Below are 288,358 nucleotides of genomic sequence, written 5' to 3' on the forward strand. Positions count from 1 at the left end.
ACAAATGTGTTATGCATGTTTGGAATATATTTTAATATATTACACAATTCCATTTGTAGTGCTTCGACAAATCCAGTACAAGAAGAGGAGCAATACAAAATAGAATAATATATCACTTTATTTTTCAGATTTTAGCCCAGGAAAGTGTTCTGTCCCAAAGATATTTTTTTAAGAATTTTTTTCTTGAATGTGAACCATTTTATAATATAGTTATTTACTAGCTTCGTTGATGCTTGTGTACAATCTGTATAGTAACCATAATTTGGATTTGGGATTTGTAATCAAAATAAAGTTGTAAAGTATGAGTACATTTTATTTATTTTTGGCATAACACCTTATTTTGCATTTGAAACTATAGCAAATACTATTTTAACAGATTTACTTTTTGTCCTCTCGCTTTGTGCTATAAATAAAAGATTAAGATGATGAGGTAATGAAAGAAATATAGGTAGCATTAGAGAACCTGCAGGGACAACATGGATTTCTGGACTTGGAAACTGTAATAAGTAGAACAATTTAATTAAAGAACACTGCTCCACCTATGCTGAGAATTTATTTATAGTGGTTTACAAAGTAAAAGTGTAGCTATAACACTATAAAAGATCTGCTTATAAACTCACCACATTGCTATTAGTAATTTGTTCACACAAGAATCATCACCGTTATATAAAACACTTGTAATGGAAGGTCTAGGCTAAAACCAGATTTCATAGTTAAGGACTGCTGCACATTTCTGAGAAATATAGAGAGAAAATAACAACAAAAATATTCTAATATTAAACATTTGACTCTCAGTCCAGAATTCTGAGTGGGTGTTCTGTTTAAACTACTAGTGGACAAAATAAGACATTGAGAATGATGCAAATTCAACAGAAAATCTACACCACCTACAAATTATCTGATTATCTACATTAAAGACTACAGATTACTGTGACCAATATGAGGCCTCTGTCTTAACAGCATGCAAGTAACTATTATTCTCTGTCAATTATAAGTTTCATCAAATAATTTAAAGACTAAGCAGCTGTAGTAGAGAAACAGCAACTACTTAGTATAATTTGATTGAGCAGCTGCTTATTTCAAAGTAGTGTGTTTTCTGCTAATTTCCTTATGATAATTTATGGCATGTGAAAGCACAAATAGAAGGTGGTACTTTAATAATTGTTGTTGTTGTTAACCTGAGGCTGAAGAATGGTTTGATGCTACTCTTCAAGTTAATCTGACTGGTACATATCTCTTTCTTGCTACACCAAATGGTCCATTCTCTGCATCAAGTAATTTCATAAAGTTCTTTTCCCTGCAGTTCAATTCAGTACCTATTCTTCTGTAGCAGTACATTTCAAATGCATCTATTCTCTGCTTGTCTGTACAGTTTACAATTTGTAGTCCACACTTTTTTTCAGAAATATATGCCCCAGATAAATACTTCCAGAAAGGACTTCCTAACATTTAAAATTATACACCAAATATTTTCTTTTTCAGAAGAGTTTTTTTTTCTGCTGTAAGACTTAATTTAATATCTGCTACACTCAGTTATTTTGTAGCCCAAATAGATAATGTCATTGGTAATAGTTAAAGTGTTTATTTCTTCTCTATAATTTCCATACCGAATTTTTTTATGGTTGCTTTCACTGCTTGCTCAGAGTACAGATTGAATAACATGGGGGATTGATTACAATACTATTACGGTCCCTTTCACATCTCCCTCAATTCCTATGACTGCAGTATGGTTTCTGCAGAAGTTGTGGATAAGCTTTCATTTCCTACATTTTATCCCTTCTACTTCCAGAGTATCCCATCCTACATAGTCGAGAGCTTTTGCTAAATTTACAAATATTAAAAATGTGGATGTGCCTTTCTTTGGCCTACCTTCAAAGACTGTCTTGCATGCTAGTAAATTTCTCTGGAGCACAATCTGATCTAAATCGACATTGACAGACACACTCTACACAGCTGTGATGCACATGGCAAGTGGCATTTCTCCCACTTGAATCACATATGGAGTGTGTAGTGGTTCGCCTGCTTTATTTTCTTCATTTATTGTCCTCAGTGTTGACGTACTGCATTGCTACACTGGCTGAAAAATGGAGTTTGTAATTTGTGCACTGACTATGGTAAATAGTGAAGCCTACACTTGCACAGTTGCGTTTCACAGGTGTTTACTTTCACTTTTCACAACCCCCCCCCCCCCAAATACACATTTAATATGGCCAGCACACTATTGTTTAACTTTCCACAGGCCTCATCAATAGTCTCCAGGCAAACAGACACATACTGCTTCAATAGTTCACTGTTGAACATCTACAAGCAGTAAAAACATAACCACATAATTCACAGTTCTGTCAGAATAATCAGGTACTTATGGAACAGACACTGTCATTGCTTTAATACACAGCCTATTGGAGTAACACTTATTTCACTGTTAAGTTGATGCATTGTCGTCTTTCTAACCAACATAGGTTTCTCGTCTGAAACTTGGCCGTGGAATGACTGTCTCATGACCAAAAATTGGGCCCTTATATATCCTCAAAATAATAGGGGCCTAAACTACACACTCTTCAAAGTTAAATTTACAGAAATTACAATTAAAACTTAACTCATAAAATTAACTGAATACATCGAACAATTCCATCTTTTTAACAGTTTCTTCTACTGCAAGGGTTAAGCCGAATTATTTGTTTAAATCATGAAATAAACATATATAGTTATACAAATAATACATCTAAAAACAAAGATGATTGACTTACCAAAAGAAAGCGCTGGCAGGTCGATAGACACACAAACAAACACAAACCTACACACAAAATTCTAGCTTTTGCAACCAACAGCTGCTTCATCAGGAAAGAGGGAAGGAGAGGGATAGATGAAAGGATGTGGGTTTTAAGGGAGAGGGTAAGGAGTCATTCCAGTCCCGGGAGTGGAAAGACTTACCTTAGGGGGAAAAAAGGACGGGCATACACTCACACACACACACACACACACACACACACACACACACACACACACACACACACACATATATATATATCCATCCACACATATACAGACACAAGCAGACATGTGTGATATGTCTGCTTGTGTCTGTATATGTGTGGATGGATATGTGTGTATACCCGTCCTTTTTTCCCCCTAAGGTAAGTCTTTCCGCTCCCGGGATTGGAATGACTCCTTACCCTCTCCCTTAAAACCCACATCCTTTCGTCTTTCCCTCTCCTTCCCTCTTTCCTGACGAAGCAGCCGTTGGTTGTGAAAGCTAGAATTTTGTGTGTATGTTTGTGTGTCTATCGACCTGCCAGCGCTTTATTCCCACGTGGAATGTTTTCCTCTATTATATTTATACAAATAATACTTTTGACAAAACTGAAAAGAACTTGCTAACATGTTTTTGAATAGAGCTAAATAGATACTTTAAGATTACTATTATTTCATGTTCCAAATGTTTATAATTAGTATAGAATTTATATTTGTTTATACATCAACAATAGAATTTAAGTTACAAAACAATTACTGATTTCACCCTATAATGAAAGATACTAACAAGTAAAGTCAAAATAAATTATAAAATCAATTACATACATAAAACTAAGCACAAAATCAGATCTGCTGTTACATTCTTTAAAACTGAGGGTCAACCTTTCTCTTTTATGGAAATGCAGATTATACACATGGATCTTAAAAGAGAAAAAATGAATTTTAAAGAAGCAGATGGCAAAACAAGAGGGGAAGTAAAAATATCCCAGCTTGCATCGTCACATCCTCCCCTCATTGGATTGACCAGATAGATAATGCAAATGGCTAACTGGGCAATTCAATGACCACAAGTGACACCAGAAATTGGGTTTAAAATCTACACACAAAAAATATTACATAAGAAAGCCTATCAAAAAGCATAGTACATATACTTTTCATATCTATACTTACATGAACTGGCCATACAAAAATCTCCATACAGAATGTTTACAAACAGCATATTGTACATTTGCACAAAAGTCTGTAATTTATACTTTTAATTATGATCATCATCATCATGCATTGTCGTAATTAGTGATGTCATTTTTTGGTTAAGGGAAGATTACTTTAAAGACACATATCATTTTAGACAAGTCCTGTCTTGCTTAACAAAAAATTAATCCTCATAAGTAGCAAACTGTACATTGCAGTTCATGTTTGGACAAAAAATTTCACTTGCTCAATGTTTAGTAATTTTCACAAGCACTTTCACTTTCTCAATGAGCTTTTACACATTTTATCACCAAGTTGTCCCTGCCTTCAACAGTTGTTGTTGTTGTTGTTGTTGTTGTTGTGGTCTTCAGTCCTGAGACTGGTTTGATGCAGCTCTACTACTCTAATTGAAACAGGAAATTAAATCCTCACAAATCTTACCAAACAGATGAGACAAAATACCCTACTTTAGTACACTTACTTTTACTTGTAACTAAGAAAAGATAAGTTTAACACTGATGGAAAATTACATCATAAATAAATACATAGTTTTCATAACATTACAATAACTAGCACTAAATTTGACTATAGTGCAAAAGTGTGGACTAGAAATTTTTTTTAAATCAAATGCACATTACACTACAAAACATTACTCTAAGTCATAACTGTCTGAAACTAGTTAAAACTTAAAAGATTTTGGTTTCTTTTCCATTTGCAAAATAGCAAAAACTCAAGACGTGCATTACCTCCAGTAAAAACTCAAGATGAGCAGCAGCACAGACTTGCTAATCATTACATTATGAAAAAAGAATAGAGTCACCATCACATAACTTAATTACTATTCAGATCAAGATTGAGGGGATGGAAATTGTACCAAATCATTGCCCTATTTCTCCACTTTGAGTACTACTCTAATTGAAACAGGAAATTAAATCCTCACAAAATCTTACCAAACTGTTGACCTGTCACAAATATCCACATCAGTCTAGCACCACAGTTATCAGTTAATCAGCAAACTTATTGTTCTTCATTCCAGTATTGCCACTTTAAGCTCATAATTCCTCAGAACACAAATTGAAGTTTTCAGATAACATATAGATCCAATGATGCAGCATTATATTACTTGTACCTCACTCAAATATTGCTGCTTCTGTTAAGTTCTTATTCCCAGCTGCAGTGTCATGAATTGCACAATATAACCAATATCCAATGTAGCCTAGTTCGTAATTAGGTCACCATTACAGTTATACCACATTTGTTTGTATACAGTCATCATCTGCATTGCTCAATCTTGGCTGTCAGCTCCATTATTTTATTTACATTTATTCCCTTGTTAGCAAGGGGAGTGCATTCTCAAAAAATGTCCCTACTACAGAGACAGGCTCCCTAACCATTAAGATCCTAACATTATTCATTATTTTCTTATTTCATTATTGTATCATTATCTAAATAAATAAACATCTGCTCTGCTTATCTAATGCAAAATTGACTCTACTGAAAAAAACTCTCCAGTTACAGATCCTTATGCTAAGGCAAACTTAACTCTCATTACCGATTAGACAAAAATCGTCACTTATTTCACTGTATTGTAGCCGGAAGGGCAATATACATACATATCTTGCTAATACATTCCACACATGTTACTCCAGGCAACTATGTTAAAAAGTTGTAATTCCTTAATGTTAGAAAATACTGTATCATGACACAGTTAGACAGTTATCTCTCATATACTGATTGCACTGAACACAAACCCTTCTACACTCCTGGCAATTGAACTAAGAACACCGTGAATTCATCGTCCCAGGAAGGGGAAACTTTATTGACACATTCCTGGGGTCAGATACATCACATGATCACACTGACAGATCCACAGGCACATAGACACAGGCAACAGAGCATGCACAATGTCGGCACTAGTACTGTGTATATCCACCTTTCGCAGCAATGCAGGCTGCTATTCTCCCATGGAGACGATCGTAGAGATGCTGGATGTAGTCCTGTGGAACGGCTTGCCATGCCATTTCCACCTGGTGCCTCAGTTGGACCAGCGTTCGTGCTGGATGTGCAGACCGCGTGAGACGACGCTTCATCCAGTCCCAAACATGCTCAATGGGGGACAGATCCGGAGATCTTGCTGGCCAGGGTAGTTGACTTACACCTTCTAGAGCACGTTGGGTGGCACGGGATACATGCGGACGTGCATTGTCCTGTTGGAACAGCAAGTTCCCTTGCCAGTCTAGGAATGATAGAACGATGGGTTCGATGACGGTTTGGATGTACCGTGCACTATTCAGTGTCCCCTCGACGATCACCAGTGGTGTACGGCCAGTGTAGGAGATCGCTCCCCACACCATGATGCCGAGTGTTGGCCCTGTGTGCCTCGGTCGTATGCAGTCCTGATTGTGGCGCTCACCTGCACGGCGCCAAACACGCATACGACCATCATTGGCACCAAGGCAGAAGCGACTCTCATCGCTGAAGACGACACGTCTCCATTCGTCCCTCCATTCACGCCTGTCGCGACACCACTGGAGGCGGGCTGCACGATGTTGGGGCGTGAGCGGAAGACGGCCTAACGGTGTGCGGGACCGTAGCCCAGTTTCATGGAGACTGGTTGCGAATGGTCCTCGCCGATACCCCAGGAGCAACAGTGTCCCTAATTTGCTGGGAAGTGGCGGTGCGGTCCCCTACGGCACTGAGTAGGATCCTACGGTCTTGGCGTGCATCCGTGCGTCGCTGCGGTCCGGTCCCAGGTCGACGGGCACGTGCACCTTCCGCCGACCACTGGCGACAACATCGATGTACTGTGGAGACCTCACGCCCCACGTGTTGCGCAATTCGGCGGTACATCCACCCGGCCTCCCGCATGCCCACTATACGCCCTCGCTCAAAGTCCGTCAACTGCACATACGGTTCACGTCCACGCTGTCGCGGCATGCTGCCAGTGTTAAAGACTGCGATGGAGCTCCGTATGCCACGGCAAACCGGCTGACACTGACGGCGGCGGTGCACAAATGCTGCGCAGCTAGCGCCATTTGACGGGGAACACCGCGTTTCCTGGTGTGTCCGCTGTGCCGTGCGTGTGATCATTGCTTGTACAGCCCTCTCGCAGTGTCCGGAGCAAGTATGGTGGGTCTGACACACCGGTGTCAATGTGTTCTTTTTTCCATTTCCAGGAGTGTATTATGCCACAACTAACATTAAGATCTAGTATTCAAGATGATTTTTTTTTGCTGCATATTGTCTCTGCTGCTGCACCAATGAGCTGATTACTTCACATGTTAATTTTCCTCCATACATGCTGACACCTTTCATTTTCAGTTTACCTTACCTCTTTGTTTGACAAAAATTCTTTAATCATGGTATCAGTTTACTTTCTTCCATTCTCTTACTCCTTTACTTATCACTAACATAACATAAAAATTATAAATAATACTGGAGAAACCTTTTCTAAAATATTCTTCTACTAAAGTATCCTACTGCACAAAATTACATGAAAGTCAAAGATAGAATGGTTCTGACTCACCGATAAACTACAGACAGGGTAGGAGAAGAGTTTGACTGCCTCAGGAAAAATGAAAAATGAGACAGACAGCTGAGGTAACCATTATCGCCACATAATGAATCCAACACAGAATGTTGAACCCCCTATTTGGTAATTGCACAAGGAATTAGTCCCAAATTTTAGATCGATGCTGAGATTTTGGATCACCAACAAACTCCATTCCAACACATGTTCTGCCAATTCCACAGTTAATAGTACCTCTCGTTTCACACTCTCTAATAGTGTGTGCCTCCAATTAATAAATGAGGTGTTGTGGCCCTCAACTACGTACCCAGACTCAGAGTTGAAATATTAAAAGTTTTGGCTGGTTTTGTTGTCTAGGGGCTGGATACGTAGCTGCCACATTACAAACCAAATACTGCTGAGTCTACAGTATACAATATGAATATACATGTGAATCGGATGGTCGAAGGTTACTATCACTCAGCAATTGCGAATGTAACGTAGAAATTTATAAAAGAAAGATTGCAATTACATAAAATCTGCAGGTACTATGTTGTTGTTGTGGTCTTCAGTCCTGAGACTGGTATGATGCAGCTCTCCATGCTACTCTATCCTGTGCAAGTTTCACCTCCCAGTACCTACTGGAGCCTACAGCCTTCTGAATCTGCTTAGTGTATTCATTTCTTGGTCTCCCTCTACGATTTTTACCCTCCACGCTGCCCTCCAGTACTAAATTAGTGATCCCTTAATGCCTCAGAATATGTCCTACCAACTGATCCCTTCTTCTAGTCAAGTTGTGCCACCAACTCCTCTTCTCCCCAATTCTATTCAATACCTCCTCGTTAGTTATGTGATCTACCCATCTAATCTTCAGCATTCTTCTGTGGCACCTCAGTTGGAAAGCTTCTATTCTCTTCTTGTCTAAACTATTTATCGTCCATCTTTCACTTCCATACATGGCTACACTCCACACAAATACTTTCAGAAACGACTTCCTGACAAATCTATACTCGATGTTAACAACTTTCTCTTCTTCAGAAACACTTTCATTGCCATTGCCAGTCTACATTTTATATCCTTCCCACTTCGACCATCATCAGTTATTTTGCTCCCCAAATAGCAAAACTTGGTTAACTATGTTAATGACTTTACATGATGAGCACGATAGTAGAAGTACTTTTGAGAATGTGGCATATTTCTGCAAAATACTTGTTGGTGTCGATGGTCCAGCAATTAAATAAAATATAAGTTGAATAACAGGGAAACAATAGATTCCTACTGCACGTAATTAGTTATGAACAACAACACAGCTCGCGAGATATTCACTTCCAAACGCACACTACGTCTTCACTGTAGAAACCACGGAAATCTCACAAGTGCACAAGTCGGCACTCTAAGTATTTCTATCTGCCGTGCAAACCGCTTCACTCTCTCCAAGTCTCTGCCGCGTCCGTTGCGCCATCATGTGCAGCACACGTGTCCTGTGTGACTGTCCCTTGCGCCGCACTGTCCCGACCATCCCCTCCATTCACTTTGGTAGTCGCCTCCCTTAGTAACGAGCGCTGTGACTGGCGATAGCGCTTCCGTCATGTCTCCAAGCCAAGGCACACTCACAAACATTATCAAACACATTCGAAATACTGGATTTACAATTAAATAACTTGAAATTAAATAAATATTCCTACGGCTGGCCCATAAACACGCTCTAATACACATTATTAAATACATAAACAGATTTAATAAATATATATCAAAAGAATAGAACAGAAGTAAGTCAGTAGCCTAATGTCTCTGTGCTTTCTGAAACACAGTAAATAATTGACCAATTTCTTCATGAATAGCATATATCGGATATAAACAAAGACATAGATGAATAAATACAGGGTGATTCAAAAAGAATACCACAACTTTAGGAATTTAAAACTCTGCAATGACAAAAGGCAGAGCTAAGCACTATCTGTCGGCGAATTAAGGGAGCTATAAAGTTTCATTTAGTTGTACATTTGTTCGCTTGAGGCGCTGTTGAATAGGCGTCAGCGTCAGTTGATGCTAAGATGGCGACCGCTCAACAGAAAATTTCGAACGAAGTATGGTGTTAAACCTCCTGATAGGTGGTGTATTAAACGTTGGTATAAACAGTTTACAGAGAATGGGTGTTTGTGCAAAGGGAAAAGTTCTGGACGGCCGAGAACGAGTGATGAAAATGTAGCACGCATCCAGCAAGCATTTGTTCGCAACCCAGGAAAATCGACTCACAGAGCTAGCAGAGAGCTGCAAATTCCACAATCAACTGTATGGAGAGTCCTACGAAAAAGGTTAGTTATGAAACCTTATCGTCTGAAATTGGTTCAAGCACTGTCTGCAGCTGATAAGATTAAAAGAATCGATTTCTGTGATTTTATCCTTGCTCAAATGGAAACAGATGAATCTTTCGTTTCAAAGATTGTGTTTAGTGATGAAGCAACTTTCCACACTAACGGGAAAGTCAACCGTCACAATGTCTGTATATGGGGCACTGAGGTGAACGTTTTCTGTGCCATTTCAGCCAATAAAGTTTTTGGTCCCTTTTTCTTCGAAGGTGCTACTGTAACTGGACTACAGTATCTGGAGATGTTAGAGAATTGGCTGTTCCCTCAGCTCGAACAAGAAGCACAACAATTCATATTTCAGCAGGATGGAGCGCCACCACATTGGCACTTATCTGTCCGTAACTACCTGAACGTCAACTACCCGAGGCGATGGATCGGCTGCCAGGCAGCCCGTGACAGAGTACTTCATCACTGGCCTCCAAGAAGCCCTGATCTTACCCCCTGCGATTTTTTCTTATGGGGGTATGTTAAGGATATGGTGTTTCGGCCATCTCTCCCAGCCAGCATTGATGATTTGAAACGAGAAATAACAGCAGCTATCCAAACTGTTACGCCTGATATGCTACAGAGAGTGTGGAACGAGTTGGAGTATCGGGTTGATATTGCTCGAGTGTCTGGAGGGGGCCATATTGAACATCTCTGAACTTGTTTTTGAGTGAAAAAAACCCTTTTTAAATACTCTTTGTAATGATGTATAACAGAAGGTTATATTATGTTTCTTTCATTAAATACACGTTTTTAAAGTTGTGGTATTCTTTTTGAATCACCCTGTATATTTATAAGCATGCTACTACCTTTGTTTCGTGTAACTGTGGAGTACTTACGGCCAGACGCGATTGATAGTAATCGGCCACTTTGACCTCCAATAACTCATGTACTATTCAAGTCACATGCCTGTAATGTATACCAGTTTAGGTTTACTCTAGTAGCTTTCTGAAGACACATCGATCGACAAAATCAGATGAACCGTTTAGATTTTGTAAATTCGTTGCTGGGTGTTACTTGTATAAATTTATCGCCATATACTAAACTTTAAACCAGTAAAGATATAGAAAGTCTGTGTACACCATCAGAATTGTCGTGCAAATAATGGTAACGTACATGTTTCTTTTTGAGGTATCGTGATTCCTCTGGCTATTATTAATTTCTATATGAACTGTGAAATGCCTGCCATTAAGGTTTCACAAATTCCGACATCTTTGGCACTCCCTGCATGTCTCCTTCACTGACACAGCATCACCACGGAATTCCCAGCCACGCAGCCGATGGACCCCGGCTAACATTCGGCACCACGTGGCCGCCTTCGAGCCACGGCCGGACCACAGAGAGGCCCCAGCGTGGCCACGCCAACTCAGATCTCAGAATATTTTCAGGCCCCCACAACTCGCCCGTTACCTCACAATAGCTTACCAGTAGCACCAATAATTTTATTTAAGATATGAAGATGGCATCTGTTCTTTTGGACATGTCCGAAAGAACAGATGCCGTTGGTGACCGTGCAGCTCTCAAGAATGAAATTACAATTAAATCAATACCATTAGCTGCTGATGGGCGTTGATATATAGGGTGCGTCAAAAAAAATGTATACACACTTTGAACTGTCATAGACAATTGATTTCCAGTTCTATAAGGTTAAATATCTGTGAGAAAGTAATGTTATGTTTCTTCAACAGGTGGCAGCAGTGGAAAGGAAGTAACTGCAACATGGCGGACGTGCGTTTGAGCTTTGAAGCGCGGAAGCAGATAATTAAGTGGTACTGGACGTTTGAGAATGTAGCTGCGGTTCAAAGACAGTGGAGAAGTGAATATGGTACAGAACCACCTTCAAGGTTAACAATTACCCGTCTACGAGACAAATTCGAAATTCATGGAACAGTGTGTGATGTGCATAAAGGTCGATTAGGGCGACCTCGTACAGCTACAACTGATGATTCCACAACTGCAGTCTTGGAACTGTTTCAGCGTTCGCCTCAAAAATCTTGAAGGCAAGCAGCAAGTGAGAGTAATGTAAGTGCTTGTAGTGTGTTACGCATTCTGAAGAAAGGCAAGTTTCGTGTGTACATTCCAAGGCTGGTGCAACAGCTAGGTGACGGCGATCCAGATCGAAGGTTAGAATTTTGTGAATGGGTTCAGGAGATGGTGAGACGTGAACCGGGATTTATGGGTAGCATAATTTGGTCGGATGAAGCCCAATTCAAACTCAATGGAACTGTCAATAGGCACAATTGTGTGTACTGGGCTGAACTCACATTACAGTTGAAAAGGCTGTGAATTTGACTGGTGTAAATGTGTGGTACTGAAATGCAGGAGGATCTGCAGCGAATTGACGCATGGTGCAGGGATTGGCAATTCAATCTCAATGTAGACAAGTGTAATGTGCTGCGAATACATGGAAAGATAGATCCTTTATCATTTAGCTACAAAATAGCAGGTCAGCAACTGGGAGCAGTTAATTCCATAAATTATCTGGGAGTACGCATTAGGAGTGATTTAAAATGGAATGATCATATAAAGTTGATTGTCGGTAAAGCAGATGCCAGACTGAGATTCATTGGAAGAATCCTAAGGAAATGCAATCCGAAAACAAAGGAAGTAGGTTACAGTATGCTTGTTCGCCCACTGCTTGAATACTGCTCAGCAGTGTGGGATCCGTACCAGATAGGGTTGATAGAAGAGATAGAGAAGATCCAACAGAGAGCAGCGCACTTCGTTACAGGATCATTTAGCAATCACGAAAGCGTTACGGAGATGATAAATAAACTCCAGTGGAAGACAACGAGGGAGAGATGCTCAGGAGCTCGGTACGGGCTTTTGTTAAAGTTTTGAGAACATACCTTCACTGAAGAGTCAAGCAGTATATTGCTCCCTCCTACGTATATCTCGCGAAGAGACCATGAGGATAAAATCAGAGAGATTAGAGCCCACACAGAAGCATACCGACTATCCTTCTTTCCACGAACAATACGAGACTGGAATAGAAGGGAGAACTGATAGAGGTACTCAGGGTACCCACCGCCACACACCGTCAGGTGGCTTGCAGAGTATGGATGTAGATGTAGACGTAGATGGTGTGGTTTGTCTGCAAGGGGACTCATTGGGCCTTTCCGCTTTGAAGGTATTGTTACTGGAGAAACGTACCTAACAATGCTTGCTGACTCCATGTTTCCTTCTATTCGTGCATTATACGGTAATGATGAGTTTTATTTCCAACAAGATGGCGCCCCGCCGCACTATATCATAGGGACGTACGAGCATACCTGGATCACAATGGGCCAGGCCAGTGGATATGACGCAGGGGACGAATCGAATTTCCTGCACACTCTCCAGACCTCATGCCACTGGATTTCTTCTTATGGTGCACAGTAAACCACGTAACCTGGACACACTTTGGAATGAGATTCAAGCGGTGTGCGCAGAAATCTCATTGGACACTTTGGTACTGTGTACAGAATCAGTGGTGACTCATATTCAGAAGTGTATTGATGCTGAAGGCCACCAGTTTGAACATTAATCACATTTGCAAAGTACATTTATTTTTCCAATTGGTCTTTAAGCTTTCCATTTCCAGAAATTTAACATTGTAGAACGGGAAATAAATTTTCTATGATGCTTCAAAGTGTGTATACATTTTTTTGATGCACCATGTACATCAACGGGGACAGTTGAAAATGTGTGCCCTGACCGGGACTCGAACCCAGGATCTCCTGCTTACATCCATCTGAGCCACCGAGGGTACAGAGGATAGTGCACGACTGCAGGGATTTATTGCCGGCACACTCCCCGTGAGACCCACATTCTCAACTTATAGTCCACACACTACATTCATAGTGCCTCTGCCATTATACCCATTACTCGCGGCAGACAATCCACCGAGTCCCGTAAGAGTTTAGACAAATCATGTGCATCCTCGCTGAAGAAGGTCATCAGCTGGTTAGCCTTAAACGATATGAAGATGGCATCTGTTCTTTCGGACATGTCCGAAAGTGGCCCTCAGTGGCTCAGATGGATCGAAGTCCGCCTTTAGCCGCGGAGCAGCTCGGACTTGTTTACGTCCCGGCTGCGAACGTTCGCGGAAGAAGCGGTGTTTACACCGTCGTCACTCGCGTGTGTTATTGTTTGAATCGAACGCAATGGCACACAATTTCCGAAAAACCACGATACAGTTCACGTTCTGTAACGAGTATGCACGACCGAAGGCTTTCGAAATCGAACATTTCTTGAGGGACGAAGTGCAACTTAATTACACGGAGATTATTGGAATTCATTTATCAATCGTGAGCAGCACTCTTTACGTAAAGATGATTGACGACGCAGCATGCGATAGGATCATTGAAGCCACCAAACGAGGATTTCAGTTCTGACACTCCGATGGTCATATTGGCGAAGTTTTAGTCGCTCATTCTGGCCTGGGCGTGCGTACGATTCGAGTCTTCGAGCTGCCTTTCGAGGTACCAGAATCCTTGGTCACTGAAACGCTCCAGCCATATGGCAGAGTTATCAGTCATACGGCCGAACGTTGGGCAAGTTTTAGCACGTATCCAGTGCTCAACGGTGTCCGACAGGTGCGAATTGCGCTCACGAAACATGTGCCATCGTACATCAACATTGGCGGCTGTCGAGCTATTGTCATCTATGATGGACAGCCCCGGACATGCTCCGGGTGTGGTGGTGAAGGACATCTTCGATCTGCGTGTATGCAGAGGAGACTCGTGCAACTCCCCAGCGGAGACCTCCAGAATCCGACTACACCAACGTCACTGCCGATGACTTACGTGGCAGCGCTTCGCGGGGAGGTGACGCCGAGATCGGAGCGCACTATCGAACCGACGCCGCAGTTGATTGAGGCGCCTTCGGACCCCACTGAAGAAGGAATGGCTCAGACCAACCTCCAATCCCAGACATTACAGGTGGTGCAGAAAGAGGATGACAGCATCACAATAGTCATGGAAGCTGACGTGGAACGGCCCCAGGGCGTTGTGGCGGCGGCGAGAGCGCCGGTGATGCAAGATTCGCCAACAGCAGAAGCCGAGGTTAGGGCCCGCAAACAACGCTCGCCAAAGCGCCGCAAGAAGCGCCGACTAAACTCTGCAGAGATGCTCCCTTCTCTTCTTGGGAGCCCAGATGAGTCTAACACTATGGACCTGTCTGACTTGGAACCACAAGCTTCGGATGTCGCAGACCATATGAATTCGGACAGTGAAAAGATGTCATGTCGCTCAGAAGACGCATCCGCTCAGGGGCCTGCTACCCCTTCTGCGGTGGAGTCTCAAGCTGCGAAAGAACAGCAGATGTCACACATCACTGTCGCACAGGAAAATTTGGAGCAGCCCAATAATATCAGCTGGTATGAGCAGGACGACGAAATCACCGATGCGGACCATTCTACTGGTGGGGACTCGCATCCGTCCGCATCTCAAGAAACCTAATGTCACAGGGACACGTCCGTCGGGCGACCCTCTGCGGATGTGCAAAGGGACTATCGATACGGTGAAACTTTGTCATTTTAACATCATGTGGAGATGACGGCTCCTCGACCCCAGGCATACAGAATAGGGACAGTGAATGTAAATACCATTCGATCGCCCGTGAAACAGCAGTTGTTTAGGGACATGATATACGTGTCGGATGTGGATATACTGATGGTGCAGGAAATTTACATTCCTGAGTTCCAGGAAGTCCATGGATACATCTCCTACACCTCGCCGCACTCGAACAACGACAGTGGAACGGCAATATTGGTCCGGGACGGGATTCCGGTTCGAGACCTGGCTTATCTACCTTCGGCACGAGGACTGGTGATAACTGTTAATGGAATTCGCATTCTCAATGTTTATGTCCCTTCCGGCACAGCAACAGACGGGCGCGTGCGAGATATTATTCGGAAGAGATTGTGCCCTTATTTACCGGCAGATTCGATCATTTCATTATAGGTGGTGACTTCAATTGTGTTTTAGCCCAAAAAGACCAGACTCCACATTACAATACCTGTCGTGAAATGCATGTGCTCTACCGGGATCTGGAGTTACGCGACACCTGGGACATGATTCATAGGAACCGTGAGGGATATACTTTTTATACCAGTCACTCGGCGAGCAGACTCGATCGCATATATGTTTCGGTTGGCATACAGGATAAGGTGGTCGACGCGGAACGATGGCCTGCGGCATTTACTGATCATCTGGCTTACATTTGTACCATATCACTCCCTAGGCAAAGTGTGTGGAGAAGCCGCGGGACATGGAAACTCAATTCGTCACTTTTGGCGGACCCCGAATGTCGTCAGAGAGTCGAGGAGGTATGGGCCACATGTCAACGCCGTCTACCAACATATACCTCCGTGCTTCAATGGCGGCTCGAGTGTACTAAGCCGGCTATAAGAAGAGCTCTCATACAGTATGGTCGCGATAAGACGAGATGGCAAAGAGACACTCTTGATTATTATTACACAATGCTTCGTGAGCTGCCCTTCCAGTTGCCGTCGGCAGAACATCATGCGGCAGTTCATCGTGTCAAGGCACAAATCCTATCGATCACGCGACGACGACTGGATGGCATCCCAATACGGACGGGCAAGATGTCTCGACACCATCACTGGGGAACGTACCTCGATGCACCATGTGTCGCGGGAACATAAACGTTACCGCCGGACATTGGTAACAGTGCTCCACGGTTTAGATGGCCGTCAACTGACAACACAACAGGACATTGCAAATGAATTTTTAGAGCACTTCCGCCGCCTCTATGCCGGTACACCGACGGACCGTCTGGTGGGGGAAGAGATACTGCAACATCTGCAAACGACACTGACAGAGACGGATAAGGCAGCGCTTATGGAGCCACTCACAGAAGATATAAAAGTGGCACTCACAAAAGGAGCGGCCCATAAATCACCAGGGCCAGATGGGATTACGCTAGAGTTTTATCGAGAATTCGTGGACATGATGATGCCACAGTTGGTGTCGATGTACAATGAGGCGATGCGTCCGGACATGCGCCTACCGTCGGATTTTGTGACGGGCTTTCTTCTTCCCATCCCGAAGATGGCGGGGAGTCTCAGTGTTAATCAATATCGGCCTCTCACTATGCTAAACACCGACTATAAAATCTTTGCACGACTACTAGCGTCTCGTCTCAAGCTGGCGATATCCAGGACAATATCCCCTGATCAGGCTTGCCTAGGGGTGCGAAGCAACATCTCCTCTGCATTAAGTGAATACCGTGACGTTATCGCCCTAGCGGAAACGTGTAAAATGCGAGCAACGATGATATCTGTGGACTTCGATCGTGCGTTCGACAGGATAAACCATGACTTCTTGGCGTCAGTCATGAGCCGAATGGCGATTCCACCTGTTTTCATCTCCATCGTTATGAGGCTAATACGAGGGGCTACATCGAAGGTGATTGTAAACGGTCGGGAAGCGGGCTCGATTCCTATTAACAGCTCAGTCCGACAAGGGTGCCCACTCTCCATGATGCTGTTTGCGATAGCGCTTGAGCCGCTGATGTGTGTTATGAGGCGCTCACTTACTGGGATAGCGCTTAATGAGAACTCTTTCGTTTGTCGCTCATATGCGGACGACCTGATCCTTCTTGTCAGATCAGGACATGAAGTGCGTCAGGCTGTTGAACATCTAGACTCTTACGGGACGGCGGCAGGCAGTGTCGTTAACATGACGAAATCCAAAATTATGCACATTGGACGGGGTCTGGAAGACGTACCGGGACCTTTTCAGACGGTGGAATCGCTGAGATGTCTGGGGATTACATTTACCCGTTCACTACGGCGGTCAGCGGCGGCGAGTTCTCGGCGGCTTCTGCAGAATGTTCGTCTGACGATACGGAACAACTCACTGAGAGACTTTGACATGATCCAACGTGTGGCATACACCAACGTTCACATAGCGTCACGACTGCCCCATTTAGCGCAGATCCTACCAATACCGAAGGGTATCGCAGACCGCCTCATGGCTGCCTTTGGTTACTATGTTAGTACTGGGATGTTATTTAAGATCAAATATGATACGTTAACGCTACAGTTCCGGAACGGTGGCCTCAACCTCACAAACGTGCGAAACAAAGCTCTGGCGCTTTACATGCGAGCGATGATACGAAATTGGCAACAAAGAAAGCATACCATAACGTCAGCTCTGATAGAAGTACTTGTTCCGCCTTCGTACGAACCCCCTATTACAGTGGGCAATATTTCGCCTTCTCTTGCACACATTGCCTCATTTCTTGTTGATTACAGTTATGTTCGTCTGAAAGTACCTTCGACGAGACTACCCACGATTCGGGAGATCTATAGATGCTTGATGGATCACCATGGCCGCAACATAATGGAATTCAAATACCCGTCGAGAACGTGGAACCACATTTGGTGTGCAGTGCATACTCCATTACTGTCAACAGCAGCGAGATCGATGTGGTATATTCTTATAAACCGTAAACTTGTGACCAGGAGTCGATTACATACAATTCATATGGTCGATTCTCCTCTTTGCACAAACTGTGGACTGTTAGCAACGGAAGAACATGGTTTAGTGTGTGGCGCAGCGAGGGACGTCTGGATGCTGACGCGTCGAATACTGGCCTTCCTTCGGCGCACTAACTACACAGAAATCACATCGGATGTACTTTTTCTACCGGACAAGACCTTTTTTCCCAAACAAAAGACGTATGCGGTCAATTGGATCGCTGGACATGCGACGAAATATTTGTATTCGTACGATATTAAGTCCGTGATGGATTATAGGATGTATTTACAAGAACAACACGAGCTCATACGGCGTCATACGAAATACAAGACTTACTTTTCCAATTTTTTAGGAAGTGTTTTTCACAATCCACCCAACAGCTGGGGTGTCCCAGCACTGGGAAGACTCCTGCAGCAGAACGACTAGAGACAGTACTGCGCGGTTCAATTATATTGGCATATAGCACACTGAGAAGAAAACTGGCCCCTACCTGTTAGCGCCAGTTATGACTGCATTATGTTAACGCGGAAAAAAAAAACCACACACAACGATGGTAAACACCGAAACCGCCTCAGATACTGGTCCTTCGAATGGTCGACACAGGAGAAATAAATACCGCCCACACTGGCAGAAATGGTCAAGATTATATGGCTTTCTGCCAGGTTTATGATGCGACACCGCGTGCTGCAGGGATTGTGATGCAGATGATAACTTCATTTTCACTCCCGCCCGTGACTAGGATTGTCATTTACTTTATTCCTGTTACAAAAAAAAAAAAAAAAAAAAAAAGAGGCGGTTTTTGCGTTCATTTTATGGTTTCCAAATTGTTTTTGCTGTCTCGATACTTTTCTTATCCCTAGGACAGCACAATTGCACGAATAAAGATTGTTTGTTTACCCTGCCTTCCTGTTCCCCCCCCAAAAAAAAAAAAAAAAAAAAAAAAAAAAAAAAAAAAAAAAAAAAAAAAGAGAGAGAGAGAGAGAGAGAGAGAGAGAGAGAAAAAAAACTGCGTTTTTATTTTTATTTTTTTTAGAAAGAAAAAAAAACAAAAAAAAGGAAAAAAAGCGGTTCTAGGCGCGCAGTCCGGAACCGCGCGACTGCAAAAAAAAAAGGGGGGTAGCGTATATTTAAAAAAAAAAAGATGGATAGAGTGGTTGCCATGTAAACAGGAGATCCCGGGTTCGAGTCCCGGTCGAGGCACACATTTTCAATTGGCCCCATTGATGTATATCAACGCACATCGGCAGGTAATTGTATTGATTTAATTTTAATTCCAATAATTTTATTCTAGACTCAAAAAATGCCTGTGAAATGCCATTCAAATCACTACCACCGTCTAGCAAACACTTAACACATACACCTTGTACACTTGGTGCTATTACAGGCTGACACACTTCCTTTTTACTTACCATGTGATCTTCTTCCTACAACAAATCCTCAAACTATTTCCTGGAAAAAATATCATCCTGCTTATCAAAATGATTATCATTCATATTGTCACTGGGTCAACGGAGGCGTCCAATCCCACCCACCTTTGTCCCGTGACGTAAGGTGGTGGTTGTGTGTGACGCCACGACAGCGCGGAGTTTAGTTTATGAGTGTGTTGTGTTTGTAGACGTCGTTTTGTTGCTGTCGGTGGTGTCCTCTGGTGGTGTGTTTATGGTTTGCGTGTTGTGTGGTGTATTGGGTTCATTTTTGTATCGCTGCCCCAACTGTTCAGTTGTCGGTTGCGACTGTTCTTCAATAGAAATTTTGCTACAGAAATTAGTTTCAGTGAGTTAAGAATTATGTTCAAGTTATTGTAGTGTTGTTTGCTGTATGTCGTGTGGTAAGTCATTTAATTGAATTTGTGGCTGCTTTTGTTAGGTATGGATATGACTGATAAATACAATAGTGCTCGTTTGCAGGCTGAAAAGGAGGATGATAATCTCTCCCTCATTAAATTCTTGCAATTATTTGGGCTGCTGGCTGAGGTGAAATGCGGTGTGTATCGGCAGAACACGAGGTTGGCTAAAGTTCCGGCGTCTCGGATCAGGGACTGCTACATGTGGTGGAGCCAAAGGGACTACCTATGGCGCTACATAAGGCGTGGTACCTGGTTCGAGAGGTCTAGGTTGGGCATGAGAGAGATAGTTTTGATGTGTTATTTTTGTTATAGATCTTCTCATAGTTTTTGTGCACATGAGACTGGTGTAAGTGAGAGGACTGCTTTTCGTATTGGAGGGAAGTTTGTTCTGAATATATTAACTACAGGGGTAAGTTGGGTGGGCCTGGGGTAGTGATGGAGGTTGACCCGTCGCAGTTTGGGAAGAAGTAGTATGGGAGGAGTAAGTCTCTGGTTGGTTTACGGGTGTGGGCGGGGGGCTGTTGTTTCTGGGGGTGGTTATTTAGTGTGTGTGTTTAGGGTTTTGGAGGGATTAATTGAGGAGTATATAGAGAAGGATAGTACAATAGCTTTCGATTCTTTTTCATCTTTTGGGGGGTTGGGCCAGAGGGGGTATGACCATTTAGTTGTTAACCATAGTTCAGAATTCAAGAATTATGAGACTGGGGCATGCACAAATACGATAGAGGGGTTTTGGGGGGCAGTTAAATCAGTTATTGGGAGGGGGAAGAGGCGCTTTTCTAACCTTCAGTCTTATTTGGATGATTATTGTTGGGGAAGTGTGTTCCTGTGTAATATTGCGTTTTTCGAGTTTTTTAAGGGCTATTAGTAAAATGTATAGACCAAAGGTGGTTGGTTAAAGAGTGGGGGGCTGTGGCTCAGGTTGGGAGGGGGAGTGGATGGGTGGGGGGTGGTGGTGGTTTTATAATTATGTTGTGGAGGATCTGCTTTGTTGCAGTTGTTTTTGAGCTGCAGTGTGTGATTGAGATTTGTTAATTTTTTGGTATTTATTTGTTGATGGATGTTTGATTTTGGGGGACAGTGAAGGTTGGCGGGGGGGGGGGGGGGGGGGGCTGGTAGGTTATGGGTGGGTTGGGAGTTTGTTTTCGTTTTTTCTTTTTTTTTTTTTTTTTTGGTATCGTTAGTTGTTTTTGCCTCCCCCCATGAACCATAGACCTTGCCGTTGGTGGGGAGGCTTGCGTGCTTCGGCGATACAGATAGCCGTACCGTAGGTACAACCACAATGGAGGGGTATCTGTTGAGAGGCCAGACAAACGTGTGGTTCCTGAACTGGGGCAGCAGCCTTTTCAGTAGTTGCAAGGGCAACAGTCTGGATGATTGACTGATCTGGCCTTGTAACAATAACCAAAACGGCCTTGCTGTGCTGGTACTGCGAACGGCTGAGGGAAACTACGGCCGTAATTTTTCCCGAGGGCATGCAGCTCTACTGTACGATTAAATGATGATGGCGTCCTCTTGGGTAAAATATTCCGGAGGTAAAATAGCCCCCCTTCGGAACTCCGGGCAGGGAATACTCAGGAGGACGTCGTTATCAGGAGAAAGAAAACTGGCGTTCTACGGATCAGAGTGTGGAATATCAGATTCCTTAATTGGGCAGGTAGATTAGAAAATTTAAAAAGGGAAATCGATAGGTTAAAGTTAGATATAGTGGGAATTAGTGACGTTCGGTGGCAGGAGGAACACGACTTTTGGTCAGGTGAATACAAGGTTATAAATACAAAATCAAATAGGGGTAATGCAGGAGTAGGTTTAATAATGAATTAAAAAAATAGGAGTTCGGGTAAGCTACTACAAACAGCATAGTGAACGCATTATTGTGGCCAAGATAGACACGAAGCCCATGCCTACTACAGTAGTACAAGTTTATATGCCAACTAGCCCTGCAGATGACGAAGAAATTGAAGAAATGTATGAGGAGATAAAAGAAATTATTCAGATAGTGAAGGGAGACAAAAATTTAATAGTCATGGGTGACTGGAATTCGATAGTAGGAAAAGGAAGAGAAGGAAACGTAGTAGGTGAATATGGAATGGGGGTAAGAAATGAACGAGGAAGCCGCCTCGTAGAATTTTGCACAGAGCACAACTTAATCATAGCTAACACTTGGTTCAAGAATCATGATAGAAGGTTGTATACATGGAAGAACCCTGGAGATACTAAAAGGTATCAGATAGATTATATAATGGTAAGACAGAGATTTAGAAACCAGGTTTTATATTCTAAGACATTTCCAGGGGCAGATGTGGACTCTGACCACAATCTATTGGTTATGAACTGTAGATTAAAACTGAAGAAACTACAAAAAGGTGCTAATTTAAGGAGATGGGACCTGGATAAACTGGCTAAACCAGAGGTTGTACAGAGTTTCATGGAGAGCATAAGAGAACAATTGACAAGAATGGGGGAAAGAAATACAGTAGAAGAAGAATGGGTAGCTTTGAGGGATGAAGTAGTGAAGGCAGCAGAGGATCAAGTAGATAAAAACAAGAAATCCTTGGGTGACAGAAGGAATACTGAATTTAACTGATGAAAGGAAAAAATATAAAAATGCAGTACATGAAGCAGACAAAAAGGAATACAAACGTCTCAAAAATGAGATCGACAGGAAGTGCAAAATGGCTAAGCAGGGATGGCTAGAGGACAAATGTAAGGACGTAGAGGCATACCTCACTAGGGGTAAGATAGATACTGCCTACAGGTAAATTAAAGAGACGTTAGGAGAAAAGATAACCACTTGCATGAATATCAAGAGCTCAGATGGAAACCCAGTTCTAAGCAAAGATGGGAAAGCAGAAAGGTGGAAGGAGTATATAGAGGGTCTATACAAGTGCGATGTACTTGAGGACAATATTATGGAAATGGAAGAGGATGTAGATGAAGATGAAATGGGAGATACGATACTGTGTGAAGAGTATGACAGAGCACTGAAAGACCCGAGTCGAAAAAAGGCCCCGGGAGCAGACAACATTCCATTAGAACTACTGACAGCCTTGGGAGAGCCAGTCCTGACAAAACTCGACCATCTGGTGAGCAAAATGTATGAGACAGGCGAAATACCGTCAGACTTCAAGAAGAATATAATAATTCCAATCTCAAAGAAAGCAGGTGTTGACAGATGTGAAAATTACCGAACTATCAGTTTAATAAGTCACAGCTGCAAAATACTAATGCGAATTCTTTACAGACGAATGGAAAAACTGGTAGAAGCCGACCTCAGGGAAGATCAGTTTGGATTCTGTAGAAATGTTGGAACACGTGAGGCAATACGACTTATCTTAGAAAATAGATTAAGAAAAGGCAAACCTACATTTGTAGCATTGTAGACTTGGAGAAAGCTTTTGACAATGTTGGCTGGAATACTCTCTTTCAAATTCTGAAGGTGTCAGGGGTAAAATACAGGGAGCGAAAGGCTATTTACAATTGGTACAGAAACCAGATGGCAGTTATAAGACTCGAGGGACGTGAAAGGTAAGCAGTGGTTGGGAAGGGAGTGAGACAGGGTTGTAGCCTCTCCCCGATGTTATTCAATCTGTATATTGAGCAATCAGTAAAGGAAACAAAAGAAAAATTCGCAGTAGGTATTAAAATCCATGGAGAAGAAATAAAAACTTTGAGGTTCGCCGATGACATTGTAATTCTGTCAGAGACAGCAAAGGACTTGGAAGAGCAGTTGAACGGAATGGACAGTGTCTTGAAGGGAGGATATAAGATGAACATCAACAAAAGCAAAACGAGGTTAATGGAAAGTAGTCAAATTAAGACGGGTGATGCTGAGGGAATTAGATTAGGAATTGAGACACTTAAAGTAGTAAAGGAGTTTTTCTATTTGGAGAGCAAAATAACTGATGATGGTCGAAGTAGAGAGGATATAAAATGTAGACTGGCAATGGCAATGAAAGCGTTTCTGAAGAAGAGAAATTTGTTAACATCGAGTATAGATTTAAGTGTCAGGAAGTCATTTCTGAAAGTATTTGTATGGAGTGTAGCCATGTATGGAAGTGAAACATGGACGATAAATAGTTTGGACAAGAAGAGAATAGAAGCTTTCGAAATGTGGTGCTACAGAAAAATGCTGAAGATTAGATGGGTAGATCACACAACTAATGAGGAGATATTGAATAGGATTGGGGAAAGAGGAGTTTGTGGCACAACCTGACCAGAAGAAGGGATCGGTTGGTAGGACACGTTCTGAGGCATCAAGGGATCACTAATTTAGTATTGGAGGGCAGTGTGGAGGGTAAAAATCGTAGAGGGAGACCAAGAGATGAATACACTAAGCAGATTCAGAACGATGTAGGCTGCAGTACGTACTGGGAGATGAAGAAGCTTCCACAGGACAGAGTAGCATGGAGAGCTGCATCAAACCAGTCTCAGGACTGAAGACCACAACAACAGTTGTTTTTGAGCTATATAGGCCAAGGGAAGTGTCCGGTTCCAATGGGCTGTCGTAGCTACTATGCGTGTTTTGATATCTTGAGCTGCTGTTGACCTATATAGGTTAAAGGAAGTGACCTATTCCTGAGGATATTGCGAGTGTAGTGGAATTTTGTGTTGTCGTGTTGCGTCGTCGTTTTGTGTGGTTTGCGATGGTGGTGTGTGTTTATGTTAAGTTTGTCCCCACCTAAAAACCCCCAATGTCCCACACTGGTCCTTTTAGATTAATTATATTTTTGGAGGTAGATGTTGTGTGTTGGTTTTTTAATTTATTTTCGCTGTGCTGTTGTCATGTTTTCGTGATGACGTCATATGCGCCTTACTGGAGTCGTCGTGAATGGTCGTTTCCACCATATTGGTGATGTCATTGCTCAAAGCAGACGGGTGGAATCAGACACTACTGTAATTGCTTGTTATTTTCTCTATTCTTTGGATTTTGAACCTCTTCCATGTTTATCTGCCTTTCCTTCCATTTTGATGCATTTAATTTTGCCAGTTATTTTCTCTACCACTACTGCATTCTTGGTTTCTACCTCTTTTTCTAGATCATTTCTAATGTGATCGATTTGGTTCTCAAGTTTAACTCTATTTTCAGCACATTGTTTCTCAAAAACCTCCACCTTCCTACTATTGTCATTCCAAAGTTTCTCTCTCTCTCTCTTCTACACATTTACTACTCTACATTAATTTCTCATTAGTATTATCACAGTCTTTAATTACTGCCTCAGATATCTTATTTAATTCTGAAAGATTAGTGCTAACTAGCTTAATTTCCTTTTTAATTTCTTCCTTCAGTTTATCCTTTAAGCTAACCATGTCAGTTTTAATGCTATCAGTTTTCTTTTTCACCATGCTCAAGTCTTTTTTCATTCTACTGATTTTATTTTCCATCCTACTAATGTCTTCTTTCGTACTCATATTACTCAAAACACTCAAACTACTTGTAATTTGTCTTAACATCGCTTCCACTTTTCCGTTTGCCATAAACTTTTGCCCATGCAGATTTTCGCTACTAGATTCCACCTCACTAACCTTAAGGATCTTACCCACTTCGGTACTGGTTTTGTCCATTTCGCTCTTTACAACAGGACTTTCATCCCCATCCTTCGAAGTTACATTCATGTCTACAGAACCAGTCGCACTTACGTCCTGTTCATTTAACAACTTAACCTCTACACCTTTGTCCTGTCACAGGGTCGTTTTCGTTAAGGCCACTCATTATGCATCACTTAATGCAAAACAGCTTTTGCTATGAAATTACCCTATTCTCTGCTGCTGCTGCTGTTGTTGCAGTTGCCATTTTGGTTCATTGTCACTCGTCTGCACGGTTGCTGCGGTTGTTATCTCGATTTGTTGTCTGCTGCAAGTTGTAATTCTCTCGGCAATGAGTCTTGTTTATCTCCAGTCAGCTATGTTCACCTGCGTTCTGATTGGCTGCTCCTGTACTGAATGGCTGCTTGCATAGAACCCGCTCGCTGATTGGCTGCTGTCATATTGTGGCCATGAAACCTATACGTTGATTAGCTCTTGCACCACTACACTGTATACCACTGTTGAGTTCACTGCTCAAAATTCGCGAGTCATTGTTTATTGTGGCTATGTACAATATTCATCAGATTGGGGAACCACATGTAGCAGTTCGCCTGCTTCATTTTCTACATTTGTTGTCCTTGGTGTTGGCAAAACTACATTGCTACACTGGCTGAAAAATGGGTTTTGTAATTTGGACACTGACTACGGTAAATAATGTAGCCAACAGGTGCACAGTTGCGTTTCACAGATGTTTACTTTCACTTTTCACAACCCCCTACCCAAATACACATTTAATATGGCCAGTGCACTATTCTTTAACTTTCCATAAGCCTCATTAATAGTTTCCAGGCGAACATCCACATACTGCTTCAATAGTTTACTGTTGAATATCTGTGAGCACTAAAAACATAACCACATAATTCACAGTTCTTTCGGAATAATCAGGTACTTATGAAACAGACACTGTCATTGCTTTAACACACGGCCAATTAATGTAACACTTATTTCAATGTTAAGTTGCATTGTCGTCATTCTTACCAACACAGGTTTCTCATCTGAAATTCGGCTGTGGACCGACTGTCTCGTGACAAAAAATTTGGGCCCTTATATATATCCTCAAAACAATAGGGGCCTAAACTACACATTGTTCGAAGTTAAATTTACAGAAATTACAATTAAAACTTAACTCATAAAATTAACTGAATACATCGAACAATTCCGTCTTTTTAAGTTTCTTTTACTATGAAGGTTAAGCCGAATTATTTGTTTAAATCATGAAATAAACAAATATAGTTACGCAAACAATAGAATAGAGCTAAATAGGTACTTTAGGATTACCATTATTTTGTCTTCCAAATGTTTATAATTAGAATAGAATTTATATTTGTTTATACATTAACAATAGCATTTAAGTTACAAAACAATTGCTGATTTCGCCCTATAATGAAAGATACTAACAAGTAATAGTCAAAATAAATTATAAAATCAATTAGATACATAAAACTAAGCACAAAATGAGATCTGCTGTTATATTCTTTAAAACTGAGGGCCAACCTTTCTCTTTTATGGAAATGCAGATTATACACGTGGATCTTAAAAATGAAAAAATTAATTTTAAGGAGGCAGATGGCAAGACAGTAGGGGAAGTAAAACTATCCCAGCTTGCTTCATCGCAAGTGATCTACTTATATGCTTAAAGTGCACACTACAATTAGCCTAATGTGCATGCAATCCATACAGGAACGATGCAAAGCGGGTTGTAGTCTATGCCTAGATTCTTCAGTTAAACTTAGTTTCTGAAACTTTGTTTTCGTGGGATGATTAACATCTGCCAGTTGGATGATTAGCGTCTGCCAGTTCAGGTTTCTCCGTATTTCCATGACGCTCTCACTTGACTATGAACATTCATGCTGCCTTTCTTGGTATATGTTCAATTACCCTTGTTAGTCATACCTGGTATGGGACCCACACACTTGAACGATATTTTAACATGGGATGGCCAAGAAATTTATAAAACTTACTGGCAGATTAAAACTGTGTGCCGGACCAAGACTCGAACTCGGGATCTTTTCCTTTTGCGGGCAAGTGCTCTACCACTGCCAGGGGCCGCTCGTCAATGCAGATGCAACGACCACGGGCGGTTAGGCTGTATAGAATGGAATTCTTGGTATGGAATGGGTGGCAGCTGTCGAAGTGGAGGTATTGCCGGTGGTTAGTAGTTTTGATATGGACATCTATAACCCGTTCATCAAAAGAATAAACCTGATGTAAACAAACACAAACGTGATGACTGGTCAGAAGCTGCAGCACACGTACACTGGTGTTGTTACACTCGTGGAAGTAGGTCCTGCTTGTGTATTAGACATCTGATTACTAAGTTATGTTAAATGAAACTTAAAGATATTCAAATGTATTAACAGCTATAACAATGTTTTCCTTAATCACGCTTCAGCTACGTAATTTTTTATTTCAAAAATCGTAAACAGTCACAGCCTCTGCAGCGTTGTGCTCTTGACTGTGGCACTGTTAATGCGCAGTATGAAAAGGGCTGAGGCTGCTTTCTGTTCCGTAGTGAAATACACACGTGGAACACGGTAAAAAAGTGCCGAGAAATAGGCAGTTTTAATGTTTTTGATAAATTTACAGAGGTAATTAGCTTTAAAGTTTTCTCTATTGTATACAATGCAGTTGAGTAACTACATGACGTTGAATATGTAGAGCAGTCGGTAGCATAATGGAATGTGAATACAATGCGGTAATTCGTGCGTTGGTTCAAATCTCCGCAGAATCAGTTCTTTCTTGTTCTATATTAAATACCTACATCTCGTAATTATAAAACTCATCATCATTTTTCATGAATAATGCACGTCTTCTTGTTTCTAATTACATACTGGACGCGAAATTCCTGTTTCCATTTCAAATACAAATTCTTAATTATCGATTTTTATGAAAGGCGGTTCATAAAGGTTGTTTAAATTAAGAAAACATAACAATTTTATTTTTTAAGGCAAAAATTGAAAACCAAATCCTCTATGTCCATCATTTTATACCACAGAGGTAGATAAGTATCGTAGAAAACATGAGAAACTATCTTTTCACAGGATCGAGCACATCAAACAAATGTTGTATTTTTACGTTTGCTACTGTACCATTACAATATGAACACAACAGAACTGATTTAGAGACAAGCTGCGGGATATGACCCGAGAAGTAACAAGACGAATTGGAACTAACGCACGCTGCTTTTTCATAAGCCACTGCCGAATGCTGGTGGGATATGGAACAGCTCGTCAAAAAAGGAGAAGAGAAAATGCTGCGCCTGGTTGGCCTCGTGGATTCTGTTGTTGATATGCTCATTATCAATGTAGCAGGTGACAATTCCAGAACTGAAATGTATTTATCGGATTCGGTTAAGGAAGGTGCTAAGAATTACCAGATGAGTGACTGTCAGTGGCTTCAATATTTAACTATACGTTGAAATCCGTCAATACTCTCTACGTTGCACACAACTTATGCAGAAAAATACCCTGTGGTAAGTCAGGAATTTTCATCAGTCTTGTTGTTAATAACAATAGTACGTTAGCAAAAAACAATTAACATGTTGCGGTTTTCGTCTAAGGAGTGTATTATGGGAGATTTGCAGTATATTATTTCATTTTGTTTAAAAATTAAATGACATTTGAAGCTGTATTGCTACTCTGCTCATCTCTTTTTACGTGTGAACTGCGGCTGGCCATGTCCAGCAGGCTAGCTGTACCAGCTGCCCAGCCAGTGGTGACCAAGTTAAATGCGCCAGTAAAGCTGTTGTTCCGTATTATTGCTAAGTCGATGTGCGCTTAACGCACAGCAAAAAAATACCCTTATTACTTATTAGCGTACTTGGCACTACTTGAGATAGCTTGGCTGCAGTTCCACATGGTACTGAAATCCACATGAGGTTCCAGCAAATGCGGATGAATACACAGTGCAATGTTTAAATCAGGTTTATTCTTATGATGAACAGATTATAGGGAGGTGGTTTGTTGGGTTGAGGGCAGAAGCTGTTGAGGTTCTGGAAGAATGTGGATAGGGTGTCTTCATCCTCGATCCAGATCGCAAGATGTCTTCAGTGAATCTGAACCGGGTGAGGGGTTTAGGATTCAAGGTGTATAGAAAGGATTCCTCTTGATGGCCCATGAATAGATTGGCATAGCTGTACCTCAGATTTGTTTGTAGGTAATGCCTTCAAAGGAGAAGTATTTGTGGGTGAGGATATAGTTGGTCTTGGCAAGTAGGAAGGAGATTGTTGGTTTGGAATCCATCAGGCATTGGAAAAGGTACTGTTCAATAGCAGTAAGGCCACGGGCATGAGGGACGTTAGTGTAAAGGGAGCTGGTATCAACAGTGACAAGCAGGGTACTGTGTGGTAAAGGGACAGGAACTGTGGAGAGTCAGTGGAAGAAATGGTTGGTATCTTTTATATAAGAGAGTAGGTTCTGGGTAATAGGTTGAAGGTGTTGGTCTACGAGAGCAGAGATTCTCTCAGTGGGGGCACAGTAACTGGCCACAATGGAGTGTCCTGGGTGGTTCGGTTTATAGACTTTAGGAAGCATTTAGAAGGTAGGAGTGCAGGGAGTGGTAAGAATGAGTAGAGAGATGGACTCCATGGAGAGGTTCCGGGATGGGCCTAAGGATTTGAGGAGTGACTGGAGATCTTGCTGTATTTCTGGAATGGGGTCACTGTGGCTAGGTTTGTAGGCCTGCAAGACAGGGTTTTCAGCTATGAGGGAATGTGGAGGTGGTTTGGAGGCTGTTGTAGAGGTGGTTGACAGTGGTACTCCAAGGCAGACATACAAAGTGAGCAGGGTGGAGAGCTTTTTGAGGTGGTGTTGTACATGTTGCTCTAGTTCCTGGAGGGCAAGAGTTTCAAAGTGTGTTATGGGTCCCAGGAATTTGGGATTGCATAGCAGGAGAATTCTGCAAATGGAGAGAAGGTACTGTAAGGAAGTTTGGCTTGGCTGTTATGATGTTGCAGGACTATGTTGGTGAGCACTGGACTGGCAGAATCTGAACAGGTGGAGATCATTGTGGAAGGAGGGCTGGCAGCCGGAGGTGGGTAATGTGATGGTAATTCCATCTGGGGCAAGTCCATGAGCCAAACAACAATGCGGGAACAGTATATGGGACTGGGTTCTTGCTATGGATAAAGAAACTTTTCTGTATTGATGCAGATGCTCCTTCCAGCTGTGTCTGTGAAGGCTTCAGTGAGACTCTCAGTATATTTCGAAAGGGACTGCTCGTCTCTACAGGTGCGACAACCACGGGTGGTTAGGCTGTATGGAAGGGACTTCTTGGTATGGAACAGGTGGTAGCTGTTGAAGTGGAGGTATTGCTGGTGGTTAGTATGTTTGATATGGACGGAGGTACCGATGTAGCCATATTTGAGGTGGAGATCAACATGTATCTAGGAACGTGGCTTGTTGAGTTGAGTAGGATCAAATGAGGGAGAAGTTGTTGAGGTTCTGGAGGAAGGTGGATGAGTGTCCTCACCCTTGATAGAGATTGCATATATGTCATCAGTGAATCTGAACTAGGTGAACTGTCCCAATCTTGTAGAAAAACAAATTTCCCGTGCCTTATTTTTCCAGTCTCCCACCACCTCCCAAAGTCCCACCATCCGACCACAGAGGAACATTCCTCTCTTAACTCTGTACCGCCCAAGACTGGAGCAACTGAATTACATTCTCCGTCAGGGTTTTGACTACCTCTCATTGTGTCCTGAAACAAGAAATGTCCGGCCCACTATCCTTCCCACCCCTCCTACAGTCCTATTCTGCCGTCCACCAAACCTACACAATATACTCATCCACCATTACACAATCCCTGCTCCCAACCCCGTAACTCATGGCTCATACCCCTGTAATAAATGTTGATGCAACACCTGTCCCACACATTTTCCCATCACCACCTACTGCAGTCCGGTCACAAGCATCACCTATACCGTCAGAGGCAGGGCTACCTGTGAAACCAATCACGTGATCAACAGTATTAGGGAAAGGAAAGTTGCCACTCACCATATAGCAGAGATGCTGAGTCGCAGATAGGCACAACGAAATGACTGTCACAAATACAGCTTTCAACCCGTAAGGCCTTCCATTTAAAATAGACCCCCCTCCCCACACACACACACACACACACACACACACGACTGCAGTCTCAGGCAACTGTACCTGCACTGCGAGCAGCAGCACCCGTGCATGATGGGAGTGGCGACTGGGTGGGGGTAAGGAGGACAGTGCAGTGTTGCTAGGGAGTGTGCAGGTACAATATGGAGAGAGGGTAAGGCAGCTATGTGCAGCTGGGAGGTTGGGCGGAGGGCAGGGGTGAGATGGGGAGGGGGTGGGGGTAGCGGAAAATGAAAGAAGCAAACAGACTGTGTGCCATGGTGGAATGAGGGCTGTATAGGGCTTGAGTGGGCTAACCCATTGTTCCTGTAGAGAGAAAGTAACATTTTCAGTAGTTGGAGGGGCACAGTGTGGATGATTGACTGTTTTGACCTTTTAATATTACCCAATATGGCTTTGCAGTGCTGGCACTGCAAACACCTGAAAGCAAAAGGAAACTAAAGCCGTATGTTTTTCCCCCAACAGCATGCAGTTGTACTGTATGCCTAAATGATGATGGAATCCTCTTGGGTAAATTATTCTGGAGATAAATAGCCCACTTTTTGATCTCCAGAAGGGGACTCCTCGTGAGGATGTCATCATCAGAAGAAGCAAACTGGTGATCTACAGGTCAGTGCATAGAACATTAGATCCTTTAATTGGGTAGAAACATTGAAATTAGATATAGTGAGACTTAGTGAAGTGGGGTGGAAGGAAGAACAGGTCTCCCCATCACATCAGTACATGGTTATCAACATAAAATAAAATATGGCCCAATAATTAATAAGAAAATAAAATGTGGGTAAGCTAATATACTGCGGTGTACCATGTCAATTCTGGGGAATACCATGATCCACTTCTGACCACTCAAGCTGACAAAAGGTGTTCATGGAAACCAGAAACATTGTTTAGGTAGTGATTAAATGTGGAACATCCCACTGAGTGCACTCTGGTTTGGTGCATGTGCAGATGGGCTGCACATGACGTCAGCTCAGAACTTCAACATGGGGCAATGGCAAGTGAGCTCCTCCACCTGCTGTAGAGGGCCACTTATGCTTTGATATCACAGCTTGGTGGTGCCTTGGAAGTTACGAAGCAAAAAGCATGGGCGATAATGTCTACACCAGGACAAATGAAGATTATATATGAGGGTATTTCACTTGTCTCATATATCTTGCACACGAGGTGTTATAGTTTTGTCATGCCTGACTCTTGAAACGATCTCAATGATTCTTAAGAGAATGTTGTGTAGTATATGTATACATGTTGTGATCTATTTGGAGTTACAGGTTGAGATATCTCTTCATCTGCAATTGTAAATTAAATTGTATGGTGGAAGAATTAGGTTTATAATGCAGAAGACTGACTACAGTATTTTAGTAGCCTGAGCAGGTTGGAGATTTCTTTCAGCATCAGACATGTCATAGTCTAGCGGCACTGTACAGCAGGTCCACTACAGTGAATAACATCACGAGTGGCGACCCCAAGATATTTATATGGTAAAAGTTGGCAAACTTATCAGGAGATTAAATACCATAAAGGCCATGTGTGGAGTGGAACACATCTTGGCTAAACACCACTTGTTTCACCCTTATATGCAACATAGTGAATCATTACCATAACCAAGAGAGACATGAAAGCCCTACACCCATCACAGTAGCACAAATTTATATCCCAACCAGCTCCACAGATGATGATGATGAGATTGAAAGAATGTATGATGAGATAGAGGAAATTAGTTAATGGAGATGGAAATTTGTAACGGATGATTGGAACTCTGTAGTATGAAAAGGAAGAGGAGGAAAAACATTAGGGTAATATGTACTGGGGGACAGGAATGAAAGAGATAGTCACATGGTAGAAAAAAATGGCGCGAGCACCATGAGGCTTTACTTCTGAGGTCATCACTCCCCTAGAACTTAGAACTACTTAAACCTAACTAACCTAAGGACATCACACACATCCACGCCCGAGGCAGGATTCGAACCTGCGACCGTAGCGGTAACACGGTTCCAGACTGTAGCGCCTACAACTGCTCAGCCACCCCGGCCTGCACATGGTAGAATTTTGCACAGAGCATAATTTAATAATCGCTAACATTTGGTTTAAGATTTCTGTAATAACGTTTTATTAGTGGAAGGGACCTAGGGACACTGGGAGGTTTGTGATTGCTTATTAAAGGTACGTTAGAGATGTTGAAACCAGATTTTAAACTGTAATACACATCCAGGAACTGATGTGGAGTCTATAATTAATTGGCTATGAGATTAAAAAAAGTACAAAAAGGTAAGAAGTTAAGATGATGAGACCCGAATATATTGAAGGAGTGAAACGCCGTTGAGAGTTTCAGAGGAAGATTTAGCAACAGTGGACTGAAACAGGAGAAAGGAATACAATAAAAGATGAATGGGTGGGTTTGATAGATGAAATATGGAGGACAACAGAGGATCATATCCTTGCATAACACAGGAAATGTGGAATTTAACTGATGAAAGGAGAAAATATAAAATGCAGGAAACAAAGAAGGTGAAAGGAAATACAGACATCTAAAAAATGAGACTGAAGGAAAATCGAAAATGGTTACACAAGGATGGCTACAGGCCTAATACTAGGCTGTAAAAGCATGCATACCTAGGGGAAAGACAAATGTCAAGCATAGGAAAATTAGAGACACCTTTGGAGAATACAGAAGCAGCTGTATAAATATCAATAACTCAGATGGCAAGCAAGTACTAAGCAAGAAAGGAAAGGTGGAAGTAATATATAGAGGGTCTATATTTGGGAAACAAACTTGAAAACGATACTATAGAAAGAAAAGAGAAGTAGGTGAAGATGAGACTGGAAATGTCACCCTGCAAGAAGAATTTGACATAGCACTGTAAGACATTATGCTGAAAACAGGGCCCCTGGAGTAGACAACATTCTCTTAAGAATCATTGAGATGATTTCAAGAGTCAGGCATGACAAAACTATACTACCTCATGTGCAAGATATATGAGACAAGTGAAATACCCTCAGACTTCAGGACGAATATAAACATTCCAGTTCCAAAGAAGGTAAGTGCTGAGAGGTGTGAATACTATTGAACCATCACATCAATAAGTCAAGTTGCAAAATATTGACATGAATCATACACAGAAGAAAGAGAAAACAGGTAGAAGCTGACCTTGGGGAAGATCAGTTAGGGTTCTGGATAAATGTGGGAACATGCAAAGCAATAGTGACCCTACAATTTATCCTAGGAGATACATTAAGGAAAGGAAATCCTATGTTAATAGCATTTGCAGATTTAGAGAAAGATTTTGACAATGTTGACTGAACTACACTACTTGAAATTTTGTAGGTATCAGGGATAAAATATAGGGAACAAAAGGTTATTTACAACTTTTACAGAAACCAGACTGTAGCCATAAGAGCTGAAGGACATGAAAGGGAAGCTGCCATTGGAGCAGCGAGTGAAACAGGGTGATGAGGCGTGTGAGTGTTAGGTCCAGTAAATCTGTTTGCAGAACAGGTTTGTGAGGTAGTGTCTGTCTGTACAAGCCCTCATGAGACCTTCAGCACATTGGGCAAGGGAATTCTCATCACTGCAGATATGAGATCAATAGGTGGCCAGGCTATATGGTATTTTCTTGGTGTGGAATGGATGATAGCTGTTAAAATGTAAGTACTGTTGATGGTTAGTGCACTGGATATGGACAGCAATCAGAGAGGTAGGAGTCAACATCCAACAAAGTGGTGTGTCGGTTTGAGGATGATGAGGTGAGATGTGAGAGAAGGTCTTGATGTTTTGGAGGAATGATGATAGAGTGTCTTGGCTGTGCATCCATATCATTAAGATGTCATCAACAAACCTGAATTATATTAGGGATTCAGGGTTTTAGGTGGCTAGGTAAGCATCCTCTGGATGTTTCATAAACAACTTGGTATAGGAGGATGTCTATGCCAAGCTGTTTATGCGTCATGTAGAGGAAACCTCCCTTGTCTCCCAGAATCCTAAACGTTTTGTCTGGCTCAGGTTCACTGATGATATCTTGATCATCTGGATGAGGCACCAAACACCCTACCCCTAATTCTCCACATTCTTAACATCTTCTCTCGCATCCACTTCACCTGGTCCTCCTCAGTCCAGTTTGCCACCATTCTGGATGTAGATCATCCTTCTGATGGTTCAATTCATGTATTTATCCATATCAGCCCACTATCCATCTATGGAATCTACATTTTGATCGCTTTTGACCCTTCTACACCGAAAAATCATTCCCATACAGCCCAGCCACTCATGGACAGCATATCTGCAGTGTAAGAACTCCTTGCCCAGTATACTGGAGGCCTTACAAGAGCCTTCACGACAGCACTAATCCCTATAACTAGTCCACAAACAGATTTCCCATGGCATATTCTCATTCAAATGTTGATGGTGTAATGACAGCAACCAGCCACAAATTTACTTTGAGTTCCTTTATTCAAAGGAAACCGTTACCGGTTTCGAATCGTTGCGATTCATCATCAGACGGTTTACACGCTTTCTTTCTGACATTTGGTGTATTTTTATAGATTAATTGTCCCTAAATATAAATAAAACATAATTACAAACACGCCACACACAGATGGTTGCGTTGCAGATTTTCGTTGTATGTGACTTACGTGAAACGTCGGTTTCGAGTGATTGTTTCCATAACGTTCATCCAATCAATGTAAATGCATTTCCACTGCATCCTCGTTGTTGCACACGTAATAGTTCTCACTGTACACTTTAGATTTGTCGCTGAGATCATTCCAACCACGCACCACATGTTTTGGTACATACAAAAAGTTTACAAACATGTGGGTGCCACAGATACTATGATATATCGTAACATTTGACAATGATGTCCTATGTTTGGAAAGGATCATATATTCTTTTACAAAACTGGATCATAAATTCTTTTACAAAACTGTAATGTCAATTACATTAGTACAGAGAGATTGAAATTATTATTATTATTTTTTTTAAAAATATATATCTGTTATTGCTAATTTACTTATAAAGTTTTTTATATATATGTAGAACTGTATAGGTAAAATAGTATATTATTTTATTACATTTGGCAGCATGAGAATTATAGTAACATATAAATTTTCTACTTGATCTGCAGATAGGTGTATTAATATTATTTGCTTTGGAGGCTGGAAAGTAATTTTTGGAAATTTTTCAGGAAAGGGGTGTTAGCCAACTCTGTTTGTTCATTAAGGATATAGTCTGGGGTGCTGTTTTTGTGTGTGTGTATTTCTAATTCTTCTAATATATTCATAGTGGCTCCTTTTTCTGTTAGATGCAAAATCTTTAAGTTGTCCTCAATGCTTCCCACTGAATGGTTTTCTTCAGCAATATGTGAGTAAAATGCAGTTTCATACAAGACAAATAAACTGATAATGAAACAACTTCAAACAAATAATACCTGCAAAAACACTGAACTTAAAGATTTGAAAAATATTAACAGCAAACTGTCTGAAAGTAAAGCACTCATAGTAAAAGCTGACAAAGGAAATTCTTTAATCATAATGCATGAAAGAGAATATGTAGAGAAAACCTTGCAATTTTTCCATAGCAACAATATTACTGAAATAAAGACAGATCCTACAGTAAAATTCCAAACTAAACTCCGAAAGCTACTACAAAACTCTAACTTTTTACTGAACAAATATGAAATACGTAACTGCATAACAATGAATCCCTCGGCACCAAAACTGCGTGCACAGCCAAAGGTTCATAAAGAAAATTGTCCCATTCGCCCGATTGTTAACTCAAGAAACAGCCCTTCATACTTCATAAGCCGTAAATTAAAAGACCTCATTACCAAATACTATACATTTGAAAATAACTACACCATACATAACACACATGAACTCATAAGCTTAATTAAAGACATCCACATCCCACCAACAGCTAAATTAGCATCACTAGACATAGTCAACCTGTACACGAACATCCCTGTAAAAGAGACTATTAACATTATAAGAAACAATCTGCTTAGATATAAGAAAATTAGTGTTGCAGAGATATGTGAACTCATAGAAATACTTTCACTTATTCTAGAGCATAATTACTTTAGCTTCAACAACAAACTGTACCAACAACATGATGGTTTGGCAATGGGAAGTAGCTTAGCTGGGATATTGGCTGACATCTACATCAACCATATAGAACAAAAATTCTTTTCTGCCAACCAGCACATCTCAAACAAAATAATATACTACAGAAGATATGTTGATGATACAATACTGCTTTTTGATGGTACAAGCAATGAAATAGATACATTAGCAGCAGATTTTAGCAAAATGCACAAAAATATTAAATTCACAGTTGAACATGAAACTAATAAAAGCATTAACTTTCTTGACCTGAAAATTTGCAATAGTAACAATAAACATCAATTCAGTATTTACAGAAAACCTACCACCACAGATGTCAGTATTAGCAACTCATCTTGCCACCCTCGCCAACAAAAATGGCATATTTCAGAACGATGCTACACCAAATTAAAAAAGTACCAATGAGTGACACAGACCAACAAAATGAAATCAATATAATTAAAACAGTTGCTCATAATAATGAATATAAACCCACAATAATAGAAAAACTCCACAACAAAATGCAGACAAAACCCACAGATCCATTTCACAGCAGTCACTTCAAGCCAAATCAGTGTGCCACTGAAGCCAAACCTAAATATGCTACTCTCCCATACATAGGCCCACTTTCATACCAAATAGCAAACTTATTTAAAAAGAAGAAAAATATCAGAATCAGCTTTTCCACAAATAATAAATTACAACAAAAAGTAATCCATGATGTATACACCTCCAAGAGTCCCTAACGTAAATCAGGAATATACAAACTCAAATGTGATACGTGCCCAAAATTCTACATTGGACAGACAGGCAGAAGTTTTGAAATTAGATACAAAGAACATATTGATGCTCTAAGACTTGGTAACTTGAACAAATCAGCATTTGCAGCCCATATTGCTGAAGAAAACCATTCAGTGGGAAGCATTGAGGACAACTTAAAGATTTTGCATCTAACAGAAAAAGGAGCCACTATGAATATATTAGAAGAATTAGAAATACACACACACAAAAACAGCACCCCAGACTATATCCTTAATGAACAAACAGAGTTGGCTAACACCCCTTTCCTGAAAAATTTCCAAAAATTACTTTCCAGCCTCCAAAGCAAATAATATTAATACACCTATCTGCAGATCAAGTAGAAAATTTATATGTTACTATAATTCTCATGCTGCCAAATGTAATAAAATAATATACTATTTTACCTATACAGTTCTACATATATATAAAAAACTTTATAAGTAAATTAGCAATAACAGATATATATTTAAAAAAAAAAATAATAATAATAATTTCAATCTCTCTGTACTAATGTAATTGACATTACAGTTTTGTAAAAGAATTTATGATCCAGTTTTGTAAAAGAATATATGATCCTTTCCAAACATAGGACATCATTGTCAAATGTTACGATATATCATAGTATCTGTGACACCCACATGTTTGTAAACTCTTTGTATGTACCAAAACATGTGGTGCGTGGTTGGAATGATCTCAGCGACAAATCTAAAGTGTACAGTGAGAACTATTACGTGTGCAACAACGAGGATGCAGTGGAAATGCATTTACATTGATTGGATGAACGTTATGGAAACAATCACTCGAAACCGACGTTTCACGTAAGTCACATACAACGAAAATCTGCAACGCAACCATCTGTGTGTGGCGTGTTTGTAATTATGTTTTATTTATATTTAGGGACAATTAATCTATAAAAATACACCAAATGTCAGAAAGAAAGCGTGTAAACCGTCTGATGATGAATCGCAACGATTCGAAACTGGTAACGGTTTCCTTTGAATAAAGGAACTCAAAGTAAATTTGTGGCTGGTTGCTGTCATTACACCATCAACATTTGTCTTCAAAAACAGCCACGGTCTCCAACATGTCATCATATGACAAAATTGCATATTCTCATTCATCCCTAAACCTCTCATAACCCCTAGGAATCAGCTAAGGACCAACCCCTCTCATCACCCAGTATCACCCTGGACTGCAACAACTGAGCCGAATCCTAGGCTTTTATTATCTATCATCAGGTCCTGAAATGAGGGACATCCTATCTAAGATCCTTCCCACCCCTCCTCAAGTGGTATTCCATCATCCAACCAACCTCCACAACATTCTAGTCCATCGCTATGTCACTTCCACCCCCAAGCCCTTCCCACAGGGAAGACCCAGGTGCAGAACCTGCCAAATCCACCCACCCCACACTTCCTACCCCAGTTCGGTCACAGCCTGATCCTATCCCATCAGAGACAGGGCCACATGTGAAAGCAGTCATGTCATATACCAACTTTGCTGCAACCACTGCACAGCATTTTACGTTGATATGACAACCAACCAGTTGTTCACCAGAATAAATAGCCATCGCCAAACTATGACCAAAACTGAAGTTGACCACCCAGTGGTACAACATGATACCAAGCACAACATGTTCGATTTCGATGTCTGTTTCACAACCTGGACCATATGGATCATTCCCTCCACCACCAGATTTTCTGGGCTAGCCAGATGGGAATTGTCCTTGCAAGTCATCATTAGCCCCTTCTAACTTCAATCTCCATTAACCCATTATCTCCACACCCTCCACCCAAGTTTCCTCCTCCTCTGCCCTATCACCACCTCCCATGTCACGTCGCAAGTCACCATCAAGTTTTACTGCCAGGGTGGCCCCAAAGAAATGATTCAGAAATTCCCTAATATTTCCAGGTTTTCCAGTACAGTTTGTTATATTTTTCCCTGATTCTCAGATTTTATTCACATTATCAAAAAAATTGAAGTTTTAACTTTTTTCTGCCAATAATTAAATCTGGCACAAAAATTTAAGAAAAACTTTTAACTATGTTTATTTAAATAGTTTATTTTTTATTTTATTAATTTTTAGTACATTGCCACAGTTGATAATATATAAGTAATTTAAAAATCTTGTAAGATATACATAATTTAAAATGAATACCAAAAAAATAAGCTTAGTATGAGCTAGCCCCCCCCCCCCCCCCCCCTTTCCATGTTTTCTTTTCAAATCTTCTGATTCAGTTATTGCACCTTCTTTATTTTGACATTAAACTACTTCTGATAATTCTGAATGCGAGTTCCGGTAAGACTGAATTAATGATTTTGGAACATTGGAACATCAGGATTTGCAACATCTTCATTTGTTTCATTTATGACAGATTCACACATTAAACTTTGAGCAATAAGTCTCATTTTTCATATTCTCAACTAAGCATTCAGAATTGAATGAAAGACCATGCACTGCTACGAGATGAAATTGTAACTATCTGTAACAGTTGTGGATTGGTGTATGTAAGAAATAATTCATTCTAAAAATTATCTAAACGTTAGTTAGCCTGTGAATAATTTTTGATTAGTAGTTGTGCTGAAGGTTGAGAACATAAATTGTTGAAATCTACAGCAATTTCATCAGCTGCAATACCAATGATTCAATTATTTTCATTCAGAATAGTGAGGAGACTTTTCAATCTCCAACATCTGACTTTAGGATAAAAACACGAAAGCAGTTGCAGCAACTTTTCTAAACTGTAAAAAAAAAAAAAAAAAAACCAAATCCTAAGTCTATTTGACTGTTTTTATCACTTAAGTCTATACTTAATAAGGAGTCAACACACTTCAGTACATCTGTTTTGACACATCTTCACATTATATTTTGAATAACTGTTACTGAAGAGCTATGCAGATATGGTGCCACAGGAACATTCATTTGATATTCTTTTAGGAATAGTTGTGACTCAGCTGCTAATGACAGACAGAATTCTACTTAAAAGGATCTGAAAGAGCCCCAGTTACAATCTTGAAGCTGGTGCTACTCAGTTTATTAGCATGCTGTAAACCTGCCACCGTTTTTTAATATTCCAAATAACTTCAATAGCCCGAGCAGCAACACTTTCATTTTCTACCCAACTGACTGCACAAAACTTTTGAAGATAAATATTTGACCCTGAATACTCTGTTAACTGAGTGCAACAAGCTAGTACATCCTTAAACAGATAATAAGTTGACCTTAACAATTGACAATATTCAATTAGTGGCTTCAGATCCACATTTAAATGTACCATGCATTATAAGGAAAGCACAACTGCACAAATCAAGTAACATTAGAGCATTGATTTCTTTAGTAGACTGCAGCTCAGATGTCAGATCTCTGAAAAATTTATGATAATATTTGATCTATCCATTGAGATTTGTAAAATTTTATTAAGGCACATAAGAGGTAGAAGCATTGCCTTGAACAACAGAAGCATATCAACAATGAACAATGAAGAAAAGTAAATGTTAATCATCATTTACAAACTTCATTTCACCCTCCCCCCCCCCAAAATTGTTCCAGAATTTTTAACTTATATCCATCTGAGTTTCTTGACAAACTTCAACGAATGACATATCAAATCCTATAACAAAACAATTATGAGAAGTAATAGATTCCACCAGTCTATCTTTATATGGGAGCAATCCCATAGAGAATTGAGTACACAATTTTAGTTCACTGCTGTTCCATTCTACTGGCTATTTCACTATCAATGAACATTTTCTAAAATGATTATGTCACTTCCAGCTGAGCACATTGACTTATAAGTAGTGTTGCAAGACAACTGTACACAACTGTTCAAAGTGGAACCTAAAAGTAACTGGAATTTCTTTGTAGAAATCATTTACTTTTGTTGTTTTTCAAATACAGCCTTAATATACTTCAAAGTACTCTCCATTAGCATTACTTCACTTGTCAAAATGTTCATTCCAGTGTCAGAAGCATCTTTTAAATTTGTCCACTTTGATACCCGCTAGCATCTTCGTGACACTGGATTTACGTCTTCGACATCGGCAAACCATTCCCTTTCAAGTCTCTTTTTATTCTTGGGAACAGGAATAAGTCAAAGGGTGCTAAATCTGCCTAATAGGGTGTGTGGGTCAAGTTAGTCATCTTTGCTGATGCCTGAAACTGACAAATACTGAGAGCTGTGTGCACGGGTGTGTTGTCATGATGCAGGAACTGCTCACCTGAATTCCACTAAGTCGAACGTTTTCATGCCAAACTTCTGCACAGTCTTTTCATAACCTCCAAATAGAATTGGTGGCTTACTGTCTGGTTTTTAAGGGACAAATTCTGAGCACATGATACCTTTGATGTCAAAAAACCTGATCAATGTTTTCACATTCAATTTCACATACCGATTTTTTTCTGGACTAGACGATCCAGTTGACTTCCATGGGATTGACTGTTGTTTACTTTCTGGATCATACCCACAGCATCATGAATCATTGTCTGTGATAATTTTGTCATCTTTGAATGGTCCTTCATTTCATGACAGTCTCGAGCACGATGATCCGTCTGATCTCCAGTGAGAAGTCTCAGCACAGACTTTGCTGCCCCTCTTCGCATCCCAAAACCAATGGTCAAAATGCACTGAATTGAGCTCAGGACACCCTGGATAAGTCCTCAATTTGGTTGACTGTCCTGCATTGACTAGATCACAGATTTTTGCCGATGCTCTCGCTTCGAGCAATTAAGGGGTGACTGGCATGAGGCTGATCTTTGGTGGCCATTTCTCCCTTTTTAAACCAAGAAAACCATTTGTACACTTGAGTTTTTATTAAGAGCATGATCTTTGTAAGAAGTTTGTATCGTCACAATTTCCACTGCGTTCTTGCCGAGTAAAACAACAAAATTTCATAGTGTACGTTGTTTGTAAGAAGTAGCTATTTCCTTGTGTCACATCTGCTCTGTATGCGCACTCACAGAGCTGCTAGAGAAACCACATTAGTCGCTGTCGGGTAATGTCGCCTGGCAGAATGACTCCAGAGAAATCCTACAACAGCCCTCCAGTGGCACAACCAAACACTACAAGTACACAATGTGCACCATTAATATTTCTCTTTTTTTTTTTTTTTACGCCCCTCCCTCACTGGCTACCATAAGTACATGTAACAATGGTAGTTTTTCTAATAGCTTTGGTCAGTTAAGATCATAGCCACACTTCCCATACATACGTAGTGTTGCATACCTATTTGGTGTTACTTCATAGATAGATTTCTTTATGTATGTGAGATGTGTCTCACTAGATTCCCCTAAGAACCAGAAGTGGTGAACCGTCCAGAAATGTTTGTTACCAAAGAATAAAGAGTATTTATAGAAAAACTGAATTTGTCAATGCATAATTCATGTTTTATTCAAATATTGTTGATCTGTGAAGTGAAACAAAGGAGTGTTGTCGTACAAATAAAGAAAACAATACAGATTTATCATATAGAGCTAGAAAAGGTTGAAGTAGCTTTCAACGAAAAGGTAAAATAATAAGAAATAACAAAACAAGAATACATCAAACATTGCTTCAATATTTCATCAAACTTATATAACACGTGTTTTTGTAAGTCGTAAACAACTTTTGCACTTATCAATAACAACAGGAAACTCATGTCTTTAAGCACAATGTTCCACTGAGTACAAAATAACAACAATAATTCTAAATAGATATTTTTGTTTTGTGCTTCTACACATAAACTGGACTAGCATCAAAAGTAATTGCTTTGGCTGCATAAAAGCACCACAGAAGGTATGCGATCAACTTGTACACAGTGTCAATTCTTTTGGGCATGTCCCTAAGGACAAACACATGCCCAAAAGAGCAGACACCATTTTTTGATCCAGCAGCCATTAAGACACAAAGGATTCAGACACTGGCTATGTGCAGGCATTGACTGAAAGCAATGGGGAAAGGTGAAAAATTGTGCTGGACCAGGCTTTGAACCCAGGTCTCCTGCTTACTAGGCAGTTGCTCTGATCACTACGCCATTAGGACACAGCGAACATTTAAACAGCACGAAATACCCTAGGATGCCACACACACACACACACACACACACACACACACACATATGGTGTCTCTTCTTTTGGGTAGGTGAAACGTCAGTGTCCATGGAGTGTAAACCTGTGGTGTGGGATAGTGAACCATCAGCTCATAGGCCCTTGTTTCATAGACGGGACACTGAATGCACACAGGTATCACAGCCTCCTAACAACCATCTTCCACAGATGCTTGAAGAAATTCCTCTGCAGACTAGCCGGAACCTGTGGTACCAACATGATGGTTGCATCGTTGAATTGGACGCAGAGGACCTGTACCTTGGCCTTCTTGTTCTCCGGATTTGACGCCTGTAGACATTTTTCTGTGGGGAAAGATGAAAGACGCAGTCTGCAAGGACATACCAACTATACCTGATGCTATGCAACAACATGTTACTGCAGCCTGTTGAGGTCTCTGCTGAAATACTAGCACGGGGTGCAGCAGTCGTTCTATCCCAGGCTGGAAGTGTGTATTGCCACTGCTGGTGGTAATTTTGAACACAACTTGTGATTGTCAATTGTCTTGTTACTGGTCAGAATCCATATAACTATTGTATGCACTTGTGTTGCTCTTTAGTACACCCAAAGTATTGTACAAGAGTCTGTGTGGGAAATTTTCATAATATATCTCATAAACAGCTCAGTCTAGAATGCTGCAGCTAACATCACTGACGTTATAATTTATCCTACTTTCAGTTTTTTAATGTCAACAGGCATTGTTCCATTCAAAAAGTGTATGTTAGCACAAAAAATAAACTTCCTAAGTATTACTACAATCTGTTGATTGGCTAACAACATGAGCCCTTCACTACCAATCCATTCTGAGAAAACCGCACATCATCAACAGCAAGTTTTAGGCAATTCATCCCAGGAACATGTAGTATGTTTCACGATTCAAAGTTTCCAGAGTATCTGTAACAGAACATAGAAGCATGACTACAGTTCTTAACAAATACGATATTATCCCAAACAATGATGTGCAGTAAGCTTCCAGCTGCAGTCCATAGATGGCATGCTATGTTGTGAAGACCATGCTGTGGTAATTTTTTTAACATATATATGGCACTCACAAAAACATTCCCAGATATTTCCTGGTTGCATAAAATTCCCTGGTAATTCCAGATACACTCCCAGTCTGTAGCCACCCTGCCCTGCCCACCAGCTCTGGCATCTGTGCATCACATTCCTAGCATGTACACCTGCCACCCACACTCCTAGCCACCAAACCAAGTGTCTCCCTCCAACCCACTAACTTCCCACTCCCCATACATCTTCCTGCCTTCTGCCTCTCCACCGTGCTCCCTCTGCGCACCCCATCCAGTCAATCTATCAAACTGCAATCACGGCATTGTGTGTCCCCCCGTGTGTGCATTTTATCTGTGTATTTGTACAATGTTTCATCTGTGTATTTGTACTATAGCTCATGAATGGATTGATTCTGAAAGCTAGCAAGTTTACTTTCTCTTTTGTGTGTGCATACTGATGACTAAAAGCTTCTTCATTCCTAAATTATTTACATTCTACCAGAACTTTCCTACCGTGTTACAGCGTCAAATGGCTACAAACAACGTTTTAGTGTAGTTCAAGAAGCTCACTCAAGAATGAAATGCAAGTTGAACTTTACTGATAACACACTTCAACAAACATTTCATAGTCGGAAGTGGGCAATGACTTCTTTTGAACAATTTATTGTGACTGCTGAACTACATGTGAAGGAAACACTTTACAGAGTCACTGTATGCAACAGCAACATACCACTGTGTTATATTTTTTCTGATAGAGCTCCAACAATTCCCCTATGCCACTATGCCATTTTGTACACACACAAATTTACTTTGTTGCTTAATAACAGTGAACAAGTTCCTCTCAGTTTTTATTGATATTAGAACCTTACATAATCAGGCAGATGACTGTCAAAAACGTCCTTTAAATAAAAAGAGATCAGCAGCAGATGGGAATATAAGAATGCAGACGATTCCTGGGTTTCTGACTTCTAAATTTGCACTTAGCACGAAGAACAGAAAGATGATGAGACTTACCAAACAAAAGCGCTGGCAGGTCGATAGACACACAAACATACACACAAAATTCTAGCTTTCGCAACCAACGGTTGCCTCGTCAGGAAAGAGGGAAGGAGAGGGAAAGACAAAAGGATTTGGGTTTTAAGGGAGAGGGTAAGGAGTCATTCCAATCCCGGGAGCGGAAAGACTTACCTTAGGGGGAAAAAAGGACAGGTATACACTCGCACACACACACATATCCATCCGCATATACACAGACTATATATATATATATATATATATATATATATATGAATATAATAGAGGGAAACATTCCACGTGGGAAAAATATATTTAAAAAGAAAGATGATGAGACTTACCCAACAAAAGCGCTGGCAGGTCGATAGACACACAAACAAACACAAACATACACACAAAAATCTAGCTTTCACAACCAACGGTTGCCTCATCAGGAAAGAGGGAAGGAGAAGGAAAGACAAAAGGATATGGGTTTTAAGGGAGAGGGTAAGGAGTCATTCCAATCCCGGGAGCGGAAAGACTTACCTTAGGGGGAAAAAAGGACAGGTATACACTCGCACACACGCACATATCCATCCACACATACACAGACACAAGCAGACATTTGTAAAGGCAAAGAGTTTGGGCAGAGATGTCAGTCGGGACGGAAGTACAGAGGCAAAGATGATGTTGAAAGACAGGTGAGGTATGAGCGGCGGCAGATTGAAATTAGAAATTAGCGGAGATTGAGGCCTGGCGGATAGCGAGAAGAGAGGATATGCTGAAGGGCAAGTTCCCATCTCCGGAGTTCTGACAGGTTGGTGTTAGTGGGAAGTATCCAGATAACCCGGACGGTGTAACACTGTGCCAAGATGTGCTGGCCGTGCACCAAGGCATGTTTAGCCACAGGGTGATCCTCATTACCAACAAACACTGTCTGCCTGTGTCCATTCATGCGAATGGACAGTTTGTTGCTGGTCATTCCCACATAGAACGCTTCACAGTGTAGGCAGGTCAGTTGGTAAATCACGTGGGTGCTTTCACACGTGGCTCTGCCTTTGATCGTGTACACCTTCCGGGTTACAGGACTGGAATAGGTGGTGGTGGGAGGGTGCATGGGACAGGTTTTACACCGGGGGCGGTTACAGGGGTAGGAGCCAGAGGGTAGGGAAGGTGGTTTGGGGATTTCATGGGGATGAACTAAGAGGTTACGAAGGTTAGGTGGACGGCGGAAAGACACTCTTGGTGGAGTGGGGAGGATTTCATGAAGGATGGATCTCATTTCAGGGCAGGATTTGAGGAAGTCGTATCCCTGCTGGAGAGTCACATTCAGAATCTGATCCAGTCCCGGAAAGTATCCTGTCACAAGTGGGGCACTTTTGGGGTTCTTCTGTGGAAGGTTCCGGGTTTGAGGAGATGAGGAAGTGGCTCTGGTTATTTGCTTCTGTACCAGGTCGGGAGGGTAGTTACGGGATGCAAAAGCTGTTTTCAGGTTGTTGGTGTAATGATTCAAGGATTCCGGACTGGAGCAGATTCGTTTGCCACGAAGACCTAGGCTGTAGGGAAGGGACCGTTTGATGTGGAATGGGTGGCAGCTGTCATAATGGAGGTACTGTTGCTTGTTGGTGGGTTTGATGTGGACGGATGTGTGAAGATGGCCATTGGACAGGTGGAGGTCAACGTCAAGGAAAGTGGCATGGGATTTAGAGTAGGACCAGGTGAATCTGATGGAACCAAAGGAGTTGAGGTTGGAGAGGAAATTCTGGAGTTCTTCTTCACTGTGAGTCCAGATCATGAAAATGTCATCCATAAATCTGTACCAAACTTTGGGTTGGCAGGCCTGGGTAACCAAGAAGGCTTCCTCTAAGCGACCCATGAATAGGTTGGCGTACGAGGGGGCCATCCTGGTACCCATGGCTGTTCCCTTTAATTGTTGGTATGTCTGGCCTTCAAAAGTGAAGAAGTTGTGGGTCAGGATGAAGCTGGCTAAGGTAATGAGGAAAGAGGTTTTAGGTAGGGTGGCAGGTGATCGGCGTGAAAGGAAGTGCTCCATCGCAGCGAGGCCCTGGACATGCGGAATATTTGTGTATAAGGAAGTGGCATCAATGGTTACAAGGATGGTTTCCGGGGGTAAGAGACTGGGTAGGGATTCCAGGCGTTCGAGAAAGTGGTTGGTGTCTTTGATGAAGGATGGGAGACTGCATGTAATGGGTTGAAGGTGTTGATCTACGTAGGCAGATATATATATATATATATATATATATATATATATAAGAAAGAAGAAAGAAAGAGAGAGAGAGAGAGAGAGAGAGAGAGACTCCGTGAATGCATGTGCCCCCCCCCCCCCCCCCCCACACACACACACACACAAAACATCTTGAAATTTATTTGTTTGTCCATAGGTTAACCAATTTTTCCTCTTTTCACTGTGCTCTCGCTTCTCACGCCTGGGTTCCCGGGTTCGATTCCCGGCAGGGTCAGGGATTTTCTCTGCCTCGTGATGACTGGGTGATGTGTGATGTCCTTAGGTTAGTTAGGTTTAAGTAGTTCTAAGTTCTAGGGGACTGATGACCACAGATGTTAAGTCCCATAGTGCTCAGAGCCATTTGAACCATTTTTCACTGTGCTGGTCTGCTGCTTAGCTGGGTTTGGCAAGTATGCATCAATATATAATTTAAAACAATCAAAATGTTTGAAATATGAAATCTATTTTTAATTCTCCTTACTTACAGATTTAATACATCTTAGAACAGTTGGGTAAGAGTATAAAATGTTGCTTTCCAGTTTAAAACATGTTTTTAATGGATGAAAGACGTCTATTAATGTAATAAAAATGAAATAGTTTTGTGATATACATATCTGCTCATAAAATTTGAAATATTAATAAAATACAGGCATCATATGAACAGTATTAATGAAACCAATGGAAGCACTAGGATAGTCAATAATGATAACAATAACAATAATAATAATAATAATAATAATAATAATAAGTGATTGTAAAATATACAACAGCATCAGAGATAGTAACTGGTCATTAAAAGAAACTCATTTCTTTCCTAGATTTACATCACTGGCAACTCAAACTGAAACAAATTTTTGCAAGGAACAATCTTATAATGATGGAATTAGTTTGAGAACTCCCATAGATGTCAAATATTACATAGATGTCAAATATTACACCCTAGTTTCTAAAATAAGCTCAGTAGCAATTTAATAAACATACTTATGAATACATCCTGTAATCATACAAAAAATGAGTTGTGTGACAAGAAATATAATGCTACATGTAATTTACTTTGTATCAGCAGAGAAACTAATGTAACAATGAAAAATGTGACCAAAAACAGCAAAATGGTATCTGTTGCCAGGTGTACAGATTTTTACTTTTTGTAACTCATACCAGTAAATGAGTTATTGTTAATTACTTAAGCTCAACAATCATTTCAGTAAGGTACTGGCATGCTGCTTAATATTACAGCAGCCTCATGTTTTGGCCTAATTTAACATATACAGACAGAGAGAAAATTTATGACTGTTCTTATAAATAGTTTATTACAATAAATACAAAACATCATATGAACATTATCAAGTGGGATAAAGATCAAACCACTGGCCTAAAAAGAAAATGCAAACTACCATACTGCACCATGATGATATTAAATAAATAGCCACAGCTGTGTAATTTAGTTCATGTGAATTAAACTCAATATTGGACTCAAACTCCTGGTGGATAATTTGTATTCGAAACAATATGTTTCCAAATGGTTAATAATGTTTTGGTTACTAGCTAGTCGGTGAAAGCTGTTTAACACTTTAAGTTTTTACTTTACTGTTCTTGAGAACAACAGATTTTGGAACTTTGTGCCAATCTTACAAGAGGCTTAACTATTACAATATTTAGGATCACTAGGTACTACAGCCACACTCTCAGCAGTGCATCCTATTGTGGGTGGAGAATGTAACCAAAATGTAAAACATATCTAAAAACAAAGATGGTGTGACTTACCAAATGAAAGTGCTGGCAGGTCGATAGACACACAAACAAACACAAACATACACACAAAATTCAAGCTTTCGCAACCAATGGTTGCTTCATCAGGAAGCAACCGTTGGTTGCGAAAGCTTGAATTTTGTGTGTATGTTTGTGTGTGTGTGTGTGTGTGTGTGTGTGTGTGTCTATCGACTTTCGTTTGGTAAGTCACACCATCTTTGTTTTTAGATATGTTTTTCCCACGTGGAATGTTTCCCTCTATTATTATCATATCAAAATGTAAAACAGTTTGAAATAAATTACAAAATAACTGCTTCATTAAAGTGCCATATGCAAAATACTGAAGCACAGGAAATACATGCCAACATCAGTCACAGCTACTAATTTCACACCCTCAGCCTTTTCACAGAAAATTAGCAAAGATTGCTGCTACTGGAATCAGCTTGAATTATTATACTGAAGGTGGTTGTATATCATTAAAAAAATGCTCCTGTAGCATTACATACTGATTTTCAAGAGCAACAACTTAGATGACAATGATTTTGTTGTTTAAAATAAATAAGGGTAAACGTAAGCCATACTTTGATTACATGGCAAAAAGATGATAAGGTTATTAGCACACTGTCAATACCCGAAAGAAAATGCAGCCAATTCATACCATTGCTAGTACGTACCTCAGCAGAATGTATATAAAATTCTGTGCTAGTGCAAGAGAAACTGCTTTCTGATATTTACAAATTAAGAGAAATATGTTCTGTAAGTACTTTGTAAATTTAATTCAACATTCTGTAAATGTTACGGACATTGTGTCTTATCATTTCAGTTTACATAAAGCAGCTACAGTTGCCTTTGGCAAGCAGGACCATACTGGCAGACTACATACAACAAAACAGTATCTGTAGCAAATAATTATAGTTACAACAGGCAAATTATTGGATCTCTTCACTCACAATAAACCTCAGTCGATTTCTCACAGTAAACCTCAGTCAATTCCCTTTCCTGGACATAAACTGACTTAGTAGACTGCTAATACTACGATCAGTAGACTGCTAATACTACGATCACAGTATCAGAAAAGCACTGCAACTCACTGACTTTGTCACAAACTAGAACAAAACACTGATAAGTGATGTCATGAACCAAATTTCATCAGTAGAGTGCAATTTGGCAAAAATCAAAGGGAAATATTAATGGAAAAGTAAGGAAATGAATATTCTTGAAAACAATGCATGATTGCTAAATTTTAACAGTGATCGCACATGTAAAAATGAAATTTATTAGCAATTTGCTATCAGTAAAGGTGAGGAAAAAAAGGCATCAAATGATTGAAAGTTACCAGGGTTTGTTTGGTTTGTAATGAATCGGTATATTCCAAATGATCGTATGAACACATTGTACGAGCTGTAGATTGTGGCAAAACTGCTTTCCCTCATTTCTCTGTGCTAACTAAAAAGTTATTTTAATTTTTTGTGAAAGTTAATAAAAAGGCTACAGTAATATATGGGATATCAATAACTTATTTTGTTTTAAATCACTGATGATCTGCCTCCGAATTAAATCTCCACTGAAGAATTATACACTAACAGAAGATAATGGTCACAAATGCACCATCTGACAATGACTGAACAAAACTGCATAATAAAATATATACTAATCACACATACACAGTTTACAACAGAAATGGTAACTATGGGAGCACCTCAAACAATATTCAGAAACCATGTACAAACATTATGTCATGAAGAGTTTTTCATCAAATAAAATACAAACTGAACATGTAGCACATGGGCTGCAGAAGGAAACTGAGTGCTAACACGGAGCACCAATTTGAAGTCTACCTGAAAGCCACTGAACGAATAAAGAAATAAAAAAGGTCCCCCAGAAAGTTAAAGATGGTAGAAAACTGCAAATAGGATAATTATGTAGACAAATATATTATAAAATATTTATGATGCAACATACATAGAATTTGTTTCTGAACGCTGTACAAGCACATATGGGAAATGCTATTAACCACTCTCATAACTAGAAGACTATATACAGTTTAAGCAGGTTTCTTTACATGAAAATAAATGTTTGATTAATTATCTTCTAGCTGTTGTTGGCACTTCATTCAGGGAACATCTGCAGATCCAGACATCTATCCACATGCCGTTCCAGAGCTTGAAGTACAAAGAAACTCATGTTGCACTTTGGGCAATGGTACAGGTCGTTCACCTGTCTTTCCTACAAAGGAAACAAATGCTTATTAATCAGAATTCTTCATTTATTGCCTCACCAATAAATTTAAAAATTTCTTAGAAGTCGTTATAATGTGTAAGGATGTTTCAACAGGAAGAGAAGGTTTTAAATTATTTCAAACTGCTGCAGATATAAAAAACTACCCAACACCATTAAGTATGCTGATGATGATGATGAGCGTTTGGCGTCATTGGCCGGGAGGCCCCTCGCGGGGCAGGTCCGGCCGCCGTGGCGCAGGGCTTATTACATTCGGCGCCACATTGGGCGACCTGCACGCCGGATGGGGATGAAATGATGATGAACACAACACAACACCCAGTCCCTGAGCGGAGAAAATCTCCGACCCAGCCGGGAATCGAACCCGGGCCCGGAGGACGGCAATCCGTCACGCTGACCACTCAGCTACTGGGGCGGACAGTATGCTGATGAACATGTTCAACAGCCCAAACAACCATCTATATGTTGCAACAAATGCCACAGACAGTGTTGTTGTTTGTTCAAATATAAATAACAACAACAACTCAAGAGAAGTAATTTTGTATGCACTCTAGAAACAGTGACGTCATTGTTCACGCATAAAAACCATTCAAATATTGTTTCTGGAAATATCTGACTACTTATAAAAAGTTTGCGAGAGACATAAAGAATTTATTAATGACGTAGTCATTCTCACATGAAAGGTGAATATGTCAAAGTTAACGAAGTTATGTTTGTATGAAAAATTTATAAGTGTGGAATTTCTTAATAAATGGTACAACATGTTGTCAAATAAATAAAAAAACTTCCAGCCTATGAAGCTGAAGCAATTGACATACTTATTATATGAGAGTAGTCAAACTAGAACTGAAGTTGTGCTGAACATGGAACTGAAATTTTTAAGGAACTACTAGTTCTTCATACAAATTAACAGGTTACTGTTAAGGTGCTACAACAACAGAATCCATTGGAGACAAAATTTCTGCAGGTAACAAGGACACAAAGATAACTTATGAGAGGTGAATTAGTGTAAAAAATGATCATTTTTCCATCTTCATTTCAGTTGTGTATAATAATTATTTTCTTTTATACTTTCCAGGGCAGACAAGTACAAGAACAAGGCCTGGAACTTTTCATTTAGCTTTTGTTCTTGACCGTGTGTGTGTGTGTGTGTGTGTGTGTGTGTGTGTGTGTGTGTGTGTGTGTCTGCTCTGAAAGAAGACAATATCCAAAAGCTAAACTGCAAGTTTCAAAACTTGTTTACATACATGCCTACCATACAATTCCTTGACAATATAGTGAGTATTTATCTTAAAATCTTTCCGTGCATTTCAGCTGAAACCCTATTAAGTTCCTAACAATACTGCTCTTCAAGTCTCTTTATCCATTCACAATACATCACCTACAACATCCACTGGTTTCTCTTTGCTGATCTTGTCTTAATTTCTGTAATTCTTCTTTCCTTTACTTTAATAATACAAATTCTCACACAGCTAAACTGTCAAATAATTTACAAGTCCAGCCTAGTTCTGTGAAATCATTCATTATTTGATTGGTCTGTCTCTCTCACTGACACACACACACACACACACACACACACACACACACACACAAAATAATAAATACTTAAGTCTTGAGGTTTTGAATCTTTAGTGTGGTTTCTCTCAGGAGAAGCAGCCTGATATACCAGAAGAAAATAAAATTTATGCACTTATCGGGAAAATGGTCTCTCTCTCTCTCTCTCTCTCTCTCTCTCTCTCTCTCAGTGGGTCAAGGAAGAGGAAAGGAACTGAAAGTGACAGCTAACAACAATAGCTAAGATTAAAGAATATCAACAATAATGTACATACAACATTCAGAAAAAAGTGAAAGCTGAAACTCCACGCAAATGACTGGAACCAGCTGTAAGGAAAAGATAAGAAGCAGAAAAAAAGTACTTCATCTTCACTGTGTACGACAGAGAAGGAAAAAAAAAAATTACACATCCATAGTAAGGATAAATAAAATTCACTCAAGAAAAATAAATGGAAAGTATTAGAAAAACGCAAAAGAAAAGAGAAACTACTGCAGCATAAGACATCACATGCCCCAAATTCAGAGTTCAGAAGCACTGGATTTATAGTGGGAGTTTCAGATGATGTGTGTGCTGTAATGAATGCACAGGTTCATGTGCTGCATTGCTGGGCAAGTCCATTAGTAGATATTACGTTTACCACTGCCCACAGTTTAGGGCCAAACATTCCAAGACGGGTTTGATGGTGGTAAAGCAATATAGAATATGGACAAAATTCGTAAGTTAGTTGGAAGCCCATAAGTGTGGCACTCCAGACAAGTGTATATACTTTATCAGTTAATATGAATATAATAGAGGGAAACATTCCACGTGGGAAAAATATATTTAAAAAGAAAGATGATGAGACTTACCCAACAAAAGCGCTGGCAGGTCGATAGACACACAAATAAACACAAACATACACACAAAACTCTAGCTTTCGCAACCAACGGTTGCCTCGCCAGGAAAGAGGGAAGGAGAAGGAAAGACAAAAGGATATGGGTTTTAAGGGAGAGGGTAAGGAGTCATTCCAATCCCGGGAGCGGAAAGACTTACCTTAGGGGGAAAAAAGGACAGGTATACACTCGCACACACACACATATCCATCCGCATATACACAGACACATGTCTGTGTATATGCGGATGGATATGTGTGTGTGTGCGAGTGTATACCTGTCCTTTTTTCCCCCTAAGGTAAGTCTTTCCGCTCCCGGGATTGGAATGACTCCTTACCCTCTCCCTTAAAACCCATATCCTTTTGTCTTTCCTTCTCCTTCCCTCTTTCCTGACGAGGCAACCGTTGGTTGCGAAAGCTAGAGTTTTGTGTGTATGTTTGTGTTTATTTGTGTGTCTATCGACCTGCCAGCGCTTTTGTTGGGTAAGTCTCATCATCTTTCTTTTTAAATATATTTTATCAGTTAATATTGTACACAACTCATCAATTTATTCTGAAGAAAAATGTCTTGAAGATGTTATTTATTTGTAGTGCACTTGTATAATAGTACAGTTTCTTTGCCAAGCGGCAGTGTTTATTTACAGCTTACTTGGTCTGTAAAAGGGGTCAGTCACATATTTAGCTTTAACTCCCCCCCCCCCCCCCCCAGTCACATATTTAGCTTTAACTCCCCCCCCCCCCTCTCTCTCTCTCTCTCTCTCTCTCTCTCTCTCTCTCTCTCTCTCTCTCTGTGTGTGTGTGTGTGTGTGTGTGTGTGTGTGTGTGTGTGTGTGTGTGTGTGTGTGTTTTTTACCAGCAGATTTTATTGTTTACTTACTTGTGCTATGTGAGAAACAGAATTTAAGAACTCTTTACAAATGAGCGGGAGTTTGAGTTGTCAATCTCCTGCCTACTTTACAATGAACAAAATGTCTCTTAACAAACCATTCTCACTTCACTGGCCATACTAATAAGTGACAGCGTCAATCTTGTCTAATGCACTACTATAGGTAGATACTTCCTTTTTTTTATATTTATTTATTGTTCCGTGGGACCAAATTAAGGAGAAGTCTCCATGGTCATGGAACGAGTCAATACATGAAATAATAACATGATAGTAGAAACAGATAAAATGAAATATAAGAAACATATTCAGGCAACAAGTCTTAAGTTTAAATAAAGAAAATCAACAATGTAACACTGGAATTTGCTTAATTTTTCAGCTCTTCCAGGAGCTCCTCAACAGAATAGAAGGAGTGAGCCATGAGGAAACTCTTCAGTGTGGACTTAAAAGTGTTTGGGCTACTGCTAAGATTTTTGAGTTCTTGTGGTAGCTTACTGAAAATGGATGCAGCAGAATACTACACTCCTTTCTGGACAAGAGTCAAGGAAGTGCATTCCACATGCAGATTTGATTTCTGCCTAGTATTAACTGAGTGAAAGCTGCTAACTCTTGGGAATAAGCTAATATTGCTAACAACAAAAGACATTAAAGAAAATATATACTGTGAGGGCAATGTCAGAATTCCCAGACTACTGAATAGGGGTCGACAAGAGGTTCTCGAACTTACACCACATATAGCTCGAACAGCCCATTTTTGAGCCAAAAATACCCTTTATGAAACAGAAAAATTACCCCAAAAAATAATACCATGCAACATAAGCGTATGAAAATATGTGAAGTAGACTACTTTTTGTGATGAACTGTCACTTATTTCAGTTACTGTTCTAATGGTAAATAAAAATTTCTAATGGTAAATAAAAATTTCACAGTTATAACTACTTTTAGTACATGAAACAGTATAGCACGAGTTACAAAAACTAAGAAAAAGTACTTTGGACCATGCCTACAACCTGTAAACATAGATCACAATTTATCCTCCACAACAAGATAAACAATCTCTCAATTCTACATGCCATGTGCCACCAGCTAGACCACACCTTTCATCAAATATCTTTTCTTTGTATAACAATATTTTCACTACAATGCATAATTAACCATTTCTCATATGAGATCCAAACAAATTATTTTAAATGCATCAAGATGATAACTTGATATTTTGTAGCTAGTACACCAGAACATTATGATCTGTACTGCTAAAATAAAATTTGAATAACAAGTTCAGGTTTCTCTCATTTGAATGTTTTTCTGTCTGTTGCACACAAATTTATCATAATGTTTCTTACCTCAGTTTGTCAGGTTAAGACAAGTTTCCACATGAAGTTCTAAATGATCCAACCTTGGAAATTGCCTATTGCAGTTTGGACAGTCATACTTTTTTCGAGGGGGGATTTCTTCATTGTATATCTGTAAGACACATGAGATTTCTCTTAAGTCTTACTCACACTGCAGAAAAATCGAGAAAGTGAAAAATGCACCCGGGAATTAAACAGTGATATCAACCGTGACTGACATTTACACAGCACACACAAGAATATGGTGACAGAGTAGCACTTCAAACTACACGAAGTGCCCATTATTTCATTACAAACAGATATTGGCAAGTTTGTAATGGACCATGGAAGGAACCAGTGAGGGCATGATTAAGGAATCAGATGTGGAAGGCAACTCAAGGAAATTGCACCGATACGACAGGCTGGTTATGCTGCTGGAAGATAAAAAAAAGTCTCTTGGGGCAATAGATACTGTAGAGCAGACCCTGGACAAATAACACTGCGTGGGTGCGAGTGCTCAGGCTGCACTCCAGCATAGCACTCTGAGTGCAGCGGTGAATGGAGCTGAGGAGTGGGAGGAAAAATAAGATTACAGCTGGATGCTGCTACAGTAAGACAGTCCCTGATCACATGCCAAGCAGTTTCCTAGTTAACATCAAGAAACACAGCACACTTGAAATCTTCCCCCTGCTGTTGTTCCTCATTTTTCATTTTGGTCTGTTGATCCATATCATGTGTATGTAGTGAATGCCCAAATTAATCAATATTTTATTCAGGCCCTATTACATGCAAATGCATTATTCAGATGATACTTTTCAGTATGTTGATTACAGTGTTGATTTAGTTTCACTGTGAACCACTGTGATTAAAATTAATGAACAACTGAAATTATCATAACGGCATGCAACTGTAGATTTTGAGTGAGAAAAAGTTGTTTTGGGGATATAGACACATATCATTAGAAAGCTATAACTTCTGACTTCACAGTAACATATTTCAATTTTAAGGAAACTAATCGACTTAAAAGATAATAAGTATCAAAATTCAGACATGCCCAATATTACTTTTGCTTTTTGAGCCATTACACCTGTTTAATTCCCACTTTTGACATTACACACTAATTGCCCAGGACTGTATGACAGACATCATTAATCAATTTTGCATAAATTATCACTATTTAAAATACAGCAACTGTACTTGTAAATTTGAGGTTGGTTTATCCTGGTGAAAAGGCAAGAAAAGATGTGTGTTTCGCAAATAACTCTCATTACTTCTTCACAGAGTCTCCTTTGAGGGATATACACTAAGTCCAGGGATTCTCCGACTTTCTCATTCCATTGGAAAAATAGGTTCTGTCAAACTCTGCAAAATACTCACTGACTGCCTATCACTTCCTCATTTGATGAAAATTTCTTTCTAGCAAGCCAAAGTTTCAAGTCAGGGAACAGGAAGATGTCACCTAGAACTAAGTCTTGTAAATAGGGTGGATGAGGAACCAACTGAAAGCCCAATTCACACACTTTCGCTAATGTTATTGCTGATTTTTGGGATGGTGCACTATCCTGATGACAGAGCACTTTTTGCGTGCCAACCTTGGTCTTTTTTCAGCCAACGCAAGTTTCAAAAAATCGAACAATGAAGTATATTAGGGTTCAGTTATGGTTCTGCTTTTTTCCAAGTAATCAGCGAGGATTATTCCTTGGGAATCCCGAAGAACAGTGGCCATCACCTTACCAGAAGATGACAAAATGGTCCTTGCCTTCTTCGTTACACTTTCACCAGCCTTTGTCCATTGTTTGACTGCCATTTTGATTCTGGTGTGTCATGATGGATCCAGGTTTCATCAAAAGTCACAAATCGGCACAAAAAGTCTTGTAGACTACAATTATGCTGAAATGTTGTGCCGGATGCACTTTTGGTCAACTGTAAGCAATTGCGGCACCCACTTTGCACACAGTTTCTTCACAGCCAATTCTCCATGCAGGATACTATGCACTCATTCAGTCATCTCCCGAACTTTTATTCAATGGTCTTCCATTATCATGCCATGGATTTTGTCAATGGTTTCCTTTGTGGTGACCACAATTAGACAGCTGGAGCATGCTTCATCTCTGGTGCTTGTCCTATCATGTTTACATTCATTAATCTAGAAGTAAATTGCTGCAGAGTATGCACGAACTTCATCCAATAATGAAATGTTAGGAGCTTCACCCATTGGATACTAAAATCTTAAATAAGACGATAGTTCTGAAGTGAAGGAGGAAATTAATATTAAACAGGTGTTATATGAAGTAGTCAAGAGGTACAAGAAATGTGTGGGGTTGATAACATTACATCACTATTAGAACAGCTTATGGGTAGTTAAAGGTAGGGATGGACACAAATAATAGTGATCTCAAAAAGGACATTAAAAGTGACATTGGTAATCTAGATTTAAAACTGCACAAAACTAACAAAGAAGTTAGTGCAGTTAGTATCAACATTAATAATTTGGGCTAAAAGAACAATTCAGTAAACTTTAGTTTAGAAAGAAGTTACAAAAATATGGCAAAACTTTGGCTTCGAAATGAGATGCTTCTGAAAATGACATGATATACAAAGGAATTTAAATGAAAAACAACTGTCATAAAAAGATGGAAGTTGATGTTAATTCTGGCCATGTTGAAGTTGCAGAGGTAATCAAACCCGTTTTAATATCAATAATTATGATATGACTCCCCTAACAGAGTGAAAAGATACCTCTGATGTTCAGAATCTGAGGATAGTTCAGAAAACTGTTGATGCAGATGCTCCTACCTCTGTAAAAGTTGAAACAACATGTATACCTGTATTTAAATAAAACTGTTGGCAAAGCCGATGGCATTATTATTGAGGAAAGTAAAAATTGTGTAAAATAAATAAGGCTTTGCTAACTTACCAGTAGAGCTATGTCCAAAATTTTTGAAGTTGGCAATGAAGTGAACTGTTTGAAGAAAGCTGTTTATAACGTAAATGTGCAGGAGATAATTTTCAATGTGAATACGATGCTCAATGACATGTTATTTGAAAACTTGTAATGTTCAAAGATATTGCACTTACTTGCAATGGGCTGCCAAATGTTTCAAAAATTAAATATTCGATTTCACTTAAAACAGCAAAACTAGATGGAGGAGCAGGGGGTCTGAATCACTGAGAATCCATGAATAGGTAGAGGGCTCACTGAACTTCCATGAACACAATACTAGGCGAGTTCTGTGGGTAGATTTCATTTTTCCTTTCTTTAATCACTCCTTTCTTTATCTGTCCCGTTCTTAGATTGCAAGGAAAAAATAATCATCATCCACTATTTTCAATTCTAAGGTGTATAAAATATCCAGGTCTGTAACTGTATTTTTCTATACGCCAATAAGAGGATGGAAGTATATGCTCTGTCTACCAAACTCATGACAAATGTCTTACACAGTTTTGGATTTTATAATGATGAAATATTTGTAAATAATTATAAAATCTTTTCCAGTTCAATGATTTGTAAAATTCAGAATGCATTAAACAATATGAAAGGTATACAGCAGCAGTAGGTGAAAAAAATGCAGAGCAACAATACACACAGTTTCATTCATATAAATGTCTGAGGCTAAATTTAAAGTTATGTGTTTAAATTAAAACAAAAGTAAAATCAATTTGTTGTAGTAATGTGCCATTGCTATAAAAAATATTGCCATATTGACCTTCAAGTCAAAGTAAAAAAAGCCAAATAACTTGAGTTATGCGATCCTTAATAATTTTCATGCAGGGACATATTTATAAATAGATACTTTCATGCTAGATTGGAGAAAAGTAAGTGGTTTTAAAGTAAAATAGTATCCTCACCTGGAACACTAAAATATAGTAAATAAGCTTTTGTCTGTTTGTAAGGAGACATAAAGGTTTGTTAATTATGTAGTGACTTTATTGCTGTAGAGAGGCATTTATTAGAATCATTTTTTGCAAGAGAAGGTAAAGCAGGAATTTTTGGAAATACCATTTCGTTATCGGGATGATCGGCACAGGTCAGAGTCCAAAATTAATCAAGAAAAAAGAAAGAAAGAACAACATTGCAACTCTGACTGGTTTTCCATCATACTGAAATGGGTTTTTGTTGTGATAATATGCCTATATGATCTGTGACAACACTGAAGTAGTATACGTAACCCATAGTACTATATGCAATACATTATCTGTAACAGATAATCACATACTATTTTTCGTGAAATATATTGATTAACCGATTCATGAAGTAAAAACTTATGTGTATATGTTTCTCTTTGAATGATACCAAGTAATAATGCTTTAAAACAAGTATATTGGTAACTAACCAGTTTCGATAAATGAAACAAATATGTGAAATTTTGTTAGGAATAATCAACGGGGAGTTCTTAATTTTTTGGAATAATCAAGTAAAAATTGAGAAGTTAAGAAATTATGGCTTTGGTCCAAGAGACTTCAGTGATTGAGATACATACTGAGTGACTGACACACACACACACACAATTTTGAGTCTATTTATCCATATCATGTATATGTAGTGTACACCAAAATCTATTAAAAAGTTATTCATACCATGATGACAGATGGAGTTTTATGCCTTTCACTGCGTGACTTGATCCAAATGAGTAAAAACTCGCATCGAATGGAGACACCAACTTTACTACATGACTGTTGATACTGATGCAGAGATGTTAGTGTGATGAGTGTGGTACGCAGGCTCATTACATAAAAGTTAGAGCGGTAATGGCTAGCCATATACTAAAAATTTTTGGGTGGGGTGGGTTATCTAAAGACTTGTGTATGAATATTTTTGGATTTTGGAAAATATACATTTTTGAAACAGTTATGGTTGAAGTTCACTACAGCTGAGGAGCTGTAAGTTCAGGCAATAATTGAGTTTACATTATGAGTAGCTAGTTAGTAAGTTATGAATGGTTACAGTAATATTGTGTGTGTCAACGCTGGGAATTACCTAGGGAAGTACAGTTGCCATATTTGAAATTATGATAATATAAGCAAACTTATTAGAAGTGTAACTGATTAGTGATGGGTTTCATTCAGTCCAGGGCAACCAAAGTATAATGTCACACTTGGAACTTACAAAGGTATAATGGCTCAAAAAGCAAAAGTAACACTGGGTACATCTGAATTTCACTACTCGTTATCTTTTATGTTAATTAGCTTCCTGAAAATTAAAATATGTTAATGTGAAGTCTAAAGTCAAGCTTTGTAATAGCATGTCTCAATACTTCAAAAACCACCAACTAGCTCGATCAAAGATACCATTTTATGTATCTTTATGTATGCTGTTATGATAAGTTCAAATGGCTGCTACTTTTAATCCATACATTTCCCAGAAAAACTAAACAAATCACTGTAATCAGCAATCTGAAAATTATCATCTGAATAAAGAATTTGCTTTTCTGTTAAAATAATTGATATAATGGAGGTGGTTGTCCGTGAACTACATTTGGTGACACATACTGAGATATCAGTATTATGGAAAGGCTAGTTGCTACTCAACTTATAGCTGAGATGCTGAGTCACAGATGACTGTCACAAAATGAGATTTTGGCCAACAAGGCATGTGTCAAAAATGGACACCGCGCGCGCGCACATACACACACATGCACACGCACGCACTCACTCACTCACTCACAGTCTCTGGCAGCTGAAACTGTGAAGAGACTGTTCTCGCGAGCGTGCGTGCTTGCACTTTTGTGTGTGTGTGTGTGTGTGTGTGTGTGTGTGTGTGTGTGGGCGCGCGCATTTTTGACAAAAGGCCTTGTTAGCCGAAAGTTCATTTTGTGATAGTCTTTTAGTTGTGCTTATCTGCAACTCAGCATCTCCGCCATATGGTGAGTAGCAACTATCCTTTTCATAATATTGTTACATTCCATCCTGGATTTTCCATTGTTGGAATGAGACACATATTTAAGGAATTCTTGGCTGATGTCAAAAGCAAATATGTTGATGTTCTATATCACTCCAAAGTTAGGTGGTTAACTTGCAGACAAGTCCTGAAGAGGTTCCTTAATTTGCAGAAAGATGTCACAATATACCTGATGAGGAGTGAAAAAGAGGGCAAGTGGATCTGTATCTTTGTTGGACTGCTGACTTCACTTTTATGATCTACACCACTATTTCTCTCTCAATGTAAGGGCAGAACCACTATATAACATATGGCAGACGAAGCTGATGTTTCTAAAGAAAAAATTAAACCTATGGAAAAACCATGCAATTATTCCTGCACTCAAGGCAGTAAACTGTAGACCAGACATGATTAATTCTGTTTCAGTAACTGAAACACTTATCAAAGCTACTCCAAGACCTTGTACGAATGAAGACTTATTTCGATTTATTTGTCAAACTGTTCTCAGCTTGCACACAGTGTAGCATCCAGTTCAATGAGCTGTTTGTCCAATTCAGGAAAAAAGACTTATATAAAATGTTACCTCATGAGCAATACCCTACACTGCACAAGCAAGCTGCTGAAGTTTTTCAATGTTATGTTCAACATGTGTGTGCAGTTTTTCTTTTTTTTCCTTTTTTTCTGAAACTGACATAGTCTAGCCAATATTAATGTTTATATCTAAAAACAAAGATGATGTGACTTACCAAACTAAAGTGCTGGCAGGTCAATAGACACACAAACATACACACAAAATTCAAGCTTTCGGAACCAACGGTTGCTTTGTCAGGAAAGAGGGAAAGACGAAAGGACGTGGGTTTTAAGGGAGAGGGTAAGGAGTCATTCCAATCCCGGGAGCGAAAAGACTTACCTTAGGGGGAAAAAGGACAGGTATACACTCGCGCGCACACACACATAGCCATCCGCACATACACAGACACAGGCAGACTAAATGTTGTATGTTTGTGTGTCTATCGACCTGCCAGCACTTTCGTTTGGTAAGTCACATCATCTTTGTTTTTAGATATATTTTTCCCACGTGGAATGTTTCCCTCTATTATATTCATATCAATATTAATGTTTAACAGATTTTAATCTTCATACCTCTGTGCACTTAGCTCTATCACAAATCATAGTTCCAGATATATCACTTACTGTAAAATCGAAATGTGTACAAATTTGTTAACATTAAAACTTACAATTAAGTGTCTGTACATGAAGAATTTCCTAAAGAGGCAATGAAGTTCTGCTTATCATATTAACACTACCTTATATAGTTATTTAATTAAGTAATAAACTTATTGACATGCTGAATAATCGAGTCTTCTGCCGACTGTTCACATTGTTCTCGCACGATATTTCAATGGTGTGACTCGCTTTCTTCTACATGCGCTCCCTAAGACTGTTTCTTGAGTAGATCGGGACCCATATTTATACCTGGATGCTGCTAGGCACCCTGCTTTTGGTCCTCACTACGTCAGGCACTCTGTTTACCGTCCACACCCGCCAGGGGCAGCTCTGGCTGTCCTCTCTTGCTGATAGTGCTCCAATCGCCATCCACGCCTACTCTGTCCATCCTCTGGTATCACACCTGTTGTCTGATACTCTGTTTCATGTCTGCACTGCACCCAGCATTCTGTCCGCCAACTGCAGCTGCCTTGGCCATCCTCCGGTCGTCTTGGGCGTTGTGTGTGAAGCCTATCCCTGTTGGGGCAGGCATTCTGTGTTGCACTTTTCATCAGGCGTTCCACATGTTTTCATCTCCTCTGTGAGAACAGTCAGGTTCCGAGTCCTACATCTGCTACTGTTAGGCATGTTTTGTGACATATCACCTATGATCTGGACTGCTTTGTCTGGTGCTCTGTCCAAGGGTTGTTTTCTTAGTCTGCACTCACATTTCTATTTTTCATGGAATCTTGATGTTGACACCACTGGGTTTTAAACAGCTCAAGTGCTGGATTCCAGGCAGCAATTAGCTGGCATCCAGTGTCACAGCTGATGAGATTCTCCATGACTGGTCTCAATAGATTCTTTTATGACACTGTTACAATATCTCGTGGTCTGTGTCACAATCTTTGTGTCATTGTAGTTCATTGAGTGACTGAGTTCTAGGCAATGCTCATGCCCCTAACGTGTTGGAGATACCTCCTTGCCTGATTTGGGTGTTCCTGTGAATGTGAACACTTCCAACGAAATGATGAAAACATAATAGTTTGTCATATAAGCCGCAACAAATGAATGCAACAGTTTTACAATAACACAGTTTCTCTGTGCTCTGTCAAAACATACGTTTTTAACATTTTTGAAGTTGCATTCCGTTTTGAAAGTTTTGACTCTTGAATTCATTTGTTGTAATATAGTTCACACCTTTATTTGTTGTTTTCATTTCTGTGAGACATCTATCTGGTATCTCGACTGCTCACACTGTTCATCACATTTACTTGTGATGGAAATGTATTCTTACTACACGACTCATATTCTATAATCAATGTATAGTATGAAACATACCAAAACTACAGATGAGACGCACAGTTCATAATTGTATGTGGGGGGGTTTCAAACACAGCTCTTGGACCATTCACTGTTTCTATTTTTCTTTTTTTTCATTGTCCAGTACACCTTCATCCCATTTTCATGCTTGATCTGTGTTCAGTTTTTGACAGGCTATCCACAGGGCCATCTTACCACTGAATCTGAAGGGGTGCGATGTGGAACCTCTCTTGTCAGGTGGGATTATTTTCTCGAAAACTTTGGAAAATGACGTCTGTATTGAAACAGGTCAGTGGTTATTGACATCTCTCCTTTCAACTTTGTTAAAGAGGGGTTTAACAATGGCATACTTCAATCTCTCTGGAAAAATGCCTTGAATTAGTGACGCATTACAAATTTCAGATAAGATGGGACTTGTTTATTATATGGGAATAAATCTTTAGGACTATGTTGGGAACTCCATTAAATCCAGATGACCTTTTATTTTTGAGAGAATATATTATTTTTTTCAATATCAGAAGGAAAAGTTGGTGATACATTCATATGATTAAATTTTATTGCTTTTTTCAATGTGACATCTCTCTTAACCTGCTTGTGCCTACATTTTCTAGTACATTTAAGAAGTTTTTATTAAACATGTCTGCCAGCTGGCCATTTATAGCCCTTCTAGTTAATTCAATAGTGATGTTATCCTGTTCTGTGGCCTGTTGCCCTACTCCTCATTTCATTGCATTCCATACAACTTTAAGCATGTTGTCAGAATTACTCTCATGAAATCTGTGTATTCCTTGATTTCTTAATTTTTCTTAGACATTTGGAGTAGCTTTTGCACTGTGCAACTACTGCAGAATCTTCACTTGTTCTTGCCAACAGATACATTTTCCTTTTTCTTTCAGAAAATATTTTGAACCTCCGGTGATCCACGGTTTTTTACATGGCTGTCTACTGTCCTCTATGATTGGCACATGTGGAAAGCTATTTTCAAGTAATTTATGAATTTATCATGGAACAGATTAAATTTTATGTCAATATTTGATTCGTTATAAATTTCATACCAGATCATTTCTAGTAAACTATAATTCAAAACATTTGTTCTGGAGCCATGAATTATTCTATTTCCACTGAGGAGTACACTGTAAGGCCTTATCTTATTTACCATAACTAACTGTGCATCATGACCAGAGATAGCATCTGTTACTGGGTACATACACTTATTTTCTTGCTTCGAGCTTCATCAAATCAACTTCTTCATTTGTTTTCATTTTTTCTTCCTACCTTTCCTTTTCCCCTTGAAATCTTTGTTCATGTGATTTTAATTAATTTTGTGTATTAATTTTGATTTAATTTCTTTTGTTTTAACATTATATTTTTTCATCCACATTGCACTCATTATTTTTATTCCTGATTTTGCTTGAATTTCGTTTTACTTATAATCCCTTCTTTGAAACTTCCTGGCAGATTAAAACTGTGTGCCCGACTGAGACTTGAACTCGGGACCTTTGCCTTTCGCGGGCAAGTGCTCTACCATCTGAGCTACCGAAGCATGACTCATGTCCGGTACTCACAGCTTTACTTCTGCCAGTACCTCGTCTCCTACCTTCCAAACTTTACAGAAGCTCTCCTGCGAACCTTGCAGAACTAGCACTCCTGAAAGAAAGGATATTGCGCAGACATGGCTTAGCCACAGCCTGGGGGATGTTTCCAGAATGAGATTTTCACTCTGCAGCGGAGTGTGCGCTGATATGAAACTTCCTGGCAGATTAAAACAGAGACGAGGTACTGGCAGAAGTAAAGCTGTGAGTACCGGGCGTGAGTTGTGCTTCGGTAGCTCAGATGGTAGAGCACTTGCCCGCGAAAGGCAAAGGTCCCGAGTTCGAGTCTCGGTCGGGCACACAGTTTTAATCTGCCAGGAAGTTTCATATCAGCGCACACTCCGCTGCAGAGTGAAAATCTCATTCTGGAAAAATCCCTTCTTTGTTTACATCTTTATCTGCATTATTCTGTCCACAGTGAAATAGAAATTTAGGCTATGTTTTAAATGTTTGTATTATGATCACCGTCCAAAAGATACACATTGTGCAAGGAAAAATACATTTTTGACACCACTGCACAGTCAATATATATAGATCCTTTGGCTTTTGTTTTTTTGCCAACAGATCGGCATTTTCAAAATATTTAAATATTATAATAAATATATATAATTAAATTCACATTCACATATATTTTGAATGGGAAAATAATGATAAAAAGAAAAAGTGAGATTCATATGATGATTAAAGTGATGTGACAAGGGAATACAAATAAAAAATTACATTTAAACCCGTTAACTGAGTAAACATCACAAAAGCAGCCTATCAATTAATACTTTTTAATGCAACTGAGCATCAAGTAAAATCTCAATTTTTTTTCATCTACACTCCTGGAAATGGAAAAAAGAACACATTGACACCGGTGTGTCAGACCCACCATACTTGCTCCGGACACTGCGAGAGGGCTGTACAAGCAATGATCACACGCACGGCACAGCAGACACACCAGGAACCGCGGTGGTGGCCGTCGAATGGCGCTAGATGCGCAGCATTTGTGCACCGCCGCCGTCAGTGTCAGCCAGTTTGCCGTGGCATGCGGAGCTCCATCGCAGTCTTTAACACTGGTAGCATGCCGCGACAGCGTGGACGTGAACCGTATGTGCAGTTGACGGACTTTGAGCGAGGGCGTATAGTGGGCATGCGGGAGGCCGGGTGGACGTACCGCCGAATTGCTCAACACGTGGGGCGTGAGGTCTCCACAGTACATCGATGTTGTCGCCAGTGGTCGGCGGAAGGTGCACGTGCCCGTCGACCTGGGACCGGACCGCAGCGACGCAAGGATGCACGCCAAGACCGTAGGATCCTACGCAGTGCCGTAGGGGACCGCACCGCCACTTCCCAGCAAATTAGGGACACTGTTGCTCCTGGGGTATCGGCAAGGACCATTCGCAACCGCCTCCATGAAGCTGGGCTACGGTCCCGCACACCGTTAGGCCGTCTTCCGCTCACGCCCCAACATCGTGCAGCCCGCCTCCAGTGGTGTCGCGACAGGCGTGAATGGAGGGACGAATGGAGGCGTGTCGTCTTCAGCGATGAGAGTCGCTTCTGCCTTGGTGCCAATGATGGTCGTATGCATGTTTGGCGCCGTGCAGGTGAGCGCCACAATCAGGACTGCATACGACCGAGGCACACAGGGCCAACACCCGGCATCATGGTGTGGGGAGCGATCTCCTACACTGGCCGTACACCACTGGTGATCGTCGAGGGGACACTGAATAGTGCACGGTACATCCAAACCGTCATCGAACCCATCGTTCTACCATTCCTAGACCGGCAAGGGAACTTGCTGTTCCAACAGGACAATGCACGTCCGCATGTATCCCGTGCCACCCAACGTGCTCTAGAAGGTGTAAGTCAACTACCCTGGCCAGCAAGATCTCCGGATCTGTCCCCCATTGAGCATGTTTGGGACTGGATGAAGCGTCGTCTCACGTGGTCTGCACGTCCAGCACGAACGCTGGTCCAACTGAGGCGCCAGGTGGAAATGGCATGGCAAGCCGTTCCACAGGACTACATCCAGCATCTCTACGATCTTCTCCATGGGAGAATAGCAGCCTGCATTGCTGCGAAAGGTGGATATACACTGTACTAGTGCCGACATTGTGCATGCTCTGTTGCCTGTGTCTATGTGCCTGTGGTTCTGTCAGTGTGATCATGTGATGTATCTGACCCCAGGAATGTGTCAATAAAGTTTCCCCTTCCTGGGACAATGAATTCACGGTGTTCTTATTTCAATTTCCAGGAGTGTATTATTCAAAGACAAGGGCCCACCAGGATGAAAGGCTGCAGTGTGTGATTCTTGGGATCTTCGCCTACATCAACATACAGGTGTTTTGAAAAAGTCTGTCCCACAGCTGGATTCCTCTCCTTGTGAGATCAAATTGTAGGTTCAAGTAAGATTTCTTCCTACCACAATTCTTTATAAAATCTACATTGAAATCACTGAAGACTATTAACTGCTTTCTGCTGTCTGGCAAATGGCACAGTACAAAAATGGGAAGTCCACAACGAAATAACAAAAAATGAAAAGGATATACTACTACTCACCACATAAAGATGCTGTTAAATCAAGGACAGCTACAATGAAAAAGACTGCTAAACATTTAAGCTTTCGACAAAAAAGGTCCCTCTCCTGAAATAGAAAACACACACATTCACACAAGCATAACTCACACACACATGGCCACTGTCTCCAAACACTGTGGCCTGACTGATGACTGTGCATGTGTGTCACATGCACAGTAGTCTATTGGAGTAAGGAGGGATAGCGTCAGGAGAGGGAGGGTAGCAGGGTAGGGATGGGGGAAAAAGTTGTGCTGTCTGTGGGAGCATGCACAGACATAGCGCGAACAGAACAGGTTTCTGGATGCAGAATCGGTAAGGTGCATCAGGGTAATGAAGGGGTGGGGGTAAGGGTGGGGTGTGAGGCAGAAAAGGGAGATGAGGTAAGTAGAAAAGCGGAAAAGAAAAGACTAGTGGGTGCGTTGATGGAATGAAGATGTGTATAATGCTGGAATGGGAGCAGAGAATGTAATAGGACAGGGACTATAGTTCAATTCTTTTATCTTGGCGGTAGGACTGTGGCCAGTTACTGTGTCCTCACAGAGAGAATCTTTGCTCAACCATTTCCCCCACTGACTCTTCATAAATCGTGTTCCTTTACCACCTGGTGTCCAGCACGTCAGTGTCGATACCACCTCCCTCTACACTGACATCCCCAGTGGTCTCATGGCCTTGCCCCTATTGAATACCACTTTTCTGAATGCACAAATGACTCCAAATCTACAACGTCCTTTCTGGTTGCCACGACGTAATATGTCGTCACTCACAATTAATTATCCTTTGAAGGCATCACCAAAACCATGGTACAGCAATAGGCACCTGAATGGCACCATCATATGCCAACCTATTCATGGGCCACCTAGAGGAATCTTTCTTAAGCAATCAGAATCCCAAACAGCTCAACTGGTTCAGACTCATTGATGACACCTTTATGATTAGGACAGTTGGTGAGGACATCCTATCCACATTCCTCCAGAACCTCTAAACCTTCACCCCAATACCTTCACCTGGTCTTCCTTACCCCAACAAAGCCACCTTCCTCTAACTTGACCTCCAACTCCAGAATAGCTATGTCAGTACCTCTGTCTATATCAAACATACCTACAACCACCAATACCTCCACTCTGACAGCTGCCAACCATTTCATACCAAGAAATCTGTTCTGTACCGCCTAGACATCAAACGTCATTGAATCTGTAGTGATGAGCGGTCCCTTCCCTAATATGCCAAGTGTCTTGGACCAAACAGTTGCTGAATGTGCTGCCCAACACTATGCACTTCGCTTCAATGACTGCCTCACAGCCAGTGCCATCTGGATTCTTCCTACAAACATCAGATTTTATTAACTGCACAGGTGGAAACTCTTTCTACAACATATCCTTTGTTCCGATATTCCGATTGGTCTCAACCTTCGCTAGTCCCTTCCTCTACATACCTACTGCCTTCCCTGCTCCCATGCACTACACACCCCTTCTATCCCACAATCCCACAAATACACCTACTTATCTTTTCCCCTTCTCTACTTCTCTGCTCTCCCTTACATTCCATGCCCCCCTCCCTATTCCAGCCTTCTGACTGCATGTAGCAGCCCATCCTGTCCCCTGCAAGCTCCCACAGGCAGCACAGCATCTGCCACCACTGCTATCCTTCCCCTCCCGTCCCATGCTGTGTCCTTACCCCAGCACCCATCCCAGCAGATTCTGCGTGCATCACATGCACTCGCAGTCTGTTGTCATGCTCCAGAGCCCAGAGGCTGTAGCCAATTGTTTGCAAGTTGTGCTTGTGGCAATGTGTTTATGTTTTCTGCCCCAACGCCCAGAGACTGTAGCCAAGTGTTTGCAAGTTGTGCTTGTGTTTTGTATTTCGGAAGAGGGACTTTTATGTTGGAAAGTTTAAATGTTTAACAATCATTTTTATTATGTGGTGAGTAACAATCTAACCTTTTAATTTTGTTGTAGGTAGCCTAGTAAGGTGTATCTATTTCTCAAACAGTTAAACAAGTAGTATTCCTTATTGACCATACAACTATAAGCCAGGAACTCATGATGCACTATCCCATTGTAATCAAAGACAACAGTGAGAAGAACCATCACATGTGATTGAGCTTGATGAACTTTTTATCGGCTTGGCTCTTCAGGCAGTTTCCAGTGGGACGACTGGGAATTTGTTTCGACCTCATACTCATATACCGATGTTTCATAACCTGCTATTACTTTCTTTAGAAGTTCTGGTTCAATGTTGACTTCATTCAGCATTTCCTGAGCAGTGTCTAAGTGATATTGTTTTGGTCGACATTCAACAATTTTGGAAGAAGGTTTGCTGCTACACATTTCATGCCCAGAACATGCAAAAAATTACTTTGCTCTCGAGCCAAAGGATATGCCAGCATCATCACCTCTCTGATAGTGCTCTGGCAATTTTCCAGAACCATTTTCTTTACTTCTTCCACACTGTTGTCAGTAATAGATGTGCTAAGGCAACCAGGGTGTTTGTCGTTGAAAGTCTTCTCAATCCTCTCTGAAATGTTTAAACTCTTGTCTTACCCAGAGTTGACTTGCCAAAAGCCACAGCCAACATTCTGAATGGTGTTGCACTTTATCCCATTTTTCAAGCAATATTTAAAGCAAATTCTTTGACCCACCTTTATCAAAAGTAAAAATTCACTGAGAACTTGAAAACAAATCAAACTTTTTTGACTGTCACCAATAAAACAAATACTGAAAACAGCTGAAAATGCAAACATACATCAGGAACACGTTTATCAGCAAGATAAAAAAAAAATTAAATAATGAAAATCAGATACATAAAGGTGGCAAAATTAAAAAAAAAAAAAAATCCCATTACATTCTGATCACACCTCATAAGCTGTGGACTGTCCTTCCAGGCTTGGCAAAAGCTGTCCAGCTTATTAGAATTTAGTACCCAGTTGCTGAGTTTGTTATATCTGAGCACCTGCTATGTAATGAGGGCCTGTTTCTACTATCTCCAGAGATTGTAATTTACACTTCCACATATCTTTTTATTGTGCTAACTATGACTCCACCCATGTTAGCTCCCCCTCAGCCTTTTTCTGCCCTTCTACCTTCTTTGAACTGTAGTACACAACATTTAGTGATGCACTATCTCTGACCTCCCAATCCCTCCAATGCCTCTTTCTGCAGGAATTTCCACCATCCTTCTGTATACCTTTGTCCACCTTTTGAATCTATTAACTCTTTTGCCCCTGGAAGATGAAAATTATGATTCCACGAGCAAGAAATATTGTTTTTTATTCATTTATGAATGTTTGTCCAAGCTGCACTGTTGAAAGCTTCACAGAATAGACCATAAATAGTTGTGTACATTTAAGGCAAAAGATCAGTATGAAAACTGAAATTACACAACTTTTTCATGACAAGAGGTATGAAAATCAAGGTGTTATCACATATGGAAAAAAAGCTACACAAAAATTTAATGTTGGTTTAATTTGTTGTTTTGTTTAATGCAAATGTGTTGCTACATGATACAGGCAGTTAAAAGTTTTTGACAGTGTCATATTGCCCAACATAATTGTCTCAGAGTCTGAGACCTGATCAGTACAGAGTTTGCACTGAAGATTGCTGTTGAGATTGTGTAAATACAGATAATTATTATTCTGCTGCACTAAGAGAGTGGACTAATGGGCTCTTTTGGTGTTTTAATTACTACCTGTTATGTCTGGAGATCAAGGCTAAGTTGCATTGAGGAACTACACACATTTGATGCACACAAACACTATTAGGCTACAATTTCAGAGATATATGTAAAGAGAATATGTGAAATAAAGGAACTGGTTAAAGTGTACATAATTCGATAGACTGTATTTTTTGTATGACACACCATTACATTACACAGTTTCAATACTATTTTGTTATCAAAAGTTTGATACCATATATCAGGATGGCCATGAATTGGGCCCATGACCCACGCCTTGGTATGAGTGCTGTAACACTCAGCCTCGCTGCACATTTCCCCCATTGGTATGGTACACTGAACACGAAAAGGTGGGAAGTGTGAATGTGCCACATTTAAATGGCAGTGCAGGTGCACTGCCTGTGACTTGGTTTTACATTTCATATTTTTCATAAACAAAGACCACAATTAAAACCAATTTTCAGTACTATTTAATTATTTTTGGTGCGCTGAAGACATAATATAATTTTATCTGGAGCCAACTGTTGGCATACACACAGAGACAGACAGTTTCACAGATTTTCACATTCACATTGCCATGTAACTGTAACTGCAAAACTGTGGTAATCTTCGCTTCTGCAACTGCAAAACAGATACTGAGAGTTCTCATCCCTTTCTTCTGACAATGTTACGAGGGCTATCCACAAAGTACATTACGTTTTGGAATTAAAAATAAATAAAGTATTGGAATTTTTTTTTATTATATACAGATGAAAGGCACAGTTTAATACTACTTTTCTACATAGTTGCCATTTAAATTAAGGCACTTATCGTAGTGATGGACGAGCTTGGAAATTCCTTCGTCGTAAAATTCGGCCGCCTGCGCCTTCAACCACGTGGTTACCTCTTTCGGGACAGAAAAGGTGTGATTTTTGTGGATTTCCTGGAAAGAGGCACTACAATAAACACTCAAAGGTATTGCCAAACTCTGTGCAACCTCAGAAGAGCAATACAGAACAAGTGCAGGGGAAAGTTGGGCTCAAAGATCTTGCTGATTCACGACAACGCCCGGGCCCACACGGCAAATGTCACTCGTGAAGTTCTCGAATCTATTAAGTGGGAGTTGTTTTCTCATCCATAGTACAGTCCCGACCTGGCACCGAGCCACTTCCACTTATTCCCAGCAATGAAGAAGTGGTTGGCTATGCAGCGTTTTGATGACAATGCACAGCTTCAAGGAGAGGTAATCATGTGGTTGAAGGCACAGGCGGCCGAATTTTACGACGAAGGAATTTCCAAGCTCGTCCATCGCTATGATAAGTGCCTTAATTTAAATGGCAATTATGTAGAAAAGTAGTATTTAAGTGTGGCTTTCATCTGTATATAATAAAAAATTTTTCCAATACTTTATTTATTTTTAATTCCAAATCGTAATGTACTTTGTGGATAGCCCTCGTATAAAAGGATAGTCTGTTACCATATAGCAGAGATGATGAACCACAGACAGGCACAACAAAAATAAACGCATAAGCTTTTGGTCAGAAAGCCTTCTTCTGAAACAGATAATGTAACCTAAACATTCACACAAACAAAGATCACAATGTCTCTGGCTGCTGAGGCCAGTTGCTCAGTCTGGCCTCGGCAGCCAGAGACAGCTGTCATGTGTGCCTCAGCTGCATTTGGCGGGCCACATGAAAACCATTAGCGGGCCACATGTTGCCCGCTGGCCAATATTTGCCCATGCCTGTGTTAGGGCATCCAAATCAAAATGACACGGCTCACTGATAAAGTGGAGTATCATGTGGTAATTTGCCAAAGTGGAACAATGCTGCAACAGTCCACACTGAGTTGGTGGAAATATATGGCAACAATATACCATCACATGACACAGTGGTTAAAAGCCACATACATGTTGAGTGTGGTCAAATGAGTGAATGGTGAAGAATGAATTGGCTGACCGCCTCTCTGCGAAGTACTAGGAATCACAAGAGAAGTGGAGGTCCTGGTTCTCCAAGATCACAACTGAGGGGATAGTGCAGAAAAGAAAATTAGCCATGGATCAGTTCTCAACATTATATTTGACATTTTGAACATGAGAAAGGTTACTGGCCACTTGGTTCAGTACCTGTTCACGTCCGTTCATCCTGAATAGATGCAGCAGCAGGCCATTCCTGATGACTTTTTTAGCCGTCTAATAACTATGGATAATGCTCGACATATGACAATATACAAAGTAGCAAAGCAAGCATGAGAAACATGAATTCACCACTGCCAAATAAGGTGAAGATGCAACCATCACCAAATAATGTGACACTCAGCATTTTTGGGAAAGGCTAGGTGTGGTACTAACAGATCATGTTCAAATGGGGTAAAGGGCCACAGGATCATATCACCAAAATCTCCTGACAAGATTACCAGATTAATTATTTCACATAACTAGAAGATGATGGCAGCATTAATATTGTTACACATTGACTGTAAGCTCCGTATTTATCAGATTTATGCCTACTCAGGAGCAAACTCCTACAGAGATATACTGCCAATGCATCCTGTATTTGTCAACATTCTAAGTGACAGTATGGTAAGACAATATTGCAGGCAGTTTACCGACGGCTGAAATACTGTGTGTGATAATGACTATAGTGTCTAATTGCTCCTTGTGATAACACAACTGATGGAAAGCAGGTAGCAAGGAAAATAAAATTTAAGATAGCTTAAGGACAATGTAAAACACAAACCATGTGAATGGTCAATAGGGTCCTCCACTTTTTGCTGTGACAATCTATTAGTTTCCAGTTATAACTAACTCATTACATCATAACAATAGGTTGTAATTATGTTCCCTGTAACATGCAAATATGTAAATTTTCACAGAGCCATTGTTTCACAATATCAGACTTATCTGATCCAGTCCTTTAGATATCTCACACTCTGTTATACAAAACAGTTACCCAATGGCTTGGTTTTCAGAAAGTGTAAGCAAGATGGGTGTCAAGGCAGCTCACATGTGTATTCAAAACAATTATCTGACTGCAACAATGACATTCTTTCATCGGTATGAAGAGGAAGGTGGTAAGCTTCACACTCATGTAACAAACAGAGATGAAACAAGGGAGATACACGCCACAGCAAAATCCAAACAAAAATCCATGCACTGGCCGCACTGTGTTTTTCCTGTGAAGACCAATTTAAAGCAGACAATCTCTCTCTCATATTATGAACAGAGATATAATGAGGGTGATGTATGGACACCAACTAAATAAAATCCCTGCACTGGTAGTGAAGTAATTCTAATGTGAGGACCAAATTCAAGCAGACATCTTTGTCAAAATAATCAGGTTCACTGTTTTCTGCAATTAATAGGGCATCTTCCCGATAAGTGTTTACTGTGAAAGGAGGCTGTAAATGCTGAGTGTTACTGTCAGACATGGGGAAGCTTCTGAAGGACAATCCAGAAAAAGAAGTGTGGAATGTGAAGTAGAGGCATTATGCTTTTGCACAATACCACACAGACCACATCACACACAGTCATTTGCTGCGGTTTGGATGGGAGACCTTTGAGCATTCACCCTACAGTCCCGACTATTCGACTCAGTGCAAGAGAAGCTGATGATGTGATCTAGTTTTTAGATTATATCTACTTCTTTTTTGTCATCTTAGCTCCTACAGTGATTATGTTAATTTGTATTTGACCACATTTTGAAATGAGATTTTTATCTATGTAACACTTGTTGAACCTGTTGCTATGAATGGATTTTATCAGCTTTGTTTCAGTATTTCAAATAAACATATAAATATAATTTTGCTATCATTTGGTTAGCTGTGGTAACCAATGACAAACAAACAGAAAACTGAATAACCACTGCACTTCAAACACTGCTACTTAAAAAAATAAAAATAGAAAACACACACACACACACACACACACACACAGAGGTCACTCAATGAAACCTGGTTAGTCAACACACTTGGTGACGAAAGTTGTCACTACATAAACATCTGCAAACCAATTTTGTAATAGTTGACAGAAAACCCTGTGTGGAATAAGAACACCTGCTTGGGAAAAAAAGCTATTTCAGGGGGAGGAAGGGGGGAGGGGGGGGACAAACTCACGGTATAGAAGGGGGTTTAACACTGTAGTTCAGCTTTATTTGAACTTCTCTTCTTTATTACAGCACACATACAAACAATGACAATCTCTCTGGAAGCTGTGCACTGACGAATTTGAATAATTGACTTTGTGAGAACAGGTGGGCAAACACAAAAGAACTAAAATAAAAAGGAGAAAGGTGAAAAACAGGTAAGTAGAACATGATCAATAAAATGTTGCTCATGTCTCATCTCAGTGATTATGTGGCTAAATGAGAAGTCTTAGTCAAGGTTGCAGCAACTGGTGGATTCTGAACGCTTTTACAATATTGAAACAAGTCCAAATAAAGGTCGCCGACCTTGCTAGCACCTTTGAAATAGGACTGAACTTGTTACATCTCCAAAACCAATACTGAATGCCCTGTAGTTCTCTAACTGCATCCAACAAGCCAAAATCCAGCTGTTATGCTGGTCCCAGCAATTTACGCCAAAAATCTGCATGTAAAGACAAAACGGGCTGAGAGTTTAAAGTCAACAGGGGGGGGGGAGATAATCACAAAAAAATACAAATTTCCAGTTCCTCAGAAACAATGTAATTTACTGTTTTGAATTACACCTCGCCAAGTCTATCATTTTTATTAAAGACTGTACACTTTCTGTATCAAAAAAATAGCTTTTGTTATCACAAAGGATCACTAAATTCTGCTTCAGGAATGTTAAAAACTTTATACGTAAAACACTACCACCACCACCCAGAGGCCAGGATTTGGTAACAGGTGAGTTGTCAGCTAGCTGACTTGCTGGTTTCGTTAACTCCAAGTCCTTCAATGAAACAGTTTCAACATTCAGGTTTTTCAGCCAATAAGCCTCAGGAACATAATGCAGGCACTTTAATGGCTATTACTATTTCTGCAAATAGCACTCCTCCGAAAAGTGTGTTCCTGCCACAACTTTTCTGCAGATTATTTTAAACAAGTGTTGGAACACACTTATGTTCTTAGAAAACTCGCTCTCTCTTATGCCAGCAGAGTAAACTTTGACCGCAAGATGCTTGGATGGACTGCAGAAGGACCAAACCAGCTCCTCCACCCTGGACAACGTCTCCTTCCACTGGATGCTGGAAACTGGTACTGATGTCATCAGCAGCCAAAAAGATGACCCAGAAATGATTTCTTACAAGACTTCATCAGCGTGAACTCTAAGAAGTACAATTAAGATTAGTGATTTGTTGCACAGATGAGGGAGATTGTTTTTTTTTTTTTTTTTTTTGGGGGGGGGGGGGGGGGGAGAATTGTTGCTGATATGCATGTGGAGGATGGCAGTATAAGTATTGAAACAACAGCTCTGAAAAGGACAGCAAGGCATGAACAGGGATGCAAAAATTATAGTCAACTGCGAAGTTATTGAGATGGGGTACTGTACACGGTACCAAAACAATGAGAGGGGCAGAGAATTTCTGAGGAAACGCAAACATATAGGGTACAGGAACTAGTGGAGGTTGAGACCAGCAAGGATACAAGACTAAGGAAGGAAACACGTTAGGGTTGTATGTCCTTTTAATATTTAGATTATTAAAAATGGGGCATAATTTAGCTGGACAAGGGCAGGAATGCACAGACTACTGAAAGAAACCCTATTGGTATACACCTTAAGTTATTTAGCAGGGAGCTTGAGTAACACTTCTTCCAAACATTAAACTTAAGCCACAATAGCTATCCCTTAATCAGCACCACAAAAGTGTTTGAGGAACAGTTCCAGCTATTCAGAGGAGCCAGTAGTGGTGGGGGATAAAAACAGCATAGAAAGTGAAATAGCTGCCGATGAAGGCCAAATTATGTGGCGAGGGACACAGGATTCAAATCTGCGACCGTAGCAGTCGCGCGGATTCAGACTGTAGCGCCTAGAACTGCTCAGCCACTCCGGCCCGCGCCAACAAGAAAAATCCTTTTAACGGAAACACAGTCAGAATTAGGTATTCTGTATTCTGACTGGTTTCTGATGATGAAGCCTGTGAAGGGCGGGATTTAACTGAATGATTCTGGTGTGACTGACTATTCAAGTAGGTGCTGGGAAGTCATACTCCACTTGTGGAACAGGGTTGGTGTAAAAAAACTTAGAGAAAGAGCTGCCATACAGTTCTCAATCAATGACGTGTGATACAGGAGGTAAAATGATTAATAGTTATTACATTTTTTATCATTATTTGTAACCAATTTCATGGCATACTGAAGAAGGCCAACTTTCTGCAGTGAGTATGTGTCTGCACATCAGTCAAGTGGCGTAGTGAAGGGTTATGTGCTAACTGATGTTCCCATTCAAACCAATTAAGACAGATTTTATCCTCAAACAAGATGAATTTGTTAATGAAATAAAATATACAGTACAAGTTATTAGGAATTTTTAGTTCAAAAGACTAAATACTCGCAATATATGCTCATAAATTCATATAACTATAACCCATATAACTATAACCCATAAAAAGGTAATTAAAAAACACTACAAAGTGACACTTGTAACTGTGACTGTAACGCATGAAGGGTGAAACCAAGTCTTTTGCTTTTAGCAGGAGGATAGTATTTCCTAGTAATCTAAAATATTAAAATACAGAAAGGTCAAAATGAAAGCAGTATTGAGGATGGTGTGCCATTCCAGAGCTTCCACACAATTGTGTTTCACTTAAAATGAAGTTCAAAGAGACTTATTTTACAGTCTTCAACACAAGATTTTTATATATAATTGGAAGGAGTAAAATCAAGAACTCACGGTCTAGATTATGTATTGGACAGACAAAAGGCATTAAAAACAAGACAGAAGTTTCTGGACAATGTCTTTCTTCAGAGAGCATGCACACGTGCGTATGTGCGTGCGCATGGATGTATGCACTCAGTCAGTCAGCCTAGGAGTTGTAATGGAAAAGTGAATTGTAAGAGACTGTCAAGATGAAGGTGTGAATGTTGAATGAGTGGAAGGAGGGTGAGTGCTGATGATGGGAGCACTAGCAGAGATTCAGGCCAAGAGAACTGGGAGACTCAAATATGTGTTGTAAGAACAATTCCCATCAACATAATTTGCAAAATCTGGTATTGTGGTGAGTTGTGTTGAGAAGGAAATGGGGAAGTATACAGATGGCATGGGTTGTGAAGCAGTAGTCTAACATGTGCTCAGCAGCATGATCTGTCTCTATTGGATCAATTCTGCCTATCAGAGGCAGGGCCACCCACATCAACTTGCCAACCCAAATGAATGGCACTACCAAAGTATGGCCAACAGTAGGCTTGACCACTTACTAGCAGAATACACTGCTGAGTATGACATGGTCAGCTTGAAATGCCATCTGACAATTCATGCCATTTGGATCCTCACCTCCAATACTAGCTTCTCTGAATTAGGAGATAGGTACTGTCCTTACAACATGTCCTTCAATCATGAAATCCTCCTCACTTTAATCTTCATTATCCCCTGCACCACAGTCACTTTCCCCTTTCTACTTTTCACTCATTCTATATTCACACTCTTGTATCTGTAGTCTGCATCTTCTTCTGTTCTGTCTTCCTTTCCAGTCCACTCCTATACTTAACTGTGTGCCACTCAAAATAACTCCTGCTTTCACCAGTGGCACATTCCGATCTCATTTGCTAACTGCCTTCCCTCCCATTCTTCAGCAACCCTTCCCTTCATTTACCCACCTCCTTTCTCCCCTTGCTCACTGAACCTGACCTAATCCCCCATTCCAGTTGAGCTGCAGTCAGTAAAAGAGAGAGTGTGTGTGTGTGTGTGTGTGTGTGTGTGTGTGTGTGTGTGAGAGAGAGAGAGAGAGAGAGAGAGAGTGTGTGTGTGTGTGTGTGGGGGGGGGGGGGGGAGGGGGTTTACCTTTACTCATCCCATTATTTATATTCCACCCAGGACTTCCCATTATCATATATGTTTTGCAAGACTTCTCTTATCTATTCCTTTTTTCGCTTTATTTCTTTAATAGCACTCTGGAACTCTTGCATTTAATGAACGTGCCTTTTAAATTAATTCAGAAGTGGTCAGAATTTTTTATTTCTGGTTTTTAAATTTAGATTTAATATCTAATAATATCAGTATGCATACTTACACTCTGTCTGTCTTCTACATCTGAAGTTTGTTGCTGGTTCTGGCCATTTACCCTAGGCCTTCCTGGAGCTGAAAAGGTGTTCCAACCACTATTCAAACGACCTCTGAAAACATAAATGTAATAGGGAGCAAGTAAGATACATGCATTGCCATCAACAACATTTTTCAAGCCAAGAGAAAGAAGAGTAAAGCAGTAAAAAACTTTTAAAAAATAAGAAGAAACCATCATGTAACAGCTTTTGCCAACACATGAGTTGAAGAACTGCATGTGCAGTCTAAAAGTGCAGAACATGGAAAGAATTATGTCAACTGATTACACAGATCTTCAGGGTTAACCAGCTATTATGCTGAAATCTGAAATGAGAATTAATCAAACTATTTCAGTTCACCAAAGTAATTACAGTCCTATAGTTAGCTTCCTCAAATAAATAGGAGTCCGTATCTCAATATGCGTGTAAAAATTTTAAAGTGTGGACTGCATTGAAGTTGCTCTAAACCCAACAACTGCTGCTGCAAGATGTACCTTCCAAGCACAAAACCTTAATTCCCCATCACTTATTCAGGCACAACCAGATACAGTGTGAGTATAAAGTGTTCCCTTGATTTAAAAAAAAAAAAATAAATAAATAAATATTTCTATGGGGCTATGTTAGATAGAGCTATGTGGTTTGCTGTAAATGATAGCTTAACTGGCAGAGTTCTTTATGGATATAATTCCACATGTGCTTCATTTGTTGCCCACAGAAGATCTGAATAATACTCTTATTTCACTCCATGCCTTTGCCAACGTCTCTCCTGTCACTGCCTTTACAACATCTCGTATTCGTGCTGTAAGAGCCTGCACATCATGAATTGGTGAACTGAACACTTTATATTAAACATAACCCCACAAAAAGATCAAGAAGGGTTTTTCTGGTGTAATGGTGGCCATGACCCCGGTATCTCCAGCATGTTGGGGCTGAATGGATCTACAACTTTTTTGTGGTTCCAATAAGTGTTATAAAAACCGTCTTATGTTGCAAGGAACAATGTATTTACTCACTGATGACAGTTTCAGACAGTTTGTCCACTAACAACACAAGCATAAGTTTGGTCTTGCATTACATCAGTCATACAAGTGGAAAATTGGCCACGTAATGAACAACTGTGATATTAAATAACATGGCCTCGACATGTGCTCCTCGGTGTATGATTGATGTGATGCAAGACTAACACTTGTGGCTGATTTGACAGTGGAAAACAAGACTGAAATCTAGAATGAAATTTTCACTCTACAGCGGAGTGTGCGCTGATATGAAACTTCCTGGCAGATTAAAACTGTGTGCCGGGCCGAGACTCGAACTCGGGACCTTTGCCTTTCGCGGGCAAGTGCTCTACCAACTGAGCTACCCAAGCACGACTCACGTCCTGCCCTCACAGTTTTACTTCTGCAGTTTCATATCAACACACACTCCGCTGTAGAGTGAAAATTTCATTCTGGAAACATGCCCCAGGCTGTGGCTAAGCCATGTCTCTGCAATATCCTTTCTTTCAGGAATGCTAGTTCTGCACGGTTCGCAGGAGAGCTTCTGTAAAATTTGGAAGGTAGGAGACGAGGTACTGGCAGAAGTAAAGCTGTGAGGACAGGGCGTGAGTCGTGCTTGGGTAGCTCAGTTGGTAGAGTACTTGCCCACGAAAGGCAAAGGTCCTGAGTTTGAGTCTCGGTCCGGCACACAGTTTTTATCTGCCAGGACGTTTTAAGTCTGAAATCGGTCATCAAAAAATAAAGATTCTTCCTGTGAAATTTAAGACAGTTTTCGTAACAGCTATTGGTGGCCTCGATGTTGGACTGTCTCTACCAACCTACCGGTCTGGAAAGGTTTCACACAAGAAATGGCAGACAAACAACTCCCAGGTTATTGTGTCGTGCAATGTGCACATGTTAAAATGTATCCATAAAAACTTCTAGAGTTGAACTATCATTTACAAAAAGTGCTGCAAGGTAGCAAATTATCATGAGTTGTCACCCTGAATTGAAAGTGTAGCTTGCCGTGGAGCCGGGAGGAGAGCAAATGTTAGCTCTCATGCTGGCACAGCGGGCGATGGCTACTGAGCGCAGGGAGTGTTGTATTTGTGTAATGCTGCATGCAATACGTTATACATATTCTCTATGAATCTGAAGTAGTACTATTAAAAATAAATCAATCTTTTTCATACTTAGTGTACCAAATTCTACAGATAATAGAACCATACTGCTACAATTTCAAATCAGTAACTTCAAATTCTGAAGGTGGCAGGCGTAAAATACAGGGAGCAAAAGGCTATTTACAATTTGTAGAGAAACCAGGTGGCAGTTATAAAGAGTCGAGGGGCACGAAAGGGAAGCAGTGGTTGGGAAGGGAGTGAGACAGGGTTGTAGCCTCTCCCTGATGTTATTCAATCTGTATATTGAGCAAGCAGTAAAGGAAACAAAAGAAAAATTCGGAGTAGGTATTAAAATCCATGGAGAAGAAATAAAAACTTTAAGGTTCGCCGATGACATTGTAATTCTGTCAGAGACAGCATAGGACTTGGAAGAGCAGTTGAACGGAATGGACAGTGTCTTGAAGGAAGGATACAAGATGAACATCAACAAAAGCAAAACGAGGATAATGGAATGTAGTCGAATTAAATCGGGTGATGCTGAGGGAATTAGATGAGGAAATGAGACACTTAAAGTACAGAATGTGTTTTGCTATTTGGGGAGCTAAATAACTGACGATGGTCGAAGTAGAGAGGATATAAAATGTAGACTGGCAATGGCAAGGAAAGCGTTTCTCAAGAAGAGAAATTTGTTAACATCGAGTATAGATGAAGTGTCAGGAAGTCGTTTCTGAAAGTATTTGTATGGAGTGTAGCCATGTATGGAAGTGAAACATGGTCGATTAACAGTTTGGACAAGGAGAGAATAGAAGCTTTCGAAATGTGGCGCTACAGAAGAATGCTGAAGATTAGATGGGTAGATCACATAACTAATGAGGAGGTACTGAATAGGATTGGGGAGAAGAGGAGTTTGTGGCACAACTTGACTAGAGGAAGGGATCGGTTGGTAGGACACGTTCTGAGGCATCAAGGGATCATCAACTTATTATTGGAGGGCAGCGTGGAGGGTAAAAATCGTATAGGGAGACCAAGAGATGAATACACTAAACAGATTCAGAAGGATGTAGGCTGCAGTACGTACTGGGAGATGAAGCAGCTTGCACAGGATAGAGTAGCATGGAGAGCTGCATCAAACCATTCTCAGGACTGAGGACCATGGAGAGCTGATTCAAACCAGTCTCAGGACTGAGGACCACAACAACAACAACTTCAATACTTCCAGAGATATAAATTTTTACCTAAAACACTCAATAATCTTGCTGGCACTGCGAGACTGAGTTAGGGTCTGTAACATATTCTTCTATAGTATCAATTAAAACTATAACCAAGAGGATAGGTTCACATAATCTACATTTCTGGAACTTTCTTTAGTTTCACTGCCACATATTTCTGATGTAATTAATAGTACATTGGAAAATTGTTATTTAATTGTGTTTTGATTGTGTTTTTTGGAGAGACAGAGAGTGAATGGAGGTCATACGTAAAGTGAGAATGTGATATTTCATTAAAACTGTGTAAAAGGAAGTGTGAGAAAGTAGTTGTGTAATAAGGGAATTTGTGACATGTCAGAGTGAGCTTGATTTTGTAAAAGGCAGCCAGAATGGGCACTGAGTATTAAATTTGTTAGTAATTCATTTAGTGGAAAGGAGTCTTATTTTGTTTTCATTAAATTTAGTTTCGAAATTACGAAAGTTCTAGTCTGAATTACTTGTGGTAATCTGATTGGCTGGCATTAGAAATACAGCACATATAGAAGTGCTCAAGATGATCTGATTGGCTGCTTAACATACTAGCCAATAGGAATTCAGAATTTCATGCGCATTTGAGTAGTGCTTGATGCCTCAGATCTATGAGTCAATATAGTCACTCAGCGGCTGTCTTCTGGAAAACACCTATGTTCAATCACTCTCACTAAATTTGCACCAAAATGAAGAAATCTACATGTTTGATAGGTTCTCACACAGTTGATTAAAACTGAGTATTTTGAGGAAGTTTGAGATTTGTGAGTGATTTATTTTGGGAGATTTTGCATTTGAACATTTCAAGTCGTACATAAAATCTATGTAGCGTGTTTCGTGCAAATTATGAGACATATTATTCCAAATGTTTCTTCGCAAGAAGGCAACTCAATGACTGAACGTGTTAATTCGCAAGTGGTCATGGGTCAGTGACTGTTTCGGACATTTAAAATATCTGGTCAGACTAAATATCTTCTGGCTGCTTTTGGGTGTGAACTTATTACACAGGCAGTCAGTAACATTGCATAACTGAAGTCAGTCTGTTAAATACGGACTTGATAGCTATTTTCCTTGTTTTAAAGACAATAAACCAACTAAAAGGAAATCTGTGACATTTTTTCAAATGACTCGTGCAAGAATCCCGAACAAACAAGTGTAACTAACTTTCAGCTACTACCCATGGACTGGAGTTATGTGGCCTTTGCATGGTAGGTATTTAGTCTAATTTTCTTCAATGTTGCTTTTGTAGGCTAAACCAATATCTGCCATTGCAGAGTGAAGGGGCAGACAACCTGAAACCTGTCCAGGTAGGTGGACAGATTGTTTGAAGGATAGTGAGAGAACGACCCGTCCTGCGACAGCACATAGTCATAAGGAAATGCAGCCATAAAGAAACCCTTCAAAAACTGCATAACTGTGTCTAGCATAGTTCCTTACAAATAAATTTTTGTACTCAGGGAAAGACTTTGTGCTCACCCTGTACTCTGAGACCACCTCCACCAGTTTTCTAAGTGATAATAACCAACAAACTAAATCACTAACAGTGTGCTTCTGGGTGTTCTGCCGATCTTAAATGTTACAACAAATACTCACAATGAAAAGGATAGACTTCTAGTCACCATATTGAGGAGACGTTGAGTCGCAGTCAGACACAATGAAAAGACTGCTACACATTTTAGCTTCGGCCAAAAGACCTGAAGCACAAGTCACATGCACATTTACATAAGCACAACTTACACACATGACCACAGTCTATGGCTGCTGTGGGCAGACAAAATGCATCAATGGGTGAACACTTCCATGGGAATGCAGTGGTGTCTTGAATTTTATTGTACCTCTCACAATTTTGTCATAACAGACAGATAACTGATGGTGCTACTCTTCACAATTAATATAATGCAATAAAAACATTCAGAAATAATATACAATTACAGCTGTATCTATACTCTACAAACTAAAGTAAATTGTATGGTAGGAAGTATTTTCCTTTGTGTCAGCTGCGCAAGAGGGTTTCTAACAGTGATGAATTCAGGGGGTGGCCCGGGGGGAAAGTCTTCCAGGAAATTGGAAATTCCCCCCGAGAAATTCATATCTATAGTTGTGGTGAAACACAAAAATTATCACCTGGTCTGTTAACTTGTACCGTTGTGACAAAATTTAAACTACGCCAGCTGCTGTTGCTAACAAAGTTTGGAGCCAACTATGGAGAAGTCGTGATGACATGCAGTTTTTACACGCAAAATGAATGTGTAACACAATAGGTGGCGGCTGGGTCCCTATAGTTTGGTTTCGTTACTTATCGGTTTGGTTTGGAACACTTAGCATCGATTGTTCTGTTTTTATTATTATTATTATTATTATTATTATTGCCAACACCAACAAATTAGCAGTTGCTGTATAATAAGTGTGCGGTAAAACTAAGTGTTGCAAAGTGTGTGGAATAAGTTCGCCTTTCCTCTCTCCAATTGGCTTAAACTGTAAGCTAATTTCTTAGCTACACAGCCCACCCTTGCTGCGAACTTTATTCTTATCCGCCACTCGTATCTATACTTTATTTGCCCTTAGACTAAACCTGATGCTGCAAAACACGCCCCCGGGTATTGCTACGGAATTGGAAGTAGCATCTGACATTATAAAAGATTGTTTTCATTTTTTTTTATTGCATTACTGGGAATATTTCCAAGATTTAAGAGTCGTACAGATTTTTCCTAATCGATGAGTCCAAAGCTCAAACCAAATATTGTGTACACTTGACAATGATTTTGCAATGTCAATGGGGATACACAATTTTTGCCTAGAGAAGCGGTACATTCCACCATGAGTGGGACGTTTGGCAACGCTGCTCTACGAGTATAATCTAAGCTTTCATTGTTGATAAAAACTCAATGCACTGTTGAAACTGTTGTAAGGTTATAATAGTCAGTCGACAGGTTACTACGGAAGTGTGATGCGATTATGTAGTATACTACGTGCGGTCTTTGTCAGTTTATAACATAAAAAGAAGTGTTATGTGCCAAAATACAATGTTGAAATAACAAACTTTAATTTCTTTCTTTTCTAATAAAATACAGTGTATTGCAAAAGACAAAGATGAGTGTGAGTCTACTGAAAGAAGTGCTAGTGATTGTGACGATGAATTGCATAGGTCTATCAAGTCTTCAGTTTCCCTTCCACAGTTTTCAAACGATAAATGTGCTATTTCTGGCCCATCCGTAAATTGCAATTCTAAACAAAGTATTGAACGCAAGATTAAGTATAAGCAAAAATGGGAGTGTAAGTACAACTGGTTGTACTTTGATCGAAGCTCTACAGAAAACAGGAGGAGTGTTCATTTCTGTACCTTTCACTAAATTTAGAAAAGCTACTGGAAGCCTGGGAAAACTAGAAAAGCACGCCAACTCAGAAAAAAAATGCAAGAGCAATGAAAAAGACCGCTAAACATTTAAGCTTGCAGACAAAAAAAGTCCACCTTCTGAAATAGAAACGACACACACATTCACACAAGTGTGTGCGTACGTGCATGTGTACACACACACACACACACACACACACACACACACACGCAGCAGGTGCTATAATGGATGAGATATGCAAGTGTGTGCGTGTGTGTGTGTGTGGGGGGGGGGGGGGGGGGGGGGTGAGAGCCACTGCGTGTACACGCACATGCACACACACAAAATCTGTTATCCAATGAGTACATATTTGCACATCACATGCATTACAGCACCTGCTATGCATCCTCAATTTCTCCAAACAATATGGGTCACAAATAACAACAAAAGAAAACCAGCCACACTGTGTCTTACAGACCAATTGAACCAAGGTTATGCATCGGAAAAATAGTGAAAAGTTTGTCAAAACATGACTGCAATGGCAGCTCAAAAAGTTACTTCTGCATAGTACTAAAAACGGCTTCAGAAAATGAAGGGGAACTGATGAAAATTGTGCAATATTATCTTGACAACACTCATCCACGCAGAATATCACAATGTGTCCCTCAAGCAGCTGTTCTCTGCCAAATCCTGTATACCACACATATTGCTGATACTGAAGCTTGTTTACCACCAACTGTTAAACTATTACAATATGCAGACAGACAACATACCTACTCAACAGCCATGTCTCTCCACGATTCTTGCTACAGTTCATCATATTACGACTGGAAGGGGGAGGGGGGGAGAGAACAATATATCTTTGAGAACTACAGGTAGTGGCATTTAGACACAAATCCGTACAGCACATTGTAACATGAAGTTGTAGGCCACATCACATGCCTCAGAAGTACAATGGAGCATTCAGTTATTAGCTGCTTATTCTCCCCCTGATGCGTCACTAATGTCACTGCCAGTGGTATATATATCTCACAATACTTAACAGTTATTAATTAGAGAATACATTTTCTAACTTTTAAAACACAACTGTGCTCAACTGAACACGGTACATAATTTTACTAACAAGGGAAGGGTCTAACATGAGGGTCACCAATTTTGATCAAATCTTGCAAGGACATTCTACAGGGTGTTACAAAAAGGTACGGCCAAACTTTCAGGAAACATTCCTCACACACAAAGAAAGAAAATATGTTATGTGGACATGTGTCCAGAAACGCTCACTTTCCATGTTAGAGCCCATTTTATTACTTCTCTTCAAATCACATCAATCATGGAATGGGAACACAAAGCAACAGAACGTACCTGCGTGACTTCAAACACTTTGTTACAGGAAATGTTCAAAATGTCCTCCGTTAGCAAGGATACATGCATCCACCCTCCGTCGCATGGAATCCCTGATGCGCTGATGCAGCCCTGGAGAATGGCTTATTGTATCACAGCCGTCCACAATACGAGCACTGAGAGTCTCTACATTTGGTACCGGGGTTGCGTAGACAAGAGCTTTCAAATGCCCCCATAAATGAAAGTCAAGATGGTTGAGGTCAGGAGAGCGTGGAGGCCATGGAATTGGTCCGTCTCTACCAATCCATCAGTCACCGAATCTGTTGTTGAGAAGCGTACGAACACTTCTACTGAAATGTGCAGGAGCTCCATCGTGCATGAACCACATGTTGTGTCGTACTTGTAAAGGCACATGTTCTAGCAGCACAGGTAGAGTATCCCGTATGAAATCATGATAACGTGCTCCATTGAGCGTAGATGGAAGAACATGGGGCCCAATCAAGACATCACCAACAATGCCTGCACAAACGTTCACAGAAAATCTGTGTTGATGATGTAATTGCACAATTGCGTGCCGATTCTCGTCAGCCCACACATGTTGATTGTGAAAATTTACAATTTGATCGCGTTGGAATGAAGCCTCATCCATAAAGAGAGCATTTGCACTGAAAAGAGGATTGACACATTGTTGGATGAACCATTCGCAGAAGTGTACCCGTGGAGGCCAATCAACTGCTGATAGTGCCTGCACACACTGTACGTGGTACGGAAACAACTGGTTCTCCCGTAGCACTCTCCATACAGTGACGTGGTCAACGTTACCTTGTGCAGCAGCATCTTCAGTGACACTGACATTAGGGTTATCGTCAACTGCACGAAGAATTTCCTCGTCCATTGCAGGTGTCTTCGTCGTTCTAGATCTTCCCCAGTCGCGAGTCATAGGCTGAAATGTTCCGTGCTCCCTAAGACGCCGATCAATTGCTTCGAAAGTCTTCCTGTTGGGACACCTTCGTTCTGGAAATCTGTCTCGATACAAACTTACCACGCCACGGCTATTGCCCCGTGCTAATCCGTACATCAAATGGGCACCTGCCAACTCCGCATTTGCAAACATTGCACTGACTGCAAAACCACGTTCGTGATGAACACTAATCTGTTGATGCTACATACTGATGTGCTTGATGCTAGTGCTGTAGAGCAATGAGTCACATGTCAACACAAGCACCGAAGTCAACATTACCTTCCTTCAATTGGGCCAACTGGCGGTGAATCGAGGAAGTACAGTACATACTGACAAAACTAAAATGAGCTCCAACATGGAAATTAAGAGTTTCCGGACACATGTCCACATAACATCTTTTTTTTTATTTGTGTAAGAGGAATGTTTCCTGAAAGTTTGGCCGTATCTTTTTGTAAAACCCTGTATATTGAAAATAAAGAAAAACATGAAACTTCCTGGCAGATTAAAACTGTGTGCCCGACCGAGACTCGAACTCGGGACCTTTGCCTTTCGCGGGCAAGTTTCAGCTTTTTGCTAGACATTCCCTAGTTTTTGAAAAATCAAGGTCAGAGCTGATGAAGGAAAACTGTATTTTCAACACTATACAGTGAAACATTGTCTAAAAACAAACATTTTTTTATTAATATCGTATGAGGTCCACAGTTATTAACATTTTTGTGCTTGGGTATCCATGGTTCAGTGTGTCCAGCAGGAGGTTGGGGCCAAGCAGTATTCTCACTTCACGCATCAGGCAAGTAGGTTCTGCCTCTATTGCATTGCCAAAGGAGTTTCCTGTTTCCCCTTTAGTGCTGTGCAAGACCTTTTGAACACCACATCATTGTTTGTCTGTTAGCGTCTCATACCTATAAATCAATTTTGATCTGGAATTGTCTTTCACCGTGATGTTGCCCATAATTCACAGGAACATTCCATGTACGTGTACCATCAGTTTTACTTTTGAGAAGTCCACATGGCATGTGCAGTCAGGTTCGCTAGAAATTCATGACTGGCTTCTAGACATGATCAAAGTAACTTTGGAACACATCCATACAGCTTACTTCGTTTCTGAATCATGTGTGTTTTATGTCAAGTTTCTGAACCTGCTTCAGGTCAAGAGGCTCCTTCTGAGGCACGTACAAGTCCCTTTGACTCATTGTGATGGTTCTAATAGTAAGGTTATTCTGGCAAATGCAGAGGTGGCATTTATGAATGTCAGGATATTTAATCTTCCACCCAAAGTTGACTATTCTGCTTCCGTTTGTCCACTGAACATCACTTACAAGTTTATAGTGGTATTCAATCCATTTACAAGTGTGTGGGTACTGCATAATATAATTTACACAGGGGGTGGAGCCCCTCTACACCCATACTAGCATGATGGTCAACTCAAAAGGTCTACTGCCATCTCAGCATAAGGGTTAGTTTTCAATAATGTGAAGTGTCACGTGATGTGGGTACTGCGGTGTTTGTGTACGTCTGGTTAAGGTTAATCAGGGACCTGTTTTATGCATAGAGTGAACACCTCCACAAAAATTTCCCATGTCATGTCACCATCTTAAAATCCACTAATGATCATCATAAACGGTTTCCCAAGTAACAGTCATCGGGCCTAATCAAGTTCCTGAGAGGCAACAGGAGCCATTGCTTGATGGCCCTAGTGAAGTTCCACCATTAACCTCATGTAGGGACTTTGCCACTGCAGCTTCTGCATCACCATTACTTCCACTGCAAAACAAGTGTAGGAAAATGCAAGAAGGTGAGGAGTCAAACGACGCCTCTTCTCTTCCACACCCTACTGAAAAGATTCAGTTGGAGGATGCCTCTCCCCTCACCGATTTCAGACCTGACAACAACATGTCAGCTGCTGTTCAATATCCAAAAGTATCCAGTACCCTCTCCGATATATCTTCCAAGACCAGATCACATCCTTCAGGATCACATAAGGATGGACTAGTGGCAGAGCTCCCTTCTACACTGACAGACTTGCCAGACATCCCTGAGCCTGTAATGTATTCCCACCCTTTTTTTGTACTCCTGGGTGAGGAAAGCATGCCACAGGCCACTGCTTATCAGAGCCAGATCAGCACAAGTGTGCCACAGGAAGACGTGGTGACAGTGAAAAACATACCATTAACCATTCTGTCAATTTTCAGAAGCCACACCACCCACCTGTGGAGAAAGTGGTGTGCCGAATCCTTCCTCTACGCGTGATACTGAATTTCTCTCGGACCCCCTCCCCTGCCCAACCCCAACCCCCAATGTTACCACCTGTGGAAGTTGTATTACCGCAAAGCCGCTATAAACAGTGTTTTCAAATTTAGCATGCAGCATTATGGGGAAAAAGAAAAAAAAGAAATCATAAAGAAGGTGGAGGAGAGGGATTCAAGCACTTTACATTCAGATTCAACCACTGACTCTGTTATGGACTGTGAAACACAACCTCAAAGGTCACTTGCAAATAATCACCTGAATTGTTTTGGTATAACTCGATGCAGGCCTCTACTTTCCTTACCTCGAATGTGTACAGAATTTGTTCCAATCTTAAGACTTCCTGCTATGCAGCAATTTACTTACAACTCAAGTGCAGATGTGATATTTTTGCAAGACGTGTTATTTGCTCATCTTTCTGTTCCCAGCTTTTCTACCTCCTGTAATGTTGCTCCTGAGCTATCTACTGGTACTGCATTATTTTACAGAGAGGAAATATCTCTGACCAATTTCGAAGTTCTTGATAATGGCCAAGGGATAGGCTGCACATTTTGTGACCTTATTTTAATACTTCTTCATGCCCCTTCAGGATATGGCCATCCCACAGTTTGAGTGTAATTTTACTAAGAGGATATAGTTTATTTGTTTCATAAAACTCTACATAAAGATCAGTTAGGCAGAGATTTCAATTGTGTTTCACATCCTGTGGATCAGAATTCTAATTTTAATTTCAGTAAGGAACTAGACGATTTGGTGTACACCTTGCAAATATGTGATCCATAGATCTGTCACTATCCCACTCTCAGCAGGTATACGCATTTTACAGCCACTTCCAGCAACAGATTCAATCTTTTCTACTTTTATGATTTTTTGTGTGGGTAAATGTTAGTGATAGACATGATACACACTTGTGCCACAGCTGTAACCTTGCAACCAGCAAAACTATATTGCTCCGCTGGAAGTTGAACACATCTCTCAAAGGGCCCTTCCCTCGTGATTACTGTTCAAGAGGTCTGGATTCTTAGCTTGTGTTCCCAGGACCATTATCATTCACTTATGGAATGGTGGACAGAGCATGCAAAACTGCTGGTCCAGAAAGCATTTATGTATTACAGCAATTAGGGAAATCTCTGGCAGATCCAGGAATTTTATTACTCCATCTTACGACAGAAGTTTCTTTAGTTAAAGTGACAATAAATGGAAGGACTCAGGGTGCAATGAAAAACCTGCTCATTCTTACAGGATGACTTGCCTTCCTTATATCATTTTATCCTATTGAAGTGCTTCATAAACGACCCTCACTCACATCAACAGTCACATACTGACTTCCCAATTGACATTGACCTTTATGACATCTGGGCTATTGACACAATTTTCCCCGATGCATTTACTTCTCTCCTGTACTGTGTGATTACTCCTACATTTCATGATGATTCTATATGACTTTACTTGAGATGATAAATATTGCCTTATAGTTGGTTCATGCAAAAATTGCTGGGACTCAGTGGTATTCCTAAGGAATTTTGGCCTCTTAGAGGTGGTACCATCATGACACTGGTAAATGAGGTGATACAGAGGGTGCAGGGATTGGGGAGGGGCAGTTTCTGTCCCTTTTATGGTCGGTAAAAGTGTTCTAATTCCAAAGACAACCAGATGTCGAGACACTGATAAATTCAGCCCAATCACACTCCTTCGATTGCAAAACTGTCTCATGCGCAGTTTACAGCCTTTGTCAATATTGCTTGATAAAATTACTGCAGTTCACCAAAGCTGTGTCTAGACGCACAATCCAGACTTCTGTAGTCGAATGCCAGGATGTCATCTCGGTAGTTGCAGCTACTTCTGTTCCTGGAGCCTGTAATGGATCTGGGAGATGTAATTTTTTTACCGTATTTGTCGATACCGAATTTAAATGTTTTCTTATATTTTTGTCAGGATTTATTATAATTTGTCTTATTATATGTTAATTTACTTCTGTTTTTGAGAGTAAAAGCATATTGATTACTATTAGAAAATGTATCGAAGAATAGCAAAGAGACTGATTACAACTGGAAGATTGTGTGTGGTGTAAAATATCTTTGACGCTAGAGTCGTCTTTGACTGTACTTAGTCGGCAGCTAACTCTTGGTGTGTGTTGACCATGGTGTTGACGGAAGAACAATGTGAAGGTCGCCGTCATAAATAATTTTGAAGTATGTTACTATTATTTTTGTATTAACTAAAAAAAAGAAGAAACTACATTTGAAGAAACTGTATTTGAAACACCAAAATGAGAGAAACACGTTGAACCACGTCAATTCTGCAACCAACAAAGATGCATTGTGGAATCATACTTAGACAACTGCAGCCAAGACTATATCGCCGTGTAAACGTCTAATGAAAAAGGTACTGTCACGAAATATGGCAAATTTAAGTAAATAAAAAATAGTGAGCATATTTTCAACTTGTGTCTTAGCCGTATTTTCAACTTGTGTCTCGTCCGGGATAACATTTGCCGTATTTCAACTGGGGGCTCAGCCGGGATACAATATTTCAACTGGGGGCTCAGCCGGGATATTGTGTTCACGAGATTTTCAACAGTGCTACGAGGAAGAAAATTTTTGTGTGTTAATACCAGTTTCTTCAGAATGTGTGTTACAGTGTTTGTGTTCATCGGGAAGTGAAAGTTTTGATGAAGAAATGTTTCGGCAAAAAATATAATTTTCAACAGAAGAAAATACTTCAAGAATATTGGTCAACAATCACATGGATGGAAAACGTGGTTTTGCAACAGTAGAAGAGTGTTCCAGATAAGTCACGAAACCATCGTATTTTGTTAAAACAATCTTTTTATCTTGTTCTGTATTGTTGTGTATAAATTTTTGTTCTTCACAATGACATGAGATTTTCGAGAGTATTGTGCCTAAAGTAGAAAGTAGTAATTTAATAGACTTCGAACATCAGGACAGGTCAAATGAAAGAGAAAGAACCGATAAGTTTGATTTAAAAAGTTTTCTTGTAAATTTCATGAAAGAAATTAAACAAACACTTGATGACAATAAGACTTACTGGGATGAAAAAATTGATAACATTTTGTTGCAAGTCCAAGCAGTCAATACCCAAGTGGGTGATCTTTCGAACAGAGTTGGCAATGCTGAGGAAAAAATTGAATCTGTGGAAGCAAAAGTAGATGAAATTGATGCTAAATTGAGTGGTGAAATTAATACTGTAAAAAATGAGTTACTGGCAGATAGGGAAATAAATTTAATTGATTTTAATGACATTAAAGGGGAAATTAAAAATTTGGATGAGAATACAAAAGTTTTAGTAAAAAATGTAGAACAAAAAACTGACAATCGTTTGGTTACTTTAGAAGAAAAAGTAGAATGCAATGATTTAGAAAACAAAAAATCTGTCAAAGAACTTAGCGAAAATATTGAAAGTTTTAACATTGAATTTCAAAGCAAAAATTACAATTTCAACACATGTAATCTTGTATCTAATATTCCAGTGAAGCACTTTTCGGTAGATGGACCCTTACATCCCGTTGATTTTATGCTGTGTTGTAAGGATTGCTTTTTACCTCACTCACCAGATGAAATAAAAATTAAATTTGTGAAAAAATTCTTGGAAGGGGAAGCTTTGACTTGGGCAAACCAGATTGTAACTATGGGGATGACATTTTCAGAATTTGAATCAAAATTTCTGGAAAATTTTTGGGATGATCTTAAACAAACTAGAATCAAAAGTGAATTTTTGAATGGGCGAAACTATAGAGAATCAGATGGGAGCATGAAACAATTTTGCAAAAGTGAACTTCAAAAACTTATTCATTTAACAAAACCTTTGGATGACTTGATCAAAATTGATACCTTAAAGAGAAGATTGCCATCAGCAATGCAGTTGAGTTTAGTTCATTGTCCTGATAGTAATGTAGAGCAGTTTCTCAATTATATTGAAAAGTTGGATAGGGTAACAACAAGAACACACAGTGGGTTTACTCAGAAAGGTAACGGTCAAAATTGGGGAAATGATAACTTTCAAAAAAGGGAACAAAACAATTATCATGGTGTCAGTCAAAATTCAGGGGGATATAACAATTTTCAGAAAAAGGACCATAATTTTTATCCAAAACAAGAACAACATTTTCGCGTTAATAATCAACAAAATAGAGAACACTTTAGGGATCAAAATCACAGAAATTTTGATAGAGATCAGTACAATAGAAACTACCGACAATCAGGTAATGTTTGGCATAGAAATGGGAACAGAAATGTTGATCAGAGACATTGGCAGAACCACAATCAGCAGTTAAAACAGGAACAAGTTGTAATTCAGGAAACAAAAAACGAGTAGACGCCCCCTTGAAGGTCCGCAAGGTTGAGGCAGAAGGTGAGCATGATGAAAGGACCAATGGATGTGAGTATCATAAACCCAAACATGACAGTTCCAAACCTAAGCAATCACATGAGGTCATTAGTTGTTACTTATTGAAGAAATTTCAAGAGGAAAATAATATTGATAAAAATAAAATTTTCAGTACACAAGAACATACAGTATATAGAAGTAATTGTGATCCATTTAATTTAACAGAGTTTTACACTTGGGCAGAAAAGAACAACACTTTGTCAGATGATGTAATTTGTAGTAGTTCAGAGATGTGTGTGAATGAAAGAGAGAATGCATGCTGTGAGAATGAAAATATTGGTGAAAGGGATCTGGTAACTTTAGAAAGGGGAAATTATATTTTGGGGGATAATTTGAATGTGTATGACCTGAATATGTATAATGATAATGATGTTGATGATAAAGTTGATAATGATAGTAATGGGATTGATGATGATGTTGAGGAAAGGTATTTCATTAGTTTAAATAGGGAGTTGGGTATACACATGGTTGAAAATGGATTAAATAGTGAGAATATTATAGAAATTCCCAGGGATGTTACCAGGATGAATAAAGCTCACAAGTTGGATGTATGTGAAAGTGTGAATTTTGATGTTGTTGGTAAAGAATCTGACTACACAAATAACGATGACACATGTATAACTTCTAACCTAAGTGAAACTTTTACAGATACTAATGATACACACACATTTCTTATGAATATGTGGCTGAACAGTGAAACTGTTTCTTTTGACAAGAACTTTAGAAAGATGCTTATTAATGTATGTGAAACTGTATGTCCTGAGTGGTGGAAAAAGATGAGATATTTTATTTTTGAAAAGCTGAAGGATAAGTACTTCGATAGTATACAATGTGATTTGGATGAAAATTCTTGGCTATTTGAGATAATAGAGAGTACTAATGACAATTTTGTATCTTGTGCAAATTTTATAACTTTGACAAATAATACATGTAATGATATACCATATGATTCTGATAAGTATAGGTTTGGGGAAATTGAAAGTGATTTATTACATGAGGATACAGGTTCTGAGAAAAGTGATCAATTTTGCAGTCCTTATATAAAAGTTCAAATTGGGTCATGGATTGGTAAATGTTTAATTGATACAGGAAGTGAGATCTCGGGAATATCTGAAAGGTTAAGCAAGAAATTGAAAGTGGGGAAAGATTTTGTTGAAATGCCAGTTGTTGGGGTAAAGATAAAAGGTGCTACTGGGAAGAGCAGTAAATTGGTAAAAAGCCAGGCTTTAGTGACATTTTTAATTGAAGGCAAGTTGTTCACACATGGATGTTTTGTAATTCAGGAATTTAATGAGGATTTTCTTTTGGGTATGAATTGGATAGTAAAAGTAAATACAGCATTTGATTGGGTTGGAAGAAAACTTTTGATAGAAACTAGTGAAAGGGAATACATTCAGACAAATTTTGTGAACACACTTGGTGATCAGAGTAATGGAAATTTTGACAGTATCAATTTACTAAAAGAAAATAGATTGGAGAGTATTGAAACTCATAGATTTGATACTGATGAAGTTGAATTTGGGAATTTAGTAAATTTGAAAATTTCGGAAACACAAAATTTAACTGGGGAGCAAAAACAACAGTTAGAAAATCTGCTGTGGGAATACAGTGATGTTTTCAGTGACATACCTGGTAGGGTAAACGGTTATCAGTGTGAGCTTCAGGTAAAACCTCATGAACCATTTTTCATAAAACCATACAGTATTGCAATATCAAAAAGACCTGCTGTTGAGAAAGAGCTGAAAAAGATGGAAGGATGTAATATAATAGAAAGGAGTATCAGGGCATATCCTATAGTAGTGGTTTCGGGAGGGGGGGGGGGGGGGAAATATATTCAAAATTTAAATAACCTATTATCATCTAAAACAAAAGTCCTCCACTGGAATACGCTTGTTAGAACAAAACTGCCTGTACAACCAAGTATGTATATTTGCATGTATAAAGTAATAATTTGAAGTCACATGTTAATTGAAACTGATGAAAAAACACTGTTGTAACAAAAAATGAGAGAAAGATTTATTTTTACTTTTTTACAAAAAAAAAAAAGTCTCCATAGTGAGCATTTCTGAATTTTTCTAATTTTTGGAAGCTAAGTCTTCCCTGTGGGTGAAGGCATGCATGTGAGGACATGCATGCAAAGGTATAAGTTTCAAAACCAATTTTAGATAAAGCCTCATGATATATGAGCAGTTTATTGTTGTTTGTACTGATGTTGTGGGGAGCAAAAGTACTCTTCACAAGAATGTAATTTGTAGTAATATTGTAGTAGAGGAAAGTGTACATAAATAACTGAAAAAAAAAATAATTTTGAATCTTATTGTAGGAAATGAGTTTTGCCTTTCTATTATTTTCAATCTGTATGCTGTATGTTAGAATATTTCTCATGTATGATTTATACCATGTATATTTGTCATGTTAAATAATTTTTTTTACTTGAAATTTTTGTGTATGAGATTGATTGGGAAGTATCATTGCAATAACAGCCAGTAACAAGTCCACAGATTCAAAGAGTCCAAATTTGGAAGAGGTTATCAGACTGCATCATTAATGTACTAATTGTGTAATACAGATCCATTACTGAGTGTGGTCGGGATTTTGTTGTATATGTCCATAACAACAAAAGCCCTGGGGAGCAGTTGTAATGGATCTGGGAGATGTAATTTTTTTACCGTATTTGTCGATACCGAATTTAAATGTTTTCTTATATTTTTGTCAGGATTTATTATAATTTGTCTTATTATATGTTAATTTACTTCTGTTTTTGAGAGTAAAAGCATATTGATTACTATTAGAAAATGTATCGAAGAATAGCAAAGAGACTGATTACAGCTGGAAGATTGTGTGTGGTGTAAAATATCTTTGACGCTAGAGTCGTCTTTGACTGTACTTAGTCGGCAGCTAACTCTTGGTGTGTGTTGACCATGGTGTTGACGGAAGAACAATGTGAAGGTCGCCGTCATAAATAATTTTGAAGTATGTTACTATTATTTTTGTATTAACTAAAAAAAAGAAGAAACTACATTTGAAGAAACTGTATTTGAAACACCAAAATGAGAGAAACACGTTGAACCACGTCAATTCTGCAACCAACAGAGATGCATTGTGGAATCATACTTAGACAACTGCAGCCAAGACTATATCGCCGTGTAAACGTCTAATGAAAAAGGTACTGTCACGAAATATGGCAAATTTAAGTAAATAAAAAATAGTGAGCATATTTTCAACTTGTGTCTTAGCCGTATTTCAATTGTGGGCGTCAGCCGGGATAACATTTGCCGTATTTCAAGCCTTACCTTACTTTTTGTTGATTTCAATAAGGCATTTGACCGGTTCAGTCACAATTTCTAGATGCAGGTGTTTGAGGTGACTGGTCTCAATCATACTGCGTGTCAGGTATTATCCAATCTTTTTAATTGTATTCATGTGTCTGTCGTGGTGAAAGGACAACTTACTCCCCAGATAACAATCTGATGGGGCTTACTACAACGAAGCCCCTTTCCATGTTGCTTTTTGTATTGTCCATAGAACCTCTGCTTCACCATATTGCTGTTCATTTACATGGTTTGAAGATATTGGGAAAAACCTTCTCCGTGTGATTGTACACGGATGATGTTATGGTATAGCTATCTCATATCGATGACACATCCTTGCTCAAGGACATGTTGGATTCCTTTTGTTCTCTCTCTGGGGCCCGCAATAATGAATGGAAATGTACCCTGTTACCATTGCAGAGTTTTTGTCAAGTTGTCATTCCATGGGCACTGGTGCTTGCTCGCCACAAACCATTGGCGATCACCATGGACCACAGCCAAATGAAAATGGCTGCACTCAACTGGTGAGAGGTGATGGATCGCATTCATCAAATACAAGAGGCAATTTGTTAACACAAGTAAAGTTCCCTTAGCTTTCTTCGTGATGTACAGATCTCAGATTCCTACATTTTCAGTGAAGTGTATTATGATGCACAAATATTCCCACTCCCCGCAACAATGGTGCACAAACTGGTGCAATTGTCTGGCTATTTCCTGTGGGAAAGTCATATTTTTTGACTCCAGTGTGAAGTGGTAGTGAGGTCCAGTCCCCTTGGAGGGTTGGCACTTCCCGATATCAAAGTAAAGCCTTCAATGTTGTTTAAACGGTGTAACATCTTAACATGTACTCCAGCTACTCTCTCCATAACAGCTTGCTTATTTAGGTGTCTTTGACTGGACAGTCTGACTCCCCCCCCCCCCCCCCCCTGCAGATACTGGCGAGATCAACTCTAAATTGCGGCACATACAAGAATTTTATACCAAAAATTTCCTGCAAAAGTTTTCTGGGAGCTGACATTTTATCAATGACACATCTTACCACCAATCTTTGCTTTCCCACTGGGGAGTACAATCATCCCTCTCTGCTGTTGAAACTACCGCATCATTGATATCCTGGAAAAAGAGTGTGGTTTCACATTCTTCCTATCCTCCTGATGGAAGTCGGTTCATTATGATACACATTCATTCATAATCTGATCCCGACCAACAAACGCCTCCATAGGATTGCTCTTCATCCAACTGATCTCTGTGACACCCGACATCAATCTGATATATCACCAAAGGGTCTTGTCTGTTGCGGACAAGAATACTGACACTGGACTCACCGACAACTGGTTTTCTTACTCAATCAGATGAAGCTGCTTTCTTGGTTGAATTTCTTCTCTAGCTGGACTTTTCCATTTTCCCTCGGACAAAGACTATTTCAACTGTATTTGTCCTCGGACACCTCGACCACTATGTAGCCAGGCATAATAATGATCCTGACCCACACATTCTTCGCCAATTTACAGTGAATGTGCACTGGAAATGGCAGAAGCTTCCACTTTATCATGCTTTATTTGAGAATGTGTTGTGCCTTGTCTTTAACTGTTATGGTATTGGATAGTTTTTACCATCATCATGGCCAGATCTCAGGATTTGACCACTGCCCATCTCATTTCCACCCAAAGAAACTAGAAGCAAGAAACAAGAGATAGCGGTCGAGGCATTACACTAATAGAGTGGATGCTATCAAAATTCACGTGTTGGTGCATAACTAGTTGCCCACGCCTGTCTTGACATCTGATAAATCTGATTTTAGCAACGTGAACCACTGTTTTCTACCAACAATGTACCAGAAAACATGTCGATGCAGCAAGATTTCATTCCTGCATTGCATATTGTGTAAGAAATACTCATGTTTTGCTATTTCTATGATAGGTTTCACCCCACTGATTGTGACAATTAGCATGAATAGACAATCAGTTAGGATTTCGCAATAAAATACTTTAGGTATTTTTTGTGCAACATATCAAAATGAAAATAATTGTCAATACATTACAATATATACTTATTTGATTATTAATCACACCTACCAATGTTTTACTTAAAGAAAAGTGTTCCAATTATCATGATATTATCAGAAACACCGAAAAAAATGCCACGACCAAGAATCAAAATTGGCTCAGCAGTTTAGTAGTCTAAAGCACCGAGCACATGGCCGCTGACCTTGCTCTGCTGGACAACACAAAAATGCTAGTAACTTGAACATTATTAACTGTGCACCTCATATTGCATTAATAAAAAAAATGCTTGTTTTTAGATGATCGTTCAATGAAAATATAATTTTCTATCAGCGACTTTGACCTTGATAGTTTCAAAAACTAGAGGATGTCTATCAAAAAACCAAAACATGTTCTCTTCAGAGAATGAAATTTTCACTTTGCAGTGCAGCGTGCGCTAATATGTAACTTCCTGGAAGATTAAAACTGTGGGCCGGACAGAGACTCGAACTCAGGTCTCAAGTTTGAGCCTCGGTCCAGCACACAGTTTTAGTCTGCCAGGAAGTTTCATGTGTCTCTCTATTTTCAACGGACAATGTTCTTGCAAAACTTGATCAAAATGGTTGACCCACATGTTGGGATGCCCCGACTTAAAAAAAAAAAAAAAGAAGAAGGGAAAATCATTTAACTTGCTTGGTACATAAGGTGAACAATACAGAGATTGCAAGGAAATCTGTCACAAAAGAAACATGGGACATTATGTGAACTGTGGTATGGAAAATGCAACCACGGGTTATGTGCAATCGAAAATGTGTAACACTGCTCCAATCTATCTCTGTATGCTACTATAAAATATTCAAAAAAGGTATATTATAAGCTGCACATTGATTTACTCTAATAACCAGTAATGAAATTAGGCCACTTGAGTTGCAGGTATACCAATGAAAGACTTTTCATGTTCTGAGCACTGCATTGAGAAAGACTTCATCCACTTTGGTGTCACTTTGGTCAAGATACATGGTTTGTAAAAAAAACTCATTTTAGAAAAATTGCTTCCCTGAAACAATTTGATGTCCCTTTCAATAATGAAACTGTAATCAAATGCTGTTTCAGATATGTGTAGCATGTACATACTAGTGAATTCTGTTTTTAACACTATTTTATATGCATACTCTTCACTGCTATTGCCATGGTCAGTATCTAACAATTTTTACTGACAATTCTTTCTCTAAGTCAATGTAATTAATTTGTGGACAGAAGAGGCATTAAGCATTGGGTAATGTATATACAAACTACACTGAATTTAATACTATATTTCATTTCATAATTATACACAAATCAATCAGTTTACTGTTGTTTACACAAATTAAATACCATTAACACTGACTCATTGATTTTTTAAATGTTTAGGTTTTTAATTTCTTGAAATAAAGCACTACAAAAATGTAAATTTAGTAACCTCTTAACTGACCTGTCAGGCCGACACTTTTCTAATTCTTCCCGAAGCTCCTTGTTCTGGCGGTGGAGTTTTCTTAGATCTTCAGCCAATTTTTCTTTCTCTCCTGCCAAATTAGCTCTTGCTTCTCTTTCAGCAATAAAATCTGACTGGTATACTTCCGCCTGACAAGCACAAAAATATTCAAATGTAAGTTTAATACTAGCTCCAAGTCTAAGATATCTATATCTTGATTTCCTAATAACTTCAAAATTTATTGTTAAACCCAAGGAACTCCAATAAAACAACACGCATGATCTACAGATTCAAATTAACTTTTGTCTGCTTATACATTACACAAAATGAAACCTTATTACAGAAAGAACCCCAGTTATCTACATTTTTATAGAAAATGTAAATGACACAATTTTAGGTGCTCCCAGCCTACAATGATTCTGAACTCTATTGAAGTACTCAGCCAGGAGGTGTGTCCAGATGGTGAGATATGTCTGCAAGATAATCTGTTGCCATCCCAAATGGTCCTGATGACTGACTGTCTTCTGCAGAGTGGCCAGCATTGACTGGGTGCAGCTCTGCTTGGGAGGTGGCAGGAAGTGTGTAGTTGGGACATGAATGGCAGTCCTAAGTTACTACGTTATCACCACTGAGCCTCAGGGCAATTCAACTAATGACAAATCTCTCCGAGGATGACAGGAAAGGGCTTAAGATGATTCTGGGACAGCCATCATCCCAGCAACAAAGGAAATTCTACTGTCCTGTACCACTTCACGTACACAAGCAGAAAATGTATGACCCACTACAGGATAACACCTACAGAAGTGAAGACAATCCACCCAACCCAGTGAGATGGTACGTCACCAATCATCACCAAAATACTTTCCCAAAGAACATAGTTAATGAGTCGCTGCACCTCCTAGACTTTATGGACTACCAGAAGTCCAAAAAGAAAGGATTCCAGTCCATCCTATCCTAAGCAACACAAGTGTCCAATGTAGGGGCCAGCAGAACATCTGACAACAACACTCAGCCCCTTCATTGGCATATGCCTGCACCACATACAGAATTCTGAGCATTTTATCTAGCACCTTCAGAACTTCCAACCAGGGAAATAAGATCTTATGGTGACCTTTGACGTAATATCACTCTTTACAAAGGTACCTCCTAAGACACTTGCTAAAAATCATAGGAGAGAAGACTGGGCCATCTCTAATGATACTCCATGAATTAACAATCATGTCAACATGTTTCCCAAGTGAAGGAAATTATTATGAACAAACCGAAGGAGTAGTGATGGGTTTCCCTCTATCATCGGCAGTGGCCAACATGTTTAAGGAGGCATCTGGCAAAAGAGTCCCAGTGCCAGTAGTCTGCGAACTCATGCCAGTAGTCTGCGAACTTAGACTTGTAAGAGATAATACCATCTATATGACTTTGGTAACACCTGAAACCACTGCACTGAACCAGCTTCTGCTTGTCAAGCTGGATGGCACATAAGTTACTGTGTTTATCATACATCAATGCACACATATTTATACTTGCATGCTTCCAGCAGTCATGCACCCTCACAAAGTGAAGGTGACCTCAGCACACTAATTAAAAGGACTCATGAAATCTCTCACCAAGACAGTTCAGTAGTGACGTCGCTGCATCTGCACCTTGACACCTTGTTTTCCATAAAAAATGGTTACAGTATCCACCAGTTCCTGTATGCCATAAAGCTAAAGAAAGAAGCTTAGGCTACATCTTGCAGGGAAATAAAAGAAACATGTTGCGACAGAGTTTATCCCACAGTCAAAGGGGAAAAGAAACAATGAAAATTGGAAGAATACTCCAAAAAATAAAGTGCGAAGTGCATGTTTCGCCCACCAAAGGACAACAGTCTAGTTGTGGTCTGTCAAGGGCAACCCAGGACTCTGAAAACCGTGAGTCTATTGCATCCCATGCCAGTGCAGGAAAATTTATGTACACCAAATTATCCACACACCACAGGAAACATGCTCCACCAAAGGATAACAGTCTAGTTGCGGTCTGTCAAGGACAACCCAGGACTCTGGAAACTGTGAGTCTATTGCATCCCAGGCCAGTGCAGGAAAATTTATGTACACCAAATTATCCACACAGCACAGGAAACATGCTAAGAGCATAAGTGTTACACAGATAAGGGACAACCAATGAAGGGATTGGTTGCAGAGCACTGCATTTCTCAAGGACATACCATGAATTGGTCAGCACAAAATTGTTAGAGCAGGCGAAATAATTTTGTGATGAGTCTTAAAAGACTCTGCACAGAGTCATGAATGAAGACAGTGGTTTTTAACCAAGGAGGCATGGGACCCAATCTTGAATGCTTTCAAAGCAGAATGGCTGTCTGTGGGATTATCCACTCATTTGCTTCTGAAGAGCTAAGATCGCACCACGTAGACGAGTGTCTTCTGCATCAGCAGTGCCCAGAGCTGCTATGGCAACACAGAGCCTGAGGATCATAGTCTGTGTCCCAACAGTGTACACCCACGCAAAGCCGACCAAGGTACTACAAGTCTGTTGCTAACCACAGGAGGGAGGGGATACAAAAACAGCACCCAGTAGGATACAGTTTGCCAAAATATTGCATCATCGGGATGATGACACTTGGCTGAATGCCCAAGAGGAGCCAAAACTAAGCATGTGCAAAGACCTAAAATGTCTGAAATGACATTCTTCTATTTCAATCTATGGGACTTACTGAAACTTCCTGGCAGATTAAAACTGTGTGCCCGAACGAGACTCGAACTCGGGACCTTTGCCTTTCGCGGGCAAGTGCTCTACCAACTGAGCTACCGTGCTACGGTAGCTCAGTTGGTAGAGCACTTGCCCGCGAAAGGCAAAGGTCCCGAGTTCGAGTCTCGTTCGGGCACACAGTTTTAATCTGCCAGGAAGTTTCATATCAGCGCACACTCCGCTGCAGAGTGAAAATCTCATTATGGGACTTACTGGTTACCCTGTATATTCTATGCATGCATGTTCCACTACAGATGTGCTGCCTTAATTTAAAGCCACCTTTTACTGATAGCTTCAGTTAAATCTTGTATGTTAGCAGCAGAATCCAGTTTCATTTAACAGTAAATCTTATTGTCTAACACTGTATTTGCTGAAGAGAAGAGGAGAACGACACAGTGTACTGGAAATGTGTACACTACTTTTAATAGTGCAGCACAATTATTTCCTTGTGGAGCTCGCAAAATTATCCCTTTTTGAGGAATGTTACTTTTATTTTCTCCACTACGCAGAAGTTATCTGAACGTCTGTTGATGTTGGTTCTTTACCACAGGCTATTTAACAGAATACATGGGATACTCTTTAAAATAACATCCACAGTTTCATTGTCCATGGCGGTATATGCAAGTACAGTATCTATTTTCTAGTTTTTAAAAAAACACAGTCACAAAAATAGTGTTTTGAAATATAAGGACAAAATATTTCTCTGTAAATGAAACATAGATAAAATTGAAAAGAATGTCTACTAAAACAGTTTAATTTAAAAACTGTTAATGTCATGCTATGGTCCTTTGTAATCCTCTTGGTTTGAAAGCTTGTCACTAATTTCACTGATGTTTATGCAATGGAGTCACACTGCATTTCACAATATATCAATTATAAAATAAATGAATTAATGGATGAGATAAATCTCTTAGACCGCAAATACATAAATTATAAATTCCCACTAAAATAACTGTTTATCTTTCGGAAATTCTTATGAGCAAATACCTGGGCTTTTAGTACAGGAATTTCTTCTTTTTCTTGCTCAAGCTTCTTTACTTCTTTAGTCAGTTCATCAATTCGTTGTTTCTGTTGTGTAAGAGCTTCTTCTTTTGACATCAGTTGTGCGGTAAGGTTGTCTATTTTTTCGACATACCCTCGAACTTGAAATTCATGGTATTCATTGTTTTGTTTTTCTTTTGTTTTCTGTTCCGCATGAAATTTTTCCCACTCTTCTAAAAGTTCTTGGTAGTCTGAGAATAATTTCTGAAACTGTGACTGAGCTTCAGCTAAGTTTATTCTGAAATGTAAAAGCCTTGTATGAAATCTCTCTCTTGCTCTTACACAAGATACTTTCTCACATTTGTAACAACAGAAAAACAGAAATAGCAAATTAAAAAAGAAAAAGAATCCCATAGACAAAATTCAGGTTGAAACCCTGAATAAAAAACTGCAATTCCTAAATTGTAGTTTCATCATTTTGTATCTTACAAGCTATAACTAACACCACCATCGGGACTTCAGTAATGGCGTATTAGACTTAACGTACTTTTTATCATGTCCAAAGCTCTGTTCTTTTATTAATAATTGTCGTAAGTCCTGGATTTCTTTCTTGAGATTTGCTATAATAGCAGAATCTGCACTTGGGACTCCATTCCACTGATTAACATTGTCAGCAGCTACCTGTAGCCAGCTGTCCAAAGTTGTGTACCTACAAAAGAAGGGCATATGAGAAGATATTTACCATGGACATCAAAAATAAAAAGTTTTAATGGCAAGTCTACTAGAACAATACTTTATCTAAGGAAATGAGAAAAAGATTGCGGGACACAAGTACCTCTCAAGTAGTATCAATTTCTCAGTGATCTTACAATTAAATGTTTCCCTGGGACATTTAAGTCTCTTCATTATCTACAATAATGATCGAAGCAGAAGAAATGAATTAAAATTTGTACTGCAGCCGGGACTCGAACCTGGGTCTTCTTGCTTGCTATGCAGAAATGCTAACCATTACACGACCACAGCACGATGGTCAACATTGCTGCACGAACTACCTAAGTTGAGTGCCATTCCTGACACACACTTCAATTCATATCTTCTGCTTATTTTCCCTTACATTGTCATTACTGCCAGTGCTCTCCAGCACTGGAATAGCACCCCAGTGTTGGACTTAATGGGAAAGTCCTGTACCATAGGTGATCTTATAAATCTTATAATTAATGTTTGCCTGAGAAATTTAATTATAAGATCTATAAGATCACCTATGGTACAGGACTTTCCCATTAAGTCCAACACTGGGGTGCTATTCCAATGCTGGAGAGCGCTGGCAGTAGTGACAATGTAAGGGAAAATAAGCAGAAGATATGAATTGAAGTATGTGTCAGGAATGGCACTCAACTTAGGTAGTTCGTGCAGCAATGTTGACCATCGTGCTGTGGTCGTGTAATGGTTAGCATTTCTGCCTAGCAAACAAGAAGACCCAAGTTCGAGTCCTGGCCGCGGCACAAATTTTAATTCATTTCTTCTGTTTCGATCATCATCGATCAATTTCTCAGTGGTTAGTCTTAAAATTATTTCAATATTGTTTAAGGCAAATCAGTACGGATCTCATTCAGAATCTTTCATGAAAGAAAAATTATTGGAAGAGAGAACAGCTGATGACCCCTAAGTGGTCTCATGTTGCCCCAATGACATCGTCGATGACTACCACAGTGGCATATGATCTCTGAGATTAGACAGGGGATCAACTGCAAAGCGTCACCTTGTCAGATGATACCAAGTTTCTTCTTACATTACATTGATGGTTGTGTTCCGACACACCATTGTCCATGTGAATAGCAGCTTGAAACATGAATCACGCCTTCGACGCAGGTCAATGTGAGGGCAGTGATCTACTATGAGGGATATTCTCCTCTGCATCGATGGGATCTGTGGTAGTTACTTAAAGCACAATGAGAGCTGTGGACTACAAGCACATTGTTGTCAATCTTCGGTAACCGTTCATGCTTGACGTCTTCTCGAATGGCGATGGCATCTTCTAGAAGGGTAACTGTATGCGTGATAAGGTGATAAGACTATAATCATACTGCAGTGGTTAGAGAAATGTGACAGTGAAATCTTGTTGATGTTCTGGCCACCAAATTCATCTGATCTTAACCTGATGGGACAAAACACATACACACACTCACACACACACACACACACACACACACACACACACACACACACACAAATCAGTCTGCAGTAATGGGATAATGATGTGGAAGAGAGAGAGAGAGAGAGAGAGAGAGAGAGAGATTTCTGGACCAATAGTCTGTAGTGCAGCTGTTGTTCACAGGCACTGCAGAATGTCTACTACATCTTTTTCCTTAGATATATAGAAATGAAACACTGGCAAAGAAATCATCACTAGCATCATGATATTAAAAAAGAAAATATTTGTACATAATAGAAACATATACATCTCACTATTCCTTTACTAAAATCTGATTAGATTTACAGTACAAATTCTGTTTTATGGTTCCAAAACCAATACATCTCAAATCTCCCAAGCAGATTCATTGTTGTACTTGACAATGCGTCGTATCATATAGTTCAATTAAATTAAGTTCTCAATCTTATTTCCCAAAACCAAATGAAAAAACGGTAAATTTTTTTTAAATGAAAACTGAACCTAAGCTTGTATAGATTGTGGCCTTTTCACCTTGTAGCTTCTCTGTGTGCTATAAATAGAGGTTAAATATGTTACGTTAATGTGAAATCAGGTTCTTCTGTGTTAAAGCAAAATGGTAACACAATCTCGCACGACATTCTTGAGTGTGTTTTGACAGAAGCACAAATAACAGTGACGAATGAATCAACAATATATTTTGCACACCATGGAAAGTGCATATTTTTTTGAAACAACTAGAATATTTCTACTGGTGTCATGGTACTGTAAGCACTCAACAATTGATTAACAGCTTGTCGTAAGGTGCGCTGCTGTCATTGGAAGATGAACAAAATGTTGTAAATCAGAAATGGGAAGGAAAAATACAATGTATTAAATATTTATTTTGTGGTTTGTGGCTGTTACAGAATGTATTTTATTAAGCTATGTCAGTTTTGGTGAACTACCAATGGATCTTTGGAGTTTCATCTAGGGTTGTGCCACTTTATCACGCAGTACAGGTTTTATGTTTTGTGTTTGAGTAGATTTTGTTACATGTAGAAAGGATGACTGGCAGTTTAAGACTTTTCTTTCTTTCAAGAGAAGATGATTATCTGTGAACATGCGTAAAGTTCTGTTTAAATTGGTTACAGAACCTTGTAAAACCTGCTACGAGACGTGCTGCTACCATTTACTGTGTCAGTTATATGATTAGTAACACAAAAAGTTAACAACTTCACCTGCCAAGGATTGCTAAAAAATTTCACTTGACCTTTACCTTTTCACTATTTTTTTCTCTTTCCAGAATGAACGACATCAATGGATGGTTCTTTTAATTAATGTCACAGTCAGAAGTAACAATATGAAAAAAATATTTCTTGGTGTTTCGTTTCCTGATGTGGGAGGGGTTGGATGTACAGAGTTATTCTTAAGTACTTCTCAGGTTTCAGAAGTTGACTGCACAAAAACTACCAGACATACAGAATGCACATATGCACATCAGTGGATACAACATCTCTCTAAGTTTTTAATTCACTTCACAGGTACACAATATGGGCACCATTTGTGATGTGAAAAATGTCACTGCATGCACACAATTCACCGATACGAACTGTATGGGAAAACATGACAGCAGCTCACTTTGAAAATCCATCCATTGTGTTGCCTATGTAACTAATTCGATGTGACAATATGGAGCCGAGCAGAGGAATAACAATAAAACTTGAAGAAAGCACAAGTTGTAATTATAAGAATTCTGCAAATCATTAGCAGGTTTCCCTTGACACATACATTGCAAAGGTAGTGGAAGGGTTACAGTGAAGCAGTAAAGACACTCCCTAATTCATTTCATTGGGAAAAACCTGGGAATTTTTCAGAATTCTGGAAATTTTTCTTTGTTTTTGTTTCAGTTTTCAGTACACTTTTTGTTATTTTGACCGGTAATAACAGATACTCTAACAAAGAATTTTACTTCAGTCCACTACTGCGGAATAATACTGCAGCAATAAAATATAAATGAGGGAATAACACCAAAACGAAACTTAAGTTGCAAATAAAATGCACCATTTTCAATAACAAAACACAGTACACACACAAGTGTCTGCCGACAGCAAAATGTAAAGCTTTAGGACGAAGGCTACGCAATAATTTGTAACAACAACAAATTCCCACATTTTTCCTGGTTTTCCTGCAGTGTGTGCACCTGCAGTAAGTGAAGCTGCATGCGAGATTGTTTGAGTAACACTCAGAATCAGAGTTCAGAGACAGATTAATGTGCAGATTATTCCAAAGAATTGCAGTTTGATTGATTTTTTTAGGAAAACAACTTGAAATTTGTTTTACTGTTAAATTAGCATCTACATCTACAAACATACTCTGCAAGCCACCATACAGTGTGTGGCTGAGGGTGTATTGTACCACTACTAGTAATTTCCCATCTTTTCCATTTGCAAATAGAGCAAGGGAAAAACGACTGTCCATACATCCCCTCTAGAGACCTAATTTCTCTTATCTTATGTTTATGGTCCTTATGTGAAATGTACCTTGGCAGCAGTAGGATCGTTCTGCAGTCAGCTTCAAATACTAGTTCTCTCAAGTTTCTCAATAGTTTTCCTCAATAAGAACATCACCTTCCCTTCAGGGATTCTCATTTGAGTTCCCAAAGCATCTTCATAATAATTATGTGTTGATTAGAACTACCGGTACTAAATCTACCAACATACCTCTGAATTGCTTCAAAGTTTTCCTTTAATCTAAACTGGAGATCCCAAACACTCCAGCAGTATTCAAGAATTGGTTACATATGAACACTTTCCTAAAACTCCCAAAGAACTGAAGTGGACAATTTACCTTCCCGAATACAATCTTTAAACACCCGTTCCATTTCATATCGCTCTGCAGCATTACGCCTAGATATTCAATAGAACTGATTGTGTCATGTAGCTCCCTACAAATGCTGTATTCGAACATTATGGGTTATTTTTCCTACTCATCTGCATTAACTTTTTTTTTTCATTTAGAGCTAGATATCATTCATCACAGGATCTTGTACCATTCCACTGTCACACAAAGATGACACTTTCCCGTAGAATAAAGCATCAACAGCAAATAGTCGCAGACTGCCGCTCACCCTGTCCATCATATCAGTTACGTGTACAGAGGAGAATAATAATGGTCCTACCACATTTAAAAAATGGTTCAAATGGCTCTGAGCACTATGGGACTTAACATCTGTGGTCATCAGTCCCCTAGAACTTAGAACTACTTAAACCTAACTAACCTAAGGACATCACACATATCCATGCCCGAGGCAGGATTCGAACCTGCGACCGTAGCAGCCACGCGGTTCCGGACTGCGCGCCTAGAACCGCTAGACCACCGCGGCCGGCTACCACATTTCCCTGAAGCACTCCTGATGATACCCTTGTCTCTGATGAACACTTGCTGCTTATGACAATATACTGGGTCCTATTACTGTAGAAGTCTTTGAGCCAATCAGATATCTGGGAACCTATTCTGTGTACTCGCACCTTTACCAACAGTCTGCATTGGGGCATCGTATCAAATACTTTTCGGAAATCTAGGAATACAGAATCTGCCTGATGCCCTTCATCCATAGTTCATAGGATACCATGTGAAAAAAGGGCAAGCTGAGTTTCGCATGAGCAATCCTTTCTAAGACCATGCTGTATGTGGACAGGTTTTCCATCTAAGGAACTTTATTTTATTCAAACTGAGAATATGTTCAAGAATTCTGCAGCAAACCAATGTTAAGGATATTGGTCTGTACTTTTGCGGGCCCGTTCTTTTAACCTTATTATATACACAAGTCACCTGCGCTTTTCTCCATTTGCTAGGGACTTTGTGCTATATTATACACTCACAAAAGATGATGGGGCCAATGATGTAGAGTCCTCTTTGTAAAACAAAATTGGGCTTCCATCTGGTCCTGGTGACTTATTTGTTTTAGACTCTTTCAGCTGCTTCTCTATATCATGAACGTATCCATACTGCAGTCTGTGCAATGTTGTGTATCTGTACAATCCTTCTGCAGGAATGATTTCTTAATGGCTTAATTTAGAACTTCAGCTTTCCTTTTGCTATCTTCTATTGCCCCACAAGATTGGCAAATGAGTGATGGGATAAAAGGCATTGAAGCACTTAGCTATTTTACGCAGGACCAGCATTTTCTGAGGTTCTCGGCTAGATCCTTTGCTAAGATATGATGGTGGTAGTTCCTGTATACTTTGCACATGGATCTTTTTACAGAAAGACATATCTTTACTATCTTTTGCCCACCTTCATTCACAATTTTGTTTTTGAACCGAGAATGAAACAGCCTTCGTGTTTCTGCTATGCTCTTATTTGCTGTCATTAGTTTCACAACCTTACCAGCAGAGGAAAGTATACGGTACAGAAGATTTTCACACTGCTTTGATTAGAAAGCGTGCATCGTCACTTGCAAAATATACAAAAAGCGGCACCATCAAGCTGTTGTAAGTGCTGCAAACAAATACACCAATGAATTTAACAGTTGCTTTAGTACTCTAGCCATTTTAAACACAACCTCGAACGGCACCAGCACCTCTCAATTGTGAAGGCGAGAACTGTCCTTCAGTAACCCATTTACAGTCTCCTGGGCCCATTCTCTTTCCAACCTCTTATCTTCTATCCCTTTCTTCCCATTATAATCTCTCTCTCATTTGATCTCTCTGGTGTGTGTGTGTGTGTGTGTGTGTGTGTGTGTGTGTGTAGAATGAATTTTTGTACTAATATTAGAATAAAAAATGCTTATGTCCAAAAGGTAATAGGTTTTCTTATTTTGTTTTTAGAGGGGCTCTCTTTCAGCCATCACTTGTCTGCATGTGAGTGGTTGCTGCTCTTCATTTTTGTTTTCTTTTCTTTTTCTGTTGTTACCATTCTCAAATTTACACTGTTGTAGTATTATTGCACATCACAGAGACAAGAACTTTAACATGTAATTAAAATGTGTGTCAGAGCAGCTATGAAACTCGAAGAAGAATCCGTCCATGGAAAGCCTATAATTTTCTAAATTTTTCTGTTTCTTTGCAAAATATTGAAATATTTTATTCCAGTTAACTAATTTCAACAGACTAAATTGTTATATTTGGATGTTTTGGAGATACTTGTATTTTTTTCTTTTTTCTTTTCTCTCTCTCTCTCTTTTTTACAACACACTGGACAATGCAATATGTTATCACCACATCTGAACAATCGGTGGCAGCAATTTTCTCTTCAAGAGTATGAGATAAAAGTGGAGTCACCTTTGTTAAAAATATACACATCTACACTGATTTGCAAATGTGAAGATAGTTCACTAATTTGAAATACCTTTCAGTCTTCTCATCTAGGTTTGTATTGATTTGCTGTAGATGTCTCTCATAATTTTTCATGCTGGTAGCAAAATCAGTCTCTTCATTACTTTGCACATCCAACTGAGGAGAGGTAGAGCTCTCATCAAGCTGAAATCAGAAATAACTCAGATATAATTTGGGCATACATAATGGCGAAACTATGATTGGCAAACAACTACACTAAAGAATAAAATTTACTATCATTTGAACAACTCAATTAAAGATCAAGAATTTACTGTCTCCAATTTGTTGCAGTCTTCATCTTTCCACCCATGTTTCTCACTCTGTTGCACCTAGAAAATCACTGATTATTAGAGACAACGACTCTTGTTATTGCTTCTGCTCAGGGGATGGAATGGCATTTCAAAAAACATTAAATGAGTAAGTGACAATGAATAAGATAAATTGACTCAGATGTTCAGAAGGTCAACCGAAAATTTTGTTTATATAATTCTGTAGCTCAATGCAACACTCGACACACTTACAATTGTAAAAAAAGGATGACTTATTTCTCAAATAATGCAAAAATTGATGTCTTTGTAAAGAGAAAATGGTAGGGGAATATTTTGTACAGATATAAAGCCCCAACAAAATGCACAACTGATTTTCTATGTAAAGTGCAATGTTAGAAATGTGAGAAAGGGCAAATAATTACTGCTGTATGTTGTGCTTCTATTTTCAATGCATACTAATAATGATTGGTAGATTTTCTTCTATTATCCGGTCACAATCAAAATATCATGTACTTCCAATTATTTGTGTATGTGATTCGTTTTGATATTATACTCATTCTTGTAGGTATGTGGCATTCAAAAATTAAATTTTTACAGTAAATTGTTTTTTACTCAAGGGTGGGTGCATTATGACCATACAAAATCAACAATTACTTATTTTCCTTTTGGCCCAGTATTTCTCCAAGTACCCTTTTAGATCGGTATTTCTCCAAGTACATGTGCATCTGTTTTCATTGCCTGGTCTGTCATTCTCTTGTTCCTCAAAACTGTGCGAGTGAGAGCAAGCGCATACGTGCGTGCAAGGAAGTGCACGCCATTATCATGGGAGTGTGCATTTGTTTGTGTGTGTGTGTGTGTGTGTGTGTGTGTGTGTGTGTTGTACATTAACTAGCCTAATGAAATTTTGTCCAACCTACTATTTCAATCCTTTACTTCCATTATTGTTTTTAGAATATCTTGTTGAAGTGACACGATGCTGATAACAGTACTTACATGATTTGATCTGGAGAGCAGCTCTTCTCTTTCCAATTCTAACTTATGACAGTTCACCTTCAGCTCTTCTAGATCAGCCTTTATATTATCCATTTCTTTCTCTAATCGACTTTTTTGGGCACTCAGACGCTCATTGTCCATTATTAGCTGCCGTTTTGATCTTTCTGCTGCTTCAAGTTGTTTATTCAACTGTTCTACAAGACTGCTCAACTCTAGTTCTTTCTTACTTGGTGTTCCACATTCTGTTTTTTCTCCCTTTGCACTTGATGCTGCCAGCCTTTTCTCCAATTCTGCTGTCTTTTTCTTAAGCTCAGCATTTTCAGCTTCCAGCTAAAATGCAGCAAAACACAAAATCACTGTCAAAAAACACATCAAACAAAAGCCCAAAAAATTCTTGAATAATCAGTCAATGAAAAAATGAGGCACTGATGTAAAGCTGTACACGAAGAAAAAAAAATACTCATTGGCTCAAAAACAATCTAATTTCATTTTAAAAGTTAAACATTGCAAAGTATTCGGAACCCACTTGTCTTAATTAGAAAATGAGCAAGAAACACATTTTTGGTCACAAATCAACTGATGAACTGAAAAGAAACTACATAAGACTGAGTGCAGATGCCATGATGAAATAAAGATGTAACTGCCTTAACAAGAATTCACTGCTTTCTTTGGAATTGGAATTATTACATTCTTTTTTGATGTCTGACGGTGTTTCACCTGTCTCATACGTATTAAACATCCAGTGGAGAAGTCGATAAAAAACGTGTTCACACTGTCAGTATGTAAAATTCTCCGATGATCTGACCACTTTTGGAAACAGCCTTCCTCAATATGTTTTTCTGACTGCTGAATGAGGAAAAAAGCTGTAGTTCTTATATACTGAATGAGAAAAACTGTAATTTCTGGTGGAAGAGGCTGTTATCATAATCTGATAGGGTATTGAGGATGAGGAGGGGTGTTAAAACATCCTTTGATTGGTGTTTGCTTTATTTCTTGCCACTGGTGGAAATAGGTGAATGAGAAATTGATGGCAGCTGTGGCATAGCACTGTTTACGTGCTGCCAAGTGCCAGCTGAGGTGGGCCAGTGCTCTGTATGCCTACGGCCACTGCAGCCTCCTACGAGCCTGCGTGTGGTGCTTTGCGAGAGCTGTTGTGCTTTAGCATTGTTAAAGCTGGCAGACAAAATGCTTGAATTCTGTACCTGTCCTCTCTATTAATCTTGGTGGGTTGCTTGGATATTTGTATCACCTCTCTAATCTTCCTTCTCAAGTTAAGTGTTTGTTACAGCAGTGCACAGGCTTCTCATAATAATAGCTGTCTGACGCTCTCATCTTCATGTTCCGTCACCATCGACTCGATGTGTTGTCTTAGACAAACATATCTTTCACGTTCAGATAGCTCTGAAGGATTTTTAGTCTTGTTTATGTGGCTGTGAACTGTGCAATATCATTTTCTAATTAGTCCTCGAGGAGGAAGATTAGGGAGGCAACAGAAATAGCCAAGTGACCCGCAAACATGAATAGAGAGGATGGGTACAGATTTCCAGTGTCTTGGCTGCTGGCAGTAACAGTGCTATAGAATGATAGCTCTTGCATAGCAACACACACACACACACACACACACACACACACACACACACACACACACACACACATGCTCGAGGCCAAAGCAGGAGTAGCTACATACCTCAGCCAGTTAACAGCACTACACCATAACCGCCATCCATTTCTCATTTGCCCATTCCCACCAGTGGCAAGAAATAAAGCAAACACCGATCAAGCACATCTATTTCCAGCAGTTACAAGAAATATGGCAAACATCAATAAAGGACGTCTAACACCCACCCTCCTTGTTCTCAAATACCGTACCAGATTACAATAACAGCGCTCTTCCACCACTATATAATATAAAAACTTTTTCTCATTCAGCAGTAAGCAAAGTACTGGGGAAGCCTATTTGCAGCAGTGGCAGAAACTTTGTAGACTTTTAATGATTGTGCCAATTATTGCAGAAGCCTATGCTTACAAGACTGAAAATATTGCTAAGCTTTTGAACGCTAACTATTATAGGACACACGCACACGTGCGCGCGCGAGCGCACACGCATGCGCGAGCGCACACGCACACGCACGCATGCACACACACACACACACACACACACACACACACACACACACACACACACAGAGAGAGAGGATGGGGGGAGGGGAGCTGCATTCTTCTGCTAAATTATATGGGATATCATACAATAACATCACAGTCAGGTAACTGCTTCAGCCATTATGGCATATAAAAATAGAAATCTAATGTGCCTGCCTACCTGCAATTCATGGTCACTTCCTCGTTTTGATTCCTCAATGTAACGTTTTAGCTCCTTGTTTTCTGCAATCAACTGAAATGTAAATAAAACACTCATAAATATTCCATTCATAGCAAGATAAAGAAGTAGAAGATACACATCGGTTATCTCTCTCTCTCTCTCTCTCTCTCTCTCTCTCTCTCTCTCTCTGTCTTTCTCACACACACACACACACACACATACATACACACACACACACACACACACACACACACACACCAGCACCACCTCAATAACTCAACAAGTAACATGCCGAGGACCACAAAACTACAGAGACAACTAGACCATGAAAAGTGTGCATACCTTGTAACAAGGATGGAAATGCTTTAGAGAGAGAGAGAGAGAGAGAGAGAGAGAGAGAGAGAGAGAGAGAGAGAGAGAGAGAGAAATAAATGCAAATGGAGTATTAACTAGAACACTGTGATCGTCTTCTTCAAGAAATGGGCCTTATTATCAAATCACAACATGTATACATTTTCAGGAAAACTTTGTATGTTTTGTTGTTTACTTGCTGATAGTTACCACTCAACTGCCACCATATTGACCTCAGAGCAGCAATGCACCGGTATACATTCAAGTGTAAACTTCTTTTACAATTTTTTTGAAATTATCAAAGTAGTAACACCTTACTACTTGCACATTACATTGACTTAATGAAGAGTACTGAAGGTGTAAAAAACGTGAAGTAGATTTGTGATCCTAACGTTGTGGTCTCCTCTTGTTACTTACAAGTTAAGTTCTGCCACATTTGCATTTAGAATCATTGCATACCTTTGGGAGACAAATCACTATGCTGATATATTATGCATATTTTCATTCAATAATGTCATATGGAATAATGTTCTGGGGTAACTAATCTTTAAGAAAGAAGGCTTTCATTGCTCACAAATGTGCTGTAAGAATAATATGTGATGTGGTACTCACCCATGATCGTCTTGAAGACACCTGTTTAGGGAGTTGACATTCTGACTACTGCTTTACAATATATTTATTCCCTCATAAAGTTAGTTGTAAATAATTCACTACATTTCCAAAGGCACAATGATGTACATAATTACAATACCAAAATAAAAGTGACATTCATCATTACTCCACATTAAGGTTGTCTTTAGCACAAAAAGGGGTGCACAATTGTGCAACAAAAATTTTTTATCACTTATCCAGTGACATAAAATGTCTGACAGACAGCAAAGTAAAATTTGAAAACAATCTGAAAAGTTAGTCCTTGACAACTTCTATTACATGGAAGAATTTCTATTATTGTAACGTGTAAAAGTCAGTGGATAGGAATTACTAACTCACTGATGCCTCCTCTGTCTTTTAAATGTTCAGTGTTTAGCCATATTTACAAATTAATTTGCAATGTGAATGTAAAATCACTCATTCCACATCATGATTTATTGTGCAAAATTATCCATGAAACTAACTAACTATGCTTTTAGACAAACCAATGCTCCTTCGGAAATACAAAACAGGCATTCACACAAACACAATTCGCACAGACAAGGCCATTGTCTCTGGCCACTGTGGCCATGTGTATGTGAGTTACGTTTACATGAATATTTATGTTTTCTATTTCTGATGGAGGATATTTTTGTCCAAAAGCTTAAATGGTTTAGCAATCTTTTCATCGTGTCTGTCTGTGTCTCAACAGCCACTCTATATGGTGAGTAATAATCTATCCTTTTCCTAATATTGTTGTTATTCCATCCTTAACTTTACAATGTTTGATTAAACCTATACTCTGTAAGTCCTGTTACAATGCTTGGTGGAAGGCACTTTACATACCACCATAATTTTGTCTCTTTCTTGTTATGTATGTCAATGATATGCAGGTAAAACAACAGTCAGTAAGATTCCATATGAGGTTGAATTTCACTGACTTTTAGCAGCATGATCATTCTGCAAGATGTATTTTGGAGGAAGTGGTACACTGCTTAAATCTTATTGGCACATGTGTGCTCAGAACTACAAATCTCTACACAATGAACAACACCTCTATTGTAGCAACTGGCAAAGGAGTCGGATGAGCATCTGTGTGCTGCACTTTCACCTACTAACTGTGATGAAACAGACTGGCCTTCCTTTGCTCTTTTGCTTGTCCTCAGCTGATTCTACTTGGAAAGGCTCACAGACTGACAAGCAATACCCAAGAATTTGTCAAATGACGGTTTTGTAAGCTACCTGATTCCGGGGTGAATTATACACCTTTAGAGTTCTTCCAATTAATCTCATAGAGGTTACTGTCTTTCATAAAACGAGTTTTATTTGGTCATTATGTTTTAAATCTCTACTTAACTTCTTACTGGCATTTACACACACGTCACAAAGCTTTACTTGCCTTTGTAAGAAGTTTCTAACAGTACCACAGAAGCAGGGCGAGTTTTTTCAACTCCCACAACTTTACTCACACATCTGTTTGAAGCATATTGTACAATATTCTCGACATTTATATTAAATGAACAAATTTTGGAGAGATTGAAAGGAACTGAACATGGACGTCACCAATCCCTTTTTTCCTTTTATAATCAATATGTTTTCCAGCAGAAGAAGGATGGACTACCAATTTGATCTTTGCACCATCATCTGAGGCAGAGGGCCATGTAAAAAGCAAAAGAAAGGAAAGAAAATATCAAAAGGTAAGTAACTGTAATAATGTAATAAGTCCAGCTTGCAGTGGAGGCTGTGGAATCCCTACACAACATTTGAGCTTGAAATGGTGAAAGTGTTTTGCACCACATTATTAAGGAAGGTTAGTGAACTTCTCTTTTTATTAATTTTTGTTGACATAACCACTGTCATTTAAGTAATTTATCTGTAATGCTGTGTTACTGCCCCACTACTTCCCATGTCAATGAAGATTTACAAACTTCATTTTTGAACAGAATGAGGTCCACCCTCTGACAACAGGATGTTCTAAAATTTTGCTATGAACATTTACCTCACAACCCATACGTTACTTGGCAGAAGCAGATTTAGTGTTTCTGTGCTAACCATCAGAGTGTGTCATGCAACTTTTTTTCCCCAACGGGGGTTTCTAAAAGAAGTCATTTATTTGCCATCTCTGCCAACAATGTTGACTTAATTAAAATGCCTTCACAGCAGTGGTGAACTTGGTCATGCAAGATGCCTTTCACTGGGTGCGGGATGAATTAAGTTGTTGTATGGATGTTACTGTTACAGTTGGAGGGGACACAATACTTCCACAGTGCCAACATAATCAGGTTCAAGTTACATCACTGACATATCATTTATAGTTTTAAAGCTGCAGTTTACTCTTCTTATATGTGAATCTTTAATCAACAGAAAGACAGATGGACTATAATAAAAAAAGGAGGGAAAAGTAGGGGAACATAACACTTCAGATACTACAGCTTTTAAACAGTGGTTTGTGGGTTGTACTTTTTAACTGCATTGTGTTAGTCTTTCACGGAAGTATAAAAATTAATATTTCCCTTGTATGTAATACTCTGACCAGCCTTTTCTTCACAAATGTAATATTTGGAGTGACTCAAAAATGCTTTACAACTTTGGAATGATATGAATTCTGCAAAACTGTTCAACATAATTTCAACACCGAATATGCTAAAGAACCAACAAGCAGGCCTACAATTTACTCTTTGCACAAAAACTTTGTTGAGACGGGTAGTTAATTGTGACATGATATATCACCAGATCACCTATGTGTTGGCGGTTACGTCTAACAGGTTAGGGACAGCTTTGCCCACAGCCCACAAAAATCACTGTGACATGCATCTTGTGAGACTGGCAATCCTCAAAAAACTGGCAAGTGCTGCGTAGACATTTACACTTGCAACCATACAGATTCACCATGGCAGAGAACATTAGTGACACAGATAAGGTTGTTCACAGGGAACTGTGTGTGGAAACGTTGCATCAGATACAGGACAACGAGACATCTGTTAGACAGCAATCTTCAGCAATGAGTCAACAATTAATATCAGTGGCATGGTGGACACCCACAACTGCAGATCATGGGACAGCAAAAATCCACATGCAACCCTGGAACACCTTTGTGAAAACCACAAAGATAATATGTTTTGAGCCCTTAGCAAACTGAAAGTGTACAGCCCTTTCTTCTTCTTCTTCTTCTTCTTCTTCTTCGAGAAAACTGTCAGGGGTACTGTGTATCTGGATATACTTGAAAACTTCTTAATTCCACAGATCGATGAAGATGACCAAGACGGGATGATTTACTACCAGCAAGACGGTGCAACAGCTCGTTTCCTCATGGAAGTTGAAAGTTTCCTTGGTAATGGTTTCCCAGGTTGGTGAACTGGCTGTAAAGGGCCAATCACATGGCCACCTCGCACCCCGGACTTGACACCACTTGATTTCTTTCTCTGAGCTTTCATTAAAGGCTGTGCGCATGTCCCTCCTGTACCAAACAATTTAATTTATCTGAAAAACTGAATCTACTCTGCCGCTGCACAAGTTATGCCTGATTTGCTACAAGTGATGGAAGAAATTGACTACTGGTGGGATGTTTGACACATCGCAACTTGTAGACACATCGAACCAAAATAAAACTTGACACTTTTATGTGAAACTTCAGGTTCTTTGCTACAAAATGACACATCTTGCAATTCTGTAAGTTATCTTAATAAGTGAAGTTTGGTGGCAGGATGAACAAGACTTTTGGTCAGGTGAATACAGGGTTATAAATACAAAATCAAATAGGGGTAATGCAGGAGTAGGTTTCATAATAAATAAAAAAATAGGAGTGCAGGTAAGCGACTACAAACAGCATAGTGAACGCATTATTGTGGCCAAGATAGACACGAAGCCCACGCCTACTACTGTAGTACAAGTTTATATGCCAACTAGCTCTGCAGATGATGAAGAAGTTGATGAAATGTATGATGAGATAAAAGAAATTATTCAGGTAGTGAAGGGAGACGAAAATTTAATAGTCATGGGTGACTGGAATTCGAGAGTAGGAAAAGGGAGAGAAGGAAACACAGTAGGTGAATATGTATTGGGGGTAAGGAATTAAAGAGGAAGCTGTCTGGTAGAATTTTGCACAGAGCATAACATAACTAACACTTAGTTCAAGAATCATAAAAGAAGGTTGTATACATGGAAGAATCCTGGAGATACTAGAAAGTATCAGATTATATAATGGTAAGACAGAGGTTTAGGAACCAGGTTTTATATTCTAAGACATTTCCAGGGGCAGATGTGGACTCTGACCACAATCTATTGGTTATGAACTGTAGATTAAAACTGAAGAAACTGCAAAAAGGTGGGAATTTAAGGAGACGGAACCTGGATAAACTGAAAAAACCAGAGGTTGTACCCTGTTTAAGGGAGAGCATAAGGGAACAATTGACAGGAATGGGGGAAAGAAATACAGTAGAAGAAGAATGGGTAGCTTTGAGGAACGAAATAGTGAAGGAAGCAGAGGATCAATTACGTAAAAAGACGAGGGCTAGTAGAAATCCTTGGGTAACGGAAGAGATACTGAATTTAATTAATGAAAGGAGAAAATATAAAAATGCAGTAAGTGAAGCAGGCAAAAAGGAATACAAACGTCTCAAAAATGAGATCGACAGGAAGTGCAAAATGGCTAAGCAGGGATGGCTAGAGGGCAAATGTAAGGATGTAGAGGCTTATCTCACGAGGGGTAAGATAGATACTGCCTACAGGAAAATTAAAGAGACCTTTGGAGAAAAGAGAACCACTTGCATGAATATCAAGAGATCAGATGGAAACCCAGTTCTAAGCAAAGAAGGGAAAGCAGAAAGGTGGAAGGAGTATATAGAGGGTTTATACAGAGGCGATGTTCTTGAGGACAATATTATGGACATGGAAGACGAGGTAGATAAAGATGAAATGGGAGATATGATACGGTGTGAAGAGTCTGACAGAGCACTGAAAGGCCTGAGTCAAAACAAGGCCCCGGGAGTAGACAACATTCCATTAGAACTACTGACAGCCTTGGGAGAGCCAGTCCTGACAAAACTCTACCCTGGTGAGCAAGATGTATGAGACAGGCGAAATATCCTCAGACTTCAAGAAGAATATAATAATTCCAATCCCAAAGAAAGCAGGTGTTGACAGATGTGAAAATTACCGAACTATCAGTTTAATAAGTCACAGCAGCAAAATACTAACGCGAATTCTTTACAGACGAATGGAAAAACTGGTAGAAGCCGACCTCAGGGAAGATCAATTTGGATTCCAGAGAAATGATGGAACACGTGAGGCAATACTGACCCTACGACTTATCTTAGAAGAAAGATTAAGGCAAGGCAAACCAACGGTTCTAGCATTTGTAGACTTAGGGAAAGCTTTTGACAATGTTGACTGGAATACTCTCTTTCAAATTCTGAAGGTGGCAGGGGTCAAATACAGGGAGCGAAAGGCTATTTACAATTTGCACAGAAAGCAGATGGCAGTTATAAGAGTCGAGGGACATGAAAGGGAAGCAGTGGTTGGGAAGGGAGTGAGTCTGGGTTGTAGCCTCTCCCCGATTCTATTCAATCTGTATATTGAGCAAGCAGTAAAGGAAACAAAAGAAAAGTTCAGAGTAGGTATTAAAATCCATGGAGAAGAAATAAAAACTTTGAGGTTCGCCGATGACATTGTAATTCTGTCAGAGACAGCAAAGCACTTGGAAGAGCAGTTAAACGGAATGGATAGTGTCTTGAACAGAGGATATAAGATGAACATCAACAACAGCAAAACGAGGATAATGGAAAGTAGTCGAATTAAGTCGGGTGATGCTGAGGAAATTAGATTAGGAAATGAAACACTTAAAGTAGCAAAGGAGTTTTGCTATTTGGGGAGCAAATTAACTGATGATGGTCAAAGTAGAGAGGATATAAAATGTAGACTGGCAATGGCAAGGAAAGTGTTTCTGAAGAAGAGAAACTTGTTAACATCGAGTATAGATTTAAGTGCCAGGAAGTCATTTCTGAAAGTATTTGTATGGAGTGTAGCCATGTATGAAAGTGAAACATGGACGATAAATAGTTTAGACAAGAAGAGAATAGAAGCTTTCGAAATGTGGTGCTACAAAAGAATGCTGAAGATTAGATGGGTAGATCACATAACTAATGAAGAGGTATTGAATATAATTGGGGAGAAGAGGAGTTTGTGGCACAACTAGACCAGAAGAAGGGATCGGTTGGTAGGACATGTTCTGAGACATCAAGGGATCACCAATTTAGTACTGGAGGGCAGCGTGGAGGGTAAAAATCGTAGAGGGAGACCAAGAGATGAATACACTAAGCAGATTCAGAAGGATTTAGGCTGCAGTAGGTACTGGGAGATGAAGAAGCTTGCACAGGATAGAGTAGCATGGAGAGCTGCATCAAACCAGTCTCAGGACTGAAGACCACAACAACAAAATCTTAATAAATTCCTATATCATTCCAAAGTTGTGAAGTCCTTTTTGACTCACCCTGTGTAATGCAATGAATTCACCTACAAGTCAATCCCTTTTACTATTATCTCCCAGTTTGCAAAATCCCATGATCAGACCTCAGGTTGGTCGATTTCATTCCGCAGGTGCTGTTGCGTCCTTGTACCATTACTATTATTAAACATCTAAAAATTTGTAAATCCTAAATCAAAATAATGAAATTTAAAATAATATCATTTATTTTTCAGTCCCATTTACACATTTTTGAATACATGACTAGTTTTGATCTGCTTACACGATCTTCAGATCTAAAAATAAAAGTAAATCTATTTATGTACTGTCCGCCATTTTATGAAAGTAGAAAAGCATTGTACATAAATGTAGAATTTACGTACAGAGTTGTGTCAGCAACCTATTGTGTCTGTGTCAGAACCACTCATCAGAGTACTGTGGTATACATCTGGTGGTAGTAGTAGTAGTAGTAGTAGCAGCAGAAATCGCCATCTTATTCAGTCCGAAGGCCGGTTTGATGCAGCTTTCCATGCTACTCTATCCTGTGCAAGCTGCTTCATCTCTTGATTTACTACTGCAACCTGTATCCTTCTGAATCTGCTTACTGTATTCATTTCTTGGTCTCCAATCTATGATTTTTACCCTCCACTCTTCCCTCCAGTATTGAACAGTTCCTTCTTCTAGTCGGGTTGCGCCAAAAATTTCTTTTCTCCCCATTTCTATTCAGTACCTCCTTGTTAGTTACGTGATCCACCCATCTATTGTTCAGTAGAAGCACATTTCAAAAGCTGCTATTTTCTTCTTGTCTAAACTGTCCATGTTTCACTTTCATACACGGCTACACTACATACAAATACTTTCAAGAAAAGACTTCCTGACACTTAAACCTATCCTCAATGTTAATACATTTCTCTTCTTCAGAAACATCTTTTCACCACTGTCAGTTCATATTTTATATCATCTCTACTTCGACCACTATCAGTTATTTTGCTGCCCAAATAGCAAAACTCGTCTAGTATTTTAAGTGTCTCGTTTCCTAATCTAACTCCCTCCACAGCACAACTTGATTTAATTCAAATACATTGCATTATCCTTGTTTTATTTTTGTTGATCTTCATCTTATATCCTCCTATCAAGACACTGTCCATTCCATTCAGCTGCACTTTCAAGTCCTCTGCTGTCTCTGACAGAATAACAATATCAGAGGCAAATCTAAAGTTTTTATTTCTTCTCCCTGAACTGTAATTCCTATTCCAAATTTTTCTTTTGTTTCCTTTACTGCCTGCTCAACATACAGATTGAATAACATCAAGGATAGCCTACAGCCCAATCTCACTTCCTTCTCAACCACTGCTGCCCTTTCATGTCCCTTGACTCTTGTAACTGCCATTTGGTTTCGGTACAAATTGTAAATAGCCTTTCACTCCCTGTACTTGATCCCTGCCACCTTCAGAATTTGAAAGAGAGTATTCCAATCCACATTGTCAAAAGCTTTCTCTATGTCTACAAACGCTAGAAACATAGGTGTGCCTTTCCTTGATCTACTTTCTAAGGTAAGTCGCAGGGTCACTATTGCCTCACGTGTTCCAACATTTCTACGGAATCCAAACTGATCTTCCCAGAGGTTGGCTTCTACCAGTTTTTCCATTTTTCTGCAAATAATTCATATTAGTATTTTGCAACTGTGACTTATTAAACTGATAGTTTGGTAATTTTTCCATCTGTCAGAGCCTGCCTTCTCTGGAATTGGAATTATTATATTCTTCTCGAAATCTGAGGGTATTTGACCTGTCTCATACATCATGCTCATCAGATGGAAGAGTTTTGTCATGGCTGGCTCTCCCAAGGCTGCCAGCAGTTCTAACGAAATGTTTTATATTCCCAGGACCATGTTTCAACTTACGTCTTTCAGTGCTCTTTCAAATTCGTCATATCTCCCGTCTCATCTTCATCTACACACTCTTCCATTTCCATAATATTGCCCTCAAATATATCTCCCATGTACAGACCCTCTATATACTCCTTCCACCTTTCTGTTTTCCCTTCTCTGCTTAGTGCTGAGTTTCCATCTGAGTTTTTTATATTCACACAGATGGTTCTCTTTTCTCCAAAGGTCTCTCTAATTTTCCTGTAGGTGGCATCATCTCTCACCTAGTTGATATATGCTTCAAAATCCTTACATGTGTCCTCTTGCAATTCCTGCTTACACATTTTGCACTTCCTGTCAATCTCATTTTTCAATGTTTGTATTTTCTTTCACCTGCTTCCTTTACCGCATTTTTATATTTTCTCCTTTCATCACTTAAATTCAGTATCTCTTGTTTTACCCACGGGTTTCTAGTAGTCCTCATCTTTTTACCTACTTGATACTCTGCTGCCTTCTCTATTTCATCTCTCAAAGATACCAGTCTTCTTCTACTGTATTCCTTTTCTCCATTTTTGTCAATCGTTCCCTAATGCTCCCTCTGAAACTCTTTACAACCTTTTTTTCTTTCTGTCTAACCAGGTTCCATCTCCTTAAATTCCTAACCTTCAGCAGTTTCTTCAGTTTTAATTTACACTTCATTATCAATAAATTGCAGTCAGAGTCCACATCTGCCCCTGGAAATGTCTTACAATCTAAAATCTGGTTCTGAAATCTCTGTCTCATCATTATATAATCAAATGGCTCTGAGCACTATGGGACTTAACATCTGTGGTCATAAATCCCCTAGAACTTAGAACTACTTAAACCTAACTAACCTAAGGACATCACACACATCCATGCCCGAGGCAGGATTCGAACCTGCAACCGTAGCAGTTGCACGGTTCCGGACTGAGCGCCTAGAACCGCGAGACCACCGCGGCCGGCATTATATAATCAATCTGAAACCTTCTGGTGTCTCCAGGTCTCTTCTGGGTAAAGAACCGTATTTCCTGATTCTTAAACCACACTCTGTGGAAAATTCTACCAGGCAGTACCTCTTTCGTTCCTTCTATTCAGTCCATATTCACCTACTATTACTCCTCCTCTTCCTTTTTCTACTATCGATTCAAACCCCCTATGTCTATTAAATTTTTGTCTCCCTTAACTACCTGAATAATTCATTTTACCTCATCACATATTTCTCCAGTCTCTTCATCATCTGTGGAGCTAGTTGGCATATAAACTTGTACTATTGTGGTGGTGTGGGCTTCGTGTCTATCTTGGCTACAATAATGTGTTCACTATGGTGTTCATAGTAGCTTATCTGCATTTCTATTTTTTTATTCATTATTAAACCTACTCTTGCATTAGCCGTATTTGACTTTTTATTTATACCCTTGTATTCACCTGACCCGAAGTCCTGTTCCTCCTGCCATGCAACTTCACTAATTACCACTATACCTAACTTTAACCTAACCATTTCCCCTTTTATATTTTCTAACCTACCTTCCCGATCAAGGAATTGGGCCCTACTTGCCCAATTAAGGTATCGGGCATTCCATGTTCCAATCCATAGAACACTAGTTTTGTTTCTCCAGGTAACGACATCCTCCTGAGTAGTCCCCACCTGGAGATCCAAATGGTGTGTGTGTGTGTGTGTGGGGGGGGGGGGGGGGGGGGGGGGGGGGATTTTACCACCGGAGTGTTTTACCAAAGGGGATGCCATCATCATTTAGCCGTTCATAGAGCTGCATGCCCTAGGGAAAAATTATGGCCACAGTTTCCTCTTGCTTCCAACCTTTCGCAGTATCAGCATAGCAAGGCCATTTTGGCTGATGTGACACTGCCAGATCAGTCAATCATCCTGACTGTTGCTTCTGCAACTACTGAAAAGGCTGCTGCACCTCTTCAGGAACCACACGTTTGTCTAAGATACCCCTCCACTGTGGTTGCAGGTATGGTATGGCTATCTGTATCGCTGAGGCATGCTAGCCTCCCCGCCAATGGCTAGGTCTGTGGTTCATGGGGGGCGGGGGAGGGACGGCATAGTAACTTGTGTAAAATAAAAAAAAAGCAAAATTATGTAACAATTATCATTAAAATAATAAGAGTTTAGACTGGGGGCAGGGGGGGGGGGATAATATAATCACTGGGGGCGGGGGGGGGGGGGGATAATATAATCACAACAGATTTACAATTGGTAAAATATTGTAGACCTTGTTTAACAAGAGAGGGTCTTACGCTAAGATTATAAAAAGTAAAATTACCAGTAAAATATTATGAATGTAGAATAATGGATGTTTAAACAGTGAAAGGCATAAAATAGTAGAATTACACACACGAAATTATTTAAAGTACCTAAAACTGAATTAATCAACTGCCTTAAATTATTAAAGGTGTAAAACATTGAAAGTATAAAACCGTAAATGGTATAAAACAATAAAATTGTAACTCTGAAACTAGGTGCAGCAGCTAAAATCGCAGGGAATAGGACATGATGGTCATACTTAACAGCATCTGTTTCTGTTTGATGGTACTGAACAGCACACTGTTTTACAATATGTATGGAAGCCAGTCTGCCCGCCAGCTTGCTGCTAGGATGGTATATGAGCCGATGCGCCCCACAGTCCCTTCGCAGTGTACGAGGCTGTTGCTCACACACATGCTTTGTTGAGATGAATGACTGGAAGAGGCCTTCAAAATTCTAAAAAAATTACTATTAATAAAATCAATCTGCTGATTTAATGTGTTGCATGACTTTAATCACAATTTCTTCCAACATTGTCAGGAGGTGAACCCTTAGGTTCATTGCGTTGCACTGCAAAATTCATGTCAATGGTTCCAAAAGCATGATTTGATGTTAGAAGATGTTCACCAAACTATGCTTTATTATTGCAAATTGAAACAGCTCTTTGAAATGTATTTCAAATATCCTGTCTTCCTGGCCAATGAAAGCTATTGGACAGTTTTCACACTTTAGCTTAGATATACCTGCTCCCGGGAATTCTAAGGTTTTTTTTGTTTGAGTGGTGTTTCAACCTGAAGCAAAGAATGCCATTAACCTCAAATCCTATATGCAAACTGGTACTATGAAAGGCTGCCTAGCAATTACTTCTGACACACATCCTTTATAACACATGGGCATATACACAATTTTATCTTTCTGTTCACCTGTTAGTGTACTAACATTGATTTTATATTATTGCTGCCTTTTAATTTTCTGTAGCAACATTGTTAGTGTTGAAACTGGATACCCATTTTGCTTACTGCAACATGTTTTATAAGAGTAACTTCTCTGATACTATGTTTTACCAAATGTAATCTGGTATGCCCATGACACCCCTCCCTCACTGTTCAATACTCTTGATTTTCTAACAAAAATTTATTTACATAATTTTACTTTTTATAATTTCAGTGTAAGTCTCTCTCTTTTTACCCAAGTTACTGTAGGTTATACCAAATGTAAATCCCTACCACTACTCCCACTCTATCATCTTTCCCCTCTCCCAATCCCCCTTGCTCCACTTTTCTCCCTCCCCCTCTCTCCTACAGTTACCTTAAAACATGGGCCACAGTTGCATACCAGAGTACTCTGATGTGTGGTTCCGACACAGATATGATGGGTTTCTGAGGCAACTACATATATAAAGTCTGCATTTATGTACAATACTTTTCACTTTTTGTAAAATAATAGACAGTAGATGTAATTCTTCAGCCAGACAGTAGATGTTAGGTTTTACTTTGTTTTTAAATCTGAAGATGATCCAGGGAGATCAAAAATAGTCTTGTATTAAAAAAATGTGCAACTGGGACTGGAAAATAAACAATACATTCCTATTATTTCAAATATCAATATAGTTACCATTGTCTAACAACAAATATGTTGGCAACTGAAAAAACGTGAAATGACAACCTTGTTGCAAAACAAGAATGTAATAATGCTAGTGGGTCACTTTATGAGGAACACAATGATTCTTAATGAAGTACAGCCTTTAAAAGTCCTATGTGTTATACTGGAATTCATGGCATGCTCTACATACGAGACATGGTCATTATTTAAGTAGAGACAGATGTGATGTGGCCCAAACTGTTTTAATCCCAATCCATGAAGATGGTCTGTCACTGAACCCGGTCAATATTTGAGTTTTAAATTTTAAAAAAGAAGCAGTTGACAGTCAAACATGCATTTTATACATACTTGACAGCTGTTAGTAGTTACCTTCCAAAAATGTTCTTTATGAAGACTGATAGTACACAAGTTTTGCCATTCTCATGGCATTCATTCCCAGCCACAAACCCAACACAACTGCGTTTTGTCACAGTCTCTTACATCAGCAGATTTACCCGTTTTCCTTTATACACAGTTGGTCAAATAAGTTGTGTATATGAAGCATTGTTATATAGCTTGCACACACGTTATGTACCAGAAGTATTACTGAATAACTTTGATCTGCTTATATAGTTGTTGAACTCTGAGTTAAAAAACCCTTTGCTGGTCAGTATGCATGCCTATTCCTGTGTAATTAGAAAGACTGCTAGGAAGCTGAATCTCATTTCCATGAAGAGCATTTGAAAGAAAGCTTGTTTTACTGTGTTCCTACAATTACAATTCTCACCTCTTCTTCTGAGGAATTAAAATTGAACTTAATTTTATGTTTGTTCAGAAACAGTGAATTTCAAATTCCATTATAACAAAATAGTGGGACAAGATTCTGTTAATATGTACACGCAGAACCATGAATTCTGACAGAAATATTGTACACTTTAGTTAAAACTCAAAAAGAATAAACTGCCCAATAATAACCACTGATCAGGAATTACCTTCATTGTGAACTCCTTATTTTCTGCAAATTTTTCATTATTCTTCTGTTGCTGCTTTGAGAGTTCTTCCTGCCATGTTAGTAATATCTGGTAATTACGTTTCCAGCTTAGGTTATTCTGGAACAACAGCTCTGAAAAAAAAAAAAAAAGGATCTGTTCAGACTTTGTACACAAAAACATTTTGTTCAGGAAACATAATAAATAGTGAATGGCAATCACATCTACTTCTTGGCCCTGACTTGTTTGCTTAACTTGAATCCAAATACGACATAATAAACACGTGGATCTAAATTTCAGGCTAAATTCAGTGTGGAATGGGTAGGAACTAAGAATGTTTAAGGATATAACTCCAAATATTACTGGCAAAACATCACAAAATTACATAAACGGGTACAACTGAGGTATCACAATGAAACTCCATGTTTCTGTCCCTGAACTGATAGTGCCATGGTGGTAAGTAACAACGTAAGAGATGACACTGTTAGTCATTGCATGTGTGTTTGCAGTTTTAGGACACCATTCACAAAGAGTTTTGCAAGAGAGATACAACTACTTCGGAGTTCCGGCATCCATTTCGTATATGTTGAAAATAAAGGAGCAGCCTCCTTATAAACATTCAGCAACACTGGTTTATGTCCACTCGCAGTAAACCATTTTCAAAAATGAATTTTGTAATGCCAAATTGTTCAGTTTATTCATTTAATAAAACACACACATGAAGTTGCTGAAGTTTTCAATGTAAAGACCAATTTGATGCAGTTCTAAATGCTAATCTGTCCTGTGCATGTCCCTTCATCTATGTACAACTATTGCAGCCTATATCCTTTTAGCCAACTACAGCTTATCTGTCAGCTAAAGACATTCAACAAAGTAGTTAGGCAATAACTTTTTATTTTTAAGCCCGAACACCATGAAATGAAAAATCCAAGTCAAGAAAAAGAATAGCAACAAAAATCAAAGAGTAAAGAAGACTGCCCATGCGCTCATCATCACAGAATAACGCTGTGCTTTACTGCATATGCACAGATGATCTGGCAACTGCCCCCCCCCCTACCACCAATATACAGGGTCATCACTTTAGCCAATTACAGCTTATCTCTGTCCACTAAAGAGATTCAACGAATTTTCGCTCCACATAGACACTATTTTCCAGGACTTACCCTCACACACACACACACACACACACACACACACACACACACACACACACACAAAAACCTTTCCTTCCTTCCAAAATTGACCATTCCTTGATGCCTCATTATGTGTGTCTATCAATCTATGCCTTATTTTTAGTCAAGTTGTGCCGCAAAGCTCTTTTCCTTTTCATTTGCTATCTGGTCTATGTTATCTAATCTTCAGCATTCTACTGTAACACCACTTTCAAAATCCACTTTTCTCTTCTTGCATGTACTGTTTGTCATGTTCCATTTCCATAAAAGGCACCACTTCAGAAAAGTTCTTTCAAGAAAGACTTCCGAGAACTTAAACTTATACTCAATGTTAATATATTTTCTTTTTCATAAGAGATTTTTTTATTTCCAGTCTGCATTTTATGTCTGCTATACTTCCGCGATGGTCAGTTATTTTGCTGCCAAATAGCAAAATTTGTTTACGACTTTCAGCATCTCAGTTTCAGATCAAATTCCCTCAGCAGCACCATATTTAATTCAGTTAGACTCCATTACCCTTGTTTTAGGTACCTTTGTAAATGTTAATCTTACAATCTCTCTTCAAGAAACCATCCACACGATTCAAGTAATTTTCCAAGTCCTTTGCCATATTTTACAGAATTAAAATGTTCTGAATAAAGCCTCAAAATTTTTTTGCAAAAAGCAAATTTATGCTATCAGAGGTACATTTTTATGTTTATACTCTACTGGTTTCAGTCATTACTATCATCTTCTAGAAGAAAAACATTGTACATAAATGGACCACCCATACATTTCCATCATATATGAGCCACACAAATACAGAACATATATAATTTTCATAATAGTCTGTCTCAACACAGTCCATATAAACACGCTGTGCCTTGGCACAATTAGATTCATGCACAATTGGTGATAAACCCACACTTAACACTGTCTGCTTGTTACACTTCAAATAGTCCACCAAAGGCATCTGGGTTGGCTAGCCACTGGCCACTGTCTGCTATGAGCCACATGACTAGTGCACACGGCACAACATCCACCGTGCCAAGCACCAGAGCCCTCTGCTATATAAGCACAGTGCAGCAGGTACTCACCTTCAGACTGTGTTCTTATTGTCTGCTTGAGTCAGCTTATACGTTTGTTGTTCATTTGTATGTGGAAGAATAAGTGTTGGTTAATTGTGGCTGCACTGTTGTTAACATCCTTCATTATGTTACAACATTTACCTTTACATAGTCCTTCTACACACTTCTTCCAACTTTCAGACTTCACTTCTTTGCTTAGTTACTTGCACACCACCTGTGCCTTTGATAGTCATAATCCTGCTTCTCATTTCTTCAAAGGTTTCTTTAATTTTATTATAAGTGGCATCCATTTTTCCTACCTACATGCATGCTTCTGCAAGTTGCATTTCTTCTCTAGCCATTGCTACACTGTCATTTTACACTCTCTCTCTCTCTCTCTCTCTCTCTCTCTCTCTCTCTCTCCTGCATTCCTTTGTGCCTGCATCATTTAATATCTTGTATGTTATCCGAGGCCAGGATTTCTGCTGTATCTTGTCTTTTAGGCTAGTTTTCTGCTGTCTTCATTATTCCATTTTTCAAACTTACCTATTTATCTTCTACTGTATTTATTCCCCACCCCCAAATTCAGGTGATCATTGATTAATGCTGACTTTCTGTGAAACTTTCAACAAACTCTGGTTTTTCCAATTTATCCAAGTCTCTTCACTTAGTTCCCTACCTTTTTGAAATTTCTTTTTATTTATTTATTTATTGTTCCGTGGGACCAAATTAAGGAGAAGTCTCCATGGTCATGGAACGTGTCAATACATGAAATTATAACACGATATTAGAAACAGATAAAATGAAATATAAAAAAAACATATTCAGGTGACAAGTCGTAAGTTTAAATAAGGAAAATCAACAATGTAACACTGGAATTTGCTTAATTTTTTAGCTCTTCCAGGAGCTCCTCAATAGAATAGAAGGAGTGAGCCATGAGGAAACTCTTTAGTTTAGACTTAAAAGAGTTTGGGCTACTGCTAAGGTTTTTGAGTTCTTGTGGTAGCTTATTGAAAATGGATGCAGCAGAATACTGCACTCCTTTCTGCACAAGAGTCAAAGAAGTGCATTCCACATGCAGGTTGGATTTCTGCCTATTATTAACTGAGTGAAAGCTGCTAACTCTTGGGAATAGGCTAATATTGCTAACAACAAACGACATTAAAGAAAATACATACTGTGAGGGCAATGTCAGAATTCCCAGACTATTGAATAGGGGTCGACAAGAGGTTCTCGAACTTACACCACATATAGCTCGAACAGCCTGTTTTTGAGCCAAAAATACCCTCTTTGAATCAAAAGAATTACCCCAAAGAATGATACCATACGACATAAGCGTATGAAAATATGCAAAGTAGACTACTTTTCGTGTTGAAGTGTCACTTATTTCAGATACTGTTCTAATGGTAAATAAAGCAGCATTTAGTTTCTGAACAAGATCCTGGACATGGGCTTTCCACAACAGCTTACTATCTATCCGAACGCCTAGGAACTTGAACTGTTCCGTCTCGCTTATAATATGCCCATTCTGTCTGATCAAAATATCGGTTCTTGTTGAATTGTGAGTTAGAAACTGTGAAAACTGAGTCTTACTGTGATTTAGCATCAAATTAATTTCCACAAGCCACGATCTTATTTCATGAACTACATTATTTGATACTGTTTCAATATTACACACAAGATCCTTCACTATCAAGCTGGTGTCATCAGCAAACAGAAATATTTTTGAATCACCTGTAATACTAGAAAGCATATCATTAATATAAATAAGAAACAGCAGTGGCCCCAGCACCGACCCCTGGGGAACGCCCCACTTAACAGTGCCCCATTGGGACTGAACATCACTACCACTCTCAATATTGTGGAGAATTACCTTCTGCTTTCTATTCTTAAAGTAAGAGGCGAACCAATTGTAAGCTACTCCCCTTACTCCATAATTGTCCAACTTCTGCAGTAATATTTTGTGGTCAACACAGTCAAAAGCCTTCGTTAAATCAAAGAAAACACCTAACGTTCGCAACCTTTTATTTAATCTGTCCAAAACCTCACAGAGAAAGGAGAATATAGCATTTTCAGTTGTTAAACCATTTCTAAAACCAAACTGAACATTTGACAGCAAATTATGTGAATTTAAATGCTCCAGTAACCTTGTATATACAACCCTCCCGATAACTTTAGCAAACACCGATGGCATAGAAATAGGTCTAAAATTGTCAACATTATCAATGTCTCCCTTTTCATAAAGTGGCTTCACTACCGAGTACTTTGATCGGTCAGGAAACCGACCACTCCTTAAGGAAAAGTTACAGATATGGCTAAGTACTGGGCTAACATACATAGAACAATACTTCAGTATTTTGCTAGATACCCCGTCATATCCATGAGAGTTTTTGGTCTTTAGTGATTTAATTATTAACTCAATCTCCCTCTTGTCAGTATCATGGAGGAGCATTTCAGGTAATAGTCTCGGAACACTTTTTTCTAAGAGCGCTATATGATTCCCTGTTAGGACTAGGTTTCTATTTAGTTCACCTGCTATATTCAGGAAGTGATTATTAAATACTGTACATATATGCGACTTATCAGTAACACGGACATTCCCACTATGCACCGATTCTATATCCTCGACCTGTCTCTGCATTCCAGCCACTTCCTTTACGACTGACCATATGGTTTTAATTTTATCCTGAGACTTAGCTATTCTACCTGCATAACACATACTTTTTTCCTTCCTAATAACATTTTTAAGCACCTTACAATACTGTTTGTAAGGGGCTGCTGCATTTAGATTCTGACTGTTTCTAACGTTTTGATATAATTGCCACTTTGTTCTACAAGATATTCTTATCCCTCTAGTCAGTCACCCAGTCTGCCTGTTTGTGCTAGTACCCTGTTTTGAATGTTCTAACGGAAAGCAACTTTCAAAGAGCACGAGAAAAGTCTTGAGAAAAGCATTATATTTATCGTCTACTATATCAGCGCTATAAACATCTTGCCACTCTTGTTTCTTGATAAGGTTTACAAAGGTCTCTACAGCAACTGGATCAGCTTTCCTAAACAGCTGATAACTATATTTAACACGTGTTGCAGCACAAAAATCTTTAAGAGTTAAAATTTGTGCATCATGATCTGAAAGGCCATTCTCCTTTTTGCTAACAGAATGCCCTTCTAGTAATGAGGAATGAACAAAAATGTTGTCTATGGTTGTTCTACTGTTCCCTTGCACTCTCGTCGGAAAGAATATGGTTTGCATAAGATTATATGAATTAAGGAGGTCTACCAGCATCCTCTTCCTTGCACAATCACTTATACAATTAATATTGAAGTCACCACATATAACTAACTTTTTGTATTTCCTATAAAGTGAACCAAGAACCTCCTCTAGCTTTAGCAAAAATGTTGTGAAATCGGAGTCTGGGGATCTATAAATAACAACAGTTAGAAGTTTAGCTCTGTTAAATTTAACCACATCTGCACAACATTCAAACACCTTTTCAGTGCAGTACTTTGAAACATCAATTGACTCAAATGGGATGCCGTTTTTCACATACATGGTTACTCCCCCACACCGCAAAGAGCTCCTCGAAAAGCTGCCAGCCAACCTGTATCCTGGTAAAGGAAGCCTCTGAATTATCTCCTTATTTAAGAAGTGTTCAGATACACCAATAATTTCAGAGTCAACATCTATAAGCAGTTCACTAACTTTATCTCTAATATCTTGTATATTTTGATGAAATATACTAATTCCCTCATTACTCGGACACCTAAGCTTTGTCAAAAGTGGTTCCTTCGTTAGAGAGACTTCCCTTAAGCAGGAATACCTATCAGCTCACTTCAATCTAAAAAAGGTGCAGCTCTAACACCCACTACTACAGGAATTTTCCCATGAGTGATCCCACCCACCCCACCTACACTGTCACCTATAAGCTTTGCCAACTTCCCCTTCCCATACCTGTTGAGGTGCATGCCACGTCTTCTCCTTTAATCTGCATTTCATAACTGATGAATGATGGTCAGCTCTATTCCATTTACCTTTCTTCAGAGTTAAATCAAACTCTGCAATGTTTAAATTATGCTCTGTAAAAAATTCTACCAGGCACCTTTATCTTTCACTCCTTTCCCAGGTCCAGGTTTTCCCACTCTTCTATTTCATACTATTGATTTCAGTGCCCCCAAAGCAATTAATTCTTCATCTGTCTTAATTTATGGAATATTTTCTTTCAACTCAGCATATATTTTGTATCAAAATCTTCATCTGCAGAGCTAGTAGGCATACATACTTTTACTACTGTATTTGTCCATGGCTTTGGTTTATCTAAAACATGATAATCCATTCATTAAGCTGTTCATAATAGTTCAATCAAGATCTTGTTTTCCTATCTATTATTAGACTTACTCCTACATTACCCCTCTTAGACTTGGTGTTGATAATCTGGTTTCCATTTGACCAAATATCCTATTCTCTCCACCATCACACATCACCAATTTCCATGACATCCCATTTGAATCTATCCATTCCTCTTTTAAACTCCTCTCACCTACTAAGATAGTTAAGGGATCTAATGTTTCAAATTCCAACCTCCAGAGAACACAATTTGTTTTTTTCTGTAGAAGATATCTCCCCTTGAATAATCCTCACCTGGAAATACAACTTATAATTTACGAGTTAAATGTAACAGCCAAGTAACACGTTAAGTTGTTGACAGGCACATAACCAAGGATACCAATGATTTGTTTGTATATCTCCCCCTCAAATGAGAAGCAGTTATGTGTGAGGAGGATGTAATTAGCTAGATGTATAAGGAAAGATGTGATGTGTTTGGAGTCTGAAGGATGTTGGGAGAGAGAGTGTTTGATGGTGGGATATTGGTGTATAGGAAGATGGCAACAATAGTGACAAACAGAAATTCAGGTGGTAATGGGGATTGGGTGGTTGAGAGTAGGTGATGGAAGTAGTTTGTCTCTTTAATATGGGAGACTAGGTTATGGGCAATTGGTTGGAGATGTTGATCAAAACTCACCATCTCATTCTGTATACATATAATTACATCCCCATAGATAACTACTATTCCTCTGAGAGAAAGCTAAACAAACAAATTCACAAAATGACAGCTTCATATGCCAACCCATTTATGGGCCATCTATAGAGGAAACTTTCCCTGCCACACGAAATCCCTAACCCGTTTTCGGGATCAGATTCACTGATGATATCTTCATGACCTGGACCCAGTGCCAAGGCATCCTACCATCAATTCTACACAACCTCCATCTCTTCCATTCACTTCACCTGGTTCTCCTCAAATCAATGTGCCACATTCCTCTATGTTGATCTCCTCCTCTCTTATGACTCCATCCACACTCCTCTCCATATCAAGCTGACTAATCACCAACAGTACCTGCACTCTGATAGCTGTCATTCCTCCCGCACCAAAAATTCACTCCCGTACCATCTGAGAACTCTAACAGTAGGACACCAAGAACGAAGTGCTTGGATTAAAATGGGTGCCAGACAAGGATGTAGTCTTTTGCCCCTACTATTTAATCCTTACATCGAAAATGCAATGACGGAAATAAAAGAAAGAGTCAAGTGCGGGATTAACATACAGGGTAATGGAATATCAATGATAAGATTCACTGAGGACATTGCTATCCTCAGTGAAAATGAAGACTTACGGGATATGTTGAACAGAATGAACAGTCTAATGAGTGCAAAATATGGACTGAGAGTAAATCGAAGAAAGACAAAAGTAATGAGAAGTACTGGAAATGAGAACAGTGAGAAACTTAACATAAGAACTGGGGATCACAAAGTCAAAGAGTTCTATTATCTGGGCAGAAAAATAACCGATGACCGACGCAGCAATGACTACATAAAAAGCAGTCTAGCACTGGTATTTTTGGCCAACAAAGTCTACTAGTATCAAACGTAGGCCTCAATTTGAGGAAGAAATTTCTAGAATGTATGTTAGAGCTTCTGAGGGTTGATGTTAGGGCACAGCATTGTGTAGTAATGAAACATGAACTGTGGGAAAACCGGAACAGAAGAGTATCAAAGGATCTGAGATGTGATACTACAAAAGAATGCTGAAAATTAGGTGGAATGATAGGTAAGGAATCAGGTTCTCCACAGAATCGGCAAGAAAAGGAATATATGGAAAACACCGACAAGGATGCTGATAATTAGGTGGAATGACAAGGTTAGGAATGAGACTCTCCACAGAATCGGCAAGGAAAAGAATATATGGAAAACACTGGTAAGAAGAAGGGGCAGGATGATAGGATCCCTGTTAAGACATCAGGGAATAACTTCCATGGTATTAGAGGACACCGTAGATGGTAGAAACTGTAGGGGAAGACAGAGATTGGAATACATACAGCAAATAATTGAGTACATATGTTGCAAGTGTTACTCTGAGATGAAAAAGTTGGCACAGGGAAGGAACTCATGGCGGGCCATTTCAAACCAGTCAGAAGACTGAGGACTAAAAATCTGGCCACCAACAGATAATGTATCTGCAGTGATGAGAATTCCTTTGTCCAGCATGTTGAAGGTCTCCCTAAGGTCTTTACAGACATGCACTATTCCCCCAAACCTAATCCACAGACAGATTTCCCATACTTTATCCTCACATACCCCTAACTTTCCAACCAACTCTTAGAGTCATATGCGAAGGTGCATCTGCCCCATCCCAATCACCCAGTTTATTCCAGACAGGAAAAACTGAATCACATCCTTCGCCAGGGCTCTGACTATTTATCATCATGCCTAGGAACAAGGAAGATGTTATAATCCTTTCCACCCCTCACAAAGTGGTACGTTGCCACACATATAATCTACGCAATATCTTGGGCCATACTTACGCAGCACCTAATCCCCACCCCTTGCCAATTGGGTCAATATCTGGGGAAGACAGAGGTATAAAACCTGTTCAATACACACACACCCGAAATACTCTTCTTGAGTTCTGCTTAATATCACTGTCACCTTCATTGTTTTGCAGTTGTGCACGTTTTGATGTGACATGACTACCCGTATCACTCAATTTTCAGCGAAGTGACCCAACGTGACAACTTGTGCTAGTCAGTATTTCAGCGAAGTGACTCGATGTGAGCACTTACGCGTGATCACCGTCATAGTCTCAATAAAAAATTTTTCACTTTCCTGACCAGTCACATATTTTAGGAAGTGTTCACTGAATACAACACACCTGCGCTGCAACATAATTTAAGAGTGAAATTAAAATAACTTTCCCAAACTTTGTCAGCATACGCTTAAGTATGTTAATGTTAACACTGTTAAGTCTCAGAATGATCAAATGAGTAAGTTAGGTAAAATATATGATCTTATGAAAAAAATAAGTAGTGCTGAATAATAGAACTAGAAAGCTAAAAATTGGTCATAATGTGCAAGTGAATGTCAAAATTAGAAGTTATAAGTCTCAACTTGATCAGAGAAATATTTTGGTAAAAATCAAAGTTTTTTACAAACAATTGAAGCAGCTAAATATTAGAGTCATAAATCCAAAAATTCATACATAGCCTCAGTTGCATGCAAAAACGTTACATATATGTGACACCAATAAGCTACATGTATTAGTTTTCATGTTATTTACTAAAAACCGGATTTGCAATGAAAACATCCTTATTCGTGGTAGATTAAGTATCATTTCTATTTGTAATAGAAAGTTCTAATTATAGCACTTGATTAAATTCATGAAATAATACAGCTGTACCATGTTTCAAGACTGTGGTTCCAAGAAATCTTAAAGAGGCAGCTCAGAGGTCATGTTCTACTATCGATTCAGCTCGAAAAATTCTTGCCAGCAAAGCTGAAATGCAGTCCAGCTAAAACTATTTCAGTAACTAAAACAAACTTAATTCTATTTATGGAAACATTAAGAAGATTGTAAATTGTTAAATGACAGAGCTATTAATTAATACCTGTCCAAGAATGGGACCATTTAGATACTGCTGTGCCTTGGACGGTTGATAACATATGTTCCATTTGGTGGCCCACTGCATCCCTACGTAAATATAGCCAGAGAGGCAGTGCAGTGTAATGGGACAAAACTATAGGAGAACTTTTTGCAAGAGTCAGAGTTCAGAACTACAACAAGGCCACAGCCAGACAGCAGATGCTGGTCACCAAACTGTGCGATCAACTCCCGTGTCATCAGATCACTTCGCACCAAGATACTGATCCGCTTGTGTCAAACACCTGCATGTGTTGTGCCTCGAATGATGTCACAGCTGGGCTGACTTGAATGTGTTACTGGTGAACTGGTGAGGACTGTATGCAGTCGCTTGGATTTCACAGAAGTAACTGTTCTGCATGCTGCTCATAATGTTGACAAAACCGTGTGGCAATTGGCAAGATTATTTTCCACATTTAAGGCAAGCGATTAAAATCTGGTAATTAGAAGTCAGGATGATATATCATTTTACTTGGAACTTCCTGTAGGGGTCGCCTCTGAACTTTAATAGTCCTGTTTTCGGTAGGGAAATCATTATTATAATATTTTGTGTATGTGAACTTTTACAGAACACAGCAATCAGTTAAAACTCAAACCTATGTTTGTAGCGATAGGCCTGATCCCACTGTGTACATAGCAAGTAGGAAAATTTTTTTTCACTGAGCACAAATAGTACTGTGGACCTGCAGAATGGAAATTATGGTAAACAGTAAAGGTAGGTGTAAAGCAAGCACAGATAATTTAGCTGTCTTTTCATAATGACATAACTAAGTATTGACCTTTTGATTATTACCCGCCACCCCACAGCAGGAGGTTTCAACATTGTTTCTCATGTCATTTCACAAATGTCAAAGATTCTCACGGATGAGGAAATTATGTAAGAGTTGCTACGAACTGATGATGAATAATCTCCATCTGAGGATAGTTCAGAAGATGGAGAGGACAATGTTGAAATAAGTGAGCATTATATGCGAGGATAAGTGGATTCAGACAAGGTTGTTTCTTCAAGTGACGAATCTTTGAATTCATTTTGTTAGTAATAACTGCTACAGGGGTGAGTAAAGATGGGTGGACTAAATAGCATATGAAACCAGTTAGTGACAGGGGAAGACCCAAAAGCCATAACATCATTTCTCATAAGCCAGGCACTTTTAGTGCTGGCCATAGCAGCAACGACTTCAACAGAAATTTGTTCTCTTAATCTTTATCATAAAATGATTGATGACATTGCTGTGCACACTAATTTGGATGTAATGAACATACAGGGACAGTTTGACAGATCTTGTGAGACAAAAGATACAAATAGCAAGTCCTTCTGGGCCTCCCACTACATGCAGGAACTTACAAAGCTTCCCACCTCCATTTCAAAGAAAGGCGGGATAAAGGTGGGCCTGATGTATCTGCAGTTACTATGCCATAAAGAAGATCCCTGTTGTTACTTTGCTGTATACGCTCTGATGACAAAAGCTCTAGAGATAAGAGGAAAAAACTGACAAGTTAGCTGCTGTGAGTTAACTTATCATACCGTTGCAAGGTAAGTATTTGAAGCTATATACTCCTGGAGAACATGTGATAATCGACACACAACTAATTCCATTTTGTGGGCGATGTTCCTTCTGACAATACCTGTCAAAAACATCCAAAGAAATATGGCATAAAGGTTCTTGGCTTGGTAGACTCCATGATGTTTAATCTTGTGAACTTTGAAATATATGTAGGTATGCAGCAAGATGGTCCTTTCAACAAACCAAACAATCCTTCAGAAATAGTGCAACATCTTGTTATTCCTTCAGAAAGTACTGGCAGAAATATAACTACTAACACCTGGAACACCAATGTGCCTCTTGTAAGAATTCTACTGAAAAAACGGTTGACATTAGTAGGAACATTATGAAAGGACAAAATATTATATTCCCCCAAAATTTTGGCCCAGTACACAAAGATCTGTAACTTCAAGTCTATCTGGTTTTACAAAAGATGTAACAATGGTGTCATGTGTTCATGTGTTCCAGCCTAATCATGATCTGTTGTACTCATCTCCATCTATAATGATGGAGAGTTTGATGAAGATACAGACCCTCAGAAAAAGCTGGAAGACGTTTTACAACCATACAAAAGGTGGAGTAGAAGAAACTGTTAAAAAGAACCAACTTTTGATGTATTCAGTTAATTTAATGAGTTAAGTTTTAATTGAAATTTCTGTAAATTTAACTTCAAACAATGTGTAGCTTCAGCACCTATTCTTGTGATGATATATAAGGGGCCGATTTTTGGTCACGAGACAAGCAGTCCACGGCCGAGTTTCAGACGAGCAATCTGTGCTGGTTAGAACAACAACAATGCTCCAACTTAACAGTGTAATAAGTGTTAAACAATTTGGCCCTGTGTAAAAACAATGACAGTGTCGGCTCCATACGTACCTGTTTATTCTTCAAGAACTGTGAATTATGTGGTTATGTTTTACTGCTAGTACATGTTCAACAGTAAACTATTGTAGCAGTATCTGGAGGTTCGCTGGCATATTATTAATGAGGGTTATGAAAAGTTTAAACAATAGTGCACTGGCCATACATATATAACTATTATTGAGGAATTGTGCAAAGTGAAAGTAAAAGTCAGTAAAACGTAACTGTGTGTCTTCTATATTATTTACCATAGTCGACATCCAAATTACAAACCCTACTTTTCAGCCAGTGTAGAAAATCAGTACATCGACACCGAGAGCAACAAACTAAGAAATAAAGCAGGTGGAATCACTACAACACCCCTGTCCACATTAAATCCACCAGTCAGAACAGTACATGCATTTCAACAGCTGCCATCTCTTCCACACAAAAATATCCTTCCCATACCACCTGGCCACTTGGGGATGGTGTACCTGCAGTGACAGAAACTCCCTTTGCCAAATACACTCAAGGTCTCACAAAGGCCTTCACAGACAGACACTATCCCCTAGACCTAGTCCACAGACAAAATTTCCCATGCCATATCCCCAAACACTCCCAATCCTCTCACCACCTCCAAGAACCTCAGTCACTCAACATCACCTAGGACTGGAAAAACTGAACCACGTTCTTCATCAGGGCTTTGATAACCCATCATCATGCCCTGAAACGATGGACATCCTACCTGAGACACGTCCCGCCCCTCCTAAAGTGGTCTTCTGGTACCCGTCCAACCTCTAGAACGTCCTAGTCCACACCTATGCCAATCCCAGTGCCAAACCCTCGTCAGAGGGATCATTTCCTAAAGGAAGACCCAGGTGCAAGACCTGCCCCCACCCACTCACACTGTCCTGTCATAAGCTTGTCCTACCACATCAGAGACTGAGCCACCTGTGAAAGCAGCCATGTTATATACAAGCTCTGCTGCAATCACTGCACAGCCTTTTATATTGATATGACTATTAAGCAGCTTTGCACCAGGATGAATGGCCATAGCTAGGCAGTGGAACACCTTGTGGCACAACATGCAGCTAACCATAACAGGCTTGATTTCAATGGCTGCTTCACAACCCGGGCCATCTGTATCCTCCCCTCTACCACCAGCTTTTCTGAACTGTGCAGATGAGGTGTTATCCTTACAACACATTCTCCACTCCCGAAATTATACCAGCCTCAACCTACTGTAACCTACTATTGCCACACTCGCCACCCAACAGTTTCTGCCCCCTCTGTCTTATCGCCTCTTCCTAATCCACACCCTCTAAGCCTCAATGTGTGCCGCCCTTTGCCAATGCACCCACCTGTCTTTTTGCCTTCTCCGCTCCTCTCCTTTTCCGCAACCCTTCTCTCCCCCACCCCTCCATATCCCCACAGCCTCGTGATGCTGTGCCTGGCAGCCTTGTCCTGCCATCTAGCACATGAACACCCTCTCCAACAGACAGTGCTCTTCTCACGCCCCATTCATACCCTGCTATCCTCCCCCCTCCTAATCCAGATTGCTGCTTTCGTTCAATACGGCAGTTGCATTCTGGCCAGAATGCCTGAATACTGCAGTTACGTGTGTGTTAGGTGCATATGCTTGTGCAAATGTGTGTGTTTTCCTTTCTCTTCTGAAGAAGTCTTTGGCCAAAAACTCAATGTGTAACAGTCTTTTTGTTGTGCCTGTCTGCAGCTCAAAGTGGACACTTGTGTGAACAAAACAAAAACAAAATTTGAATGATATTATCATCTCTGTGCCAGACCAGAATTCCCCCTCCCCCTGTACTTGTAATTACACTGCCAGACAATCTGATATGTACAATACCTTGCAGTTACTCCCTTCCCTCCCAATGAAAAACATTATTCATTAAATATTTCAGTGCTACTTATGGGAGACCTAATTTAACAATTAATGCTGAAAGTACACAAGAATTATTAATATGAAAACTTTTGATCTTACAACACAAATGCTCCAAAATGTCAATCAACAACAAAAATGTTTACATAAAAACAAGATAGGCTATGTCATGGATACAAATATTTAGCAGCTAACTATCCTCGGTTATTCTGGAATTGCTTCTGAACAAAGTGAGTCCAGTCTGGAGACAGACAGGCAAAACTGTCACACACTGGAAAGACTGTGATTAAACCTTACTACTGGTCTTTGAAACAGACAACATGGATCTGTGAAATGTGAGTTATAATGACATCATTCTTCAAAATTTTTATAAGCTTGTTGGCTAAACAGAGTACTACTATGGACCCCATACTAAAAAGCTGTAACAAAATTTGACAGCTTACCTTTCAGATGAAGATTGTGCTGCACGACCTCTTCAAGCTTTTTGTGAACCTCTTCTGGACTCAAGTCAGCAGATAGCGGTTCCGGTAAGTTCGATGGTGTCTAAATGCATAGCATAGGAATCATAAAAATTATGGACATAAAAGAGATTGCACTGTGCAATTTTCTCTTATATGCGTACCTGATAATCTGTCAACATAAAGTCATTAAAACTTGGTGGCTGTGAGACAATAGTAATATCACTTGCAGGCTGTCTTTCAGATTCATGAGGTGATGTTCCCAAAACAACAAACGATCCTTCACTTGACATTGAGGAAAGTGGGTCGTGTCCAGGAGTTTTTGAAGTCTCATCCTTTTCATTGACTTTCACCATTTTAACACTGTAAGCAGAAATTATAGACACCAGTCACTTGACATGTATTTCTCTTAGTATTATCAACTCTTTTATAAACTAAGACTACTCTTTTTTTCCCCAAGAACTGACAGATAAAGACCAAACTCACGATGTAAATATAGAAGTAGTGAACATGACAAAGCCTATATCTTTCATTCCACGTAAGTTGTATTTTCAGCAAAAAGCTTAATATTTCAACACACACACAAATTTATAATATAAAATTATGGTTACCTCCAGTGCACATGATAATTCTGCAATCCATTGTAAACATATTCACTTATATCTTACTGAACCATTCCACAACAGAAAATACATTAACTATGAAAAATATCAGACACGCATTTAGATGCTTTAATTCTATTGTGTGGAATCAGAGTCAGCTTCCTGTTCTATTTTTAGTAGTGTCATTTTAGCATGAATGGCGCACTGTGGTACGAATGGGGTGATATTGTCCTTGGGGTGGGGAACGGCCCCTAAAGGCGGAAGAATCAGCAATGATTAACAATATGAGGATGCAGAAGGCAGTGGAAACCACAGCATTAAACATATGTAACATGCATCCACAAGACTTGTAGCCCGTAACTGAAGAAAATGTCACGATGATCTCTCCATTGGCAAATCCCTCATTCGGAGCTCTGGGATGGGAGTGCCAAAGGGGAGATGACCATGAGAAGAACATTGCTAGAAAATCTGAAAAGGGAAATGCAAAGACTCAATCTAGATATAGTAGGGTCAGTAAAGTGAAATAGACAAAAGACAAGGATTTCTGGTCAGTTGAGTATAGGATAATATCAACAGCAGCAGAAAATAGTATAACGGGAATAGGATTTGTTATGAATAGAAAGGTAGGGCAAAGAGTGTGTTACTGCGAACAACTCAGTGATAGAGTTGTTCTTATAGGAAATGACAGCAAACCAACACTGACAATGATAATTCAAGTATACATGCCGACGTCGCAAGCTGAGGATGAAGAGAGAGAGAAATTATATGAAGATAAAGAGTAATACAGAACGTAAGAGGAGAAGAAAACTAATAGTCATGGAGACCTGGAATGCAGATGTAGGGAAAGGAGTAGAAGAAAAGGTTACAGGAGAATATGGGCTTGGGACAAGGAATGAGAGTGGAGAAAGACTAATTGAGATCTGTAATAAATTTCAACTAGTAATAGCGAATATCTTGTTAAGGAATCACAGGAGGAGGAGGTATACTTGGTAAAGGATGGGTGATACGGGAAGATTCCAGTTAGATTACATCATGGTCAGACAGAGATTCCAAAATCAGATACTGGATTGTAAGACATACCCATGAGCAGATGTAGACTCAGATCATAATGCAGCTGTGATAAAGAGTAGGCTGAAGTTTAAGAGACTAGTCAGGAAGAATCAATAAGCAAAAAAGTGGAATAAGGAATACTAAGCAATGAAGAGATACAGTTTAAGTTCTCTAAGGCTATAGATACAGCAATAAGGAATAGCTCAGTAGGCATTACAGTTGAAGAGAAACGTTCTAAAAAGGGCAATTACACGAGTTGGAAAGAAAAACATAGGTACACAGAAGGTAACTGTGAAGAAACCATGGGTAACAGAAGAAATACTTCAGTTAATCATTGAAAGAAGGATGTACAAAAACGTTTAGGGAAATACAGAAATACAAGACACTGAGGAGAGAAATAAATAGGGAGTGCAGGGAAGCTAATACAAAATGGCTGCAAGAGAAGTGTGAAGAAATCGAAAAAGAAATGGTTGTCAGAAGGACTGAGTCAGCATACAGAAAAGTCAAGACAACCTTCAGTGAAATTAAAAGCAAGGTGGTAACATTAAGAGTACAATGAAAATTCCACTGTTAAAAGCAAAGGAGAGAGCGGATAGATGGACAGAGTACACCGAAGGCCTCTATGAGGGGGAAGTTATGTCTGACATGACAGAAGAAGAAAGAGGAGTCGATTTAGAAGAGATAGGGGATCCAGTATTAGAATAATAATTTAAGAGAGCTTTGGAGAGAATTTATAAAATCACTGAAGGAAGTGGTAACAAAACGGCTATTCACGTTGGTGTGTATAAACATGACGAGTCTGGCGACATACCATCTGACTTTGGGAAAAATATTATCCACACAATTCCGAAGACTACAAGGGCTGACAAGTGTGAGAATTTTGCACAATCAGCTTAACAGCTCATGCATCCAGGTTGCTGACAACAATAATATACAGGAGAATGGAAAAGACAACTGAGGATGGACTAGATGACAATCAGTTTGGCTACAGGAAATGTAACGGCACCAGAGACGCAATTCAGACATTGAGGTTGGTAATGGAAGCAAGCCCAAGCAAAACCAAAACATGTTCATAGGATTTGTCGACCAAAAAAAGTGTTCAACAATGTAAAATGGTGCAAGATGTTCAAAATTTTGAGAAAAATAGGGATAAGCTATAGGGAGAGACGGGTAATATACAATATGTAAAAGAACCAAGAGGGAATAATAAGAGCAAAAGACCAAGAAGGAAGTGCTCGGATTCAAAAGGATGTAAGACAGGGATGTAGTCTTTCGCACCTACTTTTCAATCTGTACATCGAAGAAGCAATGATGGAAATAAAAGAAAGATTCAGGATTGGAATTAAAATTTAAGGTGAAAGGATATCGATGATATGATTCATTGATGACATTGCTATCCTGAGTCAAAGTGAAGAAGAATTATAGGATGTGCTGAATGGAAAGAACAGTCTAATGAGTGCAGAATATGGAGTAACAGTAAATCTAAGAAAGCCAAAAGTAATGAGAAGTAGCAGAAATGAGAACAGCGAGAAACTTAACATCAGAATTGAGGTCACAAAGTAGAGGAAGTTCTCTACCTAGGTAGTAAAATAACCATTCAGTTAGCAAGCAAGAAATCGAAGTCAGACTAGCACTGGCAAAAAGGGCATTCCTCACCAAGAGAAGCCTACTGGTCTCAAACATAGGTCTTAATTTGAGGAAGAAATTTCTGAGAATGTATGTTTGGGTCACAACATTGATTGTATGGTAGTGAAACATGAACTGTGGGGGGAAACCGGAACTGAAGAGAATCGAAGCATTTGAGATGTGGTGCTAGAGACAAATGTTGAAAATTAGGTGGACTGATAAGGTACGGAATGAGGAGGTTCTGAACAGAATCAGAGAGGATAGGGGGACACTGACAAGGAGACGAGACAGAATGGTACAACATCTGTTAAGACATCAGGGAATGACCTCAATGGTGCTAGAGGGAGCTGTAGAGAGCAAAAGCTGCAGAGGAATACAGAGATTGGAATACATCCATCAAATAATTGAGGACATAGGTTGCAAGTGCTACTCTGAGATGAAGAGGTTGGCACAGGTGAGATATTCATGGCAGACAGCATCAAACCAGTCACAAGATTGATGACTAAAAAAAAAATCTTCTCCCACAGTTATGACAATTTCATGAACAGACAGATAACAAAGATTATTTGACATCAGTATTTTGGAATAATCATATGGCAGCTGCTTCATGGTAATGATCAGAGGAATTTTTTAACTGTATATGGATAGTGCCAGGAAACACAAATATCATCATCCAAGACTCACAACACATCATATTACCTTTCCACTTATTAAGCAGATGATAAGACTGAAAAATTGATTGTACCAAGAAAATTCATTCACTCACAATTTTTGAAAAGCACATCAAGAACAATATTTCAAATACAAGAGAGCAATGCAGTTGACAGAGTAATGTTGTTTCCCCTTGCCTTGACAAAACTGGAAAGAGGAAAGAAATCTATCAATTTGTTTAGGCTTCATTTTCACTCCTTGATCAAAACAGCAGTACTTTTAAATATTATTATTATTATTAAATACTATCAAAGTGTGGTTCTCACAAGCATGCTGTACCAAAGACTGCAGTGGATTCCTCTAAATGTTTCAGTTTGTAAGGCAATTAATAAATAAAACAAGCCTACACAACTTTTTCCAATAAAATTTTATTTATATTATTACATCAAAGTCTTTCATAAACTATCATTTATACCAATGGTTTTCACCAGTGTGATCTAGTTACTACTTGTTCTGTGCCACATTCAGACAATATAAAGTATAATTTCATCCTGCTCCAAGAGTCAGTTTGTCAAGTAAGTAATTAAATTCTAATTTTGACTGGATAACAGGCATGGGGACTGATATACTTTGTTGATGTATTTTATATTAATTTCTACTGGCTGATATCACAAAATGTGAGTAAGCCAGCGCAGTGAGTCGTACTTTGTTCACAGCAGCCAATACAACATTCAATGTGTTACATTCATTCATTCGACCACAATGTTTACTGACATTCTTAACTGGACCGCCTCGTGAGCTCTGTCAGCTGTAGGCCAGCTACTGCCAAGAGCCGAGATTATGGAAGCACCCATCTGTTGTCACAATCTGCATTGACAGACTGTTTCACAATGTAAATTGTGTCTTTTGTCTTTCTCTCCACAGTACATGGCTGCCTAGCAAGTATACAGTTTCCTGCAACTGTGTAGTGTTGCTGCACTTGCTATGATGCACCACCACTGCAGTACATGACGTGTTCCGTTAGGTATGTGCTAACATGCCTGTAACATCAATATAAACTATTCCACATGTGCAATTCATTTCATAGCTTCCAAACGTGTACAGCTTGTCAACGGGGTCCTTTGTAGAATCTAGTGCATCTCTGATTTTGTTTCTGTTTCACCAGAATGCCTTGAAATCCACTAAGTGGAGCACTTTCCCCATGTTTGGCTAATGCCCTGTATATATGACATGATTTTATTCAGTCTTCTGGTTTTGTTTTTTGCTGCCATTATGCTGCAATATGTTATGTCATCAATAGCTATTAGTTCTCATATTAGATTGCAATTACAGAAATTCTGTCTTCAAATGTCATATGTTGCTGATCCCATGTGAAATTTTGGTTAATGTATGCCGTACAGGATTCTTCACTTTGGATGACGGTGAAAGATGGTATGCAGGTATTTGTCAATGTTAGTAGGTTCCTTGTTCACTGTGCAGCTGAATGAGCTAACAGGCTACAAACATTGTTAGCCACCTTAGGTGAAAGAAGTGCTTTGTTGAGCTCTATAGTTTTTGCTGCTTATCATGGAACAAACAGATGATAAAGTGTTCGTGTTTGGGACACTGATGTAGAAGATATCACAAAACCTGCTAAGTATAAAATCTCAGCATTTTACACATTTATGTACATATACTAGCTGAGTTCCTGATTTCTATTTAATACAAGTGGGGCAATGTGTGTAAAAAAAAAAAAAAAAAATTTCTCTTGGAAAATCTACATTCTAACATTATCCACACAAACTAAACATGCTGTTTGTGTCATTTTCCCATTATCCTTCACTAACTGTACCCAAATATGTTGATGTATTATGACATGTTGTGTGTTTTCAAACACTGAGTACAGCAAAAAACACAATTTGTACTATGTCATCAGTTGTAACTGCACTTTTACCATTTGCCCCCTCCCCTTAAGTGAAATACACTCTCTACACAAATTTTGCTACTGGCACTCCTCTCAGCTTGGCACTCCAAGTGGCCACTTTTGTTACTCGGGCCTTAAACTGGCACTCTATAAATTTTAGTTTGCAGCAACATTTGGCTTGGAATATCATTTACCTTTTAAAGCAGTATAGGCAATTACATAATGAGAGCAAGTTTCCATCTTTTTCAGTTTGTTAACCAGTTTCTTAAGGAAGTATTGGAAAGTCTACAACTGTAACATAAATATAGTTGTAACAAAAACAAATGCTGTGGCATATTAGTATCTCTTACATTGTGGTCCATTTATTTTTCCCCTTCAATAGCAGTGTATATTCTCTACATTTGGCACTAATATCTCAACTTCTGAGTTTGTTGGAGAAATTCACTAGTGAGCATAACTCCAACAAAACAAAAGCTAAAAATTAAAATTTTCAAAGTAGCTTCATGCCTTTTAACTCATGTTTTTCCTCTTGATAAAATATAATATCAAAGTGTTAATCGCTCAAGTTCTTAAAAAGAACTTGAAAACCCTATAGTGCAACAAATCCTGAAATTAATAAGAATCAGTTACCATAGTTCAAAGTTCTTTGTTTATTGTTCTAATAAACACTGCAGCAGCCACAGTGCAATCCCACTATGAATGTTGTTCTTGGGCACGCGACAAGTTAGTTACTGTTTGTAAGTTGGATATTACTTTGACTGCTTACAAGCAACTGGAAGTTGCTGTGAATGGGTGTGTTACTGAGAGATATGATGCTTTGGTCTTCAGTTCACTGAATGGTTTGATGCAGCTCTCCACAGTACTCTCTCCTGTGCCAACTTCCTCATATCCAAGTAACTATTGCAACCCACACCCATTGAAAACTGCTTACTGTATTCATTCTTGTGTCTCCTCCTACAATTTTTAACCCCCCCCCCCCCCCCACACACACACACACACATACTGTTCCCTCCAACACTCCCTCCCTTGATGTCTCAATGTGACTTATCGCCTGATCCCTTCTTTTAGTGAAGTTATACCACAAATTTCTTTTCTTCTCAATTATAGTCAGTTCCTCCTCATCAGTTATGTGATCTATGCACCTAATCTTCAGTATTCTTCTGTAGCACCACATTTTAAAAGCTTCTTTTCTTCTCTGAACTGCTTATCATCCGTGTTTCACCTCCGCCCAAGACTACACTACAGATAAATATCTTCAGAAAATACTTCCTAACACTTAAATTTATATTCAATGTTAACAAATCTCTCTTCTTTTCTTGCCATTGTCAGTCTACATTTTATATCCTCTACTTCATCAATCCTCAGTTATTTTGCTGCTCAAATAGCAAAACTCATCTACTACTTCCAGTGTCTCGGTTCCTACTCTAATTAGCTCAGCATTGCCTGATTTACTACAACTTTATTCCATTACCCTTGTTTTGCTTTTGTGGATGTTCATCTTATATCTTCCTTTCAAATCTTTGTCCATTTCATTAAACTGCTTTCCCAAGTCCTTTGCTGTCTCTGACAGAATTTCAGTGTCTAGAGCATGCCCCAAGCTTTTATTTCTTCTCCCTGAAATTTAATTCCTTCTCCAATTTTTTTCTGAATGACATGTATTTGAGGTAATAAAGGTACATCAAATACTATCCTCTTCCATAAATATTATCTCCTCTACAGATAATACAGGACCTATCATGACTCACCGACTTGATTATCATGATGATGATTGGTTTTTCAAGTGCTCAACTGTGCGGCCATCAGCACCCATACAAAGCCCCAATTTTTACACAGTCCAATCTAACCATTGTTACGAATGATGATGATGATGAAATGATGAGGACAACACAAACACCCAGTCCCCAGGCAGAGAAAATCCCCAACCCGGCCAGGAATTGAACCTGGTAACCCATGATCCAGAAGCAGCAACACTAGCCACTAGACTCGACTGACTTAATCATGAACGATATGTCAGTTGTAAGTTTAGTGTCACTGTACAGAGGAGTCAGAGACCAGGGGGAACACAGTGTACAATGCCTATCCCCCTAATCAAGAAGTCTGAGGTGCCATCTCCCACTGAAACTGAGGCAGTGTGACACACTTCACCTGTCAGGAAACCTCTCTGTTCTCTGTCACGAAGAAGCAAGTACTGAAGAGAAAGAGGCAGTTAACTGCTGGTAATTTGAGCAAACAATGGATAATGGTCCTCCTCAGAACAATTTCAGCAAGGGATAAGAAGGATCATCTTGTGTACTCAACTTGTATGCTTGGGGGCCGCATTCAATATGCTGAAGAGGCTGCTCCAGCAGACACTGTGGAAACAGGGTGCAACCAGCTGTATACTGTGGTGTATGTTGGGATGAATGATACCTGTTGCCCGGGCTCCAAATTCATACTTGGCTCATTCCAGCAACTGGCACAGAAGGTTGAGGAGATAAGAACTGCTCATGAAATTTCAATTAAGTTCACAATCTATAACTCTGCCCCCAGAACTGACTGTGGTTCCTTGGTCCTGAGTAAAGTGTAAGTTTTGAACTAGATACTTCGAATGATATATGACAAGCTAGGTTGTGACTTCCTACAATTGTGGAACTGTTGGATACAACTGACAGCCTAGAGTTGAGGTCCTCTTGGGTACAAATGTCTGTATCAAAAGGATACACTAATGTAAAGTAGAGGTGGTGTATTTGTTGCAGCAGACATGAAATTCAAATCCATCAAGACAGAAATGGAAGCTGCATGCGAGACTGACTGGTTAAGATTCAGTATCAATGGCGGGCAACTTAAACTGGATTCTTCTATCAAATACCAGGACCATCCCCCAGATGTAACTGAAAACTTTATAGAAGGCATCAGCCCGCTAGTTCATATTATCTTTGAAGGACACTTTAACAATCAACTGGGACAATTACAGTTTTTTAAGTGGTGTTGTCTGCTCCATGAAGCACAGACATTGCCAAGATGGGATGGCTTGTGTGCCTCAACAATACAGACAGCTGTACTGCAGGCGCAACAACAATGGAGGGTTATCTGTGAAGAGGCAAGACAAACATGCTCTTGAAGAGGGCAGAAGCCTTTTCAGTACTTGTGGGGGAGACGAGTCTGGATGATTGATTGATCTGGCCTTGTAACAACAGCCAACGTGGCCTTGCTGGACTGGTACTGTGAATAGCTGTAAGCAAGCAGACAAACATCTCTACTGTGTGGTTAAAAGATTATTGCAACTCACTCATTCGGATATCCGGGTGGAGACTACTCAGGATGATATCATCAGAAAAAACAAAAATGACAGTCTGCAGATCTGACGATGGAATGTTAGATCCCTTAATCAGGTAGGTTTGTCAGAATATTTGATAGGCAAATGGGTAGGTTGAACTTAGATGTAGTGCAGATTAGTGAAGTTTGGTGGCAGATGAATAGAACTTCTAGTCAGGGTTATAAATACAAAATCAAATGCAAGTAACGTGTTGGAGGTCTAATAATGAACAAGAAAATAAGAATGCAGTTAAGCTACTATAAGTACCAAAACGAACACAATACTGTAGCCAAGACTGACACAAAGCCAACACCCACCACAGTAGTAAGAGTTTGTTTGTTTGTTTGTTTGTTTGTTTGTGTGTGTGTGTGTGTGTGTGTGTGTGTGTCACTAAACTCTGTCAGAATTGGCCTATCAACAAATAATCAAACTAAACTTCTATAAGAAATTATCACATTGCTTTAATGTAAAATTATGCTACTTAAGACCACAAGATGCAGTGCTTACGCACATGTATATAGCACCCACTGCTTTCCCATTTTTCTATCGCTTAAGCTTCTGTAGTGTTAAGCGCAAGTTGTTTCAGCTTATATTTGCTCTTCTTTCCCCACTGCTTTTGTAAAAGTGATCTTTTGTAAACAGAACTCTACATACTGCATGCTGAATTTATGTACAGTATTACTCTGTCAGCAAATGTATTAATAATTTTATATGGATTGTACACCTATAAATTTTTTATATTTTTATTAGCCTTGCAAAGGAGTTTTCATACTTACTTTATTATAAAATGCTGTTGTTCAACATAACCAAGGCACTGTTTACGCACATGTATTTAGTGCCCTCTGTATCCTAATTTTTCCTGGTCGCCTGAGTCTGTATATTTGCAGCAGTTGGCCTAGTCTCTGACATAAGGCACATGTTACTTAACGCAGATATTTTATCTTGAGACACCTATTGCATCATGTGATGTAATAAGTATGTTTACTTCAAGTATTTTTCTATTAATATTGTACTATTTTTGTATATAAAAAATATTTTGTGACTCGTGTATTCATTTTTAGGGCCAATACTTCTGAAGAAGATATTTTTACAAGTATCAAAACCATGGTCAAGGGATAATAAACCTATATTTTCAACTGGCTGGCTGATTTTTCAATCGATTCTAAATTACACAGTAGTTGTTTCTCAGCCATGTTTAAGATTTTAAACTAAACTCTGTCCGAGGAGGTGTCACTGGATGCAGATATGGAGGGGCATGTGGTCAGCACTCTGTTCTTTGGGCCACTGTCAGTTTTCATGATCGGAGGTGTTACTTCTCGATCAAGTAGATCCTCAATTGGCCTCACAAGGACGAGTGCACTCTGCTTGCCAACAGCAGTCAGCAGACCCAGATGGTCATCCATCCAAATTATAGGCTAGCCTAGCAGTGCTTAACTTCAGTGATCTGACAGGAACTGATGCTACCAATGCAGTAAGTCCACTGACAGTACAAGTTTATATGCAAACTGGCTTTGCAGATGTTGACTCTACAGATGATGAAGAGATTGAAAGAATCTATGACGAGATAAAAGAAACCAGTTCATCCGACAGGAAAAGGAGAAGAAAAGTTAATAGTGATGAATGACTGGAATTCGGCTGCAGGAAAAGAAAGAGAAGGAAAAATAGTAGGTAAATATGAATACAATAGAAGAGAATAGAATATTTTTATTAGCCTTTCAGTATTTTTCATACAATTGGCTTCGTCAAAGTTTACAGAGGGTTTTAGTTTCAGTACGATATTCAAATAGCTACAGAAAGGGAAGAAAAGGAACTAAAGACCTTTTCTTCAGCATTATGTAAAACAATGTTTTATACAGTAATTAAATACACACATAAGAAAAGAATCACAGTAAATAACTAGCTTATATAATATCAAAACATTTTCTTCATAACTTAGGTAAAACATATATTTTGATGATTGGTTTCTAAAAATTCTTCAGTTGTATAGAATTCGTTGTTTTTTAGCCAGGTTTGCAATGTATTCTTATATTTATTTAGTGGTACTGTACGAGCTGAGCATGGTAACTTATTGAAAAATTTTATGCTTAAGTACTTATAGTTATTATGGACTACAGCAAGTATTGTGGAAGGCAAGTCTAGCAAATGACTGTTTCTTGTACTGTGTGCATGCACATCACATCTCATGTTCAATTTTTTCAGATTTTCTCTGGCATATATTAGACAGTTATATGTACATGCTTGGCACTGTCATTACGCCAAGAGATTTAAAATAATTTCTGCAGGACTGTCTGGGTGCTAACCCCTTCATGCACCTGATTGCTTTCTTCTGCCATCTGAAAATACATTCAGCCCCTGGGGAGTTACCCCAAAGCAATATTCCATATTGCAGTTGGGAATGAAAAAAAACATAGTATGAGTGGAGTAGCAATTGCTTGCTCACACTGTTTCTTAATTTATACAATAAGAAAAGTACTCATGCTAGTTTACTACATAGGTAATTGGTGTGTCCTTCCCAGTAGAGCTTTTGGTCTATGATTAGTCCAAGTAATTTCACTGTTTTGTTTTAATTTTTAGTTACTTTGAGATGAAATATTATTTCTTCTGTTTTTGTTTGATTTATGCACAGCTGGTTAGCCTGACACCAATAATTAGCCATTTGCATCATTTATCTATTTTTGTCCAGTACACTCTGTAAGTTCTCTCCTGTACTTATTAATGTCATATCGTCAGCATATAGTATGTTCTTACATGGTATGTAATTCAAGAAGTCATTAACATAGACAATGAACAGAAAAGGTCCAAGAACAGAGCCTTGGGGTACTCCTCTTTCTATAGGGAGTATTTCAGGCCTCTGATTATTTGCATATACAAGTTGTAACCTATTGCTTAGATAATATCTGAATAGTCGGAGTGTGTCATCTTCAATGCCATAGTATTTTAACTTTTTGATGAGTATGTCATGTGACACCGAGTCAAAAGCTTTACTTAGGTCATTAAGTGTTCCAGACATTGATACCCTTTTGTCATACCCTTCATAAACATTGCTTACAAAAGCTTCTACTGCTTTTATAGTTGATAGGTGTGACCTGAAGCCAAACTGTTGTTCATTTAAAATTTTGTTGGTTTCAAAATACCTGTATATCTGCTTATGCACACAATTTTTTACTAACTTGGATATGATTGGTGCTATTGAAATGGGTCTGTAGTTATTTGGGAGGTTTCTTTCACCTTTTTTATACACAGGCAATGTAACTGTGAGCTTAAGACAGTCGGGGAATATTCCTTCATCAAGTACTCTGTTTGATAGTGAGAGAAGTGGCATTTCAATTTCTTTTTTAATCTTCTGTTTTGGAATTACTTAATTTGTTTATTGACTTATGAATATCATTTAATGTGATTTGGGTCCAAGTGAACTTCTCACTTCTTGTCTGTTTTGCACAAGTGAGCAATGCTTCTGCATCAGGGGCAGAATTGATGGGTGGGGCGGTGACGCTATTTACAAAATATTCATTGAGAATATTGCAGTCAATAGGGATACTCCTTTCTTTATTGGTATTATTAATTTCCCTTTTAATGACAGTCCAGGTAGCTTTACATTTATTTTTAGAATTTAAAATATATTCATCATTTGCACAGCACTTAGCATTTTTTATTTCTAATTTGTAAAGGTGTAATTTTCCTTGTCCCTATCACTGTTATGAGATTTTTCTTTCATAATCATCAGTAGTATTCTGAGTTTGTTAAGTTGTGGGGTGTACCACTTGTTAGTATTTTGTTGCTTACGAGTAATATTACTCTGGTACCTTTTGGTTACCAAGGGTCATGTCATTTCTACTATATGCTTGATCTCTGTCAGGAAAATGGAAAAACATTTATTAATCGTTATCCATTACACGAGTCCAATCCATTTCTTTTAACTGGTTTATCATTTTGTTTACACTAGATTCACCTAGAATTCTATATGTCACTTTTCTCTCTGTAGAACTGAAGGCTGACTTCAGTATTTGAAGCCATAGCCCTGCATGATCTGATATTCCTAATTCTATTACATCATATTGTACGGAGTCTCTTTGTACATTACTAATTATGTTATCAAGGCATGCATTCAGTCTAGTGGATTTTTCATTGAGACAGTAGTAGTTTAATGACTTCAGAGTGTTAATCAGGGAAAGGAATGAAATAAGAACCAGCCTTGCAGAATTTGGCACAAAGCATAATTTATTCATCCGTAACATTTGGTTTAAGAATTATTAAAGAAGGCTGTATATGTGTAAAGGACCTTGGGACAATGGAAGGTTTCAGACTGATTATATAGTGATAAGACAGAGATTTCAGTAGCAGATTTTAAACTGCAAGACATTTCCAGGGACAGACGTTGACTCTGACCTTAATTTATTGGCTGTGAACTGTAGACCAAAATTGAAGAATTTGCAAAAAGGCAAAAAATTAAGGCATGGGACCTGGGTAATTTGGAAGGATTGGAGATTGTTGAGATTTTCAGAGAGAGCATTAGGCAATGACTGACTGAAACAAGGGAAAGGCATACAGCAGAACATGAATGGGTAGCATTGAGAGATGAAATAATGAATGCAGCAGAGAATCAAATAGGTAGGAAGACTAGGCCTAGTAGAAATCCTTGGGTATCACATACATTGAATTTAACTGATGAAGGGAGAGAACATAAAAATGCAGCAAATGAAGCAGATGAAAGGGAATACAACAAATGTCTAAAAAAATGAGACTGACAGGAAGTGCAAAATGGCTAGGCAAGAATGGGCAGAGGGCAAATCTAAGTCTATAGAAACATGTATAACTACAGGAATGATAGATACCACCTACAGGAAAATCAAAGAGGCCTTTGGAGAAAAGAGAAGCAGCTACATGAATATCAAGAGCTCATAAGGAAAACCAGTACTAATCATGGAAGGGAAGGCTGAAAGGTGGATGGAAATATATAGGAATATAGGAGGACTATACAAGGGAAATTAGAGGTGTGTGTGTGTGTGGGGGGGGGGGGGGGGGGTAAAAATTACAGAGAAAACAAAGGGACGAGTACATTAAGCAGTTTCAAATTGATGAGGGTTGCAGTAGTTATTCAGGGATGAAGATGCTTGCACAGGACAGAGTAGCACGGAGAGCTGCATCAAACATCTTCAGACTGAAGATGATGACAACAATAAATGGTGTGCATGAAAAGACATCATTTGACATCATAATAAATGCATTCTCTGAAAACTATTTACAACAAATACTCTGGAAGCTATTCATTAACGGAAATTCAAGGATGATAAATAGACTTGACCTTTTTGAAAATGTGCATGTCAGAAAATTGTATAAGCGACCATAAAGCAGTTGAGGCAACAATGATAATTACAATACAAAGGGTAATATAAGATGTAGAAAGACTTGTTTGTTCAGTAAACAAGATGAAGAGGCAGTAGTATTACATCTGAAGGAGAAAACTGACACCTTTAGCTTTGTGCTGCAGCATTTAGCTCATTGAGGCTCAAGTTTAAAAGAAAAGTAGACCATCATTTAATAGATACTGGTATGTGCCTAGGAGAACAGTTGACGATGGGAGGGACCCTCCATGGTACACAGCCCCCCGTAAAGAAACTTGTAACGAAACTGATTACTGCTCAATGTGTGTAAAACAAAGCACGAGGCTTCAGACAGAGATGCTAACTGAAACACATGGGCAATCAAAAAGGCCTGTAAAAGCATTCAATAACTTCTGCACCAGCATCTTATTGAAAGACCTCTCACAAAACCTACAGAAATTTTAGTCATATGCAAAAACTGTCAATGAAAACAAAATGAGTATCTAGACTCTGAGGAATGACATGGTGAACAAAATCTTCCACACTTGCTGTTACAATACTTTAATAAAAAGTCGTGACCAGTTCTGTATCAGTGGAGATGCATCTTCAGGTGGTCTGTACAAGAAATCTGAACATTACAGAATTATAATGGTTTTAAAAACAGATGTTTCATACCATAAAGTGCCATACATCAATGAGAGCTGAGAACTCACAAGTTTGTTTATTTAAACAATCATGGCACAGCAAAGTAAATGCCGTGAGCCAATGCCTGGGAATGCGCTGCAACTATAAGTGAGAGGAAGCCAGATAAAACTATTTATATTTCTGACTGCTGTATAATTATGAGAACTAATTAAATACATCACATTAGAACAACTTAACTGTGACAGAGCAGTTGCGAAACCAGTTGTGACTTTTTATTAAAAGTATTTCAACAGGCAGTGTGGAAAATTTTAATCATCATGTGGAATTTTGCCTGTGGTTGCCTGACCTCTAAAATAATATGTTCTCAGGAATGACCGTGAACTGAAATTAAGAGCAGCAAAGCATAAGAAAAAATGCTGAAATGCTGAACTCCATTTTCAAAGGTTCCTTTTCTTGTAAGAAAGATACAGATGTACAGTGCCAATTTACTCCATTCGTTACTGCAAAAATGAATGATATAGATATTATTGTCAGAGGCATTGAGAAACAGCTAAAATGAAACAAGATTCCATGGTCTGATGGTATCCCTGTCAGATTCTATACAGAATTTGCAGCTGAGTTATTTATCATTTTAACCACAATATACTACATATTCCTTGAATGAAAAAGTGTGCCCAGTGATTGGAAGAAAGCATGACAGGAATGTCTATAAGAAGGATAATAAGACTACTATCTAGTCGCACTGACGTCCATGTGTTGTAGAATCCTAGAACACATTCTAAGCTGAAACATTTGAAACAGAACGACCTCTTCCATGCTAACCAGCATGGAACCTGAAAATATCGATCATGTGAAACCCAACTTGTGCTGGGAAATTAGATAGATGCAGTATTTCTTGACTTCCAAAATGTATTTGACTCAACTGCAAGTGCATGATAATATAGGCTAGCAAACAAAATTTGTGGCTGGGTTGAGAACTTCTTGGTAGGCAAGATGCAGTACGTTATCTCCAGTGCAGAGTCACAAATGAAAGTTACTTAAGGTGTGTCCCTGGGAAGTGTATTGGGACTTTTCTTGTTCATTTATGAATATAGGTATAGTATAGTATAAGGGTTTTGTGGGCGCACGACAGCAAGGTCTTCAGCGCCCGTTCAGTATCATAGTGAGACGGGTGTCAAGAAAAAAACTCAGAACATTTACATATAACGGAACAGAAAACACGGGGAACAATCATTGAAAAATATGTGCTCACCCACACCAAAGCGTGGGATGAAGCAGGGCGTCAGCAGTAAAACATGGACAACACAGGAAGAAAAAGGTAGAGAGTGTTAAAACAATGTAGCAGATGGAAGTGGCTGGCTGACCGCAAGGAAAAAAAGGGAGGAGTCAGCCACTCTGCAATACACTAACACCTCCAGCAATAAAGTTTAGGCCAGAGTCCAGACACATCACAAAACTTAAAAACCCTAGACACATATGTCTCATCGTTAGCTAAAACATAGGGCAGATCCCCATCAACTTGTGCTTCTGCCCTTGCATCACGGTATAAAATGCAGTCTGTTAAAATGTGCCGGACAGAGATGTGCACACCGCAAGCATCACAAAACGGAGGATCCTCCCGGCGTAATAAAAAGCTATATGTCAGAGGACAGTGCCCGATCCGAAGACGTGTGAGCGCCACCTCTTCCCGCCTGAGCAGCCGGTAGGAGGAACGCCACGGCCGAGTGGTCGACTTTACCGACCGCAGTTTATTGGCCGTCACCGCCAGCCATTCGTCCTCCCACAACTCCACGCACTTCCTGTGGAGTGCAGCGATGACTGACTGCAAGGGGATAGGACACTGGACCACATCCTGCTCTCTGCAGGCCTCCTTGGCAGCCCGATCAGCCTGTTCATTGCCCCATATGCCGACATGACCAGGCACCCAGCAGAAGGATACCTCTTTACCCCGCCGTTGGAGCAAGTACAGTTGGTCACGTATCAGCTGGACCATCTCTTCAGTCGGGTACAGGTTCTGCAGTGACTGTAAGGCACTAAGAGAATCGGAGCAGAGAAGAAATCGATCGCCCCGTACACGATGCATCTGCTCCAGTGCCGTCAGGATCGCGTGGAGCTCCGCTGCGAAAACGGTATATTCAGCAGGGAGGCGAATCCGGGTAACATGATCAGGGAACACCACAGAACAGCCAAGGAAAGTCTCCTGTTTGGAGCCATCAGTATAAACGACAGTGAAACCATGATGCACATCTAAAATGTTAAAAAACAGAGATTGGAACGTAAAATTTGGTGTGCCAGCTTTCTTAAAATTAGTCAAATCTAAAATAAGTTTGGGTCTCCGGAGGAGCCAAGGTGAAGATCTGCTCCAACCGCGACGTAAAACACGAAGACCAGCCATAGACATCGCACCGAGGCAATCCTGTGCGCGAATCCCATAGGGCTGCGTCGCACGTTGCCAGTTATGAAACAATGGTGCTAGAGGAGGCTGAGCAACGGTATGGTATGCAGGGGTGTATGGTGTGGACAAAGTTTTATACGCCTGACGCACTGTAAGTAGCCGTCGCCGCATATGAAGTGGCGGTTCACCAGCCTCTGCACAGAGGCTTGGTATGGGGCTAGTTCGGAATGCCCCAGTGGCCAACCGAAGCCCTTCATGGTGCACCACGTCCAACAACTTTAAGTAAGAAGGCCTCGCAGACCCATACACCGTGCACCCATAATCGAGCCGAGATCGCACAAACGCGCTGTAAAACTGGAGCAGACAAGTCCTGTCAGCTCCCCATGTACTGTGGCTAAGACATTTTAAAATACTTAAAGCCTTAAGTGACCACCGTTTCAGGTCTTTAAGATGAGGTAACCACGTGAGCTTCGAGTCAAAAATGAGCCCCAGAAACCTCACCGTGTCTTTAAAAGTAAGAATAGCGTCCCTCATCCTCAACTCAGGAAAGGTTAAAATCGAACGAGAACGGTTAAAAAGAACACATACAGACTTCTCGGTGGAAAACTTAAAACCACTCTTCTGCGCCCAGTCATCCAAACGCCTAATCGTAAGTTGCAACTGACGAGTTGCCGTTACAAGGCTGGAAGAAGAGCAAAACAAGGAGAAATCGTCCACAAACAAAGAGCACTGGACAGGACTTTTCACTATGGACGTAATTTTATGAATATATGAAGCTGGTACCATTGGTGATCTTGCAGCTCTCGAAGAATAAAATTACAGTGAAATCAGACCTTTAGCTGCTTACAGGCATCGATAAATATCAATGGGGACAGTTGAAAAATGTGTGCCCTGACTGGGACTCAAAGCCGGGACCTCCTGCTTACATGGCAGACGCTGTATCTGACTGAGCCACTGATATTTATCAATGCCTGTAAACAGCTAAAGGTCTGATTTCATTGTAATTTCATTCTTCGAGAGCTGCAAGATCTCCAATGGTATCTGTACAGATACCAGCTTCGTACAGATAAGGCTTACCAGCCAACGATCTTCTTCAGTGCGGATGCACTCAGATTGCCCGAACTCTTATGGGAATCGGTAGAGTGACTGCCGCAAGTAATGAGTATGGTGGGCAGGGACACTACAAACGTAGTGCGTGGACAGAAAGTTGGAAAGTGTGGGTCTCATGGGGAGCATGCCAGTGATAAGTCCCTGCAGTCACACTATCCTCTGTGTCCTCGGTGCCTCAGTCGGATAGAGCATCTGCCATGTAAGCAGGAGGTCCCAGGGCACACATTTTTCAACTGTCCCCATTGAAATTTATTGATGCCGGTAAACAACTAAAGGTCTGATTTCATTGTAATTTCATTTTCTTGTTCATGTCATATGTTGATGACCTGACAGCAATATTAATAGCAATATCAGACTTTTTATGAATGATGCAGTTATATGTAATGAAGTACTGTTTGAAAAATGCTGTACAAATATTCATAAGGAGACCTCTTTGGTTTTTTCATACTTATAGTACTGGGAGATCAGTGCCTAGACATTGATTTCTTAAAGCAGTACAACACAATTCTCAAAACAAAATTGCCTTTGGAGAGTTGAGGATTTCTGAGTGTTGTCTATGATTAGACAATTGTATATTAATTATAAATTCATCAGTAGCTCAGCAAGTAGCATAATGAGGTTGTATACTTGAGGCTCGCGGTTCAAATCTTGAAAGCAGTGTGCCTTTGTTTTTACTTTTTAAATTCCATATTTATTAGTAAATGAAAATGTCAATTAACAAATATGGAATAATACTTTAATAAAAATAACATTTTTAATTTTAATTACTGGTAAAAAAATCAAATTTGATATGGACATGGGAAATGCCCTTTTGTTAAAATCTCAGATAGCTCTAAAAATATATGAGGCTTTGGTAACAAGTGCATATATTGTTGCAAACCTCTAAAACCTCTAAAACAAGTACTTCATTTCTGTTACTGACAAACTGAGGTTATCAGGTTCACTGAACAGTGCGATGGGGTATCTGAGACCAATCTTTAAAAATAGCTTCAGTAAAATTTAAATGAAACTTCTCCCAAAAAAGTAGCGCCCATCATAAAATCCTTAAAATCTAAGTATTCTAGTGGGTATGATAACATATGAACAAAGTTAATCAAAGAGTGCCCATGTGAGTTGAGCTCTATCTCAAGTTACTTGTGTAATCAATCGCTTATTACTGGAACATTTCCAGACTGGCTAAAGTACGCCAAAGTTAAGCCTCTTTACAAGAAGGGATATAAAGAGATACCATCAAACTATCGACCCATTTCACTTTTGCCGGCTTGCTCAAAAATATCTGAAAATGTGGTGTTCAAGCCAATCGTCTCCTTAAGCATCTGACTGCAAATAATATATTGTCCAAGTCCCAGTTTGTATTTCTTAACGGTTCTGATAAAGAGAAAGCTATTTACACTTACAATGATAATGTTACACTTACAATGATAATGTTACACTTACAATGATAATGTTACACTTACACTGATAATGTTACACTTACACTGATAATGTTACACTTACACTGATAATGTTACACTTACACTGATAATGTTACACTTACAATTATAATGTACTTAATTCATTAGATAATAAATTAGACGCTACTGGCATTTTCTGTGACCTGTCAAAAGCCTCTGACTGTGTGAACCACAGCATTCTATCAATCAAATCAGAATATTATGGTTTCACCTGCAATGTTGCGAAATGGTTTGAGTCTTACCTAACAGGAAACAAAGGGTGTTGTTGCGAAATTCCTGAGCAGTAAGCAGTCAGTCTTCATCTGATGGGAATTAATTACATGTGGTGTTCCTCAAGGTTCCATTGCTTTTTCTCATGTACATTAATGACCTCTCGTCTGTTACATTGGTAGATGCCAAGTTTGTTTTGTTTGCAGATGATACAAACCTTGCAATAAATTGCAAAACAAGTACAGATTTAGAAATAGCTGCTAATCAATTTTTCACTGACATTAATAAATGATTTGAAGACAATTCACTGTCATTAAAATTTTAAATGACCCACTATATGCAGTTCACAACCTGTACAAGATTTCCTAGCAGCATGTGTATGACACACAAAGACATGATGCAGATCGAAGAGGTTGACAGTGTTAAATTTCTGGGATTACAACTCAATAATAAATTCAATTAGGAAGGGCGTACCACAGAATTGCTTAAGCGCCTAAACAAGTCCGTATTTTCAGTGAGAATGATGTCAGACGTAGGAGATATAAATATAGAAAAAACTTCATACTTTGCTTATTTTCATTCTATTATGTCATACAGGATCATATTCTGGGGTAACTCATCAAAATGAACAAAAGTTTTTAGCATGCAATAATAATCATATGTGGTGTAAATTCAAGATCATCACACAGAAACTTGTTCAAGGGACTTTGTATTCTAACCATTGCTTCTCAGTACATTTATTCCTTAATGAAATTTGTTGCAAGTAATATATCTCTACTTACAACCCATAACTCAATACATAGTATCAATACTAGGAATAAGAATAATCTACATAGCGACCTAAAATCATGTACCTCGGTTCAAAAAGGGGTCCTATATTCAGAAACACACATTTTCAATAAATTGCCAGCAACTATTAAAAACTTGGTTTCAGATAAAGCAAGGTTTAAACAGAGTTTGAATGAATTTTTGATAGGCAACTCCTTTTACTCTATTTATGAATATTTTAACAGGGACTTTTACATCAGCTTAAGTAAAAATGTCTGTTAGATTTCAGTTTTGACAGCAATTGGTCACATCAGTAAAGATTATGTATTTTGTGTATGATACATTTATTAAAATGTGCATAACAATGTTTCATTCTGACAGCGTATTAATTCTGTAAATATTAGCAGTTCCAGTTTATGTAATGTATTCATCTATTTTGACAAGCTCCTGAAAAATGACCAGAGTAGGAAGTATTATATTCAAATGTTTTGTTGTTTTATGTTGTACTTTCTGACATGTTCCACACCCACGAGAATCATCTCATTTTTTGGGTCTATGGAAAGCGATAATATTGTTCAGCCTCTAGAAATAAAAAAACATTCTATTTGCTGTTTAACATTTTTGTAACAAATTTTAATATATTGTGAATACTCATATCTTCATGCAAATAGTACTTAAAAATAAAAAGATGTTATTTTCATTAAAAAATGATTCCATATTTGTTAATTAACATTTCAACTTGTTAATGAATATGGAATTTAAAAAATGTTGGTACTAGTTGGAGTCAAACCAGTGTCTTTACAATTACAATTTAACTATGCTGTGTGCTGAACTAATAATGACTTTGTTAACGAACTGCACATGTTTCATATTTAACAGCAACTGGAAATATTCTAATCTTCAAAGGTCATTTTTTCAAGTTTTTGTGAGAACTGCATCATACTAATGTAATACACTGATGTCCCAACACTGACCTTTAAACATTGCAAGTACAAAGACTTTTGGAGAAGGCCACTCTTGTCAGTCACATTTGGTAAGACTTTAGAGTGATGTAAATATTGTTAACATGCTTTAAATATTTAGAAACATATTACTGGGCCCTTCATAAAACACAAAATTAAAATATCCTACGACTATAATATCAATGAGTTACAACTGCAGTCAGTCAGCTCACACAAATACCTACATGCATCAATTTGTGGGAATATGAAGTGGAATTCTCACACAGGCTCATTTGTAGGTAAGCCAGATGGTAGGCTTTTGTCCACTTATAGGAGACTTTGAAAATGAAGGCTGGGTAATTCCAAATCAAATCACGCAGTCATGTCGTCCATCATCTCAGATTTTCATGAAACTTCGCACATTTGCTTATACTTATAACGTAAGAACATATGCAAAATCTTTTTGCTCTCAGGCTAAAACTTTTTTTTATACTGAATTTTAACTGTAGTGATATTCTGATAACTAGAATCTGCAAGAATATCAATGCAAAATGGTACTTATCTACATAAATGCCCATAACTGATGTGTTTATGAAGCTTTTGATTTGGAATTTTTTTGTAAGTTAAGAGAAGCACATGCTTAAAAGACATGTAATTATTTAAGAGGTAACATCACTAACTGTTTCACATCCACCATGCCCAGTGTCTGTGGGCAGCTCATTGCAGACCTCCTTCATGAATCGAAGATACACATGCACATACCACATGGAAATTATTTTGTATTTTGTAATAGGATCTACATCACATATCATCCCTATTTAATCATGTGTCAATGCAAATGTACTGTGATATAGAAATATTTTATAATAACTGAATCATGTTCAATGGATGAATCATGGAGGGAGAAGCCCCTCTGACACGGCAAGTCAAAAATGTACATTTTATGTGAGTAAACAACAGAATGACTTAGACCTACAAAAATATTGCTGTATTACTGTGCTAATTTTAGCCCACATACAGACAAAAGTAAACTCATACGTCTTCATACACTATACATATTACCACCCAACTGTGGCTTGTGTCTATGTGTAGCTCTGCACCTTCCAATGGGTATAAGGGAGTCTGGTTAGGGTAGCTTCTTCTTCTTCTTCTTCTCTCTCTCTCTCTCTCTCTCTCTCCCTCTCTCTCTCTCTCTCTCTCACTCTCTCACTCTCTCTCTTTTTTAAGGATTCCATATCTCAATAGGTAAAAACAGAACGCTTACAGGATTACTTTGCTGTTCATCCATCTGTCTGTCTGTTCAACTGTCAAAAAACTATTTTCCTGAAGAATGGGTAGATGTATCAAATTGAAATGTATGTCATATACTGATGTATCCAATCCCTTGGTGGTGTACAAAATTAAAACTTGTTAATCAAGGTAACTGATAGATATGATCATTTATATCACATACTTTGATACTTGCAATGTCATTTATTAAAACCTAAAGGGTATTTCCCATTTATCTAAGACCATGAAATTTGGCAAGAAGCAAGGCTTCATAGTACAAGTAAAGGAAAAAAATCAGAAAATTTTTAACTTGTAATTGTGTCACATTAATAAATTATTTCTTTTGGTATCTAACTTTGAACTTAACATTCATGAAAGTCTTAGAAGACCCAGGACCAATATCTTGCCAGTATCAATGTCGATAACAGGCAAATATCATCAAGATTCTGGATTCCTGGGATATCCGTCAATTTTCAACCTCATTTTATTCAGCAACCAGTTTCTGCGTTTTACCACACCATCTTCAGGCCCCTGATCGATGTGTAGGAATAATCTACATCGCTTTTGATCAAAACAGGGGCCAGCAATACTAGTATTATTAGATATTTGTTGCAGTGACCACTTCAACCATCGCCTGCCGACTGAAATAAGGTTGCAAATTGATGGCAAATTGATGACTTCCTCTACCAAACAGCCGAGTCCCTCAACCATCGCTAAAAAGATGGACATACAGAGACATTGATTTTATAGTCGTAGAAGACTACATTTTTTCGTTATGTGAAGTGTAAAATTTTACATTTCTAAACATTTAAAGCAAGTTGCCAGTCTTTGCACCATTTTGAAATCTTATAAAGATCTGACTCTATATTTATGCAACGTCTTTCACATAGTACTTCATTACAGATCAGCCATTTTGAAATTTTATAAAGATCTGACTGTATATTTATGCAACTTCTTTCACATAGTACTTCATTACAGATCAGTGCATCATCTGCAAGCAGTCTGAGGTTACTATTAACATTGTCCGCAAGGTCATTAATATACAACACAAACAGCAAGAGTCCCACCACACTTCCCTCGTGCACACCCAAAGTCACTTCTGCAACTGACAATAACCCTCCCTAGAATATAACACACGGTGTCCTTTCTACAACAAAATCCTCAAACCAGTCACAAATTTCGATTGATATCCCATATGATCATGCTTCTTACATTATATGTAGATGTGGTACAGAGTTAAATCTTTTCAGAAATCGAGGAGTACAGTGTATAGCTGACTGCCTTAATACAAAGCTTTCAGCATGTCATGAGAAAAGCACGAGTTGGGATTCACATGATGGATGTTTTCAAAAGCAATGCTGGTTGGCAAGGAATAGGTCATTCTGTTGTAAGATCCTACAGCAAATCAATGTCAAGGATACTGGACAGAAATTTTGTAGATCACTTCTACTAACCTTCTTGTAGACAGGTGTGACTTGTGCATCATTTCAACTACTGGGCACGCTTTTTGTCTGAGTGACATACAATAGTTTATATTTAGAAGACGGCTAACTCAGCCGCAAATTCCGTATAGAATCTGATAGGGATTCCATCAAGGCCTGTAGCTTTGTTCAATTTTAATGATTTCTGCTTCATGGCAAAGAAACTGCTGTGCAAACATTCTTCGTTTGAGAAACAGTCTAGTAACCAAGTATGCAGCAACAAGGAAGGAAAACTTTTATTGAGAGAGTACCCAGGCGTTTAACAAACACCTTTTAAGATAAAGCTACGTCTTGTAATATCTGCTTTTGTGTGAACTATGAACATATTAGAAAAAATTTTGAACTAAAGTATTTGCGACTTAGATTAGGGGAGGCTCATTTGATTCAGCTAAAAGAGCAATAGTTGGTATGGACTGCACTGCCCTCATGCATATCTTAGGTGCTTTTTACTGACATATATATATATATATATATATATATATATATATATATATATATATATATATATATAATAGAAGGAAACATTCCATGAAGGAAAAATATACCTAAAAACAAAGATGATGTGACTTACCAAATGAAAGTGCTGGCAGGTCGACAGACACACAAACAAACACAAACATACACACAAAATTCAAGCTTTCGCAACAAACTGTTGCCTCGTCAGGAAAGAGGGAAGGAGAGGGAAAGACGAAAGGATGTGGGTTTTAAGGGAGAGGGTAAGGAGTCATTCCAGTCCCGGGAGCGGAAAGACTTACCTTATGGGGAAAAAAGGACGGGTATACACTCGCACACACACACATATCCATCCACTCATATACAGACACAAGCATATATATATATATATATATATGACCTAGTAGATAGTGTCGGAAGTTCCATGCAGCTTTTCGCAGATGGTGCTGTAGTATACAGAGAAGTTGCAGCATTAGAAATTTGTAGCGAAATGCAGGAAGATCTGCAGCGGATAGGCACTTGGTGCAGGGAGTGGCAACTGACCCTTAACATAGACAAATGTAATGTACTGTGAATACATAGAAAGAAGGATCCTTTATTGTATGATTATATGATAGCGGAACAAACACTGGTAGCAGTTACTTCTGTAAAATATCTGGGAGTATGCGTGCGGAACGATTTGAAGTGGAATGATCATATAAAATTAATTGTTGGTTAGGCGGGTACCAGGTTGAGATTCATTGGGAGAGTCCTTAGAAAATGTAGTCCATCAACAAAGGAGGTGGCTTACAAAACACTCGTTCGACCTATACTTGAGTATTGCTCATCAGTGTGGGATCAGTACCAGATCGGGTTGACAGAGGAGATAGAGAAGGTCCAAAGAAGAGCGGCGCGTTTCGTCACAGGGTTATTTGGTAACCGTGATAGCGTTACGGAGATGTTTAGCAAACTCAAGTGGCAGACTCTGCAAGAGAGGCACTCTGCATCACGGTGTAGCTTGCTTGCCAGGTTTCGATGAGGGTGCGTTTCTGGATGAGGTATCGAATATATTGCTTCCCCCTACTTATACCTCCCGAGGAGGTCACAAATGTAAAATTAGAGAGATTCAAGCATGCACGGAGGCTTTCAGACAGTCGTTCTTCCCGCGAACCATACGCGACTGGAGAAGAAAAGGGAGTTAATGACAGTGGCATGTAAAGTGCCCTCCGCCACACACCGTTGGGTGGCTTGCGGAGTATAAATGTAGATGTAGATGTCTTAGACCTCTGTCCAGAGCTGACCCAAAACAAAGGCAAGCTAAAGTTTACTAACAGCTATCCACACACTGGATTTGAGCAGAGGCACAGCAGAATTCAGCATTGTGTCATCAAGTTGGAGTCAGCTAATGACAAGCCCTTAACTAAATGATGTCTATATGGCTGGAAAATGCAAACTGACTGCACTGTCTGACTGAACTCGCAGCATTTCCACATTGATATTTTTGTGTAGCCAACAAATGCAGTTGACTGATTTATGAGGTTAAAAGAAATTAAACAGTAAGGCCATCAGAGCATCCTTACTTTAACAGTTAAAGCCTATTGGATTCCATGAGGGGAAAACAGTGGACAGTGAATCTGATCTCTTGTATCATCTGGCATACACAACCAACCATAAAAAAGTAATAAGACCGCAGTGACGTGGAGAAGGTGCGTGGGCCAGAACCAGCCACGGCCCACTGTGGCTACTGCAGCAGCAGGAGGTCAACTTACACCCCTAATGCATATCCCCCAGTCACTGCAAATTACTGGCAAAATGCTTGAGTCATAGAATTGTAAAACAAGGTGACGAGACGACAATGGCAAATATTAAATGAGAAAGTCTTTGGTTGGTTGTTTTGGGGAAGGAGACTAGACAGTTAGGTCATTGGTCTCATCGGATTAGGGTAGGACGGGGAAGGAAGTCAGCCGTGCCCTTTGAAAGGAACCATCCCGGCATTTGCCTGGAGCGATTTAGGGAAATCGCAGAAAACCTAAATCAGGATGGCCGGACGCGGGATTGAACCGTCGTCCTCCCGAATGCGAGTCCAGTGTCTAACCACTGCGCCACCTTTCTCGGCTAATGAGAAAGTCTTTTGTGACAGAGTCATTAGATATAAAGTTCTCAGTTAACTTGCTGCACTGAACTTGGACAAAATGGTAGCCTCCATCGTCAAAAGCTAGGAAATTTATCTCAGTATGATGTGGCAAGTTAACTAAGAACTTTTCAGCAAACTTTTAAATGCCAGTAAATAAACTACCCTGTAGGACAGAAACCAGACCTGCCATCTGGAAGTCATCACCAACCAGAAGAAGCTGTGAGTCACCCAGCTCCATGTTCACCACAAGACAATGATGTTGGGGCATTAACAGCATGTTGAACATTAACAGGATATGGGGCAGCAACAGAGTGTTGTCACGAAGACAACTGGGTGGGTCCTGTCGACTGAGGATGTGACCATGTGTCAACCAGGTATGGCCAGTACAAAGTCAGCGAAGGATAGTAATAATGCCACAGACCCACCAGCCTGGTGCAAGTATTTCAACTGGATGTCTCTTTGGTGACTTGCATGTCACTCAGCCAGCATCTGGCATATCCAGACAGTCTATCAACCAAGAACTAACCAGGCCCAAAGCTGCTAAACTCTGGGTGGGACTGGTGTTTCCATTGTGGTAAAGCCACTAGCAGCGGGTTCATAGTGGTCATCACATAGCGTGACATTCCTCATTCCAAGCCTCCAAAAGCTGAAAACACAGTGGTGACAGCACGCCATATCACAGTATCCTCATCTATGTTTACTTCCATACTCCACAAGCCAACTCTCAGTGTATGGCAGAGGGTACTTGATGTGCCAGAGCCTTTTCTCAATTTTCCTGTTCCACTTGCGAATGGTTCATGGGAAAAACGATTGCTGGTAAGCCCCCATGCGGGCTTGACCCATCTTCATGGACTTTTTGTGAGAAATATCTACGAGGAAGCAATATATTGGTTGATTCTTTAGTGCACTACACCTTAACAGTAAACCACACCGTAATACAGAATGCCTCACTTGCAGTGTCTGTCACTACAGTCGGCTGTGCATCTCTGTAACACTTTTTCAATTACTAAGCGGACTTGTAATGAAACTTCTGAACTTGCTTGGATATTCTCTGTTTCTCCTATCATCATATCTGGTGTTTTTGTTGTTGTTGTTGTTGTTGTTGTTGTGGTCTTCAGTCCTGAGACTGCTTTGATGCAGCTCTCCATGCTACTCTATCCTGTGCAAGTTTCTTCATCTCCCAGTACCTACTGCAACCTACATCCTTCTGAATCTGCTTAGTGTATTGATCTCTTGGTCTCCCTCTACGATTTTTACCCTCCACGCTGCCCTCCAATGCTAAATTTGTGATCCCTTGATGCCTCAGAACATGTCCTACCAACCGATCCCTTCTTCTGGTCAAGTTTTGCCACAAACTTCTCTTCTCCCCGATCCTATTCAATACTTCCTCATTAGTTATGTGATCTACCCATCTAATCTTCAACATTCTTCTGTAGCACCACATTTCGAAAGCTTCTATTCTCTTCCTGTCCAAACTATTTATCGTCCATGTTTCATTTCCATACATGGCTACACTCCATACAAATACTTTGAGAAACGACTTCCTGACACTTAAATCTATACTCGAAGTTAACAAATTTCTCTTCTTCAGAAACGCTTTCCTAGCCATTGCCAGTCTACATTTTCTATCTTCTCTACATCGACCATCATCAGTTATTTTGCTCCCCAAACAGCAAAACTCCTTTGCTACTTTAAGTGTCTCATTTCCTAATCTAATTCCCTCAGCATCACCCGACTTAATTTGACTACATTCCATTATCCTTGTTTTGCTTTTGTTGATGTTCATCTTATACCCTACTTTCAAGACACTGTCCATTCCGTTCAACTGCTCTTCCAAGTCCTTTGCTGTCTCTGATAGAATTACAATGCCATTGGCGAACCTCAAAGTTTTTATTTCTTCTCCATGGATTTTAATTCCTACTCCGAATTTTTCTTTTGTTTCCTTTACTGCTCGCTCAATATACAGATTGAATAGCATCGGGGAGAGGCTACAACCCTGTCTCACTCCCTTCCCAACCACTGCTTCCCTTTCATGCCCCTCGACTATTATAACTGCCATCTGGTTTCTGTACAAATTGTAAATAGCCTTTCGCTCCCTGTATTTTACTCCTGCCACCTTCAGAATTTGAAAGAGAGTGTTCCAGTCAACACTGTAAAAAGCTTTCTCTAAGTCTACAAATGCTAGAAACATAGGTTTGCCTTTCCTTAATCTTTCTTCTAAGATAAGTTGTAAGGTCAGTATTGCCTCATGTGTTCCAATATTTCTACGGAATCCAAACTGATCTTCCCCGATGTCGGCTTCTACCAGTTTTTCCATTCGTCTGTAAAGAATTTGTGTTAGTATTTTGCAGCTGTGACTTATTAAACTGATAGTTCGGTAATTTTCTCATCTGTCAACACCTGCTTTCTTTGGGATTGCAATTATTATATTCTTCTTGAAGTCTGAGGGTATTTCGCCTGTCTCATACATCTTGCTCACCAGATGGTAGAGTTTTGTCAGGATTGGCTCTCCCAAGGCCGTCAGTAGTTCTAATGGAATGTTGTCTACTCCAGGGGTCTTGTTTCGGCTCAGGTCTTTCAGTGCTCTGTCAAACTCTTCACGCAGTATCGTATCTCCCATTTCATCATCATCTACATTCTCTTCCATTTCTATAATATTGTCCTCAAGTACGTCGCCCTTGTATAGACCCTCTATATACTCCTTCCATCTTTCTGATTTCCCTTCTTTGCTTAGAACTGGGTTTCCATCTGAGCTCTTGATATTCATACAAGTGGATCTCTTTTCTCCAAAGGTCTCTTTAATTTTCCTTTAGCCTCTACATCCTTACATTTGTCCCCTAGACATCCCTGCTTAGCCATTTTGCACTTCCTGTCGATCTCATTTTTGAGACGTTTGTATTCCTTTTTGCCTGCTTCATTTACTGCATTTTTATATTTTTTATATTTTCTCCTTTCATCAATTAAATTCAATATTTCTTCTGTTACCCAAGGATTTCTACTAGCCCTCGTCTTTTTACCTACTTGATCCTCTACTGCCCTCAGTACTTCATCCCTCAAAGCTACCCATTCTTCTTCTACTGTACTTCTTTTCCCCATTCCTGTCAATTGTTCCCTTATGCTCTCCCTGAAACTCTTTACAACCTCTGGTTCTTTCCGTTTATCCAGGTCCCATCTCCTTAAATTCCCACCTTTTTGCAGTTTCTTCAATTTTAATCAGCAGTTCATAACCAACAGATTGTGGTCAGAGTCCACATCTGCCCCTGGAGATGTCTTACAATTTAAAACCTGGTTCCTAAATCTCTGTCTTACCATTATATAATCTATCTGATACCTTTTAGTATCTCCGGGATTCTTCCATGTATACAACCTTCTTTTATGATTCTTGAACCAAGTGTTAGCTATGATTAAGTTATGCCCTGTGCAAAATTCTACCAGACGGCTTCCTCTTTCACTTCTTACCCCCAATTCATATTCACCTACTATGTTTCCTTCTCTCCCTTTTCCTACACTCGAATTCCAGTCACCCATGACTATTAAATTTTCGTCTCCCTTCACTACCTGAATAATTTCTTTTATCTCATCATACATTTCATCAATTTCTTCATCATCTGCAGAGCTAGTTGGCATATAAACTTGTACTACTGTAGTAGGCGTGGGCTTTGTGTCTATCTTGGCCACAATAATGCGTTCACTATGCTGTTTGTAGTAGCTTACCCACACTCCTATTTTTTTTATTCATTATTAAACCTACTCCTGCATTACCCCTATTTGATTTTGTATTTATAACCCTGTATTCGCCTGACCAAAAGTCTTGTTCCCCCGGCCACCGAACTTCACTAATTCCTACTATGTCTAACTTTAACCTATCCATTTCCCTTTTTAAATTTTCTAACCTACCTGCCCGATTAAGGGATCTGACATTCCACACTCCGATTCGTAGTTTTCTTTCTCCTGATAACAACATCCTCTTCAGTAGTCCTTGCCCGGAGATCCGAATGGGGGACTATTTTACCTCCGGAATATTTTACCCAAGAGGAAGCCATCATCATTTAACCATACAGTAAAGCTGCATGCCCTCGGGAAAAATTACGGCTGTAGTTTCCCCTTGCTTTCAGCTGTTCGCAGTACCAGCACAGCAAAGCCATTTTGGTTATTGTTACAAGGCCAGATCAGTCAATCATCCAGACTGTTGCCCCTGCAGCTACTGAAAAGGCTGCTGCCCCTCTTCAGGAACCACACGTTTGTCTGGCCCCTCAACAGATACCGCTCCGTTGTGGTTGCACCTACGGTACGGCCATCTGTATCACTGAGGCACGCAAGCCTCCCCACCAACGGCAAGGTCCATGGTTCATGGAGGGATCATATCTGGTACAAATCTCAAACTGACAAGCAATATTGAAGCCCAATCTTGGTACTCTGCTGTGCTAACTTACTTTCCAAGTTTCCCAATGTAAGTTGAGGTACAGAGGAAAACAATCAAGCTCCTAGTATCATGCAGGTCAGTAAGCAGATCTTGTATGATTGAAACCGATGTGTTCTGAGAAGAGCATCGGTTCGAGGTCTGTAGGTTGCTTAAAGAGTCACTGCAGATTACAAAATTTTTATGAGGTGGAGTGCTAAAACAAAGTTTGGTTTGGACAATGGCCACGAATTCTGCTGTAAATTCACTGCACCCATTTGATAGAAAGCACTGTTTGTGAATTCAAGAATGTGTGAAAGCATCGCCAATGTAGTCATCAAGCTACATGTCGTCCGTACAGATGGCTTCTGATACAGGAAATTAGCTTTGAGGAACAAATGCTGGAATGCCAGGGGGCCACTGTCACTTCCACGGGTCCAAGAAACATGTCCAGATATACGTTCAGATGACATCCCAGTGCAGGAGGTGGGGGAGGAGGCTATGAAGATGTCTTAACAATAGTGTTTAATGAAGGAAGGCAGAGGGCAGAGTGAAAAGACTCCACATGAACTGCTCCTAGGATACCAAACCTGGGTCACTTTCGCAAATTGTGAATCCAGTTGCCCAGGAAAAGTATTTGTTGATTCAGCTGTACAGAGTAGCATGAATTGGTAACTGGAGGTGAGTGATCTATAGAGGAGGAATCCCAGTCTCTGTCAGGAGACTGTTCACAGAGTTCGTCCAAAAAGTGCCAGTCGTGAGCCAGATCCTTTGACAATGCACAGCCAGAGCTGTAATGCTGAGGAGGCAAAAACACCCACAATCCAGCTCAGATAGGATGAGGGCTTTCTAAAGATACAAGTGTGTGGAGCAGTCTATACTGCAGGGGGTGTGATCAAGATAGTGTATAGTTCTGAGTTTCAACTGGCACTTCCTTTTAGAGTGGTAAATATGTGGTACCCACTTCAACTAGGCATCAAATAAAAGTCACAAAAAGCGAGATTACTCTATCACACTGAGCAGTTCATTATGAAGCTAAAGTTCTGGATGTAGATGAACAGTTAAACATTGGCATAAGTGCATGCCATATGTTTTGACAGAGAAAAGGGGGATGTCGTTGGTGAGGACCCCGGCTGCACTTTCCTTATGGCATTCAACAGATGGCACACAACAGCACTCTTGGTTGAAGAACTTTAACAAAATACATAAAGTCGTAGACATGTAGGGACAGTGAGACCACAGGATCCACTCTCCCATGGAATCCACAAATCACTAACAGAAAAAGTATCACACCCGCCCCTATTGGACTCCAGTCCTCTCTGTATGAGTGGTATTGTAGAATGCAGCTTCTCAAACATGAAACAACTAACCAGATAGAAAATTCTGGATACAAATCTGGAGAGGGCCACCGAAACCCCATTCATATACAGTGATAATGCCACAATTTGTTGAGGTGTAGCATGTTTGGGCACTGACACAGCGCAGCAGTGTAAAAGTTTCCAAACTCTAGAATTCATTCACCACCGAACAAAACAATCATCACAGAATAGCTGAGGATTCAGAAAGGGCATATGTAGTTTATAGATGATGGACTGTTCACAGTCTGATATCGAAGCTCCAGACTGTGAGCACTTTTGGAGAGCTCATGTGATTTTATCTGTGAAGAGAATATGGTGATTTAGATTGTTTTTGAGGTTATGTACACAGGCAGCACAGATAATTGTTAGTTGAAGCTATCGAACTAGTAAGGAGGTATTCGTGCCTCTCTCAGGTGGCTTTCTACAAGATTCATCTGAAGTGCAATGGTTGTGATGTCACCCTGCAGTGATGTAGTGGATCCAAATGGTGTAACATTGTGGGACTGCCTATCCACAGACCAAGCTACCATAGTCCAAGAGAGACAGTACAAGAGCTTTATAAAGCTGCAAAAGAGTGGTGCAGTTGGTGCCCCAAAAAGTGTCACTGAAGCAGTGCAGAGCATTCTGTTTAGTCTGGCAATTCTGTTTCAGCTCACATACATGAGACAGGCATGTCAGCTTAGCATAATAAACTAGTCCTATGAAGTAGTAGTTTCTTCTATCATAGGTAATTCTTTATGAAAATAATGGTACAGGTATGGGTGTGCACTTCAACAATGACAGAAGTTCATTACACATTTTGCAAGTAGTGAATTTGAAGCCATGGGTGAGGGTACAAGCTTGTTTATAGCATCCTGTAGCTAGTATTCGGCAATATTTACATTCTAAGAACTGTCATAGATGAAGTAGCCACCGCCATAAAGGGAATGTGCGACTGTACAGCAAACAGTCTCTATTAAGTCTGTTAATTGTTATTACGAAAAGGGCTACAATCGAAAAAGAGCCATGTGGGACCCGTTTTCCACGGTGTGGGGAAGACTGTGGTAAGTTTGTACCTGAAAACTGAAGAACCAATGAGATAAAAAATTCCAGATAAAAATTGGGAAGGACATCTCTAACGTCCCACCCAGGCAGAGTAGTAACGGGATGTGCTTTAGAGGCTAGTTGGGCTAGTATTAAGGGAAAGAGAATGAACACTTCGTTGTTGTAGATTGTACCTTGGTTAATATTTGCAACAAATTTGTCTTCATTTTACAGAATGGAAGCATTCTTATTTGTAATAAATCCCAAAGTATGTTAATCGGTCAAAGATTTTATATTCCCATATCCTGCTTTGTTTTTTTACGATATGGAAAGCTGTCACATGGAGAGAACGATCTTCCCTAATTGTTGACACAAATCAGTGGTTTTCAACATAGAGTGTTCTCACGAATTGGTCTACTAGGCTCCACAGAATGAGTTATTTGCACAGTGCACTGCCATGCATCCGAAGAGCATTTAAATCACTGCACAGGAAGTGACTATAAGGTTTGATAGCACACTGATAGACCATTATCTTCACTTCCTCTGGCAGTGTGTTACCTCCGGAAGCCAGAATAAATGCGTCTCTTCTACAACCCTTCGGACCTTACTGGGCACAATGAACACCTTTATGAAATACCCTATAATTCAACACCTGTTTCTAGGAGTAAGGTCACAATGAAAAATTATCCCTTGCTCTATACTGAAGCTCATGTGAAGTGTAATTGCGACTGATATACCACCAAGCCTTTTCCATGAAAACAGGACCAGTGACTGGGAAGGAGATGGTGTTTAGATTAAGGACATCTCGGGATCTTCAGACAATGTTTAACAATTTTCCTTGGGTTTTGCCAGCACAAAGCAGCAGATTGTAATAAAGCCCATTGCTGGAGATTTAATGTACCTCTCACCAAATTTCTGGTGGCTTTTCCCCTGGTCATTACCACTGTCATTCTTCCATTGTTACCACAATGTTCACTGTAGCATGGAAATCTAGAATCCATTTGCTTTGCATATTTCTATTTTCTCATTGAAACTACTGTCATGTTTGTGAATTTCAACAGCTTTTCTGAACAAGCCGGCATTGTAGCTCTTATCGGCAGCAAGAGCCTCCCTGACAGTGAATTTTACTATGTGATCGGCCTTTCGTGGTACCAGCTCCACGACAGCCAATTACTCCACAGGTCCTGCATTTATGTTTCGTGATCCAGTATTGATGGAGTGTCCAATCATTCCAACACAGACATTCCCACATGTACATAATATATGGCATATTCCTGACATTGTATGAGTGGCTCCCTTTTGTCCTTGCCAACCTGCGACACTCTCTGAGCTTCTTGGTTGATTTGTAAATAGTCTTTATGCCGTGTCTGTGCAATATACACCCAATTCTACCTGTCACCCTGAGAATGTATGGCACAAAGGAAGTACCAAGCATTTTTTCTTCTTCTGACAGGTTACTTTGCCGAGTGTTAGGACCTCCACACATGGGAGCGATTCAAAGGTAATTTGTTGCCAATGTAATTTGTAATGGGTTGGCAGTGAAATGCTTCCCATGTAGTTAAACAGGGCTTCGCTAACGGTGCAACTGCAGACTGACTCTACAGTCACTCACTGGCAATGCCCCCCCCCCCCTTTTTTTTGCACAGAACTGCTACGGTCATAAGTGCCCATTCTGTGGCTTAGGGAAGGGTAATAAACCAAATGTTAAATCAGCAGCAATGGGAGTGAAACTCAAGAAGCGAGATAAATTAAAAACGGAAGGAAATCTTAGAAAACTACTACTGAAGGGCAGGTTGATTTCCCCAAAATAGAGCTTCAAATGACCGATGTCATCTCACTGGCACTGATAAACTCGAGGACGTGATCGGCTGAGAGCGTGTCATCTGCTAAAAAGTAGGATATATCAGGCGACAGCCGTAAACAGGTGCATAGTAGATTGAAATAGGGGCACTGAAGTAAAAGGTGTCTCACCGTCCACAGTTGAGAGCAGCGGGGACAAAGCGGAGGAGGATCGCCACTTAAAAGATGTCGATGGCTAAAAAGACAGTGCCCTATCCAGAGTCTAGTTAAAATTACCTCCTCTCGATGATGAGGTCGGGAGGAAGAGGTCCAAGCACAGGGAAGTGGTTTTATGTCCCACAATTATCATCAGAAAGGGTAGACCAATGTGTGTGCCATTAAAAGAGCAACACGGCGAGATAAAACGCTCTGTAGATCGGCTAATAGAACCATGCGAACAGCTGACCAAGGAAGAGAGACTGCAGCCTTGGCCGCTTATCGGCTGACCCGTTTCCGCGGATACCAACGTCCCTTGGAATCCAGAGGAATGGCACAGAGATGTCCCCCAAGCCCCCAAGTAGAGCAAATGGAGGCAGTCCTGAATCCAGTGGACCAGAGGGTGGACAGGATAAACAGCTTGGAGGTTGAGGAGAGAGCTGAGCAAATCCGAGCATATAATATACTGTAGCTGCTTATGGCGACGGATGTATTGGATAACCTGGGGAACAGCGTAAAGCTCCGCAGTAAAAATCAAACACTGGTCGGGGCGTTAAAATCTATTAGGGGTGTCACCAACAATATAGGCTCTTCCAACACCAATTGTGGTTTTTGAGCTGCCAGTGTAAATAAATGTGGCATCCTCCATTTGTGCATATAGAGCAGCAAATGCCCGACAATAAACTATGGGGCGGGGGGTTACTATCCTTGGAAAGCTGACAAAGATCCTGGAGCAGGCAGGTCTGGGGATGAAACCAAGCTGATGCGGTACCCCCATTTGTCAAGAAAGTTTTAGGAGAGTGAATGGAAAGAGAATGTAGCAGTTGACGGAAGCAGACTACCAGTGGTAGTAGAAAGGAAGGGCAGCCTGCCTACCCTAAATCCAAAGAGGCGCCGAAAAAAAGGGCATGGGTTGGATGAGCAGGCATGGAAGACAGATGACTAGCTTAACGACTCAGGTCAGCTCGCCGATTGGACAGCAAAGGTTCAGCAGTCTCAGCGTAAAGGCTCTCCATGGGGCCGGTGTAGAAAGCTCCAGATGCTAAACGCAATCCACAGTGGTGGAAAGAGTCGAGACGCCGAAGAACAGATGGCCATGCAGAGGAGTAAACTATCCTTCCATAGCCCAATTTCAAAAGCACTAAGGCGCTATACAGGCAGAGGAGGACCACTCAGCCTGCTCCCTAGGAGGTGCCACTCAGAACACGGTGGGTGTTGAAGGATTGCAGACAGCGAGCCAAAAGATATGCAACATGGGAAGACCAGCACAGTTTTCTGTCAAATGTACATCCCAAGAATTTGGTGACATCCACGAGCGGAAGGTTGACGGGGCCTAGATGTAGAGAAGGCAAAGGAAACTCCATACAATGCCAAAATTTACACGCAGTCTTACTGGGAGAAAAGCAGAAGCCAGTTTCAATGCTCTATGAGTGGAGATGATCGAGACATCCTTGAAGATATCGTTCAAGAAGGCTGGTCTGTTGAGAGCTGTAGTAGATCACAAAATCGTCTACAAAGAGGGAGCCTGAGACATCAGGAAGGAGACAATCCATAATTGGAACTATATCGATGGCAAACAGTACAACACTTAGCACGGAGCCCTGGGGCACACTGTTTTCCTGGGAGAAAGTACGGGAGAGAGTAGTGTACACCCGCACCTTTAATGTGCGCTCTGTCATAAATTCATGAATAAAAAGGGGTAGCCAACCTCAAAAGCCCCAAGAGAACAGTGTGTGGATGCCTGTCCTCCAATATGTATTGCATTCTCTCTCCAGATCAAAAAATATTGTTACCGTTTGGCGTTTCCTGAGAAAATTGTTTATGATATAAGTGGAGGGAGCAACAAGATGGCCAACTGCAGAACGATGCTTTCAGAAACGGCATTGGGCAGGTGTTCCAAAGGTTTCAGGACTCCAGCCACCAGCCTAAAATGGCAATTCACCATATGCTCCAAAACTTTACATACACTACTCGTGACAGATATGGGGCGATAGCTAGGGGGGAGATATTTGTCCTTTCCAGGTTTCGGAAGAGGAATGAAGATAGCTTCCCACCATCTTCTGGGAAAAGTACTGTTGGTCCAAATTCAGTTATAAAGGCAAAGGAGATAATGCAGATTACGGTAAGATAAATGCAACAACATTTGGATGTGGATGCCATCCGGCCCTAGGGCAGAAGAGTGAGAGGAAGAGAGTGCATGTTGGAGTTCTCACATAGAGAAAAAAGTATTACAGCTTTTAGGATTTTGAGAGGAGAAAGCAAGAGGTCCCGCTTCTGCTGCTCGTTTCTTTGGGAGAAAGGCTGGCAGGTAATTTGAAGAGCTCGAAATCACAGCAAAGTGTTGACCCAATCAGTTAGAAACTGCGACTGGGTCCACTAAGGTATCATGCGCGACAGGTAGCCCAGAGAGCGGGGAAAAACTAGATGTGCTGGATAACTGTCTACTTCGACTCCAAACTACAGACGAGGGAGTGAAGGTGTTAAAGGAGCTGGAAAAAATGTCCCAGCTTGCCTTCTTGCTATCACGGATGATGCGACGGCATCGCGCATGTCACTGCTTATAGCGGATAAAGTTGTCCACCGTAGGATGGTGGCAGAAAACACAAGAGCATGTCTCCGCTCGTGTATTGCATCATGGCAGGTCTTGTTCCACCAAGGAACTGGGGGTTGCCGGAGCAGTGGGGAGGTACGAGGTACTGAATGGGTTTAACATTAGCAAAGAATGGAGCGAGATATATGGGTACATATGTATGTGATAACATGTCAAAGCATCTTAATCATTGGTAATATAGTGGATTTTGGGAGTACATAAAGAATTTTCAGTTGGATACCTACTGCTACATCACTAAAAATTTTTGAAGACACTCTTCAAAATGATGTATCAGTTATAATAAAATTAGCACTATAACACTATAATGATTCACAAATTTAACTCATTCCATTTTATTATTATTTTGACTCCCCACACCCAAGGGATTTCTCTTCACAAGATCCATTAAATACTGCAGAAAGCACTAAAGCTTTAATCATAGTGTGGACAGTAAGCTTATTAATTCATCAACAAGTTTTTTTATATAGGCTACAAACATTTTGGACTATTTTCTACATAAGAAACATTCTGACCATGTTTTGAAGTTTTAAGCAGCAGACCTATACGCATAGCCCAGGGCTATTAGTCCATTATATGTGCTTAATACAAGAGGAACTCTTGATAATGGTAAAGTAGGGGCCAAAACAACTCTTGTAAATTACTCAATTTCATGCACATCTCTTGGGAAAAACAACCCACATGGACAAGCAAAGATCTAATAAACAATACTGCAGATCTTTTGCCTACATTTTTCAAAGCAGGTTCCTCGATGAATTGATTTCCACAAATTGTGTCACATAAAACCTTGGAAAAGAGCCACTTTAGTGATTTTCTATGGTTTTTCATATATTTTACATGTAATACATTTTGTGAATACACCACACTTATGAGGGATCGTTATGGTGCTCAGCATGTCATGCATCACCTCCATACTTTATGTCTGTTAAACTTCACATTAGGATGTATCATACACTCAAAACACCCAACAAACTTTCAAAAAACACCCAACAACTTCCCTGACACCAATATTCATCACATGGGTGCACCATCTCAAGTGCAACAAAACACCCTCTTCTCAAAAACCAACTTTCAAGCACAGTGCCAATATATGACATCACATGATTCAACTCCATTATGTCAGGGTGAAAGCCAATGCCCAGCAACCCCCTGAATGTCACCTATGTCTTTAATCACAGAAATGTGGCAGGATGTTTGTATATCAACATTAGTTACAAAACACTCAAGGGATTGCAATACACATTTTTTTAATTTTGTACAACATATACAGTCAACAAATAAATGGGTTTTTACAGTTGTTACAAATTCTAGACGAACTTGGAAAAGAGATTTAATCAGCAAGTTATGGAGGGTAATTGCAAGCACCAATGTTATGCGGTATTATTGAGACTGGTAACCTACATGGAGGGAATAAACAGCTCCCCCTCCCCCCTGGGCCATAGCAGAGTACCGTACCGTGGATACTCAGATCTAACCAATTCATAGGCTTCCCTCCTTCTTTTTCCTAACCATCATCATGTTATTCTGGATTTGCAATATTCGTAGTAGAGGGTGGCTGGATACCTTCCCATGTGAAAGTGCGCAAACATTTTCAAAATGTTTGTGAATCATGTAACTGGGGTCAAAGATGGGTACCAGCCAAGTTTTCTGCCAATCAAATGTGGTAAACTGCCTAAAAACCACATACAGAACACTGGCCCTCATCATTAATCCACAGGGTGGATTCAATCTGGCACCGTCGCATCTCCCTGTGCTGCAGCCGCTGGGCAAGTAGTTCCTTGGCTTCCATTAGTCAACATATTCCTTTTGTTGTTCTTTACTTATCAGTATAATCCTTTTCTACCCAATGGCTGAATCTGCTATCTTACTTCCATTTCTCTTACCAGGCATTCACCATGAAAGAGCTTTGAAGTAAAACTGTACAAACTGGTCATATCATCACTGTAAATTCTACAGCAGTGATCTATTCTCTTAACAAACATTTCTACCAAGTTCAATCTAAATCATTCAACTTAGCAAAATTTGTTTGCTTCACTTTGTTTTCTCAGCTTGTTACAATTACAAGAACAATATTTTATTTTTATAATTTATTAGCGAACCTAGCAATGCTTTGCAATTTCTTAGTGTAGATGGTAAATGGATATGTCTTAATCACTTTCTGCTCCCTCTCTCTGTCCATCTCTTTCTCCCCCTCTCTATGGCCATTTCATCCCCAAACCTCTTTCTTCAATCCTTTATGTTCCTTCTTCTCTAACCTTAAGCCTTGTGTGTTACTGCAAACGAAACTTCAATTTGGAACTGAAGTCACTTAAAATGGATGGGTAAATCAGCTGGGATCACTGGTATATGGAGTATGAAAAAGATCTCTGCAGTGTTGGATCTGTGAGGATAATAGCTTCAGTTACAGTATTTTGCACAGTTCTAATCTGTGAATGGGTAGGTTTACAAAGTTAGCCATAAATGCACCTTTCCTGTTTTCAGTCGAACTGACTAGAGAAACAAGAGAAAATAGCACACTGTTGTCTATACAATTTTTGTGTTAAATTATGTAAAAGGAGAAAGAACATATATGGGTGAAGCATGTTGTCTAATGGTTGTCGTAGTTAAAACTGACTGTGAGAAAGAAAACAAAACTACATTTTCACAGCACGGCATAGCACATTCTTTCTCACATTCAGTCTTAGCAGAAAACCTACATTGTTGTTTAAAAAATATATATAGTCTATGTCCGTCTGAATGTTTATTTGAGCACCATAATGCGTAAAAATTTAAAGTAAATCAGCCAATAATTTTTCATGATTTTTGTTAACAATATTCCCTGTATAAGTATTACATATATATTTAAAAATGTGTATGTCTATGTCTGTCTGATGTTCATCTGAAGTAATTCGGTCAAGAAGTACTCAACATTTTTGGAAACAGACTTAACCCTTTATATTAAAAAACACACAGAATATGTCTATACAAATGTGTATTAGGGCATCACGTAAACACTTTGAGTTTTCGATAACAAGGATTTGTCTTTCTATAGTAGTATAGGTAATAGCATTTTGGTGATGCGTACAGACGGACATAGACTATATATATTTTTTAAACAACAATGTAGGTTTTCTGCTAAGACTGAATGTGAGAAAGAATGTGCTATGCCGTGCTGTGAAAATGTAGAATTTTGGCTAGTGTTACCTGATGTCTACATTCACGCAGCATTTAACGCTCGTTTCATTACAGAAATGAAAACTACTAGATACATTCAGAAAAACTGTATTAGATACTACACGAGTCCTTGATCAATATTTAAGTGAACATTATGCATGTATATCACACATAAGCTATGACAGGTTATATAGGAATGTTTGATATCAGTCATTGGCTTTGACCAGTGACATAGGGAACATGCAACAAACGCCGTACAAACAATATGGTGATTATAATGTGATGTTATTGACTTTATGACGAGAAATAAGCTACAGATCAGTTTGTCAACATACCCCCATGCTTATTTTTTTAAACATCAGATTCATTGGCTTTGCCAACTTCCAACTAAACTGTTACACTCACACACTGACTACTTGCACATAGGCCTATTTCATTACCATTAAGGTATGTTTTCAGTTGACTTGTCCATAACAGCAGGTATTCTGTCTAGAGTATGAATGTTTGTTTATTTTATACTGCAATTTTTATGTTATAGGTAGAGTACTCAAAACTTGAAATTAGAATAGGCTAATCGAAAAGAAACAGCAAAGCTTACGAAAAAAGAAAAACGACTACTGCTACGTATATACTTGGAACAATTTGCAGTTATAAAGATTGTTGGAGTTGCCTAAAATGCAACGATGGATAAAATACCTGGTTACCACCACACAAACATGTGTGTCTCTTGGAGACACTCTATCACTTAAAATTCACCTGTTTTCATTAACCTCTTTTTTCCCTCACGGGAATTGATGGTAAATAAAAGCATAAATCTTTGCCATAAATTTGATTAAAAAGCAGTTAAATTAGGATATAATTAATTTTTCATCTTTATTTCCCTGTTCCTCTGGAATGATCCAAAAATCAGTTCGGCATATTATTTTTACCACGATCATATTATTGGTAATTTTGTTGTACAGAGTGTCAGTTGTAGTTAGTGTTGCATGTTCCATAGATCATTTTGCATGATAAGATCGTAATGATTTGGTATGAGTAATTTTACAGTCACAATAATTTACAGAAAAAAGCGTTCTGTTACATTCTGATAGATCATGTGTGTTCGCACAGTAATTTGACACTTCATAATGTCTTGCTATTGTAGGCCTAGCTCAAGTTCTAGAATTATTATAAATCCCATGTACAAGTGGAGGTTTGCTGGCAGTGTTCGCATTTCCGAAAACGTTTTCATTCACGACGGAAGATGGTTACAACACTTTTTCGATTATGCAAATTTCTCCAAATAAGTGCGATGTGTTTTCCTTCGATGTGCGCAAAACTTTTATGATGTACGGGAAGAGGGAACTGTTGAACGGAAGAAACTTCTAATCCACAACAAATTTACCTAATCCACAACAAATTTACCGACAATGTTTGTGCCTGAAAACTTTACAATTCCCGCACAATGTCACTGCATAATAAACACACCCCTTCTTTACAGGGAATAAATTAATTTCGTCTCCGTCTTCTATTTTTAAAACAGTATTCAGCACACTGCTTTGACACTGTCACATAACGCTGACAATTTATTGTGTATGTACAGCATTAAACAGAACTCAGCGTAACGCAAAAGTTCTAAACTATTCTAAACATATCAGTTAACAAAAAAGTTTAGGCAAGCTATTGTGCGTAGGCATATACAGAAAATACATATACCTCGTGTTTTATCCAACTGTAGAAGACGTCTTTTAACAACGTTATCAGTGATCTCACCACACCTAACTATGACTATTACTCACAGCGTGACAATCGCGAATTTACGATATTTCGTTCATGTTTTGGTAATTATCACATAAGTGCGGACGTCCCCGAAGTGGCCATTACCAAAGCTATTAATATTCTCCTAACCACTAGTCCTACAGATAAACTCATGAGTTTTTGTCAACTGTTTGTCAATTGTTTGGGAGTATCTCGGATAAAATTATGGAGTCGTCTGCTAGTGGAAAATGTTTAGGTAAAACATAGAACATTTTGTCATGTATGTGCATCAATAATCAGTGAACGTAAGACAATGTATGCGCAAGGAAGCACATCAGCTGATCCATTTATTGCTGCGTTTGGAAATCCGTTGTTGGATTTGTGTGTAATTATTAATGACAGTGAAATTTTGAATAAATACGGTCTGCAGATCGACGGACAGGCGGAAATTACCGAAGAAGAATTAGGCATAGTAGATGATATTCGAGTAAGGTAAGCCAAGCAATTTTTTTTTTTCCTGACTGTGAAACTTTTATTATGAGACAATGACTTTCAGTTCGTTTGGCATAATGATCAATAATGACTAAGAGTAATCACTCTCTAGATCTAATATTAACCCTACTGTGCTGTTCGGGTCTATATGACCCAAAATGGTTATAAATTTCGTTTCGTGTTGTTTAAATATCTAAAGAACTATGAAACTTGGCGACTTTTGTCTGAAAATGCAAGGGCAGTATGTGGTAAAGAAAGTTTTAAAATATTTTAAGTCATATGGTCAGTGTAAGCCGACATTAATATGATTATTCTAAAGTCAAATACTTTCTGGTTGTCTCATGTTTTATAGTAGTAATGACTTTCCTTGTTCATACTTAACGCTGAACATTCAAGAAGTCAACATCAGCGCTGCGTTTACAACAATGGTCTTGTTAACTGTTGGAATTAACCATTGTTTCTGCTCAGTTTGTGTTATCTATCGTTTTGTGATCAGTCTGAATTGTTGACATCATGTTATATCATTGATTGACGCAGTGTTGGGAGAACACGGCCGCCCGACTCATTCGATCGTCATCGGGAGTACTCCAAGTATGCAAGCAGCAGAATAAGTGATTTAAGTTCATTTGAAGTATTATTTTCTACAGCACTTCAGAATGAAATACAAGGGATGTCAAATATTGAGGGGTAACGAGTTTACGGTAAACAATAGACAAACATTGATGGTTCTCTCTTTCATGCATACGTATGACTCTTATTCCTTGCGGCTGTATATCGCTCACATGGGGAATCTACAATAAGTTTGTGGGATAAGGATACTCGGCGGAACATATTTCGAGCAACCATGTCCCTAGAAACATTCTGTAATATATCGCACTCCTTGAGGTTTGATAGGAAATCCACAAGAGAGGAAAGGCCGCCGTCCATTCAAGGAGTACATCCCAAGCAAACCGGCAAAATATGGAATCAAGATATACATTTAGAGTGACAGCAAATCTTCACATGTACAAAAAAAGGAGAGTGGAGCGGCATCAGAAGAAAGTCATGCAATGAGAGTAGCTTCTGATGTTGCCTCCGACAGTTTCTGATGTTGCCTCCGACTTGCGAGGTCAGAAAGTGACAACTTTTTTAAATCATATAATGTGAGAAAGCTGCTTCTGGAAAGGAAACTGACAATGCTAGGAGCCAGAGCACAAAATATGACCAACCAGGAGGTTCATAGTTCCTCATTTTACGTCACAAATGATACTACGGTGGTCAATTACATTCCCAAGAGAAATAAGAATGTTGTGCTAATGATCACGCTCCACCCTGGTGGAGCCCAAAGGGGCTGTAGAGACACTCGATCAGCGAACAGGTACATATACATGCAAACGAAAAACCAATAGGTGGCCCATGATAGTTTTCTACAGTATTCTTGTCGTTGCTGCTTGTAATGAATGTCTTACGGACTTCGATTGACCCTTACTGGATTGCAAGAAAATTGACTAGAAGGAGAAATTTTTGGAGGAACTTGGAAAGTAACTGGTTGCAGAGCACATTGCATCAAGGAAGCATTTTCCAAGAACAGAAAATTGTTCGAGAATGGTGAGGAGCATCCAAGACCCTGAAGGATTGGTAGGTGTGGGTAATCAGTAACAACAAGAAATTCCAATAAACGTGCTCGCTGTGAGTTCTGTCCTTCAAGCAATGACAATAAAACTAACATGTTGTGTGGAAAGTGTAATAAACACGTATGAAAAACGTACGTCACGTACTTGTGTCCAAACTGCAGTGAATGAGAAGGAAAGAAAATGACATGGACTGATAGTTGTTGAGAATGTCTTTTTGGCGGAATATACCGTGCATCAATATTAAAATAATAAATTTTCGTTAGTGAAGCTCTGTGTATTGTTCTTATTACTGTTATCGCTGTAATCATTAACAACATACTGTAATTTAACAGCAATGTCGACCGTTTACTACCGTACGAAAAATGTTTCGAGTAGAAGTTTTGGAAATACAGAAGCGTCCGATCCTACCCGTCGGCTTTGACCCATGACGTCACAAATATGGCGGAAACGACCATAAACGACAATTCCAATATGGCGGATATAAAAACATCGCATACGTATCATAAACACGAAAATACATAGAAAAACAACACACACACAGGTTTCACAAAAAGCCTAATGACTAACGGGACAAGCGTGGGAAATTGGGGGTTTTTGGGTGGGGAGAAACTAAATATACACAAATTTAGCCACCGACCGCCATACAAAACCACGCAAAACGACGAAAAAATCGACATCACAAAACTCACCAAATACCACAAAACACATTCTTATCCGGAATCAGACACTTCCCTTGACCTATATAGATCTACAGTAGCTCCCGATCCCATAAATTGGGATCGAACACTTCCCTTGACCTATATAGCTCAACAGCATCTCCCGATCCCATCCCCCAATACAAAAATCAAAATACACCGCAAAACATTGCGAAAAAACACTTCCCTTCACCTACATACATCTACAGCAGCTCCCGATCCCATAAATTGGGATCGAACACTTCCCTTGACCTATATAGCTCAACAGCAACTCCCGATCCCATCTCCCATTACAAAAATCAACATACTCCACCAAACATTGAGATTGAACACTTCCCTCCAACTATATAGCTCAACAGCAGCTACCAATCCCATAACTTAGGATCGACCACTACCCATGACCTATGAACTCAAACACATCTCCCAATACGAATACCAATACCAACCTTCACAGCCACAAATCTCAATGAAACACTTCCCTATACCCAATACACAACACATACGCCAAAAACAAAAAAAAGGGAACTTACCACAAAAAACCACAACCGAATACACTTAATAACAAACTCACCCGACGTACAGCAATCATTACATTAACCATCACACAAAACCGTTAACTCACTAATACAAATTCCGCTTCAAAACCACGCACGCGGCACTCACCACTGAGCAACAGCAAACTGACCCCAACACACCAAACAAACGAAAACCATGAACACACCACCAGAGGGCACAACAAACAACAACACGACATCTACAAACACGCCACAATCACAAACCAAACTCCGCGCCGTAATGACATCACACACCACAACACGCTTACGTCACGGGTCAAAGCCGACGCGTGAGATCGGATGTTTCTGTTGACAGGATTTCATTATGTCTGCTCATATTGACCTGACTTTACGTTGTAGTGCAAGTGAACAGAACAGTCAAGTTAATGTTTTTATTGTTCATTATATGTGGATACATCGAACATTTCATTGCAGTGCTGTCGTGTAGTTGGATAGCCTTTAAGGCCGTACAGTATGTACTAATTTTGCGTGTTGAAATTTACAAATTTTACAGATATTCGCCGCAGTACAGTGCGGGTGGAGCAGCGCAAAACTCATTACGGGTATTTCAGTGGCTCGTTAGAGAGCCATTTAAGTCGGTCTACTTCGGTGGTATCGGGACCGATGACCGAGGTGCGCTTCTTGAACGCCTAGTAAAAGATGCTGGCGTCAGTACCAGGTATTTAAAGTGGCGAGCAAATTTTTTGGAAAAATACCAATGTTGCTGTTCAACTGAGAGGCTGGCGTATTTCTTTTACGTTTATATTATATAACCACTTACTCCACTTTCCTATTAGTAGTTTCATACTGTCACAGATATTTCATAGGCGTATTCGAAAAACACGACGATCTCCTCAAATCAGCTTCATACGGCGAATAATGGAGATAATGCAGTCACATGTACTGTGAAATTAGTGTTCATGTGACATGTGACACAAGATTTGTTCTGCACCACTGAAAGTAACTACGAGTATAAATTTTTTCAGTATGAAAATAATTTTATATACCCTCATAAAAATCTACATCAATGCTCACTGTGAAGCGTGTGGCAGAGGGTACATACTACTGGACTGATTATTAGGGCTTTTTTTTTTTCGTTCCATTCATGTAAGTAGTGTGGAAAAATAATTTTTAAATGCCCCTGTATGTGCTTTAATTAATCTAATCTGATCTTAATGATTGCTATGGAAGGGGTTATAGTATATTCCTAGAGTCATCATTTAAAGCCAGTTCTTTAAACTTCGTTAAGCAGGCTTTATTGGGATAGTCTTCGTCTATCTTCAAGAGTCTGCCAGTTCAGTTCACTCAACATGATAGTGACACTCTCCCATGGGTCAGACAAACCATTTCCGTGCTGCCCTTCTCTGAGAATGCTCCGTATCCCCTAACAGTCCTATTTGGTATGGGACCCACACACTTGAGAATTGAAGTCTGCTACCTGCTTTAGTCAAAACTGATCCTGTGTCATCGTTCCACTTTGTGTCACTACTAAGTGTTACATCCAAGTATTTGTATGAGTTTACAGATCCCAGCTGTGACTCACAACTATTATATTCATATCATTCTTATTTGTGGTTGTTTTGTGGTTTGCACATTTTACAGTTTTGAACATTTGTACAGCTTCATTCACACTATGTTTCATTGTAGATAACTGCATTATCAGCAAAGTGTCTCGGGTTAGTATTAATATTGTCTGCAGGATCATTAATATACAACATGAACAGCAGCGGACCCAACACTCTTCAATGGGGTACACCCAAAGTTCTTTCTACATCTGTCGATGACTCTCCATCCATGATAATATGGTGCGTCCTTCCTACCAAGAAATCCTCAATCCAGTCATATATTTTGTCTGATACCCCATATGAGTGTACATTTAGTAATAAGTGTATATGTGGCAGTGAGTCAGATGCTTTTCGAAAGATCAGAAATACTGCATCTGCCTGACTCCCATGATACATGGTTTCACATAGGGCCTAATTGTTTTTTTCTAAATCAGTGCTGGTTGGCATGGAGGAGGTCATTCAGTTTAGATACTTCATTATGATTGAGCTCAGAGTATGTTCTAAGATTCTACAACAAATGGATTTCAAATATATGGGATGGTAGTTTTGTGGATCACTTCTGCTACCCTTCTTGTAGACAGGTGTCAACTGTGTTTTCTTCCAACTACCAGGTACAGTTTTTTGTTAAATTGTAGTTAACAAAGGGGCTAACTCAGCTAGGAATTTGGTATAGAATCTGATAGGTATTTCATCAGGCCCTGGGACCTTGTTTGGTTTTAACTATTTCAGCTGTTCCTCAATGTCACTGACACTAATATTAATTTCAGTCGTCTTGTTGATAGTATGAGCATTAAGTTGGGACAATACACCCTGGTTTTTCTTTACAGAACATTTAAAAACAGAGTTGAGCATATCTGCTTTTACTTTGCTACTCTCAGTTTTAGTTCTAGTCTCGTCCATGAGTGAATGGATGCTAGCTTTGGTGCCACTAACACCCTTTGCATAAGACCACAATTCTTCTGGGTTTTGTGAAAGATGATTTTACAGCATTCTGCTATAGTAGTTACTGAAGGTATCTTGCATTGCCCTCTTGACTGCCAAACACATTTCATTCAGCATCTCTCCATCTATAACGCTATGTTTTGTTCTGTACCTATTATGCCGTAGTCTCTGTTTCGTCAGAAGTTTCTTAACAGTGACTTAACACCATGGACGATCTCTCCCATTATGAACTGTCCGACTGCATACATGTCTATCCAGTGCATGGTCAACTATTCTTTTAAACTTGAGCCATAGTTCCTCTGTATTTCTTGAGCAAACTTGCCTAAAACTGGCCATTTTCTTACCATCATATCGAACATTTTATTGTATAACAGAATGATTTTAATAATAAATATATGCATATTGCAGTATCTGTTTGTATAGTTCCTCCTGTATTTGTTACAGGCGCCTGGCCACCTATATTAGCAGACTGGTGTTTATGATGGCAAATATAAACAACTGGTACATTGTTTATAATCCTTTTTTTTTTCTCAGAAACTGCATTACATCATATACACAGAAAGAAGGAACTACAAAGCAAAGGTAGTCCACACATCATAAGACAGCAGTGACAACGATGAAACATGGAGCCAGATTACCAACATAATAACAACATCATTTAATCTGGCAACTATTTTAACATTTCAGTAAGATACTTTTGTTGCCCCATAAAAACTAAAATAAACCCCGTCCGAACAGGCCATGAAGGCCCAATGGTACCGCCTGGCTGCCATGTCACCCTCAGCCCACCGACGCCACTGGATGCGGATATGGATTGGCATGTGGTCAGTACACCGGTCTCCCAGCCGTATGTCAGTTTATGAGACTGGAGCCGCTACTTCTCACTCAAGTAGCTCCTCAGTTTGCCTCCCTAGGGCTGAGTGCATCCCACTTGCCAACAGCACTTGACAGACCGGATGGTCACCCATCTAAGTGTTAACCCAGCCCGACAGTGCTTAACGTGGGTGATCTGACGGGAATCGGTGTTACCACTGTGGCATGGCCGTTGGCTGTGTTGCTCCATAGCAAGTAATTTAGGTAATACATTGGCGGGCAATTCCTTTGACTGCAAATACTTAACAATGATCTCACTTATTTTTACACATTGCCTAATAAAATGTCTCTTAGCACAAACACATTTAAATCCAGAATGCTGAACAGGATTTTATGACAGTCTAATAGAACTCTCCTTCTCGTGAAAAATGATTTCAGGAATTTTGATGCCGTCTATTTATCAAGTTTCCTGTCAACCATCTCAAAAGACACTGTGACTTTGTCTGCAGAATGTAAAGTTGCATATTCAGCTTCAGTAGTAAGTGGTAACATCCTTCAGTTTCTTGCTCTCCAGGAAATTATATTTTTCTCCGACAGAAAACCACTTCAATATTGTTACAACCCAATAGTTAAATCATCTACAAAATTTGAATCAACAAAACCAATTATATACAGATCTCTAAAATTTCAGGTGTTAAACACAGAGCCATAGTTCATAATACCGTTGAGATAATGAAGGACTTTCTTTGCTGCCATCCAATGCACACTAATAAACTTACAAATATTGAATTTAAAATACAAACTGCGTAAGATATTTCAGGTCGTGTAGTAGTACTGTTATACAGGAAACATCCCACAAGTTCCTGAAATGGCACTTGAACTTTATCGTCCTGCACATACCAAAGCTGTAATCCAGTCTCCATTGGCATTTCTGTGGAAATACAGTCAAACACCGAGCGAGGTGGCGCAGTGGTTAGCACACTGGACTCGCATTCGGGAGGACGACGGTTCAATCCCGCGTCCGGCCGTCCTGATTTAGGTTTTCCGTGATTTCCCTAAATCGCTCCAGGCAAATGCCGGGATGGTTCCTCTGAAAGGGCACGGCTGACTTCCTTCCCTAATCCAATGAGACCGATGACCTTGCTGTTTGGTCTCTTTCCCCGAAACCAACCAACCAACCAACAGTCAAACATTAACTTTAAAATGCGTAGATAATCCCCGATACACCTTATTTTTATCATAACATTATTACAAAAGAATTAAAAATCATCTACATACAAGACAACAATTGCAAGACTTTTACCCACCTTTTATTGAACACACAATCTTCATCAGGATTCACAGCATGTCCCAGGTCTAAAAGGACGGTTTTTGTCTTTTTATATCACTGACTAGCTGTTTGGTTTGAACTGTGGGAATTCATTTATTCCTCACTTGTATTTCTAGCAATTACCATGCAGGGTGTCCCATATAAAACCAGCACACTTCACACTCGAGTTCAAGTAACAATGAAGTAGATGGCGGATACCAGGTCACAAGTTTTTTCCAGCCCAGTGCATGTCCTAGCCAAGTTTTACAAAGCAGGATCATGTTGTGGTAGTGGGTGGAGTGGGAAGCAGTATTGATATTGAACAGGGCTACAATATTGAGCGTGACCTGTTAAAAATAACATTTGCAACGAAGCATACAAATGCAGGCTTGGTTCTTGCTTTTATGTGGTATTAATGCCCCAATTGAAAAGCTCTGTCAGGAGGGTCAATATGGAGCTAGATCAGCTGCTTTGTCAGGCATAGGTTTGGTTCCTGTTAAGGGTATTGGTAGGTGGGACTTCACAAGACATGGCCTGCATCTCAGTAGGAAAGGGAAGGGTAGTTTTGCTGAGATTATAGCAAAATCCTTAATGGAGGGGCACTGAAACTCATGGGAGTACCTCTTTTTTAGGCTAAGATCAGTGTCAAATGATTCAACATTGAATGAAATTAAGCTTAATGAGAAGTCAGGTAATAGAGATGTTAGAATATCACAAGCTTCTCATAAATATACAGTGAAAAATAATGTTAGTATGCCACTAGATTGTCATAAAAGCACAGTGAAGAATAATGTTAGTATATTGCATCAGAATATTAGAGGATTAAAAGGCAAAGTAGATGATCTTCTTGTTTGTTTAGAAGATTTAGAAACAGGGTGGAATAAATCTACTATGCCTGTCTTAACACCATATAGTCACAGATATGGAAAAGGTAAATGTAGGTGGATATAAGCTTTCAGCATATGTAAGTAGAGACACAATGGAGGAGGAATTGCCAAAACATGTTTAGGGCAACATATAGAAGCATGTGCATGTGAGCATAAAGTAAATAATGGTACTTTTGTAATTGTAGCCATGTATAGCTCCCCATTGGGAGATTTTCAGCTATTATTGAAAAACTTGGATTCTTTGCTGTGCCATCTGTCAGACAGGGGGAAAAAAATTATTGTTTGTGGGGATTTAAGTGTAGGTTTTCGAAAGAGTCCAGTAGAAAGCTTGACCTTGAAGTATTACTTGGTTCTTTCAATTTGACATCAAGTGTAGGTTTTCTGAAAGAGTCCAGTAGAAAGCTTAACCTTGAAGTATTACTTGGTTCTTTCAATTTGACATCAGTTACTGATTTTCCTGCTCGGGTGGTACAGGAAAGCAGCACATTGATAGATGATGTTTTTATGGAAAAAGATAAATTTAATCAAACGAAAACTCCTGTTAGGCTGGTATTACACTATCTTATTTCTTTGTCAAAGTTGATATATCAAATATTTATGTCAAAGAAATTTGATGGTGTAATAGGGAACTTTCAAATCTCACCTGTCGTCAAATAAATATTATTAAATCAGGGTAGACTTACCGTGTTGGATGAGAAGGAAAGACACATCCCGCATGATAAGTCTCCCCTGACCCGCGGTTTGGGATGTCTTTTCCAAATTCTACCCCATTTCCTAGACCTCTTCAGTCCTTTTCCTTCACCCTTCTTCCTTCCCCTTAGACCCTTCTGCCTGAAGAAGGAGCCACTGTCAACAAAAGCTTGCCAATTATAATGGTCTTTTATGTGTACACTTATGAAATTTGTTATTAATAACCCATTCCAATTCAAAAACAATAGCGAAGTGCATAGCCTCAATTCTGGAAGAAAGGATTATCTCCACTATTCTGGGTTAAATCTGACTTTGGCACCGAAAGGGATGTGTTATGCTGCCACAAAAATCTTTGGTCATTTGCCAAATTCAACAGATGAATTTTTACATATGAAGTAGTAACTGCAAAAAAAAGTTAATCACATTGTATAAAGAAAACTTACGTTAAACTGACATGTTCCACATAATTACGAAATGTCGTAATTGTGATATATGAAACAAGTATGAATGTAATGTAATGAAACTAAAAATGAATAGATAATAGTAACGTTACAGAACATTTAGTTACCTACTTACAAGAGTTGCTGGAACTGCTGACCAAGGTCATCCAGACATCGCTGACTTCATATGATGATGTTGCCAGCAACACACTGTAATTCTGCAGGCATGATGTCATTAATTTCTCTATTACTGTTCCATTTAAGATCATCTGTTGTGTGAGGACTGGCAGCATACACATCACTTTTAAGTGTACCACTTAAATATTACACAATGTTAAGTCTGGGGACTTTGGGGGCCACTGGCCTCTCTTCTCTAAGTGGAGAGGTTCTTTGTGTAGACTACATTGGTTGTCCTGCAACCAGTATCTGCAGTTCTTGGAGTTTACACAGCCGGAAAAATGAGTCCAAGTAACCATTAGCAATTGATGTTTACAGCGAGATACAATAATGGATGCTCCTAACCCCCCCACCCCACTCCCTTGATCCACAAATTTCAACTCTTGCACCACACTCACGATATAGGCTTTCAGGTTCATATTATTTAATACACACGAACTTGCTGCGATAACCTGCTTATCGATTTGCAGGGACTTCTCGTAATGTCCATGCGAATCCTGCCTGTAGTTTCAGGGGTCCTCACAGTCGGTCGCCTATTCCTCTGCACATTCTTAACAGATCCTACAACCCTCCATTTCTTGTATAGATCTTGAATAGTGCTAGTCGTGGGAAGCTACCTACCAGGATACTTCACTTGAAACATTTATTTACATTCCTTGATGGAGCCTGTTTTTATGTAACACTCAACAGTATCAATTCGCTGTTCTAATGCAAGCTGCCCCATTTCTGTAACAATTCACCACCACGAGCTTCTCACAACAACTGATGTGGTATAGGACTGCTATACTGGAGACTAAAAAAATTATGTGCAACGTCAGTTACGAAATAATGTGTGGGCAGCCCCCTATAAAATCTTGACAGAAAAGGTCCCCTGTTTCTGGCTACCCTGCGACAAGATGACAGGTGCTGTCACGAGGTTGGAGGGGTAGTGCAGAATTTTTGCTGCAGAAACTGCTTCCCAATGATGATGGTAACACTTATGTAGAGATACATACTGAAAAGCAAACTGGACTGGAACAAAAATATGTAACTGAAATGGTAGTTGGTCCATGTGCATACGAGGAGGTGGCTACAGAAATTGCGAGACTCAATAAAGGGAAGGTCGAGGGCATCCATGCTGAAGTTCTTCAGCAGATTGCACCACTAATAACAACTATTCTAATTAAGACCTTAAGTGAGGCATTACAGCCTCGCATAATTCCCATAGCATGGAAAATGGTTAGTGCAGTAATAATAACGAAGTCCGTAGACAAAGATCCAAAGGACCCAAAATCCTATAGTCCTATCTGGCTTTCGAATAGTCTAGCCAAAGTGCAAGAACAACTACTGTGTGATAGACTCCAGTCTCGTAGAGAGTTTGTTGGATTGAATCCCCATCAATATTGATTCTGCAAGCACAAGTCAGTCGACAATGCAATCAATCACGCCCTTAGCACAGGCAACTAAACGGAAAAAAAATGTATGGTTGCAATTATGATTGACTTCGCAGGCATATACAATAATGTGTGGTGGCCTGAGATGTTTGCACATCTCAGAGAACTTTGGGATAAAAGGATGCCCACAGTGATCAATCTGTGGCCCCACCTCTTGGGACCTCTCAATCGAGCCCTCGTTAAATTTAGTTGAGAACCACGAGTGTGCTGATGGCATTGTGGCCTATGCCAATGACATGTTATAGTCATTATGTCGGCAAATTCAAGAGCACAAATAGGAATGAGAGCAAGTAGCATATTGCGTGACATGGCCAGCTGGTGTACGAAACACAAATTGACAATTTCTCTACACAAAATGTTGAAATGTGAAATGTATTTTATTCATCTCATAATGTCAAGGTTACAATTTGCTTATTTAAAATTTACAATAATACTTTGTGGAGAATTTACGTACTTGAAATTTGTCAAACTTCAGTATTTACATCTGCTATAACTAGCATACATTTTCATTCCATTTTAGGGATCCACCTCAAAGTATCACTTCGTCCTTCATGAAATCTTCAACAGAGTAGTAGCATCATTCAATTAGAAAATCATATAATTTGCTTTTTAAAATATTTATCTTCATATTCATTATGTCACACCCTTTTATTGTGTTGTGAATTTTTATGGCTATATACTGAGGAGTCTGACCACGCAGTTTTAAGTGATGAGAGGTGAGCATAAAGTTTTCTTTACATCTCGTGTCGTATGAGTCTTCAGAATGATTTTTTAAAAATAGATCAGCTCTGCTGTGTAGGAAAAGAACTACCTCAAAGATGTATAAAAAGGGGACAGTTGATATTTTTAGCTCTTTAAATAATGGTTGACATGATGCCCTCGGCTGTGCAGAGCACATTTTACGAATGATTCCTTTTTGCAACTTCAAAATTCGGGTAACTTTTCCCAAAAAATTATGCCATATTGAATAATAGATTCAAAGTAGCTATAATATGCTATTTTCCTTGTGGCCAAATCAGTGGCATAGGCTAAAATTTCCAATGCAAGGCTGTTTAATTTATTTGCTAGATATTCTGTATGAGAATTCCAACTCAAAGTTATGTTTCTTCCCAGGAACCTGACTGAGTCAAGTTCTTGCATTTTTTGATTGTTGTGAGTGATACAGGTTTATTCAATTTTTGACTGTTTGGTTTTAAAGCTCATCATGTGCGTTTTTGAAATGTTTAGCATTAAACCATTTAGACTGAACCATTCATGTTTCCAGATTACGTAATGTGTTCATGACACTCTGTGGTATGCTGTCAGAATTTTCATTTTCAATTAGGGCAGAAGTATCAATTGCAAACAAAGTTAAATGAGTATTTATATTGAGAAGCAAGTCATTTACATCGAACAGGAATAAAATGGGTCCAAGGAATGAGCCTTGAGGAACACCTTGTGACACAGTTTTCCATACTGAGAAGTATTCTGCTCCATTTGATGTTATTACTATCCTTTGTTTCCTCTCCAAGAGATATGATTCAAACCATTTCAAAGCAATGTCCCTTATTCCATACCTGTTGAGTTTTAAAAGCATCAGGGCATGGTTTACAGAGTCTAATGCTTTTGTAAGATCACAGATTATTTCTGCAACCTTATCTTTCCTATCTAGTGATGAAGTAATTTTTTCAATAAACTCATTTATCACATCTGCTGTGTTTTTGCTGTGTTGGAAGCCAAACTGGTTGTGTGAAATGATATCGTTCTGTGTGATGAAGCTTTGTATCTGTAAAGCAGCGATTTTTCAAATATTTTTGGTATGACAGGGAGTATAGAGATGGGGCAATAGTTTCCCATATCATCTTTTGAACCTTTTTTAAACAATGCTTTTACTTTCACATGTTTCAAGAAATCAAGGAAGTAACCTTCTTCAAAGGTTTTTTTTATTATGAGAGAGAGGATGAGCTATTATGTTGTAAACTTTTTTAATTATTTTGGTGGATATCCTATCCTAGCCAGCAGAATTGTTGACTTTTAAGGAGAATATAACATTTTCAACCATTTTGCTGAGACTGTGTTGAATATTTTAAGACATTCACTGGTATTGCCTTTTAACCCAAAACTACTGACTTTCTGATCATAATTTGCTATGTCTAAATCAAATTTTGCTACATTTATGAAGTACTCATTGAAGCACTCAGATATTTGAGCTGGAGTTACAACCAATTTTTCTGTAAGTTTGACTTTTTAAATGTCTTGTTTGTGATTTCGGACACCTAATTCAGACTTAACTACAGTCCATATTGCCCTTGTTTTATTTTCCTGCCCTAGAATGAATTTGTCATTTGCCATTTGTTTTGAAGCTTTCACAACTATTTTAAAAATAGTTTTATAGTTTCTAACATATTTTACAAAATCAGGATCTTTGTTGTACTTCAGCTGACTGTGTAGCTTCCTTTTCCCCTCACTGGATATTTTTATTCCTGATGTGATCCATTTTATCTTATTTGGTGCTTTGTTGCAATATGATCTTGGTGGGAAAGTTTCATTAAATACTTCAAAAAACTGTTTAAGACTGTACTAAAGTTTCCATTCGTTGATTCACTGTCCCTGAAACACCACTTAACTTTACTTGGTTTCTCGTAGAATATTTCAATTTTGTTTTATTGAGACTTTTTTTATATAAGTTTTTCTTATATTATGTTTGTTAATTTTTGGCAGTGAGACAAACACGGCTGAGTGATCAGAAAGCCCTAAATTGAGACAGAATTTATGTACATTATCAAAGTAGTAATTTGTTACAGTGTTGTCAGTGCATGTTGCTGAGTGAATATTTTCTCTTGTGAACTCCAAAAATTTAGTTTAAAGCAAGACTTTTTATATTGAATCAAGAAATTTTGTTGATTCTTTATTGTCATTTGCAGTGTTCATATTAAAATCTGCTTCTATTACAATATTTTTCTTCTTTTGTTTATTTAGTTTATGTAGCAAGCACTGGAATTTAGAGAGGAAAGGTGTGACTAAAGTCCTTTCAGGAATTCTGTAAATTGAAATGACTAACGTATTAAGGTCTTTAAGCTCTACACAACAATTTTCGAATATGCAGTCTTCATTTAAACGATTAAAATCTGTTTTCACTTCATAGCTTCTAGAAGAGTCAAGCAGTATGCAGCAACCTCTGTGAGACTTTTTCTCTCTGCAACAGCTGCTTGCAACATTGAAATTTTCAATTTTATTTAAAATACTTATTGTATTAGAGCTACGCCAGTGTTCATTTAAACAAATAATTTATATGTTTTTACGTTCTGAGAGAAGAATTTGTAACTCATAGAGTTTGTAGCTTAGGTGGCTGGAAGGTTTAGAATTTAAGCCATTTATATTCCAGTGCATCAAATAAGACTTTTTGCTTATTTTAATGGTGTTAAGCATACATTTTCATAGACACTCTTTAGCAGTTTTCTTTTCAGCTAACAGACATTTTTCTCTTACATACCCTCCAGTAAATATTAGTTTCTGTTAGTTTTAATGATTTTACAAACATCCATAAACATTTTGCTGAAGGTAAACATCCATAAACATTTTGCTGAAGGTCATCGATCCTAGTCTGTTTAGATGCAGTCCATCCTTGGCTAGACATTCCTTGCCCAAAAACTTTTTTGAGTTTATAAATATAGCATCTAGTCTGTCACAACACTCATTTATTCTTCAATTGATTCAACAGATATAACTGTCACTCACCGACCTCCTGTTTATGATTCCGCTGATCACTATCCTGGAAGCGGAGTAAATTATTCTGGCCAATAGGATTATATTTTTTGATTCATTAATAATTTCCTCTTTGCTGTATCCTCAGAGGGAATTTGTCCCAACATGGGTGAAAACGGCTTTGTAATTTTTGTTCGCTTGTTTTTTTATGTTTTCTCTTGAATTTGTAATGCTTTTAAAATAGTTACTGAGCTGATGGGACCTAATTCCTGGGCGGACTTCAACTTCACAGGTTGGCACTATGACATTTTTCAACATGGAGTCGTCAATTCTGAGAAATTCATGTTCAGGGCAAATGGCGTAATTCTTTGTTTGCATTGATCATTTTTTGGGACTTGGTTGAGTCGCAGTTTTCTTCATGAATAAGATCCGCATGTTCATTTCTAGGTGTCAGTACTTCTGATTGTCGTTTTATTGCTTCCAAGGATGCATCATCACCATTTTTTGAAACACAGCTTGTATCACTCTGCATCTACAGATTTCCATCGTTTCTGGCAATGTAGTCCCCGCAGTCACAGTCTTTTTGGCACATAAGTTCACTGTTTTCATTTTGTAATGTTAATCAGCCATCCTTGAGGGATTCAATATCTTTCTGCAGCAATTGAATAACAGTTTCTTTTGCAGCCACTTCACTTTGGAGATCAACCTTTTCTTCAATTAAATAGATCCGTAAACAACCCTGGCAGCACCACAAGAAATTTTAGGTTTACTTTTGTACACTTTTCATGTAGCCAGAAGTGACACTTTACACACAGAATTCCTTTTACAACACTTTTTTGCATTCCTTGCACACTGCACTGCTAAATGTTTGCTTTTTTGAGAGAGCTGCATTATTACACTGACCTATTGGTGCCATCTTTCTTCTTGTGTAATACTAATGGGAAGCCTTAGTAAGGACCCTTCCATCAAATTAAGAGTAAATAATATGTCTAGGAAAAGGGTCACAAGGAATCTGGGTGGCATGATCGACGAAAAGTTATCTTTCAAAGAACATACACAGATCACTTCTGACAAGACAGAAAAACTATTAAAGAAACTGACAAGAATCAGTACAATAGACTTCCAGTGACCGTTAAGATATATGAGAGTGTATTGCTGTGCAGTTTTTGAGTCCATCATATGCTTCATGGCCAGTATGTGGGTGCACAAACTGAGCCTTCCGATAAACAAAACCACTGTTCAGCGCAGGCAGAGAAGGGTGTTGTTACGATGGTTGGGTGTCTTTGGAACCACGTCAGTGGATGCCCTCTATGTGGTCCTTGGTCTCTTTCCAATTGACATCACTATCAAGTACCGTGGTGTAGTATGTTGGTTAAAGAAGGGTAACAGAGATAGAGTAAGGGCTATAATAGTGGGAGACATAAACAGTAAACTACACTTAAAAGCTTGGCATTAAGGGCTGTAATAGGGGGAGCCATAAACAGTAAACTACGTCTAAAAGCTTGGCATATTGATACCTGGCAGAGAGAGACTGGGACACGAGTGACAAGGGCCATAGGGTCTATGACTTTTTCACGGATACTAGAGAGAGACTTAAAATGAAATATAGAGATCAGAGTCGAGGAATGACATTTTCTGACCAGTCATGGGCCCTACTCTATGTATTTACACTATGTGAATCTTCTGAGGGAGAGTGATGTATGTTCATGTGGGGATATTGGGACCTCAGAACATACAATACTGCTTTGCATGCTGTATACACAGAGCAAAACATCTGGACTTGAGACATGATAACATTTACAAGTCTTTTAGAGACTGAATTGAACTAGGTAACACAGCAGACAAAATCTGTAGACAGTACAAGAAGAATATGTCAGAGACCTTGCAGGCATAGACACAGAGAACATGGATATTCAGTCTATAACAGTAGCACTGAAGACGCAGATGATAACACCATTGATAACGGCACATGTTCAGATATGGATAGTATAACAGGCCCATGCATAATATATGGTACAATGTAGTAGGAATGAGACAATGTGATGAATTTACATGTGACAACTAGTAATCAAATTAAGTAGAAATATGAAAATGAGTGAATTTAAATGTGAAAATTGTGATAAAATAAAGAGACAGTTACAATATAAAACTATAAACTGTAAATGTAACAATAATATATACAATAAGTGAAATGATGATGATGTGATAACATGTAAAACAGTTGTTAGTTGTCGAAATAGGATAGAAAATTGCTGCTAAGAGGGCCACAGCGTGATAGCATCGTTCCGAGTCCTATCCCTCAGACTAGCACATATAGAATTCAAATTAAGTAATGCCAACAAGTGTAATTTCAGTATAATGGCATTCTATGTCAAGCACCTAGCTCTATTTATACGAAAACCTAGAAACTTACATGTTAACAAAATGCTTACATTACATTTATATATAGGCGAAAAAGGCTAAGGCTCAAGGAATCATCTCAGGTTTCCCTCTTTTGGCGCGGTTGGTGATAGGATCCATTTTTATTTTAACATTTTTATATGTTAACAGTTGTAATTAATTTTTTACTTTTTCTTTTCTGGGAATTTATGTTATGTTTATTTTCTAAGTATTGAAATGCTGCAAACAAATTGCAAACAAATATTGTCAAGTCGCTACAAACTGGTCCACCTCCAAATAGCAGCACACAGGTATCGGCACATCTGTCACCCAAAGTAAGTACATCTGAGAGCGCATATGACTGGGGGGGGGGGGGGTGGCTAAGAGACCACCTGTAGGGAAAACAAAGGCAGCGAATCTAATAACAAGCAGCAGCTGAAAAAGAAAATTGTGTCCTGCTTGACACAGAAATGTCATTTTATGTATCTGGATGTAATGTTACAAAGCAATGTGAAATGTGAATGAGCATGTGATGATTGTGGTAAGAAAGACAAATGGGTGATTTCAGTTTACTGGGAGAATTTTGGGAAAGTGTGGTTCATCTATAAAGGAGTCCGTATAGGACACTAGTGCAACCTATTTTTGAGTATTGCTCAAGTGTTTGGGATCAAACAAGGTGCAAGTATTGCAGAGATGCTTCAGGAATCCTTATAGGCAGGACGGTGTTTTCGAGAAACACTTTTGAAAAATTTTAGAGAACCAGCATTTGAAGTGGAGTGCAGAAAAATTCTGCTGCCACCAACATACATTTCATATAAGGACCATGAAGATAAGACACGAGAAACTGGGTTACATACGGAGACATATAGGCAGTCAGTTTTCCCTCACTGTATTTGCAAATGGAACAGGAAAGGAAATGACTAGTAGTGGTACAATGTACACTCCACCAAGCACCTTATGGTGGTTTGTGGAGTACATACGTAGATGTAGAAGATTTTCATTTTCCGTCTATAAATTGAGATAGATATAGAAAAGGTTATTTTTATATAGAGCTAAATTTGTTTTAAAGCAATTATCTTGAGCAGTTGGTTAGATAACCAATCTGTGAAGTAAACATATTGAATGTGATGACTAGAAATCAGTCTGAATATTTTGACTGAGTGAATATAGTGATAGGAATTGGCAACTACAGGACAATTACACAATCGTTGATGACTTATTTCTGCATTTTTGGTAAGGAGGTATCTGTACTTAACAAGTGTCAGAAGAAAATAGTTACAAACTACCTGAACAACCATCAGCAAGCATTTCAAATGTTGGCTATCTGTGCCATAACTTCAGAAGTTTTGTTTGCCATTTGCTAGATACATTTGTCCTGTGGAATGTTCAGTACTGAAGACCATTCGTGGCTCAAGACACATGTAAGAGATTTACTATAAAGCAGACAGAACTACATAGTAGATACAAAAACACTAAACATTAGGTGAGAAAAAAAAATAATTTGTTGAAATGCCTGTGATGGCATGAAAACAAAGATGACAAAATGAAGCTTGAAATACTATGCCTCTGGGTTCCTTCATTATATTGTTGCACTGATGTAAAAATATATTATTAGCTCCTTGTGTAACTACTAATTCACCATAATAATAAAAAATTATTAGCTCCTTATGTGACTGCTACTTCACTGTAAGTTATGGTTGTTGTGTGCCCTGAGCTATTTATTTGATCAAAAACCATGACACTTTTAATTTCAGTTTTCAATGTGGAAGTAACTTTTTGATAGATCATAGACATGTTAACGGTCACTAAACAAAAGCTTGTTTTATAGGCCATTCATAATTTTGTAGAATTACTGGATTTGTGCAAAAAATTTTAACTGACATAGCCATTGGTACTTGTATTTAAGGATGGCAGTTGCTTGTGTTTGTCAGTGCCTTCATTTCTGAGAATACTTACCCTAATTTTTCTTACATCTATTTATTTATTTATTTATTTACAGATATTCGTACAATCCTGGTTATCCCACTGGAACTTGCATTGCTCTCATCAATGGTGAGCACAGATCACTGGTTGCTCACATTGGGGCAGCAACCAAATATGACGGTTCATTACTGGATAGCAAGGCTGTAACTAAATTACTAGAGCGTATAAAAGTGTTGTACATCGAAGGCTTCTTCTTGACTCACAGTTTTCCGGTGTGTGTTAGACTCATTGAGATATGCAAAGTAAACAAGATACCTTTAATCTTCAATTTAAGTGCTCCGTATGTTTGTGAAAGTCATACACATGAGGTAACTGAGCTTGTTAAGGGTGCTAACATCATATTTGGAAATAGTGCAGAGTTTTATTCCCTTGCCAAGCAGTTGAATATTAAAAACAGTAGCTTAAAAGATATTGTTGTGAAACTTAGAGAAAATTTTAATAATTCTCTTGCTGAGAGTAAACTGCAGCATTGTGATGTATCACAGATCTTGAAGGAAGGGAAATTGATTATTGCTACTCAGGGCAAAAATTCTGTTATTTGTGTTTATGGGAAAACAAATACAGTTTTAGAAGTAAAAGTTGTAGAAATGGATCTCTCACAAGTGAAAGACACCACAGGTGCTGGAGATTCTTTTGTGGCTGGTGTTCTTGCAGGTATCTTTCACAACTGCAGTCTGGAAACCTGCATTCATTTGGGATGTTGGGCTGCTCAGGAAATTATTAAGCAGATTGGCTGTACAGTCCCTCCTTATCCTCCAGACGGTGCAAGAAAGTTTTTAGAGGGGTAATGTTTTGAAATTGTGATCTGAGTAGAATACTTGATTATTTTGGGATCTAGATTTAAATAAAGTGTTACAAAAAATAAAAGCAATTTGTTATAGTTTCTTTCACTTAAAGACTGCAGAACCCTTTTCTACATGTGAATCTCAAAGCATCATATAGTTTGTGTGTACCTGAGTAAAACTGTTAAGTCAAATTTCAATATTTTATTTTATTTGTAACCACGGAGAAATTTTGCAAAGAAGGTTGAGGGATATCTTTACAGAGCTGGTGTGTGGAGAATAATTGAAGTATCATACATGAGCATGTATGTGTTGATTTAATTACCTTTTTAACAAAAATATAATGGAGTGAAGTACAAACCATGCCACTATTTGAGCCACTGTCTACATATAAGTATTTCTATTTGATACTTTGGTTGAGGAGTTGTCTCACTGTGCTCATATAACTCCCAAGTGCAATATTGTCATCATATAATGCTGAAGAATGAACAACAGTGAAATTAACCATTGAACAGGTGCACCTTTGTATAAAGTGTGCCGACCACAAATAACATTGTCTTCTACCATTTCATTATTGCTTTAGCTAACTGAGTGCTAAGTTGTGTTGTCATATGTCCAAGTGAACAGCAGTAATATAAAATCAGCTGCATGCTAGGTGAGAAAAAATTTATAATCCATAAAAGAAAATGTCGCAGATTCTGACCTAGTGGCACAATCCTACAACGAGGCATTTGTATGTGAGACAATTAGCAGTCTAATAAGTGATTGGCTGTGATCCGATGCAACTGCACTGTTTAATGCTTCAAGTGTGTCATTACTGTGGGGTAAGAATTGTATGCAGTATCAGACTGATATAATGAAAGTTTATTTTATTATTTTTTAATTAAACTGTGATTTTGTTCATTTATGCTTACCTTGGTAACATGAAAATGTTAAATGTATACAAAGTGTGCTGTGTGCCTGCTTGAGGGTTAATTGCACCTGAGATATGTGAACAGTTTTTCATGGATGATATTCATATCAGTAAGAATTGTCAGTCATCCATAACATTATCACATTGTGGAGTAATGTTGTGGCTCTATTGTTGCATTTCGCAGAATGTTTTCTTTTATTCTTAGTTACTTAGAATAAAAATATGATTTCCTTCCTTACAGTGTCAATACTACTTATTGTGATTGGATTTTATTTTTGCTTTTTCTGAGAATATTACCTGTTGTGCTAATGTTCTAATTCTTTAAGTAAACAAAATGCAGAATGAAATTTTCACTCTGCGGCAGAGTGTGCACTGATATGAAACTTCCTGGCAGATTAAAACTGTGTGCTGGACCGAGACTCGAACTCGGGACCTTCGCCTTTCGCGGGCAAGTGCTCTAACCGAAGCACAACTCACAATCCGTCCTCACAACTTCATTTCCGCCAGTACCTCATCTTCTACGTTCCAAACTTCACAGAAGCTCTTCTGCGAACCTTGCCCGCGAAAGGCAAAGGTCCCAAGTTCAACTCTCGGTCTGGCACACAGTTTAATCTGCCATGAAGTTTCAAACAAAATACAGATGTTTGTTGCTAGCCCACAATTCTAAGGCAGAATCATTCAAATCCAAGGTGAAGTCTGCAGAAAGTGAACTTCTTGTTAAAATAAACTATAATATGAGCTGCTCGGAGTACTATTAGTGTGTTCTACAGGAGAAGGAACTTCTAAAGGCTGATACATCAGACAACAAGTACGTCTATAAATTCCAGTCCCAAGCCCATTGATTTTCACCTATGTATATGGTAAAGAACTGCTAACTTCCAAATATTTTAAGTTTCAAGTAGGGCAATTGTTTAGCTTCTGTGTGAAGATAAAAACTTGATGAACATTAGTAAGAATTGCACGTGTAATCTATCAAGTGCAACCTTTTGCTTGAAATGTCTCAAGTTTTGAATTGCCAGTTGTGACAACCCTACCTCCAATGTTTCTCCAACAAACACATTGTGTGAAGAACCTAGCTTTGCACCTTTAGTATATAGTGCAGACATTTTCAATAACATCCATTCACATTTTTGACAATCCTAGTCACAGATGTCAGCAAAATGCCAAGATACTGTCAACAATAGCATGTTTCTAAGAAACGAACCTTCGCAGAAATATGCATAGCCTGCAGCGAAATCCTGAATGATTTTGTATAAATAAGATGTGTTTTTAATGAGACAAATAAGTCAGGAAATGACCAATTACAGAATTTCAGTCTGTCTGAACAGTGTTATGACGAAACAAGCTGGAATAATTTTACTTCCCCTCTTGTTTTGCCATCTGCATCCTTAAAATTCATTTTTTCATGTCAGACTAATTACCATTAACATACGTGAGTATAATCTGCATTTCCATAAAAGAGAAAGGTTGTACCTCAGTTTTAAAGAATATAACACCAGATCTAATTTTGCGCTTAGTTTTATGTATATAATTGATTTTTTAATTTATTTTGACTATTCCTAGTGAGTATCTTTTGTTGTAGAGTGCAATCAGTAACTGTTGCGTAACTTAAATTCTATAGTTGAATTATAAACAAGTATTCGAAAACATGTTAGCAAAGCCCTTGATGAATTCCAAAGTAATTAACAGTTTTGCCAGAAGTGTTGTTTGCGTAACAATATCTGTTAATTTTATCACACAAACAAATAATGCCGCTTAACCCATTTAGGAGAAGAAACTGTTAAAAAGAAGGAAGTTTTTCATGTATTCACTTAATTTAATGATTTATGTTTGAATTGTAATTTCTATAAAGTAAACATATAACAATGTGTGTTTTAGTGCCTATTATTGTGAGAATATATAAGGGCCTGAGACAGTCAGTCCACGGTCGAGTTTCAGACGATGAACATGTATTGGTTAGATCAACTTAACTGTGAAACAAGTATAATATAAATAGGCCGTGTGTTAAAACAATGACAGTGTTTGTTCAATATGTACCTTATTATCCCCCCAAAAAAATGTGAACTGTTAGTTAGGTTTTCACTGCTCATAGATGTTCAACAGTAAACTATTGTAGCAGTATATGGATGTTTGCCTGCAACCTATTAATGAGGCTTGGCCGTATAACCATGTACTATTGGGGGATTGTGAAAAGTGAAAGTAAAGAACTGTGAAACACAAACGTGCACCTGCTGGCTACATCCTTTAGAGTAGTCAGTGTTGAACTTCCAACCCCATTTCTCAGCCAGTATAGAAACACTGTACACCGACACCAAGGGCAACCCACAATGAAATGAAGCAGGCGAATGTCACAGTGTGTTATCTAACTTGCCCCTCCATGGCATTACAACAGATTGTTCCGAGTTCACATTACACTCCTACTGACGAGTGTCCATTGCCCCTTGATGCCCCAGTAATGCATAATCTGTCACGTATGACCACCAACATCCACCGCCCCTCCCTTTTCCTTAATTGTAGACCAGGGGGAAAAGTAACAAAGATGGACAGGCTGGGTCTGACAGATCCAATGTTTTATTTATGATCCAGAATAAGTAAGACATAAGTTTAAACAGCACTGCCAAAAATAATTCTTTTACTGTTTATTAGTATTTACATTTAGGATACACTTATTTAAAAATAAGGTTGTATTCTTCCAAAAATCTGGAAATTAAATTATTCGGCATTTAAAAATATTCATGAATCTGTAAAACCATTTCTTGGAATTTTCAAAGTGTATGTCCTAACAAATTATGAATTTAGGATTTTTACACGCAGTATTACTTATTTTAGTGTATAGTACAATTTAATAAAAAAGGATTGTCACTCTTTAAGATATACTCATTGCTAATCTGTGTTACCTGCACAATGTTCATATAAAATAACAGAATTTAAGGGTATACGGAATGAGTTTTTCGATGAAAAAATCGATTTTTGGGTAAATGCATTTTCGAAAAATTTAGACTCTCCTGTTTAATACCATGTATAAAATATCTGGATGACGTGAATAGAACTATTTTAAATAATTTTTTAAAATGATTTCGACACACGATGTTCCGCACCTTGTATATGAGACGCGAAATATACCTGATATAAACAGCCTTGCCAGAGATATAATTGAGCACAAGAGAGTTATCTTTTCTGTTGGCTACACTGCTAGACAGTTGACAATAGATTCTGCACCATTTGTATTGTTTCCTTTGTGAGTACATCCATGTCATTGTTGTGAAAGTCGTATGTGGAGAAGTCATTGAGTTTTCTTTCCTTCAACATGCCAAGACCTAGTCTGAAGGTATTTAGAAAGCGTGTACATTTGCAAAAGAAAGTAAAATGTACTGAAAATTCGTCTGATTCATCTTTATCAGAATCTGATGTCCCAGTAGCGACTAACCTCAACACTGGTAGTGATACATTGAGTGATGCTGCTGCCACTACACCGGAAAGTGCTTCAAGAAGAAAACTAGCTGGAATTGAAGAAGAATACAAGAAACTAAATGCTGGGACTACAAAATATGAGGTAATTAACGTCTCTTTATTATCATACATTTTGGAGAACAACATGTGCTGCAAACAATGTGGAAAATGTGGTGTTTCATTGAAAACAAACTTACATTTAGGACTTGCTTGTGAATTAGAGTTGATGTGCAGTTATTGCAGACACAGTGTTACTTTCCTCAATTCCTCACATGTTACTGCAGATACAGGTAAACTATATGATATAAACATTAGACTGGTTTACGGATTAAGGTGTAGAGGAAAGGGCAGGCTGCAGGTGCCATGTTATGTGGTGTGATGAAACTCCCTCCTCCACCTTCAAAATTTAACAAACACATAATTGCAATAGGCTCTGCTGTAGAAGATGTGGCACAGGAAAACATGAAAGATGCTGTTGAGGAAGCAGTTGTTGAAAATAATAATAGCAGAGACTTGTCCATAGCTTTTGATGGAAGCTGGCAGAAGAGAGGCCACACATCTCTGAATGGTGTAGTAACAGCTACAAGTGTGGGCACTGATAAGGTAGTTGATGTGTCAATACTTTCCAAGCATTGCAGATGCAAGGAGAAAATGAAAAATAAACATGAAGAGGAGTGCATGGCAAATTACTATGGGTCAAGTGGTGGTATGAAAGTTGCTGGTGTAAGAAGTATTTATCAACGCTCAGTAAAATGGTACAACGTTAGGTACATAAATTGTCTTGGAGATGGTGACTCAAAGGCTTTCAAAGAAATTGAGGAACTGAGACCCTATGGTAATGATGTGAAAATTTCCAAACTGGAGTGTGTTGGTCATGTTCAGAAAAGGACGGGATCAAGACTTCGACGGCTCAAGGCTAGCATGAAAGGCAAGAAATTGAGTGATGAAGAAACTTTAGATGGGAAAAATAGACTGACAGATGCTACAATAGATCATATTCAGAAGTGCTATGGTCTAGCAATAAGACAGAATACAGCAGATGCAGAATTAATGAGGAGCAGTCTGGGCTCTGTTTTTTCATACAGCTTCAAACAATGAGAATCCCCAATATGGCTATGTCCAAAAGGAGACGATAGTTGGTGCAAGTACAACAGAGGCAAGGTAACTAAGAAACACTACAATCACCTGCCATAATGGATGAAATAAAACCAATATTCCGAGACCTCGCAAATATTAGTCTACTAAAGAAATGTCTTCATGGCTGGACTCAAAATCCAAATGAGTGTGTGAACCATGTGATATGGAATAGACTACCTAAAACTGTGTTTGTGGGTATAAACACACTTCACTTTGGCGTTTATGATGCTGTTTCATCATTCAATCAGGGCAATATAACAAAGTGCAAAGTTCTGCAGAAGTTGGGGCTCTGTGTAGGACTACGAACTGCTGCAGCTATCCTTTGTTTGGACAAGGAACAGCTCAGGTCTTCAGATAGTGGTATAAAAGTATATTCAAAGATGGCTAGACAGCATAGCAGAGCCATAAAGAGGAAGCTGTTGGACGATTCTGATGATACAAGCTATGGAGCAGGCTTGTACTGAAGTAAAAACTTTGAAGCTAATTTCGCGTAACTTTCGTTTTTTTGTGTGTAAGGTACATTTTCTCAGGGCCTATTTATAGTAGAAAGATGAAATTTTCTGTAGTTGTTCCTTAAGACCTTCTAATATATCTGAATTAAAAGATATGTGGAATTATTTTGTATTAATGGATGTAAATTTTAAAGTACTTAAAATGTAAAACTTTTTTGAACATTTACAAAAAATAAAATATCTGAAAAACTATACATTATTTTTTCAAAATTAATAATTCAGCATAAAAGCGGAACATATCTCTGCTCTGTGAAAAAATCAAGAGTATCGTCCAAATAACAAATGAGAAAATGTTCTTAACTTTTAGCTCAATTTAACATTGTAAGCATAGGGTGTTCCGTATAACCTTAACACATAACAGCCACTTTACAGAATTTTTACATTTTTTCATTGTCTGTGATTTTTTATGGTAAACTTATTTGCCTTGTGGAATCACTTCCTTCGCAGTTATCCCAACCAGTTGTCGGATGTTCCTTGGAAGATTCTTCAGGCTAGCTCTCTCTGACGTGTGGTTTTATCAATGCCAGACCGCGTTGCTTGAGAAATAACCTTCATGAAATATCCAGTCCTGTATTGTTTTGTGTATTACTACAAATACATTTATACCAGTAATGTTCAAAATGACAAGACATATCTTTTACAGTAACCAATGTCTTGTCTTCCTTTCAATATTATATTCTGAACACAAGGCATCAACCACATCCAGTGCATTTTTTGTTGAATTAAGTAACATAATAATCTCTAGCTTCTTCAGATCACCTGTTTCTTCATCGATTTCATTGTTTGTATTCACTGATGATACATTTGTTTTCTTTGGTACACATAAGAACAATGTGAAATTGTCACTAAGTCCCAATAAGGACAAATGTGTGTGTCGATATGTTTGTGAGGCAAGGATTAGAAAGGAATTTCTTTTTTATTTTTGTGCAAAGTTCCCACAACCTATTTGTTGTTGTTGTGGTCTTCAGTCCTGAGACTGGTTTGATGCAGCTCTCCATGCTACTCTATCCTGTGCAAGCTTCTTCATCTCCCAGTACCTACTGCAACCTGCATCCTTCTGAATCTGCTTGGTGTATTCATCTCTTTGTCTCCCTCTACGATTGTTTTCTAAGAAGACTGCAGCTTGTGAATCAACTGGTAAGGGTAATATTACTTCCTGTTTCCTTCAGTGGCTCTAGAAGTCTGAGCCCAACCCCGTCAGGTGTGTTGCTCACTGGGTAGAAACCTACTAGTTGTTGCACATATTAAACTCAGATTTTTTTATATAGTACAGTTTTGCATCTGCCAAGGTAAATATTTTCATCCCAGTCTTTCCAGGTTTTGAAGGAATTTACATTCTGAAAAAACTACACCCTCAGAAAGTTAGTAACATTTCATCCATTGAAAGATAATCATGTATTGTGTAATGCCTTCTGGAGGGTTTTTTTTACGCCCGATGTAACATAACATATAGGGACCATGTTGTCACTTTTTTGTTAATATCTTGTGTGAATATTACCTAATGTAATATTTCTGAAAAGAAAATGAAATCTTCACAGTGACATACTTGGGAGGGAAGATTATGTCTCTGTGTAATAGGTGTCCCAAAATTCTTCCATATTTATTTTGCGTCTACGAAAAACACCAGAAAAGTACAAAAGGCCGAAAAATGCTTTAAAATCCTCATTTTTAAGTTTGCTTGTAGTATTTGGCTGAATTTTGTAAAGAAGTTTCACCGCCTCTGCGTAAGGATTTGTGTTCTCTAATATCAAATCATCGGCGATGAATAGTTTCCAGGCCTTGACAATGGTGAAAACTTTTCTAGTTTTGTCACTGACACCAGGCAAATATGCAACTATATTGTAAGATCTGGTGCGAATAATTTGGTTGGGAACATGTTTCAGCCATTTAGTTTGTCTGTCTGTGGAAATATGGTAAGATAATGATTCACTGGAAGAGGGGTGGCAATCAGTCATGCTATTTGATAGAGAATCTCTGTTATACCGGTACTTCGTTCATCATAAGAATAAATCTGATGTAAACAAACAAGAGTAATGATTGCACAGTAGCCATAGCTCTCGTACACCGGTGCAAAGAAGTAGGTCCAACTTAAGTATTTGAAATGTTATTACTATAGACCGGATTATATGCATGAAAAGTATCGAAATATGCTAGATCAAATAATAAAACAATATGTGCATTACATCTCAAAGTCAAACCTGTGCGCATCAATTACGAGGAAGAGCACCTTCCACGCGAAAACTCGGTTCATTTAGAACGCTGGGATCATTTTCTGAGTACTTTTCCGTCGAGGTTAGAAAGGGGTCTTTTCTGAGATTATGTTGTAAAAATTTGCAAATGGGGGACGCATACCGCATTTTATGAATTGTACCTTTGCTATTGTTGTCGGTAACAAGCGGACGCGATGCGAGTGACTCGTGGCGAAACAATCGATATGTACAGGAACAAATTCGAGATATATTGCACGCTCAAAAACTCTGTAATATTTTATTAAAAAAAAAAAAAACATACAATCATGAATTTTTGAAGAGCATTACCTTTTAATTAATGCTATTGGAACAAAGCATCATTTACAATTTATTGTACATTTTTATGTTATTGTAAACATAAACAACTAAGTACTGTTCCAAATGTTCAGTAGTAAGATTGTCTCTTCGATCATTCAAAACATTTTCTTAAGCAGCAAATGACGTTCTACATCAACTGATGTAACTGGACAGTATTTGAATTTGGGTGCTATGTTGGCACTTATTGTTTCTGGTAAAAGGTCACCTGTACCATTGGCAGACGGGTTCAAAGGGTGGATTGTTGTTTAAAATGTTTTCAAACTGTTCTTTAAGTTTTCTTGGGAATGCCTCCGGCAATGAGGAGTTCACGAGAATAATTTCATTCATTAACTGAATAGATTCATCCAGCGCCAAACCTTTAGTTTCAAGCGTTGTAATACTTGCAGGTACATGGGAATAATAAGTGCTAACACAGCAATGTCTTTTTTAATACCGGAATCATTAAAAACTTCCTTGCACTGGCAAACTGCCGATGCCTCTATTCTACCGAAGTCGTTTACTACCCCTCTAGTGGCCTCGAAACGTTTATTGTAAAACAACAGCTTCGACCCACGAACCCCAACGAGTTACCACTGGTTCGGAAGGTAAAGGCACATTTGGTAGTTCTTCTTTGTAGGTCTTGATGCGAGCAGGAGCCTTTAGAAACACTTACTTTGTGGGTGAAATCAGTTTATTTGCATTAACGAACTTGGAACGTAGTTCTTCATCAAGGCGATGTACTCCATGAGCAAAGAACGCCACATTAATCAAATTAGGATAAAATACTCGTAGGGCTTTTCCTGCTTTGATCATATAGGCAGCAGCATCTGAATGAACAAAAACATCATGTCTTCTGCAGAAGATTCTGGAAATATTTTTCTGATACCCTCATTCAGAAGTCTGGCGATCGTAGAATGTTCTACTTTTTCAAGTTTTTTGCAGGCCACTAAACAGGAGGAAGAAAGCTCATCTCTTAAAGCACTAACAATTAAATTTGCAATGTAACGACCACAAGAGTCTGTAGCTTCGTCAGCTGAAATCCAGGTAATGCTGTCCTTGAGTTAATTGCGTATTTCTTCCAGAACATTTACGTAAATTTTCAGTATGTAATATTGCCCCAGTGTTGATTCATCTGTTATATTTTGATTGAAGCAGTATTTGCGCAGAAAGCTTCTGAGGGTAGGATTTGTAAGTTTGTGAAGAGGAATACTGCTTGCAATGAATGCTTCACAGAGATACATGTTAAGCCGACTTTTCTGGCTACCTTTGGACAAATCCCTGTACTGTAACTTGCTGTTGTCAGAAGTTGCTGTCGTGGTCCTTTCTTCTGCATTCCAGCTATATGTAGACTTGTCTTGACATGCTGTTCTGTTTGAATATTTTTTTTTTAATTGCACGAAACGTTTTTCTCGCAAACTCGACAATATAAAACAATTCAGTCATATGTAAATGTTCCAGGATGGTCAGCTATCCACAAAACTACGTTTCTTTTTTTTCGGGCGGCATGGCGCACAAAACGTTACAAACTACACGTCGTAAACACATTCAACTGTACAAGTAAATAGCAAGAAAATCTGAAACAATGGACTTGCGATTAAAAGCTTGCGTAGTTTAATTTGTTGCCAACGCGTACTGTATGACAGCGAAGGGAATTAAACGGGGGTGCGGTCAATCTGTGAGACATCAAAATTAGATCGAGCAAGAGACTGCTCGTCTAAATTTTTAAAATGTTGTAAACATAGAGCGAAAATATGTATCCTCAGTAGTTTTTAGTTAAAATATGCAATAACCGGTGAAAAAAAGCCAAATATGCAAATGCATATGCAACATGCAAATGCATATAATCCGCTCTCGAGTTATTACTATGTCACTGTGTATGAAACTTTAATACGTTTTGATATATTAACAGCCATCAACGTTTTTCTTAATCGTACTTTAGCTACATAATTTTTTATTTCAAAAATCGTCTACAGCCACAGTCTCTGTAAACGCTACTCATGCTCTAATTGTCTCGCTGTCCATATGTACCGTTAAAATTGATGACACTGCTTCCTGCTTTGTAGTGAAACACGCGCGCAGAACCCTGTTAATGACGAGAAACAAGTTTTTCTTAATGTTTTCGCAAGATTACAGAGAAAAATCAGCTTTGACGTTTTTTGAGAAACACTAAGTGCTAAATTTAAGACAAGAATTTAATTATACCCATGGTATAATCAGTAGCATCATAGATTAAATCTCGGGTGTGTTGGCAGGCGGCGGTTGGAAACCCATTGGAAATTAGAAATTTTTTTTGTTCGGTTTGAATACCTAAATCATTTAAAAATGAAATTCATCACGTATATGGTTATTAACTCATAGTTAACCATCATTCTCAAGTAAAATGCATGTCCTCTAGTTTCTAATAACATAACGCGCGCAAAATTCTGGTTTTCATTAAAAATACACATTCATAATCTTTTATAAAAGATTGCTGAAGTTAAGAAATCGTTACACAAATAAATTGTTTGGAGAAAAAATGTAAAATCAAATACATTTTGTTTGAATATGCTCAGTGTTTAGTAGGACAGGTGTCTCAACACGAGCCAGAGTGTGATAAACATAGAAAACAAACACATGCTGCGTTTTTACTGTTGCCACTCTAAAATTGAAATCTGAACACAATAAAATTGATCTGGATTCGAGTTTAGGAATTTGACGCGAGAAATAACAAATGCCAAACGTATTGGAACTAGTGTATGAAGCTTTGACACATGTCACTGCCGAACAGTGGCAAATTGCAGAACAGCCCAGCCTAAAAGAGGACGAGGACATGTAGACTTTTTGGTGGCTTGGAATTCTGTTGCTGATCGCCTCGTTATCAACGCTGCAGTACTGAAATGTATTTCTCTAAGTCTGGTATGGAAGATGTTCAGAGATTACCAGTTGACTGACTGAAGTACCTTCAGTGGCTTCACTATTTAACTATGTGGTAAAATATCATCAGAGCGCTTTTGCGCCACACACAACTCATGCAGAAAAATTACCATTGTTAAAAGTCAGGAATTCTTACCACTCTTGTTTTTAATTACAGTAGTACTTCAGCTAAGATTGAAAGCATATTATGTTTCCATCCGATCACCTAAGAAGCGTATCGCCTGAGCTTTACCGTATATTATTTCCTTCTGTTTCAAAACCAAATGACATTCAAAGCTGTATTGTTCTCTGCTCGTCCCTTTTTAAGCCTTTACTGCAACTGTTCACATAACTGCAGGTTAGATGGATCACTTGCATGGCCAGTGCTGCCCAAGTTAAATGCGCCAGTAAAGCTGTTGCCCCATATTATCACTGAGTCGATGTACGCGTAACGCACATCATAGAACTTATTCTCATTCGTACGTGACTGTAACCGAGACAGCTTCTGCTCCACATGAAACGAAAACCAATGAGGTTCCAGCCAAACACGGAAGAATACATGGTGTAATGTTTACATCAGGTTTATCCTTATGACAGGTGGAGTATAGTGTTACTGAGTGTACTCACGTTTCTGATAGGAATGGTGTTATCTTCGCTGTCCAGCTGTTGGTCACTCAGTTTATGTTCTATGTCAAGATCAGGATGGCGCCAACTAAAAAGTGCAGTGATACAACGCTCGTAAACATGCAAAAGTTAGATAGTGCATTGGGTAAAAAGTGTCAAACTAGTTGTAAAATGAATCCTGTGTGTGAAGTGCAGCATGTGGCTGCATGAAAGGTATGCGAAAATATACCTAAAATTTATTAGCGACGATATTCACTGGCCATGCCTTGACTGTTTGCAGGACGAAAACAGAAAACTATAGCTTCCACAATCTACATCTACATCCATACCCCGCAAGCCACCTGACTGTGTTGGTGGAGGTTACCCTGAGTACCTCCATCGGTTCTCCCTTCTATTCCAGTCTCGTATTGTTCGTGGAAAGAAGGATTGTCGGTATGCTTCTGTGTGGGCTCTAATCTCTCTGATTTTATCCTCATGGTCTCTTCGCGAGACATACTTGGGAGGGAGCAATATAGTGCTTGACTCCTCAGTGAAGGTATGTTCTCGAAACTTTAACAAAAGCCCGTACCGAGCTACTGAGCGTCTCTCCTGCAGAGTCTTCCACTGGAGTTTATCTATCATCTCCGTAACGCTTTCGCGATTACTAAATGATCCTGTAACGAAGCGCGCTGCGCTCCGTTGGATCTTCTCTATCTCTTCTATCAACCCTATCTGGTACGGATCCGACACTGCTGAGCAGTATTCAAGCAGTGGGCGAACAAGCATACTGTAACCTACTTCCTTTGTTTTCGGATTGCATTTCCTTAGGATTCTTCTAATGAATCTCAGTCTGGCATCTGCTTTACCGACGATCAACTTTATATGATCATTCCATTTTATATCACTCCTAATGCGTACTCCCAGATAATTTATGGAATTAACTGCTTCCAGTTGCTGACCTGCTATTTTGTAGCTAAATGATAAGGGATCTATCTTTCTATGTATTCGCAGCTCATTACACTTGTCTACATCGTTATTCAATTGCAATTCCCTGCACCATGCGTCAATTCGCTACAGATCCTCCTGCATTTCAGTACAATTTTCCATTCTTACAACTTCTTGATACACCACCATCAGTTTGCAGAAAGAAATTATTTAAGTGTTTTGTAACTTTATTGACGCTTTAAAAGCAGAATTATCAGTGTAGAAGCAAGAAAAGTGTGACCTGAAACGCAGGAAAAAATGTTTTTGAAAACAACAGAGTCGATAGACGAAAATAACTTAAAAAACGGGTGGAATGATACAAACTACGAGGCTGCCACACCTAAGGAAGAATAAGAAGTCGCAAGAACCGAAAATAAATATATGTGGGTAAGTGTAACTTACAGTAAAAAAAAAAAAAATTCGGAACGTCTCAGTAATGAAAAACAGATAAAAAATGAATATCTTGTTATAGGCGATTCTCTGCTAAAAAATTCGGTAGTGCCGAATTCCACAAGGGAATCAAAACTCACCAGTTGAAGAATCAATTTAGCCACTTATACAGGATGGAGAAAATTGTGTCACGAAATTTTAACCCTGGATAACTGATGCCAGTAGGAACCAAAATTACTAATGTCGTGTAGATCGAGAACCCACAATTTTTAAACTAAAGAAACTTGTCGCCACGCCTTCCACATGGCCGTGCGATTGCCCTGTTGCAGTTCGTCGGTTGACTGGCAGCGCTGTGGTTGTCGGTTCACAGATATAAACGTCCCTCACCACGTCACTGCTCCAACGTGATGTGCACATATGTCAAATAGGTCTTGCTGTTTGTCTCCACCTCACGTCAGAGGTATTCACATGTAAGTTTCGCTTCAGAGCAAATACTCGTCACCTGCATTTTAGTCAAACAGTAAGCATGGTATTTGAAGAACAACGGGATGATTTTTGCTTATGGACTAGCCGACAGTAATGCACATGAAACGTTTACAGCAATTCACTGGCGATTTGGCGAAACAGGCTTGTTAGTGGGATATCATGGTGATGCTGGAAGACCTCGAACACGACGGGATGCTGCACTTGAAGAGACTGTTCTCGACCACTTCGAGGAAGCACCCACAACAAGTACTCGAGTGGTTGGACACGACATGGGGGTCACTCATTGGTTAGTCAGGGAGGGTTTGAGGGATGACGGCTAGCATCCATTTAGTTTCCACCCTGTCCAAGACTTAGATCCTGTGGTGGACTATGAACAAAGGCTAGGGTTTTGCCTGTGGTTCATGTGACGTGTTGCATGAGATCCTGACTTCCCGACGAGTGCACCTTCCATCAGGATGGCCTTTACAACACTCGAAAGCTTCGTTACTGGGCAAGGGAAATCATTACGTCAATACAACAACTGACACCTAAAACGATTTTTGCTCAACATTTGGGCAGGTATTGTGTGTGACCCATCTGAGTGAGCTGGTCCATCTACCTCCTCAACTTACCTGGGCAAATTAACCTTCACTTTTTGCAAGAAACTCTACCCGGCTTGCTGGAAGATGTACCCCTGGACATACAGCTATGCATGTGGTTGCAGCAGTATGGGGCACCTGCACTTAACAGTCATGCTGTTTGCAGATATTTAAATGAACTCTTCAATGGCCAGATAATTGGCAGAGGCGCTCTTAGTACATGGCCCGATCACCACATCACCTGACGTTTTCGTTTGGGGATTGGTTCAGAATGGTCCAAATGGCTCTAAGCACTATGAGACTTAACATCTGAGGTCATTAGTTCCCTAGACTTAGAACTACTTAAACCTAACTAACCTAAGGACATCACACACATCTATGCCCGAGGCAGGATTCGAACCTGCGACCGTAGCAGCAGCGCAGTTCTAGACGGAAGCACTTAGAACCGCTCGGCCACAGCTGCCGGCTCCTGTGGGGATTCTTCTAGGTTCTAGTTCACCAATCCAGACACGAACCACGTAGAAATGATGAGGAACTAATGGATCGCATTCAATATGCCGCCAGTCACATCCGGAAATTTTCAGGAATCTTTGAAAGAGTTTGGCAAGCTTGTGTCGTGTCAGAGGGTCACCAGTACGAGCACTTGCCTTAAGTTAACAATGTCCTGCCTACAAAAAAGGCCCTTTTCAGGCCTGACACAATTTGTAAAAGACTGTCTGTATGCAAACTAACAGCTGTTGACGGCTTTGTTCCCAGTACGTCTTACTATGAAACTACACTGGATGTGTCGGGACGCCGACGGATTCGCCCCAGTGTAGAAGGCTGGCACACTACCACCAAGCGTGTGGGTCACTTCAGAAACATCACTATCTCTGGCATGCAAAGAATTTCCAGTCATGCATTGTCCAGAGCGTCTGACAACAGTGCAATCCCACGGCTAATTGGAGAGTGTGGCGCCAAGTTTACATTGTTTAAAAATTGTCGATCTACACAACATTAGTAATTTTGGTTTCTACTGGCATCAGATATCCAGGGTTAAAATGTCCTGACAATTTTTCTCCACCCTGTATAGTACATGACTTTATTTGTATATACATCACGGGAGAAATGTGGCTGCGCTCCTTTTAAAGATGTATTTGGCTGAAGCACCTGGATAAGGCCATATTGTATTTTGTCCAGCCCTTATTTGGTGTGTTTTATATTATAACCTACTTATAATTTATGTCTTGTAAATAACTGCTGTTGCAAAATATCAGCATATTGGGGATCTTGCGAAAAGATACAATTTATTGATACTGAACGTCAAATAATGAATTATCAGCGTTTAAAGGTTTCATTAGCTGTAACAAAGCTACAAATATTAAGTCACCTCTGTGGTGCGGTGGGTAACAAAAGTAGTCAAGGGTCAGCCTGTGCCGGCCTCGGTGGTCGTGCAGTTCTACGCGCTCCAGTCCGGAGCCGCGCTGCTGCTACGGTCGCAGGTTCGAATCCTGCCTCGGGCATGGATGTGTGTGATGTCCTTAGGTTAGTTAGGTTTAATTAGTTCTAAGTTCTAGCGGACTGATGACCACAGCAGTTGAGTCCCATAGCGCTCAGAGCCATTTTTGGTCAGCCTGCCTTTAGCTGTGATGGCACACAAACCTTGTTTGCGTCTCGCCTGTTGTGCTGCTTGTGAGCGAGCGCATGTTTATTTACTTCCTTGTAGTGGCTTGCATCGGAATGTCAGCTGGTTGGCTTGAACTTGAACCTTTCCAACACAAAAGTAATATCCAACAAATGGGTCCCAGCTGGAGATGTGAAAGTCAAGGACAGTCTACTAGAAGAGGTCAGTGAATATGTCTACCTTGGCCAGATTATAAATATGAAGGGAGACATAAGACCAGAAATCTATCGAAGCATCAAGCTTGGTTGGCAAGCATTTGGGAAGAATTCAAAAGTATTCAGATCAAAAATGCCAGTAAATCTGAAGAAAGCAGTATTTGATCAATGCATTCTTCCTGTGATGACGTACGGATGCGAGACATGGACACTGAACTCATTCACAAAAGGGAAACTTAGGACAGCACAGAGAGCCATGGAGAGATCAATGCTGGGCTATACAAGAAAGGACAGGAAAAGGGCAGATGACATCCGGTCTGTGACGAAGGTTAATGACATCTTAGAGAGAGTAGGTTCCTTGAAATGGCAGTGGGCTGGCCACGTCGCAAGAAGAAAAGACAACAGGTGGACGAAGCTAGTACTGGAGTGGAGTCCGAGAGAGCACCGGAGGCCTAGAGGAAGACCACCAGACAGATGGGACAAAGACATCAAGAAGATCGCTGGTAACACCTGGCAGAGAACTGCCCAAGACCGTCCCACTTGGAGAAGACTGCTGAAGGCCTACCTGAATCCATGACTCGAAGAGGCCACATCATCTAATGATTGAATTGGCTGAAGATGAAGATGAAGTGGCTTGACTCAGAGTCCAACCATCATGGCGTTTTCTTACTGCCAAGCCGCAATGAAATTAACTTTTCAATTAGGTCACAAACGACCGAAGGCATATGCAGTTGATTGTTTTATACGGGATGAAATTCTCCAGCTACAAGACGTTCTCGGAATACATTTTCCGATCCTCACCACTACTGTGTACATAAAGCTGGCAAATGATAAGCTGCGTGCCGACGTTGTGCGCCACCACACTAACGATCGTAAGTTTCGATGCTCTGACAGGCATAGAGGGACTGTAGTGGTCGATCATGCTGGTTTTGGCCTCCAAACCTTGCGGATTTTCGAATTCCCGTTTGAGTGCCGTCTGACGCTGTGGTGGCCACTTTTAAACCTAATGGCGACCTCGTCAGTCACCTGGCCGAAACGTGGAAGGTGTTCGAAATGTGCTGTGTCGTGAATGGTGTCCATAAGATAAAAATTGTACTACAGAAACACATGCCTTCCTACTTGGTCACTGCCAGCTGCAGGACTGTCGTCATGTACGATGGCCACCTGTTCAACATGTGACCAGGAAAACCATGTCCATTCTGAATGTCTCCAACAGACTGGTTCAGACACTGATTGGAGACGTCACTCCTCCTGTGGCACCCACTGTATTACCTCTGACTTACGTGTCTGCGACAGTGCTGCTTGCTAAGCCCCCTCTGCATCAGTCGGTACCCATGTCGTGTCCTCTCGGCAATGCAATGGACGTTTTTCCTGTCTCTCATACACCCCTGCGAGGCAATACAAATGAATGGAGATCATCAGCAGGCACAACCCCAACCCCATGATTGTTGATCATGGAGCTGTACTTGACCACATGTCGGTCAATAGCCACCAGACATCTGACGAGAACAGCATGTCAGGCAGCAATGTGTAACCTCCCCCTCACTTATCGACCTTAATGACAGTGAAAAATTAAACCGCGTGTACCTAATAGAAACTTGGGAAAAGCAATCGTCACCGAAGTCAATCTGTCGGTAAAGAGGGAGGAAAGGGTTACATCTAAATGAAAGGAAAAATGCAAATGAAACTGGTGGAAATTAATTTTGAAAAGGGGTAAAGTTAATAAAGAAAGTAAATGTGTGGCCGTTACGTTAACAATTAACTAGTGGTAATGGGATATTTGAGATTTGGGGGAAATTGCGGTCGCCAGTCCTAAGGACAATTACTATAGTAACTGAAAAAGAAAGGTTATTACACATATAATTAGCACTAGAAGCGTTGCCAATGAAGGTTGACACGTGTAGTGTGAAAACTGAAAGTTTGTCAGAAGTAATAAATTTCGCTACACTCTGACTTTATTTAGCAAAAGAATTAATAAAACCGGAAAATCGAAAGTTAATTTAGTGACTGAAGTTAATAGTGAGCTTTCTTTCTGAAGCACATCGAAATTCAGTAAAATACGGTTAGTCTTGGACTATCTAAACAATCATTTCAAAAGCTACTTGAATCTACGCAATTTAGAAATAAGAGATTTAACTTGAATTAAATGATTCTGAACAATTAACAATAGTAAAATTTAGTATGTACCAAGCTGAGTTGCAGTCACGGGTAAGCTAAAATACGGTAACAAAACTCGCACTCTTAATTTGTGCTTGTGTAATCTAAATATTGTAGCCAGCTATGAATACCTTAACTGAACTTTGAAATTAAAGCAGTGAAATCGAATGATGCTGGCGTTTGAATTTCAACGACACTCGGGTTCATTCCGGAAAACGAAGGGACCCTGCTTGGTAATGCAATTGGGGCAATGAGCAACAAACGTTCATGCTAAGTTGCTGTAATTTTGTGATGCAACATTTTTAAAAGTTTGAAAAGCTGAGGTCTGCCATACAATTCTAAAACTTTACGTGCTTCCAGTCTTCCTTGTTGGTTGATTGAAGGTTTGAAGCCGTCGATCGAGGAGGTGGCGACAGTCACACATTGTCAGCCTTCACTGTTACAGAAGCTGGATGTTGGCGCGCCTTCTTCTCGACGCGGTCACCAGACGAAACGGGCTCTTGATGTGCGCCAGCTAATGCTTCCCGTCCGCGACACCATGTCAGAAACTATCATCGCAAGTCAAGCGCAATTACATGCTGCCAAACCCCAAAAGTGCGGCAACTCGCGGGAGCTTCACACAACACACCTGCTCCACTGCACCACCCCAGCCAGACTCTCTCTGCCCGCGTGCCACGTGGCAGAGTTAACACTACCAAAGATCCTAAACACTTTGGTTCTCCACACGACCTATCGATGTATTCATTCGATAGCATAGTTTTCCCTAGGCCAGACCCAGCGTAAGAATACAAATAATATTTACAAAACAAACCAACATAAATGCATAAATATATATATACAAACTGTAAAACAATTACAATATATAAAGACACAGAAATGTCATATCTTCAAGTGACAAAATAAGGAAAAAATTATAGTACAATAGATGGAAATACGAGGATATGCATTTCCGGCGTTGCAAATGGATGCCGAGGAAATAGAAGAGACAATGCCATACCCCTTCTGATGAGTGCGTCAGTTTGCTGTTTGCAGAGGATGACGGCCCTGCTACTGATGGTGCACTGACCTCTGATGTCCTGATACCTGATGATGTGACGTCCTTCCTGCCTCCATCCCCAGTCAGCTTCCACCTCCAGACACCAATCTTCCCCGCCTGCGTCTGATGCAGTTGCCTCCCATTCTGTGTCTGACGCTGTGTGTGGGCGCACCTCTGGTAATGTTCCACTGAACTGGCCTGATAACACATCTGTCTCCTGGGCGGATGATGTCGATGCTGAGAATGGACTTTCTGGAGGTGTACAGAATGATGGTTGGCTCCCTCCACATCACAGTGAGGAGCTCTTCTGTGGGGGCCTAACAGGGAGTTCCCTGTGCTTTCCCCGTGTTTGAATCGCCTATCCTCCTGGTGATGGCAGCTTTCCGGACTTATTGCATAGCCACGGTGAATGTCAACGCTATTTGCATATAGCACAAACTGGCTTTACTTGATGACATGCTGTTTGCCACAAACAGTGAGATGGTGATCCTCTTACATGATGGCATCCTTGCAGATGCAGCTGCTTTTCTCCCTGATGCCAGCGGTATGGCTCTCACGTTTAGTGGTGTCAGGATCATCAATGTCTATGTGGCATCTGGTTTGGGCTGCCACTGTGAATATTCCACCTTGTTCCTAGAGACAGTCATACCTCTCTTATGGAGTCAGCAGGATGCATTGATCATGAGAGGCGATTTCAACTGCACACAGGCCCCAAAGACCAACTACCATGTCTCCGTGCGCAGCGCTAGCGACAAATCTCCAGCATCTCAGGCTAATGGGCTCTTGGAAGCATGTTCATGACGATCGTTTGGGATTTACACATCTCACTAGCCATTCTTCCAGGCGATTCGATCGTATTTACATCTGCAATATTGTCAATGGGGTGCAGGCTGCTGAAGTCTGGCCAACTGCATTCTCTGGCCATGACGCATATATCTGCACCATCAGTCTCTGCTGCGAAAGGTTGGGGCATGGCCGTGGACCATGGATACTGAACATTATCCACCGTACTTCACGCGATTGCCAGCAGCTCATTGAGACCACATAGGCAGCTTGTTGTCGATGCTGTGATGCCTATCAGTCTGCCCTGTCATTGTGGGTGCTCTGTGCAATGCCTACTGCCCACAAGGCTTTGATTGGTTATGGAAGGGAGGTTGCGGCGTGGCAGCGATGGACTCAGGAATTCGATTCCACTATTCTCTGAAAATGTACTATGATGCTGTATTCGCCTGAGCACCAGGCGATGGCAGATCTTGCCAAGGCAGAGCTCACATCCCTCTCTCGCCACCATCATGAAGGAGCTATGGTCAGGGCACATGCACACAATGGGTTAGTACAAGAGCGTCTATCTTAAGTATCATGTCACAGCAGAATGACGCCACCTTTGGAGGAATTTGATTAATGTTCTTACGACTGATGATGGCAGAGTTCTGATATCCAACATTATGTTATGCTGTACTCTGAACAGCTTCACCACCCTGCCGATATTACGGCAGTCTCCAGACCCTCCTTTTGCTCGGTTCGTTTGGATGCTTGCTAATGTCACAGAGGGTGAAGTCCATGACGCTATCCAGGTAGGTTCTATGAACAGGTTGGCTGGCCCTGATGGCCTCCCACTGGAGTTTTATCGTACATTTCGTCACCTTCTGGCGCAATTGTGGAGGGAAATTTGTCAAGACCTTATGTCACCTTTCACGCCAATTCCAGACAGTTTCCTCGATGGTTTCCTCATTCCTAACCACAAGCCTCAGGGTACCTCATGGATCTGCTATTACTGCTCCTTGACGTTACTAAACAGTGATAAAAATTTCTTTACTTGTCTGTTGGCTGTGTAGCTTAAACAGACAGCTCGGTGTGTGGTTCCCCCCAATCAGACTTCTTTGGGAGTTACTAATAATATCTGCACTGCCCTCTGCTGCTGTCGGGACATAATCGCACCTGTTCATGCTCATCATATGTCTGGACATTTGGAAGATCTTGACTTCAGCCAGGCATTCGATCGCATTGATCACGACCTCTTGGAAGGGATGCTCTGCAGTATGGGCTATCCTGATATTACCATCGACGTCATAATGCATCTCCTTTATGGAGCTATGTCTCATGTACTCTACAATGGCTGTCTTACTGCTACCGTCTTGATCTGTTGATCAGTGTGTCAAGGCTGCCCGCTATCTGCATTGTTGTATGCATTCAGCATGGAACTGTTGCTATGTGGCCTCCATCAACGCCTCTCTGGGATATCTCTCAGTGACCATGTACTCAGCTGCACTGCATACACAGACAATTTCGAAATCGTTCTTCGTAGCGGTGCTGAGGTCAGGGAGTCACTGGCATGGGTTACCACCTACGGCAAAGCTTCTGGTAGCTGCCTTATCGTCCGCAAATCGAGCGCCATGGCTATAGCTGAGAGACTTCCTGCAGATAGTGCTACTCCTTTGCATGCAGCTGATACTCTCTGATGCTTAGGACTCGATTTCGCAAGTTATCTGTGGTGGACAATTGCTCTCAACTGCCAACATCTATTTTCCCAACTATGACTGGGCTCTTAGATCACCATTTATGAGCACTTGATCTTCTGCAATTCACACAATACATGAATGTATATTTGGCATGATGTATCCCTGAAATAGCACAGACACTTTCTATGCCCCCATGCATGGCCCGCAGCATGCTAATGGCATTGGATTCATTTGTTTGCCATGGCTTGCTATTCAAGATAATGTATGAAACCCTCACCCTCCTGCGGTGCAGTGGTGGTTTAGGTTTGTATCATGTGCCTGACAGAACAGTTGCCCTCTCCATTGGCTCTCACGACATTGTGGTGCCGTAGTCCTATGTGTCTTAACAACCCCTTGCTGGATGTATTTGCACCACACTCTCTCTCAGCACCTATCCAACTTTTGGAAGTCGTGCCGCCCGTCTTTTACTTCCACCACCTTTTTCTTAAAGTGGGCTACATCTGTACTGTGATACTGCCAATTGACATCCACAAAGGCGATCTATGGTTTCCTTCAGCAACACAGGTCACTGAATGTGTTTGAGGGGAAGCTTTCCCACGTCGACTGGCGCGCCATTTGGCGATTGGTGTGTGCTCCTTATCTTGACACTGACATCCAGTCTGCATGGTACCTTACTGTCAATGGGAAGCAAGTATGCTGGTTATACCTTCATAGGATTTACCTCACAGGCACCTGCTGTGTGTTGACTATGATGTTATGGACATAGAGAGCATTGCCTGGTGTGGAGACCGGTGAGAGTGTCTGGTTCTTGGTGCAATGGATGTTGTCCCTGATTACGTGTATGACTCCTCATCTGATACCTAAATAACTGCTCCTCTTTCCAGATGCGGGATTCTTCCTACAAGAAAACACGAACCCTGTGAGGTGGATTTGTGGACATGTAGCTCACTACTTGTTTGCTAATGGCGAGTAAAGTATCCTTGACTTTTGTCAGTTCCATAATGAACGCCATTGTGCAGTTGCCCTTAATCCAAAATAGAGACAGTTTTTTTCAGTTTCCTCTGCAGTGTCTTCGTTAACCATCACCAGAGCTGAGGTGTTCCTGTCATGGAGAGTTGATCCCCGCCTCCTCCACACTTAAAACCGACATATTCACTGGTAATCAGAATGTTCTTCTTCTTCAGCGACCTCCTCCTCGCGTGATGTCCTGATATTCTCGGCGGTATTAATGACAAAAATAAATAAATACAGAAAAATACATAAATAAACGATGTTCATTGTACCTCTACTCCACATTCCCTACACTTTCCTTGGTTCCTGAAGGATGGGAACGGGAAATGGCGGCCGTGCATTGGGTTGCGACTCCTGCCCGCTTTGCCCCCACACTTCTCTTTGAGCGCCCGGATCAGCAAAAAAATTAATATTAATCTTCACGTTTCTGACAGCTTCTGTGACTTGGCATTATCAATCATTTACAATTTAAGCATGAACTACAGAAGTGAGAGTGAATATTCAAAACTTTGTCTGGTAGAATCAAAGTATCACTCATCGACAGAACAAAAGACATAACGTATGAAAAGGAATTAAAAGGTGACGTAGTCTCACTGTCAGCTGCTCATAAAGTATAAAAGAAAATTTCCAATCTAGTTATTTTAGGAGACTTCTTTTCCAAACTAGAGCACCTTCAAATTAAGCACATACAGTTTTCCTGGTTGTTTCAGTTACAAGGAAGAAGTTTACTTTCCTGCATATCACTATGTAAATGAATAGTATGCAGTTGACAGGTTCTCACTTTCAAAGATAGAAAATACAGCAATACTTCAAATTTTTCCACAAATTAGAAAACACTGAAGTACTGTTCGCACTACACACTGGTATCTAAATAACGAATATGAAGAGGGCATAACGTCACTTTCAAAGAAAGAAATGACAGCAATAGTAACCAGATTTGCAATGGATGAAACGGCTGAACATATAAAGAGCTTCTGCTTTAATTTGTCTGCTAGAATGGCTGCCGCAGACACGACGATACCTTAACAACAGAGACATTGTAACTTTCCCATACAAAAATGATAATTTTTTTAAAAATATGTTAACTCATGAAAACTGATAATTTTTTATGTAAGGAGCACTACACCATGGCCCTGTGAAATCAGTCTGAATAAAGTGAAAAATTCTTATCTCATGATGGTGTCGCCAGATAATGCTGTCTATATATCTGCTCGTGAATGGCGCAGCTTAGTGCAGTGCTGGCCTATCTACTAATACTGGACAACATTTGTCCGAGATCTTATCCATTAGAAAAACTGACTTTGCTTACTGACACAGCTGCACAGCTGGTCATCTGATTTCTAAAGAACACATGACTATGATCTGAGAAAATTTCTGAAATATTTAAATTTAAACAACTGGCTGGATCGGGACCAGTAATGACTTAAGGCAAAGTTATTCCTTCCGTGTTTTGTAGACAGTCAAAAATTATATTCCATAAAATCGTTTACATTACTGATAAAGATCTGAAATCCATTGTATGAAAAATTGAATATTACAAATCTGGTCAACTGGTGGTGACGAATCACAAAAAGATTGAAACAAATTCATATTAACATCTCAGACAAGTGACTTAACTATGCACATGCCAATAAAAATAATAAAATTTACCTTGCAATACATGGCTATGATCTGCACTGTACCAACAACAGACTACAACTGCCCTGTAGCAAAGATATTTTCTGTCGCAGGCGGCACATGAGCAATACATTGAAATTACATTTGCTCCATCAGCGTGGTGAACGCCTTAAAATACCCTCCACTGGGAGGGGGGGGGGGGGTAAAAATTTGGCATCATAGAAATCATCAGTAGTAATCATATATATTCTTAGCTGGAGAAGTGTTGGCACTCAGTCGCCTGTCAAAATTTGATTAACTGATACAGATGATATACGGATCATTATCCAGGAATAGGTGTTATTACATGTAGCACTTAGCTGCTAGTAAGTACATATAATACTGTGCAAGTAACATAGGAGATACCTAAAATGTATTACTTTTAACCTAGTGGTCAAGTGCCTAGCCTAATGATACATACAGGTAATGGAATCTATACATAAACCAAGAACAGAATTTTGCAATATATTTTGGACTAGCAATTCATTGCTTCAGGATTAATGGTTAATTGCTTTTGATTTACCACTGGAAATAAAATGATTAACGTTATTTGTTATGAGTTAGCTATAGCAAGGTTATCAAATAAGTCAAGTTTATGTGCTCACATTCATGAATGGTAGAAAGAAATAGGTAAAATACAAGTAGTGGAGCAGGCTTAGTAACTAAATGTCTATAGCATATAATGTAAAAAATATATTTCAAAAACGATTCTGATGACATGAAATGTTATTCCTGGAAAAAATACAAAGTGGATTATTAAGCTGAAAGAAGAAATGTATACCTGTTATGCAGAAAAGTAATAAACTCTGAATTAACAGTTAATGAAGAATTGTGTTTAACATGAATGTATTCTAGCTGTCTCTCCCAAAAATATTCCCTCATTATACTATGTGATATATGACATACTGTCTAAAAAACTACAAAAACGAAATAACTACATAGCATCTCATAACTAAAGGGAGAACTTCATCATTATCATCACATGCAAAAAATGAAGACTTCAGTATTCATCACTATTATTTGTTTGTGTCAGCTCAAGGCATGACTCCTCTAGTATCATTTTCTTCATATAACATTATCATCATCATCATCATTCTCTTTCATATTATTTCATTCTCATCATCCTCTCATGTATTATAGAGTTTCTTACATCTAACGTACCTCATCACGAAAATTAACGTATGTAGTTTTACTTTATAGTCTGCCATAATCACATCATACTCTAAATGAAAAATAATTAGTCAAGACTGCTATCATACGATGTGTATAGTATATTCTTGTTAATGGTTGTTAATTCCTGTCCAGTTACTTTTCATGGCAAAGTGTTGCATTTTCCCTCTTTCATGCTAATGGTAAAATATCCACATCAATTTACAATAAACATTGTGGTTATTTATTTCTTTTACAGGGTATTACTTTCTGTAAATGATGAATATGGATTAATATCTAGCATTTACATTATATACACATTAAGGGAAAACTTATTTCTAATGATGTGATCAAATATAACAATTGTTTTATAACATACGTCAAGGTATGTGCATGTAGCATAGCATAATAGAAAAACGTGGTAGGTACAAATCCATAGATGAGAATATTTTCAAGTGCAGAAATGCATACACAATATCACAATGTAGGTGCATAAAGAATTATGCAATAAACGAGATAGTGGGACATCATAAAGCAAAAATGTCAAAGTGAACTGGTGTTTGTTATATCTTAAAAATCCCATAGTATATAAAGAGAATATTCTATTTTCTATTGGAAAACCATCATATGTACATTCTGAAGTGGAAAATGTGCGACACCTGTGATTACAATAAGTGAACTGACCTACTACGTTCAAGTTACTGGGAATTTGCCAAGAAAAATTATGTTATTTATAAAATGTGCATGGTCCGATATTACAAGAAAAGCGACCTGCTAACCTCATCTTGCCAGGCATTTGCCAACAATTTCATTCTATAAAGGCTTTGACATTGGAAATGTCGTGGTTACCTTTTGACTTTCTGGTTCATAAAGTTTCAATGTGTACTACATTGGGGTGAGGAATGCTGCGGATTCTACATGGGCCAGCGTATAGAAGTTCTAATTTACTGCATCTACTCTTTCCTCTGCTGGATAAATAATGTGTGCGTACCAATATCTTCTGTCCTATGTGAAATTCATGGAGTTTACAAACCTGTTGTTGCTGTCTTTTGCAGCGCTGTGCGGCACGCTTGATATTGTTGAGGGCAATGTCAATTATTTCATAGTGACATAGTCGACATGATGTAGGAAAAGATACCAGTTCATTAATTTTATTGGGTGGTTCAATGTTCTTGAAAATAACAGTAGGAGATAACATTCATTTGGTATAGAATTAATTACATCTTGGAATGAAAAAAATGTGTGTCCCAATCAATATGTTCCTTATGGCAGGATATTCTATCTAATTTACTAATTTCTTTAATCCAACATTCAGAATGGTTGGAAGTAGCATGATACTTGGATATATAAATCGGAGGAATGTTTCTAGCTTGTAACGTACATGTCCATTTGGGAGATAGAAATTGTGGTCCATTGTCGGAAATTACTTTCAGTACATGACGTAAAAGATGTTTTACGAATGCATTTGAAACAGATATAGCAGTAGCTTTGCGTAGCTGAGTAAAAGTAACAAATTTCGAAGTGAGTTCAACAGCGACAAAGATGTAACATAAACCTCTGTTAGATCTAGGAATCGGTCCAAAGATGTCTACAGCAGCCATATGCCTTAATTTAATGGGTACAATAGGATATAACGGTGAAATATGTGAAGAAGTGGATGATTAAGCTTTCTGGCAGATTTTACATGACGCTAAAACTCGTCAAATGCGTTTTTCCATGTTGGCAAAATAACAATTCTGTCTTAGGATGAGAAAACATTTTCTGGCTCCATGACGGGCGTAGCTTAAATGAGTGTACCAAATTAATTTGTTAACAAGCTCTTCAGGAATCCAGAGTAGCCAGTTGTTGCTGTCAGGGCGAGAGCGGCGAAACTGAGTGTTGTTGCATACAGTATAATTGTTTTTAATGGTAACATTATTCCGATCTTGCCAAAGGTATTTAATTTCTTTCCATACATCATTTTGTTCTGTTCTTTCGCAATGTCTCGTAATGAGGACGTAATGAAATTTTCAAATGCAACTAGTTGAATATACATGAAACTAAAATTTGTTTGGCAGAAGTTGGCTGCGATGTCTTGCTGATTGTTGCTGAGAGAAGGGGATAGTGCGTCTGGTACAATATTTTTCGCACTGGAAATATGAACAATTGTAAAATGAAACTCCTGTAAATAAAGTTTCCATCTACTTACTCTTTCATGTCTGAATTTGGCGGAAAGTAAAAACTGTATAGCTCTATGGTCTGTGTAAACGGTAGTATGTCTTCCATAAAGAAAATGCCCTAAATCTGGTAAACGCCCATACAAAACAATGTTTCAAGCTCTGTTACTGAATAATTCCATTCAGCAGGTGATAGAATGCGACTTGCAAATGCGATGTTTTTGATTACTGTCGTACCATCTTCTTCGATTTCCTGAAAAATGTGTACGCCTAGAGCGGTGTTACAACTGTCTGTAGCAATTGAAAAATTTTTGGTGGGATCTGGGTATGATAAAAGTGGTGCGTTCAACAAGGCATGTTTCAGATTAATAAATTCAGATTGTGCTTGGTTATCCCACGACCAAATAGTGTTTTTGCCTGTCAACTGGCATAATCTAGTGGAGTCCAAAGCAGAGTAATGAATAAATTTACGAAAAAAATTAATTAATCCTAGAAGACTACGAAGTTGGTTTTTAGTCGTTGGAACAGTAATGTCACGTAAAGCTTGAACTTTTTCAGGGTCAGGCGTAATGCCTTCTGCTGAGATTACATGTCCAAGAAATTTTATGGAGGTTATGCCAATGTGCGAGTTGCTAACGTTAACTGTGAGTACGTGTGCACGAAAAGCTTGTAACAGTTGTTCAAGAATGAAATTATGTTGAGACCAGTTAGATTCTGCTATAAGGATGTCGTCTACGTATGTTGTGATTCTATCTGTTCATACCACGAATAAATGCTGCTGAAGAAATTGTTAAACCATACGGTAATTTGCCAAATTGATAACAATCACCAAAACAGAGAAAAGCTGTGTACTTTCTGCAGTTCGGATGGAACTGAATCTGCCAAACCCGGATTTTAAATCTAAGGTCGAATAGATAGCAGTACCATGAAATTTCTGAAGAAGTTCTTCTAGTGTCTGTGGGCGATCTGTTTCATTAACGATAATGTCATTAACGTGCCGAGAATCAAGTACAAGGCGAAGTGAGCCGTCTTTTTTCTTGACAATGTGAAGCGGGTTTATATACGGACTAACTGCTGGTTCGATAATGCCTTGGTCTAGCATAGCTTGTAGTTCTTTCTTGTTCTCTATGGATATAAGGAACAGGATAATGTTTGGCTTTAAATGTGTCGTGCTGTTTAACTTGAAATTCATACATAAAACCGGACACAGTACCAGGGATGTTGTCAAAAACTGGGGCTTGCTGTAAAAGAATATTGCACAGTTGACTACGTTCGTCATCTGTATTTGCGTTGCTCTGTTTTACTTTCTAAGAAATCCTTTGTATCACGTCGTAATCAAATTCGTCTGGTGTATTGTAGTTGTGTACATACGTATCTGTGAAAAAGGTGGAATGCCAGTGTGTTACGGCACGTGGAAATGACTTCTGTTCGATTAATTGCCTGTTCTTCTGCTGATAATGTGTGCTGAAATATCAATGCAAGCTGTTCTTTTCCATCTTTTAACATAAAATAAGACATTTTGAAATCGCTAATTGAGTCGTGTTGTACCAAAAAATTCGTGCCTAAAATAAGGTCTGTTGTTAATAAAGGAACAAGCCAAAAGTTTGTGTGAAACGTATGACCTGCAATAAAAATGATAAATATTTCTGTAGTTTTACGTCTACTCCTTTACCGGATACTGCACCTCTTACTTTAGTTTTGCCTAGTGGTAACGTTGGATAATTGTTTTCGTTATTACATTTGTTGAAAGTCTCATCATTTATTACAGAAATAGGTGATCCAGAATCGATTACCGCTGAAAATGTGAATGATCCAATTTTTACTTCAATAACAGGGTGGGAAAAAGTTTTTTGTATAACTGGTTTTGCATGCAAAAGCATATCTCAGATATTGTCAGAAGTAATGACATTTTCGTGAACAAAATCTTATGTATCAAAGGTGTTGCTCACGTTGCTGGAACATGCAACCGGTACTGTATCTAGTCAAACACTTTCTGGCGTGCTGTGCTGACTCGCTGTATGGTTCGCATAAATATTGGTTTTACTGTACCATATGTTCAAAGAATTGCGTTATAGTGGAGAAATTTCAGTTTTCATAATTCGGTAGGCTGATTAACTGATCCTTGATACCGCACTGTGTCGTCTTCGACCAATACGCTGACAGAAAATCATTTTGAAATTCTTCTATTTAGTAACATTGTCTTGCGATCGGTCTCATTCAAGTTGCCGGTTCGCCTTCTAAAAAGGTGCAAATAAATTCTAGCTTGTGCGTTACAGGCCAAGTTGGTGGAAGTGCAAAAGTAAATTGTTGTATCCAGTCCAAGGGGTGAGTTTGTGTTCTGTCATTCTTAAATTTCCTAACGGATAAAAAGTGCTTGTAGTCAAAATTATCTTCTCTAAATTATCGTCTCTAAATCACGGTTGTATAAGAATATGTTTGTCTGCGTCTGTTCGGAATCTAAGTCACGCACTCTCTGTAATCTACCTAAGTTGTGTTGGCTGTAGGAATGTGACAAATGTTCAGAATGTGGCATATGCTGTGAGATGTTATAGGCTGAAACATTTTTCATTTCTGTCACTTCATGCTGTAAAGATGAGATTTTTCGATGTAGCATATTACTGGATGTACCTAACTCACTGATTGTTTGCTGCATATTTTGAAATTCGGGTGTCTGATTGAAGGAAACTGGTGATGTATCGTCTAATTTAATGTCATTATTGTTCTCGATAACATCAACTCTACTGGCTAATTCATCAAATTTTTCAGTTAGTGCTTTTACCTGATTGTCATTTCTGGCGTCACAAGCATCAATCTGTTTTTGCATTTTATGTGTAGTCTTGTTGAATTTATTAGAGTCTGCTTTAATAGCATTGGGATCCTGTAGGCTACTAATTCCAGTTGTTCTAGTCTGCTAGTAACTATCTGAATGTCATTTGTGTATTTGCCTTCTAAGGTCCGAATACTAGAGTCTGTTTTTGTTTTCAGATCGGTAAATTCATTCTGTAATTCTGTGTTCGATTGTTTGACTGTGTTAATTTCATCTGATACTGTAGCACTGTTGGTGTCAACACATGTTTTTTGCTTTTGCAAACAATTTACATTTATCTTCCTGTCTGTGTGTAGCAGTTGTTTGCATAAGTTGTTTCTTTACTTCGTTCTGTTCTTGTTTGAATTTGCGGTAACGCGTTTCGCTGTTTTGTAGGTGGTAATTTCGTCAATTTGGGTGTTTTGTTGTTCAAATTTCTCGTCAATTTTCGCATGCAAAGCGCACGAAATTTCTGCTGATACTGCTTAATTTCCTCGTCTGTGTTGTGTTTTCTGAACATTGTTTAGCGACTGTGATGATTTCATCTCTAAGTAATTTTGTTGTAGCTTCGTATGTGTTGTGTGTGTTGCGTATGTCTTGTGCAACGGATCTGATTTCTTCACTACTATTCCTGGCACAGGTCTTAATTTCCTCAGGTAATTGTTATTTAGTTTCATTGCATTGCATGGCAACGGCTGTAATCTGTTCAGTAAGCTGTTCAATAGATGTGTCAAGTTTTTCAGTAATATGTTTGAAATTTTCATTGGTTTGTGTGATCGACCTGTCGTGTTTTCATCCGACTGTTTGAAATTTTCTTTAATTTGTAGCAATACTGTCATAACTTGATCAACGTCAAAATTAGCTACTCTGTTTTTTTATGCTGTGTGATAGTGTATCTGCATTCGATACTTGTTCTGTAACCATTTGGTCATTGTCTGATTCATGAAGATTCATGATTGGTTGTGCACTATTGGTCACTATATCAGAAGCAAATAAATCTGATATATTTTGAGTAAATTGCTCGTTTTTATTAGTAACATTTAGCTGCTCACTGTGTAAATTCTGCACATCCGATGTGTGAAACTGGGCAGCGTTTGTTGTAGTGGAATGCGCTACATTTACTGTGGACATAATTAAATCTGTTGATCATCGTTTAAATTTGAAATGCTACTGGTTGTTGACACGCACTGATTGTCTAAGGCTGAAGAATTGGAGCTGTGAGACTGAATATCTCTAGTGTGACCAGTTAAACTACTCAAATCGGCGTTTTCATTCATTGCACTTCGTGATATACTGTTTGCAGTTTTTCGCGATGTTTTCATACATCAAAGGTGGACAGAAAATCAAACAAAGACAAAGCAGACACAAAATGGAGCAAGTACAATGACAACAAAGAGCAATAAATTGCCGATGATCTGTGAAAAAATATGACAAATTAGCAAAAGCCTTGCGTCAAATTCAAACTACACTTAACACTGGATAAGTAAGAGCATATATATATATATATATATATAGCTGTCTATTTCTCAAAAAATTCTCAAAATAACGAACCTGGCCAGATATCGCCAAGTGTAAGCTTCTCGTATAAAAATAAAGAAAAATGGTAATTTTTTTAAAAATATCCTAACTCATGAAAACTGATAAATTTTGACGTAAGCAGCGCTACGCCATGGCCATGTGAAATCGGTCTGAATAAACTGAAAAATCCTTATCTCATTAGGGTGTCATCAGATAATGCCGTCTATATATCTGCTCGTGAATGGCACAGCTTAGTGCAATGCTGGCCTATCTACTAATACTGGATAATACTTGTCTGAGATCTGAATTATTAGAAAAACTGACTTTGGTCATTGAAACAGATGCACAGCTGGTCGTCTGATTACTAAAGAACACATGACTATGATCTGAGAAAATTTTTTAAATATTTAAATTTAAGTAAATGACTGGATTGGAGCTGGTAATGACTAAAGGCAAAAGTATTCCTTGCTTTTTTTGTAGACTGGTAACAATTATATTCTGAAAATCGTTTGCATTATTGATAAAGCTCTGCAATCCATTGTATGAAAAATTGAATCTGGGTCAACTGCTGCTGACAAATCACAAAAAAGATTGAAAAGAATTCATATTAACATCTCAGACAAGTGATTTAACTAAGCACATACCAATAAAAATAATAAAATTTATCTTACAGTACATAACTAAGAACTTCGCTGTACCAGTGACAGACTACAACTGCTCTGCAGCATCGAACAACCGCAACAACTGCCGAGACTGCTCTGACCTGCGACTCTATTGCAGCAAAGATGTTTTCTGACGCAGGCAGCGCATGAGTAATACATCGAAATTACATATGTTCCAGCAGGGTGGTGAACCCCTTACAACATGTATCAACGCCTTCGAAAAAACCAAAGTATATATCTGAAAGGAGCGCAGCCATGGTACCTCTCTTGATGTATATACAAATAAAAGCACGTATATATAGCTCACAGGATGGTCCAGCAGAAACATCTCAGAAGAATTGCAAAGGAGACTTCATCCACATACTATAAATTCTTTTAGATGCAGCACTGAAGAGCAAATTGTAAGTGAAACAAGAAATGTAATTGGATCTACCAGTAACCTCTACAAAGTGACTAGAATCGTGGTGAGTGGTGTTATCTACAGAAGATCAGTCAGTGATAGATATATTGAGAGAATAAACCGTGATTTAAACGAAAATTGTAGCCATCTAGGAGCTGTGTTCATAAAGCCGAATAAATTCTTAAGCAATAAATGTTAGGGTAAAGATGGTCTGTACTTAAATAGTAATTTTTAGTAAAATATTCGGTGATACATGTAAAATTCTGCAAAATATGGGAAGCTTATAAGAAATGTTGAGGATGAGAAACAGGGTTTGGTAATGAAAACGGCAAGGCCGAAACAATACCTATGAAAGAGCATGCTTGAGGCCGTAAATAGAAAAGAATGCCCCTATATAATGCACTTGAATATAAATAGTCTAAGTGCAGACTTTTCGAACAAGAGCCACAAAGTGGATGAATTACAAATTATTCTATCTGTATGTTGAAATACCAAAGTTATTTGCCTCAATGAACATTGACTTATATCTGACAACATTAAAATTCTTAGTAAAATTTCGAATTAGCCAATGGCTTTTGTAGACGAAAGAAATCACATGGAGGTTCTTGCATACTTACTCCTAGTGATATAAAATATGAAATAAGAAATGATTTTAATAATTTAAATGAAGAGTGTATATTTGAAAACTGCTGTATGGAGGTGAGGGACCTAAATGTCATAATAGTTTCTATTTATAGAGTACCAAAGAGAGCCACAACTGAAGCTTTTCTGGGGAAATTTCATTGCATGCTCTAAAAACACAGTAAAGGAAAATGATAGTAATAGCTGCTGACTTCAACATTCATATCAGAGTTGAAGGCAATGATATGTCCAAATTCATTAACTTAATAAAAAATAAACATCGTGAAACCCACTAGAGTAAATGCACTGTCAGCTACCTGTATTGATACTATTCTAACAAATTATGTGTTTGAAGATGTTTACAAACTTTGCATTGATTTACGAATCTGGCCACTCTGTATTATTTATTGAACTACAAAGAATTAAGAAAGAAATTTAATCTACAAAGTCTACGACAAGACAAAGACAAACTCCCGTGAGGAAAAAGGTAGGAACCCTCACTAGCAATGATAATCTCAGAAACAGGTATAGTACGGTAAGCTAAGATTTCCCTAGTTTCAAAGGATTCGAAACCTGGTCTACCTGCATTGTTACAAGCAACGAAAGCTACAGTGAGCCAACCGTTACCCAAACTGGAGGAAGAAGAAACTTTCATTAAAGAAAAATTTAACCTTGCACCACAAAATAAAGTAGGTCCATGAATAAGAACAAACTGCGTAGTTTTACCAACTCCTCTAGTTTCGTTCTTTTTACGCTTTGCAGAAGATGTCGAAGCACCTAGAGTGCCGTCCACGTTGACAAGTATGAGAAGGTACTTCAATGAAATTACAATTAGAAATAAATTAAGAAAGGCTGAAAGACCTTACAACAGCTGTATTTCAAGTAATAGTAACTTTAACAATTTTTAAGTAGCTTTCTTGAAATATTTAATGAAACTTTTCCACTTAGAACTACATGTAACAAAACGACTAATAAACTTAAATGGATAACCCAAGGTATAAAAATTTCTAGTGACAGGAAATAGGAAACTCCACAATGAAACGAAATATAATAAAAACAGATATTTTACTTCGTTTGTCAGTATAATGCTATATTTAAAAAGTTGTGAAGGCAGCTAAACAAATGGCAGACAAGAAGTACATAGTACAACATAAAAATGAAACAAAAACAATGTGGTCTGTTGTTAAATCAGCGTTTTAGAGTTAGTAGTAAGGAAATATCTAGCATTACAGTAGATGATAGCTTTATTGTAAACCTGGCTCAAATATCAGAGTGTTTAACTGAATTCTTAGAGTGAAGTAAATCCCTTTGGAATCGATCAAGAAGCTGAGTATCTTATATATTTAAAAAAAGTCTCAGTGTAAAGAATGTAGAAAATGTTATATTATCATTAAAAACTAAAAATTCTGTATGGTGGGATGGGATACCCACTAAAGTGATTAAAACAGCGGGTGGCATAATAGCATTTCCCTGTAACTAAAATATTAAACCAGTCTTTCGAACAGGGGTGCTTTCCCAATCTATTGAAGTATGACAAAGTCAGATCTCTGTTCAAGAAAGGGTGGAGGGAAGATAATGGGAAACTATCAGCTTATTTCTGTTCTTCCAGTCCTGTCAAAGGTGTTAGAGAGTGTAGCTGCAAACCAGATCGAAAACCTTGTTGTAAAAATGATATTATTATAAGTAACCAATTTGGATTTCAACCAGGCAAAAGCACTCTGGATGCAATCAATAACTTTAATGAAAAGATAGGCAAATCATTGGATCAGAGGAGTAAAGTTACAGGTATCTTCTGTGATCTCACAAAAGCGATTGACTCTGTGAACTATGACTTGCTTATCTACAAATCAGACAAATATGGGATTAAAGCCAATGATCTAAATTGGACAACATCATACTTACACAACAGAAAACAAAGGGTAACTGTCACCTCAGATGCAGTGAGTTATTATTCTAAATGGACTACAGTATCACAAGGTGCGTCTCAGGGCTCCATTTTGGAGCCAATCCTTTTCGTAAATGACTTACCCATAAATATAAATTCCTCATCAGTTCTGATTGCAGATGATACTTCTGTTATAATTGAAGATGATGATGCAGAAAAAATTTCGAGCACCATCGTAAGCACCTTAGAAAACTGGTGCCAGTTAAATGGGTTGAAACTGAACATTGCAAAAATCGATATGGTACATTTCAAAACCAAACATTGGAAGTATGTGGAGCTTAAAATACAACACAACACTCAACCTATGAAAGAAGTTGATACGATCAAATTCCTGGGACTAAATGTGAACAAGAACTTAAGCTGGAATACACTTGTTGACTTCCTATCAAATAAACTAAGCAGTTTTGCATTTGCAGTGAAAATACTAGCAAATTGCACAGACTTAAGTACACGAAAAATTGCTTATCATAGATATTTTGAATCTGTCATTAGGTTTAGGGATAATTTTCTGGAGAAGTTCAAGTAGTGTATCTCGAATACTGAAACTGCAAAAAAAAAAAAAAAAGAAGTTGTGTGATGGATGTGTACTGCAAGGCAAACAGAGGCCTGTCGCTCATTATTTCGAAAACTGCAAATTCTAACTGTTCCCTTCATATACATTTATGACATAATTTTCCTACACAGAAGACAAAAATGACTTGAGGAGAATCATTTTAACCATACATATAACACAAGAAGTAAAAATAATTTGTGGCACCCACATACCAGTTGAAATTATACCCATAGGCTCCGCTGTATGTGGGGTTGACATTATACAAGTTGATGGGCAAAGACATACACTCCTGGAAATTGAAATAAGAACACCGTGAATTCATTGTCCCAAGAAGGGGAAACTTTATTGACACATTCCTGGGGTCAGATACATCACATGATCACACTGACAGAACCACAGGCACATAGACACAGGCAACAGAGCATGCACAATCTCGGCACTAGTACAGTGTATATCCACCTTTCGCAGCAATGCAGGCTGCTATTCTCCCATGGAGACGATCGTAGAGATGCTGGATGTAGTCCTGTGGAATGGCTTGCCATGCCATTTCCACCTGGCGCCTCAGTTGGACCAGCGTTCGTGCTGGACGTGCAGACCGCGTGAGACGACGCTTCATCCAGTCCCAAACATGCTCAATGGGGGACAGATCCGGAGATCTTGCTGGCCAGGGTAGTTGACTTACACCTTCTAGAGCACGTTGGGTGGCACGGGATACATGCGGACGTGCATTGTCCTGTTGGAACAGCAAGTTCCCTTGCCGGTCTAGGAATGGTAGAACGATGGGTTCGATGACGGTTTGGATGTACCGTGCACTATTCAGTGTCCCCTCGACGATCACCAGTGGTGTACGGCCAGTGTAGGAGATCGCTCCCCACACCATGATGCCGGGTGTTGGCCCTGTGTGCCTCGGTCGTATGCAGTCCTGATTGTGGCGCTCACCTGCACGGCGCCAAACACGCATACGACCATCATTGGCACCAAGGCAGAAGCGACTCTCATCGCTGAAGACGACACGTCTCCATTCGTCCCTCCATTCACGTCTGTCGCGACACCACTGGAGGCGGGCTGCACGATGTTGGGGCGTGAGCGGAAGACGGCCTAACGGTGTGCGGGACCGTAGCCCAGCTTCATGGAGACGGTTGCGAATGGTCCTCGCCGATACCCCAGGAGCAACAGTGTCCCTAATTTGCTGGGAAGTGGCGGTGCGGTCCCCTACGGCACTGCGTAGGATCCTACGGTCTTGGCGTGCATCCGTGCGTCGCTGCGGTCCGGTCCCAGGTCGACGGGCACGTGCACCTTCCGCCGACCACTGGCGACAACATCGATGTACTGTGGAGACCTCACGCCCCACGTGTTGAGCTATTCGGCGTCAACTGCACATACGGTTCACGTCCACGCTGTCGCGGCATGCTACCAGTGTTAAAGACTGCGATGGAGCTCCGTATGCCACGGCAAACTGGCTGACACTGACGGCGGCGGTGCACAAATGCTGCGCAGCTAGCGCCATTCGACGGCCAACATCGCGGTTCCTGGTGTGTCCGCTGTGCCGTGCGTGTGATCATTGCTTGTACAGCCCTCTCGCAGTGTCCGGAGCAAGTATGGTGGGTCTGACACACCGGTGTCAATGTGTTCTTTTTTCCATTTCCAGGAGTGTATTTAATATGAAGGCAGAAATTTTAAAAACGAGGCTACAGAAGATTCTGCAGGAGAAATGCTACTATTCAATAGAAGAATTAATAGAGGATGAAATGATCATTTGAACAAGGGGTAATTAAGTGTTAGATTTTATTGTACGTAGGTATAACAAAATTGTACTATTATTATGATACTGTCTGTTAGCATCAGCTGTTCTTTGTTTATGGTGAAATCTTACCACAATTTGACATGTCTCCTGTTCCTGAATCAAATAATTTAGATTATGTACATTATGAGAAAAACAAACCACAATTCACAATATGTAGTGAACACTTTCTAATAACAGTCCTTCAAATTTGTCATGATTGACTGGCTGCTGCCAAGCCATTTTCAAGCAGTTTTATTGTGCGCAGTCAGCATAACGAGCAAAAGCAGAAAAAACTTTAAATGGATGGGCTAGGTCTCCCAGATCCAAAACATGTTTCTTCCTGTGTCAACAATCAACTGCCAAACAAAGTGGCCTCTAGGAACGTTAACTGAAAGCTACAATGAATGGCTAATTCAGAAGTAGCGTATTATTGAGGATATTATTAAAACAAAATCCGACTGGGACTGAGAGACCCTGACTGTCCATTCTTAGGGCTAACATTTTGGGTGACATCCATTTATTTCAGTCTTTGTGTTTACAACAAAATGTTAAGTTTTCGAAAAATATTTGCTGCAATGTCTCCATTGCAATAAATATTTTTCGAAACATACATTTGCTTTATCTCTTATGAAAAAACGTCGTCTATGCTCTTACCAAAATTTTGTTTAGATTTTGGATCACAAAGAAAATATCTTTCACCTGAGATAGAATTTATCATTACTAATGAACAATTTGTGGTGTTTTACAGTTCAGTTTCATCTGAAAAACATGATCCATAGTTAGTTGAGAGATATTTTTTGTTGCTGTGATCACCTGGGGATTTACCATCGGACATCATGTTTAAAACAATGCAGTAAGCTTTTGCAGTTTGGATTGTCGCCACTCGCAAATGTCAGTGGAAATCTTTCGTCATCGGTGCCAGTCATTTCAGGGAGAAGCCAGGTTCACATCCACGGTATAACACTTCTCCGTGATGTCACTACGACGTGTACATGCCCTTTCGACTGTCAGGGATGTCTATCGACTTTCTTGATCGTACAGAGTATGAGCACGTCAGCACGGTGAGCCTCCCATAGCACATAGCTCACATCTGTTACTAGCTGCAGTAAATTAATGATTCTTAGAAATAATGTGACTTGTTGTTTTTTACGAGTACCTAATTCCTTCCGAGCATTAGCTCTCTCAGGATACGTTCATTTCAGAAATGCTGTCTACAAATGCACGATCATTATGTGTGCCTCATAAGTACTAATAGATGGAAACGTATTTATAGGGTGCACACCAGTGAATAAATCACATCTTGCCTCATCTTATTCGATTTCACCTGTTTAGTGACTTTGTTGTAATTGATATATTTATTTATTTGAGGAACATATACGTGCCATTATGTCACCATAATTAAACATAGTTTGCACACTAGAATAATATATGTAGTATTACCATAACATTGTACTCAAACCGTACTAAGTTTGTAAACATGGAATATCATGGTGACTGTGGCAGTGAATCTTGCAAGGTAGCAACTCATCTCCAATTGGTACACCCATTGCAATTTTGGAAATTGTTGCTGCCTTTTGTTTATTTGAAACCGAGAATTTACCCATTTCATACTCGTTATTTTCATATTTATTACGAAAAGTACTTAACTTTAAGGTCCATAACTTCTTCCTTTGCAGTTGAAAGTAAATGAAACAACGAGGAAAACCAGCAGGAGGAGCGTTCCTGTTCTAGCACCAGAATACATTTCATCTGCATTTGTACATTAAGTGAAGATGTTATAGTTTGAAAAAATAAGTGTCCTATAATACCTAGCTTGTAGACTTTCTTCTGTGTTTTAAATGCGGCAGAGACTTAAGTTACCTTTTAACTCTTTTCCAAATATATGCCTTTTCTGTGCTTTTTATTCAGAGAGTGATACCTGGTTTGTTTTATCATATGATTAAGATGTGTCAAATATTTACCGATATTTGCGTGTTTCATGTTTAATCTGCGAATTTTTGACACTAACAACTCACTTCTGGGAGAGAGCGCTCTTATATGTACGAAACATCGAATATCACAAAACATAATTTTCGAAGGTTCCACAATCTTTGAGGAAAGGAAAAAATTTATCAAACAAATAGGATTCGAACAATTGTTGAATGTACAGTGTGTTCACTACTCTACTCACTACACCATTGCGAACTCTCATAATTGTAACCTCTACTTCTGATTTACTACCGCTGATATGGTTTCATTTCACATTTAATTATAACACATCGTACCAATAACGCTGCATTTTCGAGAGAGCCTTTATATTTGAAGCAGCATACGTTCATAGGGTATACATCGCAAGTTGAGACCTATCAAATATGAGATTTAACCTAGTAACAAAATCCAATATGGATTCTCCACCTTCTCAGAACTTTATGCGACCTCGAAAGTCGATTGACATCAACGATGGTTGAAACTGGACACATACACATCACAATTACGTGGTTGGTTGGTTGGATTGCGGGAGGGGACCAAACAGCGAGGTCATCGGTCCCATCTGAATAGGGAAGGATGAGAAGGAAGTCGGCCATGCCATTTCAAAGGTACTATCCTGGCATTTGCCCGAAACGATTTAGGGAAATCACGGAAAACCTAAATCAGGATGACTGGTCACGGGTGTGAACCGTCGTCCTCCCAAATGCGGGTCCAGTGTGCTGACTACTGTCATAGTTGTATCACGGAGTAGTCTTATAGAGGTGAACCTAGCCTCTTCCGTCATTTCAGAGGAGAGGCAAAATGTCTTTAATGTGTACCACCGTCAAGACACACAGTGGTGCGAGGGGGACAACTGGAACGATAATAGACTACAAGGGGGTGAGAAAGCAGACAGTCACATGTGTCATAAGAATAATTTTTGTGTTTAGTTCTTTTCTATTAATTAATAAAATAGTTGCTATATTTTTTCGTTCTATGTGTTAGCAAATAACCAAGAGATATGAATTATCGATCAACATATTCAATGACAAAAGCTACAACCTTTTCATGAAGACTTTTTTCAACATCTACATCACCACAGTGACGTGCATGAAAGAGGGTACACCTCATGGTACCAGATATTAGGGTTCCTTCCCGCTCCATTCACTTATGGAGTGTGGGAAGAATGATTGTTTGAATCTTTCTGTGCATGCAGTGATTATTCTATCCTTATCCTCATGAACCATTTGTGAGCATTTCTTGGGGGTTGTAGTACATTCTTAGAGTCATCATTTAAAGCCGATTCTTGAAACTTTGTAAATAGACTTTCTCATTATACACTCCTGGAAATTGAAATAAGAACACCGTGAATTCATTGTCCCAGGAAGGGGAAACTTTATTGACACATTCCTGGGGTCAGATACATCACATGATCACACTGACAGAACCACAGGCACATAGACACAGGCAACAGAGCATGCACAATGTCGGCACTAGTACAGTGTATATCCACCTTTCGCAGCAATGCAGGCTGCTATTCTCCCATGGAGACGATCGTAGAGATGCTGGATGTAGTCCTGTGGAACGGCTTGCCATGCCATTTCCACCTGGCGCCTCAGTTGGACCAGCGTTCGTGCTGGACGTGCAGACCGCGTGAGACGACGCTTCATCCAGTCCCAAACATGCTCAATGGGGGACAGATCCGGAGATCTTGCTGGCCAGGGTAGTTGACTTACACCTTCTAGAGCACGTTGGGTGGCACGGGATACATGCGGACGTGCATTGTCCTGTTGGAACAGCAAGTTCCCTTGCCGGTCTAGGAATGGTAGAACGATGGGTTCGATGACGGTTTGGATGTACCGTGCACTATTCAGTGTCCCCTCGACGATCACCAGTGGTGTACGGCCAGTGTAGGAGATCGCTCCCCACACCATGATGCCGGGTGTTGGCCCTGTGTGCCTCGGTCGTATGCAGTCCTGATTGTGGCGCTCACCTGCACGGCGACAAACACGCATACGACCATCATTGGCACCAAGGCAGAAGCGACTCTCATCGCGGAAGACGACACGACTCCATTCGTCCCTCCATTCACGCCTGTCGCGACACCACTGGAGGCGGGCTGCACGATGTTGGGGCGTGAGCGGAAGACGGCCTAACGGTGTGCGGGACCGTAGCCCAGCTTCATGGAGACGGTTGCGAATGGTCCTCGCTGATACCCCATGAGCAACAGTGTCCCTAATTTGCTGGGAAGTGGCGGTGCGGTCCCCTACGGCACTGCGTAGGATCCTACGGTCTTGGCGTGCATCCGTGCGTCGCTGCAGTCCGGTCCCAGGTCGGCGGGCACGTGCACCTTCCGCCAACCACTGGCGACAACATCGATGTACTGTGGAGACCTCACGCCCCACGTGTTGAGCAATTCGGCGGTACGTCCACCCGGCCTCCCGCATGCCCACTATACACCCTCGCTCAAAGTCCGTCAGCTGCACATACGGTTCACGTCCACGCTGTCGCGGCATGCTACCAGTGTTAAAGACTGCGATGGAGCTCCGTATGCCACGGCAAACTGGCTGACACTGACGCCGGCGGTGCACAAATGCTGCGCAGCTAGCGCCATTCGACGGCCAACACCGCGGTTCCTGGTGTGTCCGCTGTGCCGTGCGTGTGATCATTGCTTGTACAGCCCTCTTGCAGTGTCCGGAGCAAGTATGGTGGGTCTGACACACCGGTGTCAATGTGTTCTTTTTTCCATTTCCAGGAGTGTAGTTTATGTCTATCTTCAAGTATTCCAGCTTAGTTTCTTCAGTATAGCATTCACCTGTAGATCAAACAAACCTTTGACCATTTGTGCTACCCTTCTCTTTATACATTCAATGTCTGCTGTTAGTCTCATTTGGTGTGAGTCCCACACACTTGAGCAATATTCTAGAACCGGTCACACAAGTGATTTGTATGCAGTCTCTTTTCTAGATTGATTGCACTTCCCCATTATTTACCAATAAACCTGCTTTACCTAGAACTGAACCTACGTGATCATTCCATTTCATATCCCTACAAAGTGCTACACCCAGGTATCTGTATGAACTGATCAATTCCAACAATGACTCATTGATGGTACAGTCATAGGATACAGCGTTTTTTCATTTTATCAAGTGCAAAATTTTACATTTCTGAACATTTAGAGGAAGTTGCCAATCTCTGCACCATGCTGAAATCTTATTAAGATCTAACTGAATATTTACACAGCTTCTTTCAGATCGCACATCATTACAGATAACTGTATCATCTGCAAAAAGCCTGATTTTACTATTACTGTTGTCTACAAAGTCATTAATATACAACATGAACAGCAAGGGTCACACTACATCCCTGGGGCATGCCCGAAGCTAGTTTTACATCTGATGACGGCTCTCCATCCAAGACAACATGCTGTGACCTCCCTACCAAAAAGTCCTCAATCCAGTCACAAATTTCGCTTGGTACCCCATATGCTACTTTTGACAATAAGCGTAGGTGCGGTAATGAGTTAAATGCTTACCAGAAATGAAAAAATAATGCATCCACCTGGCTGCCTTGATCCAAAGCTTTCAGTATGCATGTGAGAAAAGTGCAAGTTGGGTTCAACGTTATAGACGTTTTCGAAATCCATGCTGATTGGCATTGAGGAGATCATTCTGTTAAGGAAAACCTCATTATGTTCGACTCAGAATACGTTTTAAGATTCTACAATAAATTGATATCAAGGGTGTTGGATGGTAATTTTGTGGATCACTTCTACTACCCATTATGTAGATGGGTGTGACCTGCGCCTTTTCCCAAGAACTGGGCATGGATTTTTTTTCTAGGAATCTACAATATATTTAGAAGAGGGGCTAACTCAACCACAACAGTATAGAATCTGACAGGGATTCCATCAGGGCCTGGAGCTTTGTTCAATTTTAACGATTTCAGCTGTTTCTCAACACCACTGGCATCAACACTTATTCCATTAATTTTTTCAGTGGTACAAGGATTAAATTTGGGCAATTCTCCTGGCTTTTCCCTTGTAAATGAACATTTGAAAATGGAGTTAAGCATTTCAACTTTTGCTTTGCTGGCCTCAATTTCAGTTCCTGTCTCATTCGCTAGGGATTGGACACTAACTTTGGTGCCACTAACAGCCTTTACATACTACCAGAATTTCTTTGGGTTCTGTAAAAGACCACGACAGTATTCTGCTACAATAGTCATTGATGACATTGTGCTTTACTCTCTTGGCAGCGTCTCTCTTTATAGAGCCTTGCACTTTGTTTTACACCTATCATGCAGAAATCTCTGTTTCTTTAGAAGTTGCTTTGCAGTGACTGTATATCATGGAGGTTCCCTCCCATTATGAACTGTTCTACTGTGTACATATGTGCCCAGTGTATGGTCAACTATTCTTTTAAACATGAGCCAGAGTTTCTCTACATGCTCCTGCCCTGTACTAAAAGTTTCAAGTTCTTCATTGAGATATGACAGTATTGGTTTTTTATCTAGCTTACTGAACATACAAATCTTTCTGCTTATTTCAGTTGTCCTTTGCACTTTGGTGATCATTGTTGCCACAACTGCATCATGCGGACATCCTCAAAGATGTCAGGTCTATTTTTTGCCTTAGATCCAATATACACTATTTCCATCATGACTGGCGTTCCTAACTGTCCGTTCTATGTAGTTTCCAGAGAAGGCATTTAGTAAAGTTTCACACGATGCCTTGTCATGCCCACTACTAGCAAAACTGTAATTTTCCCAGTTAACTGTTAGGTGATTAAAATCTGCACCGATGATTACAGTATGATTGGGGAACTTATGTACAAGTGAACTGAGATTTTCTCTAAAGTTTTCAGTTATATCAGGAGATGAGTCTGTTGTGCAGTAGAAGGATCCAGTTATCATATCTTAGCCAATCAATGTCATACACAGCTTTAATTTCTAACTCAGTGGATTTTTGTTTCTTGCCTACCTCCATTTCCCATTTGCCTATTCTTTCAATATACACTTAAATTTTCCCCCAGAATCTCGCTGCTATCAATTTCAGATTTCAATCAGATTTCTGTACCTAGTATTATGTGAGCTTCATTGCTATTCATGAGCTCTTCAAACTCTAGCACTTTCTTGTGAATGCCTCGGCAGTTTACCATTAGGATTATAATACTCTCACCTGTAGCAGGCACTTCTTACGATCTTGCAGTGATACTTCTGGATTTCCTACAGCTAGCGTTATCTGGATTGGATGGAGATCTGTCTAACCTAAAAAACTCTTGTGTGTACCCTACATGCAGTCAGCTATCTGAGTAGTAGTATTTGATGTGTATTGCACACCTGAACTATTTAGGGAACTGTACAGTTCTCAACCTTATGGCGCAAGTCCAGGAAGTCCTAGCCTAGCTTGCCACAGAACCTTCGAAGTCTCTGTTTCAATCCCTCCACTCAACTCAGAACCAAAGGGCCACAATTATTTCTGGGGACAATCCTGCAAATTGTGAGCTTCATTGAAATTTCACATGCAGGACTGGACGTCTCAACCTTCTCTGCCAGTCACTGGAATGAGTCACGAATGGCCTCAGAGCCCAGACGACATCCATTATTTATTCCAATGTGCACCACAGTCTCCAGTTGGTTCCATCCTGTTCCCTCAGTGACTGGCGGAATAGCATCTTCAACATGCTGAATGAGGCCCCCAGGCATAGACACTGATTACACTTGGTATCCTTTCCTGTCCCTTGCTGCCATTTCCCATCATTTGCCGTACATTTCAACTGCCAATGATTAACAGACCTGTACCCCTTTGTTTTTGCCTCCTTCTGGCAGCAGACGAAACAGGTTTCCCCAAAACAGATGAAGTGAGTCCCATTTCGGTTTCAGTGTAAGACAGTACCTCAAACTTGGGCTATCGGTACAACTCCCTGAGTCCTCCCTGGCCCTGTCCACCCAGTACAGGACGCCTACATTTACCATTGACACGCCATTTGCAGTCAAGTGGATGGGAAATGACAGATCCTGTACTTTCTGTAGAGGAGACGGGATCCACAGCAGATGATAGTACTTGAAGTACCTCTGCTATAGGTATCATAGGTACATGACTCTTGGGAGCTCTTTGTACACCCCGATTCACAGCCTCTGGAAGGAGGAGGGGCTCTCCGTATAGAATCTCCGCCAGTGATGCATTCAGGTCTTCCTTATGGGCAGAGCGGATGCTGAGTAAGACCCAAGGAAGGGCCTCAGACCATAACCTACCATGGCACATGAGCACAGCTTTGAGAGTTTGGTGCCACTGTTCGAGCAGGCCATTCACCTGCAGGTGGAATTTGGCTACACTGCACAGCTCACACAGTCGAGCAAAAGTGTGGATTCAAACTATCATCCCTGATCAGTAGTGAGGGAAAGAAGGCAGTCGAACCTCGTGACCCACATGTATATGAAAGACTGAGTAATGGTCTCTGCTGTTATGTGGATCACCTCAACCCAACGAGTTATGCGATCGATCGTAGATAATATGTATTTGTACCCCTGAGAAGGGGGGAGTGGCCTGACCATGTCAATGTGGACATGCCAAAGGCGATCCCTTGAGATATCGAACTTGCCTAGTGGAGGCTGCACGTGTCTGCCGACTTTACTACGCTTGCGTGGGACACACGCACGGGTCCAAATGCGGCAGTCGTGCTGCACGCCAGAGTAGATTAGATTAGATTAGTGCTTGTTCCATAGATCATGAATACGACACTTTGTAATGATGTGGAACGTGTCAGGTTAATAAAAGGTGTCTAAACAAGATATTACATTAGACAAAATATTACATGACACTCAATATTTTTATTTTTTTAATTTTTTTTTTGTGGGGTTGGGAAATTACCCACTTACTATATCCACAATTCATCTAATGAGTAGAAGGAGTTGCCATTAAGAAATTCTTTTAATTTCCTTTAAATGCTATATGGCTATCTGTCAGACTTTTGATGCTATTAGGTAAGTGACCAAAGACTTTTGTGGCAGCATAATTTACCCCCTTCTGAGCCAAAGTTAGATTTAACCTTGGGTAGTGAAGATCATCCTTTCTCCTAGTGTTGTAGCCATGTACACTGCTATTACTTTGGAATTCATTCAGATTATTAATAACAAATTTCATAAGTGAATATATATATTGTGAGGCTACAGTGAAGATTTCTAGCTCTTTAAATAAGTGTCTGCAGGATGATCTTGGATGAGCTCCAGCAATTATTCTGATTACAAGCTTTTGTGCAATGAACACTCTTTTACTCAATGATGAGTTACTGCAGAATATGATGCCATATGAAAGCAGAGAATGAAAATAGTCGTGGTAAGCTAATTTACTCAGATGTATATCCCCAAAATTTGGAATGACCCTAATAGCATAAGTAGCTGAACTGAAACGTTTCAACAGATCCTCAGTGTGTTTTTTCCAGTTCAACCCCTCATCAATGCAGACACCTAGAAATTTTGAGTATTCTACCTTAGCCACCGATTTCTGATCGAAGTCTATATTTATTAATTACATTACATTAATTAAATTTTGAATATTCTACCTTAGCTACCGATTTCTGATCGAAGTCTATATTTATTAATTACATTACATTCCATTTACTGTGTGGAACTGTATATACTGTGTTTTGTCAAAGTTTAATGAGAGCCCATTTGCAGAGAACCACTTAATGATTTTCTGAAAAACATCATTTACAATTTCACGAGTTAATTCTTGTCTGTCGGGTGTGATAGCTATACTTGTATCATTTGCAAAAAGTACCAGCTTTGCATCTTCATGAATATAGAATGGCAAGTCATTAATATATATTAAGAACAACAGAGGACCCAAGACCGAACCTTGCAGCACCCCATTCTTGATTGTTCCCCAGTTTGAGAAATCACCAGTTTTTTGCATATTACATGAACTGTTTATTTCAACTTTCTGCACTCTTCCAGTTAGATATGATTTAAACCATTTGAGCACTGTCCCATTCATACCACAGTACTTGAGTTTATCTAGAAGTATTCCATGATTTACACAATCAAAAGCCTTTGATAGATCACAAAAAATTCCAATGGGTGACTTCTGGTTACTCAGAGCATTTAATATTTCATTAGTGAAAGTATATATAGCATTTTCCGTTGAGAAACCCTTCTGGAAACCAAACTGACATATTTACAAAGGTTTGAAGCTACTCTACAATACATTACTTTTTCAAGAATTTTGGATAAGGCAGTCAGAAGACAGATTGGGTGGTAGTTGTTGACATCAGTCGTATCCCCTTTTTTATGCAGTGGTTTAACAATGGCATACTTCAGTCTATCTGGGAAAATGCCATGCTTCAGAGAGCTATTACATATGTGGCTAAAAATCCTACTTATTTCTTGGGAACAAGCTTTTATTATGCCGCTGGAAATGCCATCAATTCCATGTGAGCTTTTATTCTTGAGATAGTTTATTATCTACCTAATTTCAGAAGGAGAGGTGGGTGGAATTTCAATTGTATTAAATGGTGTGGGTAACGCCTCTTCCATTAACTGCTGTGCTTCTTCTAATGAACATTTAGATCCTATTTTTTCTACAACATTTAAAAAATGATTATTCAAAATGGTTTCGACTTCCGGCTTGTTGTTTATCAAGTTTCCATTCGCTTTGATGGTGATACCGTCATCCTGTACTCTTGGTTGTCCTGTCTCCCTCGTAAAAATATTCCAAATTGTTTTGATTTTGTTATCAGAGGTATTAATCTCAACATGATGCACATGCTTCTGGACTTTTTAATAACCTTTCTTAATGTAGCACAGTAGTTGTAATAATATTTGGCTGTTTCTGGGTCATTACTCTTTCTTGTTGTTAGATACAGTTCCATTTTGTGGTTACAAGATATTTTTATTCCTTTAGTAAGCCAAGGTTTTTTGCATGGTTTCTTATAATTAGATTTAACTACTTTCTAGGGGAAACAGTTTTCAAATTCTCTTACAAGTGTATAATGAAATAAGTTATATTTTAAATTCGCATCAGGTTCCTTGTACATCTCATCCCAGTCTAACTGCTGAAGATTTTCTCTGAAATTTCTAATTGTTGAGTCATTAATTGAACACACAACTTTGGAGGGTAGTTTTGAATTACTGAATGGAGCTATGCCATATATTGTAACTAGCTGAGCATCATGATCAGAAAGCCCATTCTCAACAGGACAAGAATTTATGTTTTTAAATCTATCTTGGACTATAAAAGTGTTATCTATCAATGTGCTGCTGTCCTTTACTACCCAAGTAGGAAAATTAATGACAGATGTCAAGTTGAAAGAACCGAGCAAGACTTCCAGGTCATTCTTCCTATTACACTCTTTCAGTGAATCAACATTGAAGTCCCCACAAATAATAATTTGCTTTCCCTTATCTGACAGATAGCACAACAAGGCATTTTCCAGGAGTAAATGAAAGTTTCCTGAAGGGGACTTATATACTGGTACAATTATTATAAAAGAGCCCTCCTTCAGTTTAAGTTGACATGCTTCTATATGATGCTCTAGAGAAAACTTTTTTTGTATCTAAGCTTTCTACACAGTGTAACTTTTGACATATATGGCAACTCCTCCTCCCACTTTATTCTCTCTACTCATATGTGCAGCTAGTTTATAACCACTGATATTTACCTTTTCCATATCAGATGCAATGTGATGCTCAGACAGGCATAGTATATCTATTACATTATCAGATTCAATGTCATCTAAACAAACCAGGAGCTCATCTACTTTATTCTTCAATCCCGGAATATTTTGGTGAAAAATGGTAACATTATTTTTTTACTTTACTTTTGTGAGAATCTACTTTTTTCTTTAATCCACCAATATTTTGGTTAAATATGGTAACATTATTATTTGCTTTCCTGTTCTGAGAATTTTGTGAGTTTTGGACCTCTTTAGCACCTGCCTGCCTGAACTTCTCATTGGACACTGATATTAGTCTAAAAAAGAGGTACGTCCATGAGTACTAGTGTCGCCCCATATGGATTCCGCTAACAACCCTGCCAGTTTACCCTTCCCTTTCCTATTAAGATGTAGGCCATGCCTTGTGAAATCCCCCCTATCAATAGCCTCGACAGTAACCAATCCAATGTCTGACAGAGTGGCCGCCCTACGCAACTGATCCAACTCCATATTTACCCTCCTGACAGAGCGTTTCAACTGGGGCTGATCATGCCGCAAGGAAGCAGGCACCAGCCCAACATTGGTATGGGTCGTTGCCGAGGCTATTTTCACCAGGTCACGCTCAATGCTGTAGCCCTGATCCCTATCAATACTGTTTCCCACTCCACCTGGCTAAGACTTGCACTTGGCTTGAAAAAGTTTGTGACCTGGTACCTGTCACCTAATTTTTCCTGCAAAATCTGGCCCACACCTCTTCCATAGCTGCTACCTAGCAACAGAACTTTCCTCTTACTTTCTACTTTTTTTTTGAAACAGTTGGTTTCCTAGTGAGATTCTGTTGCATCTTAACTACATCTACTTCTACTGGAGCCTCTTCCTTACTTAACTGTGGTAGCAAGGCAAATCTATTGGTTGTGCCAATTGGGAAACTGTCAGACACTGTCCTCTTTCTCTGGCCCCTGTTCCCAGCTACCACTTTCTACCGCTGCTTGCCCTCCTCCCCCCTTAACCTCTTTAGTTCCTCCCTCGCTCTGTCCAAATCAAACTGAAGGGCTCTAATTTTCTCCTCCTGTTCAGCTATAATCCTATCTCTTGAGCAAACCCTGCAAAAGAATGGAAGAGTCTCGTTTGCTTCCCCAATTCCCACGCCGCTACAATTTCCTCAATGAAACCACCTGTCACAACAGCTGCACAAAACCCCTGAACTAACTTTCCCACTGCAGCTCACACATTTAGTATCCATGGTAGTTTGGAAATTAGTTAAGAGATTTACTAAGCGTAACGATAATATATTAAATACAGATTCAAAAGGACACTAAATATGTTTTGGAAACTAATATGTAAGTAAACTATTACCAAATGCCCTTAAATTTGTAGTATAACGCTAACTATGCACGATCAAAAATTAGGCCTAAGCAGCCTAATGTAGCCAAAACGAACTTTTTGCGATAAGTGGAAGAATACGCAAGTAAAAGAAAAACCTTTAATGGCAAGCTTGAAGAGCACACTAATGAATGTATTTAATTAGTTAATCTATACCAAATGCACTTAAGATTGCGGTATAACGTTAAGCATGCACACTCGGAAAGTGAGGCAAAGCCGCGAAATATAAACGAAACGAACTTTTCGCGATTACTGGAACAATACGCAAAAAAAAAAGAAAAACCTTTAATGGTGATCTTGAAAGGCACCGTAATGAACGTATTTAATCAGTTAAACTACAGCAAATGCACTTCCAATTGCGGTATAACGCTAAGTATGCACACTCGAAAAATTAGGCCTAAGCAGCAGTAAGTAAACAAACGAACTTTTCGCCATTACTAGAACACTACGCAAATAAGAGAAAAACTTTTAATGGTGAGCTTGAAGAGAACACTAAAGAACGTATTTAATTAGTTTAAAGTGTTCAACTACAATTAATTACAACCTAAATAACTTATCTTTCACGAGAGCTCTGTCTCCAGGCCAGGAGAAGCGTTCAGTGACGAGCCTCGTTGTGGCCCGCATTCTGTGGTGGACCAAGTTGTGTAAAGTGCCGAAGAGTGGGCATACCATGGGGTGAGGAGTGCCCGTAGAAATGTCGCAATCGCAAAGGACTGGGGTCGTCGACTCCTGCAGGACTAGATAGCGAGCGATGGCTTGCTGGCCGAAACCAATTGCTGTGTATCGGTGTCTTCGCTGTGGAGTCGGGAGGGGTCATCTAAGTTCAAGGGTGCAGTGAGCACTGCGATAGGAGATAGATAGTCAGGTACAATGTCTCCGCGCCACAGATGGAGGAAGTGTCCTAGGGATGTTGACACACATAGTCCATAAGGCGGAACGTCTCAGCGGAAGGTCCCCAGCCAGGTTGCGTAACACGTCCATAAGAGGCTTGTGATCCGAGTAAATCGTGAAAGGTCGCCCCTCAAGGTCACTCCAGAAGTGTTTGATTGCTTCATAAACCACAAGAAATTCACAGTCGAAAGCCGACCTCTTACACTGGCTCTTAGGTTCTTCAAAAAGAAGTGAAGTGGCTGGGTGGAATCGGCAGTGTGCTGTTGTAAAACAGCACCAAAGGCTGAGTCACTAGCGTCAGTTGTAATAGAAACAAGGACCTCAGGATGGGGGTGGGTGAGTGTGACGGCTTTGGCGAGGCCAGTTTTGAGATTATCAAATGCGTCGAGCATGGGTTTGGTCCAGTCCAATTTCCGTTTCACTCTGGTATTTTTGCCAGAGAGAGCATTGGTGTGGGCCGATTGGACAGAGGCAACTTGAAGGATATGGCATCGGTAAATGTTTACCATACCCAGAAAATGACGGAGTTGAGCATAATCTTCAGGAAGAGGCAGGGCGAGAATGGTTTCGACATGTGAATCTGTTGGTCGGAGGCCATTGGCCGAGACAGTATGGCCTAGGAATGTAATTGATATAGGACAGAGTTGAGATTTATCGTGGTTGATCGCCACGCCGTTGGCCGTGAGGGCCGAATGGACAGCATTGAGGTGATCCCGGTGCTCCTCGGCAGAGGAGGAAAAAATCAGAATGTCTTCCAAATAAGCAAAAGCAAGAGGCAGAGGTAGCAAAATGGAATAAATGAACTGTTGCCACGTCTGCACAGCATTTTTCAAGCCATAAGGCATGTAACAGTATTCAAATAGGCCCAAAGATGTGATGATGGCCGTCTTCGGAATTTCTCGCGGGTGCATAGGGATTTGGTGATATGCCTTCGAACAATCTGCGACAGAGAAGAACTTGGAGCCATGTAGTAATTGCATGAAAGCCTGGATATGAGGAATGGGATAGTTATCGATAATTGTCCAAGCATTAAGGGACCTGTAGTCCCCACACGTGCATAAGGATGGTTCAAATGGCTCTGAGCACCAGGCGACTTAACTTCTGAGGTCATCAGTCGCCTAGCAGTTAGAACTAATTAAACCTAACTAACCTAAGGACATCACACACATCCATGTCCGAGGTAGGATTCGAACCTGCGACCGTAGCGGTCGCTCGGCTCCAGACTGTAGCGCCTAGAACCGCACGGTCACTCCTGCCGGCTATGCATAAGGAGTCATTCTTCTCAGGGACAAGGTGGATAGGTGAAGGATAGGTGAAGACCAGTTGTTGTCGGATGGTTGGAGGACGCCTGAAGCCAATAAATCCTGAACAATTTCTTTTGGGCGCAGAAGTTTGGAAGTGTTAAGATGCCTAGCTTTATAACGTACAGATGGGTCATCTGTGGTGTGGATTCTATGACAAGTGCCATTGCTGATGGCCGATACCCACGAAGGGAGGTAGGTAGGGGGGGGGCGAGAGGGAGGGGGAGATGGGATGATGGTTCACTGACCTTGCCGGGCTGGAACTGCGTGGGTGGGGCGTTGGCTGCAGACGATGAGGTAGGGCATGGTGCAGCAGCACATGATGTGAGGAATCCTGTGAAGTGAGAACATGATCGTCCTGTAGGCTGACCTGCGGCGACACGGAAATGGCAGCAGGCAGAGGAAAGCTCAACACAGGAGCAATGTTGAGCGAAGACGCAGTAGGTTCGAGTGTTGGTTCCTCTTGTTACAGCTCTGCAGACAGGCCGTGAATCGTTCTGTGTGTGTGTGACAATTCAACAGAGGCGCCAGCAGTGCGGGTGCATAATGCCTCATTTCGTGTGCAGAGTTCATCGATCTGTGAGTGCACGTCCGACAGATCCGAGAGCCATTCAGTAATATGCTTGAGCAGAGATGCACATGAGGAAAGAGTAGCCAAGGAGGCAGAGAGCAAAGTCATGCTGAACTCGCTCGGGCATGGAATGGTAGAACCAGACGTGTGGCTGAGCATGGCGGCCTGCAGATCTGGGAGAAAGTTCGTAATGGTGTAGAAAGTCCAACCCGATCACAGGTTCATTGATGTTGGCGATGTGGAAAGTCCAAGAGAGGGTGGCGACTGGTGATAGGCGAAGCGACATCTTGATGGAGCCAAGGACCGTGGGGTGAATGATTAGCAGCGATCAAAGTGAGGTTAGTAGAGGAAAGCATGTTGCCTGTGTGCTTGGCCTGAATAGCGCTGACGTTAGCGATGGTGTCGACGTTAAAGTGAGTGCCCGATGACAAGTCAGTGACGTAGAGGCATCACATCGCGAGTGATGCGGCGTCAGATGGTAGGCGCCGTGAAGGATTGTGGTTGGACGTGGTGCCTAAACGTGCCCGCTGGAATCATTTGGGTACGCACAAGGCGCGCGACAATTGCATGCATCGTCCCTGTAAGTAGCGTGGTACCAGCATAGAGCCACTTTGAGACTCACACACATACTTTTCCGAACTGAGGAGACAACATAGGACAAATTATACGATAGCCAAACGATTGGTGCATTCTGAATGACATAACTGATGCTGTGTCGCGTACCTTACACTAAGAATACAAACAAGAGTAATCACATGCGCTAATATGGGGAAACACACGAACATTGGAATAGGATACATGGAACGACACAGACACAAACACAGAAATCGACTCAGATCCTGAAATACATACAGACGGTAAGATTAATATACAGACCTAGATGTAAGATAAAACAAAATTAAGGAACACGGCCGGCCGGAGTGGCCGAGCGGTTAAAGGCGCTACAGTCTGGAACCGCGCGACCGCTACGGTCGCAGGTTCGAATCCTGCCTCGGGCATGGATGTGTGTGATGTCCTTAGGTTAGTTAGGTTTAAGTAGTTCTAACTTCTAGGGGACGTATGACCACAGTAGTTGAGTCCCATAGTGCTCAGAGCCATTTGAACCATTTTTTTAAGGAACACGGAAATGGATGAACTGTCACAAAATATTTTAATAATATGTAGAAACATCTTGTGCAATATCTGTAATTTAGATGATGTAGTTATTTATTAACCTTAGCTAAAGCAAATACTGCAGTGAAAATTATGTAATTGGTTATTAAGCTTAATAAAGTTTTACCTTACAGACAACACAGACACCATGTGCAAAGCACGTGGAAATTAAGAAGTCAAAAATAAACAAATAATGTACTAAGTACTCCATGTGAAAAGCACATATGACTTGTAACAGATGTAATGTAAGATTAATACAATTACACATCTGTACACATATATTTGTCAGATGAATACTAAAGACATATTTTGTACGTTATCTCAAATGTGACAGGCGCGAAGAACTGCCAAGATCTCACATCCGAGATAGTTTTGTGGCGAGATCTCTAATACAGATTTACGTACTTCTCTACTACCTTTTATTTCTCGTTCTTAAATGCAAAAATGGCTCTGAGCACTATGGCACTTAACATCTATGGTCATCAGTCCCCAATAACTTAGAACTACTTAAACCTAACTAACCTAAGGACATCACACAACACCCAGTCATCACGAGGCGGAGAAAATCCCTGACCCCTCGTTCTTAAATGCAAGAATTTTATTTTATATATTTTTTCCGAATTTATTATACTGTATGTTGAAAGAATTATCCAAAACGGGACGGAAATCGGTAGATATGATGTACATATACAGATAAACAATTACGGTTTCAGAAAAATTGGTGGTTTATTCAAGAGAAAGAGCTTCACTAATTGATCAAGTCAATAACAGGTTATGAAAGCAGTTATTCGGCTTGGCATTGATTGATAGTGTCGTTGGGTGTCCTCGTGAGGGATATCGTACCAAATTCTGTCCAGTTGGCGTGTTAAATTGATAAAATCCCGAGCTGGTTAAATGGCCCTGCCCATAACGGTCCAAACGTTCACAACTGGGAAGAGATCCGGCGCCCTTGCTGGCCGAGGTAGGGTTTGGCAAGCAAGAAGACAGTCCGAGTGCGGACGGGCATTATCTTGCCGAAACCTAAGCTCAGTATGGCTTGCCACGAAGGGCAACAAAACGGGGCGTAGAATATCGTCGAAGTACCGCTGTACTGTAAGAGTACTGTGGTTGATTACCAAAGGGATCATCCTATGAAAAGAAATGGCAGGTTGGTATCCTGCCGCTGTCCCACGCATCTCCAGACACGCCTTCGGCTTGGAATCTCATTGACTGGAGTACATTTCTCTTCAATGGTGAATCCTGCTTCGGAATGTGCCCCGATGACCAGCGAAGAGGTTCTTAAGACTCGCACCTGTCACTCAATTTCGTTGTGGTCGTTTTCAGTTGCATTGGGGGAAAAAAAGCCTGGCATGATGTACGCCAGCGTTTCAGCGAGCTTCGAATCAATGGGTACAGGTGCACCAACTTCAGGAAACGTGCACCATGGTTCACTTCTAGTGAGACAGCTCTGAGGTGAACACACTCTCATTACTGTACCAGTGGCTAATTCAGAGAAAGAGTGTCGAGGTCCAGTGTGCTGACCAGCCTGTGGATAGTTTTTAAGCCGGTTTTCCATCTACCTCGGCGAATTTAGGCTGGTTCCCCTTATTCCACCTCAGTTACACTCTGTCGGTGACTGCTCCGCAAACACCGTTTCCACGTACGTGTACACCATAATTATTCCACCACGCAAACACTTGGAGTTGCACTTGTCTGGTATGAGACGTTCCTGGGTGTCCACTGGGAGCCGAACTGCACAATAACCCCTGGGTTCGGTGTGGGGCGGCGGTGGGGTGGGTGGACTGCTGTGGCCTGTTGTGGAGTTGTGAATCACTGAGGGCTACGGCGGGAAGGAGTCTCTCCGTCATTTCTAGGTCCCGGTTTACTACTACTACTGCTACCTACTACTACTACTATAGAGAAAGACCCAAATTGCTCGTTTTGTGAGAGCAATCGTAATAATTTACGCTGGAAACTACCTTCTAGCAGTCGAAAAATTAAAATTTTTAATTCAGTGTCATACTTTATGTAAAAGTTGCTCAGAAAATTTCACCCAAATGACGAGAAAATATCACGTGAATTTGTGCCTCTGGAGGAAGTCAGTCAGTACCGCAGAGTTGGCAAACGTATTCTGCGCTGATGCCAGTTTCAGTTGCTGCAGCAGCAGGAAAAACTTCTAAACGTCTTGCACTCAGGTTGCTACACAAAGCCAGCTAACCATCGACTTATCTCGCACAAACATTTTAGGATTTTGCAGCATGATATGACACGAGTTTGTTATCGTAAGCCCCATCGGAAACGTTTTAAAACGCAGAGAGCTCTCCCTACTTCTGTCCAACAGTCTGTTTCCATTAACGCGTTTCTATCGCGTGCAGATTCTTGTTTGAAGACTTGCTGACAGCCGGCCGCTGTGGCTGAGCGGTTCTAGGCGCTTCCATCCGGAACCGCGCTGCTGCTACGGTCGCATGTTCGAATCCTGCCTCGGGCATGGATGTGTGTGATGTCCTTAGGTTAGTTAGGTTTAAGTAGTTCTAAGTCTAGGGGACTGATGACCTCAGATGTAAAGTCTCATAGTGCTTAGAGCCATTTGAACCATTTTGAACTTTCTGACATTGAATATTTCCGTAGAATGAGCCCTGTGTTATCTCCGACAACGGTGAAGGACTTTGTGCATGTCTGCGTTCAGCACTAATCGACAGCTGCCACAACACTTTAGGAAATTTATGAGACAAACCACAAAACATTGAAAGCGCCTAATTGGTGAGGCTTTCGTGGTCTCTTGGTGTGACGTATTGCATGTTGGCCGATGTCTTTGGTTGTTCGGTCAACGATTGTTTAACAGTTTCCTGACGATCCTGAGTGTGCAACCAGAAACAAAGGTCGAAATTTTGACACTGCCACCCTCTCGTGTTGAGGAAACGTCAGCCGAAGAACTCAAGACAGGAGTCAACAGGCAATATGTCTAGAGTCACGGCAATTCTAAATTCATTCAGTATGTCATCAGCAGACGAGCTCATAGTTAAATTAACGTCACTTTCTGAGTCGTGGTAAACTTAAAATGGAGTGCTTCTTAAGGTAGTAAAGTGTTTTACCAATTAAATTTCGATAATTCTCATACTAATATACTGATAGCCTAAAGGAGCCCTTAGCGTGCAACTGTCAGGACCTAAATTAAGATCAAACTACTAGAGCTCGAAGAAATGAGTGGGAGATCCCGCTTCTACTCAGCGTGGCGAATTTTTTATTGTTATATTGGATTCTCTCTGGCACAAGTGTACTACAAAAATAAAATCTCATTCATCAGGCTCTTTGCGCCTTTCTTGAGAAAACATCAGCACTAAGTAAATTTCCATCATTGCAAGTGGATGGTACTAACAACTATATCATCAGATTGGTATGGTTGCGCAGTGAATGAGATGGTCTTAGCTGTCTGCTTTAACTTACGGTAGTAGATGCGCACTCAGTCTAGCGACGATGACGCAAGCTGTTGCGGGTTAACTGACGAGAAATTTAAAATAGCATATTCAACATGGATTTGCAATGTAATATTGGTAGAAAACAATGACAAATTTGTTATAGCTGCAATACGAATTTAAACTGTACGTTAGTTAAAAGTATACTGACTGTTCGTAGCGTCGATTTTTCACGAAATAAGTAATTACTGCAAATAATGCTACCCAATACAGCTAGCTCCACAGTTTCTCACCAGTTTTAGCACCGTTTTAGCACGTATAATTAATTCTTTATGCATCTTGTTTCATAAACACTAGTTTTACATATTACATGAAACGTTAAACTTTGCTCAGGCAGCAGTTTAATCATGTATTGCCGTGTGCAACATCATGATCAGTTTGAAAGCGACGTCTAATGTGGTTGACATCATTTTAAATAACCTGACTTTAAAGAACATACTTATCAATTCATAAGCTGGTAGTGATATGAAAATGACAATGAAGTTAATTGTTGTGGTAATGAAATAAAATCGTCACGACTTCTTAACAGTTGGCGTTAGGACGTTCAAGCTGCGCGATTGGCCGCGGGGCCATTAGTATGCGCGTTATGGTTTGGCTTAGCGACTAAGCTCACTTTCATTTGGATTTGTTCGTCAATAAGCAAAATTAGCGCATTTGGAGGGATTGAGAATCCGCATTTCGCCATCGAGAAGTCTCTTCACCCTCATTGGGCGACTGTGTTGCGTGCAATGTCCAGTCACGGAATAATCGGTGAGATATTCTCTGATGGCGCGATGACTACAGAATGGTACGTGAAGGTTTCGCAAGATGATTTCATCCCTATTTTCCAAAGTGAGCGTTATTTCGACAAGATGTGGTTCAGGCAGGACAGAGATCAACCTCATTGAAGTACGAGAGTGTTTGATGTCCTGGAGGAGCACTTTGGGGACCGCATTCTGGATCTGGGGGACCAGAGGCCACTAGCATGGGCCACGGTTGGTGGCCATATTCTCAGGATCTGAACACATGTGACTCCTTTATGTGGGGCTATATTAAAGACAAGGTGTACAGCAATAAGCCCAAAGCCATTGCTGAGATGAAAACAGCCATTCAAGAGGTCATCGACAGCATCGATGTTCCGACACTTCAGCGGCTCATGAAGAATTTCGCTATTCGTGTGCGTCACATCATCGCCAATGATGGCAGGCATATCGAACATGTCGTAACCTAAATGCGAATATCTGTAGTGACCTTTACATACGAATAAAGTGTGTGCACGACGTAGTTTGTAACTAATTTACGTTTTTTTTCATGTAGTTCAATAATTGTCAGCCTGTAACTGTATAACAAATATTATTATCGCTTATTCAACTGAAATAACAGTCACTACCCAGGTTCTATTTCACACAATTCGTTAAGTAATAAGCTCACGGCGACGCTGCTCTCACTGTTCTGAAATTTACTGACCATTAGTGACTTGAATAAATATGCGCTGCAATCTGGTTCACATGTATTTGACATGGACTGGCTCCCTCATAAAACAGTGGCTAAGGAAAGGATGGCTTTGAGGTCTTATGGACTGCAGTTAAATCTGTTTTTACTAAGATAAGACCGCTTCCATCTGTTGATGCAATATAGCTGCGGATATGACTCCAACAATTTCGAACTATATTATTTGCAGTCGAAAAATTAATATTTTTAATTCATTGTCATATTTTATATAAGCGTTGTTCAGAACATTTCACCCAAATGACGAGAAAATACCAAGCGAATTTAGGAGGATACTTTTGTGCCACAGAGTTGGCAAACATATTCTGCCGTGGTGCATACTGCATTCGACAGGTTGCAGTTCAGTTAATTTGTCCATCACGACCTTCTCTAAAGGTGTCTCCTTACAATACGCATTTCACTTGCGGAGCATTACCTCGACATTACATGGTGCACACCTTAACAAAATTTCAAAGCAACTGTCCTAAGCCAAGAAAATGGTTGTACCTCGATGTTTTATGACAGAACACAAATGTTTAAACTATCTCCAGAATGACTCAAAATGTTTTCATCTTGAACAGTTATTTTTCCCACACTACAAATCCGTTATTCAGAAGCTATGCCATATTTATTGAGGAATTATGCACATAAAGGTGTTATTGTAATAAGTTTTTGCAATATTTGTATAATATCATTATACTCAGAAATATTATCAGGTAGATTCGAAATAGACCTCAAGTGATGTAATCTATTGATGTACTGCAGCCCACCCACAGGTCAGCGTCTGGTAGCCCACAATAACAAATGGCCAGCTGGTGCATGACGTCAGAGGCCGTCGTAGAAACTCTTCCTGGTGCTGCTGCTGCTGCAACTAATACAGGCAACATTGCAGAATAAGTTTTTCCGAATCTTGGGTATTGACTTACTTCCTCGAGAGGCACAGAATTATCCTCCTAAATTCACTTGATATTTTTTCGTCATGCAATTCTTATACACTATCGTTTTCCAAACGCCAAGACCGAGAGATGTTATCAAAATGAAATTTATTCCACCGCTTAGTGGCATGACGCTACACAAATGATTAGGATTACAGGGCTGCACGTGGACTGTGACTGTGGATATTCGCCGGTCGGTGTGGCCGAGCGGTTCTAGGCGCTTCAGTCGGGAACCGCGTGACCGCTACGATCGCAGGTTCGAATCCTGCCTCGGGCATGGATGTGTGTGATGTCCTTAGGTTAGTTAGGTTTAAGTAGTTCTAAGTCTAGGGGACTGATGACCTCAGATGTTAAGTCCCACAGTGCTCAGAGCCATTTGGACCATTTGAACTGTGGATATCCAGTACGGATTAGTGCCACCACGTGTTGCAATCAGAGCCACTAGACGCCGTGACTCGCAAAGAGCGTCTGAATATTCTGATGTGGAATACTCTGCCAAGCGGTTTGCAGGCTACTCCACATAACATGAACTATGGCTGTAGGACGACCTGAACGATCGAGTTGCTGACCGACCATATCCCAGACATGTTCGATGGGCGATATGTCAAGCGAGTGGGTGGGCCGCCGTTCTTCGGAAGAAGTCTTTCACATACCTCGCCACAGGAGGGTGTGCGTTGTCCTGCTGAAATACGACGTGTGGAACAGCTTGCAGGAGAAGCAGTTCCTCGGGCTGTAAAACCTCCCTAATGTTGCGGCAGCTGTTCAGGTTGCGCTCAAGACGTAGGAGGCAGGATCGGTGTCATAGGCAATGGTGTCCCAAACCATCACACTTGGCGTTTGTCCGGTTGCCGTTCAACAATGCAGCCTGCCCGATTGCGTTCATTACGGCGCGGCGGCGTCGAAAGCGTATGCAGCCATCGCTGTAGGACAAGTTGAAATATTACATTTTTCCACTCGGTACGCCAGTGCCAGTATTAATTTGCCCATTACAGTCTGCGGCGTTGGTGGGTTCTGGACACTGGAAAACGACGCTATGGCAAGCGTGCCATCTGTCCAGCCCGCATAGACGGCGTCGAACCGTCGACGCAGACATGTCCACACCGGTTGCAGTGCTCCAACGTTGCGCCAGTACTGTGTACGACGCTGTTCTGTCCGTTACGGCCAAGCGGACAAGATGGCAGTCATCTCGTGCTGTGGTCACACTGCGTCGTCCAGTGTGTTCGGTCATTTTCTCTCCAAATACGCGTCACTGTTGAAGCAGCGTGCCCTCTCATGGAACGACCGAACCCACTCCCGGAGACCATTCACTCCGCCCCGTTCGACCGTACTCACATGCTGTACTCCAGCCTGTGGTGTTGTCGAGGCATAATGGTACTTGGTTACACGTTTCCACTTCGTATAACGGCTCCACACTGTCGCATAACACTGACTCGTTCATCGCACTAAAGATGGCGCTGTTGGGCCTACGTGCACGCCACCCCTCTGCCATTTAAATGTCTTATCATTATTCCGATGTTTTACGCGTCCTCTTAGCATAGCGTGTTGACGACCATTGCTTCTGAGTGTTTCACTTTTTACAAATAGCGTTGCATGAGTTATGACACTGAATTAAAGATCTTATTTGTTCGACGAAGACGGTAGTTTTCCGCGTAAATTACAATTGCTCTCATTTGTTCCTATGCAAGCAGTTTGCCTCTTTACCTGACTTAGCCACCTGTACAGTACTGAAAGTGCAGCAGTCTTATTAGATGTGAGCCATGGTGTTCGTTTCCTGAAGTTAATACAGCTGTACCCATAGGTTCGAAGCTCGTGGAATTACTGCTGTACTTCATCCCAGGTGTATTTTTATTTTTATTCTTTCTTCTCTAAAGTAACTGAAAACGACCACAACGAAATTCAGTAACAAAGCCTGAAGAACCTCTCTGAGTTCGTGCTGCATTTGTTGCACAAAAAGCAGCAGCATTCGATAATTATCACCCCTCTGTTACAGTGTTACAACTTCTAATCATTATGACCATATTTGTATTGTCCATTCATTCTGTGAGCTTCTCTGTGGCTCACGGTGGAGGTGGAAGAATACAAGGTCTGGATATTTTCAGCACTAAATACTCGATTATAACGAGTAGTATTAGTGTCCAGAGCGACGTGGAGATTAATTTCGATAATCTAACAGTTGGTCAGGACAGGCCGTTGGGAACCATAGGGATCTATTTCTGACTGGCTCCCTGAAACTACTTTTCCGTTGAGTTTTCCGATGAAATTGCAGGGTGCGAGTCGGAGGTTATATGGAGATCGGCAGCAGTACATGTTTCCGGTTGAGCAGTACGAATTTTCCTCTGTAAATTTTCTTGGGCGTGAGAGAAATTCATTCTAGTTCGGTCGCCCAAATCCAAATAAAACTGAAGTAAGCGTATTCCACCTGAACAATCATGAGGCAAGACGAGAATTACAAGTAACATTCTGCAATGAGCGACTGACGCACAACAGCCACCCAAAATCTCTGGGAATCGCTCTTGACCGGCCACTAAACTATAAAAAACACCTAGAAATAACCAGTCAAAACATAAAAAATCGAAATAACATATTAAGAAAGCTGACTGGAACCTCCTTAGGAGCTCAAGCTAACACCCTACGCACCGCGGCACAATCTCTTGTTTACTCGGTGGCAGAATACTGCGCCCCAGTCTGGTACAAGAGCACACACACGAAGAAAATAGACGTCCAGCTTAATACCACCATGAGGATTGTCTCAGGAACTCTGCAATCAACTCCACTTCCCTGGCTTCATGCCCTCCCTCCCTCAGAAGCCAACAAGCAGCTATCCGAGAATGGAAGAAAATTAATGACCCCTCTGTCTCTGAAGATATACCTATCCGAAAAATATTGGACCATGTACCAACCAGCCGCCTAAAATCCAGGAAACCTATATAGGAAGACGAAGTCCTCAAATTCCCAGAAAGGCACGACATAGCAAGGGAATGGAGGCAATACTGGTCGCTTATTTTGATCCTTCGATACCGGTGGAAGGAATGCAAATGCCCAGAAGAACTTGGTGCAGAGTTAATCGTGTGAGGACTAACCACGGCAGGTGTAAGGCCATTCTCCACAAATGGAAACTCACTGATGACCCACGACGCAACTGTGGTGCAGAAGAACAAACAATCCCTCACCTGATCTTCGAATGTCCTGCGAGGAGGTTTGAAGGAGAATGGAGGGATATCATGAATGCTACTCCACGTGCTGTTCAGTGGGTGACCTGCTTAGATGTGGACTTGTAATAGCTGCAGCGGCTGTCTCTGTCCTAATCTTTCGCATATTGTTGTTTGCAGTCCGCCGCTCGTGGTCGTGCGGTAGCGTTCTCGCTTCCCACGCCCGGGTTCCCGGGTTCGATTCCCGGCGGGTTCAGGGATTTTCTCTGCCTCGTGATGCCTGGATGTTGTGTGCTGTCCTATGGTTAGTTAGGTTTAAGTAGTTCTAAGTTCAGGGGACTGATGAGCATAGATGTTGAGTCCCATAGTGCTCAGAGCCATTTGAACCGTTTTTTTGTTGTTTGCGATCAATCATTTAATAATATATTTGTAATTCGTTTATTATATTAATTAATAGTTTGTGTGCAATTTTACTCTGTAGGTGCATACGCTAAATAAATAAATAAATAGTACGAATTTGGAACATAGGCAGTTCGACAACTACAGAGATGCCGGTGATGTAGAACTGATGACCTGTTAACCCTCATGCCACATGTTAAAGAACGGCTGGAAGGCATTACCTAAACCACTGCGCTAATACCAAAGCAAAGGGAGTTGATCTGCGTCCACCAATAAATTTTTCCCATAACAACGTAGTTGCGCTGCGTAATGGGATGCATGCCGCATCGCACCCAGACTGCTATGATGATAGCGGTGGTTGACGGACGCTGTCCACCGTGACCTCGAGTTACCAAAGTGAACGTCCAAAACGACTCGACCAGACATTCAGTGGCGTGTATTTGGCGGTTGTTCGCCATGTAACGGCGCTTTCACCACGGGGCTACTTATGGAAGCCATGAGTAAAGTTTGATACATCTACATCTACATCCATATTCCGCAAGCCACCTGACGGTGTGTGGCGGAGGGTACCTTGAGTACCTCTATCGGTTCTCCCTTCTATTCCAGTCTCGTATTGTTCTTGGAAAGAAGGATTGTCGGTATGCCTCTGTGTGGGCTCTAATCTCTCTGATTTTATCCTCATGGTCTCTTCGCGAGATATACGTAGGAGGGAGCAATATACTGCTTGACTCTTCGGTGAAGGTATGTTCTCGAAACTTCAACAAAAGCCCGTACCGAGCTACTGAGCGTCTCTCCTGCAGAGTCTTCCACTGGAGTTTATTTATCATCTCCGTAGCGATTTCGCGATTACTAAATGATCCTGTAACGAAGCGCGCTGCTCTCCGTTGGATCTTCTGTATCTCTTCTATCCACCCTATCTGGTACGGATCCGACACTGCTGAGCAATATTCAAGCAGTGGGTGAACAAGCGTACTGTAACCTACTTCGTTTGTTTTCGGATTGCATTTCCTTAGGATTCTTCCAATGAATCTCAGTCTGGCATCTGCTTTACCGACGATCAACATTATATGATCATTCCGTTTGAAATCACTCCTAATGCGTACTCCCAGATAATTTATGGAATTAACTGCTTCCAGTTGCTGACCTGCTATATTGTAGCTAAATGATATGGGATCTTTCTTTCTATGTATTCGCAGCACATTACACTTGTCTACATAGAGATTCAATTGCCATTCGCTGCACCATGCGTCAATTCGCTGCAGATACACCTGCATTTCAGTACAATTTTCCATTGTTACAACCTCTCGATATACCACAGCAAATATATAATTTATTTCGTCAGACTCATATCATATAAAACCTTACCGTTTCGTCATTCTGGTTTTCCTCTGTTTGACCCCCACCCAACTTTTTAAATTAAGAAAGAGCCGATGACTCATAGTTATCAGGCAACAAGTTGATGTGTGCAAAGGCTATTTCGAAAGTGTTATTAGGCCTTCCCAATGGTCTGTACAATGAAACAAAAATTACAATTAGCGTTGTCTACTGAGTCAGATTCGGCTGGAAGTACTGTAGTATTTAATTCAACAGTCTTTTCTAACAATTAGACTTCGATAACTCTCGTACGAAAAGTTGGATAACGCAGGGGCGTCGTTAGTGTGAAACAGTCAGCGCATAAACTATAAATGGGCCAATTGTAAGAAGCTACACAGAAATTCCGTTCAAGCTCCCTTAGGTGAACTACTTATCCTTACTTTGGTTTTTCCGTGTCAGAAGACGTCTATAAATAGAAAAGCTACTTCATCTGGCGCTTTTCTCATTTATGGACTGCACAGGGTGTTTCAGTAAGAGCGTGCAAAACTTTAACAGGACACAGGGAATGCTCAACAGAGCAATTTGAGGTAGGGAAGTGGGGGTCGGAAAAGCCAGCTTAAGGAGATAACGGGAATAAAATCACATTACTGTGTACTTTTTTATTTAGATCAATTACAATTAGCTGAAAATATCATCATTGACAAAATGACCTGTGTGTTACAAAATGTGCTGGAACTGACGGCCATCAGCTTTAATGCAAGCATGACATCGGCGAACAAGACTCTGACGCACCCTAACAAATATCGCTGGTGTGTTTCGAACCACATCACAGGCAACTACAATTCTGGAAACTAATTCCATCGCCGTATCCCCTGGGATCTCATACACAAGTGACTTCAGATATCCGCTTAGGAAATAATCAAGGGGATTCGGGTCAGGTGACCTCGCAGGCCACGGAATAGGAGCTCCACTTCCAATCCGGCGACCAAGAAATACAGCATCATGACTTTCTAGTAATGACGCTCGTCCTTCCTGTTTCCTAGCAGGAAATAAAGAACTTACATATAAATAAACAACACAGCACATGTAAATTTGTACGCATGTTAGTTGTTCAAATGGTTCAAACGGCCCTAAGTACTATGGGACGTAACACCTGAGGTCATCAGTCCCCTAGACGTAGAACTACTTAAACCAAACCAACCGAAGGACATCACACACATCCATGCTCGAGGCAGGATTCGAACCTGCGACCGTAGCAGCCGCGTGGTTCCGGGCTGAAGTGCCTAGAACCGCTCGACCACAGCGGTCGGCCATGTTAGTTGTAAATAAGCTGGAAAACAGTAATGCTAGACAAAGCGGTAGAAAAGTTTACTTCCATATCTTCTTAACCTCTCAAAATGTTCAATCGAACATTCTCTATGTCCTGTTACTTTTTTGGGCGCTCTTACGCAAACACAGTGTATATAGCCAAAGCATCACCAGAAGTTATTCGAGACATCACTGTCAGCCTTTTGTGTTCCTTGTTGCTTATTCTGATCACATGTGGTTTTTTTCTATCAACTCATCAGAAGCTGGAACCAAACTTCCACTGCATCCGTTTACTTGTTTCACTTTCATCGTGAGTTCCTGAGTCCAATTTTTTCGGTCATTGGGAAAGATTTCCTTTCACAGTTCGCGTTTTTGTTTTGAAATTTCGGGTTTAATAGCTTAATAAATACCTTTATCGAATTTCGCGTTTTTGTAGCCAGTGTTGTGTTGCCTTTTCATTTGTGTTATTACTTGTTAGTGATGGCGCCAATAAAAGTATTGTTAAGGAAAAATGTTTATAAGAGTATAATATTAAAAAAGTTATCAACTCATAGCTTTAATGGCTTTTGGTGATGTTAAAAAAGGCGAATCACTTTTAGTGAATGAGCATTTTATTAGCTCTGTAGATTGCTTAAGACAGAAAAACAAATTTAGCTACGGCAGCTACTGAACAGGGAAGCCCACCCAAAAAATTCCCTCTCCTCTTTATTTATGATGTGCGGGATGCAGTCAGTGCTTCTGCATATTATTTGTAACTATACTTTTAGGCACAAATCGTAGTTACAGAAATGGGAGTGAAATTCATTGGCGTACACTTTAGGTATTTCGACTTGCAATCAATACGGTAACACCCAGCGGTGACACGTGTTCGAAGCGCGAGCTTCCCAAAGTAGGAAGCAGCTCAAGAAACACATTAGCTGTATTCTTCCTGCCTCGATCTAATGGAGCATTAGCAACATTGCAGAACATGATGGCACCTATGAGACTGTTGTCCTACCTCAAGCTCTTGTTCAGAATTACCCTACTAAATTAGTTTGATAATTTCTTGTCATTTACGTTAAATAATCTGGAAGATTTTCACTTAAGGTGTAACATTCGCTTATCAAACTTACGATCTGATTCCAGGAAAGTGGTTCCACGCAGAATCTACAAGTAATCTCATATTTTACGCTGCGCATTGTATGTGTTACCAACCAATATGACAACGAGAGTGTATTCCAGGCAGCTATGGATTGCTACCTATGTGGTAATGTGAGGAAGGAGATGCACAAGGTTTGGGAGGCCTCGACACGGTCAGATTTTTACCTCTTCTCTTACTGAGCTACAAGCTACCAGAGCGAAAATCAGTAAGAAAATCTTAACTTCCCTGTGTTATTCTCGTAAATTCGAGATAGTATCCCCTAGATTTAAAGGTTAAACATTTAAGGTACTGCAACATCGTGCCCTTGTTAGAACTTACTGACACAACTTTTAGTTTTCTGCAAATAAACAATTTGATTGATGTACATGTCGCAGTGACTAATTTGTTAACTGGGTTTCTTTTTTGGATCTACCCTCACTACCAGATTTACACACTTTCTTGTTAGCCATGAAATACTTGTTGCGTATGACACACCACATCATGTACACACAGACCATATCGAGGTCAAAAGTGCACAATATCTTCCTAATGTGTGAAGATTAGCAATGCCGTGTTTTTATCTAGAGTAGACATTCAGCAAATGGTTGTCGTGGTAAGTTGTAACTCATTTGTGTCGGAACAGTGCACATTTTTATAGCGTTTCTCGCTGGTTTATTGTGAAACACGTATGTAACATAGCAGCGATGGTGAGGCACGTTAAAATCTTTGACCAGAGAGCCTATTTTCGTGGTTAGTTTGCGCTTGACCGCGCGAGTGTTGCGAGTAGTACTCAGTCAGTAGTCGTTGAGAGCAGTTCAGTGGTAGTCGTCGTGGAGTACGCTAGTAGTCGTCATGCAGAGCAGTCTGTGGGCAACACTGGTCAAGATGCTGAATGAGGTATATTGTTAATTAAGGTAATCATCAGATAATGTAAAGTTTATTTATTGTAATTAATTTCCAACAAGTCCCCCAATAATAATTTTGATTTCAAAAGCAATTTTACAAAAAAAAATTTATTTAATTGAAGTTCCACTTCCCTTAAACAAAAGTCTCAGTTAAATTAAAAAAAAAAAAAGGAATATTATTATTTGCAATGCAGTTCCTCCAAGCTGTGCGCAAGAATAAGAGCAGAAATGTGACTAGCAGTTACAATGAGGTAAGAATTTAATTCTGATTTTTGTACAGGGCCAAAGACCGATATTTCGGTTTAATTGAAATTTCATTATCACTGAGATTTTCTTATCACTGAATTGACTTTCATTTTGTTTTGTGAGGAATTTATACTTGGGTCAGATTGCTAATTTTTGTCTAATGGTCATTGTCATTGAATTGATTTGCTGGGAGATTACGTTAGGTTGTATTCTTGTTAACATTCAAATTATAGTCTTTCAACATTTTTGTGGGAAGGTTACACTTGGCGACACCCAGTCCAGGATCGTATTTCGTTGAGAGTCTTCCGAAAAGTAGTCAGATATCTGCTCTTATTTGCTTAGATATAATTAGGATTTGGCGCAACGCTTTTACTAATCTTGTGACTTTCTTTCTACAGGTCAACGGCAATTCGTTGCTCTATTGTATTTGTGTGTTGCTTTTGCATTGTGCTTATTTATTTTGTGAAAAATTGTGACTATTGTAAAAATGCCGCGAAAGACTGTGAATAGTGTATCGCGAGGTATTATGAATGAAATTACCGACTCAAACGACTTTACCGATAGGACATGTGACACGCAGTGTAATGATAACAATCCTGCGTTCACTAACAATCAATGCATTCCAACCACTAGTGATGACTTTTACCTTAATGATGAACAAACGAACTCGATTGTCTCGTCTGTTAATTTGACGACAATTGATGACGCGGAGCGGTCTATAGTAATGAGCGCTGCCCAGCGGAACACACCCGGTTTGGAAAATTCAAATAACGTACAGACAAATGTTTCTAATAAGAATGGACAGTGTACCGAAAATACGACGGATTCATTTAATTCCGAAATAGTGACTGACAATGTACGTTCGAGTGACAGATCTTTTTGTAAATTACAGAATGACCAAATGGTCGCACAAAACGTGACAATTGCAGGTACGCAATCAAACAGCACAGATAATAGAGCAGAGGATGTTACATTGGATCTGATTTTTGCAATATTACAACTAATGACTGAAATACAGAAAAACGATCTCAAACGAAGTGAATTAATTAATGAAAGGTATAAACAATCGAATGAAGAACAAGACAACATTAATAAAAAAATCAAACAACTTAGTGAACGGAATGAACAGCTTGATGAACAGATTAAAGCCATTGCCGCGCAATATTATGACGATAGAGGACAATTACGTGTGGATACTAAGACTTGTGCTAATAACAGTAATGAAGAAGTTGGCACTGTTGCACAAGAATTAAATAGTACACGTGTAAGCACAACAGAATTACATAAAGACGAAGTTAATGCAGTCACTGAACAATGTTCAGCAAACGCAACACAGGTACATGAAATTAATGCAGTCACCGAACAATGCCCTAAAAACGCAGTACAGATTCGCGACGAAGTTAATTTAGAGTCAGTGGAAGTTTCACACACTCCGAATACGGAAGTTGACGAGAAATTTGCACGACAGAACAACCAAAATGTCGAAAGCTTTAAAGTAACAGAATTAAAGACTATTTCAGTCACCAACACGTCACAGAATCCGCCACGTTGCGAGCATTTATCAGAGTCACGCAGCGTGTATAATGTGAGCAATTTACAGCAACTACGCGACTTAAAATCCGAAAAGCCACGCGACTTAAAATCTGAAAAGCTACGCAACTTGAAATCCGAAATGACACAGACGAACAGATTCACACACAAACCTGAACGTGTTATCAAACTGGGTGACGAAAACGTAGATTTCGAGCAATTTGCATTTGTAACAAAATCTAAAGAATTTAATAATGACAGCGTACAGGTACACGCTTTGCACTGTATACGACAATTTATCTTTGTACTTTCACCGCTATTACCTGTAACGCAGAAACTAGCCTTGAACTGGATACGACAATTTGCTCTTGAATTTTTACCAACATTTCGTGTAATGCAAAAACCTGAATTAGTATGGATACAGCAATTTATTTCTGAATTTTTACCGGCATTGCCTGTAAGGCAAAAGCTGAAAAGTATTTGTAGCGCGTAATAGACCTCAGGGGATTCATTACACTTTAATGAATATGTGCCGTAGCGAGCATAGGGCCCCGAGCTGTAGTAGTGCTGTTTCATCTTTAGTTTTCTGCACTGCTGCCTTCTCTTCTACTATCCTTTATATCTATCAAAACCGCTCTTTAACTATTGCTCTATTTAGAATTAAGAACATGTAAAAAAAAAAATACCCGATAAGACAAAGTTATACCGAATGTGACAATTTTTGTTTAGACGCTCCAGAAATGATAACTACGAGAACTTTATTATCAGATAAAATTGTAATCATCAGTATATATAGCATTTTCAGCAATCGTCAAAATTTTCATTAACAGGAACCACATTTTTGGTAACAATCCACGTTTTTCACCACAACAGCATGAAAGTCAACCGCTTTGCATACCTAACCAACAATGCAGTCTACAAGGTCAACCAAGCTTTAATGTTTCGCCGCGTGCACGTATAGTCCCAGCTACAACAAATAGTAACGCACGGCAGCAATGAAATAACTATGTACAGAAAACACAGTATTTTAATTCCTATAGCAATGCGCCGTATAGAAGTGACTATCATGACAGACGTAAAAACGATGAGTGCAATTTTCAGCGTACATCTAACAGTCGCTCATATCAGCAGCAAAATTATCCACAAGAACATATTGTCATGAATGAACCAGACAATAGGTGTCATACATAGCGTAATACGTCAGGAAGAAATAACAGAATAGTTCAAATAGTCAAAATTCCACAGCGTCTTCCTGAAAATAATAACACGTCAGATAGAATTTAACCAGATACAGTACAGGTTGCATCTTTCAGTTACGCAAGCAATACTTTTGAATCACAGAATATTATTCACGAAAATGTTATTTGAAACATGCTTTGTTGAATGCACCACTTTTATCGCATCCAGATCTTACCAGAAATTTTTCCATTGCCACCGACAGTTCCAACACAGCTTTAGGCGTACATATTTTTCAGGAAATTGAAGAAGATGGATCTACAGTAATTAAAAACATCGCATTTGCAAGCCGCATTTTGTCACCTGCTGAACGAAATTATTCCGTTACAGAATTGGAAACATTATGTGTTGTATGGGCTTTCACGAGATTTAGGCACTTTCTTTATGGCAGACATACCACCGTGTACACAGACCACAGAGCGATGCAATTTTTACTTTCGGCCAAATTCACGCACGACAGATTAAGCAGATGGAAACTTTATTTACAGGAATTTAATTTTACAATAGTTCACATTCCCGGTACGCAAAATGTTATAGCAGACGCATTATCCCGTTCTCTTTGCAACAATCAGCAAGACATCGCAACCAACTTCTGTAAAGCAAATTTCAGCGTAATGTACATCCAACAAGTTGCATTTGAAAATTTTATTTCGTCGTCATTACAGGACATAGCAAAAGAGCAAAGTAAAGACAACGTGTGGAAAGAAATTAAACGGCTTTGGCAAGATAAGAATAATGTTACGATTAGAAACCATTACACTGTACGCAATGACATTTTGTTTCGCCGCTCTCACTCTGACAGCAACAATTGGTTATTATGTATTCCTGACGAACTGGTTAACAAATTAATCTGGTACACTCATTTAAGTTACGCATATTATGGAGCACGAAAATGTTTTCTTATACTGAGACAGAACTGTTATTTTAACAACATGGAGAAACGTATACGATGAGTTTTAGCGTCTTGTAAAATTTGCCAGAAAGCTAAATCAGACACCACTTCACATATTCCTCCTTTATATCCCATTGTACCTGTTAAATTAAGACATATGGCCGCAGTAGATATTTTTGGTCCGATTCCGAGAACTAACAGAGGTTTTTGCTACATCTTTGTCGCTGTTGAACTCACTTCAAAATTTGTTACCTTCACTCCATTACGCAAAGCTACTGCTAAAACTGTTTCGAAAGCATTTGTGAAGCATTTTCTATTTCATGTAGGGCATGTGATGAAAGTAATTTCTGACAATGGATCTCAATTTCGTAGTAGCATATGGACACGCATGTTACGAGCCAGAAACATTTCTCCGATCTATATATCCAAGTACCACGCTTCTTCGAACCCCTGTGAACGGTTAATGAAAGAAATTGGTAAGCTGTGCCGAATATACTGCCACAAAAGACATATTGATTGGGATACACACATACTCTCATTCCAAGATGTAATTAATTCCATTCCAAATGAATCCACTATGCTATCTCCGTCTGTTATACTGAAAAACGTTGAACCACCAAACAAAATTAAAGAATTAGTAAATTTTCCTACATCTCGTCGCTTACGACACCAAGAAATAATTGACATTGCGCTGAACAACATCAAACGTGCCGCAGAGCGCCGGAGAAGACAGCAAAAACAGGTTTGTACACGCCGCGACTTTCACGTTGGACAGAAAATATTAGTACGTACACACTATTTATCCAGCAAATTAAAAGGTAAGTGCAGTAAATTTGAACTTCTATACGCAGGTCCATATCGGATTCGCAGCATCCCTCACCCCAATGTTGTACACGTTGAAACTTTGAGAACCAGAAAATCGAAAGGCAATCACCATATCTCAAACATTAAACCGGTTATTGAATGAAATCACTTTATGATTTAACATGCTATGATGCCATTTACTAATGCAATTATATTCACCTGACTAATTACTGATGATTATCGTATTTTTTCTTGGCAAGTGCCCGGCAAGGTAAGGTTAGCAGGTCGCTTTTCTTGTCGTTACACATCAGACCATGCACATTTTCCACTTTTTTATGTACGATTGTATTCCAGTTTTGTCTATATGCACTGCGAAATAGTTAAGATATAACACACACCAGTCGACTTTGACATTTTTTTTTTTTTGGCCTTATGACGTCTCAACATCGTGACTTTTACATTTTTTTTGCTGCTGCATTGTGATATTCCGTGTACATTTTTGCCTTTGAACACTGTCTGTGCTTCGACATATTACGTTTTCTGTCATGTTATGCTGTATGCTTAATTATATTACCGTTAATCAGTAATTACTTAGTGGGTATATGATTTAAATGCAAGACGTTATTCTCTATTCATCAATTTCAGAAAGAAATGATGTGTGTAAGAAATAAATTCAACAGAAATGGGAATTTCACCTACGGAATAAACGATAGAAGATGCAATAACTTTATGAGGAAGAGTAAATGGATCAGGATTAACAAGCATTAACAAGAATATACTATACTCATCGTAGAATAGCAGTCTTAACTAATTTTTTCTTTCAGAATACAAGGTGATTGATACAGGCTGTCAGACAGAACTACACATCTTAGTTTTAGTGATGAAATATGTTAGAGATAAGGAATAGTTGTGTAATGAGTAATGAAGTGATTTTTTGCAGATGATAATGAGTGATGATGAATAATGATGAAGAGTGTGCTACTATGGATAATGAAGTTTTTCTTTACAGGTGATGATAATGATGGAGTTATGAATAATGAAGTGATGAATAATGAAGTTTTTTCTTTACAGATGAGGATAATGTTGAAGTTATGTATTTATGCTACATAGTTATTTAAGTATTTGTTGCAGTTTGTTTTGACAGCAGGTGTTATATTGCATAGTAGGATGACGGAAAGTTTTGGAAAGGACAGCTATGGAACACATTTTATACACATTTCACTACTTGTTAATTCGAAGTTCACTACTTTTCAGCATAGTGTGCGTTTCTTCTTTCAGGTCAATAATCCATTTTGTATTTTTTCCAGGAGAAGTTTTTCATGATACATACTAAACCTATTACTTATTATACCTGTTCTAGTACTTGCATTTATTTTTTTTTACCCATTTGTGTCTATCATTTATACATGTGATCACATTACTGCCTTGTTTCACAATCTTGCTATAGCTGACTCATGACGAATGACGTTACACATTTTTCATTTACAGGAACAACCCACTACCAATTATTTTTTTTTCTCTCTTTTTCTCTTCTGGCTTTCTCTTATAATTACCAAACGCAATGCATTGCTAACAAAAAAATGTATTACCAGTCCCAAATAGTGATACCAGTTTGAGAAAGTTCTGAATAATACTGATCAACTCTGAATAGTATGTCACTTCAGTAATGACTTCGTAATGATACAAAATATATATATATATATATATATATATATATATATATATATATATATAAAATAATGCCTTGTAACTGGCTAATAACTGCCACTGTTTATTGTAATGAGACTACTTATAATGCCCATGATTATTAATGCTATGACTGTAATTAGCTGATTTTTAATAATGACTTCATAATGATCTGAATGTGACTCAATGGATTGTTATTACTTCTTAATGATGAATAATACTGAATGATGAACAATGTTTTATTCTATTCAATACTTGATGGCCACTGAGTGCCAATAATTAATGACAATCAATGAATTAGGTTATTAATTATGCCATTAATTAGCTCTTGTTTTCAATGTTGATACTTTGTAACTGGAAAAGAATATGATTGTTTCATAATGTTTTGTAATTAGGAAAAGGCTAATTATTCTTACTATATTGAAATGACAA

The 288,358-nt window shown here is 39.6% G+C and overlaps 2 protein-coding genes, 1 non-coding gene and 1 pseudogene across 5 annotated transcripts; 1 reads left to right on the top strand and 3 right to left on the bottom strand.

The window, feature by feature from the left end:
• Positions 1–51,839: 51,839 nt before the first annotated feature.
• On the bottom strand, positions 51,840–192,051 carry LOC126088545 (optineurin). 2 transcript variants are annotated; one of them, XM_049906723.1, is made up of 13 exons: positions 191,885–192,050; positions 148,531–148,729; positions 148,352–148,451; positions 133,440–133,570; positions 119,272–119,343; positions 116,952–117,281; positions 115,703–115,833; positions 108,752–108,913; positions 108,211–108,502; positions 104,482–104,630; positions 82,072–82,174; positions 57,687–57,807; positions 51,840–53,022 (listed from the first exon to the last, which is right to left on the bottom strand). In XM_049906723.1, exons 2-12 carry the CDS (start codon positions 148,720–148,722, stop codon positions 57,688–57,690), a joined length of 1,782 nt encoding a protein of 593 aa, XP_049762680.1. In that variant the 5' UTR covers positions 148,723–148,729; positions 191,885–192,050; the 3' UTR covers positions 51,840–53,022; position 57,687. The 2 variants fall into 2 exon arrangements, with proteins under 2 accessions (XP_049762680.1, XP_049762681.1); XM_049906724.1 differs by lacking the exon at positions 57,687–57,807 and having other exon boundaries at positions 191,885–192,051.
• Positions 83,392–83,466, bottom strand: Trnas-cga (transfer RNA serine (anticodon CGA)). The gene has a single exon. It is a non-coding gene; the product is annotated as a tRNA-Ser (tRNA).
• Positions 192,052–192,089: 38 nt separating the features above from the next.
• On the top strand, positions 192,090–215,290 carry LOC126088546 (adenosine kinase-like). Of its 2 annotated transcripts, XM_049906725.1 has the most exons (3): positions 192,090–192,418; positions 195,795–195,959; positions 211,599–215,290. In XM_049906725.1, exons 1-3 carry the CDS (start codon positions 192,240–192,242, stop codon positions 212,368–212,370), a joined length of 1,116 nt encoding a protein of 371 aa, XP_049762682.1. In that variant the 5' UTR covers positions 192,090–192,239; the 3' UTR covers positions 212,371–215,290. The 2 variants fall into 2 exon arrangements, with proteins under 2 accessions (XP_049762682.1, XP_049762683.1); XM_049906726.1 differs by lacking the exon at positions 195,795–195,959.
• LOC126089865 (5S ribosomal RNA) lies at positions 198,720–198,837 on the bottom strand (annotated as a pseudogene).
• Positions 215,291–288,358: the final 73,068 nt, after the last annotated feature.

The sequence above is a fragment of the Schistocerca cancellata genome, chromosome 6 (assembly GCF_023864275.1).
Source record: "Schistocerca cancellata isolate TAMUIC-IGC-003103 chromosome 6, iqSchCanc2.1, whole genome shotgun sequence".
Taxonomy (NCBI): domain Eukaryota; kingdom Metazoa; phylum Arthropoda; class Insecta; order Orthoptera; family Acrididae; genus Schistocerca; species Schistocerca cancellata.

Excerpts from the sequence above, each read along its gene's own strand:
- LOC126088545 (XM_049906723.1), bottom strand. The coding sequence starts at position 148,722 with ATGGTGAAAGTCAATGAAAAGGATGAGACTTCAAAAACTCCTGGACAC. Across the intron at positions 133,571-148,351 it reads GCACAATCTTCATCTGAAAG|AGCTGTTGTTCCAGAATAAC; the intron begins GTAAGCTGTCAA and ends TTTTTTTTTCAG. Across the intron at positions 57,808-82,071 it reads ATGTAGAAGACAGACAGAGT|ATATACAATGAAGAAATCCC; the intron begins GTAAGTATGCAT and ends TGTGTCTTACAG.
- LOC126088546 (XM_049906725.1), top strand. The coding sequence starts at position 192,240 with ATGTATGCGCAAGGAAGCACATCAGCTGATCCATTTATTGCTGCGTTT. Across the intron at positions 192,419-195,794 it reads GTAGATGATATTCGAGTAAG|ATATTCGCCGCAGTACAGTG; the intron begins GTAAGCCAAGCA and ends CAAATTTTACAG. Across the intron at positions 195,960-211,598 it reads GATGCTGGCGTCAGTACCAG|ATATTCGTACAATCCTGGTT; the intron begins GTATTTAAAGTG and ends ATTTATTTACAG.